At 34.3% G+C, this 243,793-nt stretch overlaps 2 protein-coding genes across 12 annotated transcripts; one reads left to right on the plus strand and one right to left on the minus strand.

Annotated features, from left to right (window-relative positions):
- The first annotated feature begins 125,435 nt into the window (after positions 1 to 125,435).
- LOC135132916 (voltage-dependent T-type calcium channel subunit alpha-1G-like) lies at positions 125,436 to 242,701 on the plus strand. 7 transcript variants are annotated; one of them, XM_064061137.1, is made up of 25 exons: positions 125,436 to 125,542; positions 132,899 to 133,130; positions 155,003 to 155,183; positions 203,218 to 203,503; positions 203,591 to 203,683; positions 204,440 to 204,787; positions 215,013 to 215,177; positions 215,227 to 215,395; positions 222,174 to 222,605; positions 222,714 to 222,816; positions 227,916 to 228,119; positions 229,582 to 229,747; positions 229,824 to 230,117; positions 230,163 to 230,372; positions 236,947 to 237,123; positions 237,235 to 237,585; positions 237,774 to 237,923; positions 237,973 to 238,307; positions 238,359 to 238,551; positions 238,598 to 238,747; positions 238,793 to 239,363; positions 239,417 to 239,983; positions 240,070 to 240,302; positions 240,354 to 240,527; positions 240,574 to 242,701. In XM_064061137.1, exons 1-25 carry the CDS (start codon positions 125,450 to 125,452, stop codon positions 241,282 to 241,284), a joined length of 6,588 nt encoding a protein of 2,195 aa, XP_063917207.1. In that variant the 5' UTR covers positions 125,436 to 125,449; the 3' UTR covers positions 241,285 to 242,701. The 7 variants fall into 7 exon arrangements, with proteins under 7 accessions (XP_063917207.1, XP_063917206.1, XP_063917203.1 ...); XM_064061136.1 differs by lacking the exon at positions 229,582 to 229,747 and adding an exon at positions 228,626 to 228,764 and having other exon boundaries at positions 222,174 to 222,816; XM_064061133.1 differs by having other exon boundaries at positions 222,174 to 222,816.
- LOC135132920 (uncharacterized) lies at positions 169,894 to 173,472 on the minus strand. 5 transcript variants are annotated; one of them, XR_010281106.1, is made up of 5 exons: positions 172,698 to 173,472; positions 172,451 to 172,559; positions 172,191 to 172,394; positions 170,103 to 170,247; positions 169,894 to 170,054 (listed from the first exon to the last, which is right to left on the minus strand). XR_010281106.1 is itself a non-coding variant. In XM_064061145.1 (5 exons), exons 1-4 carry the CDS (start codon positions 172,900 to 172,902, stop codon positions 170,219 to 170,221), a joined length of 387 nt encoding a protein of 128 aa, XP_063917215.1. In that variant the 5' UTR covers positions 172,903 to 173,472; the 3' UTR covers positions 169,894 to 170,054; positions 170,103 to 170,218. The 5 variants fall into 5 exon arrangements, 2 of the variants coding, with proteins under 2 accessions (XP_063917215.1, XP_063917216.1); XR_010281107.1 differs by having other exon boundaries at positions 172,451 to 172,568; XR_010281105.1 differs by having other exon boundaries at positions 172,686 to 173,472.
- Positions 242,702 to 243,793: the final 1,092 nt, after the last annotated feature.

The raw sequence follows: 243,793 nt of genomic DNA on the forward strand, positions 1-243,793 counted from the left end.
TAATATACCCTCTAAGAAAAGAAAGGGCGGGTGGGTGGGGCTAGTACTTGTTGAGAGAGGACTGATTTTGGCGAATAATATACCCTCTATATAACAGAGGGCGGGTGGGCGGGCTTGTATTTGCTAAGACAAGACTGATTCTGGCGAAAGTTTTACCCTTTAAGAAAATAAAGGGCGGGTGGGCGGGGCTAATACTTGTTAAGATAAGACTGAAGAATATCAAGAGTAGTCACCAGAACCCCCCCAACTTATTATTCATTGAAAGGGTTCGACGATTAAGCACGCATAAAATTCCCAGCGGCAAAAAATCTATCGTGCTAAGCCTGTTTCTAGGGAATTGTCGCAATGAAAAGTATACCGATAACATTTCGACAAAAACACAACTGCAAAGCAGAACGAATACTTAAACTCAGATATATTTAAACAATTATAATAATAACAACAGTTATAATAAACAAAATCGAGGTAAATTCATAAACTGGGAGTAGTACTGTGTTATATTATTTTATAAAATTTTGGGTACCGTTTTACTGTCTACAGGATACTCCTTACGTACATATAAATGTCTAAAAAAATCTGAAGAGACGGTAGACAACAAGCAGACAGACAGACAGGCAGAAACGGGAGACCTATTTGTTCATACTCTCGGTTTTATCTTTATATTATTATTATTATTATTATTATTATAAAACAAAATCAGGAAAAGCTTCACTATTTTTTGACATCTTTGACAGTTTCCAGCAAATATCAAAGTAAAATTCAAGAAATGTTAGTTATATTAAACAGCCAAAAGTAATAAGTTTGAACTGAATGTATGTATTCAGATAAGATGTAATACACTTTTTTATAATTCTTTGAAAAGAATATTCACTTTTCCGAAAACATTTTTAAAATTTTAAAACCGCACTCGATCGACTCGTTTCGATATTTGTGCTGTTATGGACTTGTCAATAAACTAAGGAAAAATAATTCAACATGTGTTAAAAATAACAAAAAAACAAATGTGGGGGATTGAACCCGGAACTTTACATATTCAAAGCGAAAGCGGATCTTTTGTTATTGTGGTATTTACAGGGCAATTCTGTTCGTGGAAGAATAAAACGGGAAACCCATTTTTTGTACTCTAGGGATCCAAAGTTATTTCGACAGGACTTTCCTTGTTTCTAAAATATAAATAATTTAACAAATGCAAAAATTTATAAAATTTTATTTTGCGAAATTTATTTCTTATTAACTTATTATAACATCTATAGCTTAAAATAAAGTTGTCTGTGGGCTGTTAAGGTAGGGAAAGAAGCATCTAGGCAATGCAAGGGGACGTAATCGGCAGAGATACGCACAATATGAAATCTGTTTAAAGCAAATAACCAACGGGAAAACATATATTATCCATACATGCTTAATTTTGTGGCTAGTACTTCCTAAGATACGACTGATTCTGGCAAATCATATACCCTCTAAGAAAATAGAGGGTGGGTGGGCGGGGTTAGTACTTTCTAAGATACGAATGATTTTGGCAAATGATACACCCTTTAAGAAAAAAAGGGGGGGTGGGCGAGGCTTGTATTTGCTAAGATAAGACTGAACAATATCAAGAGTAGTCATTAGAATAAAGAAGGTGTGTAGAAAATACTAAACCCAGGACAACCCACAACTTCTTGCTCCATTTCATTTATACATGGAAAGTGAGGAGAGGGAGACATAGATTCCAATCCCACTCATACCGTGATATTTTTTCACATTTCCAGAACTGCAACTGTTTATGTTTATTCATTGAAAGGCTTCGACGAATTGGCAGCGGCAAAAAATATAACGTAAGGGTAAGCCTGTTCCTAGGGAATTAATTAAACAATAATAGTAATGACACTTACAATAAACAAAATCGAGGTGGATTCATAAACTACAAGTAGTACTGGCTTACATTATTTTATAAAATTTTGGGTAGCGTTTTACTGTCTACACGATATTTCTTACATGCATGTAAATATCTAAAAAAATCGTCTGAACAGACGGCAAACAATAAGTAGAGAGACAGACAGACGGAAAAGGGAGACCTATTTGTTCGTACCCTCGGAGTCATTCGCCCGATTTTATCTTTTTATTATTATTATTAGTATTATTATTATAAAACAAAATCAGGAAAGGCTTCAATATTTTTCCACATCTTTGAAAATTTTAAAATACATATAAAAAAAAGATTTTGAGGTATTTTAGTTATTTTATGATAACCCATATAAGTTAGTAGTACCGCCCACCCACCCTCTCTTTTCTTAGAGGGTATCTCATTTGCCAAAATCACTTTTAACTTAGCAGGTACTAACCCCGCCCACCCACCCTCTCTTTTCTTAAAGGGTATGTAATTTGCCAAAATCAACCTTATTTTAGCAGGTGTTAACCCCTAAACTAAAATTCAAATAGCATTTACCAAGCAAAACTTTGAGGTGACGTCGTCAAATTCTTGATGGGGATGACTAAATATATTTTTGTTAGCGTTTTACGATTTGCACGATATTCCTAAAATATATATGTACTTATATAAAATTTGGCAAGAATTGGTCCGGAGAGACAGAATTAAGACTAAGACAACGAACATGAAATTGAACTAAGGTTACAAGAAGTCTTAAAAGAAACTGGAAACACACAAATATCAAAACTTTACCTCCAATTTCTTTATTCAATCCTCAAGGGTTCCACAGGGTTCAAACTTGGCCAGTTTTTGTTTCTGTACTTTATCAATGATGTTGCAGCAGTGTTTTCATGCAGAAAATCAATACATTTTTTCTATGTAAATTCGAAAAATATATTCCATAAATGAAAACCTGAACACTAGTCCATCCAAAACTGTTACAAACGAACCAACCCGAATCGTTGCTTTTAAATATTAAATCCAGGCATTTCAGATTTTAATTTCCATTCAGCTGAACACAAAAACACAACGGCTTTTACGTAATAGCAAAAACCAATTCAATCTCTGTAGATGCAAACATTAATGCACGCTGCGAATTTAATATTAAATTTGCTCGAGCTTAATTAACCTTTCGATATACAAACATCTACGACAAGAAGAAAAACGAATATAATGCCCTTCCTGCTCGAGATGAACATTTAATGCAACTAATAATGCATTTCAAACACGGATTCCATGCAAATTCGTTCGTTCGGTTCGCCGTTATGTTACTCCTCCCGCCATAATTTATTACCGTTAAAGTGGGTTTAATGCCGGCTATTATTTGTAATGGGCAAAGCAAACAAAAATCCTGCAAACAAAAGTAAAGGATCTGCGCTTTGCTCCGCAAACACCGAATATCAAGTTAAAATATTATCTCACCCAATACTTGGTAACTCGGTAATAATAATATTGTTGCAGACATTGTGATCGCGGTGTTATTTTGTACTAGAAATAGCATATACGAGTATCTCTACATGTTGGTGTATTTCTTGAGAATAGAGAAAGAAAAATATTGTATTGTTTTCAAATCGTGATGAATTAATTAAGACAAAAAATGGTGGAGGCGCCGGGTTAGAACACAATATTTTTGTTTTTTTTTAATTAGTGTCCGTTGAACTCCTGAAAACCGAAATTTACCCCACAGGACGCAGACTCTTCGCACTAACAAGTTGTAAAATTTTATGTTTTACAGCCTGTTCGTGTTTATAATCCTATCAGGAGTTACAGCCTTTAACGCCGCCATACGTATCTATATTATTTTACAATTTCAATTTGCTGCCGCCGCGATGTGACAGTTCCACGCAAACAAACTCGACCTTATTGCAAGAACTATAGCCACCTTTTTAATAATAGATTGGAAGTGTGAATGGCAATTTCGGATGCGAATACAAGGGCAGAATTTATTCGAGTTTTACCTGGTCAAATCTCACGAGACGACCCCGGTATTGATCAGCAGAGCTGCGTTTTCATAATTTTGTTAAAGCTTCGATGGAACTCCACATATTCAATAAATTGTAATTAAGGACTTTAATGAAAGTTTAATTATCTGCGTTTGTGCGGCGGCACAATTTGGATTTCGCTGATAGTAGAAATTACCAAAGCGTCATCGAATGTTAATTCCAGGGGTTGAGTGCGAGTTGCACGATACATATGTCGGGATTAATTCCGGACTTTTTCTGGAATATTGATCGGCTCTCGGGTCTTCTTCCGCTGAAACGAACTTCTAACTTCAAGAACAAACATTCTGTTAATTACGGGAACGTTCAGTGTTTTGTTAATTTTTCAACGCTTGGATGCTTATCAATGTAGTCCTTGGTCCTTTAACAACGTCGACGACTTGGGGATTTCGGAGCGTTTAATAGTGTCAACAATGCGAAACGCTAATAAAAACAATGAGAAAATACAGACAGAAAATGGGGACGGCGCATTTTGAAAAGAAGCGTATCGTAGCGGAAAAAGCGTTTTTCGAGTACGAAGTTCTACAATTATTAAATACTGCTTAGGAAGTTTGCGTGAAAATCGCAATACGAAATCACGAAAGAAAAGGAAAACAGAAATAACCGGTATTTGATGGTCCAAACTGTGGCTTGAATATCGTGCTTAGTTTTAACGGGGAGGTGTTAAATTTTACGAAAAGTGCATTATAGTAAACACAAAGTTTCAGTGTTTATTGTGTTCTAACTCGGAATATCGACTGTCTGAAAAAGCTAGCGAGATTTGGAAGACTAATGAGAAAAAAGCAAACATATGTCGTTATAGTGAAAATTTAATCTGACGTTACTCAAAATCAATGGTGAAATTTTAAAATCAAACAAAGTGACAAGTTAAATAAACACTTAACGCTGAGCTTGGGTATAAGCGCAAAAAAATTATTTATCAGCTGGAATCTTGGGCTTTTTCAGGAACTGATGCTATCTGTTATCATGCGAAAAATGTAGATAAAACCTAATTAAATTCACATTTAATTATCTTCATAAGTTCTACAAATAGGGTATTTTACGAAAATCTGAATGAGGCTGATTCATAAATTACTAGTACATAAAATATAAATGCAAAAATTCGTTAGTTTAAAGTTCAAGGACAACCTGCAAACGTAACGTAACTTAACATTAGGTAACAACAGATAAAGTAACTTGTAACGTTATACATTTCAAACCAGATGAGGTAACCAATTTTTATATTTCGAGTGTAAGCCAAGGACGTATTGTAATAGGGTTCATCTGGCGAGTGGCTAATTTCATGTTTCCTCGAAGTTTTATTATCCCGAAAATATTAAAAAATGGGTCACCTGTTTCCGTATGTCTGTCGTCCGTCTGTCGTGTGTCGATACTTATTGGGTAGATATCAGAAATTACCTAACCGATTGAGAACTGCCGTGTAGATGGTAACACTATTTTTATTGCATTTTTTTGTTCCTTTTTTTATTGCATTTTTTGTCTTTTTTGCCTTTTGTCGCCGCATTTTCTTTTGTCTTTGTCAAATTTCGTTGCTTTTTTGTCGCCTTTTTACCACCTTTCTGCGATTTTGATTGTCATTTTTGTGACATTTCTTAGTCACCTTTTTGTGTCGCTTTTTATGGAGTTTTTTAAGATGCTGATATTTAGTTTATCCATGTTATATTATTTTCAATTTTATGATTTTAAAAACTTTCCATTTATCAATTACAGGATTTTAAAAGTTTTTCATTAATTCGATTTTTCAATTTTTCGATTTTTAATTTTTGAATTTCTTGATACATACTTCTACATGTTTCGATTCTTCAGTGTTACAGATTTTCGACTTTACAGTTTTGACGATTCCATAATTTTTCCATTTCACAATTTTTGGGTTTTCCAATTTTTGAACTTGATTTGTTTTTTCTTTTTCCTAATTTTTCGACTCATTAATTTTTTCTCGACATTTAAGTTCTTCGATTTTTAGTTTTTCAATGTCTAAATTTTTCATTTCTTCAGTTATTCGATTTCTAAGTTTTCGATTTTCCATTTAGTTTTCGATTTAGCAATTTCTCAGTTTTTGATTTTTCAGTTTTTTCCGATTTTTTAGTTTTTCGATTTTTAATTTCTGATTTTTCAGTTTTTCGTTTCGTTAAAATTTTCGAATTGCATTTTTTTAGTTTTCCTTTTCTGTGCCTTTTTTAATCGTTTTTGATAGCTTTCTAGACCTTTTTTACCCCCTTTTTTTTAGTCATTCTTTTTCGCTTGTTTATCAAACAATCCACACACGGTTTATTTGCCACATTTCCTTTGACATCTTTTTAAAATCGTTTTTTCTTTCGACTCTTTTTTTTTATCGCATTTTTCCCCTTTTGGAATCGTATTTTTTCTCCCTTTGTTGTGGCTTTTCGCTTGCCTTTTTTCGACCTCGTTTGTGGTCTTTCTGTCACATTTTTTGTTTCTTTTTTGATCGTTTTTTTAAACAATTTTTTGCATTTTTTTGTCAATTTTGTAAACTTTCATTGCATATTTTTGTTTCCTTCTTTATGGAGTTTTTTTGTACTTTTTATTCAGTCGCCTCTATTTTATCGCCTTTTTTGGACCATTTTTTGCGTATTTTTTGTTGTGTTTTTTAGCTCTTTCTTTGGCGCCTATTTTTTGTCGCCTTTTTGTAGTTTTTGTGTCTTCTTTTGGTATCCTTTTTAAAAGACCTTTTTTTTGCATTTTGGGTTTTTGTTGCCGTCTTCCTTAAGTATTTTTTTATACTTTACAGATTTTTATTCACTTTTTTGCTGCATTTTTACCATCTTTTGTGACTATGGTTCGTTGCGTTTTTAACCCCTTTTTCGTTCCTTTTTTTATCGCCTTTTATAGTTTTTTTGGCGCTTCGTTCGTGTCTTTTTTTATCTATTTTTTCGAGTATTTTTGCCCCCTTTTTCATAGTCTTCTTTTTCTTTACAGATATAATACGAAGCTCGATAACCACAGCCCCAATGCCGGCGGGTCACAACTTTTTTTCTGATCAAATAAAGAATTTTTTTTTATTTTCCCGAAAATTTTAGGTTACAGTACTGTTAATATTCAAATTAATTTGTAAAATGTTGATGACGTCATCACAAAATTTTGTTAGGGAAAACTCAGTTGAAACATAGGCAAAACATACTTCTTTACCCGTAGTTTAACAGTTTGCACCTATTCTTATTTTAATTTTTATGGAGGTTATCATAAACAAAAATCGCAGAAGTTCTTTCTGTCTTTCGACAGTTTGTTAGTAGGGATTAAAAAATAATTGTTATTTCTCTTAGTCCTAGGTCTCGTCTTTCAAAAATTTCTAAACCAATTATTTTGTAATCGTCTTGTACAATTCAGTGGTGCAGTCTAAATTTTTTACAACACCCCGTATGATATATAACGTCAAAAGAGAAGTCGGTAAATTATTAAAGCCAAGATATGCGATATGGATTTTTAAATCATCAAACATTTTTCAAGAACTTGATAATAATAATAAAAAATATAACGTGACGCAACATGTCAGAACGACTCTTCATGTAGAAAGGAAGAAAATGTTTGAAGTTTCTAAAATTAAACAGCAGACCATACATGAATCTGTTGCATCTACTTCCACAAAAGATGAGCAGATTCAGTTTAATTTCGATTTATGTAAAATGATGATCCAGTACAATATACCTTTAAAAAAATTGGAGAAAGGCCCTCTTCAAGAATTCCTTGAAAAACACTGCAATCGACATATTGCGGTTGAACGTACTCTCCGAAAAAATTATGTAGGCCCAGTGTTTCAGCAAGTTCACAACGAAATTAAACATAGCATTGGAGATAATTATTTATGGTTCGCTGTCGATGAAACAACCGATAGTTGTGGAAGATACGTGGCAGGTTTAATTGTTGGAATCTTAAATGAAAATTTCCCTAGTCGAGGGTATGTAGTAAGTTTGAAAATGTTAGATAAAACAAATGGCAATACGATTACCAGATTTATAAATGACAGTCTTATTTTTGCCAAATGCCGTACCGGCGAATAAAATTTTATTGATGATCTCGGATGCAGCTCGTTATATGTTGAAAGCAGGGAATAATCTAAAAATATTGTACCCCAATTTAATTCACTCTACTTGCATTGCCCACGGTTTAAACAGAGTGGCTGAAGGAATACGTTTGCAGTTTTCTACTGTTAATAAATTAGTGGCAAATGGTAAAAAAATTTTTGTTAAAGCCCCACTAAGAGTGCAACGTTTTAACGAAAAATTTCCAAACATACCATTGCCCCCAGAGCCGATTATAACGAGGTGGGGAACATGGTTACAGGCCACATTTTCTTATGACAAATATATCAAAGAATTTGAGGAAGTAGTTACGGAGTTTAGCGAAGATTCTTGTCAATCGATTAAAGATTGCATGAATATTTTGGAAAAAAAAGATTTGCGACAAGATCTAGCTTTTCTAAGAAGTAATTATCAATTCGTATGTGAGGTAATAGAAAAGTTAGAAAAACCCAACATGTTGTTGGTAGATGCCATAAACTTAGTGAAAGAATTTAAACAACAAGCAAAAAGGGGTGATATTGGTACTAGAGTATCTCAAAAACTTGACGAAGTGTTAAATAAAAATGCAGGTTTCGGTGTTCTTTCCGATGTTGCTCGTGTTTTACAAGGCCAGAAGGTGGAAAATTTGGAGTTAGATTCAACATTAGTTGCAAAATTCAAATTTGCGCCAACAACGAGTGTGGATGTTGAACGCACATTCTCCAATTTTAAAGACATTTTAAATGATCGGCGAAAAAATTTTACAGTGGACAACTTGGAACACATTACAATCATAAATTGTTTTAAAGAAAACTGAAATACGTGTGTAAAATATAAAGTCTAGGATTATTGTAATAATATTTTATCCAAAGTTCTAAGAAGTGTTCTTTGATTTGTAATATGATTATGTTTTTAATGCTTTTTTGCTTAAAATAAAACTTTTTTAATGAAAGTGTTATGCTTATTTAATGCTTTTTTGCTTAAAATAAAACTTTTTTATTGAAAATGTTGTACTTATTTAAGCGGTTATTCTTAATTTTTTTGTGCTTATAAATCCGCTCTCTAGTCATTTGTTAATGCATTTCGACCACTTCACAATGACAAGTGCACTCCAGACCAAATATGTTTTCGTAAGATAATGCGTTCGAATCATAGACAGTGGCGAAGTATAGATGATTAAAGTGTGACACGTTAATGAATTCAAGAAAACAAGCTACTCTAGAATGAATATTGTTTAATGTTAGCAGCAACGGTAATTTTCAACTGTACAATTAACCGCTGAACAAAAAGTAGTTCAAAAGCACCCCAAAGTAATACGTTTAATTTATCTACATGTAACTGGAACGACTTAAAAACAGATATAAAAGTCTTTGGTTTTATTTAATTTAACGAACATGTGCTCGATGTATTTTAAACATACTGGAGCAACTCCACGAAGTTTAGCAGATTATGTTAAATTAAGTATGGAACATTTCTCTAACAGAGTTTCTCAGCTTAATTAAAACACTTGAATTACATTTACTCACTTTCTTCCTTTTCTTTCGCAGATAATAAGAGTTTCCGCTCTTAACAAAAATAACTAGAAACTCAAAATAACTAGACAAAATTTAGATAATTGAATGGGCCATGTGCAGGAAAAACACTAAGATCAGAATATCCACACTTTAGAATTAATTTATTGGCATCAATAAAAACAAAGACGTTTCCTGTGTTTGAAAACTTTCCTAACTATTGTGCCAATTTATTACCAATGCTTTCTTCTAGTATTGCATTGTTTTTAAATAACGACCATAGAAATATCGTTGCTCGTTATACTAAATGTAGTCTTGTTTTCCACTTTCCAACATCAAACGCGTACTCAAAGTAAGGAGACACGTGTGGAATGACATCCATAGCAACCAAAGAGAAAACACAGCGAAAAATAAAGCGTCAAAGCGAAACATTGGCACAACATTTACGATACCATCAACATTTATTATAAATTCATCCCTTAATAAAGACCACCCTCTTGTAGGACCAACCATACTCCTAATTAACCTTTAGCCTATACCCTCTTACAACCACTAAATCAATTTCATTCATGTTACAAGACATGTATTCACTAACCCTGTAAATACGTCCCATTGTTGCCGTTCTATTTTCACTTTTCGCCAAATATATTAATCCCGGCCCTTCTAAATATTAACTTAACAACTGCAGGGCCAATTTTAGCGGCTTGTCGTCCGAAATTATGAATCCGTTCCTCGGCATGATTTATTCATGACCCAAGTGCTCCACTATTATTAAGTTCGTCTTTGTCGAATTTTCTTGGCCTCGTAATTACAGCAGCATTGTCGCAAACCATGTTACATTCTTTGAATGCTGCTCTCCGGCAAAATAAATTCGCAGGAAATTCGACGCAAGCATTTTAAACGAAGATATCGCGTTGCCAGAGCACAATAGAAAAATGTCGCCGTTGCTCTACTTTGCCAACTTGAATAACCATTGTGGAGGTCTATTTTGAGTTGATTGGTGCGGAAATGTTACAACGAGAGTTGGAATTATGGCGCAAACATCGGGTTTTAATAAAAATTGGTTATTCAGGTGATTTGCGGTGTGCGGGCGAGTTGAAACTAGGGAAGTGTGTGTTTAACTTTAATTTTAACTCGGCTTTTCGAAATGTAAACAGAAAACTTGCAATAAAGTTAGATTTAACTTGCCAGATGCGTAATTTAGATGGAGTATCCGTTGGTGCGCTGTGAAAGCCCGGTTTGAATTTAGTTTGACGGCTGAGCAAAACTGGCTCAATATTGATTAAGTCGACATGACGTAACACAACCCCCCAAATTAGATTCTTATTGACGGAATCTCGAAGTTTGGAAGTTTGCCATTGAGATTCAATGTGGCGGGATGGTTTAGAACAGGAATAATGATCTTAGTTTGAATATTTAAAAAAGGAAGGTGCACTAAAACACGTCACTTTATTGCGGGATATGATGTATGGAATTCGCTCATAAACTTTCATTTAAATTTTAGATAGCAATTTTTCATTTTCTTCGAGAGCCGTAAAAGTTAGCGTTGGTTAGTTTTAACTTGATTTCGTGGCACGTTAAATCCAGGATTTTTATTTCTTATTATGGGAACTAAACTCAAACATGATTTTGAAAGATTTCTTTTCTTTGCAGTAAAATTTGTTGGAGGGCTGAAAGTTTGTTAAGGATTAAAATCACATCCGCTCTCTATAATGAAATTTAAATTCTACTAAGTATTATTGTATTATACTTGTTATTTTATAAAATAGTCACTAAAATATGTTGAGCTGTAAATATGCTTTAAATTTATCATCTAGATAATATAATTCTTGCGTATTCATCCCCTCCAATAAGCTCGTGACGTCATCTCAGTATTTTGTTAAGTAAATGTCATTTCAAAAGTGCAGTATGTGATTTAAGAATCCACAAAAAAATTGCTAACGTTGAAATTTTCAAAATCGATCTATACATTCAATAGATTTATTTATTGTGCTTCAACGACGAAGAAAATTCTATATATATAAGACAGCAGTTTTTTAGTGAATAATTATTATTATATCTTCAATTTTTACTTCCCGAGTGTAAGCGCATGTTAGATATCTATTATTCTATAAACGTGAAAAGTGAATTTAAATTTTTTAATGTTTTTTCCAAAAAAAAATGGTTAAACTGGGTTCGTCACGACATCTATTAAAAACAAGAACGTAAAACATGAGTTTACAATTTTCAAAATGTTTCCAAAAATTGGTTAAAAATAGGTTTAATAGACTAATAATTGGTGTCAAATTATAAATAATCGCCCAATTACAAAACTGAAATCGCCGAAACGACATCCGCACAAGTAAACGTGGAAAGTGAGTTTACAATTTTCAAAATTTTTCCAAAAAATGGTAAAGATGGTTTCAATTGATTGACATTTGGTGGAAAATTGTAATATTATTCCGTTAATTACAAATTCGAGATTGTCATCACATCTATTCAACTAAACGTAAATAATTACGTTTAAAATTTTCAAAATTTTTCCAAAGATCCCAAATTGCCAACTACAGGCAAATAAACATAAAAAATGAGTATACCAGTTCTGAAATTTTTCCAAAAAAATTAGTAAAATGGGTTCAGTCGAATAAGAATTAATGCAAAATTGTAGGTTGTCGTCTATTGATATAAAAGTGAAACATGAGTTTATCATTTTCTAAATTTTTCCAAAAAAATTGTTAAAATAGTTTAAATTGGCTGCAAGTTGATGTCAAATTGTAAATAATTTTCAACTAATAACAAGTCCAAAATCGCCGTCCCGACGTTTATTGAAATGAAAGTGAAAAATGGGTTCACAATTTACAAAATTTTCCAAAAAATGGTTGAATGGGTTTAATTGACTGAGAGTGGTGTCAAATTGTAGACAATTTTCCATAAATTACATATCAGAAACCGCTGTCACGACATCTGTTCAAATAAACGTGAAAAGTAAGTATACGATTTTTTTAATGTTTTCAAAAATGGGCTCGGTTGACTGAGAATTGACCTCAAATTGTAGATATTCTTCCGTCAATTACAAATCCAAAATTGCGATTAGGACATCTATACAAATAAACCTAAATAATGTGTTTACAATTTTCAAAATTTTTCCAAAAAAGTCGTTAAAATGGACTGAGTTGCTGTCAAATTTTAGATAATCTTCACCCAATTACAAATCCGAAATCGCCATCACGACGTCTATTGAAATAAAAGTCAAAAATGAGTTCACAATTTTCAAAAATTTCCAAAAAATAGTTGAAATGTGTTTAATCGACTGAGAGTTGGTGTGAAATTGTAAACAATTTTCCACAAATTACAAATCAGAAATCGCCGTCACGAGCTCTATTCTAATTAACGTGAAAAGTGAGTTTCCGATTTTTAAAATGTTTTCAAAAGTGGTTAAAATGGGGTCAGTTGACTGAGAATTGACCTGAAATTCTAGATATTATTCCGTCAATAACAAACAAGAAATTGCCTTCACGACATCTATTCAAATAAACCTGAATAACGCGTTCACAATTTTCAAAATTTTTCCAAAAAATTAGTTAAAATGGATTGAATCGACTGGGTGTTGGTGTCAAATTGTAGATAACCTTCAGCCAATTACAAATCCGAAATCGTCGTCACGACATCAATTCAAATAAACGTGAAAAGGAGTTTCCGATTTTCAAAATGTTTCTAAAAGTGGTTAAAATGGGGTCAGTGGACTGAGAATTGACCTCAAATTCTAGATATTATTCCGTCAATTATAAACTAGAAATTGCCTTCACGACATCTGTTCAAATAAACCTGAATAACGCATTTACAATTTTCAAAATTTTTTCAAAAAAATAGTTAAAATGGATTGAATCGACTGAGAGTTGTTGTTGTCAAATTGTAGATAATCTTCAACCAATTATAAATCCAAAATCGTCGGCCCGACGTCTATTGAAATAGAAGTGAAATATGAGTTAACAGTTTTCAAAATTTTGCAAAAAATGGTTCAAATGAGTTTAATCCACTAAGAAGTTGTGTCAAATTATAAACAATCTTTCACAAACTATAAATCCCATATGGCCATCACTGCATGTATTTAAATAAACGTGAAAATTGAGTTTCCGATTTTCAAAATTTTTCCAAAAACGACCGTTAAAATGGGTTCAATCGAATGAGAAGTGATCCAAAATTGTAAATAATCTTCCGCTAATTACAAATCCGAAATTGCTGTCAGGACATGTATTGAAATAAACGAGAAAAGTGAGTTTACAATTTTCAAAATTTTAACAAAAAACAACAATTGTTAAAATGGGTTGAATCGACTGAGAATTGGTGTCAAATTATAAATGTTCCTCTGCTAATTACAAACCCGAAATCGTCGTCATGACGTCTATTGAAATAAAAGTGAAAGCTAGGTTTTACAGTTTTCAAATTTTTTACCAAAAAATGGTTAAAATGGGTTCAATCGACTGAGAATTTGTGTCAAATTCTAGATAACCTTCAATCTGTTACAAATCCGAAATCGTTCTCATAGCATCTGTTCAAATTAAGGTGAAATTGGTTTACAATTTTCAAAATTTCTCCAAAAAATTTTTAAAAGGGACTAAGAATTTGCGTCAAATTGTAGATAATCTTCCACTAATTACCAATTCCAAATCGCCGTCACGACATATTTCCAATACACAAAAAAATTGGGTTTACACTTTCCAAAATTTTTCCAAAAAATGGTTAAAGTGGGTTCAGTCGACCGAAAATTGGTGTCAAATTGTACACAATCATTTCTCAATTACAAATTCGCATTCACCATCACCACATCTATTAGATAAACATAAAAAAATGAGTTTACAATTAAAATTTTTTTAAGCAATGTGGTTAAAATGGGTTTAATCGACTGACAATAGAATCGCGGTTATCTTTGATATGAAAACTAAATTCCTGACAAAACTTAAAAAAAAGTCAAATAATTGTTGTGTCTCGATTGTCAGCTCTAATTTCACAATTTTCGCATGTTATTGCATATTATTGCATTCAGTTTCACGTGTGATGAAAAGGGACAAAATGTCTTTCTGCTTTAAATAACCAAGACAATCTTACGCTCGTCAACCGTGTTATACGCTTTCTTTAAAAAAATGTGTTTAAAAATTTTTTTTTTAATGAAGTCAATTTCATGTATGAAAACACCAAATGTACTTTTTATTGGCATGTTGCAAAAACTCGATTTCAATTTAATTTTACCGCTTGGACGAGCAATTACAACCATATACCCCTTTTTGATGTCTGTTTTCTTTAAAAAAAATGTATTTAAACAGTAACGTTTTTGAATGAAATCACTTACATCTAGGGAAACAGTCGTTATATTCTAAATGTAGTGTTTACGGCAAAAACTCGATTTGAATTTAATGTTACCGCTTGGACGAGCAATTGCAGCGGCGTTGTCGCAACCCGTATTACCCATTTCGATCCTTCTCGCCAGCAAAATAAGACCACAACGGACTCGTTGCTCGTATTTTAAAACTTAAGCTAAAATATAGCAGCAAAATATTACCTCTACTTCGCGAACTTGAATACCTATCCTGGAGGTCTATCCTGAGTCGATTCAACCGGAAACGCTGCGAGACTTGAAATTAAGACAGCAGCATCGGTTTTTAATAAAAACGCGGCTCTTGTTCAGGTGATTTGTAGCCGGCTGGCACTTTTCAAACCAACCGGAATAAGCAAAGTTGTAATGGGAGGATTCTACTCGTTACGGACTATTTCCAAAGCTATTTACCTTTAACTTAGTTAGGATTTAATGCGGAATGTTCGTATTACGTGCATGTGCGGGTGGGTTGCTGGGATTTATTTGTGGGACGTCGGCGGGGTTCTTATTGATTCGTTTAATTATTGCGGCGATAAGAATTGCCAGCGGTATAATGAAGAGCAAATATAAAGAGGGAGGACCTTAAATGGAGTTTCGTTCAGTGTTGACCGAAGCGTCAATTAAATTTAAAACTGAATTTGATGAGTTTGCGGACGGTAATGGAACAATAGCTGACTTCCAATAAGTGCGAGGTTGGAGGTATGAGCTGTAGTGAAAAAGTCTCTGATGAACGGTAAACCCGGCTTAGGGTGAATTGCCGTGAAGTGATTTAAGTCAAACTTTCTGAGTACAGCAGCTTGATGCTAAAAGTTTTTGTACGTCGCCGGAATGGACGGTCATTTCTGGGTCATGGTCGCTCTAAGGAAATATATATTTTATATATTTAGGAAATATATATTTTATATGTTTATATATTTACTATTATATTCCCTTGAGGTTTTTTTGAGTAATAATTACTTTTTCGTTATAGGTATTTCAATATTCCTAATTATGCAAGCAGAAATTTTAGCTCTTAGCTATTTATTCCATCTTCTGGGGTCACACAGGGGTCGAACTTAGGACTATTGTTGTTTCTACTCTTTATTAACGATTTTCCTAATGCTATTCCCTGCAACAAACTTATGTTGGCTGATGATCTCAAGTTATAATTAGAAATTAATTCTATTAATGATTGTTACTATCTTCAGCTTTGCTTAATTTTGCTTTACCACCACACACAAATCAGAACACCCTGTAATAGTAAGAATATTTTAATCATTTTTTGTATACATGTGTACTAGTGTAAAATAAGTAAACGATCAGCTTTTCTGCCATATCCGTAGTAGTACTTGCCAAGACAAGACTGATTTTGGCAAATGACATACTAGCTACAAAAATAAAGGGTGGGTGGGCGGGGCTAGCGGTTTTCGATCAGTTTCTCTGCCATATCCGTAGTAGTACTTGCCAAGATAAAACTGATTTTAGCAAATGACACACCTAAGAAAAAAAAGGTGGGTGGGCGGAGCTAGTACCTGCTACGATAATTAAGATGATCTTCGAAACTACTGAAAAAATAACTAAAAAACAACAATTTTTTGTCCTTCAAACACTTCGAAAATTAGCCATTTATTGTGAATTTAGATTTGTAGAAGTTATTCGGTTCCATTTGTTCGAAAATTCCAACAGTTTTACCAGAATTGATCAAATGAAAAAATGACAATTTTTGAGACAAAAAACTCAGCATCAAACATTTTTTGAGTATTTTTAACCAACTTTCCAAATATCTCAAATTTTCAATTTCCATGGTATAATTTTTTCAGCGTTTTTTGAGAATGAATCGGAAATTATTCAGAGACATTTTCTTCTAGATTTTAAATGGTTTTTCTAGATTACAACGTTATCTCAAAATTTTACCGGATAATTCCCATCTAAAATGTGCAAAATATGATTAGTCTATAATTGTGATTTATAACTGCATTCATATTTTTTAAATTTGCTTAAAAAGGGTGAATAAAAAAAATTAATGAACGCGTGAATTTATTTTATTGATTTGATCAGGAACTCCACAACTGAATCCTTTGAAATATTGTTTTATATATGTTTTAAAGTTATCATAAGCATGGTAAATTTTTGATCAAAATATATCTGTCATCCCCCCTAAAAAATTTATGTCACCTTAAAATATTGCTGAATCTTAAATATGCAAAATATTATGAGTTTTTACTTGTGATTTATTTTTAATACATAATTAATATTGTTTAAATTTGCTTATTCATGGTGTCTCAGAAAAATGTAGGGATGTACCGACTACTGGCCGACCGGTCGGTTAAGCCAACTATTCGGCCGTTTTTCATCGTCGGCTGGCAGTCGGCGACTGTTGGGCTAAACAGCCGATCGGTCGGCCTTTTTTTATTAAAATAAAAATAGTGTATAAAACAATTAAACTCGGTTTACAGAACCTCAATTAAATATTTAACTGCGATTTAATTTTTAACACCGCGTTAAAGTACCATGTGACCGATTCTACGCCAATCAGACGTCGCTAATGACCTTGTTAAATGCGCGATCAACTTAATATCAGTTAAAATATTGTATGAACTGGACCTAAATTGTGTTAGCATAAACTCGCCCTAAATTGTGTTATTCTTTATTTTTGTACTAAGTTACTATAAAAAATTAAATGTTAAAATTATTATCTAAACAAATTTAATACATTTTTTAGAAAACAAAGGAACTTTAGTTATTCCTTTTATTAAAATAAAACCAATTTTTAAGGTAGTCAGAGAAATAGAAAAAAAAAACACACTGTCTGTCGCATTTATAAACTGGTTTTAGCAAAGCCGAACAGTCGACCGACTAGTCGGTTTTTACTGGCCGAACAATCGGCTAGTCGGTTAGTAGGCCAGACCTACAGTCGGTACATCTCTAGAAAAATGAATGACTGAGTTGTTAAAAAATAAACATCCAATCAGATTTAGGAATTTAATTTAAATTTAATTCAACAACGGAAATATGCAAGTTAACACCTCTTTAAATTTACAAGTTTACTAGGGGCAAAGTGCGTTTTATTTTAGCAAATGCTAGCTCCGCCCACCCTCCCCCTACTTTCTCAGGGTTTATGTCATTTGCCAAAATAAGTTTTATCTTTGCAAGTACTAGCCCTGCCCACCCGCCCTCCGGGTGGTACAATTTAACACCTTTTAAACTTTACAAGCTTTTACAAGTCTAATAGGGGCAAAATCAGTCTTATCTTAGCAAGTGGTAGCCCCGCCCACCCGCCCCCTACTTTCACAGAGTTTGTGTCATTGGCCAAAATCAGTATTATCTTAACAGGTTCTAGCCCCACCCACCCACCCTCTATTTTCTCAGAGGATATGGCCTTTGCCAAAATCAATCTTATCTCAGCAAATACTAGCCCCGCCCACCCGCCCATATTTTCTCAGAAGATATGTCATCTGCCAAAGTACTACCCTCTGAGAAAATAAAGGTCGGGTGGGCGGGGCTACTGCTTGCTAGTATAAGACTGATTTTGGTAAATGACATATCCTCTGACAAAATAGGGGGATCCTAGTATTTGTTGAGATAAAACTGATTTGGCCCCAATTAATCTTATAAAAATTTGTGAAATTTAAACGTGTTAAATTGCAAATTTCTATACTAACGAGTTAAATTCCTAAATCTACAAAAAAATGTGTAAAATATGATGAGTTTTTACTTGTGATTTATCATTTCATTCCTATTTTTTAGATTTGCTTATACAGGGTGTCTCAGAAAAATTAATGACTGAGTTGTTAAGCAATAAATAACCAATGAGATTTAGGAATTCAGCTCGTTATTATGGAAATATACAATTTAACATCTTTTAAATTTAACAAACTTTTACAAGTTTCATAGGGATAAAATCAGTCTTATTTTAACCAGTGCTATCCCCGCCCACCCGTTCCCTACTTTCTCAGAGTTTATGTCATTTGCCAAAATAAGTTTTACCTTTTCAAGTACTAGCCCTGCCCACCCGCCGTCCGTTTTCTCAGAGAGTATGGCATTTGCCAAAATCAGTCTTATCTCAGTAAATACTAGCTCCGTCCACCAGCCCGTATTTTTTCGGAAGATATGTCATCTGCCAAAATAAGACTTATCTTAGCAAGTACTAGCAAGTACTACCCTCTGAGAAAATAAAGGGCGGGTGGGCGGGGCTTGTACTTGCTGACATAAGTCTTGTTTTGACAAATGACGTATCCTCTGCGAAAATAGGGGGCGGCTGGGTGGGGCTAGTACTTGGAAGATAAGATTGATTTTGGCAAATGACATCCTCTGGAAAAATAGGGGGCGGGTGGGCGGGCCTAGTATTTGTTACGATAAAACTGATTTTGCCCCTATTCATGTTGTAAAAATTTGTGAAATTTAAAGGTGTTAAATTGCAAATTTCTATAGTACCGAGTTAAATTCCTAACTCTACCCAAAATGTGCGAGATATGATGAGTTTTTACTTGTGATTTATTTTTAATATACAGCGTGTTTATTGCAAGGTACGTACAAAATAAAATCAGCAATTCGTCTCAAAGTATGAGTGCTAAAAGAAAAAAAAAAGTTCAGGTAAAAGTGTTCTCTTTTTAGAGATAAAAATTGTTAAAATTTACGTCCAAATTCGTCGTACGCCTCTGATGAAAAGATCATCTTTCGTTTCTATTTCGTTTCTATACCAACTCTTGACAAATATTTTATTGTTACAGTTGCTTGGATTTACTAAAATAAATTAATTTTACCTACTTATCCTTCAGTAGCGTCTAAAACGGTTGGATAAGGGTTAATTTTGTTGTACGTACGTTTTAATAACACCCTGTATAATTAATATTTTTTTAATTTGCTTATACAGGTCTCTCAGAAAAATTAATAAGTGAGTTGTTAAAAAATAAATATCCAATCAGATTTAGGAATTTAACTCAATACAATGGAAATATGCAATCAAACACGTTTTAAATTTAACAAGCTTTTACAAGTTTACTAGGAGCAAAGTCCGTTTTATTTTAGCAAGTGTTAGCCCCGCCCACCCGCCCTCTATTTTCTCAGAGTTTATGTCATTTGCCAAAATAAGTTTTACCTTCACAAGTACTAGCCCTGCCCACCCGCTGTCCGTTTTCTCACAGGGTATGGCGTTTGCCAAAATTAGTCTTATCTCAGCAAATACTAGCCCCGCCCACCCGCCTGAGCAAATAAAGGGCCAGTAGGCGGGGCTAGTACTTGCTAACATTAGTCTTATTTTGGCAAATGACATATCCTCTGAGAAAATAGAGGGCAGATGGGCGGAGCTATTACTTTGTAAAATAAGAATGATTTTGGCAAATGACGTATCCTGTTACAAAATAGGGGGCGTGGGGGCGTTCCTAGTATTTGTTAAAATAAAACTGATTTTGCCCCTATTAATCTTGTAAAAACTTGTGAGATTTAAAGGTGTTAAATTGTAAATTTCCATAATAACGAATTCAATTCCTAAGTCTACCGGAATGTGCATATTTTTTAGATTTGCTTATACAGGTTGCTCAAAAAAAAATTATGAATGTGTCAATTTATTTTACTGATTAAATCAGGAACTGTGGTATTCATAATGATTCATTAAATTTGATCTGTGCTAATTTGCCAAACAGTGTACTCTTATTTTGCTGAAGGTTAGTTAATTTTTTGTCAATTTTTTAGTTATTTTTTGTAGGAGTTTATTTTTAGTCTATTTGGTTTCTGTAGTTGGGATTTCTTCCTGTTGAAATCAAAAAATATTATTATTTAGTGTATTGTCAAATATATACAAACTTAATTTAAATCCAGTTTTTACTCTGAAAACAAATTGATGAAAATTTCAACGGTAACTGTTTGTTACTTGAAGGAACTAGCATTCTGCAGTAGAAAAAAAACTAATGAATATCGTGTGAAAAATGAAATTGTCCTATATTGGCACCTAGAAAAGCTGTTACATTCCGGTCATCCAAACAAAATAATAATAATCGTTTTCGCTTTTGTAGTACCACTTTGACAAAAAAATCGTGTAAAGCAACAAACATTGAGCTCTGTTTTTTGCTACAAAAAGTATTCTTTAATTTTTGTGCTTAAGCCAGAAAGCACTAGTTTACCCTGTTACAGTCGCCTTTTTATTTTCTCCAGAACACTTGTTGTCTCTAAGCGCTATTCCGGGCTCCTCCACCTCCTAACAGTTTAACAAACCGCTAAACAACACATCAAACAGGAACAACCGGCACAGAAATGCGCCAAACGTATTAGTTTACCGATTTAATTGGCGCTTCTTGCCATCTTGAAACGTGAGCCAGAAGTTTCGGATTATCACAATCTTTGACACTGCTTCGATGTAAACAGCTCCTACTAGTCATCGATTTCCTCGGCGTAACTTTAGTTCTCTGAACATCTTTCCCAACCCTATTAAACTTGTTTACATAAACGCTTTCGTATTATCATGCATTTACATAATGACATACCTGATCACATCTTGCATATGCGGCGTCTCGAATAAAATTACACTTGAAACGCAGAAAAACAAAGAAATGTTATACTTAAGAACGCTGATGTTTATTCATGGGTGGCGTACTTATTATTTTTAACGGTTTCGTTTACGCTTGGAAGTTGCAATGACGTGCAGAGGGCATTTTAGTGTGCAGAAGTAATTTTGTTGGGTAATTTGGTTCTCCTGCAAGCTTGAGGTGGTGTCATAAACAACATTTTCGCCACAGTTGCAGAAATGCAAGACAAATTTATTTATGGCCGTGATGAATTTGTTGGCGTTGTATTGAGGTGATACGATTTCCTGTGACACAGTCACGGAGATACGCTAATCAAATTTGAGGCTCTTAATTAAGCCTTTTCAACGTAATGAAGTGTAAAACTTTGTAAAGCGCAGTTAAAATTTTGATAATGGGGCCTAAAATAGTTCAATAGTTTCTTACAATCTTATTTCATGTACGTACAAATTATGATGGTCTGGAAGACCCGCATCAATTAATAAGAATTATTCAAGATTAATGAACTGATTTATTTCTTGTATTGACCTACAGTGTTTGGATATTTGTGCCAAATTTGTTAATTATAATACAACAGCAATAAATTCTAACCCAAATCACCTACCACAGATAACTACAGATAAATACGCCCTAAAATTCCCCTTTTATAAATTACCACTGCTTTCGCACCACCGCAACAGCTAATACCCAAAATCCGGCCGAATAATTCCCCGAGCCGCCAAATTCTCCCCATTAGATCATTTTTTCCGGAACACCTGAGATGGTATCCCGATAAACCGCGTTAAATCCTTAAAACAAGTGAGGAATAGGTAAAGCCGTTTACATCCTCTATTTCAGACCCAGCGCTGCCATCCATCACGCTAAACTGTCTTCCTGGGACGCGGTAGCGCTCCTCCATTCATCATCGTCTAGCGATTCGCACCATTTTTGGCCTAATGACGTCATTTAAAAAAGACGAGTTTCCCGTGGCAGGCCGCATGCGGAAATCCAGCGGGAATAATTTGATTAAGAAGTCAAATTGAATGCTTTGTCGATATTTCTGACGCGTCTTTTGTTTTTGCCTGGACATGTGGCAGGTCCGGGTGGCATTCAACAGATTTCGTCGGTGAATGAGAGACAGCTAATTTTGGCTGTATTTATGTAATACAATTTCAATAGAAAACTAAATCTCATATGGATTATATGTAGAGAGCGGATTTATAAGCACAAAAAAATTAAGAATAAGCGCTTAATTAAGCACAACATTTTCAATAAAAAAGTTTTATTTTAAGCGAAAAAGCATTAAATAAGCATAACACTTTCATTAAAAAAGTTTTATTTAAAGCAAAAAATCATTAAAAACATAATCATATTACAAAACAAAGAACACTTCTTAGAACTTTGGATAAAATATTATTACAATAATCCTAGACTTTATATTTTACACACGTATTTCAGTTTTCTTTAAAACAATTTATGATTGTAGTATGTTCCAAGTTGTCCACTGTAAATTTTTTTCGCCGATCATTTAAAATGTGTTTAAAATTGGAGAATGTGCGTTCAATCAACATCCACACTCGTTGTTGGCGCAAATTTGAATTTTGCAACTCATGTTGAATCTAACTCCAAATTTTCCACCTTCTGGCTTTGTAAAACACGAGCAACGTCGGAAAGAACACAGAAACCTGCATTTTTATTTAACACTTCGTCAAGTTTTTGAGATACTCTAGTACCAATATCACCCCTTACTGCGTTTGCTTGTTGTTTAAATTTTTTCACTAAGTTTATGGCATCTACCAACAACATGTTGCATTTTTCTAACTTTTCTATTACCTCACATACGAATTGATAATTGCTTCTTAGAAAAGCTAGATCTTGTCGCAAATTTTTGTTTTCCAAAATATTTATGCAATCTTTAATCGATTGAGAAGAATCTTCGCTAAACTCCGTAACTAATTCCTCAAATTCTTTGATATATTTGTCATAATAAAATGTGGCCTGTAACCATGCTCCCCACCTCGTTATAATCGGCTCTGGGGGCAATGGTATGTTTGGAAATTTTTCCTTAAAATGTTGCACTCTTAGTAGGGCTTTAACAAAAATCTTTTTACCATTTGCCACTAATTTATTAACAGTAGGAAACTGCAAACGTATTCCTTCAGCCGCTCTGTTTAAACCGTGGGCAATGCAAGTAGAGTGAATTAAATTGGGGTACAATATTTTTAGATTATTCCCTGCTTTCAACATATAACGAGCTGCATCCGAGATCATCAATAAAATTTCATTCGCCGGTACGGCATTTGGCAAAAATAATGACGTAAGACTGTCAATTACAAATCTGGTAATCGTATTGCCATTTGTTTTATCTAACATTTTTAAAACTTACTGCATACCCTCGACTAGGGAAATTTTCATTTAAGATTCCAACAATTAAACTTGCCACATACTTTCCACAACTATCGGTTGTTTCATCGACAGCGAACCATAAATAATTATCTCCAATGCGATGTTTAATTTCGTTGTAAACTTACTGAAACACTGGGCCTACATAATTGTTTCGGAGAGTACTTTCAACCGGAATATGTCGATTGCAGTGTTTTTCAAGGAATTCTTGAAGAGGGCCTTTCTCCAATTTTTTTAGAGGTATATTGGACTAGATCATCATTTTACATAAATCGAAATTAAACTGAAACTTCTCATCTTTTGTGGAAGTAGATGCAACAGATTCATGTATGGTCTGCTGTTTAATTTTAGAAACTTCAAACATTTTCTTCCTTTCTACATGAAGAGTCGTTCTGACATGTTGCGTCAGGTTATATTTTTTGTCACTTTGAATCTAAAACAACGTACATATACAGGATTAACAAAGGAAAGTAGATAAAAAAAAAATAGTGGGCTTACGGTTTTCACACAAGCTCTGCAGAATATTTTATTGTTTTCTAATTTTAATTCTGGAAAATCCCTTATCCACTCATCCGGCGTCGATTTTACTTTCGGCATTCTTTTAAAATATTAGTAATATTACCAAAAAGAACTCAACACGTAACAAGGGAGAACCACGTATAACACTGTACTACGACAGATGCGATAGACTGATGGTTGTGAAATAAACGGTTCATTTACTTAAAACTTTCCATTAGAACAATTTTAAGGTAGGTAGTTGGGTACAATCATCCTTTTTTCTAGAAAATCTTCAACGGTCTTGCCGCAAAATGCCGAAAAAGAACATCTGGTTAAAAGCTTTAATTCATTATCAACGGAAAAAATCATAAAATCTATGGAGTATTTTTCCAATCCTATAATAAAATTTTATTACCCAAACGACCGGAACCTATTCACAGAAAGGATCTTGAGTACGTGTACTTCAATGGTCAAGTCCAGGTAAAATGCATACGATACGATACGGTTAACTAACAAGTATTTGTCATCCCGACAAGGCCGGCATTTGAACAAAATATGCATTGGAACGCATATTCGTCGAAAAAGCATTAAATAAGCATATAAGTTTTAATATGCATAAAATTGAAAAAAAGCAAATAAGCATAAAAAAAATGTGTCAAATGACTCCAAATTGTATCATAGTTACAGATATAAAAAAGTTTTGAAGTGTTTACATTTTTCACAAAAAGCATTAAACCTAGAAATCCGGTCTCAAATTGTATGTATTATCCATTCACGATCTTTATATACTAAAGTAGGCTTTGATATTTTTTTCATTAAGTTGGATAAACTGATTTGATGATTTAGTTTTTGTCTGTCAGTAGTCTGATTGACATTTGTTTTGAGCCGGATTGCCACTTTGCGATTACTTTATTTATTAGATCAGAATTATTATGGTCTTTGCCATTGCTAATGAAACACCACTTGTTGATCGTAAATTTGGCAACGTTCATATTCAGACAGTTTTCTAACTAAAAGCCGTTGTCAATCAACCGAAAACTGTTATCAATTGCTAAATTTTAGGCAAAATCAACAGGTGGTGTTTCAATAGAAATGGCAAAAACTAGTGTCCCTAGATATACTTTGGAAAGTATATCTAGGGTCTCTAGCAAAAACTATAGACGCAATTTTTTAATCAAGAAAACAACTGTTTTAATTTTGTCACCATAGATAATTTGTCATTGTGACAGATTCACAGATCATTGCGACATTATTTAAAAAGAAAATGCCTAAAATAGTTTTACTGCAACAAAAATTTGTAACAAAAAGATGTTTTTTGCAGTTTCGAAAAAACAGGCCCGATCTTTCTTTCGAAGAAGTAACTATGAGGGTCTCGAACATATTTTTTGTAATGTTAAAATACGCTGTAAAATATTTTTTAATTTTTTTTCTCATAGATGGGAACATCAACTGTGGCGAATATTTTATCAACAGGGGCCCAAATTTAAAAACATCACTATCTGGCAAGTGAAAACCAACGGACTTATTTACAAATTATGTGTTTCCGAAAGACCTGCAACGACAAATTTGGCAACTTAATGAAAAAAACGAATATTTCACTGTAGATATTCTTTTGGCATATTCTAGGGACCAGTTGGAATTTAAAGGGGAGCGAACCACATTATACAAAATTCTTAAATCAATGGGTTATAAACACAGGGAAGTAAATGGTGGCAAAATTCTATATGAACAAAACATGTCGTTGCAGCCAAAATTACTTTTTTGAGAGTTTCTAAATTCTTGTAAAAATTTGACTTTCGTGTATTTGGATGAAACATGGATCTATCAAAATGGTTCGTCCATTCGTCGCTTGGTGCACGATACTGATCTAAAAAGCAATCCCACCAAAATTAAAAGTTAAGGATCAAGGTTTACTATTCTCCACGCGGGTTGTTCAACGGGGTTCTTGGATGGTTGTAACAATTTTTTTAAATTCAAAAAATAACGATAGATACTATCATAAAACGATGGACCGGAAAATTTTTCAAAATTGGGTGGTTAATCAGCTCATTCCTGCTTTGGCAAAGTTGAACCAAAAATGTGTGGTGGTTTTAGACAATGCACCGTATCATTCGGTTCAGTTGGATAAACCACCCACTTTTTCTTGTAAAAAATGTGGAATGCAGGAATGGCTCTTTAAAGATAGGTAGTATTGAATTTGACAAAAACATTTTCGAAGAAACAGTTGTGGGATTTAATTAAACCCTTCAGAAACAATAGAAAAAAAAAGATATTTGGTAGACGAGACATTAAGTGAAAGTGGCCATCAAGTTCTTAGATTACCTCCGTACCATTGTCAGTATAATCCAATTGAAATGGCGTGGGGATTTTGTAAGAACTATTACAACAAGCATATAAATTCTCAACCTTCATTAAAAAATAAGGTGGAGAATTTATGGCTTGAGGTGCTTTCTAAATGTACTCCAAGCATGTGGCAAAATTTTTGTAAACATTGTGAAAAACTTATTTTGGCAGATTGGGAAAAAATATGGGAAATCTTTCGTACGAATCTATACCTTCTTTCATTATTTCGCTATTTGAATCTGATTCAGTATCTGAATTTGAAAATGACGGTGATGATACAGATTTTCATAGCGAAATAATGGAAATGGAGTGAGTTGTAGCTTGTCGGGGGGTGATATTTTTACGCATCTTTCGTTCTAAATTTACCAAGGTAGTATGTAAAAAACTACCTGACGTACAACAAAATAAGTATAAGTTTAGTTAGATCATCTACGTTGTTACTTTGCCCAAATTTTAAGCATTTTCATTTTTTTTTGTAACTTTCATGGACCTGGAGAAGGCGTAAAGTAACGTTCTTATTAATAAGCGTTTGGAAGTACTTAGTAAAAGCAAATAAAGAGCATTTACGTAAGCATTAGTAATAGCTATATAGATAAATCATTCAATTTAAGGCCGGAAAAATGTTTCAGAAGAGCTAAACCTATTAAAGCACTAGAGCAAAGTTGTTGTCTTTTACCAACCCTTTTAGTAATCTTAGAAAAGTGAAAAAAGAAGCTGGAAGATATGGAAATAGGCTGTTCACAAAGGTCGAAATTTCCATTTCTAAGAAGAGTGGGCGAGCAAAACGAACTGATGATTGAGAATTAAAGATGACATGCTAAATGTGGCATGCGACAATAGTCGTATGTAGAACCCCCATTCATATAAAAACAATGTTTAAGTGAAATTTTAGTGTTTATTCCTTACATATGAAATAAACACTTACAAAAAACCGAATAGCTGTTTTAAATAGCATAAAGTTTTATGCTTTCTAAGAAATGGATACCGTTAACTTGGTCATTGCTACTGAAAACTGAAAGTATCGGCAACAATGTTTATATTTCTGGCATATTTTTCAACCTTTAATTTAATAAAACATTACCTACCGAAACAAGTTCAGGGAATTTTTATTCTTCTGCATCGAACACCAACAAAGTCACTAGATTTTCATGGCCGACCCTACTATATAAAGATCGTGACCACATAACCTAGAAATTTTTTTCAGAATTGATCAGTGTGATTCAGCAAACAGTAAAGAACGTTTGAATTTATATACACCTGATCGCCTGACCACTTTTAACCTCTAATTAAAAATGATGAATGTGCGGTGTTATCGATAATGTGTAATGTCACAAGTGAAACAGTTAAATGGTTAACCGAACTTCAATCTATCAATCTAAATTAGGCGGAATAAAAATTTAATAGCTGGTGTTAAATGCATACAGTGTTGTGGTTTATTACATCCTGCCATTACGTTTTTATTTATTTATTTGTTTATTTGTTTATTTTAACAATTGTAATAAAACGTGGCTTTTAAAAAGAAAAATAAAACCAGAAGCAAAGTAATTTACTCTCAGGAAGTAAAAATGGAATAAAATGTGAAAAAAACAGCAAAACGAAAACATGTTTTTCGTACTACAAGCGATTGTAAAAGAGTACATCAAGTTGACTTTGAAATTTCGTGAAATTTGCCGCTTCGTTGTGATGATTCGTGGCAGCATCTGTCATAAATGTCAGTCATAACCTCACTTAAGCTTTTTCAGTCTGTTTTTCAGATTCACAGTTTTCAGTGCACATGTAACGGTAACCCACAGGCACAACAGGAAAATAAATTGCAAATCTGGCGTTAATTAAGCAACGTGTGCTACAAAGTAATTACTTAAAGCGGCAGTGATTAAACTTTTACTTTGTGTTGGTGATTCTTTTTAGAGAGAGAGTGGTCTGGAGCTTGCATTTTGGTCCACTTTGTTAAAAAATGCAAGAACCGCTAATTCCTAAAAGCGTCTCGACTAGAATTTTCTAGCTTAATCATTTTGCAAAGTTGAAAACCACACTTATCCAGTATTGAACCAAAGTTTTTACTTTTCCGATAATATCTGCTCTAATTGTGCACAATTCTACCTTCTGCATCGGCAACTTTTACCGGTAACGGGACTCGAGTTAAAATTTCAAATTCATAACCCTCTAGTTCTGATTTATTAAGCAAACCACTAGTTCCTATCCAGTGCAGCAATTTTCCGCTCAATATTTTATGCATGTAGGTCCTAATACAACTCATACATGTCCATTATACGCAGAGACGTGCAGGTGGTAATTCCATTACCCAAATAACTCTACCGAACCTCGCTTTCAAGAGTTTTCCATTTATCGCAGACGCTTTTATAGAATAGTGTTACAAAAAACTTACAGTTTCATTAGCGTTCATGCACGACGGGATCAATTATTTATCTCCATTTAGTCATTTCGGATCTTCTCGCTTGTTTTTTATTACAATCACCAACACTGCACTTGTCCGCGGAGCTAGACTTGGCAACTCTGCGCGAAGAAGTCGGGTTAAGGGTTATTGTTGAGGCTGTCAAGTTGTTTGTAAAAGATAAAAGCGATGCAATTTAATCTTGTGTTTACTGCAGCGAAAATTAACTTCTTGAGATGCAAGACAGCAACTTTTGTTGGTTTGGGATTTTGCTAAATCTAAACAAGTTTTTGATGCGCTGGAAGAAAGTTTTGTAAAATTAAAAGCAGTGGGCTTGAGGCTGACTGCTTAAATTGTGTTTTCCAAATTTTCGACAAAAATCAACATCGGGAATTTCGTGAAAGATATCTTGTAGTTGATACTCCGTCCTATTAACATTATCATCAAGCGAATTAAGGAAACTTTAGATTTTGTATTTGAAGGCTTAAAACGAAATCTAGGAAAGAATATATATTCTAGATTCTATTTTCAGAAGATAAAAAACACAAGCATTTGAACGTCAGTGCGATATTGAAATTGAAGAGAAAAATTCTGTGTAACGAGAAATCAAACAGAAGAATTCGCTTTTGAGAAAAAAAGTGAACGAATTTCGACTCCAGTAGTACACTGGAATTTTAAAAAGGAAGAAAGCGACACTTTTTTGTAAAAAATTCTCCAAGAGTTCCATTTCTTAACAAAGGGAGAAACAAGTTTTGGCTACAGAGGAGTTGGAATATATACACGAAAAAAACAGAAACTGTGAAATTTCTCGATTCCTTACAGACATTATTCTGGTGATCTGCTTAATACAGATGACTTGTATTAGAAATCCCAATTTTTAGTTCTGTGGAATTTTGGCAATAATTAAACAGAACTCATGTCATTTTATGAAGAATCTTAAAAGCTCCAATGTAGTCCACTGAACCGCTTCCTGGGAAAAAATATTGACGGCTTCCAAATGGCGCAAAATTTCCAAAATTATGTCCTCTGCAGAAAATTCATCGTAGATTTTTGTCACATTTGGAACTTGCAGTTGCTGTTCCCCCTGACGTTGTTTTTAGAGCTGACAATGCTCATTTATAAACTTCTTGTTGTGGAAATAACTATGTCTGCACATACTAAGACAAAATATAGACCCCACCCACCCACCCTGTCTCAATTCTGATTAATTTAAAATCCTTATTTTTCTACGAGAAATTACTATGTGAAATATGTTCTTAAGTAATCGTGTTATACAAAGAAAACTAAATATATTATTTGAAAAAGAAAACCAAAAGAGAAGCCCCACCCATCCGCTTCGATCACAACAGCAATGAATTTTTTATTCGTTGTCAGACCGAGGGGCGGAGCCTAATTGCAAAATCGATATTTCCCTACACAAATTTACCATTTTAGACATGTTTTAAGTTTCTTGTTGTAGAAAAAAGTCTACACATATTAAGAAAAAAAGGCAAAACGTAGCCCCGCCCACCCGCCCTATTTCATTTGTGATGTTTTTTTTTATTCGTTGTGAGCCAACGCAAAACGTTGTGACCTTAACTGCAAAATCCTTATTTCTCTACAAGAAATTAAAAATGTGTTTTTGAGTATCATGTATATGTAAGAAAAAAATGAATAGTAATAAAGTTTTCATTCGTTGGCAGACCTAGGGGCGGAACCCAATTGAAAAATCCATATTTCCTTTCAAAAATTTACCATTTTAAACGTGTTTCAAGTTTCTAAGAATAAAAAAATCATCACAATTGAGATGGGGTGGGTGGGCGGGGTTTATATATATTTTTTCTTAATATACGTGGTATTCTTTGAACAACAGGATACTCAGAAACATGTTTTGAATTTCTTGTAAATAAATTAGTATTTTGCAGTTAAGCTCCGCTCTCTTGGTTCACGGCGAATAAAAAAAAGTCACATTGTCTTTTTGTTGTAATATGTATAGATTTATTTTCACAACATCATACTTAAAACATGTTTAAAACGAAAAATTTGTATAAGATAATATCGATTTTGCAATAGGCAATGCCCCATATTTGCAAAATCCGTATGTTCTTTGAAAAAACCATTTTAACCATGTTTTAAGTTTCTTGTTCTGAAAAGGTGGCTATGTATATTAAGAAAAAAAAAGCAAAATCTATCTGTCTGTCTGTCTGCCGTCCCCACTTTTTTTCTGTATGTTTTTGCAGAGTGATTTTTCCGTAAGTCCGAGTGAGTTGTCGTTGTCACCCCTTGGTGCTTGGTACTCGGGCCGGACCTCCCCCACGCCCCCCCTTTACGCCGCCACTGATTAGCATCATGCGAATTAAGGAAACTATAAATTTTGCGTTAGAAGACTTAAAGAGAAAATTAGGAAAGAATAGTTTCTAGATTCTATTTTGAGAAAATAAAAAGCATAAGTATGGGGTCCTGGCCGGGATACCCGAATTAAAGGGAAAAATTCTGTGTGACGAGAGATCAGACGGAAGAGTTCTTGAGAAAAAAAAGAGTGCGTCGACCCAGGGATGCATCGATGGAGTTTCTACTCTGCGTTGTCAATTTATATAAATTGGACGTATATATGTTCGAAGTAATTAATTATGATAATAATATTGTATAAAAAAACTAAAATAACAAGTAAATATTTGCAAATGCTGTGGCAGTATTTATAACTTATTCGATTTAAAATACAAATTACTGTTCATTCATAGCATTATCGCCTTCGGTTAGTTAATCCCTATCATTTAATACAGTTATTAGTGCCCTATGGTGACTAAAATGAGTAATATAAATATCAGTTCTTAAATGAGTATAAGTAAAGCGTGTGAAAACGGCATCAATTGTTGTACCTAATTTAGTCCTTGGAACAGTCAAACGAACACATTTTATTAAATAGTTTATTTCTAGATACTCATATAAAGGATATTAATAATTAAGAAAGCTTATTATCAAATTCTCTAATCAAAGTATTTGCAGATATCAACATCACAAAAAAAATCAACATTACTTACTTAAATTTGTTGTGACTTTTCTCAGTTTCTGGTGGTTCATTTTCACTACTATCCATTGTCACATTAATAGTATGATGAAAAAAATATGTATATACACCACAGTAAAATAGTAACAAACTCGGTACGTCTCGTACGGGATAGGAATTCATTGCAGTTACGGGCTGCACTTCGTTTATTTGAGAATAGAATAACGTTGCTTCGTTGCACTCTGCTGTTAATTCCCATCCTCATTTACTTACGTTTTCGTTAATTGTATTTATGGAATAAGTGCGACGAAATTCCGGTGTGACGGACGGACGGTCCGGAATCTCGTCGATAACGTGTGGTGGCGGCGTACCTTAAGCTTATGCGGCGACCTTCACTGTGCCGGGGGTGGCGCCTTCGGTTAGGAGCGGCGGTCGCTCGGGAGCCAGCTCCCTCTCCGGGGGAGAGAGCGCCGGGGTTGCTCTCAAGCCGGAGACACGGATATCAGGTGGTGAGCGCCCGAGAAAACACGAGAATAAAATAAAACGGCAAGGAATATTTTAAATAATAACAGGGGTTTATTCCCTGCCATCACCTACAATTAACTACAACAAATTAAATAAACAAAAAGAATTAAACGTCCGGCACGGCGGTCGCTCCTCCTGGGCGGCGATTCGAAAACCGGTACGTAAACGGGCAGACGACCCAAAAGGTACTTACGGAGGTCGGAGGGTCAAACTGCACTTCTGTCCAATTTTCAAAATAACTTCTTTCAAATCCACAGGACAGGGCACCACACTTCTTCACTTCCGAAGCTTCAGGAAAAGAATCCTTCTTCACCGCGGCTCTCGCGGTACGGGTCACGGTTTCCGGTCCACAAAAATTCTCTTCGTTACATAAGTGACGATTAAATTCAGTGATTATCACCCGCATTGACTCCCGGCGATCCAGCGCGTCATGATTACATTTGTGGCGGTACAATAATAGCGGGGTAAGCGACGGAAAGATCATCCGGTTTGTAGCCTAGTGGTCAAGGCACCTGCCCGGCAAACGGGATATGTGCGGTTCGATTCCGCACCGGAGCAGCAAACATTTTTTCTTCGTTTACCTATATTGGTGATTTGCGACGTGTTTTTCTTCGCTTACCTACACATTCACACCAGTTTATCTAGTTTCTCTCTCTTTATATAGCGCAGCGTTACATGCCAATGTTGAGACTGGTGTCGGCGTCGGTACGGAAAAACGTTAGCTCGTAGCTCGAACTCGACATCCTACTCCGGCGCGTGTCGTATACGTGTTCTATAATGCGAAAAGGCAGGAATTAAAGCTCCAAAAATAAACGAATAATTGAATTTTGACTGCAGTAGAATAAAACATTGAAATTTCAGAATGAAACAAATAAACAGAAAATTTTGTAAAAATTTAATTTATAATATTTCTAAAATCTGCATTTTACACGAAATAAATCTTCCCACGATTGATGCAGACTATTATTATCATTGGATATGGAATTTTAAGCTAGAAAATTCTTGCTAATTTGTTGTGGATTGTCATATGATGAAAAGATTCAAGAACAGTTTCACTGCAAGACTAAATAATGCACAAAAGCGTGAATACCCAAATCGATGCCTCCAACCGCGCGCATTTAAGCTGAAAAGACACCAAATGTTATTCTTTTTCCATACTTCCGCCCCGCGAAATCCACAAATTAGAACACTAGTTGCGGATTTGCTGAAAAGGTGATTATGTGGCTCTTCGCGTCTTTGACGCGCAGGTGTAATTCGCTAATTCCTGCGCTGTAATTGTGAATTAAGCTCGGATTTCGGTGTCTGGCTGCTGGTATTTATGCAGGAGAAGATTAGTAGTGAAAAAGGAGCGGAAACCGGGAAATATGCCAAGCATTTCGTTGTATTGAATGCTAGATTGTAGTTGTAGGAAATACATTTGTAAGGTTGGGTTTCCTGGCTTGAATCGTCGGCGTTTCTCCTTTGTTTTCGTAATGAGATAGTGGGTTACTTCACTTACTGCGAACGTTTTTAGCAAGATTGCTGCTTTCAGATGTGGAGGGACAATACGCCGTGAAATGTATGCTCTCATGAATAACAAATCGCGTTCCAAGTGGGCCCCCAGGCATTTTTCAACAAAATTTTAATTATTTCCAAATTTAAAATTAAAATTGCAGTTTTCAACATTTGCGCAGTTTGATTGTGTCGATGAACCAGCAACATTTTTTAATCACTATCGTCAAAGCTGCGTTAACAATAACAAAAACACGTTTTTGATCATTCGAAGAAAGCTTAAGTGTGTGGAAGCACTTAATTTTTAACTGAAAATTCGATTATTGACCTGCTTCGTCGAACGGTAAACAACTTTAACGACTTTGTCGGTTTGATCTAGATTACTACAGTTTTAATTTAAACTCGTAAATTGCTGTAATTTTCCAACAATGAGTTTTTCTGAATAATAAAGCCTTGCCTTATTAGTTTAAGTTGTAAACATAATTGCAGCACAGAAAAAGGCAATCAAACTTCACATAACCCTAAACATTCTCATTTACGGGGCCTCGTAAAATGGCCAGAAAAATATCACGCACGTGGATTAATTATTTTAACTGTGTACTATAAAAGCACTAAAACAGGTAAACTAATTTTTAGTTGCGTTTTAGAGGCCGTTTTTCGTTTGTTGTATGATGTGTCGCTTCCATGAGATAGATAGCAGTCTATTATTTGACTTGAATTATACAAACGTCTTCTCATCTGAACATTTCTTTGTCTAACTAGCTAGTCTGAATAACCAAACGATTTTATGATGTTCGATCTTAACATTCGGTCTTAAGGTGAAAGAACAGCCCTTCCAAATATTGTTGCACGCTCACTTTAAATTTAATGAAGTGCAGCGCAACCGGCGGAGTACTACCTATTTAGATAAAGAAATGTTCAGATGAGAAGACTAGTACTAGTTTAATTTGTGCACATATTGTAATAATTACAAGTTGGTCGGTTATTTCCCCCAGTAAACGCAAACACCGAGTGTGAATCATCTTTCTAGAAGTCCGCAGGTGAAGTCTGAAAACTCGGAAATATTTAGATCTTCATAACCCGTTTAAACCATTCGATGAAAACGTTGATGCGAAATCATAAAAATAAGTAAACTTAAACGTTGATGTTAAGTAGTCAGAAAAAAATAAATGCTACCGGACGTTGAAAGACTCTCAACATTCAGCGTTACTCAACACAGGAGAGAAAATAAATGTGGAGCGTGGACGCTTTGATAAAATAAAATTTTGGAGATAGAGTAGTGTAACTAAGGACACATGATCAAATTATGATGTGTCTGTTGTATTAATAGACTTAACTGTCAAACATATGCTGTAATCTAACTAACAAATCAATACAAATCTAAATTAGTATTTAATCTCATTAGGGAAAATAACATCGAAACACACACTCACCTAATTAACAATTCAGCACCGCAACCAGCTCATTTTGTCACCACTCTTGGGACATAAACAACTGTTTACGAGACTAATTAGCCCTGTCCCTTTTGTCAGCATTATGAAGCAAGCCTTTCCTGCCATATTTAAGTCTAAAATTGATTGGAAACTGCTACGGTGAGCAAAATAAATGAATTTTCTCCTCCCATTACTCAAGATTTATTAAAAGCACCATTAATTAGCAAAATCTAATATTATTCTTCAATCAGCAGACGAGCAGACTCCCTCCAGAATTATAAAGATAGGCAATTAAGACCCCAGGGAATCGCTCCTGTTTTCATATAATTAAATTTCCGAAATGCATTTTTAAAGAACAAGCTTTAAACCGTAAAGCTCTAATAAAGAAAATAGTGAATCTTAAGCCGCTGTCGCTATAACGATGTTTGTGTGATAATTCTTCATAACGCTTGTCTTGAGCTATTATACACCTCCAAATAAATTCAAATCAGCACGAACCATTGAACTTCGCAAGCTGTTTTGCTCATTTGGATGATGAGGCAACGAATTAATTTAATAAGAATGAGCTTGAGCGGAGCTTAGAGTGAATGAACCCATGGGTGCAAAATAAACATTATTTGTAGCCGGTTCAGCGACACATTTACTAAAATATATCCCGTTAAAACTACAGCGACAAGTTCGTTTTGAAATAAATTTAAATTTTCTAGTAAACACTGAAGTATTTATGAACTCCACCTGAAAATAAATTAATTAAGTTACGCTAACTCCAAACCATTGTAATCGAAAATTTTACCCGGCGATATAATTTTCCATAATGATCGCACCTCTTGTTCATTGCACCATTAACACTCATTTAAGTTAATTAGTAAAAACCTCTTGCTTAAATTTAAGGACCCTTAACGGCTCCAGAATCATAAAAACTCAATAAAACACCCCGCGAACTCGAGCGTTTCGGATTTAAACAAGGACGTAAACTCCTTTTATAGTCGCTTTTAATCAACTTTTTCAAGTCGTCATCTCCGAATTATACACAGCAATCAATTGGTATTGAAATCTGACAATCACGGGCCTCTTATCGAATTTTACGTTTCCAGTAGACGCATAAAAGTTAAAGGTCTCAATCATCGTAAAAGTTATTTTATACATTCATATTTAATCGGGGGATAAAAATAGAACATCCCGTATGATAAGTTTTATTGTTATGATAGTAGCTTGGATTCGTTTTACAGTCGGAAAATGTAATCAAAATGTAATATGGAATAATTCACAAAAGTTGGAAGTTGGTGATAAATTAGCGCTGCGATAACTCGGCTGGGAGTGGGGCTAAATCAATTGGTAATTAGCCGTTAACCGTACGTTAATAATTAATTTGTCATCGATTTGCCGGGGTGCATATTTGTACTGTGCGTTACTGTGTTGTGTGGAGTGGTGTCGTTTTTCAGAGCGGATCACGCAGAGAGCCGCAATTTCACTCCACCCGTGAATGACACAATGCATTTAAATTATGTAAATCCGTGGAAAACAACAAAAATTGTTAGTCGTTTATTCAAGTGTAATCCCGCTCATAATTCTGATTAAGTAGAAACTACGATCCCCCAAATTTATGCATAATGTTTTAACGAGCTCACCCTGCTAAATTGTAACCGATGCGCTTTATTTCATAAAATAATTCATTTACATGTTGCCAAAAATGATCCGATTATTGCATCAATAATCTAGTGATCAGCAGAATTCATTTACAAATTAATCCATTTATTCCGCTCCATTAAACTGGTCGCATCCCAACATGATCCCAACTTGAATATTCAGAATAATACCATTAAATTGCCCCCGAATTAATATTTATGACCGCCCGATAGGTTACCTACCTTGGAAAATATCCAGCAATAAATATGTATACAGAAGATTTATGATGTATGAAAAAAATGACAAGCTGCGTGAAAGATGTGGACGAGATAAAAAACAAAATTCAAAAAAATACGAGTGAATGAGGAAGCAGGATCCATAATTTCATACAGAATGAGCACACGAGTGAACCGGTCGCTAAATAACTTTAAACATTTAAATATAAATCAGGCGAACAGGGCTTGATTGAAAAATCTAAATAACAAAACCTTCGAATACAATTCTGGAACATTTCGTACACACAAGAGGCTTTATAAATATTTAGAGCGCAATTGCAGTGAACGTTTTCGAATTGAATTTTTTTTATTATTTTACTTAGTTTTAAAGACGTTTAAATTTAAATTAGATGGTTATTTTAACTCGCGTGTTTACAACAAGATGTGTATTTTTACTATTACGTTACCTCCTTTATTCTCATGCTAAACATATCTTTCACTACAACAACCGAATTGTTTTGTCGTTTCTTTTTTGGCAAGGAAGCGGCGGACGGATTATAAAGCAGACTACTAAAGCAGAATGATAGCATTATGTTCACCCTCAGACATGTAAAGCAGGGATTTGTTTAGCAAAAAATTTACTAGACTGTAAAAGCTGTAAAAAGTTTTGCTATTTACGCAACGAAAGGGAAGCTATTTCCCTTTCCTGGAACGACAATAGTCTTGATTATTCTTCTAAATAAAAAAATATACTTTGGTGCTAAGGAAGCGACAACAGAGGAACTGCTCGCAGAATGGTTGCTGGAATAGTGAATATTAAATAATGGGGTGTGTTTTCATTGTAGTATAAGCATTTTACTTCACGAGCGTAATCTAAAGAGGTATTGTAATCGAGTATATCGGCCTTCTGGCTCCTTTCATGTTTTCTGTACTTTTCATGACCCCTAGAGCACGAATAAATAGGTCTTTCGTTTCCGTCTATGTGCCTGTCTACCGTCTGTCAGAATTTTTATCAGAGAAATAATCTCCGAAACTACCCGACCGATTGTTGTCAAACATTATGTGTATGTTAGCAATATCATGTAGATGGTAAAACGCTAACCAAAATTCGTCCCCACAAACGATGGACTAACCTCGTGTCCACATTTTACAAAATAGTAAATGTTATTTAAATTTAATAAAATAACGTACTTCTTCATTTGTAGTTGAAACCGTCTTGAATTTTTACCTAGGACACCCAAATTTTAGGAAAAAATTTCAAAATCGAATGCTCTAAAATTTTGCAAACGCTTTCAAGTTATCGGAAGTTTGGTAAATCGTTAATAAAAAATTTTGCGTTCATTCTATTGTATTTAAATGTTAAAAAATAGTCCTCAACTTTTATCCTTTTGTGTTTAATCATCTCACATCTTACTAACCTTTTTTACCCTATACATCGAGATTTTAAGAAATGTTGAGGATTTTTGGACTTTTCAATTATTCTATCTTTCGATCTTTAGACTTTTCGCATTTTGATTTTGTGATTTTTCAATTCTCCGAATTTTTAAATTTTAGATTTTTCAGTTTTTCAATTCAATACGACTTTCGATTTTACATTTTTGGATTTTTCGATTTATCGATTTTTTTTTATTTAAAATTTGTCAGTTTTTAACTTTACAATTTTTCGATTTTTCAGGTTTTAGACTTCTCGGTTTTAGATTTTTCAGTTTTATCAATATTTCTATTTTTAAAATGTTCAATTTTTCAATTTTTCGTTTTTCAATTTTTAATTTCTTCACTTTTCGAATTCTGGATTTGACGTTTGGAATTCTCGATGCTTCGATTTCTCGGTTTTTTGATTTTCTCATTTTTCGATGTTTCGACGTCTTAATTTTTTGTCATTTCGGTTTTTGAATTTTTCAATTTCTCGATTTTTCAATTTATATTTCGATTCATCAATTCTTCAATTTAGTTTTTTCATTTTTTTAATTTTAGATTTTTCGATTTTACTGGTTATTTTTGAATTTTTCAATTTTTTAAATTACACATTTTGTGATTTTTTAATTTTTCGATTTTACGATTTTTTGGTATTTCGATTTCTTCACATTTTGGTTTTTTGATTTTTAAAATTTTTCGTTTTTTACGATTTTTGGATTTCTCGATTTTTCAACGTTTCAATGTTGGATATTTTCGATTTAAGGAGTTTTCATTGTCGATATTTTATCTTTCAATTTATCAATTTTTTGAATTTGAATTTTTCGGTTTTTCAATTTTTCGAATTTATAAATTTTAGATATTTCAGGTTTTCATGTTTCCATTTCTCGATCTTCCATTTTTCGACTTCTCGGTTTTAGATTTTTCGATTTTTAAAATGCTCGATATTTTGACTTTTCAATTATTTGTTTCAAAAAGTTTTCGATATGTTTTCAGTTTTTCGATTTTTTATTTTTTCGATTTACAATTTTTTTTCGTTTTAAACTTTTCACTTTGTCAATTTTTAACTTTTCAATTTTGTAACAATTTTTCGATTTTTTAATACCTAGATATTTTTGTTTTTTCAGTTTTTTTATTCTTTAATGTCTCGATTCTTCAAATTTTCGATTCCATGATTTTCTCATTTTTCGATTTTTCAATTTTTCGATGTCTCAGATTTATCATTTTTTAATTTTTAAATGCTTCAAATTTTCGATTTAGTTTTAATTTTTCAGTTTTTAACGTTTCTAAATTTTCGGGATCTCGATTTCCTAATTTCTCTATTTAACAATTTTTTGTTTTTTCGACTTTTTGATTTCCCGGCTTTTCGATATCAGTTTCTCTTTTCTTCAATTTTGGCATTTTTCAATATTTTAATTCTTCAGTTTTTAGCTTTGTCGACTTTTCCATTTTTCGATTTCCCGATTTCTCAATTTTATCTTTTTTCAATTTTTCAATTTCTCGAGTTTTTGGTGTTTCGATTTTTTGAATTTTTAATTTTTCGATATTTCAGTTTTGGGATTTTTCAATATTTAGATGATTCAATTTTCTGATATTTAGACCTTCCGATTTTTACTTTTTCGATTTTTTATTTTTTCGACTCTTAAATTTTTGATTTTCCAAAATTTTCCCGATGTCTCAGCTTAATGATTTTTCTATTTTTCGATTTTAAAATTTTTTTTTTGACGTTTCAAAATTTTCTAATCTCCGATTTCTCAATTTCTCGATTAATCGAGTTTTTGGTTTTTCGACATTTTGATTTTTCAATTCTTCAATTCTTCGTTCTTTCAATTCTTGCATTTTTTAGATTTTTCAGTTTTTCGATTTTCTAAATTTACAAGATATCGATTTTTCATTTTTTTGAATTCTCAATTTTTCGATTCTTCAGCTTTTCTTGGATTTGTCAATTTTTCGATTCTTCAATTTGTCGATTTTTCAATTTTTCGTTTTTTCAATTTTAGGTTTTATAATTTTTTAATTTTTCGATTTTTCGATGTTCGATGTCCCGAGTTTTCAATTTTCGATATTTTAATTTCTGAATGTTTAAAAATGTATTATATTTTTCGATTTGAAATTTCTATCTTTTAATTTTTTGAATTTTTAAATGTTAGATTTTTCAGTTTTCGAATGTTTCAATTTTCAATTTCCCAATTTCTCCATTCATCGAGTTTTTGGTTTTTCAGTTTCTCAATTCTTTAATTTTGAGATTTTTCAGTACTTCAATTTTTCAATTTTTAGATTTGTGGCTTTTCGATTTCTTGATTTTTATTTTTTCAATTTCTCAATTTTTCGATCTTCTGATGTTTCGATTTCTCAATTTTTTAATTTTTCGATATTTCAGTTTTGGGATTTCTCAGTATATCGATTCAATTTTTCGACTTTTCGACGTTTACTTTTTCGGTTTTTTATTTTTTCAACATTTAAATTTTAGATTTTCCAATTTTCAGTTTTTCGTTTTAGTTCACCAAAAAACATCTTTTGAATTCATGATTTTTTCAACTATTGAATTTCGTATTATTTTAATTTTTCAACTTTTTATTTCTCCATGTTTTCATTTTTCGATTTCTCAATTTTCCGATATCTCAGTTTTATGATTTTGTCAAAATTTTCGATTGTCCCATTTCTCAATTACAGGATCAATCGATTTTTTGGTTTATCGACTTTTTGATTTCTCAATTTTTCAATTTTCGATTTTTCAGGTTTTCGATTTTTTAAGTATTCGATTTTTTAAATTTACGATTCATCAGCTTTTCGATTTCCCAATTTTCCAATTTTTTAATTTTTCAGATTTTGGGTTCCACAATTTTTCTTTGATTTCTCAATTTTTCGATATTTCAGTTTCGGGATTTTTCAATATTTCGATTCCTCAATTTTTCTATTTCTCAATTTTTTACTTTTTTGATTTTTCAATTTCTCGCTTTTAAATTTTATATTTTATTATTTTTATTTGTTTTATGTTCGATTTACCGAGTTCTCAATTTTTCGATATTTTAATTTTTGAATTTTTAAAATATTACATTTCTCGATTGCTCCATTTTTTACTTATTCGATATTTCTGTTTTAACTTTTAAATTTTAGATTTTTCAGTTTTTTGATGTTCAATTTTTTGATTTCCCAGTTTCTCCATTTATCGGTTTTTTGGTTTTTCGACTTTTTGAGCTTTTTCAATATTTCAATTTTTCTGTTTTTAGATTTGTCGATTTCTCGATTTTTTTTTTCAATTTTTTGATGTTTCGATTTATCGATTTTACAATTTTTTTTCAATTTTTCAACTTTTCTATATTTCAGTTTTGGGATTTTTCAATACATATTTCGATTTTTCAATTTTCGATTTTTTATTTTTTCAACTTTAAAATTTTTGAGTTTCGAATTTTTTAGTTTTTTCGTTTTGTTCACCAAAAAACATCTTTCGAATGCTCAGTTTTTCAATTGTTTTATTCTTCAATTTCGCATTATTTTGATTTTTCAATTTCTTCATTTTTCGATTCTCCATCTTTACTATGTTATTATTCGATTTTTCAATTTTTACGTTTCAAAAGTTTCGATTTTCTGATGTCTCAATTTCAAAATTGAAACATTTTTTTTCGCCTTTTTCATTTCCCGAATTTTTGATTTCTCAATTTTACATTTCTTCATTTTTCCGGTTCTTGAATTTTTCTCTAGATTTTTCAGGTTTTTGAATTTTTAATTTTTCGATTTTTTGACTTTTCAATTTCTCGATTTTTCAATTCTTTGACTACTTAATTTTCCGATTCTTCGATTTTTCTTTGTTTTTTCAATCTTCCGATATTTCAGTTCCGGGATTTTTGAATATTTCGATTCTTCAATTTTCGGATTTCTCGATTTTTACTTTTTCGATTTTTCAATTTTTCGTTTTTTAAATTTTCAATTTTACATTTGCCAACTTTTCAATTTTTTTAAGTTTCGATTTCATAATCTTTCGATTTCTCGATTTACCGGGACTTTGGTGTTTCGGTTTTTCCATTGTTCAATTTCTCGTTTTTTTAACTAAAATTTTCAATTTTTCAGTTTTTAACTTTCCGATATTTCGATTTTGGGCTATTTCAGTTTCTCAATTTTTCGATTTTTCGACTTTTCGACAATTTGTTGATTCTTTGTTTCTCGTTATTTCAAGGTTTTTTAATTTTTGGATGTGTCGATTTCTCGGTTTTTCGATTTGTCGACTTTTCGTCTTTTCAATTTTTCGATATTCCAGTTTTTCGATGTTCCGATTTTTCAACTTTTCTATTTTCTAATTTTTCGTCATTTCAGTTTTGGATTTTTCAATTTCTCGATTTTTCGGTTTTTCAGTTTTTTGAGTTTTACATCTTTCGATTTCTTAACATCAATACTTTTCGATTTTTAAAATTTTTCGACTTTTCTATTTCTGGATTTTTTAATTTTTCAGTTTTTTGATGTTTCGATTGTTCGATCTTACGATTTTTCAACCTTTCAGTTTTTCCAGTATTCAATTTTTAAAATTTTTTGATTTCTGAATTTCTGGCTATTCCAATGTTTCAATTTTTCAGAAAAACATTTTTTCCCGTTGGTGGTCTACTTTGAATATATTTCATATTGTCCGTTCTCGTACGAACACCGAAGAATTTGGCTTTCAATATGATGAAGTCGATCTGTGGAGCTAAATTTGGTCTTACAAAAATTTCACGAACCGTTGAAATAAAAATTTGAGCCAAGTGGAACATTTTATATCTACCATAAAATTTTTCAATGTCCAGTTGGTAACCAAAAGAAAAATACTCACTGCGTTCCATTTTTATCCACTTTTCGTCAACGCACTATATAATAATGCATTTTGCCTAAAACCCGGGCCTTGATCATAACCTTCACAGTATTAGCTGCCACCCGGCAGTAAAAGTTTTATCGCACCATTGCAATAAAATGCATTTTGGAATGACGGTTTAAAGTGCCTATAAAATCGTTCTACGAAAAATAATCAGATTAAAACTTTACACACTAATTGCAATATTTGCAAACTTTACTCACATTTTTGACCCAAAGTATCACTTTCTCTGTAATGGAGCCAACCAAGACCTTCACTAATTACTCAACCAACAGATTTTCTTAGCAATAATTGAACACAGCCTAACTCAATCTAAATTGTGAAAAGCTACCCTTTATTCAGACTAATTAATTTGCAGATCGAGTCCCAACAAACTACCGACTCGGAGTTTATAACAATATATTAAAATTAATCACTTATCGACTTTCCCCAGAACTGGTGTAAAATTATAAAACACAGGGTTTCCGTATTATATGGAGAAACTTCGTAACTAACGTCAGAAACATGTGTTCGCTCATAAAAGGGCATAAAGCCGGTCACGTTCTATCCTACGGCCACTATTGTATCGTTAAATCTTTAGAAGATCATAATCATTCAAAAAATGGCCTATTACACTACGTGCTCGACTGCATGGCTAGAATGTGACTTTAGCAATTGATCAAAGAAACTTTGGTCACAATGTTGCATTCACATTTCAGTGGAGGCATAAATCATTCAACTCACGGTACATTATAGCACACTACCTGCAGTGCCTTTTTACGACGCTAATTAAAAATTAAGACTTAGAATTGGCGAGTGTAAACCAATTAGGTCATTTCGGAGATTCGAAGTGGGTTGTAAAGTTATGTTTACTGGAACCATCCAAGGCATTATTAAATCACGGTGTTACTTCGTAATTAAATTGCATACACAAAAGAGGGACTGGAGTTCGCTCAGTTCGCTTATTCCGAATGCGAAATACGGTGCAGTGTTTGGATTCTTCTTCGGTCGAGTGCAGATGGGAATGCGGCCATCTGTATTCAGGACACCTGGAATATCAATAAACAACTTAGTGGGGAAAGATTCTGCCGCTCTACGTAGCCATTCGTAGTTCAATAAACATAACCTTATTTTAAACTAAATTTAATTAAATGGGTGTATCTGGTCCTTGGATTACTTTTACGGGTTTTGTGAAAGCTTAAGGAAAGCTCGCAACAACTTTGTTCCAGTGTCGTGTTGCCTCTCTCAGCTGTTTCGAAAAATTATGAGTAGAGAGCGGATTTATAAGCACAAAAAAATTAAGAATAAGCGCTTAAATAAGCACATTTTCAATAAAAAAGTTTTATTTTAAGCAAAAAAGCATTAAATAACCATAACACTTTCATTAAAAAAGTTTTATTTTAAGCAAAAAAGCATTAAAAACATAATCATTACAAATCAAAGAACACTTCTTAGAACGTTGGATAAAATATTATTACAATAATCCTAGACTTTATATTTTACACACGTATTTCAGTTTTCTTTAAAACAATTTATGGTTGTAATATGTTCCAAGTTGTCCACTGTAAAATTTTTTCGCCGATCAATTAAAATGTGTTTAAAATTGGAGAATGTGCGTTCAACAGCTACACTCGTTGTTGGCGCAAATTTGAATTTTGCAACTAATGTTGAATCTAACTCTAAATTTTCTACCTTCTGGCCTTGTAAAACACGAGCAACGTCGGAAAGAACACCGAAACCTGCATTTTTATTTAACACTTCGTCAAGTTTTTGAGATACTCTAGTACCAATATCACCCCTTACTGCGTTTGCTTGTTGTTTAAATTCTTTCACTAAGTTTATGGCATCTACCAATAACATGTTGGGTTTTTCTAACTTTTCTATTACCTCACATACGAATTGATAATTGCTTCTTAGAAAAGCTAGATCTTGTCGCAAATCTTTGTTTTCCAAAATATTTATGCAATCTTTAATCGATTGAGAAGAATCTTCGCTAAACTCCGTAACTACTTCCTCAAATTCTTTGAAATATTTGTCATAATAAAATGTGGCCTGTAACCATGTTCCCCACCTCGTTATAATCGGCTCTGGGGGCAATAGTATGTTTGGAAATTTTTCCTTAAAATGTTGCAACTCTCAGTGGGGCTTTAACAAAAATCATTTTACCATTTGCCACTAATTTATTAACAGTAGGAAACTACAAACGTATTCCTTCAACCACTCTGTTTAAACCGTGGGCAATGCAAGTAGAGTGAATTAAATTGGGGTACAATATTTTTAGATTATTCCCTGCTTTCAACATATAACGAGCTGCATCCGAGATCATCAATAAAATTTTATTCGCCGGTACGGCATTTGGCAAAAATAGTGACGTAAGACTGTCATTTACAAATCTAGTAATCGTATTGCCATTTGTTTTATCTAACATTTTCAAACTTACTACATACCCTCGACTAGGGAAATTTTCATTTAAGATTCCAACAATTAAACTTGCCACGTATCTTCCACAACTATCGGTTGTTTCATCGACAGCGAACCATAAATAATTATCTCCAATGCGATGTTTAATTTCGTTGTAAATTTGCTGAAACACTGGGCCTACATAATTTTTTCGGAGAGTACTTTCAACCGGAATATGTTGATTGCAGTGTTTTTCAAAGAATTCTTGAAGAGGGCCTTTCTCCAACTTTTTTAAAGGTATATTGGACTGGATCATCATTTTACATAAATCGAAATTAAATTGAGACTGCTCATCTTTTGTGGAAGTAGATGCAACAGATTCTTGTATGGTCTGCTGTTTAATTTTAGAATCTTCAAACATTTTCTTCCTTTCTACATGAAGAGTCGTTCTAACATGTTGCGCCACGTTATTTTTTATCACTTTGAATCTAAAACAACGTACATATACAGGATTAACAAAGGAAAATAGATAAAAAAAAATTAGTGGGCTTGCGGTTTTCACACAAGCTCTGCAGAATATTTTGTTGTTTTCTAATTTTAATTCTGGAAAATCCCTTATCCACTCATCCAGCGTCGATTTCACTTTCGGCACTCTTTTAAAATATTAGTAATATTACCAAAAAGAACTCAACATGTAACAAGGGAGAACCACGTATAACACTGTACTACGACAGATGCGATAGACTGATGGTTGTGAAATAAACGGTTCATTTACTTAAAAGTTTCCATTAGAAAAATTTTAAGGTAGGTAGTTGTGTACAATAATCCTTTTTTCTAGAAAATCTTCAACGGTCTTGCCGCAAAATGCCGAAAAAGAACATCTGGTTAAAAGCTTTAATTCATTATCAACGGAAGTAAGGATTTAAAGTCATAAAATCTATGGACTATTTTTCCAATCCTATAATAAAATTTTATTACCCAAACGACCGGAACCTATTCACAGAAAGGGTCTTGAGTAAGTGTACTTCAATGGTCAAGTCCAGGTAAAATGCATACGATACGATACGGCTAACTAACAAGTATATGCAGCCCCGTAGCTACGGGGGGGCAAGATGGGGCTGAGCCCCCCCTAGCACTTATGGTTGCCCCCCCTGGAAGACTTACACATTAAAAATTTCAATTTAGTAATAAAATTTCAATATAATGCCGATTGCTGAAGCATATTTACTAGCCCCACCCACCCGCCCTTTATTTTCTTGCAGGGTATATTATTTGGCAATATCACCTTAACATTAATGTTGACCGTATAAAAAAAGCAACTGTCATGTCACATTTTATTCCATAGCCTACTACTAAACATGCAAAAAAATAAATATTACGAACAAAGAGGTACGTGCTCGTAGAAGCTTTAATGAACTTTAGGAAATACAACGCAAAAATACAGAATACAAAAAAACGACAGCTCATTACTTTTTTTTACAATTATTCATGTGTTCTTGTTTGTTGTCATGGAAAACCTACAGGGTCGCCCTTTTCTAATATCTAACACTTCCTCTCGACCCGGGGTTGTGCTAGATCTAGCCGCTCCGTGAAGGAACCATGCTTTATACTTGCTAGACCCTTGGTGAAGATGTCACCAATCATATCTTCCGAAGGGACATAATGTATAGTTAATGAGTCATTCTTCACCATTTCTCTGATGTAGTGATGTCTAAGGTCGATGTGCTTACTCCTCGCATGATAGACCGGATATTGAGCCAGTCTCAATGCGCCTTGGTTGTCACTGAATAGCACCATTTGTGACAACTGTGCGAACCCTAACTCCAGCAGGAACTTCTGGATGAAAGTGGCTTCCTTGGCTGCTTCTGTTAATGCCATGTATTCAGCCTCTGTAGATGATAATGCCACAGTTTTTTGTTTCCTGGAGTCCCACGGAATGGGCCCCTCTGCTAACATGAAGACGTATCCAGTATACGATCGTCTGTCTATAGCACAATTTGCCCAGTCGGCATCTGCGTAGCCTCTTACAGGATCGGGGCAGTTTGTATACACAAGACCATAGTTCAGAGTACACCTCAGATATCGAAGCACTCGCTTCACTTCTGTCCAATGGACCTTGCCATGACAGTGATTGAACTGTCCCAAGGAACTCACTGCGTGACTGATGTCAGGTCTACTCGTGATGGCCAAATATGTCAAGCCACCTATCAATTCGCGATACGGGAAATTCTTCACTTCTTCAGCGGTCGTTGGTTTGACGAGCTTTGTCTGCGGCTCCATGGGAGTTGATCGGGTTGCAATTCTCCATGCCGAAACGTTTGTGGAGGTCTAAGATGTAGCCTCTTTGGTGCATAGTTATCTTTGACTTCTCAACTTCAAACTCGACTCCCAAACAATAGCCAACATTACCGAGTTTCTTCACTTCGAACTCCTTGCACAATTTTTCTCGAAATTGCTTGATTCTGTTAGAATCTCTTGACATTATCAGTATGTCATCGACATAAATAGCAACCATCGTTGCATCTTCCCCTCGTCCAACACAATATACGCACAGATCGGCGTTGGTTGGAATCGCACCAAGTTTTCGCAATACCTTGTCCAACATCATATGCCAGCTTCTACCGGACTGGCGTAGGCCATACAGGGACTTTTGTAGGTGACAAATTTGCTTGCCATCCCTAAAGTCTTCCAACATTCTTGCGGCTTTCTCGCCGACTACACTTGATAGGCCTCGTTTCTGTATGATAGACTCAAGAATATTAGCTAGATTGGTTGGAGGTCTCATGAAGACCTTCTCCTCGAGGGTACCATTCAGGTAAGCATTCGCTACATCGAGCTGTTCAATCTTCATGTCGTGAATTGCTGCCAAGGATACGAGCAGACGTATAGAGCTCATTCTAGCTGCAGGAGCAAACGTCTCATTAAAATGTACACCTGGCTTCTGGTTAAAACCTTATGCCACTAATCTGGCTTTTCTTTTATCTAGCATACCATTAGATTTGTATTTATTTCTAAAAAATTATGCGACTCCCGATGATCTCTTCTCCATTGGGGTACTGTACCATCTTTCAAGTATTATTTTTAACAATGCTTTCTACTTCTTGACAGATAGCTTCAAACCATTCGTTCGCATCGGCATCGTTCAACGCTTGATCTAATGGAATTTCGGAAAAAAAACCAAATACTGGTGCTTCGCTTGCCAACGTGGTTTCTTCGGTTCTGAGGTTGTATAGTTTTCGAGGTCTTCCCTTCAAGCCAATTCTTTCGATTCGCGGACGGCCTGGACCACGTCTAGTTGATGCCGCTTCTTCTTGATCGAAATGTTCATTCTCAGAACCCTCTTCTTCACTTGCTGCTCTCTGGTCGCTATCTTGGATTTCTTGTCGATTGTCTTCGATCATAGGATTTATGTGAACGTCGATCGTGGAAGTTGGAGGTATGACGTCTCCTTCTTCCAGATCTTGAAGAACGAGATCTTCACAGTCATCATTCACCTTTAAATCTATTTTCTCTATAAATTTTACGTCTCGAGCTATGTATACTCTTCTCTCTTCTGGGAACCATACTCTAAATCTCTTGACTTCTTCTAAATATCCGACGAAAACGCCTTCCTTACATCTTGGTCGGAACTTATCTTGATTTGGTTTCTTCTGATGACATAAAATACGACAACCAAAAGTCTTAAAATAGCTAACGTTGGGCTTCTTGCCCGTCCACAACTCAAAAGGAGTCAAGAGGTACGTGCTCGTAGAAGCTTTAATGAACTTTAGGAAATACAACGCAAAAATACAGAATACAAAAAAACCACAGCTCATTACTTTTTTTACAATTATTCATGTGTTCTTGTTTGTTGTCATGACAAACCTACAGGGTCGCCCTTTTCTAATATCTAACAATAAAATCAAACAAATTGGTTGTTACCTAGTGTTTTTGGCCACTGCACGAATTTTTGGATGCAGTACAGCTGTTTGTGAAAAATGTAAAAACTGAGAAAAAATAAAGTAGTATTATTAAAATATGTATATATATTTACATGAAGCCCCCTCTGTCGACAAACTTGCCCCCCCTGAATAAGTTTTCTAGCTACGGGGCTGAGTATATGTCATCCCGACAAGGCCGACATTTGAACAAAATATGCATTAAAACTCATATTCGTTGAAAAGAGCATTAAATAAGCATATAAGTTTTAATATGCATAAAATTGAAAAAAAAGCAAATAAGCATAAAAAAAATGTGTCAAATGACTCCAAATTGTATCATAGATACAGATATAAAAAAGTTCTGAAGTGTTTACATTTTTCACAAAAAGCATTAAATCTAGAAATCCGCTCTCTATATATATAAATCATTCAATTTAAGACCGGAAAAATCTTTCAGAAGAGCTAAACCTATCAAAACACTAGAGCAAGGTTGTTGTCTTTTACCAACCCTTCTAGTAATCTTAGAAAAGTGAAAAAAGAAGTTGGAAGATATGGAAATAGGCTGTTCACAAAGGTCGAAATTTCCATTTCTAAGAAGAGTGGGCGAGCAGAAAGACTGATTATTGAGAATTAAAGATGAGATGCTAAATGTGGCATGCGACAATAGTCGTATGTAGAACCCCCATTCATGTAAAAACAATGTTTAAGTGAAATTTTAGTGTTTGTTCCTTACATATGAAATAAACACTTACAAAAAGCCGAACAACTGTTTTAAATAGCGTAAAGTTTTATGCTTTCTAAGAAATGGATACCGTTAACTTGGTCATTGCTACTGAAAACTGAAAGTATCGGCAACAATGTTTATATTTCTGGCATAATTTTTAACCTTTAATTTAATAAAACATAACCTAACGAAAAAAGTTCAGGGAATTTTTATTCGTATGTATCGAATACCAACAAACTCACTAGATTTTCATGGCCAACGCTATTGTATACAGATTGTGAACGGATAATATGCGCATATACGAAAAATCCAGCAAAAATTTTAAAATATGCATAAAAATGCACTTGACATTAAAATATGCAATAAGTGCAAAAAAATAGTTAAATATACAGAATATGCAAAAATTGGTATTTTGCGTATTATCCGAGCCTTATAATAACGGAAACATGGCATTTAATTTTTATTTTCGATGTTGTAATTCACATTTCGCTAATTGTCTAGTCTAGATGTAAGGGAGGTAAAAATTTCTCCAGGGTAAATTGTTACCTGACAAAATTAGCCATCGTCACATTTGTGTTTAAATTATCCTGATTTTCACATGCATGGAACATATGTATATTACCATACATTAGTGTCAATTATGTTCAAGTGTGAAACAATTTAGTCGAACACATTACTCATTTCCACCACATTTTAATTAAATGTATTGGCGGGAAAAGCTTTGACGTTGACATGTTTGTGGGTTTTAATTTATCGTTGCTAAATTCTTATGTCTAATGGCTTCTGTTACAGTGTAATGACCTATACGTTTCCGTGTTGCTGTTTATAAAATCTCATTACGACACTCCTGGTTGTAGTAGTTGCAGCACGACCAGTAGACGTCACTCAGCATTTAATATTTATTTATTACATCACAACTCTGATTAGTTGATAAGATAAAAATTATTTGGAAAATAGAAAAATCGAGCTCTAAAAATAGCTCATACCCTCCAAGCAATTTATTACTATTATTATTATTTATTAATACTGGAATCATCGTGGTTGTCAAACAGAATATTTTGGGTACGTAATAAACTAATTGTTATTGATTTATTTATTTTGGAATATTGTGGTGCAATTTACTATTATTTGAAGTAACGTGAAACTTTCTAAAACTAAATAATTGGCTACGATGAAGATCAAATTATTAAAATTATTAACGCGATTTTAAAATACACAGTTTTAGATCCACGGTTCTAAAAAAATACTTATTTTGGTTGATAAGGTGAAGGTAATTTGCACTCTAAGAATATACAGTGTGGACAATATCTAAACATCTTTTAGTTGCGTTGGTTAAAAATGTATGGCTTATAAACCGTGAATTTCGTCTAAGCTTGTCGTCTACATTCTTGTAACAGCGATGTAAGCTGCTTAAAGAGAACTTCTCTTGATTCTGGAGAACAAACAATTCATGTGAAACCATATTATTGAATAAAAATGTCTTTAAATATTTCTATAAAAACCTGGTTCCAGAAATTTTATTTTTTACATGAACTTATAAGATGACGTTAAATATTCGCAAATTAAAACACAGATAGAGGGACATGTTGCAACATAAATTTCATCCATTATTTATCGCTGCTATTTTGAAGTGCCGCCATCAATTTTTTGGTGTGGATTATCGGCTTTCGGAATTTTTCGACGACCTTCGAAACTTACTCAAAAATATTTTCTTGTACATTTAGACCTCCAGAAGTTCCTTTCCGCTTCATTTCTAGGAAAACTCCTAGTATTTTTACAGAATCGTCCCTTAAAATATGACGGTTATTGGATTAAAAAAAGGGAGTGCGTCGACCCAGGGACGCACGGTTGGAGTTTTAACTCTGCGTTATCAATTTAATAAATTAAACACGTATACGTAGCGAGGTCATTAATTTTCTCTTAAAAAATAATGAAAACCAAAAATATGTTGCATTTGTAGTTTTTGATAAAATAATAACTAATGATGATGATTATGTTAATTAAAGTAAACTATTATTCAATCATGGCGTCATCATCTTCTGTATCTTTATTCCTATCATATAGTACAGTTATTAGTGGCCTATGGTGATTAAAATGAGTGATATAAATATCAGGCCTTAAATGAGTAATAAAGCGTGTGAAAATGGCATCAATTTTTGTAGCTAATTTAGTCGTTGGAACAGTCAAACGAACACATTTTTATTAAATAGTTGTAACATTCCACTCGCTCGAGTTGACACTTACTACCGCTGTGAACAGGAGGCGCTGCTCGTCAGCGCCTAGGCACACTAATCGCGCCACCGCAATAGGTTGTAGGTTGTGTTCTCTTAGAGCATTCTATTGTTTGATAGTTTATTTTTCTTAGTGTTACGTGCCAATGTTCAGATTCAGTTCAGACCGGTCTCGGTGACCTCGACACCGACACCGACACCGAGCTCGTAGCTCCTATTCCGGCGTGCGTTGTATACGTGTTCTATATTACAAAAAAAAATGAGTTAAAACTCCAAAAAATGCATTTTAATACAAACGCTATACTTTTGACACATTTCGACCTCAAGAAATTACTTTCGGCCGTATTTCTTGGATATTACGATTTTTCGATTTTTTTTTAAATTGCATTTCAAACTAAATGAATTTCTGAATTTTGCCCCGAGACCATAAAAAGGCTATGTTTTTTGCAATCAGCACATCGAAATGTATATCTCAGATTTTAAAGGATTTCTAGACGACTTTTTCAAAACTAAAAGTTTTCAATATCCCCCTTATGAAAATTACTAAATTTTTCGAACACTTTCGAAACTTAATATGTCTAAAATGTTGCCGTAAGAGCATAAAAGGCTATGTTTTTAGAAACAACACGTCGAAATTTCTATTTAAAAATTGTTTTTCAAAACCAAAATTTTTCAGTGTGAAAATTTCGAAATTTTTCGTCCACCGTAGAAAATTAACAAAAGACATTTCGTATACATTGCGACCTCAAGAAGTCACCACTTCTTCGATAATTCCTACTAATTTTCCAATAATTTTCTTTTTTTAATTGTAGTCCAAGCCGGATATTTCTAAAATATTGCCTGCGACCATCAAAACGCTATATTTTTGGGATCAGCACGTCTAAATTTATGTCCCAAATTTTTTTGGGGATTTTTAGGAAAGTTTCTTAAAACCAAAATTTATCGTTGTGAAAATTTCGAAATCTTTGTCCATCTTCGAAATTAACTAAAGAAAATTTCTTGATCGTTAAAAGTTACTTTCAGTCTCATTTCTTCGATAAATCCTACCATTTTTCTAGAATCGCTCATTCAAATATGAGAGTTTTTTGGATTTTTTTTTAAACTTGCATTTCAAACCTAATAATTCTAAAAATTTTCCTCGGGACCATAAAAGTTCTGTATTTTTGGATTAGCACGTCGAAAGCGATATCAAAGAATCTTTGAAAATTTTTGACAACTTTCTCAAAATAAAAATTTCTCAATACGACCTTATGAAAATTTAGGATTTTTTTAACCACCTGCTTAACGAAAAAGATTTTCTTGTACACTTTGACTTCCAGGAGTTATTTTGGGCGTCACTTCTCCGATAAATCTTATCATTTTCCAGAATCGCCACCGAAATACGCGTTTTTTAATTTTTTTTAAATCTCATTTCAAACCGAATATTATCTTACCGCAGGAGTATAAAAATATTCTATTTTTGGAATCAGTACGTCGATATTTATATTCCAGGATTGTTTGAAAATTTTTAGACAACTTTTTCAAAACTAAAATTTTTCAATTTCGGAATTTTTTGTCCATCTTAGAAACTTAATTGAAGACATTTTTTTGAACATTTCTACCTCTAAAAGTTTCTTTTCACCTTATATCTTCGATAAATCCTACTATTTTTTCAGAATCGCCCATTGAAATATTTGAAATTTTTAAAAACTGAAAAATTCTAAATTTTGCTCTCTGCTGATTCCAAAATCCTGTATTTTTGGACCTTGAAAATTATTTCCCACTTTTTAGAGAAGTTTTAAAAACTTTTTCAAAATAACTTCGAAGCTTAACTAAAGAAGTAATTAAGTAGTAACCCGAGCCAGAACCGGCACTACTTAACTACTTAAAGACATTTTCTTGCACATGTCACCTCCAGAAGTTATTTTTGGCCTCCTTTCTCGATAGATTTTACCATTTTTGCAGAATCGTCCATTGAAATATGAAAGTTTTTCTAAAATATTGCTCGGGCCATAAAAACGCTGTATTTTTGGAATCAGCACATCGCAATCTATATGTCAGAAATTTTTGAGGATTTTTGGACAGCTTTTTCAATTCAACACCCGAATGAAAATTTCGAAAATTTTCGAAAGTTAACTAAAGACATTTTTGTACATTTCCAAAATCACCCACTGAAATATGACACACTTTTTAATTTCATTTTAAACCCAATATTTCTAAAATCTTGCCCTGAGACCTTAAAACCGCAATATTTTTGGAATCAGCGTGTTGAAATCTATATCTCGGAAGTTTTTGATGATTTTTGGTGGGTTGCCTTTTTTTCTTAATATTCGTAGTTTTTTTTTCACAATAATAAACTTAAAACATGTTTAAAACAGGAAATATGGATTTTGCAATTACGCTCTGCCCCTCAGTCTGACAACGAATGGAAAAATTTATCACGACCGAGATACAAACGAATGGGTGGGGCTTATCTTTTTTTACTTATTACATATAGTGTTCACCACCACTGAAGAACATGTTTCACATGGTAATTCGTGTAGAAAAATACGAATTTTGCAATTAAGCTCCGCCCCTCCTGACTGACGACGAACAAAGAAAAATCCTCACAATTGAGATAGGGTGGGTGGGTGGGGCTTATGTTTTACATTTAATTCTTCTTAATATACATAGTCTTTTCTTCACAACAAGAAACTGAAAACATGTTTAACATGGTAAGTCAAAAATTAAGCCCCACCCACCCGCCCCCATCTCAAATGTGATGAATTTTTCATTCGTTGTCAGACCGAGGGGCGGAGCTTAATTATAAAATCGATGTTTCCTGAAGTTTTTCAAAAGCAAAATTTTTCAATCCTTATGAAAATTTCGAAATTTTTCGACCGCCTTCGGAACTCAACCCATGACATTTTCTTGTACATTTCGACTTCCATAAGTTAATTTGGGTCTCAACGTCAATCGACAACTGACAGAAGCCGACATTTTCTTATTTTACAAAGCTTGAAATGTTGAGAAAACGTGAAAACTAAGAAAATCAAGGCAGATTCATAAATCGCAAGTATAGGAAGTATGATATTTATTTGATCACACAATTTTTTTTAGCATTTTACACGATTTTAAAATACAGACGATAGACCTTTGATACTAGAATCACTTACAGACATGATGTAATATATCAAACAACTCAACAGTTAATAGTGCGATAACTAAAACTGAAAACTCATAACATGAAGAAAGTGAAAACGTGTAAACACTGTAAATTTAACATGTGCCATGTACGAGTCGACATAAATCACCGTAAATAATTCCGCGCAATATTGTCGACATCGTTCCCTCCTGAAGTCCTCAAACCCTAAGGCAAAATATTCCGCGAAGCCCCATAATTATAGAAGTTAAACCTTTTAAGTGGCATCAAGAACTCCGACAACCTTTTGCCGTCGTTGACTCAATTACCACTAAATAAAGGGGAGTGAATAATTAAGTCTTTAATGAAACCTTGATTTACCTAAATGTCATCTCAGACGTTCTCCTTTATATTTTTTCTTAATCCCAGCACCTACCTCCGATAGGAGTTTTTTCCAACAAAGCAGGCCCTTAATCTTGCTCAGTTTTCGGCAGAATCGATGAAAGCGAAAGGAAACACAGCAAGTTTGCCTGAAAAATCAATCAGTTGTATTGTCCTGAAAGCGAAACAAATGACCGCGTATGGCAGAAATGATGTATCGAGGGAAGGACCTGGGAGGAAAACAAATGACGACAAAATGTTCAAGTAGATGCTTTTAACGGCGATTTGGGTAATCAAGTTGCTGAAGGAAAGTTTGTGTGGGGAGATAGGTGATATTAAATTACATTAGAGATACTGAGTTGTGCTAATTAAAGACGGTTTCAGTGCGAGCTTTGTCAAATCTAATTAAAAGAATACAAGAAAAGGTTTATAACTAAGTTTGGCAAGAATCGCTCAGGTCTTGATTCATTTAAACAAAAAATCATTCCGAGTGAGCAAAAAATACATTAAAATTTCCGTTACAAATGCTGAAGCGCGCCCGAACTTCAGCAGACGCTGTTTGATAAATATTTAATTATGGAAAAAGCAAAATTACTAATTTTTTTCTTTACATCTTTCGATTGAAGGAATTGCTTTGAAGCGAATTGTGTTTAGAAAATATAAAAGACGTCTTCCTTGGCTGCGAACTCGATATAAATTCCGAGTCCTTTCAATATAAAAATGGGAATGCAGAGGAACGAGACTGATGACTGAAACATTAATTTTAATCTCTTGATTTATGGGAAATTTCAGCTGAACTTTCTAATCATCCAAGGTTAAAAATACACTTTTTACGCCTTTTAAGTACGTGACAAGAGCAAGCATTTCGTTCGTATTTGTTGTGTCGGCACAATGGAAACTTTGATGTGAAATATTTATGAAGGCAAAATGATGTAAACCAACAAAAGCTCTATTTTGGTGAGCTTTCTGAGACGCGCAGTGTTTTAAGTTCGAACTACAAGTTTTAATGATTTCATCGTGTTGGGAGGGGTTCCACTCGCGAAACATAAACTTCTTGAATTTATCAAACAAGTGTTTGTGTCAGAGATGACGGGATAATGTATAAAGTGAGAAGTGGGAAAAACTTCAACAATAGAAATTTATTTTAGACAAAAATAAATAGCTCCTCACGTGAATATTTCGCTCATTTGCGTTTTATTACTAGAAATTTATTTTTCTTTGCGTTTAAGTATAGAGTTACGTGATTTTATAGGAACAATAAATTTACCAATAAATAGAATGCACGTTGCTACCTACGAATACTAAATCCTCGATAAATGCTGGAAATAAACGGACGCACATTGCATATTGTTCACCACTGAGACAAAGTGTTCGATCATATTTTACAGTGAACAATAGCCGAATATTGCTGTATGTACCTCCTTTGGTGAAATGATTTTCCATTCAGTTGAACACTATTTCATAATGGTGCTTTACTAGAGAATATTGTAAAGCTCTAACCTCTGTACAGATTATTACAAAAGTTCGCCCGGCGCATCCACCATTTTTTATAAAGGAGAGCAGGTGCTTTAAGTCAATATTTGTGGTTCTTAGCCGGAGAAAGCTGAAAAAATTGTGGAGTTTGTTTAACATTTTATAATTACAGCTACGGGGTTGTTCGTAATGAAAATGTTTAGAAAATTATTTATGTTCTGATATTTTTTTATTCCAGGAGCTTGTTGAGCTATTTTATACATTTATTTTTAGAATTTATAAATACAAAGAGAAATAACAAATGAAAAAAAAAGAACTGATAATTCTAGCTCTCAATATCGAAAAATAAACTAAATCGTGTAATAAATATTCCAGTATTGTTATACAATTTTGTCTTTTTGTCAAAAATCTGCAAATGAATATTCACAAATCGAAATATGTTGTACATCTTAGACCGACGATAACTTTAAAGCATCTGAAATGATATGACATTTTTTTTCTACACTGATAAAATTTAAGTGCTGATATGAATACATAAATAAAATATAGAGTAGTTTTGAATGACAAATTTGTGTTCTTACACTTGAACTTTTCTGTCACTCTTCTTATATGAAATATTTATTTTCAAAACATTACAACCACTTGTGGTCACCCAACGTTGCTCTACAACTATGCAACGAGTGACCAAAAAGTTTTTGATTAGAGTTGACCACGGAAATATTTGTCATGTCTTTGATTAAAATGCAAATGTCAAAAATCCGTTATAAATATTACATATTAAATGTTAAAGTTTTTTCTACCGTTTTTACTTTGCGCGGGTACGCTATGGAAATATGTAATCTAACAGGATCCATCTGGCCGATGGCTACAATAATATTTTTCCGACATTTCATAACCCCTAGAGCATGAAAAAATACGTTTAAATCTCCCGTATCCGGCTCTCTCCATAATTAACAAACATGAAATTTTAAAAATAACCCATCCAGAACTTTCTTCATATGACGCAAAAGCAATTTCGTTAAAAATAGTAAATTTGTACATTAATGTATGTTTAAAAATCAATATCTCACTGATTTGTGGAAATTTTGGAATGCCGTTTTCAACACTGTTTTTTTGCTTACAAGACTCCAAAAATCATACCAGATATATCGTCTACTTTTTTGTTGCAAATGAGACACACTGAAAAGAAATTTGTGTAATAAAAATTACTAGACGCTTCTTTTTTATTAAAATGAAAATAGTGATGGACACCGCGTTCCGAAAATTTACATAAATAAAAGAGATATTGATTTTTTAAAATAGGTGATGCAAAAATTTTAAAAATTTATGAAAATAAACACTTTAAAAATACTGTCCCCATATTATATAGTAAAATTCTGCACATGTTGTATTATTAGATTTACTGACTATCGCAATGAAACAAATTGACATGACCTGATATGACAAGACCTGACATGTCTTAACTGGACGTGACTTAACTTAACGTGACCTGACTTGACTAAACCGACTTGACGTGATCTTACTTGAAATCAAATGTCTTTATATGACCTCATTTGTTATGATCTTACTTGCCATGACCTCAACAGACGTGGCTGACTTGACATGACCTGTCTTGACATGACCTGACCTGACATCACATGAAATCACTTGCGATGAACTGATTTCATATGAGCTGATTTGCCTAGGCTTGACTTGCTTCGATATGACTTGACCTGATTTACAATGACCTGACGTGCCATGGTCTGAATGGATTTGATTTAATATGAGCTGACTTGAAATGATCTGACTTGACATGATCTGACCTGACATGAAAGGATTTGGTATGATCTAACCTGACATGACCTGACTTGACATGATTTGACTTGACATGCCTTATTTGACATGATCTGACTTGAGACGACATGAAATCATTTGTCATGAATTGCTTTGATATGAACTGACTTGCCATGACTTGACTTAACCAGATTTGTAATCAACTGATATGACATGACTTGAAATGACCCTATTGGACAAGACTTGACGTACCATAAAAGGACTTGAAATCACCTGTCTTGACATGACATGAAATTACTTGCCATGAACTGATTTGTTATGAGCTGATTTGCCAAGGCTTGACTTGCCATGACATGACTTGACCTGAGTTGCAATGATCTGACTTATCATGGTCTAATTTGATGTGATTTAATATGTCCTGACTTGAAATGGTCTGACTCGACATGATCTGACCTAAGATGAAAGGACTTGACATGACCTGACTTGCTATGACTCCACTTGACATTATCTGACTTGACATGACCTCACTTAATGTGACTCGAGTTGAAATCACTTGTCTTGACATGACCCGATCTGACACGACATGAACTTACTTGAAATGAACTGATTTGAGATGAGCTAATTTGCAATGACTTGACGTGCCATGACTTGACTTGACTTGACCTTATTTGCAATAACCTGACTTGCCATGGTCTGATTTAATGTGATTTAATATGATCTGACTTGAAATGATCTGACTGGACATGATCTGACCTGACGTGAAAGGACTTGATATGACCTGACCTGACAAGACTCAACTTGACATGATCTGATTTGACATGATCTGGCTTGATACGACATAAAATCACTAGCCATGAATTGATTTGATATGAACTGATTTGCACTGAACTGACACGACCTGACTTGAAATGATCTGACCTGACATGAAAGGAATCGGTATGACCTGACCTGACATGACCTGACTTGACATAACCAGACTTAACGTGACTTCACTTAATGTGACCTGATACATGGAATCACTTGAAATGAACCGATTCTACATAAACTGATTTGCCATGACTTGACTTAACCTGACTTGCAATGACCTGGCTGGACATTACTTGACGTAACGTAAAATGACTTGAAATCACCTATCTTGACATGACCAGACCTTACACGACATGAAATCACTTGAAATGAACTGATTTAATATGAGCTGCTTTGCCATGACTTGACTTGCCATGATTTGACTTAACCTGATTAGCAATGACCTGACTTGCCATGGTCTGATTTGATGTTATTTGACTAGATCTGACTGAACATGATCTGACCCGACACGAAAGAATTTGGTATGATCTAAAGTGATATCACTCGACTTGACATTATCTGAGTTGACATGACCTGATTTAACCTTATCTCATTTGACATAACCAGACTTAGGATGACCTCACTAAATGTGACTTGACTTGAAATCACTTGCCTTAACACGATCTCACCTGACACGACATGAAATCACTTGCCATGACTTGACTTAACCTGATTTGATATAAGCTGACTTTCCCTGACTTGACTTAACCTGATTTGCAATAATTAACTTGCCATGACCTAATTTGACGTTATCTGACTTACCATGACTTAACATAACCTGATTTGACATAACTCGGATTAATATTATCTGATTTGACATGACCTTGGTTGACATGATCTGACTTGTTATGAGCTTAGATGCCATGACTTGACCAGACATGGCTTGAGTTGACTTGATATGACCTGGCTTAATATGACCTGACTGGACATGACAAAATCACTTGCCATGAACTGATATGATATGAGGTGATTTGCCATGACTTGATTTAGGAAGACTTGATTTGACCTGATTTACCATCACCTGATTTGATGTGATATGACTTGACCTGACTTGACGTGACCTGACTTGAAATTATCTGATATACCATGATATAACGTGCTTTGTCATGACCTAACTTGCCATGACCTTACTTGACAAGACCCGACTTGACATAACTTGACTTGACATGACCTGACTTGATGTAACCTACCTTGTGATGACTTGACATTACTCGACTTGACATTATCTGACTTGACATGACCTGATTTGACGTCATCTGACTCGAGATAACCGGACTTAACATGACTCACTTAATGTGACTTGACTTGAAATCACTTGACCTGACTTGACATGACTCGACTTGATATCTGACTTGACATGACCTGATTTGACATCATCTGACTTAACATAACCAGACTTAACATGACTTCACTTAATGTGACTTGACTTGTCTTAACATGTTCCGACCTGACACGACATGAAATCACTTGCCTGAACTAATTTGATATAAACTGATTTTCCATGACTTGACAACCTGATTTGCAACGAATTGACTTACTATGACCTGATTTGGCAAAATCTGACTTACCATGACTTAACTTAACTTGACCTGACTTGATATAATCTTATTTGCCATGACTTGACCAGACATGGCCTGAGTTGACTTGATATGACCTGACTGGGCATGACTTGAGTTAACGTGAACTTACTTGAAATCGCCTGTCTTGATATGACCTGATCTGACATGACATGAAATGACTTGCCATGATGTGACTTGCCATGCTCTGACTTGATATGACCTGATATACCATTACCTGACTTGACATGATCTCTTATACCATGACATGACGTGATTTGTCATGACCTGACTTGCCATTACCTTCTTGACATGACGTGACTTGACGTAACCTAACTTGTGATGACCTGACTTGACAAGACCTTATTTGTCATGATCAGACTTGACATGACTTGACTTGACTTGACTTGACTTGACGACTTAAGCGAAAATTCTTGTTGAAATTGCAATGCCAAAGTTTCTAAATTATCACATTATAAAAATTCGGTATTGTACTTGTACTAGACCGTACATCAGTACAATCTTTTATAACCACATCGTATAAACAGTAATTTAGAAAATGCATGACAACATTCACACAAATAAGCAAGTCATATCCAACTATATAATTTGAAACCAAAATTATATGTTGTCAAAATGGGTGTTTACAAAAAGCAGACGATTACAAAATAAATGAATATTATCCCAATGATTGTTGCCTTTACATAAAAAATTTAAAATACCTAATTAATATCCCGAATATCGAAATAGACGACGAAAATCAATATACATATTTTGGGAGCAATTCGGTTGTTTATTCACAGTACGTGTATTTCCCACTACGTATATTAATTTAAACACAAAACTTTCCGGCGACGACGCCCAATAATCAAGAAACGTATTCCCAACCAGCGATTACGTGATTACCTTCAAACGTACAAAGCCGGAAAACCAATTCGAAGAAATTTAACAGACGTGAGAGATTATTAAATTAGAAAATACGCAGTGCTCTATCATTTAATTGCATCACTGCAAGTGGAAGCGTTTAGAAAACAACGAAAGCCTTAGAACAATAATTGAAAGATTATTGATTTTCTGGGAGTTTCAGAGGGCGTAGGTGTGTTAAATATACCGGTCTAAGATAATATATGATCCTTGTTTCGTACTCCTCTCTAGCTGAAATAGCGACAGGTGGTGGGGGGAGTCGTGGGTGGGTGAAATGCGACAGTTTGTTGATATTTTGTGTCGCTACAATAATGACATGTTTATGTTATTCTTCTACCTTTTTTTTACCTTTTTAATTTTTTTATTACGTATATATTTTTTTTTCTGTTTATTATTAATTCAACCGAGTGTCTGGTTGCTAGGGCATTTATATTTTTGTTACCTGAAGTTAGCGTTTACCTAGAAGAAATTACATACATTATAAACACACACGTATTCGAGATATAGGAAGTCCTAATTTATTTATTTTGTAAAGACGTGCAAGTAACCCGTCAGAATGGGTTGTTTATTTTCGCTTCGGTTTGGTAATTCAGGCACTTACAGTTGTGCTTACATTCAGAATTCAGTTCTGCAACAATGCAATAAATCGAACCTACATTTAGTCGTACGTGTGGAATTTCATAGTTGTAAGCACAATATACAAAGCAATCAGAAATTTAAAAGAATGTTTTCAAATCACATTTTGCCGCAAGCAAAAAATTAAATTAACTAAACTTGATTAAATTTATCTCATTTGACTCAGAGTTATTTTTTGAAGATTATATCTACGCAACTCCACCCGTTTCCTCCAAACAGTGACATAAACTACAATTCATTGCACCTTTTGTAAACCGCTGTACCCACCAAACACTTCACTGTCGAAAAAATCAATGAAACAACTTGTTTACGGCCAAATATTTCGCCGAAATTTATTTGGGTTTCTCTCCTCATGTAAACCTCCGAGAAAACGCAACTCTCGTTCAGGTGTATAGATCCGAAATTAGAACTCGGTCTAGGTCGTCCCGGGCTCGATCGACCGCCGAGTGAATCAAATGATTGTTTTCATTGAAGCAACGTTATAAATTCGTTAAAGACGTCGGGATCTGAGCCAGATTTACCATTTTTCGGGCGCGTATGAATGTGAAAGGAGCAAATCCGGAAACATACCGGCTGAGGAGTGTATCAGGGATCTAGGCTGATTCCGGCAGGATTTACATTCATGGTTTTCGAACATCTTCCACGTTTTAGGCAGACATTACGAGCCGTTCATTTCGCAGGAGATAGTTTCGAGTCATTGTTCGCAATTCGTACACTCGGATGGCTTCTCGGCATCACGCTAACAAAACATCGCGGGATTTAATTCATCCCATTTCGAAGTTGATTTATTTCGATCCTGCTAAGAATGGGCTTTGTGATGGGACAATCGGTGCTGGGGAGGGCGGCTTGGACTTTGGGAATCTGGGGGATGGGGACGAAAATCGGACAAATAAATATTGATTTAGGGGACAGTTTCGATTGTCGAATAAAGAATAAAAGAGCTCGTAAGGATACTCTCCGGTTTTGAAAAATGGTCAGATTTTTGTTAAAACTAAAACATTTGAAACGGACTTAACATTTTTCTAAGTAAACGCCATTTAAATTTTATAAAGCAACATACTATTGTATTTGTAGCCTATGAATCCGCCTTGACTTTATCTTAGGTACCGAACCTTTCTCTATTTTTTCTTTAAGTACCACTGATATTATTATATTTCGTAATTTGATCATATATAAGTATAATCCGACAAATCCAGCTCTTTAAAAAAATGATAAAATTTGCTTTTACAATTTTCGTTTTGTGATACTGGTAACGGCTGTAAAGTAAAAACCAGAAGCATAAACAACACCTCTTGTCCTTCAACAATAGCAATCTGAAGCTCGAGTGTTTGTTTATACATCGAAAGAATGTCATATAGAAATTAGTTTCATTTGAAAGAGTCCATCTTCTGAAAATAGAACTAAAAATACTAATTAAACCACAATCGAACAAAATATTCAGAATATTATGATTCTTATTTCATCGTTATTATTATATAAACGAGAAAATGGGGTGGCTTGTTCCTAATTTGACCAATAAAAAATATGTGATGATAAATATAAATATATGTTCTTCTGTAGAGTCGGAATGGGAACTAATAGAACGTAGGCTCTAAAAAAAGTTTTATTTCCGCTCAAGATCTCCCATCTTCTCTCTTCAACTAATTCCAACAATTGGTTTCCTTGATTATTTTCACTTTTGTTTTTGGATCAACTTTTTCCATTATCTTATCTTAGGAAGTACTAGCCCCGCCCATCCACACTTTATTTATTTATAATGTATGTTATTTACCAAAATCATTCTTATTTCAACACATACTAGCCCCGCCCTCCAGCCCTCTATTTTCCTAGAAAGCATGCCATTCGCCACAATTAGTAGTATCTTACCAAGCACTAGCCCTGCCCACTGGTGCTATTCTCATTCAAACGATTTTATTTCTATTGAATATAAGATCCACTTTTCAAAATCATACTAGATAATATCAATCACCGAAATGGAGACGGGGTGGTGGGCGGGGTTAAATATACGTTCTTTTGTAGAGTGGGAATGGGAACTAATAGATCGTAGGCTGTTAAAAAAAGTTTTATTTTCAGTCAAGATCTCCTATCTGCTCCCTTCGATTACTTCCAATAGTTGCTTTCCTTCATTATTTTCACTTATGCCTTTGGATTTTCTTTTTCCAATATTTTATATTAGAAAGTACTAGCCCCGCCCATCCACATTTTATTTATTTATAATGTATGTTATTTACCAAAATCATTCTTATTTCAACACATACTAGCCCCGCCCTCCAGCCCTCTATTTTCCTAGAAAGCATGTCATTCGCCACAATTAGTAGTATCTTACCAAGCACTAGCCCCGCCCACTGGTGCTATTCTCATTCAAACGATTTTATTTCTATTGATATAAGATCCACCTTTCAAAATCATACTAGATAATATCAATCACCGAAATGGAGACGGGGTGGTGGGCGGGGTTAAATATACGTTCTTCTGTAGAGTGGGAATGGGAACTAATAGATCGTAGGCTGTTAAAAAAAGTTTTATTTTCAGTCAAGATCTCCTATCTGCTCCCTTCGATTACCTCCAATAGTTGCTTTCCTTCATTATTTTCACTTATGCCTTTGGATTTTCTTTTTCCAATATTTTATATTAGAAAGTACTAGCCCCGCCCATCCACACTTTATTTATTTAGAAGGTATGTTATTTACCAAAATCAGTCTTATCTCAGCAAGTAGTAGCCCCGCCCACCCACCCTTTATTTTCTTAGTGAATATGTCAATTACCAAAATCAGTCTTATCTTAGCAGGTACTAGTCCTGCCCACTGGTCCATCCAAACGATTTTATTTCTATTGAATATAAGATCCACCTTTCAAAATCGTACTAGATATATAATATCAATCACTGAAATGGAGATGGGGTGGGTGGGCGGGGTTAAATATATGTTCTTCTGTAGATTGGGAATGGGAACTAATAGATCGTTGGGTGTCAAAAAAAGTTTTATTTCCGATCAAAATCTCTAATCTTCTCTCTTCGACTAATTCCATGAATTGCTTTCCTTCGTCATTTTCACTTGTGTCTTCGGATCTTATTTTTTAAATATCTAGGCTTAGAAAGTAATAACCCCGCCCATCCACTCTTTATTTTTTTTTCGAAGGTATGTTATTTACCAAAATCAGGGTTATTTTAACAAATACTAACCCCGCCTTCCCGTCCTCTATGTTTCTATGAAGCATGTCATTCGCCACAATCAGTCTTATCTCAGCAAGTAGTAGCCCCGCCCACCCACCCTTTATTTTCTTAGAGTGTATGTCAATGACCAAAATTAGTCTTATCTTAGCAGGTACTAGCCCCACCCACGCATGCTATTCTCATTCAAACGATTTTATTTTTGTTAAATATACGATCCACCTCTTAATCAGATCAGATATAGGCAATCACTGGAATGGAGACGGGTGGGTGGGCGGGATTAATTATATATTCGTTTGGGTGAATGGGAATTAATAAAACGTAGGCTGTAGATTCGGTTTTATTTAAGTAGTATTTATTAAGTACTAGTCCCGCCCATCCACCCTTTATTTTTTTAGAGGGTATGTCATGTACCAAAGTCAGCAAGTCTTCACAAATACTAGCCCCGCACTCCCGCCCTCTGTTTTCCTAGAGGGCATGTCATTCGCCACGATCAGTCTTATGTTAGCAAGTGCTAGTCCTGCCCACCCACTTTTTATTTCCTTAGATAGTATGTCAGTGACCAAAATCAGTTTTATCTTAGCAGGTATTAGCCCCGCCTACTCGTGCTATTCTCATTCAAACGATTTTATTTCTGTTGAATAAAAGATCCACCTCTTAATCACACTACATAAAATCAATCACTGAATTGGAGATGGGAGGGTGAGCAGGGTTAATTACATATTCTTTTGTAGAGTGGGAATGGGAATTAATAAAACGTAGGCTGCAAAGAAAGTTTCATTCAAGTAGTATTTAGTTAAGTACTAGCCCCGCCCATCCACCCTTTATTTTTTTAGAGGGTATGTCATTTACCAAAGTTAGTCTTATCTTCACAAATACTGGTGCTATTCTCATCCAAACGATTTTATTTCTATTGAATATAAGATCCACCTTTCAAAATCGTACTAGACATATAATATCAATCACTGAAATGGAGACGGGGTGGGTGGGCGGGGTTAAATATATGTTCTTCTGTAGAGTGGGAATGGGAACTATCAGAATGTAGGCTGTTAAAAAAAGTTTTATTTCCGCTCAAGATCTCCCATGTTCTCTCTTCGACTAATTTTAACAATTGCTTTCCTTCGTTATTTTCACTTCTGTCTTTGGATCTTCTTTTTCCAATATCTTATCTTAGAAAGTACTAGCCCCACCCATCCACACTTTATTTTACTAGAAAGCATGTCATTCCCCACAATCAGTCTTATCTTAGCAAGTAATAGCCCCGCCCACCCACCCTTTCTTTTCTTAGTGATTATGTCAATTACCAAAATCAGTCTTATCTTAGCACGTACAAGGCCCGCCCATCCCTGCTATTCTCATTCAAACGATTTTATTTCTGTTGAGTATAAGATCCACTGTTCAATCAGACAGAATAAAAGGAATCAAGCACCTATCTTCTGATTATTTTCACTTTTGTCTTTGGATCTTCTTTCACCATCATCTTCTACATTGCCTATTCGTTCTTCTTTTCCTCCTGTTCTTGCACTTTTACCTTTTCTTTCATTGTTGTCATGTTCGTACTATATGCCATTCCAATGTGCCACTTCTTTCCTTTTATTCTGATGGTCTATATAGCGTTGTACCAATGCAATAAAAAAAAATGAAACGACCAGGTTCGGCATCAAACCCACAATGGGAGAACCCGAGGGTAGTCGTTCTCTCCGATACACCCACTGCGCCACGAAGACATACAAAGCGTGTTGGGAATAAAACGTTATTATACCTTGCAAATGTTTTCGTGAAAATGTAAACGTTTAAAATTAAAATAACATTCATTGAAACGACGTCATCAAATTGTTGGTGGGGATGATTAGCCAAATTTTGGTTATCATTTAACCATCTATACGAAATTTCTAATAAACATACAAAATTTGACAACAGTCGGTTCTCTAGATGTTTTATAATTCCTAGGGTATGAAAGAGTAGGTTTCTTGTTTCTGCATAAAATATTTATATTGCAACTGCGTAGGTCATAAAAAATGTGTCAAACTTACTACACTTTGTTTTGGATGTAAACAAAAAAAAATGGTGGAAGATTATTTCGACAGAACTTCCCTCGCCTCTGAAGCGCAATGAAACAAATCCAGCTTACTCGAAAAATGATAAAATTTGATTATGCGAATTTTATTAATTTTTTTATGAGAACCCTAATAAGTTAAAATAAGGATATGTATGTAACGTTAAAATAAATGTAAAGAAGCGTGCTGAGCTTACGTCCCAAATGAGTTTTCCCTTATCAAAATTTTGTGATGACGTCATCAACATTTTTGCAAAGACATAAATCAGTTTGAATAGGTGCAGTATAATACTAACGATAATAGTAATGTATTTCTAAATTTTCGGGAAATTGGAGCGACTCGTTCCCGATTTTATCAATATAAAAAAAATTGACTGATTCATTAATTTTTACGAATCACTATATATAAGAAATTTAAAAGCTTTTAATGCAATGATAAATCACAAGTATAGACACCTCATATTTTGTACATTTTGGATAGGATTTATTCCACAAAATTTTCAGATGACGTTATCAATTTTTTGAAGGGGATAAATAGATATATTTTGATTAACAACTTAGCATGTAATTCTAAAAACAATGCGTGCTTTAAAACTATTTGCTTATTTTTTGGAGGCTTTATATCGTAAAATTTTGAGATGGTTTTTTTAATTTAATTTAAGTTTGCGATAATTATATTAATATATTAATTCATTTATGCTTAACTGTAATTTGCCCTGTAACTGGATGTAAGTCTGTTAGGCAATAGACCATTATTATTATTATTATGATTACGATAACCTTAAAATATTTATAAGATTTGAGAGCATTCGGTTTTGTAGTTTCAAAGTTATCATAAAATAAATATAATAAAAAGTGTTGATGTCTAGGGTGAAAATTCGACACGGATTCACACACCGCAAGTACAGGACAAAAAAAATCACTATTATAAATTTACCTAATATACATACAAACTGTAACAACAATCGGTCCAATAGTTTCGGAGATTACTTGTCTAATAGAAATGGATACGGTCACCAGACAGACAGACGGAAACAGCGGACCACTTTTTTCGTATTTTAGAGGTCATGACACGTCGAGAAAAAGTATGAAAGTGGAATTCGCCCGATGGACTCGATTACTATACTTCCTTAGCTTACGCTCGGGAAGTAAAAAATATTGATCGAACATTTAATGTGCAACTCAGTATCCTGTTTTTAAAATTTTTTAGTCTACCCTAGGTTTCCATTTTAAACACCTAGTTTCATTTATTAGTACTGTTTAAAACCAAATGACTATTGATGATTGAAGCAAATTTTTGTGTTGGCAATACTGAATTATTGGCAGCCATGCTAATGTGTCAGTTCACAGTGTTGATTGGTTGGTACGATGGCAGCTACTGATTTGGTGTCACAGATGTCAATTTGACAATCAGGCATGCCATCATAAAATTTTAAATATCTTGCCAACCCGATAATAATAATCACAAAGATTCAATCGGAATCGCAAGTGTTTCAGTGGAATCAGTGAATTAGTGTATGCGATTGAAATTTCGAGTATAAAAGTAAAAAATGTGTCTTAATAACAAAGTTAGATTTCATTTCGTTTAAAAATAATTATTATAATTTAGTTATGAATTTCTGATTATTGTAGACATGCTGGAAGATGGAGACGAGATCTTACGACATTTTTCAAAAAATGACACTATATACATGTGTACCGAAACAGCAATAAAAACTCAATGAAAGAGAGCCATGCATTTGTTAAAATATATCTTTAACAGAATTTTTGTCTTGTCAAATTACCGTCAATTTGAAAATTTGAGTTGAAAATCAATCAGAGACAAACTTTCAAGAATCCATAACAATCTTTGATCATATTTTTTATTGGTCTCTCGGTATCATATAAAGACTATATAAAGTGCTAGAAGAATATTAGGTAAAATATCCCATTTCCCAAATCTCTGTGCTTTATCGAAGCATTATAACTCCTATGGCATGCAAAAGTATATCTACCGTTTGAGACTGTCTGTCATCTGTTGATTATTTTATTAGAGCAATTGTGAGATGTTAGGCATATTTTAGGAATATTAGATAGAACATTTTAAGTCATCGCAAATATTATCAATGCTATGCAAAGTGTATCTGTTTATTCCTTCCAAAAACTTGATGATGTCATTTTAGAATTTTGTTAGATAATGCTACAATGTGCCATATATTTTTATTAGTGTTCTCATATTTTTAACCTTGAATATGCAGATTTTTGTCAAAAAATAAATAAATAAATTGTACAACAAAATTTTAAAGTGTAGAACACGTTCTAAGATTATCACCGACTGTTAGATCTCTAACCAAATTTATTCTATTCATCCTCGTCAAAATTTTGATTGTCACTTCAAAATTTTGCATCGTAAATCAGTTCTTTTTAAAACGATCTTTTTTTTTCGGAAGTAACTCCTTTGTTTTTTAATAGCCAAAAATTTCTAAGATTTGAAATTATCCCTTTTGTGTGAAATTAGGCTAATTCTCATATAAATATCAACTAAGTTTTTTTCTATGTCTACTTTTCCTATAATGTTTATTCACACAACACCGAAAACGACAAAAAATGTAAACTTTTTGACGACGAGTTTAGCCAACCATGTTGGCATTATCTACACAAAACACGCAGTAAATATTTTGGTTTTGTCTAGAAAATGCCAATTACAAAAATTTATTGTTGTGTATTTGGTGTTGTGGGGAACATAATTCAGTATTATATGCACTGAGTGACCAAAAAGATCATACTCTCTCCACTATCTTTGATGTGAATTTTTCTGTTAAATTTTTTGTCTTCGATTTATTTTTATTTTGTTTCCAGTATTTTTGGCGTTAGTAGGTGTTACTGTCTTTCGTTTTACCTTTTCATTATTAAACTTTGTGTTTTTCTTATAACTTAGTAGTCTCTATTTTGCGCCCCACCTGAGTACGCTCTCAGTGCCCATGCTATCTGCCGGAGATTTTACGTATCATCACTGCTCTCAGGGCCAAGTTAACCCTAACCTGCCACCTTCTCTTAGCAACACCTTAACACCCAACTCTTTGCTCTTATCACTCAACCCGAGTCCGGCTCTGTGAAACTATCACAACACAGCTGGACCCATTGGCTACTTTCACACTGACTCTCACGGACTCTAACTGCCTTCAAAATGCATCCTCGGCATCGGACATGTCTTAAATGGGGTTAATTAGGAAAACTGATTGGTTTTGTCCCCTTTAAGACCTGCACTAAAAATTCAGCTTACATCTCTCTGAAATATTGTCGATTATTACTTGTACCTACATTCTTCGTCAAGGTAGCTTGAATACAATGTTATATGTAACGCTAGTAGTGTGCTTGTAATGTAATTACGGATCAATGTAGAACACAATTCGGAGATACAGTTAACAGCCACCCCCATTATCACTAGAACTCTTATCTAAGTACCAATAAATCTCCCGGAAACCCACACGGACACACGACATCCACTGCATATTGACACGGGCCGCTAAACAATGCCCCAACATCTAGTAGGTCGTGCAGCAATAAAGTAACAACTTTGTTGAGCGTTTGCAACAAACACTGTCATTACCGGTGCAACAAGCATCCAGCCAGGTGTTGCACTTTCATTTTCCCATTTGTACGAAATCGTCTATGAAGGCATTAACAGAAGCACTTCCCCACTGGAAATTATCATCTAAACAAGCTGTCTGGGACTCAAGATCAATATTATTACTAACCAGTGCGGTCTCATTGAATAATTCAATTAAGTGGATGTAAATTGTAGGTGATGAGTTATTAACAATGTTATACATCAGAGTTTGCATGTATTATCAAAAGCAAGCGTGGCATTCCATTCCGTCCTTCGGATAAGAGAAATTCCGCCAGGTTGCTCCATCGAATATTGATTATCTGGAAATGAAACAGTTCGACATAAAAATGAGTTGATTTAGTAGGTTTTCATCACGAAATATGGCTGCAAAGCTGTTTGTAAAAAATCAAAATTTCAAACTTAATCGACTACTTATTCATACTGTGCCTGCGGCTCCCCATACAATCGAAAGAACGTCTGTCTTTGTCGAAATATCGCTATAAATTTTAAAATTTTACGATGATTATCTGTTTTCATCAAGTTTATTTATAGAATGTAGCGACTAAGTAAGTTTATAATTTGCGTGCTTCTGGATGTTTTCTCCATACAGAATACCCCCGGGGCTCGAATTTTTCCCTGAATAGTATAATAAGTTTTTAAATTGAATTTTCCCCAGTAATCTGATGACACGTTTAATCTTTCTCTAAGCACCGAGTCTTTCTTAAATAAGAAAACTTTGAAGTAGGTGTAGCCCATTTATTCGAGAGCTAAAGTGATTGAAAAAGTGATGCGCGAACTCCAGTGGCGTGGATTAAAGTAAAATTTAGTGGAGTTTCGTTACCTTGCAGAATGTTTTCGGGTCAGTAAGTATTTTGTCGTTTTAATATCGCACTTTGCAATATTATACTGGCTAACAAACAATCTAGTAATAATTAACCGTTAATGTGATACTAAATTTAGCGAACGTTTCCACTTTCCGGCGAAACTTTTTCGCTTAGTTAATCGGAATTAATAATTAAACCTGTACAAACATCCTCGTTTCCGAAGCCTGTTCTCACTTCACTAGATCGAATAAAATAAACGTTAAGTACACGCACCCGGACACCGTTCTCGCATTAGTAAAGTTGGTGAAGTTCGACCATTAAATTTCACATACTTCAAGGAACCGTGCCGTAAAGAGCGAGGGTTATCTCCTGCCACTTGTTGCCAACTTGGAGAAGTAAAAACCCCAGCAGGACCACAAGTTCCCGCCACAGAAACTGTTTGCTAAGCTTGCGAAAGGGATATCCTGTCCCTGCTAATTTAGTTAACGGAGTTTATGGCAAATAGAAAGATCGCACGCTATTGTGCCCTCATTTATTTATAATTATTTTTAACGAAATTCGCAGCCTATGGAAAAACACGAGGTCGTAGACTTAAAAAATACCGACGTTATTATGTCCTCCTTGTGCATATACTGTGTGTTATTTATAAATCATTACAATTTCACACATGACGGGCGAAGGATGGTCATAACCCCCCAATAAATTTTCCTCGAATTTAGCTTCTGCGTCGCCAGAAATTCGGCCAAGGGCGGGCATAAAAATTATGCGAATACACAAACAAGGAAATCCAAAACATCGCTTATAAATAGCGACTAATGCAGCAACTTTTCAAATTTTTCGTACGGCGTATTAGACTGTCACCTTGGATGTGATCTATGGTCTACCTTGCCCAACTTTGTTGCCGAATTTGTTAACTCTGAAAAGAAATCCATTTTCTCTGGACCATAAAATGCGTCTAAAAGGGCACAGTTGAATCTCGTTAGTAAACAAAGGCCTTCGGACTATTATTTTCCACGCTAGGAACAATCGAAGTTTTGCATAAAAGCTCTGTGCGGTGTGGTATCACTTAAAAGCGACTCGATATCAGATAAGAAGATTTTTCTTGCTGTAGCCGCGCAAATGTAAAATTATGTTTTCATTTTAGTTCGATTTTGAGTTGGCAATTCTATAGCGCCACGCCATGAAAGTAAATCTGCGCCATTTTGGCTCCAACACGTCCTCGTGCATTCACAAAGGATTTAAATTCGGCCAATCACATAAACGTCAAAAATTTTTCGCGAACGAACGATTTTTTGTCGTGTGCGCCTGTTGTATCTATAAAGCATTATGTCGATCGTACTTTTAAATTTATGTCGGCGTCAGGAACGAAGTTGGAGTTTTATTCATCGGAACACCCAATTTCATTACGGCCATGTGTGCGTCGGAAAACCCACCGACTCTGTTATTATTGACATTCTTTTCATTTTTTTCGAGGAAATGTCGGCGGATAGGCGTTATCCGCAGACCAATCGGAAAAAATGACGGCAAGTGTCAATTATTTCAGAAGTGGCGTGAATAACTGAGGTCAGAGAGCTTTATTTTGATATTAGAGCGGTGTGAGCGGGATTCCGGTAGGATCTGGGTCGAAGTGTGCAAGGAGAGTACAGGTTTTTATGGGGCGGAAGTTCAAGGAACAAGGTATATTTTCAGGGGTCTTTAGTATTCAAAGCAAACGGAAAAGAGTGTATTATTATCAGTGTACATGCTTAACTTCGATTGTTTATGTTTATACATCGAAAGAATGTCACTTAAAAATTTGTTTAATTCAAAACAAAAGACTAAAACTATAAATTAAGCCACAATGGAACGAAATGTTTAGAGTTATACCAATGCAAAAAAAAGAGACGCGAAAGGCCTAGCTCGGTATCGAACTCACAATCACAGTACCGCAGGTCGGCGTTCTCTCCGAGACACCCACTTGCGCCACGGAGATATAAAAACCGTGTTGGGAATAGATCGTTATTATACCTTGCAAATGTTTTTGCGACAATTTATACGTTTAGCAAAAAAAATTAAAGTGGATTCATACGCTAAAAGTATATACTACTAGCCCCGCGCACCCGCTTTTTATTTTCTTAGAGGGCATGGCATTTGCCAAAATCAGTCTTATATTAGCAACTGCTAGCCCCGCCCACCCGCCCCTATTTTTTCAGAGGATATGTCATTTGCCAAAAATTTTTTTTTCTAATATTTTAGAAGTAACCGTGAAAAATTATTGTCATTCTTATCTTAATAGATGGATATTAGCTGTTTCCAAAAATTCAGAAGAATCTAGAAGAATCTGAAAGAGTCTGCAGGGATCTGACATTATCTAGGAAAGTGTGAAACAACCCGACACAATATGAAGGTGAAAAATTCTGAGAGAATCTGAGAGTATCGAAAAAATCTGAAAGAATCTGAGAGAATTTAAGATTTTTTCAAATTCTTTAATTTTCTTTACGACTCTTCTTTTCGAATTCTTTGGATTTTTCCTGATTCTCTCTTTCGCATTTTTGGTTTCTTTCGAACTTGTTCAGATTCCTTTAAACTTTTCAGATTCTTTCAAAGACTCCCCATCAGAAATACTAAAGATTCTTTAAAAATTTGTAGTTCTGTTCAGATTGTTTCAGATCCTTACAAATCCTTTCAGATTCCTGCAGTCTTTCAGATTTTGCTAGATTTTTCGTGATTTTCTCAATTTTCCTGGAGGAATCTGAGGGAATATCGAAAAATCTAGAAGAACCTTGAAGAATCTGAAATAGTCTGTAGGGATCTGACATTATCTAGGAAAGTGTGAAACAATCCGACACAATATGATGGTGAAAAATTCTGAGAAAATCTGAGAATATCGAAAAAATCTGAAAGAATCTGAGAGAATTTAAGATTTTTTCAAATTCTTTAAGTTTCTTTACGACCCTTCTTTTCGAATACTTTGGATTTTTTCTGATTCTCTCTTTCGCAGTTTTCGGCTTTTTTCGAACTTGTCCAGGTTCCTTTGAACTTTTCAGATTCTTTCAAAGACACCCATCAGAAATCCTTAAGATTCTTTAAAGTTTTTTAGTTCTGTTCAGAATGTTTCAGATCCTTAGAAATCCTTTCAGATTCCTGCAGTCTTTCATAATTTGATAGATTCTTTAAGATTTTCTCGTTTTCCCGGAGGAATCTGAGGGAATTTCGAAAAATCTAGAAGAACCTTGAAGAATCTGAAAGAGTCTGCAGGGATCTGATATTATCTAGGAAAGTTTGAAAGAACCAGAAACAACATGAAGGTGAAAAATTCTGAGAGTATCTGAGAGTATCGAAAAAAATCTGAAAGAATCTGAGAGAATTTAAGATATTTTCAAATTCTTTAATTTTCTTTATGACTCTTCTTTTCGAATTCTTTGGATTTTTTCTGATCCTTTCTTTCGCATTTTTCGGTTTCTTTCGAACTTGTTTAGATTCCTTTGAACTTTTCAGATTCGTTCGAAGACGCATTAGAAATCTTTAAGATTGTTTAAAATTTCTTGGTTCTGTTCAGATTGTTTCAGATCCTTACAAATCCTTTCAGATTCCTGCAGTCTTTCAGATTTTGCTAGATTCTTTAAGATTTTCTCATTTTCCTTGGAGGAATCTGAGGGAATCTCGAAAAATCTAGAAGAATCTAGAAGAATCTAAAAGAGTCTGCAAGGATCTGATATTATCTAGGAAAGTTTGAAAGAACCCGAAACAATATGAAAGTGAAAAATTCTGAGAGAATCTGAGAGTATCGAAAAAATCTGAAAGAATCTGAAGGAATTTAAGAAATTTTCAAATTCTTTAATTTTTCTTTACGACTCTTCTTTTCGAAATCTTTGGATTTTTTCTGATCCTCTCTTTCGCATGTTTGGTTTCTTTCGAACTTGTTCAGATTCCTTTGAACTTTTCAGATTCTTTGAAAGACACCCATCAGAAATCCTTAAGATTCTTTAAAGTTTTTTAGTTCTGTTCAGAATGTTTCAGATCCTTACAAATCCTTTCAGATTCCTGCAGTCTTTCATAATTTGATAGATTCTTTAAGATTTTCTCGTTTTCCCGGAGGAATCTGAGGGAATCTCGAAAAATCTACAAGAACCTTGAAGAATCTGAAAGAGTCTGTAGGGATCTGATATTATCTAGGAAAGTTTGAAAGAACCAGAAACAATATGAAGGTGAAAAATTCTGAGAGTATCTGAGAGTATCGAAAAAAATCTGAAAGAATCTGAGAGAATTTAAGATATTTTCAAATTCTTTAATTTTCTTCATGACTCTTCTTTTCGAATTCTTTGGATTTTTTCTGATCCTCTCTTTCGCATTTTTCGGTTTCTTTCGAACTTGTTTAGATTCCTTTGAACTTTTCAGATTCGTTCGAAGACGCATTAGAAATCTTTAAGATTGTTTAAAATTTCTTGGTTCTGTTCAGATTGTTTCAGATCCTTACAAATCCTTTCAGATTCCTGCAGTCTTTCAGATTTTGCTAGATTCTTTAAGATTTTCTCATTTTCCTTGGAGGAATCTGAGGGAATCTCGAAAAATCTAGAAGAATCTAGAAGAATCTAAAAGAGTCTGCAAGGATCTGATATTATCTAGGAAAGTTTGAAAGAACCCGAAACAATATGAAGGTGAAAAATTCTGAGAGAATCTGAGAGTATCGAAAAAATCTGAAAGAATCTGAAGGAATTTAAGAAATTTTCAAATTCTTTAATTTTTCTTTACGACTCTTCTTTTCGAAATCTTTGGATTTTTTCTGATCCTCTCTTTCGCATGTTTGGTTTCTTTCGAACTTGTTCAGATTCCTTTGAACTTTTCAGATTCTTTGAAAGACACCCATCAGAAATCCTTAAGATTCTTTAAAATTTTTTAGTTCTGTTCATATTGTTTCAGATCCTTACAAATCCTTTCAGATTCCTGCAGTCTTTAAGATTTTGCTAGATTGTTTAAGATTTTCTCATTTTCCTTGGAGGAATCTCAGGGAATCTCGAAAAATCTAGAAGAATCTAGAAGAATCTGAAAGAGTCTGCAGGGATCTGATATGATCTAGGAAAGTTTGAAACAACCCGAAACAATATGAAAGTGAAAAATTCTGAGAGAATCTGAGAATATTGAAAAAATCTTAAAGAATCTGAAGGAATTTAAGATATTTTCAAATTCTTTAATTTTCTTTATGACTCTTCTTTTCGAATTCTTTGGATTTTTTCTGATCCTCTCTTTCGCATTTTTCGGTTTCTTTCGAACTTGTTCAGATTCCTTTGAACTTTTCAGATTCTTTCAAAGACCCCCATCAGAAATCCTTAAGATTCTGTAAAATTTTTTAGTTCTGTTCATATTGTTTCAGATCCTTACAAATCCTTTCAGATTCCTGCAGTCTTTCAGATTTTACTAGATTCTTTAAGATTTTCTCATTTTCCTTGGACGAATCTCAGGGAATCTCGAAAAATCTAGAAGAACCTTGAAGAATCTGAAGCAGTCTGCAGGGATTTGATATTATCTAGGAAAATTTGAAAGAACCCGAAACAATATGAATGTGAAAAATTCTGACAGAATCTGGGAGTATCGAAAAAATCTGAAAGAATCTGAGAGAATTTAAGATATTATCAAATTCTTTAATTTTCTTACGACTCTTCTTTTCGAATTCTTTGGATTTTTTCTGATTCTCTCTTTCGCATTTTTCGGTTTCTTTCGAACTTGTTCACATTCCTTTGAACTTTTCAGATTCTTTCAAAGACCCCTATCAGAAATCCTTAAGATTCTTTAAACATTTTTTGTTCTGTTCAGATTGTTTGAGATCCTTACAAATCCTTTCAGATTCCTGCAGTCTTTCAGATTTTGATAGATTCTTTAAGATTTTCTCGTTTTCCCGGAGAAGAATCTGAAAGAGTCTGCACGGATCTGATATTATCTAGGAAAGTTTGAAAGTACCCGAAACAATCTGAAGGTGAAAAATTCTGAGAGAATCTGAGAGTATCGAAAAAATCTGAAAGAATCTGAGAGAATTTAAGATATTTTCAAAATCTTTAATTTTCTTACGACTCTTCTTTTCGAATTCTTTGGAATTTTTCCGATTCTCTCTTTCGCATTTTTCGGTTTCTTTCGAACTTGTTCACATTCCTTTGAACTTTTCAGATTCTTTCAAAGACACCCATCAGAAATCCTTAAGATTCTTTAAAGTTTTTTAGTTCTGTTCAGATTGTTTCAGATTCCTGCAGTCTCTCAGATTTTGTTAGATTCTTTAAGATTTTCTCATTTTCCTTGGAGGAATCTGAGGGAATCTCGAAAAATCTACAAGAACCTTGAAGAATCTGAAAGAGTCTGCAGGGATCTGATATTATCTAGGAAAGTTTGAAAGAACCAGAAACAATATGAAGGTGAAAAATTCTGAGAGTATCTGAGAGTATCGAAAAAAATCTGAAAGAATCTGAGAGAATTTAAGATATTTTCAAATTCTTTAATTTTCTTCATGACTCTTCTTTTCGAATTCTTTGGATTTTTTCTGATCCTCTCTTTCGCATTTTTCGGTTTTTTTCGAACTTGTTTAGATTCCGTTGAACTTTTCAGATTCTTTCAGACACCCATCAGAAATCCTTAAGAGTCTTTAAAATTTTTTAGTTCTGTTCAGATTGTTTCAGATCCTTACGAATCCTTTCAGATTCCTGCAGTCTTTCAAATTTTGCTAGATTCTTTAAGATTTTCTCATTTTCCTTGGAGGAATCTGAGGGAATCTCGAAAAATCTAGAAGAATCTTGACGAATCTGAACGATTTTGCAGAACTTTGAAGCAATGTGGGAAAATTTGAAAACAAATGTTATTATTATTATTAAAAATCCAGAGAATCCTAGAGGGAATCTAGCAGAATTTGGGAGATTCGTAAAAAAACTGAAAGGATTTGAAGCAATTTGAAGGAATCTGAAGGGACATGTGAGAACTGAGAAAATTTTGAAGAATTTCGAAAAATCAAATGGAATAAAAAAAAACTGGCAGAATCTGGAAGAATTTGGAAGAGTCTGAAAGGATCTGAAACGATCTGAATATAACTGAAAAATTTGAAAGAATCTTGAGAATCTTAAAAAATTTGATTGGAAACAAACCGGAAGCACCGAAAAGCATCCGGAATAATCAGAAAGATAAAAAAAAATCGAAAAAATCTGGAAGAGAAAATGAAAGTATCTGAATGCATTTGAAAGAAGCTGAAGGACTTTGAGGAAACCTGTGGGAAACTGTGAGAATCTCGAAGAATTTAGAAAAATCTAGAAGAATTTGGAAAAGTCTGCAGGGATCTGAAAGTGACGGCACGGTCTTAAAACGACCTGAATAGAATTAAAAAATTTGAAAGAATCGTGAGGATTCCTGACGGTGTCTTAGAAAGAATATGAAAAAATTCGAAAGAATGCGAAACAATCCGAAGGAATCCGAACAGAAGAATCTCAAAACAAAGGAAAGAATCTGAAACAAGTAGAAAGAATCAGAGGGGATCGGAAAGAATTCTAGGAAATTTAGACGAATCTAGGTAAATCTAGCAGAATTTGAGAGAATTTTAAAGAATCTAGAAAAATGTAGAAAAAACTGGAAGAATCTGGAACCGTCTGCAGGGATTTGCAAGGATCCAAAGCGATCTTGAAAAATTCTGAGGAAATCTGAGGGAATATTGAGAGAATTTGAAAGAATATAAAAAAATTGGCAACGAAGTGTATTTTTTCTAGAAACTTTCGCATTAATTTTTCAACCTATGATACTAAAATTTATGGAAAACTTGATATTGATATTTTACCGGTGAGACGTTATAAACGAAGTGAAATAGGGGGCGGGTGGGCGTTCCTAGTACTTGTTAAGATAAAACTGATTTTGCCTTCATTAATCTTGTAGAAACTTGTAAAATTTAACAGTGTTAAATTGCAAATTTCCAAGCACCAAGTTAAAAAAGTGTAACCGAAATGTACAAAATACGATGAGTTTTTACTTGTGATTTGTCATTGCATTCATATTTTTTAGATTTGCTTATACAGGTGGCTCAAAAAAGTTGATGAGTGTTGTTCAAAGATTTTTTTTAATGTGTATTAAGAAAAATAGGCAAAATATAAACCCTGCCCCCCCCCCCATCTCAATTGTGATGATTTTTTTAATTCTTAGAAACATAAAACATATTTAAAATGGTAAATTTTTGTAAGGAAATATGGATTTTGCAATTAGGCTCCGCCACTAGGTCTGCCGACAAATGAAAACTTAATTACTATTTAGTTCAGGGTAGCTATGACTGGGGCTTAATCTTTGGATTTAATTTTTTCTTAATATACATAGTATTAGTTGAATAACACGATACATAAACAAATGTCTTACATGGTAATTTCTTGTAGAGAAATACTAAGAATTTTGCATTTAAATTCCTCAAAAAAAATCTTGACGATTAAAAAAAATCATCACAATCGAAGCAGGGCGGGTGGGCGGGGCTTATATTTTCCTTTTTTTTTTCTTAATGTACATAGTCATTTTTCATAACAATAAACTTAAAACATGTTTAAAATGGTAAATTCTTGAGGACAATTATGGATTTTGAAATTAAGCCCCGCCCCTCGATCTGACGACGAATAAAATTTCATCACAATTGAGAATTGAGAACGGGGCGGGTATGGGTAGTGACTAATCTTTGGCTTTAATTTTTTCTTAATAAACATAGTATTCTTTGAACAAGACAATACTCAAAAACATGTTTTTAAGTTCTGGTATAGAAATAAGGATTTTGCAGCTAAGCTCCACCTCTCGGCTTACGACGAATAAAAAAATCATCAGAATTGAGAGAGGGCGGGTGGGCGGGGCTTACATTTTGCCTTTTTTTTTTCTTTATACACGAAGCCATCTTTTCATAACAAGAAACTTTAAACATGATTAAAATGGTTTTTGGAAGGAAATATGAATTTTGCAATTATGGAACAATTTAAAATTGATAAAATCGTGCACAATGAGCTAAGCGCGACTAAACAACTTGTCTATTTTTCAAGAGAATAACTAGTTTGTCAATAAAATAGTTAATTAATAGAGTTTTCTGCATATAATTCCGAGCTTTAATAACTACTCATAATAAATTAAAATTTACCTTATCTCATCCACCCTTTTTCACTTAACAAGCCCATTTTATTTACTTTTCACTTGTACCCCCATGCCATACATCAGTATTACACATCTCTCTTCATTTAAATAATAATCTCGAATGTCGGTCCGAAATGTGCTCAACGGTTTATTTCCATTAGAGTATATGCGAATTTGCTACTGTTTCAGTGCCTGAATATTCGCTAGCTCGAGATTAAACCGGTAGAATCCAACAGCTTGACGGGTGTAAGCTTCGGGTTCTCTGATAACTGCAACATTGTTATTCTAACCGTTTACACGTCACGCCCTATTCATTCCACTAGTAGGGGTGGGTTTACAATCAGCTTTATAATTCATTGATTCATCGGCAGCCACTACACAGGGCTCGAATTTCGATTTTGACCACTAAAGTAGTCTCAGGTGCGTGGGCGTATTTCATATACACTTAGTACTCTGGAAATTAATATTTTGCCGCTTCGTAGTTTCAGCGTTCTCAACTACCATCTTTGTTGCTACCGTTAAACCAACCAACATCCAATTTCGGTAACCGCTCCATCTTTAATTTAAAATTTTGGTAACTTCGCCTTGTATTTATATTTAGCCGCTTCGCTTTGTCTCTCCAGACGTGACCTTTCTGTTTCTGACGAGTGCACCGCCACAATCAAAGAAAGCTCGCGACATGATGGTTTTGCAGCAATTAGGGACCACCTAGTGCGGGATAAGACGCTCGAAAATCGTCGAGGAAATAACGAACGCTTGTTGGATACAGGATATCATCGTGGCACCGGTTTACACAATTTGTTTCATAATTGATTCGTTCAGTTCCCGAAGGTGTCTACCTTTTTCGACGTGCTCTAATGGTTCGAGTTAATAATGCAAATGAGCTTTTACGTAAACCACACATTCACGTCAATCAGGTGTATCGCGCTGGATTGAATGGTTATCAAGTTAATGAACGTAATTCTCGGCTCAAAAAAGCGACGGCGGTTGCGACAATGCAGTTTGGCTAAATTCAATTTCCATTGGCAATTAGCGACGATCAGGTGGAGAGTAGGAGCGAAACGCAGCTGGGTTCGAATATTTTTTTTTTGTCGGCAGATGTCAATGGTTTTCAAGCCATAAGAAAATCGTAAAAAGATAAGCAGCAATAAAAATAATAATAGTAATAATGATAATAATGTATGTAATCAGAAAATATATAATCAAAGATCTAAATATAAGAAACGACTGCTGTCGAGTTGTAAAAAAAAAACCCGAAACAATTCAACACATAACTTCATCCTGTAGCATCCTGGTACAAACTTCTACAACTAGACACGACAACGCAGCCAAAATCATTCACAAAAACTTAGCAACAAAGCGAAATTTAATCCAAGATACGACACGCTATTACACTTACATTCCACCTCCATTCCTTGAAAACACCGAATACAAGATATTGGGATCGCACAATACTTCTTCACCTGAGAACTTGTTTGATTCACAGACCGGAGTGCATTCAGGCCAATGTCGACTCTAAGCGTTTAGAAATGGTTGTATTTACAAACATGATACTACATCTCATATCTTTCGCTCCATTCTGACATGCAACAATTTTTTTTTAACTAAGAATTAATTCTTTAATTGTGTCCTAAATTAGCAATTCTAGCGGAACTGTAATCATGCAATAGATTTTTTGCGGGAAAGTGCAGTTATTTTTATGTTTTAGAAGCATTTATTTTCTATTTTGTATTAATTTTTACATATTTTTAGTCACAATTTTGGTAGTTAATTATTTTCCAAGCATTGTATGATGTTAACACTGGAAAAACTTTTAGCAATAGCGCGACATGCCTTACAAAAATTTCAGTGATCCAAAAAAAGCGGAAAAATTGAAAAAATAAAAAATGTGAAAAATCGAAAAATTAAAAAAAAAACAGGAATTGAAAAGTTCCCAGAACTGATAATGTTGAAAAAATTGACAAATCGAAAACTTGAAAAATCGGGAAATCTAAAAATCGAAAAATAAATGCAATAAATTTTTTTCGGGAAAGTGCAGTTATTTTTATGTTTTAGGAGCGTTGTGTATTAATTTTTATATATTTTTAGTCACAGTTTTGGTGGTTATTTATTTTCCATCCTGTCTAAAATTTTTCGATTTTTCGACTTCTAGGCTTTTCGACTCCTCGATCTCTTGATTTTTCGATTTCTTGATTTTTGAATTATCCGATTTTTCATTTTTCCAATTTTTTTAATTTTCGAGTCTCGATTTCTCAGTTGAGATGTTGATTTTTCAATTTTTCGATTTTGAAATTTAAAATTTTTCAATTTTTCAGTACTTCAAAATTTTTTCATTTTTCTAATTTCGACGTTTATGAACTTTCAGTTTTCCGATTGCTCAATTAATCTATTTTTTTTTTATTCTCCCAATTCTCGACTTCCCAAAGTTTCGATTTTTCGGTTCTTTAGTTCTTCAATTTTTCGAATTTTCAGGTTTTTGACATTTCAATTTTTCCATTTTTCGATTTATCGAAATATAAATAGGCCAAAATTGATAAATCGAGAGATTGAACGAGCAAAACATTGAAACATCGAGACCTCAAAAAATTGAAAAATCGAAAATTTAAAAATTCTGTTGGATGTATGATTGTTATTCATATATCATATCGGAAAACTAAAAATTTAGGAACGTCAAAATTTGAAAAATTGAAAATATGAAAATAGAAATACTGAAGAACTGAAAAATTAAAAAATCCACAATTCGACAAATCTAAAATTTAAAACATCAAACAATTAAAGTATTGATAAATCCAGAAGTCGAAAAATCAAAAAATTGAGAAAACCAAACATCAAAAAATCAATAAATAAAAATTCGAAAATCTAGAATTTAAAAATAGAAAACTTGAAAAATCGACAAATCGAGAAATCGAAACCTTGGAATTTAAAAAATTGAAAAATTGATAAATCGGATAACTGAAAAATTGAAACATCGAAAAACTGGGAAATCGAAAAATTGGAAAGCCCAAAAGTAAAAAATCGAAAAACCAAAGCATCAAATAATTCAAAAACTGAGACATGGAGACATCGAAAAATCATAGGATCGAGGAATTGAGGAGAAAAGTTAAAAATTAAAAATTGATGAATCGAGAAATTGAACAATCAAAACATCGAATCATCTAAATTCGAAAAATCAAAAAATTGTAAAATCGAAAAATTTTAAAAAGAAAAATTGCAAAATCGAAAATTGAAAAATTCGGAAAATTGAAATACAGAAGAACTGAAAACCTGAGAAATTGAAAAACCGACAATTTTAAAAATTGGAAAATTAAAGCATCGAAAAGTTGAAAAATTGAGCAATCGAAGTATAAAATAGTCGAAAAATTGAAAAATCTAAAGTTTAACGAAAAATTGAAAATACAAAATTTAAAAACTCGAGAAATCTAAAATCCAGGTGTTCAAAAATCGAAAAGACAAAAACTCGAAATATCGAAAACTCAAAAAACTGAAAGAAATACCCAAAAAATTGAAAAATTGAGAAATCGAAAGCTGAAAAAGCACAGTCGAAAAATCGAAAACCTGAAAAATCGAAAAACTAAAGAATTGAAAAAAATGAAACTTCCGTTAGTCGGTAAATGAGAAAATAAAAAAAAGATTACTTCAGAAGTTTTCAATTTTTCGATTCTTCAATTTTTCCTCTATTTTTCAATGTTTCGATTCTTCAATTTTTCCTCTATTTTTCAATTTTTCGATATTTCAGTTTTGGGATTTTTTAGTATTTCGACTTTTGAATTTTTTGAGTTCTGGATTTTTCGATTTCTCGACTTTTTACTTTTTGGATTTTCAGTTAAAACTTTAAATTTCTCAATTTTCAAACTTTTAGGTATTTTAAGTTTTCAATTTTAAAAATTTTAGGATTTTCGTAGTCTTGAGTTTTCAGTTCTCATTTATTTCAATTTCTCTATTTTTCGATGTTTCGAAATATAAATAGACCAAAATCGAAAAATCGAAAAGTTAAAAATGACAAAATTGATAAATCGAGGAATTTGAACAATCCGAATCACGATAAATCGAGATCTTAAAAACTTGAAAAATCGAAAATTTAAAAATACGGAAAATTGAAAATATAAAAGAAACTGGAAATTCGAGAAATAGAAAAATCTAGAATTTAAAAATTGAAGAATTAAAATGTCGAAATGTTGAAAAATTAGGAAATAGAAATATAAAACAGTCGAAACAAGTTTAAAAAACGAAAAACTGAAAATCCAAAAAATAAAAAATGGAAATCGAAGAATCGAAAAATTGAAAAATCCCAAAACTGAAAGAAATATGCAAAAATTGAGAAATAAAAAAAATGGCAAATTGAGAAATCAAAAAACCAAAAAAGCAAAGTCGAAAAATCGAAAATCGAAGAATTGTACAACTGAAAATTCAAAATATAAAAAAAAATAAAAATTGAAAAATTGAAAAATCGGATAACGGACAAATCATAACATCGAGAAATTGGAAAATCGAAAAATTGGAAATCCCAAAAGTAAAACATCGAAAAACCGAGAAACCCAAAAATCGAAACAACGAAAAATTCATAAACTAAGACGTCGAGAAATCGAAAAATCAGACGATCGAGACATTGAGGAGAAAAGTTAAAAATTGAAAAATTGAACAATCAAAACATCGAAATATCTGAATTCGATAAATCAAGAAATCAAAAAAATAAACAAAAAAAATGAAAACTGAAGTATAAAACAATCGAAAAATTGAAAAATCTAAATTAAATAAATAATAAAATAAAAAAAATCCAGGAATTAAAAATTTGAGATATTTAAAAATCAAAAAATTGAAAGAAATATAAAAAAATTGACAAATTAAAAAATTGGAAAATTGGGATCGAAAAACTAAAAAAGCAAAGTCCAAAAATCGTAAGCTTAAAAACTCGAAAAACTGAAAAATCAAAAACCTGAAAAATCGAAAACTAAAAATTTTTGACACGGGTTTCTAATTTCTGTTTAAGTTGTTTATGATAGGCGTGTCTTATTTTATTGCAAAATCAAAATTCGCGTATTTAACAATATTTAAATGTTATTAATTTTAAAACTTAAGCACCATAAATAAACAGCGGATTCTAGGGTGAATGTCTTTTCATTTTGGTTGTAGGCAAATGCATGAAATTTACATATAAATGTGTATCTGAGAAAATCCTTTTAATTGAGCCCACTTATTTTTGCTTATTTGCTTATTTTTGATCATGAAAGAGTGCCTTTTTTATATTTTTTTGAACCTATGTTACTTTTACATATTGCTAAGGTAAAACTTATTTTGGCACATTTTGGATAAGATTTGTTCGGAGAAATTTTGAGATAACGTCATCACTTTTGTGGGAGCGGGTAAAGAATAAATTTTACTTAACGATTTACCATGATTACGATAAACTTAAAATATTTACAAGATTTCCGAGCAATCAGCTTTGCAGTTTCGAAGTTATATTGCAAAATATTTTTATTCAGTTTTAAATTTTGCATATTATGCGAGCCTTATATGTATAGCTCCATTTGTGACGTCAACGGGCATTCAAAATGTATAGCGCTACCACATGAAGCTTTCAGTGGTGGATCAATACAATAATAATATTAATTATAATAATAACTTACTTTTAACGTTAAAATTCCGTTTGTGCTATACAACGAAAGTGAAACACTCATTGTATCTAATTTTAATTTGTACCACTTAATCGCCGTTCCGAACACCCGTTCTATATGCAAACAATCGCTATTTCGGTTTGTTTTTGTGAAAGACGAAACTCGTATGTAATTACCTTAATTGAGACCACATTTCCGTGCGAATGTTTGTACGTTTTTATTGTTTAAAGAGTACAAAAGAACACACATTTCCAAATAAAGGTATGACGTAATTAATTTTTTTTTACTAAAGTAAACAAGACCCGAAGAACCGAAACCGTGTGTATGAAGTGAACGTAAAACCGTCGTTCGAAATCGCCAATTTCAGCACAAAATACAAAAAATTACGTAATAAGGTCGTCTGCGAAATATTGGCAGAAAACATCGAAATCAACTTCCACGAGAGTTTTCCTTATTAAAGTTTAACAGGCAAAGTTACCGAGTCTTTAGCAACGTCCTAAAAACTCAATATCGGTAATGCCAAGTACATGCTCCATACTTGCGCCATTATAAAAAAGTGTATGAGTGAGCGTTGAAAGAAGCAATTTTCTACACGCCTCTGCAGGTTGTCACGTTAATTAATTGAATTTTACACTGGATGGGATGCAAAGGGCGATTCAACTAACGAGTTGGCGGTTTATAAATTTAATTACACCTTGTTTGATAGACTGTTCTATAAATACGGCAAACAATGAAAACACTAAAAGCATTTTTAAGACAAATAAAAAACAGGCACAACATGGCTAATCCATTCGATTTAAAAGAAATGATAGATATGTTGTAGATGTTGGCCATTTAAGTGCCAGTCACAATGATTGACATTTATCCCATTCTTACAAGTATTTCCGTAACGCAGAGGAACTGAACCGTTTCTCTCTCATCAAGTGCACTGACCCCTGATATTCGCTAATCTTTTACAGGAATTGTGGAAATTTTAATAAGATTTTGTAGCTCACACTAACAATTAATCTACCTAATGGACGAATACGTTATTTACGAGCGACTTTTCTCCCGAATAACATCCGCGTGAATTTTCACGCGCCGAGGAAAATCGTTTAGCAAGCCCCATAATGAAAAGCTCTGCGAAAAGCGGCGAACATGTGTCAATTTTACTGTCGTAAATTTTTATAAGCTTCTCATACGGAGTTGGCTTTACGCAGTCTACCCTATAACGTTACATTCCCACAGTGGTAAAGCTCGGCGTGAAAGCTCAGCATGACCGGCTCCACAAAGCAGTTAGCCAAGTTAAATAGAAATTCTTGAACAAATAATTCCTATTACGTTTGTAGGTAACTTATTAAGTTTTCCGCGGCGTTGGTTCCATCAAGCTATTAATAAAGTTACGGTGTTTAGTCGTTCAAGTTGTGAAATCAATCAGCTGGAAGTGAAGCGTTTATGATGACGGGAATTGATTAATTCACTTAAAGACTGAGGGACTACAGGGACTGGGTGTTGTTGCTCGAAAGGTGATTGTGTAGGCAGCTGATAGATCTATGAGCGTATGTTTTCTATAAAGAGCGGATTTTAGACTAAAAAAAAACAAAATAGGAATGGGAAATTTTTTTCTTTTTGTCGGTTAGGACATTTCTATACCTAGAGAATGAGCTTTCTACATTACACGCCTTGTTGCTGACAGGTTCAAGGTCTTGATACCGGGTATTTTTCTGTAAAGTATCTTGCAGCTTTTAAATGCCATTTCATCTACTCTCCCGGGGGTATCTTCCAATCGTTTATACAATTGTCTACTATATCCACAGACTGACTTAACGTCAGCCCAATGGTCCCTAATCTACTTATACTTGTTTTTAAGATGGTAAAATGGGTTTTATCTAATCCAAATTACGTTTGAGATGTTTTTATTGGAAATAGTATTGAGCATCGGCCATCGGCGATGCAGTTCCACACTCTAGAGTCAAATTCCATTATAACCTAAAATGTTGCAATGTGTGCAATAAAATTTGTTCTTTGATGGTTTGCACAGAAAAATACCGGATATTAAATGTGACTTTCAGAAGAAACATGTGCTTAGGGGTATAGAAAATTCAGATTTTAGAACAAAATAGGCAGAAAAAAGAAAAACAGGTGGAAGAAATACAAAAAAGTCATTCATGATCAAAAATAGGCAAATAGACAAAAACAACTAGGACGGGCATTTGCGCTCTGCATTTATTAGAAAGTACAAAAAAAAAAAATAATGCAGAATATTTAAAAATTTAAATTGAACAAAAATAGTAAAACTAGAAGCAAAAATATTTGTTCTGTTTTTTTTTTTCAAAATTTGAAGACGTTGTCTACAATTTTACAAAGCTGAGTAAATTGAATTCAGAATGTACGATTTAATGCGATATTGGTATGTATTTTTGATTTGTTGTCAAATCGAGGGGCGGAGCTTAATTGCAAAGTCCATATTTCACTACAAAAATTTACCATTTTCAACATGTTTTAAATTTCTTGTTGTGAATATATGACTACGTATATAATGAAAAAAGAGATAAAATAAATGGAAAACCCACCCGCCCTATCTCAATTGTGATGATTTTTTTTTAATTCGCCGTGAAGCAAGAGGGCGGAGTTTTACTGCAAAATCCTTATTTCTCTACAAGAAATTAAAAACATGTTTTTGATTATCGTGTTGTTCAAAGAATACTATGTATATTAAGAAAACAAGGCAAAATATAAACAACGCCCACCCACTTTATCTCAATTGATATTTTAATTTTAGAAACTCAAAACACGTTTAAAATAGTAAATTTTTGTAGGCAAATATGGATTTTGCAATTAAGCTCCGCCCTTCGGCTTACGACGAATAAAAGAAATCATCACAATTGGGATAGGGCGGGCGGGTGGGGCTTATATTTTGTCTTTTGTTTTCTTAATATACCTAGCCATCTTTTCACAACAAAAAATTAAAAACATGTTTTTGAGTGTCGTGTTGTTCAAAGAATACTATGTATATTAAGAAAATAATGCAAAATATAAGCCCCACCCATCCGCCCTGTCCCAATTCTGATGATTTCTTTTATTCGTCGTATGGTGAGGGGTGGAGCTTAATTGTAAAATCCTTATTTCTCTACGAGAAATTAAAAATATGATTTTGAATGTCGTGTTATTCAAAGATTACTATGTATATTAAGAAAATAAGGCAACATATAGAGTCAAAGGGGCGGAGGTTAGTTGCAAAATCCTCACGTCTCCACAAGAAAAACTTGGTAACACTTTTCAAAGAATTATTAAATAATTTCAAAAAAAGTGAGGTTTTATGGAAATTTTAGTTTTCTTTTACGCAGAATTAAAAATAAATAGTGTATTTTTTTTAGTATTTTTTATATCATTTTATTATACAATGCCTTTTTTTTTAACTTTGGCTTAAATGATTGAATGCTAACTAGCGCTCTCTGGTGGACAGTATCTACACCACATAATCTATTTACATAAAAAATCGCCCGAAACTGGTGGCCAGAAACCACCCGCACAGCACAAAGATTACGATTCCACAATCTAGTTTTAGAACAAGGTTTCTGGATTTGCGGATTTTTTTATATATAAATATATGTATAGAATTAAAAGAAGTAGAAGTCAAATCCGAAAGCTCAAGAGGTTATGGGGCCAGAATACGCCACATTTAAAGGCAGTGAAACTCGAAGCAAAAATATTTGTTGTTTTTTTCTCCCAAAATTTGATTACGTTGTCAATAATTTTGGTGACTAAATTAAATTCAAAATGTGCAAAATAATACGCGTTCTATCTGTCGTCGATTCTTTTATTCTTTTTAATCAAACGTATAGTGATGAATTTTTCATTGGTTATCAGATCGAGGGGTGGAGTTTAAGTACAAAATCTATATTTATCTACAAAATTTATCATTTTTAAACATGTTTCAAGTTTCTTTTTGCAAAAAGATGACTACCTATATTAAGATAAAAAGGCAAAATATATGCCCCGCCCACCCACCCAATCTCAATTGTAATTATTTTTTTTATTCGTAGTGAGTCGAAGGGGTGGAGGTTAGCTGTAAAATCCTTACTGCTCCACAAGAACAAACTAGATAACACTTTTCAAAGAATTATTAAATAATTTAAATAGTTCAATAAAGTGAAGTTTTATAGGAATTTTAGTTTGTTTTTTTTTAGACATAATTAAAAATAATGAGTGTATTATTTTAGTATTTTTTTATACTCTATCATTATACAGTGCCTTTTTTTTAACTCTGGCATAAATGTTTGAATGTTAACCAGCGCCCTCTGATGGATAGTTCCTACACGACAAAGTATTACCTACCTTCATCAAAAATCGCCCGAAACTGCTAGTTTTAGAACAAAGTGTTTGGAGTTGCGGATTTTTTTATAAATGTAGCTATATATGGAAGTAAAAGAAGTAAAAGTAAAATTCGAAAGCTCAACAGATTATGGGGCCAGAATACGCCACATTTAAAGGCAGTAAAACTCGAAGCAAAAATATTTGTTCTGTTTTTTTCTTCCAAAATTTGATTACTTTGTCAATAATTTTGCTGACTAAATTTAATTCAAAATGTGCAAAATAATACGCGTTCTATCTGTCGTCGATGCTTTTTTTCTTTTTAATCACACGTATATGATAAATTTTTCATTCGTTGTCAGATCGAGGGGCGGAGCTTAATTGCAAAATCCATATTTGTCTACAAAATTTATCATTTTTAAACATGTTTTAAGTTTCGTTTTGTGAAAAGATGACCACGTATATTAAGATAAAAAGGCAAAATATATGCCCCGCCCACCCACCCTATCTCAATTGTAATGATTTTTTTTATTCGTCGTGAGTCGAAGGGGCGTAGCTTAGTGGCAAAATCCTTACATTTCCACAAGAAAAAACTCAATAACACGTTTCAAAGACTTATTAAATAATTTGAATATTTCAAAAAAGTGAGGTTTTATAGAAATTTTAGGTTTTTTTTTAACACAGAAAAGTTGTTCAAAGAAAAATATATGTTTTAAATAAAAAATAAAGTCCAAGATTAAGCCGCCACGATCTCAAATGTGGCGAATTTTTCATTTGTTATCAGTAGAGCTGTGCGGTCGAAATTTATTTACCCCCACTATCGGCCCTCAGTGCCGATCGCCTTGCTCGCTTCTCGCTTTTCAGTTGTGGATTATTTTTAATAATTCACACAAATAGTTTTATTGTCAACGAGACGGACACCTGAACATTATTAAAATTATTATTACTTTTATTTCGTGAATATGGATTTTAAAGTCATCAACTACTGACATGCCGTTAACATTATTTTTCACGTAATTTTCTTCGCGATACATAACGTCGGTTGCAAGCCTCTGGCCTGCCGGAGTGGGGGTCAATTCGCAGCGTTTAAATTTCAACCGCACAGGTCTAGTTATCAGACAGAGGGGTGGAGCTTAATTACAAAATCCATTTTTCTCTACAGAAAATTACCATTTTGAATATGTTTTAATTATCTTATTGTGAAAAGAGGACTGCATATATTAAGAAAAAGAAGGCAAAATATAAGCCCCGCCCACCCGCCCTATCTCAATTGTGAAGATTTTCTTATTCGCTGTGAGTCAAAGGGGCGGAGCTTAGTGGCAAAATCCTTACATCTCCACAAGAAAAACTCGATAACACCTTTCAAAAAATTATTAAATAATTCAAATAGTTCAAAAAACTGAGGCTTTACAGGAATTTTAGTTTTTTTTACATAGAATTAAAAATAATTACTGCCCCCTCGACACCCAAGGGGTAAAAGAGGGTAACAGATTATATATATATATTAAAAATAATTACTGTATTTTTTTTTAGTATTTTTTTATACTATATTATTACAGTGCCTTTTTTAACTCTGGCTTAAATGTTTGAATGTTAACCAACGCCCCCTCATGAACAGTTTCTACACCATATAATCTATATTCATCACAAAAAGTTTTTAATTTAATGGTAAAGCAACCCTACACAAAAATTATTCGGGGCCAAATAACCACATAAAATTTTCAGATGTGTTTGCAATAAGCAAATAATTAAATACGAGTCGGGTATGACGAACAATTAAACTGAATGTGGTGCTGGTGGTATTTATTTTAGGCCCGGCTGCTTGAACTTTTTTTTTCAAAGGTCTAAATATAAAGAGCAAACGCCTCAAGTTGTATAAAATGCGCAACACCAGAAAAAAAATTGGAAAGTCAAAAGTCAATACTAAATATTTCGAGCAGTCATTGTGAGATAATTCAAGTTTTACCGCTACCAATTAAATAATGAAACTTTTAAAGTGTTACGGCACTGAAACAGTGAAAACCCTTTACTGTGTTCTCTTATTCATTTAGTTTAACCTTTTCATCATTCAGTATTAAGTTAAAATTAGTGTCAAACTTTGCTTCGAGAACCTAAGAAGTGTATTAATTGATTTGAATAAAAAATAAAAGTCCGACTATATGTGTAACTCAAATTTACACGACTAATTACACAGCGACTATGTACAAAATAATTCCGACGCAACATGACTGGACTCTCTCGTTGACTGAATAAGTCGTTCCCAAAGGTGGCCTCTATTTAAACCCATACTTTCCTTCTAGATATTCCGCGATTGAGGTTTTTCTGGATTAGCAATCGCGACTTCCGCTTCCAGGGTTTTCTTTAGCGAACGCCGCCCGGCCGCCGTCACCGACGATGAGTCACTCACATACTAAAAGGCCCTCGAATAAACCATAGACGTCGTATGGGTTTATTTCGTAATAATATGTTACCCAAATTAGAAAATCAGTCATTACTAGGTTCAGCGAGCACAAGCTTATCCATATTTGGTAAATTTGCAAAGTCAAGCTTTACCAACAACATATTGTTATATTACTTTTTTTACTGCACGTCAGTGCCTTATACTGGTATAAATAGTGATGATGCAATTTTGATTTTTTGCGAAAATCTGGTTGCTGAAGGTAAAAAATCAAGGCGGATTCATAAACCACAAGTATAGGAGTATGTAATTTTTTAAAATAAATGACTGAAAAAGGACGTGTTTACGCGTGCTGCCGTCGAGTACAAATGCTTCCCCTTTTAGTAGTCGTAGGAATTTTACTCTCATAAGTAATAGCCACCATTAGACATTTTTTAATAACACACTATTAAATCATGCAGAAACATCAAACCTTTACGCCACACATCACATTAAAACTTCACAGTGTCTCTTTAATCCCTGTTGTTGTGGGAACAATTTAAATTTTTCAACATCAACATTACACATAGTTTTAAAATTGTTCTGCACATATTTCCACACTATAGCATACAATTCGCCACTAAACCCATCTCCGGCAGACACATTTTCTTCTTTTCTTTCTACAATCTTCATATCCCCCTACATTACGCCGACAATCTGTAGAACGACCCGATTTGTTTCTTTAATGGCGGTTTATTATTGCAGCGAGTCCGGGCGCCAATTAAATCGTTTGTTGGTTTAAGGAAGCTGAAATTACTTAATAAAACAAAAACACACGCTTAGGTAAATAATTCGGGAGCATCAAGGAGGGAATTTTCCCGATCACCGAACGCGTTTCTTGCAATTACCGGCTGAGTAATGCCGCCAATTGAGACCGGTGTCTCTAGCAGCTCGTCTCGTAGGGCGAAATCCATGTTTGCCGCCACCTAATTCAATAAGGGACGTCACTCAAACCGGGAAGATTGGGGAGAGCTTGGTACAGACACAAATCAAAGCACAATAGTGGTCATGTTGAGACAGGCTGTTTGGGGATTTTCAGCTTATGGAAAAGCGAAGTGGCCAAATGCGGAGGGGATAAATCAAGACGACTTTTAAGAGTTTCGTTGTGTTTATGTTTATGTTATTAGTTTTATTATCGAAATCTTCCTTGGAAAGTTTAACGAGGTTTCGTTAACAATTCGTGAACTCTCCCCGGATTCGCCAAAGTTTAAATCTAAAATTTTAAATTGATTGTTCCGATGTTTACACAATCCACTGGTAACGGGTCTCCAGAGACAAAAACTATCGATTCTGCCCCAACAAGTCTATTTCAATCGCTCTCAAAATCGACGCAAACAACTACGATCTAATCACCACTTTTGCAACAAAGCGAGACTTAAAATCCGCCGAACAAACAGAAAGCAAGCGACGACTTTACCTGTAATATATCACAACTACCACACCCCCGCAGAACTAAACTGTGCCAACTAACACCGCTGCAGCATTACAACACTAACACCATTAACAAAATTTAATTACCAGTCCAAACTCAGCACACCAAATAGAGACCTCCACCCTGTCTACATCGAGCTTAAGTATACGTTATTGACTCTGTTTTCACAAGAGGAATTGTTTTCACACCACAGAAACCTTTCCCACTAATGGTAATTCTTTACCTCCAACACAAACATTTAATTAAACCACCGCACCACCGACAAGCTTTATTCTGTTTTGTTCAATGGAAGCTAACACAAACAAATAAAACGCCAAACTGGATCCGGCAAGCAGCCGAAATTCTGTCAGCACGTATATCAGGAGAACTGATTTTAATATAGGTGGGTCTGCCGTTTCCGTCGGTCTGTCTGTTGGCGACGTATCAGATGTCGCTCAATATTTGGTCGTCCGAAAAAACGTTCTGCAAAATTCTAATGGCAGTTTCGTTCAGTATTATTTGAAAACTGATTTATAATTATCCTTTACAAATTTCTCTTATTTAATGTGCGTAATCAGTTAACAGAATCCCAACACGGATTTGTCAGTGGCCGTTCTAGTGTAACCAGTTTGTGTTGTTTTAGCCAATTCGTATCCAACAGCTTTCGTGCTAAACACCAGTTCGACGTATTAAATTATAGACTGATTTTCCAGGGCATTCGGTACAGAAGATAGTATTGATAAAATTACATAACTTTGCCTTCTCCAATGATTTACTTAAAAAATTACGGTATCGTCAGGGCTTCCTCAGATCTCGTTTTTAGTTGTTCTGCTTTTTAATATATAGATAAATCAAAAATATTAGTCTCAATGTATTCATATTCGCAGTAGACCTAAATATTTTTTGCATATTACTAAATACTGTCAGATGATTAAAAAGTACATTCACTCTTTCCGAGACTGCTAGAATGTATTACTTAATCTCATAGTAATAACAGTAATAAATCCCTGCCACAATTTTGATGACGTCACCTTGAAAGCTTGCTAAGTCTCCTACGTTTTTTGTTAATTCAAAATATTTTTTTGTGTAAACATGATATGTAGGCGTGTCTTAACCAAAATACTACAAAAAATGTTTGAATTTCATTTTTAACCTTTAATTAAGTATAATTCAACACTATCGAAAATTAAAGATTTAACATTTTTCGGAAGTTTATTATCACTTGAATGATTGCATGTTTACTTCTAAAAACACTGAATTTTTCTTAATTTTATAAAGAAAATTTTAAAAGAAAAAAATTATGCTACTTCAAAAAACTTTCAATTTTTTGGCAGTGGATAAACGGATAATATTTGATTCAATCAAATCGTAAAATATTGTTGCACAATTTTGATTTTTACTTCAAGCGAAGGAAGTATTGTAATCGAGTTCGTCGGCCGACTCTCTACTTTTACGTTTTCTCGACCTTTCATGACCCCTACAGGACGAAGAAATAGGTCTAGCGTTTCCGTCTATCTGTCTATCCGTCTGTCCGTCTGTCTGCCGCCACGGATTTTTATTAGACAGATATCTCCGAAAGTACTGTGCCGATTGTTGTCAAATTTTGTAATTATATTAGGAATATCATGTAGATGGTAAAACGCTAATCAAGATTTCTCTAATCATCCCCACCACTAATGCTCCTAAACATGTAATTTTTGACTCCGAATAGAGTTTTTACCCTAAACGTTCAGATTTTTGGAAAAAAAAAATCAAAATTATAAAACAACATTTTGCAATTTAATTTTGAATCTGTTAAACCGAATGCTTTGAAATCTTGCAGATGTTTTAAGGTTATAAAGAGCATAATAAATTTTTAGTCAAAATATATTTGCTTATCCTCTCCACAAATTGATGACGTCAGCTCAAAAGTTTGCCGAATTAATCCTATCTAAAATGTGCAAAATATATATTTTTAGATTTGCGTATACAGGGTGACTCAAAAAAAATTATCATTATTTTTAGAGAAAAATTTTAAGTCCCCCGTACCTCAGTCCACGATATTAGGAATTCTACCGAATTTCTGCGGTCTTTTCCCAGAGTGGGGCAACATTATATTGATTTAACTGCTGTAAATGAACTATTAACAATCTTGTGTGAGGAATTAATAAGTGTTGTAATGTAACACTTAAGTATAAGCATCCAGAAACGTTATTTATAATTAGATAAACAAAGAATGCGTCCTGACTAAGTGAATTTCACTAAATTATTTGCTAGGAGATTTCGTAAATTCACTTAGTCAGTACGCATTATTTGCTCTATCGAACTAAATTCCTAATTGTTATTAGAACTAGTTAACGATTAAACTCCTAACATGAACTGTGAATTTACCAACAAGAAAACAAATTTACACCCGTGTTATCGCCGGTCGAAAATTCGCATATTTCCGCTTGAAAGAAATTAATTTTCGTTAAACAAAGACTTTCTCCTTTTTATTAATTACCAACCCAATTAAACTTAACCTAACTAACTCACCACGTGGTTACACTCACAACAAACACACCAAAAGTGACGTCTTTCGCCCCTCTAGCCACCAAATCAACTTCTACCAACCCTCTCAACAGAAAATCCAACAGGGGAGCTACCGACTACTAGAAAAGAGATAAACATTTTTCTCAAAAATTTGGATGGCTAGGGTGAAAACTCGGCACGATTCATTAATCAGTAATCACATATCCAAGAATATGCAATCTTATAAAATTAAATATATCTAATGCCAAAAAAGAGACAAATTAGTGGTAAATAAAATAATACGTTTCATCCCACATTTTGTTTTATAAAAAATAACTTTCTAATATTTAAATATTTTAATTTTCTTTTTTGGATTCCCAATTATGCGATTTTCCGGTTCCAATAATTTTCAATCTTTAGATTTTACAATGCATATTTCGTTTTCCGGTTTTGCACTTTTTCGATTTCTAAGATTCTGAATTTTTAATCTTTCGATTTTTCAACTTTTCGTTGCTTCAATTTTTGAGGTTCTTGATTTCCATTTTTTAATTTTTCGAAGTTTTATTTTATACTTTTCTTGTTTTCAATTTTACAATTTTGCAATTTTTCCATTTTTTTTATCCGAAGCTGAAAGATCGTAGGACTAAAAAACCGGTAAAGATTGAAAAATCAAAAACAGAAAAAACGGACAATTGCAAAATCGAAAAAGTAGAAGATCGAAAAATGGAAAATTGAAGAACTGAAGAAACAAAAAATTAAAGCAATGGTGAACCGAAACATTGTAAAAGTGGAAAATTATAGACAGAATCGTCAAAATTGTAAATCGAAAAACTGTAACATTGGAAGATCGAAAAATTAGATATGGGAAAACTTAAATCGAAAAATTGAAAAATCGAATAAATTAAAAGGTTTTAAAATGCAATGATTGAAAAATGGAAAAATTCCAAATTCGTAAAATTTTCCCATTTTTCAACTATTGGGTTTCATAATTTTCCGTTTTTTCGAGTTTTATGTTTGCATCGTTTTAGTTTCTCGGCTTCCAAGTTTTTCAATTTTTCGTTTCTTGAATTTTTCGACTTTTCAGTTTCTCCATTTTTATTTTCGACGTTTCAAGTTCTTGATTTTTAATTTTCATTTTCCCAGTTTTTCAAATTTCATTTTCTCAATTTTATGTCACAATTTTTCGTCTTCTCGTTTTCTTAATTTTTTCAAGGTTTCTTCCAATTTTATAATTTTTCATTTATTCAGTTTTTCAAATTTTCAATCTTTGTTTTTTCGTTTCCTTGATTTTCTAGTTTTTAAGTGCTTTAAGTTTGAAATTTTAGGATTTCCAATTATACCTACGATTTTCCAGTTTCTTTAATTATCATTATTTAGATTTTATAAGACATATTTCGTTTTTCCGATTTTGTACTTTTTTGATTTCATCTAAGTTTCTCAATTTTTAATGTTCCGATTTTTCAATTTTTCGTTTCTTCAAATTTTCAGGTTCTTGATTTCCATTTTTTGATTTTTCAAAGTTTCATTTTATACTTTTCCTGGTCTCATTTTTGATTTTTTTATCCGAATGTGAAAAATCGAAAAACTGAAAAAACGGAAAACCCCAAAGTCGAAAAAGCAGAAAATCGAAAAATGAAAAATCGAAGAACTGAAGAAACGAAAAATTGGAATAATGGAAAACCCAAAAATTGTAAAATTGGAAAATTATATATAGAATCGTCAAAATTGTAAAATCGAAAAACTATAACATTGGAAGATCGAAAAACTGAAAAATTGAAAAATTAGATATGGGAAAACTTAAAACGAAAAATTGAAAAATCTAATAAATTAAAAAGTTTTAAAATGCAATGATTGAAAAATGGAAAAATTCTAAATTCGTAAAATTGAAAGAATGAACATTTTTTAAAATTATAAATATTATATATCACAATGTTTCGTTTTTCCTTTTTCTTCCATTTTACAATTTTTTGATATCACAATTTTTCTTTTTCATTGATTTTTAAATTTTCCCATTTTTAATTATTGGGGTTCATAATTTTGGGTTTTTTCGAGTTTAATGTTTGCATCGTTTCAGTTCCTCGGCTTTCAAATTTTTCAATTTTTCGTTTCTTGAATTTTTGGAATTTTTCGAATTTTTCGTAGTACTGTTTTCCATTTTCCGATTTTTCAGTTTCTCAATTTTTATTTTTGGATGCCTCAGTTTTTCAAGTTCTTAATTTTCATTTTTCATTCTCCCGGTTTTTCAAATTTCATTTTCTCAATTTTATATTACAGTTTTTCGTCTTTTCGTTTTTTAACATTTTTTTTTAAGAAAACAGGCCAATTTTGTCATTGAAGTGTTTTTTTATTTTTATTTTTTGGTAAAATCTCAAAGTCCGCTGGAATCATGGTCAAAATCTTTAGAAATCTACGTTTTATAAAATAACCTGAAAAATGGAATGAAATGTTAAAAAAATGCATTAAAAAAAAATATGACAAAAATTGCTTTTTTTATTTTATAAAAAAGGAATAAAATGCGTCAACGTCAAAATTGGTTTGTTGGATTAAATTAGAAATTTCATCTAAAACGTCCGAAAATCCAATCCTTAAACCGGATTTAAAATAACAAACAATGCTTTTAGAATCACCAAAATTTATATTTGGTAAATATAAATTAAAGAACATCGATAAAATTGTAAAATGATGTCATAGAGCGGCATAAAGGAAAAAGATTTGATTAACGATTTATCATGCTTGCCAAATTTCAGAGCATTCGGTTTTCCAATTTTTTATTTTTTTCTCCAAAATCTGGATGTCTAGGATAAAAACTCAACAGGTGCACGGGTATCTGATTTTATAAAATTTAAACAATATTTACTACTATAAATATGTTTTTCCCTTTTTTCTTAAAATACGTAGTCATCTTTTCCCAACAAGAGACTTAAAACATGTTTAAAATGGTCAATTTTTGTAGGAAAATGCATTTTGCAATTACGCTCCGCCCCGCGGTCTGACAGCGAGTGAAAACTTCATCAGGGCCGGTATGGGTGGGGCTTAATCTCGCGATGAATTTTTCATTCGTTGCCAGACCGAGGGGCGAAATGTAACTGCACAATTCCTTTTTTCCTACAAAAATTTACCATTTATGATTTACGTTTTTGTTGTGAGAAGATCACTACATATGTTAAAAAAACGAAGGCAAGATATAAACCCCGCCCACTCACACTGTCTCAATTGTGATGATTGTTTTTTTATTCGTCGTGTACCAACAGGGCGAAGCATAATTGCAAAATCCTTATTTGTCTACAATAATAATAATAATAATCTTTATTTATGTTATATGTACAAAGTACTTACACACGTCAAAACAGTACACACAATATATATGTATATATATACAAAAAACGCATCAACGAAAAGACTGATAATTATTACACCTCAATACTGTCAATATTAAATTCAAGATATTCGGAAAAATGATAAAACGGATGGATTTTTAGAAACTTTGAAATAAACTTAAATATAAAAAAATAACTTAAACTTAAATAAACTACAAGAAATCATCACGTAAGATATCTTGTTGAGTATTGGGTTTTTCAAAGAACACTAAGTAAATTAAGTAAAAATTAAAGCCAGGTTGAGATCGAGACGAATGGGTGGGGCTTATTATTTGGCTTTCTTTTGTACTTAATAGATATAAGTAGTTTGTTTCGACCAACACGATTACTCAAGAACATGTTTGACATAGCAATTGTTTGTAAAAAAGTAAAGATTTTGCAATTAAGTTCCGCCCCACAGCGGGCGACGAGTAAAAAAATAATCACGATTGAGATAGGGCGGGTGGGCGGGGCTTATATTTTGCCCTTTTTTCTTAAAATGCGTAGTCATCTTTTCACAACAAGAAACTTAAAACATGTTTAAAATGGTAAATTTTAGTAGGGAAAGATGCATTTTGCAACTACACTCCGCCCCTCGGTCTGACAGCGAATGAAAAATTCACAACTATTGAGGTCGGGGCTGGTATGGGCTGGGCTTAATCTCGCGATGATTTTTCATTCGTTGCTAGACCGAAGGGCGAAACGTAACTGCAAGATCCGTATTTCGCGATACAAAATTACCATTTTAAATGTTTTACGTTGTTGCTGTGAAAAAACGACTACGTATATTAAGAAAACGAAAGCAAGATATAAACCCCGCCCACCCACCCTGTCTCAATTGTGATGATTTTTTTATTCGTCGTGTGCCAAGAGGGCGGAGCATAACTGCAAAACCCATATTTGTCTACAGGAAATTATCACATATAAACTTTGATTCTTTGATCTATAAACTGGTTCAGCACTTTCGGAGATTTCTGCTTAATAAAAATCTGGACAGACAGCAGATAGGCAGACAGACAGACAGACAGACATACAGACAGACAGACGGAAACAGGAGACCTCTTTTTTCGTACTGAGTTTACGTTGTGAAAGTAAAAGCTCATATTAAATTTAAAATTTTTACATATATTAACACTTTTTGTGTCTGTTAAATTTTTAGGAATATTTATTGCTTGTGTAATTGTAACATCCTGGATATGTGAAAAATGTAAATAATTGTATAAAAAAAAAGTAATATTCTGATTCGGGGACATTGTCAAAAATCCACCGATTTTTGAAGAAGTTGATGCACGAAAGTTACACAAATTATGTTCAAATTTTTGTCATTCCGCTTCTATTCGTGTTAAAATTCGATTCTTATATATTAAAATTTCACAGTTAATCGAATTATTTCTTGAATTTTCATAATTTTAAAAATGCGTTTCTTGGTTATTTATTACGTCACATTTCAAAAACTATTCAAAATTTTGTCTTAGTTTTTTTACTGTAATAATATACCTATCTAAACCCTACTGATTCAAAAATATAACTTTTACTGCACTAGGGGTTTTCCACCAAAATTAAGACATTCGGACAAAATTTTGCAAAACCCGCGGAAATTTTGAAAAGTGGCCATGAACTGTGATCGTCAAAAAAATGGAACCCTACGTTGTGTTTTTAAATGGCGGAATGCGTTCTAATGCAAAGTGGTGAACCGCAAGTGTAGAAGAGTGACCTTGAATTAAAGACATAAAATTCAGACTACATCGCGAACGAATTCCCTATTACAAACATATTTAATATGGTCAAAAACACACAAATATCGTTCGGTGCGCACATCGCTTTGAGAGGCACGTCCTACTAAAAAATACGTTCCAAAATTATAAATTGCAGTAAACGAACCTTTTTTATATTGTCAAAATGAAGCAATAATAAATTGCCGCTTCAATCCACGAACCCCATCTTGTCGGAACGGGCTCTGGAGGTAGTGGACAATCCGGTAAGGCTTCCCGGAAGGTTTGGACCCTGAAATGAGTTTTAAAAAAAACTTTCTTTACGTTGGAAATTAGACCATTAACATCTCCATACTGATTCCGGATAAATTCAACTACTAAATAAGGCCTGAGCCAAAAATTTTGATAACCCAAATATTCCACCAAAATTAAGATATTCGCACAGAATTTTACAAACCCGCGGAAATTTTGAAAAATGACCATGAACTGTGATCGTCAACAAAAATGGAATCCTACGTTGTGTTTTGCAATAGCGGAATGCATTCTAATGCAAAAGTGACCTTGAATTAACGACATAAAATTATGAAGGTAATAATTTTATTAAGTTCTTTCAAAAGGCTGTATTTTCTCAACTATAAAATCTCCTCGGTCTTTTCAAATACAATCAAAATTCCCTACTTCATAACATCTTGTCTAAAGTAAGTGGATGGCAATACCAAAGTTATTGTGGTGACGTGTAGACAAATTTGAACATTGACAACTGAACAAACAAATTAAAAATCACCCTCAAAATGACAACAAAATCACCACCTTTACACACGCCGTACTTATGCCAGGAATTAAAATAAACATTTACAAGGTGTCAATTTCAATAAATCAGAATTAATCCATTCAGACTACATCGCGAACGAATTCCCCATGACAAACATACATAAAATACACGTTAAATATCGTCAAAAACACAAATATCGTTCGGTGCGCACATCGCTTTGAGAGGCACGTCCGAGTAAAAATGGTTCCAAACAAAAAAAGTCATGTGACACATAAGACATAACACAAAATCAGTATAAAATGTTCTTTCCCTCTTCGCATTCACGATGACATTTACTTCATTGATAATTTTCAAAGCAAAACAATGTTTATTAAATCGTGTATACCGCCAATTACTAATGAGAATCTATTAAATTAAATTAAGTGTTCCTTCACTTCGGCGTTACACAAACTGTGACTTTAGCAAGCACGAGAAACGTCATCCTCCACCGCCCCCGATCGCCTTTTGTTCCAAAATAGACACCTCCAATAAATCGAACCACAACGCAGAAATCAGTTAGGGTCGTTCCGGGTGTCGATTCACCTCCTCGGCACGAACCGCGTGCGATAAGCCCCCTAACTGCCTGATCCCCATAATCTACACCTTAATATTCACAGCGCCGACTTGATATTTCAATACGGCCATAATTCATCGCGGCGGGGCATACTTAAACTGTGCTCCCGACCACCGCATCTCCGTAACGAAGCCACGGAACTTTTCATACCGAGAAAGCACCTAAAAGTCGGAAAATGGCGACTTATGATGTTTTTCCGAAGTCGGCCGTGATTTATAGGTGATGTTAGTAGTGATTACGCTTGATGTATGTCCGTGTTGGAGGGTGCTTGTAACGCAAATTTAATTTCTTTACGAGTCCATGAAACTGGAAACGCATCAAAACAACAATATGCTGCGTTTTACGATCTTTTGACGAGCCGGATTAGCGTTATCAAGATGCTTTCATGTGTTCGCTTGACATGGGGGTCTGCGGCGGGCAGAATTTCGTTGGTTGTTGGATGGGATGGATTTTGGAGTTTTATTTGTTTTGCTGGCTTTCGGGAACAAAATGGTGAAATGTGGCGCAGGGGTGATGGTTTAATTAAAAGTCCTGGAGACAAAGAATTTGGTACCATTGGTGCCAAAGAGCTTTTCACGGTGAAAAAACATGGGAAATAACAAAAACGTAGAATGTATATATTTTCACACGTTTTATATATTGAGTGGACGGAGAATTAGCATTAAGATTAATCTCGACTAAAATATGTAGTACGTACATACTTAACTTCTAGTGTTTATGTTTATACTTCAAAAGAATTAGACTATTAAGCATTATTATGATAATTATTAAATATAGACCGGCACGACACTACTCTATTTTTACATAAAGTTGCCTGTTTCATTAATATTTTTTTTAATCCAAGTTATAATTTCAGTCCGACAGACAGCGTAGACACCGTTGCAATTTAGGTAAATATTGTCTGTGGTAATCTCAAAATCTTTCTCTTAAATATTTGCAAACAATATTACACTACAAAAGAGACAGTGTTGCTTCTGGGTCAAAGCACCTTTAAACCAAACAAAGCCCCCAAAAATAATTTTCGTTAGTTAATTGGTAAAAAGCCCTCTCCGCGAGCTTTAAACCGGACTTGCGTTTCCATTATGAGCAAGTCTGAAAGCTCGCAACGATTGTCTTTCCCAGTGCTCAATTGCGTTACCTCAATGTTGCAGACAATGGGGTCCGGCGACGTGCCAGACGAAGTTACGTGCTAACAACTACCTACTTTTTAAAATGACAACTTCATGCGTGTTGTTTATCGCAAGATGCTTATCAAAGAAACAATTTTCAGGAGCGTTTAATGGATTCGGTTCGAACATGCATTCCTCAAATCCATTACATCGCGAGTTCGTACTCGTCTTTATATGCCATAAATTCTTAGAAAATGGATAGTGCCATAGCGTGGAGGCAATAACTGTAATTATTGAAGTGATGTGGTAGCGCTCGTTAAATTTATTCGATGGTATAAAATTGTAGCAGTTGTGCACAGTTGCATGAATTAATGAAGCTGAGTAAAAATCAACAACTTGTTCTAACAAGGCGGGAGTAATGAGAGTGTCTGAAGGGTTGTAGAGGGACAGAAGTTACGAATATCGCTGTTTCAAAGGATGGAAATTGTGGATGAGACAGACAAAAAGTGTTGTTTGTTGGAATGAAGCAAATCAATTAATTGCAACTTAATGAGATAATTAAAACAGCAGACAAAGAGAAGTAACGAGGTGGAAGGACTCTGAGTTTATACCTAATTAATGAAACAAGTATGAAACACTTTGAATAGTTCAATATCTTCGGTGTTTAAGAGACATTCCATTTTATATTGCATAATCTATAAACTGGTTCGCATAGTTTAAGTTCTCGGGCGCAGTCTTAATTATGCAGGTATGAATAGATTGCAATTTTACTGCTACAATTACACACATTTTTGATCAAAATATGCAGCTAAATATGCAAAACATGCATATGCAAATTTTATTAAACCGTTGTCAAGTTGCCGTTGATAGTAACTTTGATGTTCAACTTTTGCCATATTTAAAGGGGTTGTAGAAGAAAAGTGGAGGATTTAAGTTGATTGCTACAAAAACTTACCATGTTTTAAGTTTCTTGTTGTCGAAATAAGTCTACACATATTAAGAAAAAAAGGCAAAATATACCCCCGCCCACAAAAAATAAAGCCTAAGGTTAGGCCCCACCCATACCCACCCCGATCTCAATTCCCAATTGTGATGAATTTTTCATTCGTTGTCTGATTGAAGGGCGGGGCTTAATTCCAAGATCCATATTTGTCTAGAAGAATTTACCATTTTAACCATGTTTTAAGTTTCTTGATCTGAAAAGACGACTACGAATATTTAAGAAAGAAGACAAATTATAAGCCCCGCCCACCCGCCCTATGTCAGTTGTGATGATTTCTTTTTTAATCGTCGATAGCAAAAGGAGCAGAATTTAATTGAAAAATCCTTATTATTTCTCTACAAGAAATTACTATGTAAGACATGTTTTTGAATATCGTGTTATTCAAAGAATATTATGTATATTAAGAAAGCATTAAAACCAATGATTAAGCCCCACCCATACCTACCCAGATCTAAATATTAATATGCAGTTTCACAAACCTAGGGGCGGAGCCTAATTGTAAAATCCATATGTTCTTACAAAAATTTACCATGTTAAACGTGTTCTAAGTGTCTAAGGGGCCAATTCCAAGTTGGTGGCGCAAGTCACTGGTGCAGCGCAACTTTATAATGCTAATTTGGGTATCAAATGCTGGTTGCTAGGGGTGACGGAATAAACAAGCGCAATTTTTCGAGATAAATTGCGCCAACTTGCACTGCCTACTAGAGGTGCCGCAACTCCATGGTGCAAATTTCAATGGAAAATTCGACAAAACTGCGTTTGTTGATTCCGTCACCCCTAGCAACCAGCATTTGATACCCAAGTTAGCATTATAAAGTTGCGCTGCACCAGTGACTTGCGCCACCAACTTGGAATTGGCCCCTGAGAGTACAAAATATCATCACAACTGAGATGGGGTGGGTGGGCGGGGTTTATATTTTGCCTTTGTTTCTTAATATACATAGTATTGTTTGAACAACATGGTACTCAAAAACATGTTTTTAATTTCTTGTGAAGAAACAAGTGTTTTACAGTTATGCGAATAAAATCACCACAATTGAGATCCGCCCCATAATTGCAAAATCCATATTTTCTTGCAAAAATGTACCACTTTAACCATGTTCTGAGTTTCTTGTTGTGAAAAACTATGGATATTAAGAAACTAAAAGGCAAAATATAAGCCCCGCCCACCCACCCGATCTCAATTCTGAATGAATAACTGCTAGAAGAATGCTACCTAAAGAGTTAAATAATGTACATACAATCCCAGCTTTAATTATTATACAGTGACTTTTTTAACGCTGACTATGGAGATTTATGTGTTAAAACTTTTGGTCGGGTTATTGAGTTTTCTAGCAGGAATTTTCAAGAGAAACTTGAAACCGGCATTAAAACGACAGTAATGAAACTCGGGCTTTAGACTTATAAATGGTATCACAAGAAAGATGACACTTTTTCTTCTCTCATAAAACGGTACACTAGACATAAATATAAAGTCCCCTGTTGTTAAATATATATTTTTTAAAACGATATATCTTATATTTTTCAAATGCAAGTCAAACCTTCAATTGATCTGACTGAGCATTTTCAACAAATTGTTGTTTTAAAAATACTAATAATAATGATTATGATATTTATTGATTTCAACAGGAAGAACATAAAAAGAGTACATCTTAAATATATAATACTATCCTACAATGTTTAGCAAGTTAGCACAGATCAAATTTCGTGAATCGTTATGAATATCACAGTTATTAGAAATACAATTAAATAAACCGCGCATTAAATTAATCGAAGATCAATCTAGAACAGGGTTTCTCAAACTCCCCATGTACCCTTGTTAAATTTCCCAGATGGCTGCGAACCTCTTTAAAAAAAATCTTGGCATTGAAAAAAATAAGGTTTTTTATTTCAAATAAATGAAAAAGAGGATTGTTTTTTGAAGTCTTCATGATAGAGGAAGTGGGAACAATCGTGCCGGACGTTTTATTCTTTTTTTTTATTGTATAAAGTTTCTTTTGTGGATATTCAAGATTATTTTAGCCGTAAGATTATCTTAGCAAGATCATCTGGAGCGCCGTGTCTCCGGCTTTGGATCAACCCCGGTGCTCCCTCCTCGGAGCGCCCGAGCACCGCCGCTCCCGACCGAAGGAGCCACCCTTGCTGCCCAAGGCTTGGCACCGAGGCACGCCGTCCTCACGCATTATCGGCGATATTTCCCACCGTCACTGTCCGTCACCGGAATTTCGTCTTTCATTTCTGAATATACTGTTTTAAACTAAACTAAATGAAACTATTATATAACATTCCAACAATATCGATATTATCGATACCTTGAAGATGCGTTGAAGTATTTTTTATTTTTATTTTTTTTTTTAAATCTCAAAGTCCGCTGGAATCATGGTCAAAATCTTTAGAAATCTACAACGTTTTATAGAATAACCTGAAAAATGGAATTAAATGTTAAAAAATGCATTTAAAAAAATTCATGACAAAAATTGGCTTTTTTTATTTTATAAAAAAGGAATAAAATACTTACTTCAACGTCAAAATTGGTCTGTTTGATTAAATTACAAATTTCATCTAAAACGTCCGATAATCCGGTCCTTAAACCGGATTTAAAATAACAAACAATGCTTTTAGAATCACCAAAATTTATATTTGCTAATTTTAAATTAAAGAATATTTTTCGACAACATTGTAAAATGATATCATTGAGGGAAATAAACGAAAAAAATTTGATTAACGATTTATCATGCTTGCAAAATTTCAGAGCATTCAATTTTCCAAGTTTTCAAGTTAAATTGCAAGATGTTGCAATTTTTGATTTTTTTCTCAAAAAATCTGGATGTCTAGGATAAAAACTCAACAGGTGCACGAGTATCTGATTTTATAAAATTTAAACAATATTTACTACTGTAATAATAAATGTAACACACATATAAACTTTGACAACTGGTTCAGTAGTTTCGGAGATTATTTGTCTAATAAAAATCTGGACAGACAACAGAGAGGCAGAGAGGCAGACAGACAGACAGACAGACAGACAGACAGACAGACAGACATACAGACAGACAGACGGACACAGGAGACATCTTTTTTCGTACTGAGTTTACGTTGTTATTTACATATATTAACATTTTTTGTGTCTGTTATATTTTTAGGAATATTTATTGCTTGTGTAATTGTAACATCCTGGATATGTGAAAAATGTAAATAATTGTATAAAAAAAAAGTAATAGGCTGATTCGTGGCCCACCGAAAAATTTCCCGGTGTCCCGGCACGGCGGCACAATCCAACATTGTCAAAAATCCACCGATTTTTGAAGAAGTTGATACACGAAATTTACACAAATTAAGACAAAGTTTTTGTCATTCCGCTTCTATTCGTGTTAAAGTTTGATTCTTATATATTAAAATTTCACAGTTAATCGAATTATTTATTGAATTTTCATAATTTTAAAAGTGCGTTTCTTGGCTATTTATTACGTCACATTTCAAAAACTATTCAAAATTTTGTCTTAGTTTTTTAACTGTAATAATATACCTATCTAAACACTACTGATTCAAAAATGTCACTTTTACTGCACTAGGGTTTTTCCACCAAAATTAAGATATTCGGACAAAATTTTGCAAAGCTCGCCCAAATTTTGAAAAGTGGCAATGAACTGTGATCGTCAACAAAAATGGAACCCTACGTTGTGTTCTGAAATTGCAGAACGCGTTCTAATGCAAAGTGGTGAACCGCAAGAGTAGAAGAGTGAAGAGTGATTAAAGACATAAAATTCAGACTACATCGCGAACGAATTCCCTATTACAAACATGCATAAACCACATGTTAAATATCGTCAAAAATACACAAATATCGTTCGGTACGCACATCGCTTTGAGAGGCTCGTCTGACTAAAAAAACGTTTAGCAAGTTAGCACAGATCAAATTTAATGAATCGTTATGAATATCAATTATTAGAAATACAATTAAATAAACCGCACATTAAATTAATCGAAGATCAATCTAGAACAGGATTTCTCAAACTCCCCACGTACCCTTGTTAAATTTCCCAGATGGCTGCGAAGATCTTTAAAAAAAATCTTGGCATTGAAAAAAATAAGGTTTTTTATGTCAAATAAATGAAAGAGAGGATTCTTTTTTGAAGTCTTCATGATAGAGGAAGTGTTGTGGCCGTGGGAACGACCGTGCCGGACGTTTTATTCTTTTTTTTTATTGTATAAGGTTTCTTTTGTAAATATTCAAGATTATTTTAGCCGTAAGATTATCTTAGCCAGATCATCTGGAGCGCCGTGTCTCCGGCCTTAGATCAACCCCGGTGCTCCGTCCTCGGAGCGCCCGAGCACCGCCACTCCCGACCGAAGGCGCCACCCTTGGTGGCGTGAAAGTGTCCGCACAAGCCTAGGTGGCCTAGACGTGTTTCTTTTTTTAGCAGCGCTAGTCGGCCCTAGACTTGGCACCGAGGCACGCCGCCCTCACGCATTACCGGCGATATTTCGGACCGTCACTGTCCGTCACCGGAATTTCGTCTTTCATTTCTGAATATACTGTTTTAAACTAAACTAAATGAAACTATTATATAACATTCCAACAGTATCGATATTATCGATACTTTCCGATTTTAAGTACGTCTAGTTTCGATACTTTCCGATATGTCATGGTTTATTGATACAAAAATGGATTAGCAGTCTTTAAGTAAAAAACAGATACCCAGACAGACGCACGACAGATCAACGGAAACGAGACATTGACATATCAACTAGAAAATTCTAAATTGAAACCTTCAATTGATCTAATCGAGTATTTTCACCAAATTTTTGTTTTCGAATTGTTTCATATCTATGAGCACGCTGTATATTTTAAGCTAATTTTTTGCTTTTCCTTTATTTCAGCACAATATACTAATACTTCATTAAAAAAAAAACATTCTGCATGAGATTTACTCCGTCTTTAATTTACATTCACACAGACTAAATCAACATTCCTTCTTTATATTTAAGCAAACCCAAACAATTTAAAACCCTCTGTAAACTGTAAATTCAATTTAAACTTGATTAAGAGACAATGGTCCTTATCAGAATGAATAAACTTTAAAGTTTGCGTTCTAAAATAAATGAGTAGATCGGCGTTTAACTTCCTTGTAGTTCTGACCACCTCCACTCTTGTATAAACCATAATTCACCGCGTTGTCCCAGTAATGGACTTGTGGTGTGCGCATTTATACTAAGAAATATAGCTACAGGGTGTTTCGCCTCCTCTAAAAAGCGAACATGGAAACTACTACATGTATCAGGGATAAATCTGTCGAGGATAAAAGCGACGCAAAACATAGATTACAACCGAGATTACAACTTTCATAAAAACAACTACTCCTACTTTGTTGTAGACCTGTATGAATTTTCGAAATCCAGCTGATAACGTTTAATATCCAGACAATTCCCGTTTCTGCACGTTTTGATTGAAAGACGGCCACTTCCTAAACACTAAACGCGCCGATGCAATGAAATTATATTAGGTGATATAATGAAACGATGACGGTAAAGCACCACTAACTGAAGACAAATCGATACAAGCGGAAATCGTGACATGGAGAGCTCGCCATCAGTTCCCAATTCGCCATTCCACAGTCGCCGAAAATAGACAATGGAGACAATAAAGAGCCAAGCACATCTTCCACTATTGTGAAAGGTTTCGTGTATTAGCCGAGATGGGTTTCCACTACGCTGTTAATTACCCCTGCATCGTTTAAGCATTAAAGTTTTCAAAAACCCGAGACAAAATTTTATTTGGTCGTCGGTTTTAGTTTCGTTTAAATTTTAAACTTCTCCGCAGAATTGGGAATTGAACTGTCAATTGATCTTCGGCTATTTGCAAAAACCAGAATCGTGCTGCAGCGTTCCATTACTGATTAAAATTCTTTTGCTCCTGTTTCTTTGAAACGTGGGTTTTTCGCTTCCGGCAATTGTCTTTGAAATTTAAGAGTCCGGTGCCAAATCTAGTTACTTAGTTTGGAATGGGTTGCAGTGAATTCCACACATAAATAAGGATTATTTTGAAGGTTTGACGCACGAATTTACGTAATCTAATGTTACTTTGAGGTTTTCTGTCGGAGAGGATTGGTTTTAAAGTTTTAAAGAAATGGTGACTGGCATTTAATTAAGGAGGAATCAAATGCGCATTGCAGCTGAGGAAGTAAGTTTCCCGCTGCAGCAGTGGCAGATAACCGATAATTATTATTATTTTTGTGTTAATTAAAAATCCACTTAACTTAAAGTCAAGAGAACTAAAATCCAACTAAAAGTGGCATTTAATTTTTTTTAATACAATTTTTGGATGATTTTTGTATAATAATTGAATTTGATGGCTTTGTAAGTATCGGAGGAACATTCGTGGATTTTTCACTGTGAAATCTGCTTAAACTTCAGGAAAATTATTGTTTGACGGAAATTCACCTGACTAAATAGTGTAAGATGAAATGATTTCGTAATATAGTACACACTTCCATAAAAACACGAAGAACAACGACCCGTAAGCTTAATTTTAATTTTTTAGGGTTACAAAATTTTATTACTATACAAAAGAGAATGTGTTTATTATATTTCTTTACGCTTATGCTCTCTGACTACAAAAATTCTTATTTTTTACTGAAATTATCATCATTCACATTTTTCGAGTATTTTCGAAAACTATGACGAACAATAATTAAAATCATCTTTTTTTTTTAAAGATATTTTAGGTTTTTAACATTTTGTTTTCCTCGAAACTAATTTTTTTTTATAATTTTCAGAGCATTTCATGATCTCTAGAGCATGATCAAAGTAGGTCTCGCGTTTCCATTTGCCTGTCCACCATGTCGATTTTAATGACAAATAATTTCCAAAACTACCAGATGGATTGTTATGAAATTTTAGATGTATGTTAGGACTGCCGTATAAAATCCCCACCAACAATTTGATCACGTCATCTCAAAATTTTGCTTAGTAAACGCCAATTAAATTTTATAAAACGTCATGTACTTATACTTATAATTTATGAATTTGCGTTGATTTTGTTTATTTTATACCGGGTGATTCAGAGCACTCCTGCATAATTTCTCAAAAATACAGAAAGTACAAAAGTTTAAAATTTGTTACGTTGTCAAAACTACTTTCCGCCACATTTAAGTTTATTAGTAAAAAAATGATCTTGATTGCCGTGGAAATGCCATTATTACATATGTCTTTGGTCAATATTTCTTCTTTAGTAAATGTGGTTTTTAAATACACGTTAGCTTTTTTGACCTTCGATATATCCATTTTTTTTTTTATACTGTGACTGGCTAAGCTGTACTTTATTCCAGTCCATACATATCTCTACTTTAAATTATAAGGTTTATTTTAATTTTATAATTTTTCGAAGAAGCTGAATTTGTTGGACTGTATCTCGGGAGGTGTAATTAAATAGGCGTCTTTTTTTTGTATTAAGAAAATTTGGATTTTTCTTTAATCACAAAATACTAAGAAATACTTTTTTTAATCATAAATTGTGATCATCAACCGTCTCCGCTTCGTGTTCTGAGTTTATGGTTTCTTAGAATAATGTGTTTATATAAATGCAAAATTGAGTCCTCAATAGCAGAGGAGTCGTTAACAATCCATTGTTTTCGGATATGTCGATGTGTATAATTGTTGTGAGTGACATCTATTTAGTATTGTTTATACAGAATTACTCAAAAAATTAATGAATGAGGCAATCTATTTTACTGATTAAATAAAAAATTGCTTATCCGATTTTTCAGAAAATTTGGGAATACAATACTGTTATTTTTGATATTAGACTCAACCTATCAAAATTGATATTCGTGTCCTAGTTAGAATATTGATGTCGTCATCACAATATTTTGTAATATAGCTTGCTTCTTTACCTAGTTTTACTACAAACCTACCTATTTTAAGTTATAGTGGTTATCATTGAAAAAAAAAAAAAAATAAAATTCGCAAAATCAAATTTTATAAATTTTCGAAAAAGTCGGTGTACTATACTTGAGGGACAAGGGAAGTTCTGTCTAAACAGAAAAGTAACACAGTTGGGTCCATTTCACGAATGACACGTTTTCTCGGCATTTCATGGCTTGTAGAATTTTAAAAAAGTAGATCTCCCATTTTCGTCTGTTTGCCGCCTGCTACCAATCTTATTAGTCAAATATGTATTCTCCGAAACTACTGGGTTGATTGTCAAGATATTTTTTTAATGCGTTTCAAAAATACATTTTGTCTACAGTGCAGTTTACTAATCCAGTCCTATTTTTATATTTGTCGTTGTAGATTTTTGAAAAAAAAAATCAAAATAGTGTAACAAACTGATACAGTTTTGTTAGAATATGAAAAAACACTAATCAGAATTTATCTATTCATTCCTCCCAAAATCTTGATGTTATATTTGCAAAATTTTTATGCAGTTTCAGTTTTTTTTACGTACTTATATTTAATGCTATTTTTAGAATTTTTACACAGATTGTTTCGAAACAAATACCTAAGTACTGATTATTTCGTTTTCCTGAAGTTATAGGAACAGTGTATTTACTGTTGGTATGAGTACTAAGAACATTGTTTCTATCGAAACCAGTATATCTATCTCTTTTAATTAAATTTATTAATTTTCTCTCATTTTTATTTTAACTTAGAAAATTATCCTAACAAAAAGTAAAATACATCATTTTTATTTTCCGACCTGAAGGAAGTGTAGTATAGTTTAGGAAATGTCGTTTGTACCCTATAAAATTTTATTGACAATAACGAAACGGACAGTAGTACAATAGAAAGAGATATTTATAACTTAAAGTTGTCGCGTGGCGGTAATCCGCAGATTAAAATTTCTAAAACAGCGGAAATCCGACCTTGTGCATACAATTACCTGCTAAATCTTCTCCGACAAATTCGGGTGGACTGGTGTGAGCCATAAATATTTCTTACCATTGTACTACTGTCCGCCTCGTTATTGTCAATAAAATTTTATAGGGTACAACGATATTTCCTAAACTATAATATCGTCCATCGAGCGATCGGATACTTTCATGTTTTCTCAACATTTCGTGACGCCTAGAGTACGAAAAAAATTGATATCCCGGTCGTCTGTGTCGATTTTTTTTGCAGATAATCTCCGAAAGCACTAAACCTATTTTTGTCAGTAGAATTATTTTAATTTTGGCAGGTTGTTGCAAAAGTGTACCAATTACCACATCTGGTATGTTTATGTTCCTGTCTTTGTCCGACACATTGTATTATCACATGTAAAGAATGCCCGCACTTACTAACATTTTAGGAGCGGAAAGGTATTTTTTTAATGGTGTGTTTTACAACACCTTGCCAAAATTTAAAAAAAAATCCATTATATGTCGTTAAAAGCTACCCAAAATTTAATCATCCCCAAATTTTATGACGTCAACTCAACATTTTGAGCAGTAAGGGATATTTAAATTTTATGAAACAATGTATACTGTACTTGTGGTTTATGAATCCATTTTGGTTATGTTTATTATTATAATAATTTTATTGTTTAATTTCTCTTCAACTTTAGGTGCAGAATACGAAGTTCGACAAGGAGATAAATACAAAAAAATAAATATATATTATACCGGGTGTCTGGAAAATGGCGGATTATACAAAAAAATTAATATATGTATTGTACCGGGTGTCTGGAAAGTGGTGGATTCTCTCTTCAGTACGTTATGTACGGGGTTTCGGGAGTTCAAAAAAAAAAAAAAAAATAATAAAATTCTTTATGACGTAGATTACGAAAAAAAAGTAATTTTATAAAAGTAAAATTGGCAATACTGCACGCACTTAATGCGTGAATACCTCTGGCTTCCTTCATCAGTACTTGCAAAGATAAAACTAATTTTGGCAAATGGCGTACCCTCTAAGAAAAGAGAGGGTGGGTGGGCGGGGCTAGTATCTTTTAAGATAAGACTGCCTCCAGCAAATAACGTATCCTCTAAGAAATTTAATTAAATTATTATAAGAAAAGACACCAGAGGCTCCAAAACATTTTCAAATTCTTTCCAAACAGGAATACCTAGAACCTCAAGATTGTTTTAAATTTAAAAAAAAAACAGGATCTCAAAATTAACTCAAAAACAGGTCAGGTCAGAATTTTCCAAAAATAGAACACCATAGTCCTCCAAAATAATTCACCATGGGTTCCCAAACACTGCGGCACTTTTTCAAATTCAGTCAGGGGCGAGAGACATATTAACCAAAAGTTGTATTACTAGTTATTGTGATAACGAATGTGTTGTTTAGTTGCTAAACACAGCAAAAGAACCAATTTTAAAATCATTATAACTCCACCAAAATGTGAGAAGGAATTTTTTTACTATTTTTCCCAGACTCATCAGTTAATTGTTAAGAGGGCAGCGGAGAGTTAATCAGCCATTTTCCATACACCCGGTATATATCATATATATTTAATTAATTAATCAGTCCTGTGCTCTGTTTTTAAGAGAAAAAAATCAAATATGCTAGTTGTCTGTACGTGTTTGATCGTTAAATTCGTTCGAAGTATAAACGTAAACAGTTGCATGTTCTAAGAATATATCGTTTCCTCTTGGTTATTCGTAACAAAAAAATGTACAGGAAGATTGTCAATAATCACAACAATATTTCACACTGTCAGTATTGGAACAGATACTTTTAAAAATATCTAGATACAGATATAGATATATGGAAGATAAAAGTATCTGGACACAGATTGTTTTCGATTTTTTCGAAATGTATCTAGATAACAGATACAAGAAAACAGATACTTTTTGAAACTTTGGCGAATAAAATAACTGAAAACATGTTTATATATTTTTTTATGTATTCTTTAATGAATTTTTTTAAATTAACAACATTTCGAACGTATTGTCACCTAAATTATTTCTTCTTGGTGTCAGAATTTGGTTTCCTCTACTAAACACCCGTTCCACAGGTGCAGAAGAATGGATTGTGGTATTAAATTTAAAAAATAAACATTTTACTGTAGCATAATTATTCAAGACTGCAAAATCTTTTCTTTTTTCCTGCAAATAGGCCATCGCTTCGCTGTTTGATGTGTCGCAAATTGTGCAATATTTATTAGGTACGCTTAAAAAGAATATTTTTTTTTTGTTTTTATTCCCATACTACAGTGTCCAAATTGTGTTTGAGTATATCTAATAATTATCTCTAACATTGATATTTCAAAATAATACAGGAAATGATTATTCTGTGCTGAAGGTCTGTTGTCGGCAACCTGTCATACATTATTATTCTTCAATATCGGCTTACGATGTTTCTATGACCATGTCCGGTAATCGTCTATCCCAGTGCGGCAGGTATATACATTTTAGGAAGAATTGCTGGTTCCGTTTAAGAAAAAAGAAGTACAATTTCTTAGAAAGGTATTTAAACCCCTTATAGGATCAAAGGCTTCTTGCCAGGCCGCAATCACCAGAGTGCAACTTTAAATTTTCAGATTTTTGTTGAAACTCATTTTATTTTAATCTCGTTTCACGATTTCTGAGAGTATATCACGATAAATTATTCTACCGAGGGTTGTAAAAACATTCATTTAATTGCCCAAGGTTTACACTTAAACATAATCGGCACATTCTAGAGCAAAACGGACCTGCCAAGCCCGCCTGGCGTTAGGTCCGACAATGAAAAAGTGAAGAAATGACACATGTGGCAACAGGAAAAGATGCTACATTTGTCTGAAAAATAAAGATATAAAACAGTAACAAATATGCGATTTATGCGAGAGAAATGTATGTATTGAACATTCGATCAGTCGATTACAAAACTAATTTGTGCTAATTGAAAAAATTAATCATTATGTAACACGCAATTATTATTTTCTAAAAATAATAACATACCTTAAACAAATATTTTTACTATTAAAATTACTCATATTTAATAACACAAATACAACCGGACCCGAGTTGCTCAGGTACACAGATAAAATGCATTGCCCCGACAAGCGTAAAACGCAGTGAATAGTGAATTGTGGTTTATGGTTTTTAAAATACCATCTTACCATGGCCTAGATTTATTCCCCTCAGGATTATATTTAAAGATGTATAAGTGCTGAAGGCTACAATGTAGGAAATGATGGTATTTAAAATATGAAAATTTCCGTGATAGAACACTATTAGTGGACCTTTTACCTCTATTTTTGTTTATGTGACCAAAATCACCAACATGAAGTATGAGAAATTACTACTAGTATAACTCAACTATTAACTATTGAAAAAAAGTGAAATAAAAAAATGTATCTGTATTTGCGCCATTAATTTTGTATCTAGATACAGATATTTTGTGTTTAAATTCGATTTTATCTAGATACAGATACTTGATACCCAATAATGTATCTAGATACTTTATTTCTGATACAAGTATCTAAATACTGCCCAACACTGCGCGCTGTTAACTTTCCGTTATTTATAAAATGTCTACAAATCAAAATAGCAGCTATCCTGCGATAACAGTATCAAAAAAATTCGTAATTTCCATACAGTTAATCTTGCAATATTTTTCCGCATTGTTCCGTCCATTTCCACTCGCTTTGGTAAGATCGGCCCGAAAAATTCGCAATCAATCATTTTTAATCCCACTTTGAACAAACACCACCTCTCGCCATTTATTTACCTCGAATTTCCATTTTCTTTTTCGAGAGTATGAAATATCACACATTCAATAACATCTTTGCGGTCTTGGATTCAATATCGCTCGATTCAGGAAAATTGCTGCGAGCTTCTGCAACTACTTCAATACTTTTAATAAAGTTTTATGTTGCAAGCTTGCAGTGGACCTCGAAGGAATAAAATGTAGATGCGACTTTCTCTGGCAGTTGAGACAAGCGCTCAAGTCCGAACTTTGAAAAGGGTCATTATTTTTAACCCCCTTTGTGTACACAGGCCTCAAATGCAGCCATTACCTGTCAGGCATGACCCACCCTTGACCCTAATCGATGTTCTGGTCGTATTTTGGCAGGATTTCTCTGAAAAATTACGCTGGCTTCAACGAGATGTTATGAATTATGTAAGACGGGGCTCACTTGCATGGATAATAGAATAACAATAAAGCTATTGGGGTAAAGGAGACGCTTCGGGAAAATGAATTATCGTGTTGCACTGGGAGGGAATTTGCATCTGCAATTGTTTGAGCTTTGTGATTAATTTAAGTGTCTGGTGAGGCATGACGGGGTTGAAAAAGGCATTTTTACAAGTAGACAGTTGGCAGACTGTCGTAAAACACTTCTTTCTCTTCTATGACGGTCTATAAATTACCGGATTCGATTTTATTTCTGTACTTTGGGCCAATTCAGAGCAATCAGACAAGATATTGACTCATGTGAAAAGGTCAGACGGAAGTTTTGAACTCTGTGGGAGGCTGTATTTAATCTTGTTAGACGGGTATGTACTGCGTGATTCAGAAAAAAAGGGAGCTTAAAAGAGATTGCTTTAAAATCACCTAAGCTTTACGAGCAATGAGGTTTCTTACACCTACGTTAATAAATCGGGTTCGAAAATTGTTGTTTAAAATCTGTATCGCTTTTCACGCGGTTTGTTATTATCTCTTCTTTATTAGATTAGAAACGTCAAAATGTAAAAATGACGTTGATGTTCGACTGCAAAATTATTATTTAAACAATATCGTATTTCGGATAATTATTTTTCCGTGCAACAATACTCAGTTTACATAACAACATATTTGCGAACACTGCTGTATGATAATACCGAAAATAGGTGTGGCCACGATTCATTTTGTTTGTCAAAACAACTATAACGCAATTTTTTTAATTATTATAAAGTGTCATATTATTTTCGTAGCTTTGAGAATAGGCAAAAGTAGGTTCTCCGTTTTCGTTTATTTGTCATTTGTCGTCTGTTGATGATTTCATGAGATTTGTGCTCTCGAAAGCTGCTATACACATTGGAAATTTTAAATATATTTTAAGAATATCGTGTAGTGGGGTAAAACGCTATTTTGGTAAATTTTGGTGAATTTGTCTGTTTATCCTTACGAAACACGTGATCAGTTCAGGTCAGATCAGATCAAGTAAGGTCAGGACATATTGTTGAAAGAAAACTATAAATGTAAAGAAAAAAAAGCCAAAAATTAAGCCCCACCCACCCGCCCCAGTCTCAAATGTGATGAATTTTTCATTCGTTGTCAGACCTAGGGGTGGAGCTTAATTGTAAAATCGATGTTTCCAGACAAAAACGTACCATTTTAAACGTTTTAAATATCTTGTCGTGAAAAGATTATTACGTATATACAGAAAAAATTTAAAATTTAAGCTCCGCCTATCCACCGCCATTTCATGATGTTATTCGCTGTAAGCCTAGGGGCAGAGTTTAATTGCAAAATCCTTATTTCCCTTGAAAAACTTATGGTGTTGTTGAAAGAGACCTGTATATATTAAAAAAAAAGGAAAGAGAAAGATTCCTCCACCCGCCCTGATCTCAATTGTCAAGTATTATACTGACTATGTCAACAACAATAAAAGATGTTTCGCATGGTAATTTCTTGTACAGAGACATACATTTTGCAACTAAGCTCCGCCTCCGGGGTAACAGCGAATAAAAAAATCACCACAATTGAGAGGGGGTGGGTGGACGGGGCTTCCATTTTACTTTTTTCTAAATATACCTAGTCTTCTTTTTTCAACAAGAAACTTCAAACATGTTTAAAACTGGAAATATGGATTTTGCAATTACGCTCCGCCCCTCTGTCTGACAACGAATAGAAAATTCATCACGATTGAGATCGAGATGGATCGGTGGGGCTTATCTTTTTTTTTCCTTAATATATATAGTTTTCTCTGAGCAACGCGATCACTGAAGAACAGGTTTCATATGGTAATTCTTGTAGAAAAATACGGATTTTGCAATTAAGCCTTGCCCCTTCTGCCTCATGACAAACAAAGAAAAATCGTCACAAACGAGATAGGGTGGGTGGGCGGGGCTTATTTTTGTTTTTTTTTTCTTCTTAACACACATAGTTTTCTCTTCACAACAGAAAACTGAAAACATGTTTAAAATGGTAAATTTTATCCGCCACACGTCTCTCCTAAATTACCGTTTTAAACATTTATTCAGCTTCTTGTGAAAAGAACACGACGTATATGTATTAAGAAAAAAAAAGGTAAAATACAAACCCCGCCCACCCACCCTCCTCTCAATTGTGATAACATTTTTATTCGTTATCAGCCGAAGGGCGGAGCTTAATTGCAAAATGTTTACTATCTACAAAAACTACCATGTTTTTAAGTAACATGTTGTTGAATGGAAACTAAATATGTTACGAAAAAAAAAGTCAAAAAGTAAGCCCCACCCACCCACCCCAATCCCGATTGTGATGAATTTTTCATTCGGATCAAAAATCCTAGTCTTCATTCCAAAAATTACAATATATAATTAAGCTCCACCCATCCACCACATTCTCAAATGTAATGAATTTTTCATTCGTTGTCAGACCTAGGGGCGGAGCTAAATTGTTAAATCTATGTTTCCCAACAAACATGTACCATTTTAAACGTTTTCAATATCTTGTCGTGAAAAGATTATTACGTATATTAAAAAAAAATTGAAAATTCAAGCCCCGCTTGCCCACCGCCATCTCAATTGTGATAACGTTTTTATTCGTTGTGAGCCGAAGGGCGAAGCTTAACTGCAAAATGTTTATTCTCTACAAGAGACACCATTTTTTTAAGTAACACGTTGAAAGGAAACTATATATGTTAAGAAAAAAAAGCAAAAAAAAGTCTCGATTGTGATGAATGTTTCATTGGTTGTAAGACCGAGGGGCGGAGCTTAATTCTAAAATCGATGTTTTCCGACAAAAATTTACCATTTTAAACATGTTTTAAATATCTTGTCTTGAAAAGAATATTGCGTATATTCAGAAAAGAATATCAGTTGTAATTACTTAGATTTGGACTTGCATATTACAAAAATTTTTTGTGTTTATGATCCCGGAGCAAGATTTTATAAATATTCAGTTTGAAATCAATTTTTGTTTTAATCCAAAAAATCGCAATATTTCAAGCGATGGAAAAATGGTAGAAGTTATCGAAGAAACGAGGCAGAAACGAACTTCTGTACGTCGAAATCTAAGAAAATGTCTTTAGTGTCTTTAGTTAAATTTCGAAAATGGTCTAAATTGGCCAAAATTTTCATAAGAGGGAGCTATTGAAAAATTTTTGAAAAAAGTGGCCAAAAAAATCTAAGATATAGATTTCGACGTGCTGAAGTCGCAATATTTCCTTGGACGATGCTGAAAAATTGGTAGAATTGTGGAAGAAATCAGCTCGAAACAACCTTCTGTATGTCGGTCAATATTGTAAGAAAATATCCTTAAATTCAGTTTCAAAAATTGTCCAAAATTTTCGTATGTTGAATAATTTTGCTTTTGAAAGCGCCAAAAAGTTGCCATTGTGACCTTCGCGTTCTATGATCGAAAAAAATGTCGTCTAGTAGTCCATGAAACTTTTTTTAAATTAATCATGCTGGCATTGCTGAACAAGGAACACGCTGCTGACACCATTATTTTAAAAATATATTTCATGGCCTACTATAAAATGTTGAAACTTCCCCGTATATACCGTACTTTTTTTGGTATTGAGCTTGATTTCTAAGTTTTTTTGAACACTCCACTTTATTAATAAAATATTTAAACAATGGTCTAAGATTATTTAGACGAAACCTGGCGCCATCAAATTTAAGCCGTTAAATCTGATCCATCACAGCTCTTGCTAACTTTTAAAAAACAGACAATTTTTTCAGTAATTTCTCGACTATCAAACTTCTCCACAAGAAATTTCCACAACTCTGAAAGTGCTAAATCGAATTAGTCCATGTAACATGACCCGAACTCAACAAACAAAAATGAAATATCAATAACCGTCAAATACAAGAAGCACTAACTAATGAGTTTTGTTCATACAACTTCAAGTGTGTCTGAAAACTTCGCCTAAAACCGACGCCTAATCAGAGTCCTTAAAATGTTAAAAACTTTTCCAGAAGTTTTTTCAACATGAACAGCTACTTTCGTTTTAGGGAATGAAATTATTGATCAAAAATATTACTAACATTACACTCTGCGATCGTCGACTTGACATTGCGGTAATTAGGGCAAGTCCGCCAAAATTGCCAGATATCTGTCATATACATTTTGTGACAATTATTAAAAACTTATGGATATTATTTCCCTTCGTTCTACTCTAGAGGAAAAATTTTGAAACACTAGCGTCAGCAAGCGTCATCTTGCAGTCGTTAAAGTTCCTGTCGACCTTCTGGGTTTCCTAATATCGGAAAAAACTCGTTAAAGACGTTTTGTTTCCGGCTGACGTTTCACTTTTCTAAAAACTCGGTTTTAATTACAGACAACGCTTTCATTTTTCTGAACCTTCCAGCGAAATAAATCGCCAAGCATACATAAAAAAATTTAATTTAATTATTCTCGATATTCAGTGCAACTCGTCTGAGTCCGACTGACGTGCCGCAATCAGTTTCCTTTCAGCGGAAAAATAAAAAATGTTCCCTCACACAAACACTCAATATTGAAAGAAAATAGGAATTTTTAAACATCAGTCAATAAAGGGAATGTTTCCACCCGTTTGCGCATAACACAGCTAAGAACCCCACTTCAGCCTTTGATTTGTAGTCTGATATATCAGGATTATACGTAGAGACAGTGAAAAGCCTAAATACGTGAAGATTTCCCTCTTGAAAAACGTTTTAAGTCCTCCAGGACTGAATGAAGCTTTTGTATTTCCCTGAAAACTGTTCGCGTGAGGGATTAAAGATTTTATTCTTTTTTGCATTCGATTCTCTGTTCCGGTATTCAGCGCTCCATTTTCCTGCTTATTTATATAAAAGAAGACGGATTAAAATTTTCAAAGTCCGTAATAAACAGATTTCGTTCGTTTTTCGCGTAATAAACGGGAAAACTCTTGAAATCAATTCAAATTTTGGGTGCTGTAAACTTCAGCTAAATTGTCGCTCCAGAAAAACCACGAAGCATCTTCGTCAGTGCATTTAGCAAACCTGTTGAAATCTCCTCCACAATTTTGCTTCATTGTAATATATTCTTTGTCAGAGGAGTTAAAAATATCCGACTCGAAATGTCTTCGGGCATTTACATTTCATGAATGAATAATCGGGTTAAAGCATATTCCGGGAAAACTCCGGGGGCTCCGGCGTGACCTATCGTAATTGGAAAAAATTACACGTGTGCAGTAAACGGGTGATAAGAGAAAAATAATGGAATCGCTTAAATCTGGTTGATCAAAGGGGGGAAATGGAAGTTTAACGGGCACTTAAATCAAAATTGCCGAAATCATTCACTGGCAAAAATAGCTTACGAGGAAATTAGTGTCGCGAGCGCTCTCTGCCGACCGAATCGACTACTAATTAAGGACCGGAACCAAACGAAATTATCTCACAGATTTACTAGCGATTTGGACGTCAAATGGGGGCGGGTATTGGGTCCCTTTAAATTAGCACCATTTTTCCTTAACTCAAGCTTACATGGTTCGAGAGGGTTTCCATGATGGTTATACTGCTCAACTGCGTCACGTTGGGGATGTATCAACCCTGTATGGACGACAAGTGTGAAACGAATAGGTGTAAGATACTTCAAGTAAGTATAATTTTTTATCTAAAAAGTACTAAGTATATATCTTTGTGTACCTTTTAAAAGGAGCACCCTGTATATCTCTATGGTAATATTGAATGTGCGAATTCTCAATGGAAAAATTTCGCTGCAAAGATTCATTTTGTTTGACCAAAAAGTTTTACGATAACAACAATCGCATTGTTGCCAACTCAATTATTTAACGAGCAGCGAGGTCCTTGACATGAATCCACTCCACACAGAGACGGCTCCTATAACTAAAGCATGAAGCAAAACAGAATTTCCTGAAATTTTTATTCAGCAATAACGTTTTTATCGTACACTCCTCACCAATAAACTTCCCAATTCCAGGACAAAATTGTTCCTGATACAACCACCCCAACTCGACTTCCCTCCTGCGATAATTACGGTAATCAACTTTTACTATTTTTATCACGACAGCTATCACAATAAAACAATGCTTCTTCCTTTATTCCAACAGCATACACCCGTATGTCCGGGGCACTCCGTCGAACTACGTCACATTTACCAGCAGAAAGTTGTCGTCGCCGTTCCATTAAACTCGTACGGCTCCATCGCGATAAAAAACCAAAACGGCGCTGTAAACTAAGAAAGCATACAAGCAATTTCGTCGGCAAAACATTTTCATTGAATCACCATTCTCGTTGTAAACCTGGATTCTAGGTCGAGCGGAAAAATAATCTGCTTATTTAAGTTCCGAAACAGCAAAGTTGTTGAATTTGTGACGATATCGATCTCTGTTCCCAAGAGATGTAAAATTTCAACACAAACTTGTTATCGCTTCACAACTGAAGGCTTTACTTAGGTCCAGGTTTTTATGCAAATATGGCGGCAAAAAACTTGTTCATTCAGATCGCTTTGTCATTAACTGGAGACTCGTCGCTGGAGCGTTTTACGGGGTTCGCTGGTCGGATAACGATTTGTGTTTCAAGACAGGATGTCAATAAAGCCGTTCGTTAAATTGGAATGATTATTGATAGGAAGACTTGGCTTAAAATAGCAGAGACGGTTAATTATGAAGACAAATTTTACTGATTTCGTGGAGTTTGCCCCCATTGTTTACGAGATACCGAAGTTGGAACAGTTAATCAAGTATTATTCGCTAGGGAGATAAGATTCAAGGAATTTTTCCTAGAGAGTTTTTCGTACATATACCTCTTTGTTAACCAAATTAGAAATTCAAAAGTTAATTTATTAGCAATGTCGCTGAAAAACCTGAATAGATGAAATACTGAGTGAACAATATATCATCAATTCATTACAAAAAAGCTGAACTTCCCTCGTCTCTGAAGCTTAAATTATATCAAGTATAAATGGGTCTGGAAGAAAAAAAACGTGGTCCTTGATACTATAAAGATTTTGTTCTACGTTTACAAAGAAAACTGGACCAAGGCCTTTATGAATGCCATGCTCAAAACTAAAACTACAGATATATTGAAAACTAACGCTTTTATTGCAACTGTGACTTTGACACAAAAACGAGCCTAGAAAAGTTTTATACATATAAATCTGACGAAGTTGCTAAGTTTAAAGATAATAATTTTATTACCCATAAATTTCTAAAAACATATCAATTTTGGTGTCGAATCCCAGTGAAGTTTTATGTTTTGCTTTGGGTTTTACCTTACAGACTTAGCGAAGTCGGAGATTGACGTAGCATCACAAACATAAAAATTATTTTAAAGTAGTTTTTGAAGTCATGAGTTTTACCAGAAAGGCTATATCATTATTTTTAATATTTTAAATCCGAAATGAAAAATGAATTAAGGATATTCAATTCGTTTCTGCTAGGTACTGTACCTAAAGTAGAAAAATAAATAAATAAAAAACCGTTTGTACTCCAAAAACCTTTCCACCATAGGTTTGCCAACACACAGTGTGTTCTGATATGATGCTCTACATTCTTTACCTTTTTCCATTTTCTCTAGTTAATTTTCTTCCCTTTGATAACACCATATTTTACTTCATTTGAAAATGTTGCCATATTTTCAGAAATTCCATTGTTCGTGACAGTTTTTCTCTTTTTTTACAACTTACTCATGCATTTAAACTTATTCTCCCGGACTACTATAAGTTTTGTCCGCAATTCATACTTGTTTTTCTATCATTTTCCTCTGTCTCTTTCACCTTCCTCCTTACTCTGGTTTCTGCTTTCCCCCTTGAGCTCTCAATCTCTGTCTCTTTGTTCTTCCACTCCGTTTAGTTTACCCATCTCCTCTGCTCCCACCGTCCTCCTTTAGTCTATCCTTCACGTCCTTGCTCTTTCCATCGCTCTCCCTTTCCCTTTTCTCTCTCACTGTTTCCCTCTTCCCTTTCTTTCTCACTTTCCGTCTTTCCGTCTCTCTCTGTGTGTCTCTCGTATTTTCTTCCTTTATCTCCTATTCCATAGGAGATGTATTCCATTTCCTGAGTCATTTTTTACTCATAATATTGCGAATATCCTGAAACAGAGCATGTAAATCAAGTTAGAAGTTTATTTTCTAATCGGTTCACTATAATAATGCCTCTCCTCTCATCCTCTCCATGAACTGTCTCCCTCTCCTCTCTCTGCCTCCTTCTTCTCTCTTCCGCGTCCATTGCTCTCTCCGTCGTCCTCTGCTCTCTCCCATTCCTTCTTTATTCTCTAATTCTCACTCTCTCCCTTTCACCTCGCTTCATTAATTATTATTACTCATAATAATAATGCAAATACCCTGAGACAGAAAGAAATATACTATTATACACAGATTAAAAGTTTATTTTCTATTCTATTCACTATAATGATGTATCTTCTTGTTCCTTCTCGCTCTTTTTTTTCTCTTACATTCTTTCTCTCGCTCTCTGTCCCTAGATCCTTCCCTTCCTTTCTCTCTGTTTCTCATTTTCTCTCCCTCTCCTCCTTTTTTATCTCTTTTCTACAACTCTACAACCTCCTATTCCACTTCCTTAATTATTACTTACAATAGTGCGAATATTCTAAGACAGAAGCATATAAGAAAAGTAATAAATTTATTTTCTACTTCGCTACTCTATCTATAGCCCTCTTTCGCGCTCCTCCATCTCTCTCACTGTTTCTCTCTCCCCTTTCTTTCTCCGTTCCTTCCTTATTCTCTCTCTCTCTCTCTCTTTCCGTACTCTTTCTCTCCCCCTCCTCACTTTTTCTCTCGCTTTCCAATCCGCCCTTGTCTTTTCCTCTCTCCCTCGTTTTTTCTCTCTCCCCCGTTTTTTCTATATATCTGTGCTCTCCCTCTACGGCTATTCTTTCCATCTCCCTTTGCTCTCATCTTCCCCATCTACTGCCTCCCACTCCTTTCTCTCTTTCCTCCTCAGCTCTTCCACTTCTCCCTCTCTGCTTTCTGCTTTTCCATCTTCGATATCTCGCTCTTTCCTTGTCCCCTATCCTTCTCCGTTCCTTCTTCTTTCTGCCTGTATCACTCCCATCTCTCTTTCTCTTTCTTTCTCCCCCTCCTTGTTTCTCCTGAATTCCCCCGTTCTTTCTCTCTCTCTCCCTCTCACTAAAATAAAGTCTACTCTTTCTCTCTCTATCTATCCATCTGCCACTCCTAACAGTCTCTTCATCTCCTGCGTCTCTCTCCTCTTTTCCTCTTTCTCTACTCTCTTCCACTTCCGCTGCTCTCTCCATCGCCCTCTGCTCTTCTCTCTCGCTTTCTCTCTTCTCTTGCCTTTTTCTTTCTTTCTCTCTTTTGTTCTCCCCCTTTCTCTTACCTCTAATTTTCTCTCCCTCTCCCGCTTTTTTACCTCCTGTCTACAACCATAGAATCTCCTATTCCACTTCCTCAGTTGTTACTCACAATAATGATCTATATCTTGAAACAGAGGCTCAGTTAAGAAAGGTTAGAAGTTTATTTTCTATTCTATTCAATATGATGACATATTTTCCCCCTCTCCTTTCTCCATCTCCATCTGTTTCTGGTTTTTTCCTTTTCCGCGGCCCTTTCTATAGCCCCCTCGCTTTGTCTTCTCTCTCTCACTGCTTTATTCTCTGGCTGTTTTCCTCCCCCTTTTCTTCCTTAGTCTCTCTCTCTCTCTCTCTTTCCATACTCGTAATCTCCCTCTCCTCACTCTTTCTCCATCTGGATAAACCGACTCTCACTTCCGTTCCTGTATCCATCGGTTTCTGCTCTCTCCCTTCCCCTCTTCTATGTCTCGCTGTTTCCCTCTCCCCTTTCCTTCTCCCTTCCTCCATTCCTCTGTCTCTAGCGCTTCCATGTCTCTTTCTCTTCCTTTGTCCTTCTCTCTGTTCCTCCTGCATTCCCCTCGTTTCCTCTCCCTCTCTCTTTTACCTCCTTCCTACAACTCGATAACCCCTTTACTTTCTATTCCCTATAATAAATTCTACACTTTCTCTCTCTATCTATTCATCTCCCTCTCCTACCAGTCTCTTCATCTACTGCTTCCCTCTCCTCTCTTGGTCTCTTTCTGCGCTCTTCGGCTCCGGAGCCCTTTCCATCGCCCTCTGCTCTCCTCTCCTGGTTTCTCTCTTGTCTTGCCTTCTCTCTTTCTTTCGTTCTCCCTCTTTCCCTTATCTCTAGTTTTCTCTCCCTCTCCCGCTTTTTTACCTCCTCTCTAGAACCCTAGAATCTCCTACTCCACTTTCTTAATTATTACTCACAATAGTGCGAATATCTTGAAACAAAGGCTCACTTACGAAAGGTTAAAAATGTATTTTCTAGTATATTCAATATGATGTCTTCTAGTCTCCCTCTCTTTTCTCTATTTTCCTCCGCTTTCTTCAATTTCCGCGGCTCCTTCCAGAGGCCCTCCTGCTTTCTCTTCTCTCTCTCACTGCTTTTTTCGTTCACTGTTTTCCCCTCTTCTTTTTTCCTTACTCTCTCTCTTTCCGTACTCGTAATCTCCCCCTCCTCACTCCTTCTCCATCTTTCCGATTCTCCTCTCTCCCTCGTATTTTTCTCTCTCCCTGTATCTGCTCGCCTTCTGCGTATATTTTATTTATCTCCCTCTGCTCTCACCCTCCCCATACATTGCCTGCCACACCTCTCTCTCTTTCCTCCGCAGCTCTCTTCTACTTCCGTTCTTATCTTCATCGCTCTCTGCTCTCTCTTTCTTTTTCTTTCTCCTTGTCTCTGTTCCTCCTGCTTTCCGTCCGTTCTCTCTGTCTGTCGTTTTCTCTCCCTCTCTCTTTTATCTTCTTTCTACAACTGTATAGCCTCCTATTCCAATTCCGTAATTATTATTAGTCATAATCGTGTGAATATTGTAAGACCTAGAAGTTTATTTTATTTTCTATTCACTATAATTAAGTTTACTTTTTCTTTACCTATATTCTATCCATCTCCCTCTCCTACCAGTCTCTTCATGTACTGCCGCCCTCTCCTCCCTCCGTCTCTCTCTGCCCCTCTATCGACCTCTCCCTTCCTCTCCCACTTGCTCCCTTCTCTTTCATCTTTCATCTCCTCTTTTCTGTCCCTCGATTCTCCGCCCGCTTCTCTCTGTCTCTAGTTTTCTCTCCCTCTCCCGCTTTTTTATCTCCTCTCTACAACCTCTCTAGAACCTTCTATCCCACTTCCTTAATTATTGTTCACAATACTGCAAATATCTTGAAACAAACGCTCACGTAAGAAAGGTTAAAAGTTTATTTTCTATTCTATTCAATGTGATGATCTCTGCTTTTCTTCTTTCTATATACTATCCATCTCTCTCTCCCCCCACCCTTTCCACTTGCAATCTCCCTCTCCTTCTCCGTCTCCCTGTATTTTTTTCCGCTTCCCTCCTTCGTCACTCTCTATTTCTATCTCTTACTCTCCCTAAGAGTCTATTCTGTCCATCTGCATCTGCTCTTACTTTCGCCATCTACTGCCTTCCACTCCTCCTTCTCTACCTCTCTTTGCTCTTTCATCGCCCTCTGTTCTCTTCCTCTCCTTTTTCTCTCTCTCTCACTGTGTCCTCTCTCCATTCTTTCTTTCTTCTTCCCTTTCTATTTCGCTCCCATTTCTCTCTCCCTACCGCTCCCCTCTCTCTCTCTCTCCGCTCTTTCACCCCTTCTCTTTACCCCCTCCTTTCCCATCGTTCTCTCTCTCTTCCTCATTTTCTACCTCCTCTCTACAACCCCCTATTCCACTTTCATAAATTATCAAGTCAAAGTTTAATAATATAAGATATACAAGATTAACAAAAAAAAAATTCGCAACATTTCATGTTTTTTTGAAAAATTCTTACAGTAATTTTTTATAAAAATAACCACTTCCAGACTTTCTTGTAGCTCACAAAAATTTTGTTCTAAGGTAGAGTATCTACGATTTCTCGACTAATGAAAAAATTTTTTATTCAATTCTGATGCCTTAAAGTCGACTGTGGATTAGTTTTAAATATACAGGTATCCTTTTAAAAGTTACACAACACAGTTATTCTTTTAAATGTAACCTTTCATAATCTTTTTCGAATTTAGATTTCTTGTAAAAAAAAGAAAATCAGTAGTTTTCAACATATACGGTTTTTATATAAAAAACTTGTCAACATATAAAAAATTTCACCTTCGCATATTTAAATTAGATAAAGTTTTTCGCAAAATTTTTAGTTATCTTGGCCGAACAGACGTACAAAGAACTGAACATTGTTTTAAGTTATTTAAAATTATAGTGTTTAAAGTTAAAGTTGTCTCTGAATGAGCTTTTTTGATACCAAACTTTTAGTACAAACCTCAAAAAGTTGGTATCAGAAGAAAGCTTACATACAAGTAAGCTCGAAAATTTAAGAAAATACAAAAAACTAAGAGTTTGCAGATATAATCACCCTGTGTAAATAAAATCAAGTCGTGTTCAATTTTTCACAACGTGACAAAAATGTCCACAAAATTCTAGACTTCCATTTTTAAAAATGGCGGAGTTGTGATTCTTAAAATGCCTTTTTGAAAACGGTGCATCAAAGAACGCTTGTCTCTGATGCCATTGTTCGACTTTTTTTTATCAAAATTCCATACAACAGTACAGATTTTGTTTGTTACAGTTAAACAGAACACTCTATATACTTCAAAATAATTTTAAATCGTAGTAGAACTAAATTGCCTCTTCTTGATTTGCAATAGACTCTAATTAAAAGTTTGTGTAATTATTGTTCTTTGAAAAGAGTACACATTTCTACGATAATTAGTGAAGTTTTGCGTCAAACATACGAAAGTCTTCATTTACCATGTTCTTAATAATTTACTAGTTAATCATAACATTAATAATTAATTTCGGCCACGGGCTACTTTACAGAACGAACAGTTCTTCCACCCGCAAACAAAACATAAAAGTAAACTTTGTAGTTTTTAAATTGAAGAAAAGTTCTTATTCAGTTACAAAAACACTATGGATAATTGTTTATTCATAATTTTTGTTTCAGCTTTTCGACGATTTTATTTTCGCATTTTTTTCGTTGGAAATGACCATCAAAATGGTAGCGATGGGAGTGTGTGGTCGTGGTACATATCTAGCCGATTCCTGGAACCGCCTCGATTTGTTCATAGTATTAACCGGAGCGATGGAATATATCCTTAACGTAGACAACTTGAACCTTTCCGCTGTCAGGACGATAAGGGTCCTGCGACCCTTGCGAGCAATCAACAGGATACCAAGTAAGTATGAAGGAAAACGTACGCGTCCGAGTTAATAACCTAAGCTTCATAAATGTGGCAATAAATCAATAACACGAAAAATTGCCCGAGTAAAAAATTTACTCATATAATTTTTTATAAAGAAAACCTCTAAACGCAGTGTTGGTTGCATACTTACACTGTTATCGCTATCGATACAAAGTCGGTGTTTTACACCGACTCAGTCCCTCTTAGCACTTAAGCCTTTTGAATCCGCGCTTCTCAGAGCAATTAATTTCCAGCACTGATACTTGTATTATTTATAATCAAGGGTCCAAAGTTTCAAGTTGAATTATCGGCAAAGTCAAACAGAGCCCCTAGTTTGCATACGCCGCCCCTCAGAGGTTAGCTATAACGCCTCCGTCAACACATTCACTTTCTCATCGTCGCCTCTCGTATTGTTAGCCCAAAGTTTGTGTTTCGTAAATTTATATACTTACAGAAGTTGATGACATCGCGCTTACCAACGTGTTTTATAAGCCGTGCCAAAGACAGAACCTTCCCAATTACTTATACAGGTACTCGGGCTGGCTGTTTTGAATAAGTCCTAAAGCTACACAATTTGTAAAGCCATCCCACTTGTGTAAAATTTATCGGCGAGTTTCAGCAATGTGAGATTTCGAACAAACATTTGTTGGAGTTATCGACCATGGGGGCAGGTAATTAGGGCTTCTCGCAAAATGATTTTTTGCTACGAGCTAATAAAGGCTGTCCGATGGAGAAATTTTAATAAAGAATAATTGCGCGGTTCTAGAGGGCTGTAGTGCTATTAAGTGAAGTTTATTAATTGGCGGGCTTAAACAGTTTCGAAGAATTAAGAAAATATCGCGTTTTACGTAGCTATTTTACTCTAATCCTCATTAAGTTTGACGTTTCAAGGGAAAATTTGGAGTACAAGTTGCAAAAAATAAAACACAAAACATTCAAAAGTATAGTTTGAGAGAAAATAAAATAGCTTTACCGTTAAATAGTGTGGGTCCTGGTCCACTTTCACATCATGGTTGGGATTTTGTTTCTACCGATACGATACGAAGCGATAACGAAGCGATAAATGACAAGGACGAAAATATAAACTTCTGTTGATGTCAAAGTACTCTAGAAGCCTCATGAGAGTTTTCGGCCACTTTGACGGCGAGAGAATGTAGTGCTGATTCTGGTTCAGGTCAACCGGGGTCAAAGTGAGTCAGAACCCACACTACATAACTACTAGCTCTAATTCGGTTTTATTTACAATTACACCACACACGAAAATTATTCCATCTTTAAAATATCATACTATCAAGATCAAAGACAAAAGTTGTAAACAAAATATAACAATGAAAGTATTATTCAACAAGAGAGGAAAACCTATAATTAAATTATAAACAACAAAGTAGGTTGTTTTTCTTAAGTATTAATGAACATGTAAATTTTTCTAAATTATTTTCGTCCGTCTGTCGTTTCTATCCGGTTCGATTTTTATTACACAGATAATCTCCGAAACTACTGGATCGATTAAAGTGAAATTTTATATGTATGTTACGAATATCCTGTATATGATAAACCGCTTATCAAAATTTGTCTAATCAACCACTCAATTTTTTTCTAGTGAATGCCATTTAAATAAAAAAAAATAGCATCCTCCTATACTTGTGATGTCTGAATCTGCCTTGATTTTTTAACCTAGGCATCTAGATTTTCGCAAAAAATTCAAACTGCATCATCACATTTTATACAAGTGTAAGAACACTGACGTATAGTGAACTCTTTGGCCGTGTCGTAAAAATTTAGAATTATTAACTCAAAATCACGGCTTCTATGGAGTCATGGAGTTATACTTTTTTTACACTGTGACTAGTATTATCTGTATTTTTTATGACCGAAGTACGAAGAATAGAGTACTAAGAAATAGGTCTACCATTTCCGTCTATCTGTCTGTCTGTCCGTCTGTCTGCCTTCCTGATTTTGATTAAACAGATAATCTCCGAAAGTACTGGGCCGATTGTTGTCAAATTTTGTATTTATATTAGAAATAATGTGATGACGTCACTACAAAACTGTACATAGTAAATAGGTTTAAAATTGTATAAAATAACATAGTCCTACACATTAAACTCTGAGTTTTCACCTGAAACGTCCTGATTTTTGGAAAAAATCAAAATTAAAAAACAACATTTTGCAATTTAAATTTGAATCTGCCAAACGGAATTCTTTAACTTCTTGGAGATGTTTTAAAGTTATCATAAGCATGGTAAATTTTGAACAAAATGTATTTGCTGATCATCCCTAAAAAATTATGACATCACCTCAAAATATTGCTGAATAGATCTTATCTTAAATATGTAAAATATGATGATTCTATACTTGTGATTTATTTGTAACATATAATTAACATTTTTTAAAATTGCTTATACAGAGTGTCTTAGAAAAATTAATGACTGAGTTGTTAAAAAATAAATATCCAATCGGATTTAGGAATTTAACTCCTTTTACATGAAACAAGTTTTACAAGTGTAATAGAGGCAAAATCAATCTTATCTTAACAAGTGCTATCCCCGCCCACCCGCCTCCTACTTTCGCAGAGTTTATCTCATTTGCCAAAATAAGTTTTATCTTAGCAAGTACTAGCCCCGCCCACCCGCCCTCTATTTCCTTAGAGGCTATGGCGTTTACCGAAGTCAGTCTTATCTGAGCAAGTACTAGCCCCGCCCACCCGCCCCTATTTTCTCAGAAGATATGTGATTTGCTAAAATAAGACTTATCTTAGCAAGTACTAGCAAGTACTACCCTCTGAGAAAATAACGGGGGATGGGCGGGGCTAGTATTTGCTAACATAAGTCTTATTTTGGCAAATTACACATTCTCTGAAAAAATAGGGGGTGGGTGGGGCTAGTACTTGCTAACTTAAGTCTTATTTTGGCAAATGGCATACCCTCGAAAAAAATAAAGGGCGTGTGGGCGGGGCTACTACTTATTAAGATGGACTGATTTTGGCAAATGATATACCCTCTAAGAAAGTAAAGGGTGGGTGGATAGGGCTAGTACTTGCTAAGATAAGACTTATTTCGGCAAATAACATATCCTCTGGGAAAATAAGGGGCGGGTGGGCGGTCCCAGTATTTGTTAAGATAAAACTGATTTTGCCCCTATTAATCATGTAAAAATTGTGAAATTTAAAGGTGTTAAATTGCAAATTTCCATAGTAACGAGTTAAATTCCTAAGTCTTCACGAAATGTGTAAAATATGATGAGTTTTTACTTATGATTTATCACTGCATTCATATTTTTTAAAATTTGCTTATACAGATGGCTCAAAAAAATTAATGAATGTCTCAATTTATTTTATTGTTTGGGAATAGAATACTGTTATTTTGGGTATTAAAATTCAAAAACATATGTATACAGGTATCACAACTAAAACTCCGCGATCTAATATCTTGAGAATGGATAAAAATTCGAAATTCTGTTAACGCCATTATTTTTATCGCAATTTAACGCAAATTAACCATCTACCAGAATTCGTCTCCGCTAAAATTCCGCGACCTAAAATCTTGAGGATCGATAAAGATATTGAAAATCTGTAAACGCCATTGTTTTTATCGCATTTATTATTAAAAATATATACGTTGCCATTTAAAAAAATATCGGTTTGCGTCACGATGCCAACGCCATATATGTCTCATATTTGCAATGCACTGAATTGACTTTCGCCTTCAAGCTAAAACCAATGGCGTTTACAGAATTTATATATCTTTATCCATTCTCAAGGCATTACCTCTATATACACGGTGAGTCAATAAACGGGAATTCCGGATGATCTTTAAAGAGTATAAAATAAAATTATGTCCACTTCTACTGAGTATTTTTTTTGAGGCGCCACATACGACTTATTTTTTTCTAAATAGAACCAGCTATATATTTTTAAGTACTAATTACCCGTTTCTTCGATTTTACAGCCATATTTAATTTTGGAATTCCAGTGCGACGTTGCCAAGTTATGATATTTTTTCAGTTTGTTCAACAATGCAAAAGTTAACAAAAAAATGTAATAGTAATAACAATAATAACGATATGATTGTAATAAAATAAAATTGAGTGTTAATATAAAAGGAAACGGGGTTTATAAAAAATTATAACATTTTTTTATATATCTGTAAACACCTCCTATACCAAGATTATTTTTTGGTATTGTAACAAAAGGCCTATTTTTGTTTATCCATCCATCAAAGTTTATAACATAAATGACAAAAATAAAAGTATTATTAAAAAAATTCAAAAGACTTGGCAACGTCGCATCAGAAGTTCAAAAATAGAGTAAACACTGTACGAAGAGGCTAATCAACCTGTAAAATGTACAGGGTATTCCAAAAAAAAACAATCTTTGCGTCCCAAAACAGAATACTCTGTACATATAGCTGGAAATAATTTTAGAGCCATACAATTTCGGTAGTTACATTTTTCCTATCTCTAATATATAATTAATGATATATTGAGGAACATCCGCTTGTTGACTCACCCTATATATAGCTAGACACGCAATCGACTTTCGAAAACTACAATTCTAAAATACAATTTTTTACAATAATTGTGTTCAAATTATTGCTAAAACCAATCCCAGTATAAGAAACTCTAACCAGCTAAACCATACAGTCGATCTACTGCTTTTCTTTTATATTACTATAAAAAGTTATTGTATAAAAATAGGGCAGATTCATAAACCAAAAGTACAGGAATATGTCAATATAAACATTTTAAATAGTATTTACCATGCAAACTTTTAACGTGACGTCATCAAATTGTTGCTGAGACTCATCAAACAAATTTGAGTTAGTGTTTTACATCTATACGATATTCTTGGCATACATATCAAATTTGACAAAAACTGGACCAGTAGTTTTGGAGATTATCTGTACAATTAAAATCGACAGGCAGACGACAGATAAACGACAGAGAGACGGAAATGAAAAATGACATTTATATGGAATGTGCAATTTTGTTATCTAGCTACAAAAATATTCACAATTTTTGCATGAGAAATATTAGATTCATATTATATAAATTTAAATTAGACTGCTATAAATTGTATGCAGAGTTTGGAAAATCATCCGGACCAACGAAAGCCATAATGGAACTAATTTGTCGCTATTAAATTAATCAAGTTTTACTAGTCAAATTACTGTAGAGTTTCATACGTTAAATAGCACACAGTATAAATAAACACACTGAGGAACAAATAAAGATTCCATTACAAACAGCGGCGATAATTGAAACCTAACGAAAATTTCTATAACTTAATTGGGTTCATTGTTTCTCACATCAGTTCAGTTTTGTTAGAAAAGACGTAAATAAAATGGTAAAATATACGATATATTAAAAGCATTCGGTTTTGGCGCAAACCGAGCTCTTTACATAACGATGACGTGTGTTGAATTGGCTTTTGGGGGATTATAACGTCAAATGAACAATTTACTAATAGGAGAAAAACAATATTCATACAGCTGCTAAAAATAAACAATAAATTTAATATAAAAATTTTAAAAATCAAGACTATATAAAATAAAAAACGCCACATTTGCCTCCTAAAAAGACAACAATATCAGATATCACCTAATAGTAAATTTATTTGTACTACACTGTGTATATAAATCCGCAATAAAAAATAATCAAAATTCCCCGTTCCCCATTAACTCTTTTATAATTCTTTTATTATCGGCGCCTCAGCATTACGAACGTGTGGGAAAACAAATCATAAATCAATGCATAAAATTCTATTTGAGAGGTCACGTTTTATACAACATAAATCTGCATTACGTCTTTTCATATACCAGCACATTTACTTTTCATCGACGTCGAAAAACCCTTTCCTTTGAATTAAGCTTGGCCCTTGAAAAGTTTGCAACTTTTTTCGTCGCCTTTGATCTCGCGCGAAGAAGTGACGACGTCTGAAAATTAAAAACTCGCATTAATTCAACGCCGGGTCCTACTCGCCCCAAACTATCTCTTTTAGTTCCACAGAGCCATATTTTGTGGAAGCAATTAAAAGACCTGAATTTTACGACAGCGTGCAAACTTACAAGAAATAAAGAAAACTAATTAGTGAGGTAGAGTTCGTAAACATTTTAGTTAATGGCCGCGCGGAAAATTAAGACATCGAGTCTGTCTCGGGGTGTTGTTTCTAGACGTGAAAATTTAAATCGACGACTTTTACAAAAATACGTTTAGTGTTTTTTTATAATTACACAGTAAGATCAGTTGCTTTTATAAATTAACGTTTCAAAAAACAAATTGCTTTTTTATTTGTTGACGACGAAATTGTTTATTCTGGCTAAAGGGCAAAGGTTTCCTTAAACAGGATGATTGAATTGCGTTTTTTGTTAAACGTATTGGAAGGCCGAGTTCGATAAAAATGATATACAGCGGAATTACTCTCTTGGGGATTCGTTTGAGTTGTTCTTCGGCGATATATTGGCATGGAAATTATGACAAAAAATACGACGGGGACCAGTTTTACAGAATTATTGCCTGAATTCACTTTCGAATTGTTAGACAACAAAAACGCTTCCCGGTTTTTAGCGCCGGCCACACGGAGAAGGGTAGATATGAAAGTAGTGGAAAAAACAACTGGAGTACAGAACGGTAGAAGTTGAAAAAGTTAATGTGTGTTGATAGAAAATTCCCGCAGTAGCATCCCTTTCATATTTGCATTAAGCCTTTTTTCTCGCAGCGTTTTGTGAAAACATGCCAGATTTTCACTGTATATTGAGTGAATATATTCAATGGAAAATGGAAAACAGGTCAACTTTGTGCGGCGAATCTCGCCAATCCGCCACCTGCCTATTTTCGTTCTTATCTTATTGCTAGTTTCCTCAAGCTTATTGACACTTTGAAATATTACTTTCCAAAAGAATTTTTCTACGTTCGTCAAACCTGGAGCGACAGCAAAACTATACTCTACCTTTAAATAATAAATGATTTGAAATCTATTATATGACAACGCCAAAGTGGGTTGGTTTTTTAACTCAAAACACACTTCAGATAAATACTTGTAATAATCATTCTTCGTTTCCAGCCCAACTTCTTCGCTAATTGATGGAAGTTTTAGGATTCTGCTAAATGCGCCTTGATTTCCATATTCATCTCAGACTTATAAAATTAAAACTTTTCCTAAAATAACATATTCGTGACCTAATTTCCGAGGAGTCTTAACACAATTACTTTCAATTCTCATTACGAACTTGTGCTGCTCAGCCAAGTAATCAACTAATGTACTTGGAGTCAATTACATTATCAAGAACTTCTAAAATCGAAAGTAGAAAAAGGTCAGTGGTTTAGCTGTTTACTCTTGACCAGCTGCATCACCACTTTGTTACGTTCATTTAAAAGCTACATTGTTAGCGGAGTAGGTTTTGCTGTGTAATCAAATCTGAAACGACTTAGCTCGTGCACTAGTTCGTGAATTAAAGAGCATACATAAGGATGTCAGACACTAACAGGATTATTTTGCTTTCTTTTAGCTAGAGGAGCTGCATTTTACTGCGTTAATAACGCGTCTACATTGTTGCTTCCACATTTCCCTGGCTTGCCCGACTATATCTAAAAACTTCTAGTATATTATTGGAGCAAACAAGTATATATTAAATGTGCTGCTAAGTAACGTAACGGATAAATTTTCGTTCGTGATGTCACAGACAACTTTTTCATAACTATAATTTAATTAACCTTAACGATGTTATAAGCAACTAAAAATACTAATTCTCTTGTATTTTAGGAGCCCATATTTTAAAAATACTTTAAAAAGTGATTAAAGCAAAAACGCAAAACTATAGCCTCTACTTTTAAAATTATCTGAACCAGCGCATTATTAATTACTACTGCACAACTTTAACAAGATTTCGATTTGGCTTTGAGTGGTTTCAAATGTAGCTTTCATTAAACGAACAATAGCTGCACAATAAACTACTTGCGAACATTCCTGCAATACCACATTAATAACCAGAGTGTCACCAAACTGGAGACACACTATGATTAAAATTCAAAGTAAATCTAAGCAAGCATGGCCTGACAGTTAAAGTGAGTGACACTTGTCGTTTTTATAACTACAAGTTTTGTAATCGAACCATTAAATTGTGGAAAAAAAATCAAAAATAAAAATCAAAAAATATAGAAAAGACTGGCTCTGTTAAGAGCTCTCAATGGACAAGCCTACAAGATATACATTACAGTAAATTACCGAACAAAATTCGATTCTATTCTTAAATATTTCTAGACTCTCAAAAGTGTCTAGTTAATTGCTCCAGGATCGGTATTTTCAAACATCACAAGTTTCCCATTTACTTAAAACGCTTACGAAATCTGCTTTTTCCATTTCCATTTCTTTCCATTCTTCGTATATTGCCTTTTTGTTTTTTTTTGTTTTCCTCGAAAGTTTTTGCACTTGCAAAACTTTACAATTATTACCTATAGAACTGGTCAGGAACCCCACTATATACGAACGCCAGAATGCATAATACCAACCTAAACGTCCCCTTTTCGTAATTTGAGATGATTCTGCATGCTCTAAGTGTGTTTCGTCGTTCAGAATCATCAAAAAATGTTGAAATATGTTTATAAAAATCGACAAAAATATGATTTCTATCTAAAATTTTCGTTGCCCTTTCCGAGCCCATTGGGTGTCTAATTGGCTTAAAAATACCTACCATTTTATATTTTTCACTTCCCAGACGTAAGCCAGACTAAACAACTTCAAAACATAGTATATTTGTGTAAAATGTGGTAAAAATGGTGACTAAAAATTGAAATTAACGGGATTATTTCCATATTTGTCTAAAATAAAGTAAAACAGTTGCGCTGCCTTTACGACACCCCTAGAATCCCAAACATCGTTCGCCTAGCAGCGGCCACCCCCAGTGATAAACACTCCAAACGCGATTTTTATTAATCCGGCACCGGTTATTGATTTACTTTATACAACACGGATAAATGTCTTATATCCTCTTTCGTCCTTTTCGTTCTTTTTAGTATTTTTCGTTCTTTTCGTCCATCTTCGTAATTTTCTTCTTTTTTCGTCTTTGTTCGTCTTTTTTCATCCTCTTCGTCCTTTTCGTCCTTTTTCGTCCTTTTTCGTCTTTTTTCATCCTTTTCGTCCTTTTCGTACTCTTCGCCCTTTTCGTCCTTCTCGTCCTTGTCGTCTTTTTCGTTCGTTTTCGTCCTTCTCGTCTTTGTGGTTTTTTCGTTCGTTTTCGTCCTTTTTCGTTCGTTTAGTCCTTTTTCGTCCTTTTCAACCTTATTCGTTCTTTTTGTCCTTTATCATCCTTTTCGTCCTTTTCCGTCCTTTTGGTCCTTTTTCGTCCTCTTTATCCTTTTTCGTCTTTTTCATCCTTTCTCGTCCTTATCGTCCATTTTCTTCCTTTTCGTCCTTTCCGTCCATTTTCGTACTTTTCTTCCTTTCTAGTCCTTATTCATCCTTTTTGATCTTTTCGTTCTTTTTCGTCCTTTTCGTCCATTTTCGTCTTTTCTCGGCTTTTTTGTCCTTTTTCGTCCTTTGCGTCTGTTTCGTCCTTTTTCGTTCTTATTCGTCCTTATCTTCCTTTTTCGTCCTTTCTATCCTTTTTTGTCCTTTTCGTCATTTTCGTCCATTTTCATCCTTATCGTCCATTTTCGTAATTTTCGTTCTTTTTCGTCCTTTTTCCTCCTTATTCGTCCTTTTTCGTCCTGTTTCGTCTTTTTCGTCCTCTTTCATCCTTTTTCGTCGTTTTCGTCATTTTTCGTCCTTGTTCGTTCTTTTTCGTTCTTTATCCTACTTTTCGGCCTTTTTCGTCCTCTTTTGCTCTTACCGTCCCTTTTCGTCCTTTTGGTCCTTTTTGGTCCTTCTTGTCATTTTTCGTCCTTTTCGTCCTCTTCGTCCTTTTCGTCCTCTTCGTCCTTTTCGTCCTTCTCGTCCTTGTCGTCTTTTTCTTTCGTTTTCGTCCTTTTTCGTCCTTCTCGTCCTTGTCGTCTTTTTCGTTCGTTTTCGTCCTGTTTCGTTCGTTTCGTCCTTTTTCGTCCTTTTCATCCTTATTCGTCCTTTTTGTCCTTTTTCATCCTTTTCGTCCTTTGCCGTCCTTTTCGTCCTTATCGTCCATTTTCTTCCTTTCCGTCCATTTTCGTCCTTTTCGTCGTTTCCGTCCATTTTCGTACTTTTCGTCTTTTTTAGTCCCTTTTCATCCTTTTTGATCTTTTCGTTCTTTTTCGTCCTCTCATCCATTTTCGTCTCTTTTCGGCTTTTTTCGTCCTCTTTCGTGCTTTCCGTCTGTTTGGTCCTTTTTCGTACTTATTCGTCCTTATCTTCCTTTTTCGTCCTTTATATCCTTTCTCGTCCTTTTCGTCATTTTCGTCCATTTTCGTCCTTTTTCGTCTACTTTCGTCCTCTTTCGTCTTTTTCGTCCTCTTTCGTCCTTTTTCGTCCTTTTTGTCATTTTTCGTCCTTGTTCGTCCTTTTTCGTTCTTTATCCTACTTTTCGGCCTTTTTCGTCCTCTTTTGCTCTTACCGTCCTTGTTCGTCATTTTGGTCTTTTTCGTCCTTTTTCGTCCTTCTCGTCCTTTTTCGTCTTTTCGTTTTTTTCGTCCTTTTCCGACCTTTTCGTTCTTTTTCGCCTTTTCGTCCTTTTTCGTCCTTAATTTCCTTATTCGTCCTTTTTCGTCGTTTTCAACGTTTTTCATCCATTTTCTCTTTTTTCGTCCTTTTCGTCCTTTTTCGACCTTTTTATCTGTTTTCGTCTTTTTTCATCCTGTTTCGTCCTTTTCGTCCATTTTCGTCCTTTTCGTCCATTTTTGTGATTTTCGTCCTTTTCCGTCCTAATCGTCCTTTTTCGTCGTTTTCATTCTTTTTAGTCCTTTTCGTCTTTTTCGCTCTTTTCGTCCATTTTCGTAATTTTCGTCCTTTTTCGTCCTTTTTCGTAGTTTTCGTCCTTTTTCACTCTTTTTTATCCTTTTCGTCCTGTTCGTCCATGTCGTCCTTTTCATCCTTCTTCGTCCTTTTTCGTCCTTTTTATCCGTTTTCGTCCTTTTTTCATCCTCTTCGTCCTTTTTCGTCCTTTTTCGTCTTATTCGTCCATTTTCGTCCTTATTCGTCCTTATTCGTCCTTTTCGTCCATTTTCGCAATTTTCGTCCTTTTTCGTCCTTTTTCATCCTTTTCGTCCGTTTTGTCCTTTCCATCCTTTTTCTTCCTTTTTCGTACCTTTTCCTGCTTTTCGGCCTTTTTCCTCCTTTTTTATACTTTTCGTCCTTTTTCGTCGTTTTCGTCCTTTTTCATCCATGTTACAAATGACATTTATGACAAGTTAGAACTGTCATAATGAGGCATCACTTCAGCACAGAGGGATTTTTGAAATCCATGGGCAACTAGGCCCTTAGAATCATCTATAAAAACCCTGTATAATGTATATAATAATAATCAAACCCAAATTGTGAAACAATTCAAAAATATTGGTCCAAATTTATTTAGACAGAAATTCCTTCGCCGTCGCAGTATAATGAACAAATTAGTGCAAAAAACTATGGGAAAAGACAAGAAGGAGACAAAAAACACAACACAAAGGCGACGAAAATCAGGCAAAAAAGAAGACCAAGAAAAAGACGGTGAGGAAAAAAACTATGAAAAAATAACCAAAAATATGCGACAAAAAAAGACACAAAAATGCGACTACAAGAAGGTCGAAAAAGAGGGAAAACAAACAAAAAACGTGAAATAATAATAAATAAAAATAACGCGTTAAAATGGGACAAAAAAAAACGACAAAAAGTAGCGGAAATAAAACGTTAAAAAAAATGTAAAAAATACACAAAAATGCAACTTAAAAAAGGAAGCGAAAAAAGTAATTAAAATCATGCTACAAAAGGCAATAAAGAAAAGAGAAAAAACAGACTTACGTCCTTTTTCGTCATTTTTCGTCCTTTTCGTCCTTTTTGGTCCTTTTTCGTCCTTTTCGTCCATTTTCGTCTTTTTTCGTCCTTCGTGCTTTTTCATTCTTTTTGTCCTTTTTCGTGCTTATTCGTCCGTATCGTCCTTTTTCGTCCTTTTTCGTCCTCTTCGTCCTTTTCGACCTTTTTCGTCCTTTTCGTCATTTTCGTCCTTTTCGTCCATTTTCGTCTTTATTACCCTTTTCCGTCCTTTTTCGTCCTTTTCGTCTTTTTTCGTCCTTTGTCGTCCTCATTATCCTTTTTCGTCCTTTTCGTCTTTTTTCGTCCTTTTTCGTTCTTTTCGTCCTTTTTCCTCTTTTTTCCTACTTTTCGTCCTTTTTCGTCCTTATTCGTCCTTTCCGTCTTTCTTCGTCCTTTTTCATCCTTTGTCGTTCTTTTCGTCCTTGTTCGTCCTTTATCGTCATTTTTCGTCCTTATTCGTCCTTTCCGTCCTTTTCGTCCTTTCTCGTCATTTTTCGTCCTTTTTCATCTTTTCGTCCTTTTTCGTCCTTTTCATCCTTTTCGTCCTTTTTCGTCCAGGTTACAAATGACATTAATAACAAGTTAGAACTGTCATAATGAGGCATCACTTCAGCGAAGCGGGATTTTTGAAATTCATAGCCAACTACGCCCTTAGAATAACATATAAAAACCCTGTATAATACTTATATATAATAATAATCAAACCTAAATTGTGAAACAATAAAAAATATTGGTCCAAATTTATTTAGACAGAAATTCCTTCGCCGTCGAAGTATAATGAACAAATTGGTTTTCTTAAGTGAGTTATGAAATTTGAGTTTAAGAATTTTATTTTTTTTTATACCTACTTACATTACATAGGTTAAACTAAGGATATATGGTATATTTTAGCAGAAACAAGAAAAACAATAAAAAAGGGACAAAAACCTCAACAAAAAAAAGCGGCAAAAGAGGCAACAAAAGGTGATCGTAAAGGCCACAAAAGAAGTGCAAAAAATCTATGGGAAAAGACAAGAAGGAGACAAAAAACAACAGCGACGAAAATCAGGCATAAAAGAAACCCAAGAAAAAGACGGTGAGGAAAAAAAACTATGAAAAAATAACCAAAAATATGCGACAAAAAAGACACAAAAATGCGACTACAAGAAGGAAGTCGAAAAAGTGTCAAAAATTAGACCACCAAAAAAAATGACAGAAAATGGAAAACAAACAAAAAACGTGACTAACTAAAAATAAGGCGTTAAAAAGGGACAAAAAAAACGACAAAAATGCGACAAAAAGTAGCGGAAATAAAACGTTGAAAAAAAATGTAAAAAATACACAAAAATGCAACTTAAAAAAGGAAGCGAAAAAAGAAATTAAAATCATGCCACAAAAGGCAATAAAGAAAAGAGAAAAAACAGACTTACAAAAAGTTGACTGAAGAGACGCGATAAAAAGGGACCAAAATAATGGACAAAAAATCAGCGATAAGAGGAGTAAAAAAAGACAACAAGAGGCGAAAAAAGGTAAAAAAACTGAATAAAAAATGTGTTAAAAAAGTTATAAAAATGTCACTAAACAAATGGAATCAAAAAATTGTCAAAAGATAGGTGAAAAAGAAAACGGAGAAAAAAAGACCAAAAAACGCTACAAAAATGTCGATAAAAGGGGTAAAAAACGACAAAAAAACTAAAATGAGACAAAAGAATATACGAAAAACGATAAAAAAAGAATAATAATAAAGGCCACAAAAGAAGTGCAAAAAACTCAAAAGTGTGTAGTTAATTGCTCCAGTATCGTTATTTTCAAACATCGTAAGTTTCCCATTTACATAAAACGCTTACGAAATCTGTTTTTACCATTTCCATTTCTTTCCATTCTTCGTATGTTGCCTTTTTATTTTTTTTTGTTTTTTTCCTCGAAAGTTTTTGCACTTTACAAGTATTACATATGTATAGAACTGGTCCAGAAACCCCACTATATACGAACGCCAGAATGCACAAAACTAACCCAAACGTCCCCTTTTCGTAATCTGAGACGATTCTGCATACTCTAAATGTGTTTCGTCGCTCAGAATCATCAAAAAATGTTGAAATATGGTTCAGATTTAATAAAAATCGACAAAAATACGATTTCTAGTTAAAATTTGATAGTTTCGTTGCTCTTTCCAAGCCCATAGGGTGTCTAATTGGTTTAAAAGTATCTATCCTTTTATATTTTTTACTTCCCAGACGTAAGCCAGACTAAACAACTTCAAAACGTAACGATATTTGTGTAAAATGTGGCAAAAATGGTGACTAAAAATTGAAATTTACGGGATTATTTCCATATTTGTATAAAATAAAGTAAAACAGTTCCGCTGCCTTTACTACACGCCTTGAATCCCAAACATCGTTCTCCTAGCAGCGGCGGCCACCCCCAGTGATAAACACCCCAAACGCGACTTTTATTAATCCGGCACCGGTTATTGATTTACTTTATACAACACGGATAACTGTCACATGATTGATAAATTATGTTTTTCCTAAGTCCTTATCGCAATCCGTGACGTTTATTTATAGCCAACATAATTACCCCAAGGAGGACCGCAGGTTCGCATTCGATTCAATTTCCAGAAAAATTTTCACTCGACGAACTTTTAATAAACGTGTAGAGACGTTCTTTCAATTACGCCTCCCGAGAGTCCAACTTTTACACAAGTTGTTTCGCCAATTTGGACGTCTTACTATAAATTATTCATCTCGTGGCGAGGACAATATGACGACAGCCTTCCTCAGGAATCATTAAAACCGAAACGCTCACCTGCTCGAGAGGGAGAAAATATTTTAACAGATGGCGCCACGCGCGAAGGAATACAGATTTGGCGCCGTTCAGCCGTGAATTTTGTGAATTATAAGGAGATTTTTTAATAATGAAGTTTTGGGTAGGGTGGGAAGTGAACCGGATGATTTTTTTAATCTTTGCTTTCACGGCTTGATTTAAACAGCAGTTTTGTGTTTTGTGACATGGTGGGTTTTGGGGGCCAGAACTTGGCTATGGAATAACCAATAACTGATTTGTTATCTTATCTTTCATTAAGTAAAATTTTTGGTTTCTAATAATTACAATTTTAATATTCGTTAAAAGAAGACCTTGCTGTTGCTACTTTTTTTTATAAGGGGAACTAAGTAGAGCTTTGATAACCCACAAGTGATTAATGTGGTGGAAGCTCGCATTACTTCAGATTAACGAAGTTATTCGATGTGTTTCTGTCCTACATTCCCTGTCCACTTTCAGGTAATTGGGAGTTGGAGTCTCCTTTTCTTTTATTTTTTGTCCTTTGCTTTTGCATCGAACTTTCGTTTGGTCTTTGTCGTTAATTCTCTTCGTTATTATCCTGGTCAAATGTTTTCATTTCATCTCACCCCAAAGCATCTTTGCTGATTTAAATGCAATTAAGGTCATTTTAATTTCTACTGTGCATCCATAACTTCATGTTTGAGAAAAACCTTTTAGTTCTTTTTCTAAATTTCTGTAATCGTAAATTTCTGTAATCAAGACAAGTCAGGCTAAATGAAGTCAGGTCAATCACAGAAATATCATCGCACACTAAGTTTCGGAGTTTGCTCTTAGGTTGAGGCAGGTCAGGTCAAGCTAGATTAAAACAGGTTAAGTCCGATCAGTTTCACTCAAGTAAAGTCAGGTCAGGTCACATCGGCCGGAATTGGTCTGACTCAGACTCGATCTAGTCGGGTGGAGTCCTGTTAAGTCAGGTTAATTCAAGTCAGGTCAGGTCAAACCTAGTTAAACAGGCAAGGGATTTAAGTGCAGTAGTTCCATTGCATCCTCCTAAAGTTTCAAAGATTCACTTGTCAGATCTTAAAAATAGCACTATTGCAATTTTGTTTGCGAATATTATTAAATTATATCATATTAAAACAAATTTTAAAATGGAATACCGGTGGCAACGTCGCATCGGAATTTCAAAATAGTTGTTTGTGTATCAAGGTCATAGAGAAGAACTTTTTCGGCTGACCTAAAGTTACACTACAAATTAGATGAGGCCGAAAAACGTTTTTCATTTAAAAATATGTTGGTCAAAACACAGTACCAAGACGCAGTAAGTTTTCGATATTTGAGTACAAAAAAGTGGAACCCATGGACGTGACTAAGGACGTAAAACTATTAGATTTGCAGTAGTCGCCTAAAAATAAATTTATTGATATATGTATTATGCAGGGTTTCTATAAATGATTATAGGGTCGAAGTAGGTCATGTAAACGTGCCGTCCCTCAATTTTGGATTTTACAAAGTGCCTAAGGACTAACGACAAATACCACACGCATCTGTATGACTGGTCGCGTAAATGCTTCATATATTAAAAAAAAAATTAAACTAATTAATTAAACAAATTTATTGCGATTAAACATCACACTCTCCATTGCGATAATAAGACATAACAAAGAAAGTGTCTTGTTCAACAGTATAAACCATTTTCAGTCTTTGCTTCCTAGCACAAAAACAAAAATTTTCCTATACACGCACCAAGAATTTTGAAAAATACTATTTTGTTGTAGCCTTGATCAACGAGAATAACTGCAATTCATACTTGAAAAACGTTAAAACAATAAAAATGATGACTTTCAATGACGTGCCTTTCGTCCGTTTTCGTCCTTTTTCGTCATTTTCGTCCTTTGCGTCCTTTTTCGTCCGTTTCGTCCTGTTTCGTCCTTTTCGTTTTTTTCGTCCTTTGTCGTCTTTATCGTTCTTTTTCGTCCTTTTTATCCGTTTTCGTCCCTTTCGTCCTTTTCGTCATTTTTCGTCCTTTTTCGTCCTTCACGTCCTTTTTCGTCCTTTTTCGTCCTTGTCGTCCTTCTTCGTCCTTTTTATCCTTTTTCGTCCTTTACCTCATTTTTCGTCCGTATTATCCTGTTTCGTCCTTCTCGTCCTTTTTCGTTCTTTTCGTTCTTTTCGTTCTTTTCGTTCTTTTCGTTCTTTTCGTCCTTTTTCGCCTTTTCGTCCTTTTTCGTCCTTATTATCCTTCTTCGTCCTTAATATCTTTTTTCGTCCTATTCGTCCTTTTCATTCTTTTACGTCCTTTTTCGCCCTTTTTCGTCCTTTCGTCCTTTTTGTCCTTTTTGTCCATTTCGTCCTTTTTCCTAGTTTTTATCGTTTTTCGTCCTTTTGGTCCTTTTCGTCCTTATCGTCCTTTTCGTCCTTATCGTCCTTTTTCGTTTTTTTCGCCCATTTTCGTTCTTTTTAGAACTTTCCGTTCTTTTCGTTCTTTTTCGTCCCTTTGCTTCCTTTTTCGTCCTTTTCGTCCTTTTCGTCCCTTTTCGTCCTTTTTTGTCCTTATCGTCCTTTTTCGCCTTTTCGTCCTTTTCGTCCTTTTTCGTCCTTATTATCCTTCTTCGTCCTTAATATTCTTTTTCGTCCTTTTCGTCCTTTTCATTCTTTTACGTCCTTTTTCGCCCTTTTTCGTCCTTTTCGTCCTTTTTGTCCTTTTCGTCCTTTTTCCTCCTTTTTATCCTTTTTCGTCCTTTTGGTCCTTTTCGTCCTTATCGTCCTTTTTCTCCTTTTTCGTCATTTTTAGTCCTTTTTCGTCCTTTTTATCCTTTTTCGTCCTTTACCTACTTTTTCGTCCTTATTATCCTGTTTCGTCCTTTTCGTCCTTTTTCGTCCTTTTTCGTCCTTTTCGTTCTTTTCGTCCTTTTTCGCCTCTTCGTCCTTTTTCGTCCTTATTATCCTTCTTCGTCCTTAATATCCTTTTTCGTCCTTTCCGTCCTTTTCATTCTTTTACGTCCTTTTTCGTCATTTTTCGTCCTTTTTGTCCTTTTCGTAATTTTTCCTCCTTTTTATTCTTTTTCGTCCTTTTCGTCCTTTTTCGTTTTTTTCGCCCATTTTCGTCCTTTTTCGAAATTTCCGTCCTTTTCGTCCTTTTTCGTCCCTTTTCTTCTTTTTTCGTCCTTTTCGTCAGTTTCGTCCATTTTCGTTCTTTTTCGTCCTTTTCGTCCTTTTCATGCTTACCGTCCTTTCTCGTCCTTTTTATGCTTTTTCTTCCTTTTCGTCAATTTCGTCCTTTTCGTCCATTTTCGCCTTTTTTCGTCCTTCTTCGTCCTTTTCGTCCATTTTCGTCCGTATTATCCTTTTTCGTCGTTGTTCCTACTTTTCGTCCTTTTTCGTCCTTATCGTCCCTGTTCGTCCTTTATTATCCTTTTTTGTCCTTTACGTCCTTTTCGTCCTTTTTGTCCTTTTCGTCCTTTCTCCTCCTTTTTATCCTTTTCCCTCCTTTTCGTCCTTATCGTCCTTTTTCGCCCATTTTCGTCCTTTTTCGAACTTTCCCTCCATTTCGACCTTTTTCGACCCTTATAGTCCTTTTTCGTCCTTTTTATTTTTTTTTCGTCCTCTTCGTCAATTTCGTCGTTTTTTGTGCTTTTCGTCCTTTTCGTCCTTTTTGGTCCTTTTTCGTCCTTTTCGTCCATTTTCGTCCTTTTTCGTCCTTTTCGTCCTTCGTCGTCCCTATTCGTCCTTATCGTTCTTTTTCGTCCTTTTTATCCTTTTTTGTCCTTTTTTGTCCTTTTCGTCATTTTCGTCCTTTTCGTCCATTTGTGTCCTTATTACCCTTTTTCGTCCTTTTCCTTACTTTTCGTCCTTTTTCGTCCTTTTTTGTCCTTTTTCGTCGTCCTTGTTCCTCCTTATTATCCCCTGTCGTCTTTTTTCGTTCTTTTCGTCCATTTTCGTCCTTTTTCGTCCTTCTCCTCCTATTCGTCCTTTTCCTCCTTGTTCGTCCGTTTACGTCCTTTTCGTCCTTGTTCATCCGTTTACGTCCTTTTCGTCCTTTTCCATCCATTTCGTCCTTTTTCGTCCTTTACATCCTTTTCGTCATCTATAAAAACCCTGTATAATATATATAATAATAATCAAACCTAAATTATGAAGCAATTCAAAAATATTGGTCCAAATTTATTTAGACAGAAATTCCATAATGAACAAATTAATTTTCTTAACTAAGTTATGAAATTTGGGTTTAAGAATTTTATTTTTTTTATACCTACTTACATTACATAGGTTAAATTAAGGATATATGGTATATTTTAGCAGAAACAAAAAAAAACAATAAAAAGGGACAAAAACCTCAACAAAAAAAAGCGGCAAAAGAGGCAACAAAAAGTGATAATAAAGGCCACAAAAGAAGTGCAAAAAAACTATGGGAAAAGACAAGAAGGAGACTAAAAACACAACAAAAAGGCGACGAAAATTAGGCAAAAAAGAAAACTGGTGAGGAAAAAAACTATGAAAAAAAAGTAACCAAAAATATGCAACAAAAAAAGAGACAAAAATGCGACTACAAGGACGAAGTGGAAAAAGTGTCAAAAATTAGACCACAAAAAAAAATGACAAAAAAGGGAAAACAAACAAAAAACGTCACTAACTAAAAATAAGGCAATAAAAAGGGACCAAAAAAAACATAAAAAATGCGACAAAAAGAAGCGAAAATAAAATGTTAAAAAAATGTAAAAACCACACAAACATGCACCTTAAAAAATGAAGCGGAAAAGGTAATTAAAAAGAAAAGAGAAAAAACAGACCTACAAAAAGTTGACTCCAGAGAACCGATAAAAAGGGACCAAAACAATGGACAAAAAATCAGCGATAAAAGGAGCAAAAAAGACAACAAGAGGCGAAAAGAAGGTGAAAAAAATTGAATAAAAAATGTGATAAAGTTATGAAAAGGTCACTAAACAAATGGAATCAAAAAATTGTCAAAAGATAGGTGAAAAAGAAAACCGAGAAAAAAAACAAAAAACGCTATAAAAAATGTCGATAAAGGGGTAAAAAACAAAAAACCAAAAATGAGGAAATGCGTTTTAAAAATGGTGCAAAAAAACTCAGAAAAAAATGTTACAAGAAGGGTGAAAAAGAAGGAAAAATACAAAAAAAAACAATAAAAACATGCCATAAAAAGGGAACAACAACACTGTCAAAAAAAAGGCGAAAAGAGGGCCAATGGGTGAAAAAAAAATAAAAAAGGGTCCAAAAATGTGATAAAAAAACACGCGTCAAAGAAAAAGGTGAAAAACGGCAAACAAAAAAGACAACTAAAGCAACTAAAAAACGACAAAAAAGCCACAAAAATTCGATTTAAAGATTGAGCCAAAAACGTGTTGAAATTGTAAAAGTCGCAAAAAAGAAAGGCAAGAATTAAGCCACAAGAAGGCAACAAAAAATGAAAGAAAAAAGAACAGAAAAACGTGATAAAAATCAAGAAAAAGGACGACCAAAAAAAGGCGAAAAAAAATGGAAAAGATTAATAAAAAATATAAAAAATCCACGAAAACAAAGTATTCCAATCATTTTTCCAGGTTCGCCAAATTAAATATGGCTATTTTTAAGGTAATTTTGCCAAAAACTCAAATTGTCAATCCCGATTTGCCAAATTTTTAACTTTTTACCAAACAATTTAAAAAAACTCAATTTTTCGATAAAATTTTTGCAATTTCTTACCTTTTCTTTTTTTCGAATATCCCAATTATTTTCCATTTTTCCAAAATTTCCAAAATAACACGATCAACAGGCATTCTATTTCGGATCAGTCCGTCACGATCTATATCCCAAAATTGTTAGTAGATTTTTAGGCAACTTTGCCAAAACCTCAAAGCCATAAAAACACGATTTAAAAAATGGAGACAAAAATTAGGCCTAAAGAAGGCCACTAAAATAGGACGATAACACCGTACAAAATACTACACAAAATTTCAACGAAAAAGAGAATCAAAATAAAGAAAAATAAAGGCCACAAAAAAAGAAATAAGAGACCACATGACCTGACAAAAAAATAACACAAATAACACAAAAATTTAGCAGTAGAGCGGCACAATTTTTGTGTAAATACTAATTTCTAAATTTCACCCTTATTTAGACGTTAAAATAGTATAGTTACATCATATACTGCATTGGTCGTCACCGTATACATTTTAAAACAAGAAAATTGAAAATTGTGTGGGTTTGTATAGCTCAAAATTTGTTTAGGCGTTTGATGTGACATAAACATCAAACTTTTGAGTTCAAGGCCACAGTAAATCGAGACAATATTGACATTTGATTCAAACTAATCAATAATTGTTGAAATAAACCAAGTGAATTTTAATAAGGACAAATTAATTAACGAAATATCTAGTAAACAATGTTGGATCAATCAGTTTTCGGTTATAAAATTAATTAATAGTAATAATGTGACATAAATCTGGCACTATTGACTTTGTCAGTTACCGTGTCGCTTAATATTAATGGTGTAATAAATTAATGCTTAGGTATTAAGTAACATTTATGAACAAATTGTTTGTGAATGACACAGGCATGTCCACAACAAAATTCGGTGACATTTATCTAAAAATTAAATTAAAGTTAAATAACTACGCAGCTCCTCTAGAATTAACAGCTTAACTCGATTAAAATGTTTTGATATAATTTAAGAATAAGAAGTATTGACATTTTAAACATATTTTTGCTGCAAATAGCAAAATGTCACTTGGGTATACAAGAGTAAAAAAAAAGTGCGTCGACCCAGGGACGCACGGATGGATTTTAACTCTGCTTTGTCAATTTGTATAAATTAAACACGTATACGCGGCGAAGTCATTCATTTTCTCTTAAAAAATAATTAAAGCCAAAAATATGTTGCATTTGTATTTTTTTGACAAAATGATGATTAATGATGATGATTTGGTTAATTAAAGTAAATATCCATGTACTGTCAATTGTTGTTTATTATAAAATATATTTTTTTATTTATTTATCATATAGAAATATCCAAATAATATAATATAGCGCGGCGTTACATGCCTATATTCAGACTCAGTTCAGACCTGTGTCGGTGTCGGTGTCGGTGTTTAACATGAAAAGAAAGAAGTTAAAACTCCAAAATTTATTTGAAGCACTTATTTCGGTTAATTTTAAGCCAGATAAGAATTTTAAACCACGATTTTCTTTCCAGGTATGCGAATCTTGGTCATGCTGCTCCTCGACACCCTACCCATGTTGGGTAACGTCCTCCTCCTGTGCTTTTTCGTATTTTTCATCTTCGGCATCGTAGGCGTCCAGCTGTGGCAGGGAATCCTTCGCCAGCGCTGTTACATGGATCAGAATTTGAACAAAACACATAATTTCACATTGCCGTAAGTAGACTCTCATCCACCTTATCATCAATTAAAACATGATAAGCCACCAATTCGAAAGACCCATCGGGTGGTTTCAAATGGACACGTAATCGAATCATCCCTTTAATGTTAATCAAACACTCTAAAAGAGTAGTTACACCCCATGTGCCAGAAAAAAGAGTACTTTTGCTAGTCACTAAAGACGTTTTGTGCCAGCTTTTCATGCTTTTAACTGTTTGAATTTGATCGACACGTTTTAAAATCATTAACCACACTATTCGAATTCATAGTCTCATGCAAGTTTTGTGGTTGGAGTCTTCCAGTTTTAAGCATGTTTCCCTCTGGACCAGACACTGCGACCATTGATGGAGGAGTACTAACCAATTGTGTCCTCGTCTGCTTTCTCATAACACGACATGTGACTGTGATAAAAATGGGACAAATAATCTACTCGTCGATATTTTATTGCACGATAAATATCCTCGTGTCCTGGTAAAATAATCAAAAGAATAAAAGAAATGAGGTTTAAATCGAACGTTAGTGGAGCTAAATAATAATGGGATAGGCTTTTACGGAAACATGAATAACGACACGATCTTTAAATAATGAAACGAGCAAACTGTTATTGTTTGCGTCGTTGTCACTCTTTAAGGGTAAATAAGAAACAATTATGACGACCGGGATATTGTATTGTCGCCTTGAAAAATTATGTTTTATGGATGTTTTAGTGCAGTCGTAAAAAATAACAGCCGCATTTATTTGAGAGTCATTTTTACAAGAACGCCGGCTTGAATTTTAAATGTGGATTTTAATACATAAAAACGCATTAATTTGACGGAGTAAAGTTTTGCGTTTGTGTTAAATGACATTATGTTTGTTGAGGTGCTGTAAAAAAATACAGGTGTTTTCATTAATATTAAATGAAATATGGCTCGACGACAATTATGACAGCATTATTGTTCAGATAATTTGGAAATATTCACAGTAAATAATGTCGTTAGTTCTATAAATGTTATAAAATGTTATCACGTCACGACAGTGAATTGATTTTCTTTCTTGACGTCTTCGTTTAAAATCTATTCAAAATTGGTCTAACGTTATTTACACAGAACTTCCCTCCCTCTGTAGCACAAGCATTAAAACAAGTTTAGTTTCTTCGATAAAGGATAAAACTTGATTTTGCGATACGATTCTTTCAAACTCATTGAAAAATAAAACACACCAATCTCCAAGAACGTTCTAAATTCTATTAAAAACGAAACACCTAAAATTTTCCAAAATTTTGTGGATTTTTAAACCAAACTTGAGTTTTCAATATGTTCACGTTTTTCCAAGCACTTTCGAAAATGTTTCAATGGATTTTTTTTTAATTTGGAGGATATTTCGAAAATCGTGCTCGGGGACCATCCACAGACTATATTTTTTGATTCAACTCGGCGGGAACTATATCCTGGAATTTTTTATGGTTTGAAGGCAATTTTGCAAAAAGTTCAAATTGTCAATTCCTCACTTACGAAATTTTTTACTTTTTTCCGAACGTTTTTCCAAAAACTCAATTTTTCAATAAAATTTTTGAATTTTTTTTACCTTGCAGAAGCTATTTTCGGGTTCATTTCTTCGAATATTCCAATTATTTTCCATTTTTCCAGAATTTCCAAAATAAAATGTGGCCATTTTGGGAATATTTTTATTTCGAAAATCTTAGCCGGGAACTATCAATAGGCTATATTTTTCGGATCAGCCTATCACGATCTATATCCCAAAATTTTTAGTGGATTTTTAGGCAACTTTGTCAAAAACTCAAATTTTCAGTGCACCCCCTTACGATTTTTTTTTCTTTTTCCGGGACTTTCAAAATTTTCGACTTCATTTTTTCGACTATTCCAATTATTTTTCCAAAAACGCGGAAATAATATATGACCATTTTGAGGATATTTCGAAAATCATGGTCGGGTGCCATTCGCGGACTATATTTTTGGAATCATGTGATCCCGGAATTTGATTATGAATTTGAAGGCAATTTTGCCAAAAGCTCAAATTGTCAATCCCCTACTTACGAACTTTATTGCTTTTTTCCGAATACTTTTCCAAAAAACCCAATTTTTCAAAATTGTTTACCCTTTCCGCGCAATTTCGAAAACTACCTAAGGACATTTATTTGTTGAATTGGACCTGCAGAAATTATTTTTGGGATCGTTTCATGGGGTTTCCAGAATTTTCAAAATAAAATATGGCCATTTTAGGGATATTTTTTTCGAAAATCTATCAACAGGCAAGTTTATTTCGAACCAACCCGCCACGATCTATAACCCAAAATTTTTAGTGAATTTTTAGGCAACTTTGCCAAAAACTCAAATTTTCAATACACCCGTTATGATTTTTTAATTTTTTCCGAGACTTTCAAAAATTATGATTTTCAGCTTCATTTCTTCGAGTATTCCAGTTAATTATCCAAAAATGCCAAAATAAATTTGATTATGGGTTTGAAAGCTCAAATTTTCAAACTCCCATTTACGAAAATTATCTAAAGACGTTTGTTTATTTCGACTCGCAGAAGTTATTTTCGGCTTCATTTCTTTGAATATCCCAGTAATTTTTCCGTTTTTCTAGAATTGGATATATAAAATATAGCCATCCACTTATCAAATTTTTGAATTTTTTTTGAGCACTTTCGAAAATTATTATTTGGAGGTGAAGAAGTTGCTTTCGGCTTCATTTCTTGGAGTAGTCCAGCCATTTTTCCAGAATTGCCAAAATAAAATATAGCCATTTCAAAATATTTCGAAAATCTTATTTCCGATTTGTTTTTGGAATCAGCTTGTCGACCCATATTTTTTTTGTGGATTTGAAGGCAACTTTGCCAAAAGCTCAAATTTTCAATCGCCCATTTTTAAAATTTTTGACCATTTTTCCAGCACTTTCTAAAAATTACTAAATTTTTCATAGAAATTTTGAAATTGTTTACTTTTGTTTATTCATTTCCACTTGCAGAGGTTATTTTCGCCATAATTTCTTTGATCATTCCATATATTTTTGCATTTTTACAGAAATGCTAAAATGAAATATCGTCATTTTGGATAAATTTTCAAAATTCGACTATGAAACCGAATACCTCATTTCGAAATCTTTGGCCGATGACTATCAATAGAATATGTTTTTGGTCGCGATCTACATCCCAAAATTGTTTTTTCCATGTTTCTGAAATTGCCAAAATAAAATATGGGCATTTTGAGAAAATTTTAAAAACTCGGCTTTGAAACCAAATATTTCGAAAATTTCGGTCGGGGACTATCAACAGGCTATAATTTTCAGATCAGCTCGTCGTGATCTTCATCTCAAAATTATTCGTGGATTCTTAACCACGTGTTCCAAAATTCACATTTTCAGTACATCCAACTATGAAATTTTTAAATTTTTTCAGGGCGCTTGAAAATTATGTTTTCAGCTTGCAGAAGTTGTTTTGGGCTTCATTTCTTCGAGTATTTCAATCATTTTCCCAGAATTTCCAAAACATAATATGGCCGTTTTAAGGACATTTCAAAAATTTTTGTTGGGAGCATCCATGGGCTATGTTTTTGGAATAAAGTCTTCGAGATCTATCTTTGTTCAAATTTTCAATTCCTCACTTGTGTAATTTTTAGCTTTTTTCGAAAAACTTTCGAAAATTACCTAATTTTTCAATGAAATTTTGCAATTTTTTACCTTGTTTGGAACAATTTCTAAAATTACCTAAAGAAAAATATTTACCTATTTGTTAATTTCGATATTTTTGGCTTTACTTATTCGAACATTCCATTCATATTTCCATTTTTCAGAATTGCCAAAATAAAATACGGTTATTTTGGGAATACTTCAAGAAAGTCGTTTACGGCTTCATTTCTTTGAGTATTCTAATTATTTTTCCAGAATTGCCAAAATAAAATATGGCCATTTTAGGGATATGTCGAAAATCATGTTCGGGGACCTTCCACAGACTATTTTTTTTTGGAATCAGCTCGTCGAGGCCTATATTCCAGAATTTTTTTGTGGATTTAAAGACAATTTTGCCAAATGCTCAATGTTTCAATCCCTCACTTACGACAATTTTTACTTTTTCCGAACACTACCAAAAAACTCAATTTTTCAAAGAAATTTTTGAAATTTTTTACCCATTGTTTCTATTAAATTTTGAATTTTTTTCCGATCATTTTCGTAAATTATCTAAAGATTTGTCGATTTCGACTTGTAGAAGTTACTTTCGGCTTTATTTCTTCGAATATTCTAATTATTTTTCCATTTTTCCAAAATTGCCAAAATAAAATATAACCATTTTGGGGATCTTTCGAAAATCTTGATAGGGGACCATTCACAGGCTATGCATTTGAATCAGCTCGTCGAGATCTGTCCCAGAATATTTTTGTGAATTTGGAGCTCAAATTACCAATTTATGAAATTATTGGCCCTTTTCCGAGGATTTTCGAAAATTAGTCAAATTTTCAATGAAATTTTGAATTTTGTTCAACCATTTTCGAAAATTACTTAAAAACATTTGGTTGTTGATTTCGGCTTCTTTTTTTAAACATTCTATGATTTTTCCAAACTAAAATTTGGGGATTTTGGGGATATTTTAAAAATTAGAATTTGAAACTAAATATTGCAAAAATGTTGACCAGTGACTATCAGCAGGATATCTTTTTTAGATCAAGTCGTGGCGACCTACATACCAAAATTGTGGATTCTTAAATAACTTTACCAAAACTCAAATTTCCAGTATATCCAGCTATAAAATTTTTGACTTTTTCAGGGCACTTTTGAAAATTAAGATCCCAACTTTTCCCCCTCTTTTTTTCGAGTATTCAAGTTATTTTTCCAGAATAGTTGCCAAAGTATAATATGGCCATTTTGGGAATATTTCGAAACTCTTGGTCGGGGACCATCCAAGGACTATGTTTTTTGAATTAGCTCGTCGTAATCTATATTTCAGAATTTTTTGTGAATTTGAAAGCAACTTGGTCTTTTTTTGTCAAAAGCTCAAATTTTCAATCCTCCACTTACGAAATTTTTGACTTTTTCTCCGTACACTTTCCAAAAGACCCAACTTTTTCAATAAAATTTTGAAATTTTCTACCTTTTCAAGAGTATTTTTTTTAAATTACCCAAAGACAATTTTTTTGTGAATTTGACAGCTGCAACTTCGGCAAAAGTTCAAATTTCCTACAACCTTAATGAAATTTTTGACGTTTTTTCGAGCACTTTGAAAAATTGCCTGAAGACATTTGTTTGTTGTTTCCGACTTGCAGAAGTTATTTTCAGGTTCGTTTCTGCATTTCTTCCAAACATTTTCCAGAATTGCCAAAATAATTTTGGCCATTTTGGGCGTATTATAAAAATTTGGTTTTAAACCGAATATTTCGAAAATCTTGGCCGAGGATATCTTTTTCAGATCATCTCGTCGCGATCTATAATAAGCATCCCAAAATTTCGTGAGAATTTTAAGGCAAGTTTACCAAAATTCAAATTGCTAATACACCCAGTTATGAATTTTTTTTGTCTTTTATTACCAGTTTTGACAGTTATTTTGGAGTTGTTCTCGGCTTCATTTCTACGAGCATTCCAATCATCTTTCCAAAATTGCCACAATAAAATATGACCATTTTGGGAATATTTAGCAAATTTTGATCAGGATCATCCACGAACTATGTTTTTTGAATCAGTTCGTCCAGATCTATATCCCTAAATTTTTTTGTGGATTTGAAGTCAAGTTTACCAAAACCTCAAATTTTTACTGCTCCACTTACGAAATTTATTTCTTTCCAAAAGAAGATATTTTTATTTCGAAAATCTTGAGCGAGGACTATCAGTAGGCTATGTTTTTCAGATTCGTTCATCACGATCTCCATACCAAAATTTTTAGTGGAATTTCGGCAACTTTGCTAAAACTCAAATTTTGAATACCTCCCCTTAAGAAATTTTTGAACTTTCCCGGAATCCAATGATCTAGAAACCTACATCCCAGAATTTTTTGTGAATATGACGGTACTTTGCCGAAAGCTCAAGTTTTCAATGTATCACTAATAAAATTTTTTACTATTTTCCGAACATTTTCGAAAATCCCTCAATGTAATTACCCTAAGATAATTTTTTGCTGATTTCCACTCGCATTTTTCCATTTTTTCAGAATTGCCAAAATAAAATATGGGGATTTTGAGCATATTTTAAAAATTCGGTTTTGAAACTTTCCCAAAATTCACATTTTTATGGATTTGGAAGCAATTTTGCCAAAAGCTCAAAATTTTAATGACCTGACTTGACCTGACTGGACCAAACCGGACCTGCCTGGACCTAACCTGACCTAACTGGACCTAACCTGACCTGACCGGACCTAACCTGACCTGACTTGAACTGACCTGACCTGACCGAACCTGGCCTGACCTGACCTGAACTGATATTTTCCCAGCACTTTCAAAAATTACCCAAAGACATTTTTTGGTGATTTCGACTTGTAGAAGTTATTTTCTTAATTCCTTCGAATATTTCAATAATTTTTGCAGAATTGCTAAAACAATATAAGGACGTTATTTTGAAAATGTTTCAAGAATCGTGATCTAAGTCCATCAGAACTGTGAGATTTAACATGCATTTAAAATTTCACAACATTCAGTCCAGTAGTTTCAAAGGTTATCTGCCTAATAAAACGCTAATAGACGACAAACAGACGGAAACAGGGACCTACTTTTGCATATTCTAGGACTGATGAAACGTGGATAAAACATGAAATTCAGGAACGATAAGAATATAATATTTATACGGCTATAAATGCACATTGATTGCAAGATTTACTTAGCAAACTTCTGAGTAGACGTCATCAAAATTTGGTAGGGGGGTCTATAAGACAAAGCGTGTGCTGCATTTCAAAAACTAAATTTTAGTTGGGGTTTAAACAGTCTTAAAGTATACTCAAAATTAACACATAATGTTTGTATTTTTTAAAAGTGTGCATAATACTTAATATTAAAAAAAAAATTAAATTCACTACAATTGCCAAGTGAAGTTAATGCGTATTAAAAATGTATGCGCTTGAAATACAGAGATAATTTTTTGAAGAATAAAGTACCTGACAACATAATGCCATTTAAATAAAATGAACTCAAAATAAGCAAACATACTTTAGTCTATCAATTATTAAAAAAAATAAACAAGATTTTATTTTAGCTGCCAAAACTGTATTTATAACAGCAAAACAACAAGGTTTCAACATTACTTTCTAGAATATCAAACATTCTGCAAAACTGACACCTACTCTCCATACGAATTATCCCTTTTAAGACACACTTTCGATAAAAACATGCATACTTCAAACACAACGGCGAAAAACGACACGTCAAGTTAAAATATTTACAAGCAGCCGTAACATCAAACGCTGCTGCCTTTTCCAAACAGTAAATTCACCCTCCCATACTTTTATTATCCCAAAAATACATCGCACGGAACTACAAACACGCTCCAGAGATTACAGATTTAATCCCCATTAAAAAACTTATGATTGATAGTTGCAATTTTTCACGATGACTCGCAGCGCCTGCAACAATTCATTACCAAAAAAGATGCAACTGGCTGTCAAACTCTCTTAAACCCGATTGCACCATATCCGGCGGAGAGGAATAAACTCCATCCCCTTTAATCCGGCTCGCCTTTTTCCTTTTACTAGGAGAATCAGTTAATAGTGATGTTAGACACGAAAAAGAGCTTGTTGAGGCCGCCATCTTAATGAATTAATTTGATTAAGTTGGCAGCCTGATTTCGAAGAAATATTGCGCAAAATGTAACGGACAGTCGCATTTATTCCGGCTCGGAAAAAATTATTTTCGGATGAAACGCGGTTTCTTTCGGGCCGACTTAGCGGAAGATTACAAATCAAGCAAGAAATTAGAGGGAATATTACTAGGGTGGGTGCACATAAAAGGAAAGGTATCGTGATGGGGAGGGTGCGTGTTTTGGTAACAATGAGATCTGAAAAGGAAAAGATCAATAGATGGATATTGGTGCAAGCTGGAGATGGAGGAGCAAAAATTGGACTTAATTAGATACAAAATTAAGGGTCAGGAGTGTCCACTGGTACACACAAATATAATATAACTAGTTCTAAATAGCACTAAAACTCTGTGAAACGTAACTTTTCAAGTCGCTTTAAAATTAATGTTGAAAAAGAAAACCACAAAACAAATAAAAATGTAGAAGCAGCTGGTTTATTCGGCGCTCTAGGTTTTGATTATTTTAATACGCTGGAAAAACTTTTCACTTTGTATTTTCTCGAATTTTGCCTAACAGAATATTATAACTTAATTTAATAACATCATTACCCTCAGGTTCATTTATCAAAGAAAGCACTACCACTTTAATTAAAACAATAACCTCGAGCATACACGTCTCGTTATTAAAACTGTCGATAAAATAATACTCTAATATGTTCAATTCCGTCTACCCTTCCAACGGAATTAGCTTTCCATTTTCTCCCAAAACCTTTCCGCCTTCGACACCCCTCCCTTAAACAACCTACTTGTTGCTCAGTAGACGGTACAGACACGTTGTTATTGATCCAACGGCTTAAAAATGCCCAACGAGAACACCGTCGACGTAATTTGTTAATACAGGGTGATTTTTTTTTGTGAATTGGCCCGCTATAATATTCGTAAATACAACCCTGGAATTTACGCAGATTTTAGACTGACAAACATCGCGACTAAAACATCGACCAAGATCCGTATCGGGAAGTTTATTCAACCATTCTTGATCTAAATAGCACAAACATGGCCACAAAATTTTATTAGTGTGCAATATTACTATCTTTATTATGCTAACAAAGCAATTAAAGAAATCTCGGTAATAAAACGGACTAAAAAACAAAATATTTCTAAGATAAAGCGATTAACTAGAAAAAGGTGAGATGGAAATAAAGAAGAATGAAAAACATATGAGATGTCGTCAAAAACGTGTCCTAAACATCAAGAACAAAAAAATAATAAGATTCACGTTTGGGGTTAGCTAAGCATTGGTGAACGTACGTTGTATGCTAAATTTATTATAAACAAGTGCATATTTACATAGTATAGTATAATAATCTAAATTTAAACTTTTTAACCCATTTTTCTGTGTACAAAAAAAATAAATAAATCTCGAAAATGCACTGCTACATAGTCCACGATGAAAACACCAACTTGGACTCGGACATCTGGAGCGACAAACCAACTTAATCTGGCTGAAATTCCACTCCAAATATTCTCGTATAAACTGCGTTGCATCCGAACTGTATGTTGGCAATCACTTATACATGAACAAAAAACCAGACCTTTCTTCTATTCAAGTATGCTTACAGCGTGAATAATAAATACAAAGTCTATAAAATACTGGAACAAGATATCAAATATGAAACTTGAGTAGCACATGAAAAATATTACGTATCCGTAACTTATTTCGATCGGTGAACTTGAATTTTAAATTTCCCAGTTTTTTACCCTTTCGCCGTTTAAGGCTGTTGCTACGCTGGAATTGACAAGAAATAGCGCCAATGGTAAAATACGCTTAAGAAAAAACTGATTGCTGTTTTATTATGCATAGTCTTGGGAGTTTTTGATGATTTTAAGAGAGATATGATCGATGTACGTCTGTACAGTGGTATTTTTTGTAATAACAAAAAATTAATTGGTTAAAATGTTTGGCTAAAATTTAATACTAAATTACAAAATTGTTTTAACGCAGAAAAAAGCATTCTCTTTTACACGGTTTTCGTTAATTTGTTTTTTAATTTAGCAAAAATATTAAACAGTCTCTTATTGTCTTGGCTGCTCAGACCTAATTAATAAAGATAAAGTGATTTAAGTGAAACAATGAGATTAGAAGAATGCAAAGGAAATAGGCAATCAATCAAACGCAGAGGTTCAGAAAGAGTAAAAGAAGATCAAAGAGTGAAGCAAGTGTCCAAGAAGGGAGTAAAAAGAGAAAAAATGCACAAAACGCTATCTATGGGTACGTGAAATCAAAAAGATTGAACGATGGACGCGCTGGGGAAATGGATAAAAAAAAGAAGAACTCAAAAATGAAATCGTATGAACTAAGGGGGAACGCCATAAAGAAAATTTCAGAGAAAGAGTGCAAGAAAAATTAAATGAACAAGAACTGGAGGACAAATTTCAGAAAATAGGAAGACTGGAAAATCCTCAAAAAAATTCGAATAGAAAGCGCACAAGAAGTACGCGGAAGAACAGTCAAAATTAAGAATACGAAAGAAACAGCATGGTGGTCAAAGATCTTATACGATTTCAAATCGTCCCCAAACAGAGAGAAAGGACTGGAAAGTTTTATGATAAGATCGGCGTTATAAACTATGAATAGTCAGGGGCCTAAAACTGTTCCCTGTGGAACCCCACTTAGGACCTTGTGTGAATTACTAAGCCACTCATCGATTTTTACTCTAAATGTTCGAAACCATAAAAAACTTTCTATCCACTGAAGTAATCCACCTCTGACTCCAAAATGCTCAAGTTTGTAAAATAAGCGACGCATCGGGACTTTATCAGATGCTTTGATGCAGTCAAAATAAATTACATCAACAGGATTATCGTTGTTAATTTCTCTAGAGCATTCATTGAGCACAAATCCGCGTTGCTCAGCCGGAATGATCTCGTGTTCAAGAAGGAACTTCATCATAGAATGACATATAATGGATTCCATCAACTTACTAATCAAACATGTTGGGCTGATAGGGTGAAAATTTCCAGCATCAAGCTGGTCCCCTTTTTTAAAAATCGGTTTGACAGTTGCTGTTCTCCAATCGTTAGGCAATTCACCGGCGATAAATGATTGCTGCATGAGGAGACTTATATTATGCCTTTTTTTCTCAAGGTATGCGTAGTCATCTGTTTTAAATTTTTGTTGTGAAAAAATGACTACGTAAATTAAAAAAAAAGGCAAAACATAAGCCCCACCCACCCGCCCTGTCTCAATTGTGATGAATTCTTTTTATTCGTTATGAGCCAAGAGGGCGGTGCTTAATTGCCAAATCCTTATTTCTCTACAAGAAATTACCATGTAAGACATGTTTCTGGGCATCGTGTTGTTCAAAAAATACTACGTATATTAACAATTAAAGCCAGATTGAGATCGAGGCGGATGGGTGGGGCTTATCTTAAAAACTTAATACATATGCTTGCTCTAAACAACGCCACTACTCAAGAACATGTTTAACATAGCAATATCTAGTAGGAAAACAAGGATTTTGCAATTAAGCTCCGCTCCACGATTTACGAAGGGTATAAAATCATCACGATTGAGATAGGGCGGGTGGACGGGGCTTATATTGAAGCCTTTCTTTCTTAATATGCGTAGGCATCTGTTTTAAATTTTTGTTGTGAAAAGATGACTACGGAAATTAAGAAAAACAAGTCAAAATATAAACACCACCCACCCGCCATGTCTCAATTGTGATGATTTTTTTCATTTGTCGTGAGCAAAGAGGGCGAAGCTTAATTGCAAAATCTTTATTTCTCCCAAGACATTACCATGTAAGACATGTTTTCGAGCATCGTGTTCTTCAAAAAATGTATATTAAAAATTAAAGCCAGACTGAGATCAAGGCGGATGGGAGAGGCTTATCTTTAGTCTGGGTGGGGCCTATCTTTTGTCTTTCTGTTTACTTCATACATATAGATTGCTTTGAACAACATGATTAGCCTAGAACATGATTCACATAGCAATTTCTAGTCCACAATCATTCAAAATGGCAGCACTCAAGTGGATTTAGTTTTCTTCAAGTTTCGGAGTCTAGTAAAGGAGGATTTGAAGAAGGTTCAGCAGTATATCCTTCAGCAAAGGTACTTACAAAAATATTTGCAATTTTGTCATTTTTTGAAATTAGTGTACCAGTGGAATCTCTCAACTGTGGTTTTCGAATTGATCCTCCAAAAGTGTCACATATGTATTTGTAAAAAGACTAAAGTTTTTTATTTCGAGCAAGTTGAGCTTCATATGAGGATTTAGCGCTTTTAATTTTCGAAGCTAACTGATTTGGAAAAGTTCGGTGAGCAGCATAATCTACCACATTACCAGAACCTTTGAAGGAGCGCAACAAATTTCTTTTGATACGGATCATTTTAACCAATTGATTATTATTAATCCAAGGACTTCATAAATACTCTAGGAATGGAGTTGAGGAGGGTTAGTTCTTGAAGCTGGGAGTTAAACGCTTCCCAGTTTTCAGATATAGTATTCTACTTAAGAGTTGACGCCCAGTCAACTTCCACCAGATCTTTCTCTAACATTTGATAATTAATAATTACACAGGTTTACACTAATTTTTGGACAAAGCAAGCAATTAGTGTTCTTAGAGCAATTTTGCACGCTAAACACGATTCTGCAATCCGTTTGTCGCCATCACGTCAAGTTTTTGAGATATTGAATATGACAAGTTTTGATGAAATTTTAATAGTTTTCTTACAAAAATCTTTAAAATTAAAAGTCTAGCCCAGTATTACTTTGTTGAACATACCTTTGACCATCGGTTTCACGCAACAACATCCAGCATTAATCGCTCATCATACCTTTATCCCAAAAACCTTGGCAATTTATTAATGAAATGTAGCCGTTCGCCCTGTTTATCACTAATAGCGGCTAATTAGTTAGCAGGAAAAAAATCTAGGTGCGAATGAAGGAAATGTAAGACATGCGAGCCCCAATTTGTTTATAATCCTTCAATAATTTTGCAACAATTTCTTTGTAATCGGGACTTTTGTTATTACTGAGAAAATTGTGCACGATATTTTTAAAAGATTGCCGTGCTGCCGCCTCGTCCGATGACAAACATCTTGTAAATTGGCTGTCTTGCATCAGTTTTCGTATGTCCGAACCAACAAATAGTCCTTCTTTTATTTTGGCATAAGATAACTGTAGAAAAATTATGAGTAAGTATTTGAAGGCTGCACCATCTTTGTCGAGTGCTTTTTAACGAATTTTTGATGACCAGTGATGAATGACAATGCGCAATCTCAAAATCTAGACGTGCTGGAGAACAACTGACCACGGATTTGAATTCAGCGAGCGAAAATACATTAGAAATGATAAATAGATATTCAGTCCAAAAAATTTTTTTGATTTTTGTAAACCTGTGTTATTGACTTTGTGGTAATGGTTATTTTATTTGTAGCCTGTATGTTGATTTCAAGATTCGGCAGAATTGTCACATGGTGAGATTTACTGATTGGGCTAGAATATTCTAGATCAGCAACTAAGTCAGGGTTAGAGGAGAGAGCCAGATCTAGCACAGAAAGGCATTCGTTTTTTCTATATCTGGTGGGTTCCGGAGTCATGAACCACCTCTTGAAGTGAGGGCTCATTGACAGGTGAATCGTCGGAGGGGTTGGATCTTTTATGTGTGGCAGAATCAAGAGCATCGTTACTAGTATTGGATATCATAGTTTCTGTAACCATATTGTTGGATGTTGTGCCGGTTGTAGCAGCATCATCAGTGGTAGCAACGTCGTAAGTGGTAGCAGCATCAATGTCAGTCAGCGGATCAGGATTAGGGGAAAGTTGTTGTTGGTTTGTACACTAACTGGCTCTATGACCAGTCTGGCAACTTTTAAACAAGCTTGGTCATCATATATTAGGAAAATGCGATAGCTAGTTTCTTCATATTTTATTCCCAAGGAGGAGGGTAGTTCTATTGTAGTATCCGGCGTTACAAATATTTGACGTCTGAAGCTTAAGACGTCGCTGTAATCTTCATTTTGAATGCCTGCCCGTAAATAAGACAGGGGAGAAACAGATTTGTAACCAAGACCGGAAAAACACAAGGAAAGAATGACATCATGCGGAATACTGGGACACACGTTTGATAGGACGATCCTTTGCACTGGAGTAATGAATTTCCAAATGATGTTAAGTGGAACATGAAGACATGGAATGATGAGCTAAAAAAAAATAAAATGTACATCAACGCGGAAAAAAACCAAAACGATGGTAATAACGAAGAACAAGTCCCGTTTAAAGCCGAGTTTCAAGATAAAGACACACAAAAAATATGTACCCAGTTATCGATTTTCTTAGAACGGTTTGTTTTTTCAATGGAAATTGTAGTTTGATAATCCAACATGAAAGTTCGGAACTATTTATTCATGAAAAGGAAATCTTATCGAAAAATACCCAGTAAACACAGTTACGTCTTAGCGATGTTAATGCCACTTAACTCTGTCTACGATCTTGTTAGCTGTTACATCCCAAACTGCGTACATTTGCTTTCCCTGTGCTATGTAATGTAATCAACAGTGACCCATGCTTGTAACATACTGGTGACATCCACATTGTTTCAGACTAGAGACGTGCTCGCTGGTACATCATCATAACGTTGTGTTAGTATGTCGCTAGATTCTCTATATTTTGATGTATCTGTTACGTTTTATTTTAAACGCCAATATAACGTATTAAATGGACATAGACGTTACGTATATATCGCAACATCGTAAACATATGACTCTCAGTATATTTTATTAACATGATCTATGCGATATGAATAGGCATTTCAGAAAGTCTAGTTACCATTTAGGGATATGGATATGGAGAGTAAAATTTAGAGCTTACAGTAAATTATTATTTTATTCAATGTTTGAAAAAATATAATATGTAATAAGTAATAAAATACAAAAATTAATATAAATTCATAATATAAATAAATAAATATATATATATATGATTTCCTAATTCGAAAATAATACAATATAATTTACACTTAAAAAAAGACACAGAAACTATACCCTGTCGTTGTTTTTTCTTTCTTCAGGCGTTGACTAGAATGCCTTAGCCACTCTGAGCAGCGTTGTTCTACTTCTTTTTCTATTGCGGAATGGGTCTTCATTGTAATTTCTTCAAAAATAAAAATTGTAATAATTATATTTATTGCAAAAAAAATACCTTTCATAATATTCATTGTTTTTGTCCCAGCCATTTCGGAATTTTCCTACCGAACAAACAAGCTACAGCAAATTCGCTGATTTTTTTTTTTTTAATATACATTGTTCTTTTTCCCATTACCACCTATCTGGGACAATAGCAGTTCCTGAAATAAGAAAAGAAGAAAATATTTTTATGTGTATATATCGAGTGACTCTGAAATAAGTTCGGAAAATAAAACCACAAGATCACGAACTAGAGAAAATTTTAAGTAATTTCTTTTATCTAGTCCTAATTCAGGGGACAAAAATATATCAAGATCTACACCTCATTCAGTGCCATTTGTTTTCATCTAAGCAACACACAGCAAAAATAAAGAAAAAAATTAGTCACAATGGAAACTCAATAAATCATTGCCGCATCATTTACATTTAACAAGATGTTCCGTATTTGTTTCTTGAAACTGGAGCAGCAATTTAATTACTTTGAATCCGTGTGACAATTAAAGGATTTTTTTTTCCCAATCTATTTGGAAGTCACCGCGTATGTATAACATACAGGCTGCTTCACTATAAGACTTTTCTGCAACCCACTATGTATGTAACGTGTTAAGCGAAATGTGTCATGTTTAGCAGGTTCCTAAAAAGTGTTATAGTATTACAGGCATCTACCTGTATATAATATCCAAGATTATGTTATATGTAAGTACATATAAATATATTTAGTCCAGTAATTTTAGCATAAAAAAGGGATCAACCTCGGAATGAGAGACAATAAGCTGAATTTTTGTATACGCCTTAATTTTGGCGTTCTAAAAGTTGTCTCAAAAGTCTCATAAAATCTCGTGTATGCGTCGTAAGTTATTCAAGGTCAAAGGTCAAGAAAAACAGTTTTTTGCAATTATCTCAGTTTCTATTGCTCCAATGATGTTAATAATTATTATCATAATTGTAGAGCACAAAATTTGGGACAAATTTTATTTGAAATATTTTTTCATGCGCTCAATCGTTTTTGAGATAGAGGACAGTGAGCGCGCAGCGCTCGTCCATACGTACTGTAATGCAATCAACCGTGAATATCTGTGAATACTACCTTGAATTTTGAATAATTTGTATTATTAATCAATTAATACATTGCATTTAATAACATTTTACATATTTTCAATATATTCATAGAATAATACTTACCTACTTTGTGTAATTAAAAACTCATTTAATGAAATATTTATTGTATATCTCAATTTATTTATATCTTTAAAATGTGTAAGTTTTTAAATACTTATTTTTCTATCATGATTATAACTGGAAGGTCTGGAAACAACAATTCAGGGCACCGAAGATGACGACGACGAAACAGAAATTCCCGAACGTCCAGAAGATGACGGTGAAGAAGAAGAAAATTGATACTTTTGTTCTTTAAATTATTAAAAATTTATAGATTTTCACTGCAATCCAATTTCAATCGTAAGAAATGTACAGCTGCTGAATAAAGATAAAATTAAAATATATTAACTCGTTTTACTTCCTTAAAATTTACTTTGAAAAAATTAATATAACTTTAAGATATATAATAATCTACCTAAGATATACTTACAATAAATATGTCATTTAAAGAGTTTTTAATTACACAAAGTAGGTAAGTATCATTAAATAAATGTATTGAAAATATGCAAAATGTTATTAAATGCAATGTATTAACTGATAAATAATACAAATTTTTCAAAATTCAAGGTAGTATTCACAGATATTCACGGTTGATTGCATTACAGTATGTATGGATGAACGCTGCGCGCCCACTGCCCTCTATCTCAAAAACGATTAAGTGTATCAAAAAATGTTTCAAATAAAATTTGTCCCAAAGTTGTGCTCTACAATTATGATAATAGGTGTTAACATCATTAGAGCAATAGAAACCGAGATAATCGCAAAATAATGTTTTTCTTGACCTTTGACCTTGAATAACTTACGACGCAGACACGAGATTTTATGACACTTTTGAGACAACTTTTAGAACGCTAAAATGAAGGTATATACGAAAATTCAGCTTATTATCTCTCATTCCGAGGTTGATCGCTAATTTGACTGGACTAATTGTATTTTTTTAACTTACAAAGAAGCCTGCTTGTTGTAGTAGGCAGAGATAATCTTCTAATTCCTCAAAATTTGTTTACCTGTGGTCTTGGCGGCATATCTTCTATTACTGTTTTCTTTTTGATTTGTCACATTTGATGACGTTGTCATATTGGAAATTTGTTCACTCGTTTCCTTTAGAATTTCTTTTGTTTCGCACATATTTTTTGTATTTGTTTCAAGTCTAGAGTTAAATTATGTTCATTAGCACCTAGTTCATAAAAAATTGCAGTAACATACCTTTGCAACATGTTGTGGCAAAGCGCCTCACTTTCAAAAACAATCACCGTAAGTTCTTCAAAATCAGCGGGAGTATCTTCAGTGATTAATGGTGGTATTTCCAGCTTGTCTGAAAAAACTGTTGTTGTTATTTACGTACAGTTATCAAAAACAACAGAAGAATGTAAAAATTAAAATGATTACTTCATTAGAATTATACATTGTATATCTATCTGCATTTTTTAAATATATTAACTTTCTTAGATACCGGTGTCCTTACTCCCTCCGTCCAGGAAGCCATATAGTCTAATAGTCTTTGGTCTTTGTCACTAGGTAATCTATCCTGTATCGCTCCCGGAGTTCTTACCAGCGAACTCCTTCTTCTCTGTTCCGTAAATTTTTCCATAAACTCTTCTTCTACTTTCCTTATTTCCTCTTGTACTTCCTGTTTTCCCTCCATTTTCCTTCCTCATAGTGGGTTATCCGAGGTACCCTGCACCGTAATCTTGTCCCTGTTCATATCGCTATTCATCATTATAATCGGTAACCGGATAGTGGGAAAAGAAAAGACCACTAGGCCTCGGATAGCCTTAAGGCCGGAAGAAAACAAGAGTTGTTCAAGGAAGGACGACAGATAAAGTGTAAAGTTTCCATCCGTAAAGACGAAGAAGCATGGAAGAGGGAAGAAAGAAAGAACCAGTCGTTCAGGGTGACTACTGGGGGTGGTCCGCGGCAACGGTCTTCACAAAAATATTGAGGCGTTTTACTGCCCCTCATCCTGCTTATGGCCGTCACTAACCAACTTCCCTTGCGAGAGTTGGCCGTTCCCCTATCCGCCACCCGGGGGACGCGCCTGGTAGTTAGCCACCCCAGGGACTTAACGTGACCCAACCAAAGTAGACTTGACCTGACCTGAGCTGATCTGACCTGTGAATAAATAAGAACCAAAAAGTACATCCTTATTTTGTGAAACAATTAATGATCCCCCAAAATAACGAATCCTTTAAAATAGATGAGCAATTAAATTTTCACATAGTAGAAACCATTTCATCATTAATTCTCGTTCAGATTATGTATGCGTTATTTCTTGTCCACCTCATCGCAGCAACAGCATGCAACTGTTAAAAACCACGATTTGAACACCAAACGCCAACCCCAAACGTGAAGCTAATTCACACCCTGTACGTTATTTATATCTATCTATTTATTTGACATAAACAATGCAACGAATTCCTACTCAAACCCGTCAATAACGAGTAAAGTACTCCACCACTCCCGCCACTCCCATTAAAAACCTACTTGTTGCTAAACACTAGGTCAACCACCCCACGTCCCTCTCCCGGTCTCCCGGCGCGTTCACTCCGAAAAATGGCAGTTATTCTGGCCACATGGGTGCACGAACACAAATCTCGCATCGATGCGAATTAGCATAAGTGTCCCTGTGCGTATTGCATGTCACATTTTTATCACAGTTGGGCCCTGTTTGAATGGAGCGGCTTTAATTTGTTGCAGAGAAGTCTCGGAAGAATACATAGTGCGCGTGCCTGTTACGTAAGATTATGTGCCGCAAGCTGAGTGTTTCTAAATGCGTCTCGTGCCTGTCACTTCCGCTCTGTACACCTATATGTACATCCGTCTGTGCGCTTGTACACACCAGAAGCAGTCGGCAGCTATGTAAACCGGTCTGCGTTCAGTGTTGCCAACACGCAAACATGGGCGGCTCTGGAGGGATGTTTATCGGCCTGGGGCGGTAAATTCGATTGTTGGTGGGGTTTATTTGCTTGCAGATTGAGATGGTGGGGATCTACAGGTGGCTCAGAAGTCGCGTGGAGAATGAAGCACGATTGATTTATTCTTGAGATTGGTGAATAATTTAACTTTCATGATGACGCCATAGTCGCGGATATTTGTTTCAACTACGTCTTTAATTTTTTGCCAAAGTAAAAACTTTTATGAGTTTTGTTATAGTAAATGTTCAGAACAAAATGCTCTTAAAAGTGTGTAGTTATAACAGCTATATTTTGTTTTTGTAAAGCTTTTACGACTTTCACAGTTCGAATTCTTTTTTAATGTACAATTTACACATACATTTTAAATTTGCCCGGCGCATCCACCATTTTCCAACATAAAAAATTAATTTCTAAACATTTCAAATACTTTAGAAAAGTAACAAATTTTAAAACAACAACAATCAAAAGTTTGTTCCCAAATTATTATATATAGACCAAAAAATGTAAATTACTTGTGCCAGATCATATCAAGGAAAATTTTTCCGTAAATATGTCAAATATTTCTTATATCAAAATTTCGCTGGACGTCTGAGTAACAACATAATAAGTAACGATTTCCGCAAACGCATCAAGAACAAGATCAGTGTAATTGGTTCCATTATCTTCAACGAAATGTCTACTTTTGTATTAAATATTACATTGCAATAATTTTATTACCCATGCGATTGATATGAAAACTTAATTGCATTTTACTTCTATTTTATAAAGTTTTTACGTGAAAATCGTACCGCAATCGCTGTATTTGATTAATACCTGGAAATGTCCTTAGTGCCTTTTCATTCATGTAATAAGCATTCACGTTCGGTAGAAGTAGCTGACAGAAACTTTTCTGTGGTTAAGTTGCAATCTTAAGATCACTAGAAACTAAAGATTGGCATCAACTGTCTAATTTTCTAATTCAAATGTCAAATCTGACTTGTGTGGAAAAAAACAAAGTTTTTCTAGTTTCAACACGCTTCGTTTCAAGAAAATCCTTAAATACAGCGTGGAAACAATTTCCACAAAAATAGTCACAAGAAAACCCATTTTAAAGAAAAAGAGACAAGAAATATTTCGGGGTTATCAAAAAATTACAGAGAAAAATGGACAACGTTTGGGTAAAACGGAAACAGTTAAACTGGTGGCAAACATATTTTCCGTAAAGTTCTCTGGTGTTGACGAGTGCTTTTCGAATTTTAAAATAATACCGATACAATGGCGCCGGTGCCGTTAATATTATAATCAGAATCAGAAAGACGACTGCGCAGAAAACATTCGGCTTTGAGAATAATTGTACGTAATACACGCATAAATTTAGGTTTCCGAAGGCAAAGTTTTTCACATTTTAAACACGTTATAGCTACCACGCTACCAGAATCAAATTTCTAAGGCGGTATCTCCAATTGCGTGATGATGATGAAGATTTACTTTTCATTTCCTTAGATGAGACATAGATATATCAAAACGGATCTGTGGTAAAATCGGCCGTGGGTAAAATTGTGGATACATGATGATGACATCAAATCTTGTCCTCCTAAAAAAACTAGTGAAGGGAAAAGATTCACAATTTTACATGCGGGTTCCTCTTTGGGCTTTTAGAGGGAAGTAATTTTCTCCTTGATTCAAAAATAGATTCAGCAGATTACCACAAAACCATCACATTTTCGATGTTTGACATTTACTTACTTACATGTCACATTTTTGATACCTACTTTCTGATACATTATACACTAGAACAATTATGTCCGCAGTTACACAGCTTAAAAAAAAAAGTTACCAAATCTAGTTACATCTACCGAACGTGAATTCCTTATACCTAATGTTGTTAGAAAAAAAAATGGTCGAAGGTTATTTCGATAGAATTTCTCTCGCCTCTGTAGTACAATAAAGCATATCCAACATTTTAGAACAATTTTAAAATTTATTTTGCGAATTTTATTTCTTTATGCTAACCCCTATAGGTTCAAATAAATTAATTAATAAAGATATGTAGGGGAAGAGGGCCCAAAGCGGGCACCATAAGGAAAAATATTAAAAAAAGTCGTTTATGGATAATCTAGATCCTTTAAATTTTTATATTATAATGCTTGATTTAACCCTTTTCAATGATGCATAACTAAAATTGAAGAAAGTTTATTAAAAAAAAAGTTACAAGCAGATAACTAAATCTTTACAACTGCCCGCTTTGCCCTACGGGGAGGCCTAAAGCGGGCATTCAGCTAGGGCAAACCAGGCAATGGTTAAGGTTGGCGTCGGGTTCGGTTTCGCTCTATACTAAATACATTGAAAACATTGTCGGGGTTTCCGGAATTGCATTTTAGAAATACTGAAGTCTGCAACCAAACCAGAAGTTAAGTAAGCTCACTTTAATAGATTTTGACTTTTCGAGAGTTATTTACCTCAGTCATGGATTTTTTTAGGATTATAAATGGTATCAAAGGAAAGCTGACACTTTTCCCCAGAGGACCTTCTATCTCAAAATGCAAACCTCTTCAGCACTTCGTCAAAAAATGCATCAGTGTGCCGATTAAAGTGTGATGTAAAAGTTGCTCAACTTTATATATTTTTTTTTTGTAAAAACTGTAGACTAGATATGAATATAAATATGAAGGTCCCCTGGACTGAAGTTTGGTAATTCGAAATATAATTTTTTTAAAGCGATATATCTCGTATTTTTCTTTTTGGTTTTTTCACTTCTTAGACTTCGTTTTATCTTCAGCAAGTTCTTCTTTTATAATTTGTTTCACAGACTCCACATTGCCTTTGTTCTTCTTTTCGAAACAACTATAGATATTTAGTAAATACACTAGAAGCACAAACCGGACAAGTGCCCGCTTTGCCCTGCCCGCTTTGCCCATTTCGACAATTAAAATTGCAAACAACATCTAAACTCAAAATGATGCGACAAGTGGCAGTTAACTGCTACCTTATGGTAGCCGAATAAACACAAATTGACTAACGAATTTCATTTTTAGTTTAAAAATCACAAACATTGAAAAAACCGATGTGACACACTTTGCAATATTTTTCAAAACCATGTGAAAATTATTTATTTATTACAGCACATAATTGGGTACTCGCAGGAGACCCGGGCGACTGATGTGAAGTATGCGGGGGGGGATGCACTATGTCCGCGCGGTTAGGGCGCACCATCTTTTGAAACGCCAAAACTAAAGAGAGTGCCCGCTTTAGGCTCTATGCCCGCTTTAGGCCCCCTTCCCCTATGTAATGATAAATTAACTAACTATAAAGAAGCGTGCTAAGTGTATGTTTCAAATGAGTTTTCTTTCATAAAATTTTGTACTGACGTCATCAACATTTTTGCAAGGATACATACATCAATTTTAACACGCTGGTGTAATATTAATAATACGAGCATCATATTCCGAAATTTTCGGGAAAATCAAGTGAGCCGTTTCTGATTTAATCAATAAAATAAATTGACTTCTTCATTAATGTTTTTTCGAGTCATCTGTGTAATAATAATACGTTTCCGCTGTAGAAAAAAATATTACAGACATTTTGGAAAGAAAAATCATTTAAAAATTTTGACTCTGACAAACTACAACGTAAAAACATGACTATCTACTAACTACAAAAAATAAAATACAAAACAATTTTGAAATTATCCTTTACTGATTTCGTTTCGTTGATGTCACTTATTGATTTATCCATTATACCGGGTGTCTGGAAAATGGCGGATTAACTCTTCAGTATATTACATAAGGATGTTTCGAGAGTCCCAAAAAAATAATAAAAAAATTATTTATGATGTATATTACGAAAAAACCACTAGTATCTGGGTGGGCGGGGCTAGTACCTGCTATGATAAGACTAATTTTAGCAAGTGACATACCCCCTAAGAAAAGAGAGGGCGGGCGGTTGGCGCTCCAAAAATAGAAGACCGAAGTCCCCAAAATTTTTTTAAATAATAATTTACAAAAAATCTCCATGGGCTCCCAAAAATACACCATAGGTACCCAAAAACTGCAGCAGGGAGACCTATTTTTTCGTACTCTAGGGGTCATGAAAAGTCGAGAAAACGTAAAAGTAGAGAGTTGGCCGACGGACTCGATTACAATACTTCCTTTGCTTACGCTCGGGAAGTAAAAATCCGGTTCAGTCCGAATTTTTCAAAAATGTTTAATTCGCCACTCTGAACACGCTATATTTTTTACTTTCCAGAATTTATTTAGAATTTTTGGCCAACTCTTCCAAACGCTCACACTTTTTCACATTTTTGACATTTTCTAGCATTTTTCGAGCATTGTGGAAAATTAACTGACACATTTTGTGGTATATTTCGGACGGAACAGCACCTTTTACACTTCCGTCAAAATAACACGATATGAAATTTTTGTAGACAAAAAGAAAATTATTATTAATTTTTGTTTCACAAAGTACAATTGTTTTAAGGATATATTTTGTGGTTTTTATATATTCACAAAAATGTATAAAATATGTTTATTTGAGACAATAGTGAGTTCAGGGGTGCGATTTTGTTTCTCGATCCAAAAAAACTCGATAGCGATAAAATCTCGTTTGCTGATTGGTTGAGATGCTACGTTTCTATCACATTTCTCGATTTTGTCACGAAATCAAGTCTTCATGGGGTGATATTTTCTCGATAGCTCTGAGTAAAGTGATAAATTTTGGAGACATAACCTCGAAATTTATGTCAAAATAGAAGTTCAAAATCGTAATTCTGAGTTATAAGTTCTTAAAATTAAGGTGATTGTAAACTTTTGAGCATTTAATAATCTTATATGCAAAGAATAAATCCAAACTTTTGCATTTAAAAGCTACGCGATGACGTTTATCGCAAGTGATAATTTATCATATTTGTTTCTATAACGATAAAATATGGGTACCGATAAAATGTGGTAGTCTTTTTCTTTAGCATCTGAAATTTATATTTTCGTCCTTGTCATTTATCGCTTGGATATCGCTTCGTGTCGTATCGGTAGAAACGATAAAATATCGGTACCGATAAAATGTGGGGTTCCCTTTTGTTATAATTTTGAAGAAGTTTGAAAGAATCTCGGGGTCTACTTCTGTTTCGATTTTGAATAAGTTTGAAAGAATCTCGGGGTCACCTTTTGTTTTGATTTTGAAAAAATTTTAAAGACTCTCGGGGAACATCGGAAAACTGAAAAATTTAAAAATGAAAACTCGAAGAGTCGCATATCTTAAAAATGAAAAAACAAAAAAAGCTCAAAAAATCGTTTCAATTTCATCCTGCAACAAGACCTTAAATTTATCCAAAAATAAAACACCAGGGAACCTAAAATTAACTGCGAACATAGGGTTTTGAAAACTTTGACAATTTTTTTTGCCTCAAATATTTTTAACTGCTTACTCGATTTTTTTTTACTATTTTTCCCAGACTCACCAGTTGATTGTTAAGAGCGTAGCGGAGAGTTAATCCGCTATTTTCCAGACACCCGGTATATGTTAAATTAAATGATTTCAATTATTAATATTTTTAATGAAATCATATGGATATTAAAATATTATTATCACACGACTTCAAATTTGTAAAACGGTGAATTTTTACAAAGAACGAGTCGGCCAATGACCTTATAAAACAAGTTTTTTTATACCATTTTTCTAGTGAGGAAATTTAAGTCTTTATTTCAAAAAATCTTCAAAGTAAACTTAGTTATTTTACAGCCTTGCAAGTTACTATCAAATGTTGGCACAACGAGCTAAACACTTTTCTATTTTAAATCAGGTTTGAAACGAAATATAAGTTTACCTTACAGTTTTACTCACCATGGGTAAAAAGTATTACAAAATTAACATGAAAATCGTTCCACATTGTCAAAAATCAAATATCTGTCGAATTTCAATTAAAATTTGTGAATTATCAGTATATTTTTTGCTAGCTTCAGATAACTTTTGGCACAAACAAACTCTAATTCAGTTATTTTAGCGTTTGTAAAAAAAACACTTCCAGAAAAATGCCACTGAGTCTGATATCGCTATGAGTTGATTATAACCAGAGTTAGGAATAGCCGAAATGATGGGGAATCAATCACACAAATATTAAATACGACGGCGCGACGTCAGGCGATAAATTTCACGAAAATTGTGATGTTGAACAGTCGTTTTAAATTTTTAAACCTATAAAAATAGTAATTCTTATTAGAAATTCCCGAAATTGTAGGCCACGACTGGAATAGCGCTGGCGTGCTGACGAAGACTGGTTATAACATAACCTATTTCCCCCCTCCCATTTGAAACTTCAAACATTCGGTTGAATCGAGTAAATTTTCAAATGTCTGATCCAGTCACCTGAGAATTTGTTGAAAGGACAAACTTCAAGCAGAAATTAAAAAGAAAACACAATTTAGGTTATGGTAAAACCACAACTCGAGTAGTATGTTCTAAGAGACGACATACGTAATTTGCTGACGTAACAGGTAGCGAAAACTACATCAGAATTTTAAAAAATCACAGACTATTTTTAAGGCACAATGCAATGTTGGTGTTTTTTTTTATTATTATTTTGGCAATTACTATATTTATTTTGATAAAAATACGTTCTAGGGTATTTTCATTTAAGTTTAGTTGCATTTTTTAAATTTTTACAAAAACTGCTTTTGAATCCAGAAGTCAAATTAAATATGACTGCCCGTCAAGGGTTGTCAATAACTAATATTACATTGCTGCCACTACAGATTTTTTAAATCCCTATTAACGTTGTGACACTTTGACCGTTCACAACCTTAATGAAAAAACTTTATGTCATACTATTAAATCAGGAATGCCAACCCACAAAACAAGATAAAATAACTCTAAATCATTAAATTTTTTTGCGACTTAAATTGAAATAACGAAATCTGTAATATTGATTTTTCTTGTTTTATTATCTGTAAATTTTCTTTTTTCATTTGATGTGTTTAGAATTTTTTATTTGTTGTGGTTATATACTAGAAAATGGAAATATATTTTGTATAGTCGAAAATGGTGGATGCGCCGGGCAAATTAATCCTTATATTCGTACAAAAAGTGTATTGATAAAAACTTTACACTTATAATTTCATTTTTTATAGAATATTTACTGTATTAATACATTTTCTAACGGGTATTTTTTTAATAAAGCAAAAATACACAAAATTTTTGGAAAAATCATTGACAGTAAATAAACAACAAAAATTAAAAAAATCTTTTGCTTAAATTTTCGAAATTTTTAAAACAATCTGTTCTTAAATTTATCCAGGACTAGAAAAAAGTTCAACAGGAAGTTTAAACTCGTCTGAAACAGAAAAATTCGCATTTCCCTTTAATGCCGTGATCTTTTGTTTCCACCTTAAATTTAGTTTTTTACTGTGGTTTCAAAAGTCTAAGAAAAAAGTTTATTTATGTTTTCAGCTCAGAACATTGCTTTAAAAGACTTTTTCAAAACATTGTTTTGTGAGTTGGTAGGCCTGACTGGATACATTTGTCACGGCAAATTGAAAGTCCAATTTTTTTACCTATAATGACCAAATCTGTTATATACTTCGTCTCAAATCTGATTTAATTAGAAAATTTTCTCAGATTTTGAAACCACACAGAATGCGATAGGCAGAATGAAAATATAAATTTTACTTCTTTTTGCTTTAAAATCAAATTTGAATTCATTAGAACTCGATGTGCCAACATTTGACACTAATTTGCATGGCTGCCAACCAAAGCTGTCAATATACCTAAATTTATTTTGATGATTTTTTAAATTAAGACATAAATTTCCTCAATAGAAAAAATGCTATAGAAAACTTCTTTTACAACGTCACTGTCACGCTCATTCGCTGTAAAAACTCATCGCAATCACACTTGAGGTGTATAATAATAATAACGGAACTCAAAAAATATTTTTTAAATGTTTATATTATTATTCATAAAAAATAATATTATGCTTTCATTGCAGCAAAAATTATTAGACATTAAAGAAGATGATCTTATTTCAAACTTTGATTCAGAAAGGGTGCAAAAATTAAAACGTTGCTATGGTTATACTCGTGTTATAAATAGTATATTATTAGCCAAGGTTGCAGAGCCAAGCATTCTAGACCGAGCGCAAATTAGAACCCGAGACGCGCAGCGTCGAGGGCTCTGAAGCGCGAGGTCTAGAAGTGGCTTTGCAACCGTGGTTAATATACTATTTTTTTCACTAGTAGAAACCATAAGACAATAAACTGAAAAATAAACGTTCAATTTTTTGACACAACATGATTTTGTTTTGATTTCTAATCAAACTTAATCTAAATCTTCAACACAAAGAAAACCGTTTATATTTGTCGCTGAGTTAATCATTTTATCTTGTACCATCTACCAACTACCATGCGTATACTCAAGTAATGTTTGTAGCACACATTTGTTCATTTTTTAAGAAATAATCACATCAAACATTGCGTACATAACCTCAATTTTTCTTTTTGAACCGGTGGTAGCAAAAGTTGAATTTGCTACCACTAAATGAGTCGACATTTGCATGCGTCCAGGCTGCTAGTGAAAAAAAATATAAAAATGAAGAAATATTTTGAAACTATTGTTTCATTAATAACCAACCCAACCAAAAAGTATTATACATTTTCTGTCTAAATTCTTGACATACAAAAATGTTGGTACGATTGTTAATCAATGATTACGCTAAAATTTAACTTTCTTAGTAACTTATTTTAATATCAAAATTCTAGGGCAAACACTGGCATTTATTTCTTATTGTAAAAATTCTAATTTTAAACACCCATCAATACTGCAGTTGCCCTGAAAAATAATCGCACTTATTACATTTAGAAATATTTTTTCTTGTGTTGTCTCTGTATGACTTATAAAAGGTGATGTTGAAAATGGTGGATGCGCCGGGCTAATTGAAAACTATAAATTTGAAAACTGGCATTTATATTTAAAAAAATAGTTCAAACTGTGAAAGTCATTAGCGTGCATCTGTAATAACTACATACTTTTAACAACAATATTTTCTGAATATTTACTGCAACATCATTTTTAATTATTTCAATTGTTTACAGAAATTTCGGAACGCGATTTTCACCACTGTTTTCAGCTTACAAATTCTACAAATCTAGTGCATCTCATTTCCGACGTAAAAGTCGGCAATCTTGAATTTTCTAACCAGAAAACAGTGGTGAAAACTGCGCTCCGAAATTTGCTTAAATAACTGAGATATTGATTTTTAAAAATACGCGATAAAAAATTTCATCAAAATTAAAAAAAAAGATGATAATAAAATTTTTAAAACACTTTATTCTACAGTTTGCCACTAAGTTTTAGGTGCATCAGATACCATAATAGCAGAAAAAATGGCAGTTTATTTCAATGACGTCGTTTTTTGTTTCTGCCTTAAATTTTTCTTAATTATAATAATAATAATCATACCATTTATTGCCCGACAGAAAATATTTTCCATTTATAGGGCAATTAAATTTTCACTGCTATGTCGAAGAGAAATTTATTTACGAATATTTTTTAAATACATAATTGTAAAAGCAAAGTGTGGACTCATTCAAATATTTTGAAAAATCTGCTTTTTATTATTTTTTGATAATCTAAAACTATTTTTAAAACTAAGTAATAAAAATAATTAAATATAAGTAAGTGTAAAATAATTCTATTTACTTACAGCATATCAAACGAATCTATAAAATAAGTAGGTAAATTCCATCTGTGACCTGAGAAATTTCAACCTATAATGTAAATTCACTAATTGTTTAATCCATATTAATTAATTACCTTGAAAGGGTGCGAAGAAATCAAATTTACCCAACAAAATTATTGTTGGGAATTTTAAAAAGCAGGCCTCTATATATATTTTTTTAGACTGTGTTCTATCGTTGGTGATTTAATTGTAATTGCCCTCTGTTGTACAATATTAAGTCGATCAATAACATCCCTACAGTGACCGTACATACGAGTCATACAATTATTTTCAATCCAGCGCTTTAGCTTTTAATTAATGTTTACTATTCCAGAGTAAACCCGGCGTTATACCCGAGTCCGACCCTGCCGCGACCCTTCCCCAATTTCGAAAAAACGCGCATGCTTGCGGTTGGCAACACTGCGAATGCACACTGATCATTTTCTGGGTGACGGATGTGTTGCATGCTGGATCGATCTGTCTGCTGTGAGGCGGCCGCTTCGTCGAGATCCTGAACAAAACTGTCCACTTGTTGCTTATTTGAAAATCTAAAATTAACATCGCCCGAGGTGGCAGCGTTTTTGCTACGGAAGCCACCATATTAAAACTGAACAAATGACGGTTTCGCAGTTCTTTTCCTTTCTGAGTTCAGCATCTTGACATTTAGTCCACACAACGCAAACTGTCTAATTTCATCTGAGTTTCTACTTTCTATATAAATGCATTTAAATAGAAGGATCATGTTTGTCTTAGATTATATGTTACACGTGCATACACAATCAGAGTCTATTGATATAGCTGGCGGCGATGGCGGTGATTTGTTCCATTCAACTACATGAGCTACATCCATCACACTTTTAGAAATATACGACTTCCATCATTCATTCTTGAAATTGGAGCCGTACACGTGACGCTATTCAGATGGTTATCAAAAATAGATAGAACTCAAACGTCGACACAGACGGAACCTAAAGAAACTTTACATCGTCGTGCTATATCAATAGGAGTCATACATTTTGCATATCTCTATACTGACATCCAGTCGCTACATCTGGGCTAACTTTTGGTTGCTGGCGAACCGTCCAGACACCGGCTTTTCAATAACAGAGACGTATCGACCGTTTCCCCCTATTTTAAAAGATGAAGGTTTAACCACTAATAAAGACGAATGTATCTGTGCCGCGAAAGATACATCATTTTCTCCCTCAACACTATAATCACTAATCACTTAGAAATTTATCCAACCTGCTGCGCCAAACGATGTTGCTGTTTCTCCCCCTTGATAAAAAATTCATCGAACTTGTACTTGAACACCGATCCCTTGTGATTCTATTTGTACAATACAGAAGTAGATCTAAAGCGGTAAGAAGCGATACTTGACAATAGAAATTCCATTAAAGCACGGTTCGCAGGAAATTGTTCCCTTCGGCTCAGAATCGAGGATCAGCCGAAATAGTTGTGAAGACTTGACCGAAATGCGCTTGCAGTGTTTTTCTGGATGTGTTTTTCAAATCTGCATTATCCGATAAGGCTTTTCACGTTTGAAAAGTTGCTTTGATGTGCTGTAGATACAATTTACGAAGCAATCTCGTGGCTGATGCTCGTGTTATGCAAATGCAAAAAGTTTTAAATGCGGCGGTTTTGGAATTTTTTGCAAAACTGGTATTGTTTGGTTTTGTTTAATCCGGCAGGTTTTGTTTATACATGGAACAATAAATAAAAAGTGTTTTCGTTGCATAGATGAGAATTTAGCACTGCGGAAATAGTTGAATTGTAAAATTGGGTATTACAATGATTCGAAGTTATACCGGGTGTTTCAGTCAGGGATCGCTGCACCTGTATATGTAATAAGGATTGTCTGCTATCGCTAAAAATATGTATACTAAAAAAAACTGCACTTTAATAAAATACTGACTTTTTTATTTTTTGACCAAAATTACTTAAAACTAGATTACTAACAATTTGTTAACGTTTAAATGAAAATTTTGCAAATAATTTTAGTTACATCAGAAAAAATCCCTACATTTTTACTGATTTCCATAACATTGTGTTCGATTACCGGTTTCACAGCCGGCCCGGTTCAAGGTTACAAGTAAAATCTAGCATTCGTTGTTTTAATAATCACTAAAAAATACAAAATATACCGACAACAGAAAACCGTACACACAAAAATTTACAGTACTATGCTGTTTGTCAGACATATATACAGGGTGAGTCACTAATCGGGCGTTCTTCGATATATCATTAATTATTATTAGAGATAGGACAAAAGTCCAATACCAAAGTTGTACAGTTCTTTGAGGACTATAGTTTAAATAATTTTTAACTATACATTGTATTTTGTTTTAAGGTGTAACATATATTGCACTTTAGTTTTTTTAATGAAATACCCTGTATACTTCTACATATTTTGTAGAGAAATATGGACTTTTCCATTACACTCCACTAGGTCTGACAATGAATGAAAAATTCAGCTTCCCCCCTTGAGATAGAGTGGTGGGTGTGACTTATATTTCGCCATTTTTTCTTAATATACATAGTCTTCTTTTGACAACAAGAAAGTTAAAACATGTTCGAAATGGTAAATTTCTATGGGGAAAATGGATTTTGCAATTACGCTCCGCCCCTCAACTTAACAACGAATGAAAAACTAAGAACATCATGTTTCACATAGCAATTTTTGTAGAAACAGGGATTTTGATATTAAGCTCCGCCTCCTGGCTAACGATGAATAAAAAAAATCATCACAATTGAGAGAGGGTGGGTGCGCGGGGCTTCTAATCTGGATTCTGGATTCTAAATTTTATGGGTGTTGACCGTAGCCAGTCGGCACTTAGCCCTCGCCTTTGGGCCCATTGTACCTCCTGGTTAACAACGAATAAAACAAAACATCACAATTGAGATAGGGTGGGTGGGCGGGGTTTATATTTTGCTTCGTTTTCAACATACGTAACTTTTCATGTTGTGAAAAGAAGTCTACATATATTAAAACAAAAACGCAAAATGTAAGTCCTCCCACCCGCCCTATCTCAATTGTGATGATTTTTTTCTATCCTCCGTAAACCAAGCAAAACTGTAAAACACGTATTTCTTTCAAAGTAATTAAAAACATGTTTTTGAGTATCATGTTGTTCAAAGAATACTACGTATATTATGAAAAAAAAAGGCAAAATATAGACCCCGTCCACCCACCCCATCTCAATTGTGATGATTTTTTTTTATTCTTAGAAACTTAAAACACATTTAAAATGGGAAATTTTTGTAAGGAAAGATGGACTTTTTCACTACACTCCGCCCCTAGGTCTGACAATGAATGAAAAATTCAGCTCCACCCTCCCCCCCCCCCCTCTTGAGATAGAGTGATGAGTGTGGCTTACATTTTACTCTTTTTTCTTAATTAATATACGTTGTCTTCTTTGCACAAGAAACTTAAAACATGTTCGAAATGGTAAATTTCTATGGGGAAAATGGATTTTTCAATTACGCTCCGCCCCTCGGCTCGACAACGAATGAAAAAATCATCCCAATTGAGATCAGGGCGGGTGTAGGAGAGATTTAATCTTAAGTTTTCTTTTTTACTCAAAACATAGTTCCTTTAAAGAACACGATTAAATAAGAACATCTTTCACATAGCAATTTTTTGTAGAAACACATGGATTTTGCACTTAAGCTCCGCCTCCTGGCTAACGACGAATAAAAAAAATCATCACAATTGAGAGAGGGCGGGTGGGCGGGGCTTCTAATCTGGATTATGGATTCTAGAATTTATGGGTGTTGATCGTAGCCAGCCGAAACTTAGGCCTCGCCTTTGGGCCTATTGTACCTCCTGGCTAACGACGAATAAACCAAATCATCACAATTGAGATAGGGTGGGTGGGCGGGGCTTATATTTTGCTTCTTTTTTCAACATACGTAACTTTTCATGTTGTGAAAAGAAGTCTACATATATTAAAACAAAAAAGCAAAATGTAAGTCCTCCCACCCGCCCTATCTCAATTGTGATGATTTTTTTTATCATCCGTAAACCAAGCAAAACTGTAAATCACGTATTTCTTTCAAAGAAATTAAAAACATGTTTTTGAGTATCGTGTTGTTCAAAGAATACTATGTATATTAAGAAAAAAAGGCAAAATGTAGACCCCGCCCACCCACCCCATCTCAATTGTGATGATTTTTTTTTATTCTTAGAAACTTAAAACACATTTAAAATGGGCAATTTTTGTAAGGAAAGATGGACTTTTTCACTACACTCCGCCCCTAGGTCTGACAATGAATGAAAAATTCAACTCCGCCCTCCCTCCCCCCTTGAAATAGAGCAGTGGGTGTGGCTTACATTTTGCTCTTTTTTCTTAATTAATATACGTAGTCTTCTTTGCATAACAAGAAACTTAAAACATGTTCGAAATGGTAAATTTCTATGGGGAAAATGGATTTTACAATTACGCTCCGCCCCTCGGCTTGACAACGAATGAAAAAATCTTCGCAATTGAGATCGGGGCGGGTATAGGTGAGATTTAATCTTCGGTTTTCTCTTTTACTCAAAACATAGATTCTTTAAAGAACACGATTAAATAAGAATATGTTTCACATAGTAATTTTTTGTAGAAACACATGGATTTTGCAATTAAGCTCCGCCTCCCGGCCAACGATGAATTAAAAAAATCATCGTAATCGAGGGAGGGTGGGTGGGTGGAGCTTCTAATCTGGATTCTAGATCCTAAATTTTATGGGTGTTGACCGTAGCCAGCCGGCACTTGCCTTTCGGCCCATTGTACCTCCTGGCTAACGACGAATAAAAAAATCATCACAATTGAGACAGGGTGGGTGGGCGGGACTTATATTTTGCTTCTTTTTTAACATACGTAGCCTTTCATGTTGTGAAGAGAAGTCTACACATATTAAAACAAAAAGACAAAATGTAAGCCCGCCCACCTGCTCTACCTCAATTGTGATGACTTTTTTATTCGCCGTGAAGCAAGGGGGCGGAGCTTAACTGCAAAACACTTATTTCTTTACAAAAAATTAAAAACATGTTTTTGAGTATCGTGTTGTCCAAAGAATACTACGTTTATTAAGAAACAAAGGCAAAATATAAACCCCGCCCACCCACCCCATCCCAATTGTGATGATTTTTTTATTCTTAGAAACTTAAAACACGTGTAAAATGGTATATTTTGTAAGCAAGTATGGGTTTTGGAATTGAGAGCCTTAATCTTTGGCTTTAATTTTTTCTTAATATACGTAGTATTCTTTGAAACACGATACTCAAAAACATGTTTTAGGTACATGGTAATTTCTTCTAGAGAAATAATAAGGATATTGCAACTGGATTCTGCTCCTTTGGCTCTCGACAATTAAAAAAAAATCATCACAAAAAAACTACGTTTGTGTTACGCCTTGAAAACAGAACACTCTGTATAGTTAAAAATAATTCTAGAGATAGTCGTTAAAGAAACGTACAACTTAAGTCTTTGACTATTTTTGTATTTCTAATAATTAATAATTGTTAAGTTAAGAGAGATTTTTAAGAAAAATTTTTGATACTTTTCTGAAATGTCAAAAATCTTCTGTAGACAATATTTTGATTACTGCATTTTTACGTTCCAAATTTTTTATGAAAACATCATAATAGTATATTAAAGAACGAGTTTCATAAGGCAAATATTGAGGCACGAATCCAAGTTTATAGAACGAGCGGCGAAGCCGCGAGTTATATAAAGGATGAGTGCCTCAATGGCCTTATGAACGAGTTATTTATACTATTTTTTCTACCGCACACGTTTTTTCCCAAAATTTAATTGAAATTTGCATTTTTTTTAATCTGGGGACTTTTGTCGTGGTTGGTGATGGGTTGGTCTGACACTAACCACGAAATATTTGAGGTTCGAATTTTCACAACAACAATTGTAATTCGAATCAATTCGAGTTTTTGTAATTTAAAATTGGTTAAAATGTCTTGCGAAGAAGTTACGCGTCCGGAAACGTGGGAAATTTTAAGTTTAGATTTGCCACTGATATTCACCTGACATTTCTCGTCATTGCTACCAATCTTACCGATCTAAATTACACCAGATCTATTAAAGAACGCCTTTCCGCTATTAACGAACTGCTGTGACGTCATTTGCGTGCGTTAATAGCTCTATTAGAAAACCAAAAAACGTGGGCGGTAGAAAAAAATATTTTTAGGCATTCGGTACATTTACCAATACTGTAACTTTTTTTGCTGAATGACACAGAAGTTTACCAAATCCAAGTGGTTCTTCTTCATTAGTTAAAAAGTTAAAAAAAGGTAAATCTCTCATTTCTTTTATTAAAAAAAAATATATGACATTCTATTTTGACAGCGGTGGCCAAATATTTTTAATTCTGTTTTACATTGCCTGTCTAGATAAAGAGTTTCCTGGACCCATAACCTAAACAATAGAACTACATCTTACGGAACCGCTAAAGGTTCCACTGAAGGCAATGATTTTAAAAAGTGTTTGAAATAAAAGTCAGAGAATTGCAATCAAAAAAATTGCTCTGAAAAACTCTTTCTCAAACTGGGAACAGAACATTTTAGAAAAAAAAATGTAGTAAAAAATTAGAATAGAATTCTGATAGAAGACAAGATTTGTGCCAAAGAGAGAATACGAAAAATTGAGAAATTGTCGATAGCCTCGACGTGTTTCTAGGTCAATGAACACGATTGCGACAAGATTAAGTATGAAAAAAATAGTTGTACATAAGTCTTCCAAGACCACTTTAAAAGTTCTAATAAAAAAATATTCCACTTCTAGAAGTTTGTTTGTAACTAAAAACTTCATAAAGTGTTACGTGTATCAAAACTAGACCCCAAAGCACGGTATGGAGATCCAAATGAAACAGTCAGTGTCAACGACACAAAATAAGAAACAGTAATGAAATAACAGACAAAAGAGAGCAAAAATACAAAAAATATTGAAATATGTGTATACTCTCATGATGGACAAGAAGCTAAAGACAGCAATTTGACTATTTATTAAAGAAAAAAAGGCAAAGAAAGAGAAATAATAATGATCATACTTTTCATTGAAAAAGGTTCCCGGTATTAGGAACACATACCATAATGGTAGAGGAATGCTCGGTCGGGGGGCCCAAATACAACCGAAGAAGAGAATTCGGTTCGGTAGTTTGTGGATCTGTCACAATAGTTCCATATTTATCAATTAAGTGCATTTGATCGGTCGATATAACACGAGGGCTGAATATGCTGCACACGCATATTAATTGGGTTAGTGATAACTTACAGCATAGGTCGATCTGAGGCATGAGTCTATGGTCGAGGAAAGCTCGAGGAAGGATTTCTTCTACCTGGTAGCGGAAGCAAGACTTTTAATTGTTAAAAACGTTATTTCGGATGCCTTAATAACATCAATGGAATCATACTTAATGGTTTTAATTCGAAGCTTTTTTATTCAAGAAACTGCATTTTCTCAACGTTGTGTGGGCCTGAAGCCAAAGAAGTCTCGCAGTGAACTCCAACAGAAAAGTCGATATAAATCCAACTCCTGCTATAATTAATAAGGGTTGTCAAAGCATTTGTTCATATATTCGTATTATTGTAGCCTACGCAGTACGAGATTTCAAAACAAATGAGCATTTAATTTAACTTAATCAAAATGTCACTGCCAGTCAGCCCACTCAACGCCCGCTACACCCACAACATACTTACAAAAACATCTTTGAAATTTCGCTTCATGAATCGCAATATTTTTTTACTTTCAGTGACAGACTGTTTTTAGACCAATCTATCAAATCTGTACATTATAATTTTATACATATTTCTGATAATTCACCAAGCAGAAAAGCGCATTACATCGTATTAATTATTCAGTTATCTGAACTAACAGTGCACTGAAACTGCAACTCTTCCAACAAAAGCTCCACCGAGAGCTGCAAATGCAACCACATTTAGTTGTTAAAGTACCACGCGACCCGTTAATAATGCTATTGACCCAACATCAGACATTCACAGCATATGCCCAAAGTAATCTTTGCCTTTGGGGACTCATCTCCATATACATTTAACTGCAAAGAAAATTCTTGTTAAGCAGAGTCGTCATTCCTGCAGATGGCTTTCAATAAGAAATACTTTACAAAACTGCTACTTTCGTCAAGTATTAATACTCTGTTGAGAAGTTTGTTATAGTACGCAGTCTACTCTTAACTTTCTCCTTTGTTCCATTTGTACTAAGTAGTTAAAGCTTTTACACAAATAAATAAATTTAACTCAATGTAGCTAAAGAACTTTAGACGATTCTCTCATTACCTTCTCAGCATCTCCACCGCTGTGCCGCTTTTTAATAAACTCAATAACCTTCAACACAAATCTTGTTTCTGTATGATCCCGGCCTCCACTACGCTATTTAAAATAGCATCTGCAAGAAAATTCAATTAGAAAGTTTTAATGTTTTCATTTAAATAATTTGAATCAGCAGAAAAGACGTCTGATTATCTTCACATTAAGACTGTTCTCTCATTTAAGCGTCGAATTAAGTCCTTAAAACTTTTTCATTAAATTCGATAAAAACTGAATCACACGCCGAGCGGACAGGAAAATCACGTTTTCGTTCAGGACCGGCATTTCGTCATTTCTAAATAATGCACTAGAGAGTTCCAATCGAGGCAGTTTGGGGCTGCTCGCGCCCCGTGTTTAAAAGCTGTTCAAAAGCTCCATTCCGGTGCTCATTGATTTCGTATTCTTTTTTATTGTAGACGAGGTGTCGGCGTCGCCGTTCCGACGCATAAATCTGTTGCCTTATTAATGCGAATGGTAGCTTTGAAGAATGCTGGGGTGTTTAAAGATTGACGAATTGTTCGGGCGCATCTATACTTAAGGCTGTTCGCTCGTAAAAACTGTAAATGCGATCGGGGAGAGCTCACATAAATGCATTTTCGCGTTGTAAATTGAATGCAGAAGTCGAATTGCGTCTTTTTAGGTGCGAAGTCGTGTTGGGATAATAAATATGGGTCACGTACACCGACAAAGCTTTTGAATAGGGCGACGACGGCGGTGAAGGAGAGCACAGAAAAGTGACGTCGTGTGAACACTCGACTTATAATATCTTGAAAGAGGGGGGCTTTTCGAAATAATGATGTAACAGTTAGTTTTATCGTAGTGATTCAATACGTCGAACGAGAATTCAGTCGTGAAGTGCCGATTTTTTCTCAGTTTTCAAAATTATTTCACCAACTCTTAATAACGTTAATACATTTGCCAACTGGAATGTCAAATTAAAGAAAATTAAATACCAAAATTTTAATTTATAAGATTTAAAAAGTTTTAACTTATTTAAGAGGAATGTTTCTTAATATTCGCTAAATAATGCAATCAGACAAAACCAAGAAAAAATTAAAGCGTTAGGAATTTATTTACCTGGAGGATGACGACAAATTAATTGGTCGCTACAAATTATCACATGCAACTACAGTAAAAAATTGTCAGTCTTTACACTATCATTTGTGATAAATTTTCTAAAAAACAGAACCTTAAAAAGCCCTTTGTGATTAAAAAAAAAAAAAAATTTTAAATGTCCTGCTACCTTAAGAGCTTTTTTTTCAATATTCTAACTACGAAAAATGATTTTTCGAAAGCACTGCAGTCTTACATGTTTATTTCTTTTACGGTAATTGGAGTAAGTTTTTTAGTTCCATAAAATTAAAGAACTTTTTCCGTCTCAACCATTTGTGTACATTTACAGCTGTAGTGCCTGAAACTTTAACATACTCATATTTCCCAGTTTTTTCTTATCGTCGTAAAAACTTGATGAACAAAATATTTCATGCTTTTTTCTTGCGTGGAAAAACTTAAATTATTAATCCTGGCTTTCGCTATAATTTATCTGTACGTTTTATTTTTTTATTTTTTTTTCGTTCGATTTACTACTCTAAGTACCATTTTACAGTAATGAAAATGCATTGACATTCATCCTAGCTCTGTTACTAAATATTGATAATGAATCTCGCTTTACCCACTCTGAACACTGCTCTGTTCCTTTTTCTCAACTTAAAGTCTGTATTCTATGATCTTCTTTAGCCGATTATCTTCCATGTTTCAGTTCTGTATCAAAATTTTAGATATTTTTTTAAGTTTAATCTCATATTTTCCTTCCTTGCTGTTCTTTCTCTCTCGCTCTCTCTCTCCCTCTCTCTCTCTCTCGCCCTTCCTCTCCCTGTACTCTATACATCTCTCTTTGCTCCCAGTCTCTCATTTCCGCATCTCCCACAGCTCTCTTCCACTTCCTGTGCTTGCTCTATCGCTGTTATCGCCCTTTTCCTCTCCATCCACCTGCGTTCTTCACCCCCCAATTCTTTCTCTCTCTTTCTCCTGTTGTTCTCTCCCCCTCTCTGTATGTTTCCCGATATCATGTTGTTCTCTCACTCACTGTCGGCCTCCCTCTCGCTCTCACCTGCTTCCTCTCCGTTTTCCTCTCCCTCTTCCTGTTCTACAATAGAGAATAGTCTCCCTTCCCCTCTGCTAGCTCTTGTCTCTTGGCACCTACTCTCTTCCTTTTTTTATATTCTCTTCCTTGGTTCCTACTCTCTACCTCTTCCTCTATTCTCTTCCTTTTGTTCTCTTCTCCCCCTTTTAATTTCTCCTATTCTAATCATCTCCCTTTGCTCCCACGCTCTCGATCTACTGACTCCCTCTGCTTTCTCTGCTCCTTCCAATACCCTCTGCTGCCCCCCTCTCCCACTTCTCTCTCCTTCTCCTTCTACTTTCTTCCGCTTTCGTTGCTCTTTCTCTCTCTCGTTGCCTTCTCCTGCCTCTGTTCTCTCAGTCTTCTACCCTCTTCCCCTCTTTCAACAGAAAATACTCTCCCTCTCAATCTGTGCTCTCTCTCTCTCTCTCTCTCTCTCCATTTCCCCATGCTCTTTTCCTCTTCCTCTACTCTATTCCTTGTCCTCTTCTCTCTTCCTTTTCTTCTGCACCCTCCCTTTTTACTTTGTCCCATTCAAATCATCCCCCTCTGTGTCTCCGTCTACTCTCTTCCGATTCGTATGCTCCTTCAATTGTCCTCTGTTGTCTCCCTGTCCCACTCCTCTCTTCCTCTCCCTCTGTTCTCTTCCGTTTCCATTGCACTTTCTCCCCTGTTACCCTCTTCCTCTCCTTCTACTTTCCCCCACACTTTCTGTTTTCTGACAGTCTACCTCTGTTTGTCCTTCTACTCTCTTTCTGTCCTACAATAGACAATACTCTCCTCCTCTCTCTGCTCTCTCCCTTTTCTTCTACTGTCTCCCCATAACTTTTATTGTTTCTCCCTCCCTCTTTGGTCCCTCCCTTGCTCCTTACTCTGCCTCTTCCTCTAATCTTTTCCTCTTGCTGTATACTATTTTCCGATACTTTCTTCCTCTTTACACTCTCGCACTCTAATCTCTTCTGATACCTCCCATTCAAACGTTTCTCTCCCCTTCTTCTGCATTCTTGCGCTTCCACTGCTGTCTCTCTCTTTCTTTCTTGCTCTTTCTCTCCCGCTCCCTCTACTTTCTCCGATTCACTGTCTTCCTCTCCTTGTTTCGTCACTGTCTTCCTCCCCTTTTTCTTTTGCCTTTTACTCTTTCATTCTCTCTCTGGTCCCTCTACCCTCTTCCTCTCCTTCAATGAAAAATACTCTCCCTCTCAGTCTGCTCTCTCTTGTCCCTTTTCCCATGCTGTTGACCTCTTCCTATACTCTCCTTCTTTTCCTCTTCCCTCTCCCTCTGCCTCTTCTCTCTTCTTTTTATTTTACTCTTTTTCTCTTTACTTTCTCCCTCATTCTCTATGTCTGCTATCTTCCTTTTCTTCTGCTGTCTCCCTCTTTACTTTCTCTCTTTCTAACCATCCCCCTCTGCTCTCTCTGTCTCTTGCTACTTTCTTCCACTTCCTCTCTTTCTTCAATTGCCTTCTGTTGCCTTGCTCCCCCACTCCTCTCTCCCTATCCCTCTGTTCTCTTCCACTTCCATTGCTCTTTCTCTCCCGTCGTCCTCTTCCCCCCCCCCTGCTTTCCTCCACACCCTCTGTTCTCTGACAGTCTACCTCTGTTTCCCTTTTACTCTCTTCCTCTCCCACAATAGACAATACTCTCCTCTCTGTTTGCCCCCTTCCTTGCTCCTTGCTCTGCCTCTTCCTCTAATCTTTTCCTCTTTCTGTATACTATTTTTCGATAATTTCTCCCTCTTTACTTTCTCTCAGCCTCAGCCTCTCTATTTAATGGCATTCTCTTTCTCCCACTACTCTTCCTTCGCCTTCTACTACCTCCCCTTCTTCTGCATTCTTTCGCTTCCACTGCTCTCTCTCTCTTTTCCCTTCCTTTCTCTTGATAGAGAATACTCTCCTTCACCGTTCACTCCCTCTTTGACCCTTTTCTTTTGCTCTTTCGGTATATCTTTTTATCTCTTCCTCTCTTTTTGCTGCTTCCCTGCCCTCTACTATCTCACTTTTTCCCTCATTTTTTCCTCTCACTTTTTTTTTCTTATTCTCCCCCTCTTTACTTTCTTTCACTCTATTCATCTCCTTCTACTCCCAACGTCTCCACCTACTTGCTCCCTTTCTTTCCTCCACCATCTCCTTCTACATGTCTCTGCTTTCGATACCTTCTCCATCGCGTTTTCCCTCTGTCTTCTCCAGCTTCCACTGCGCTCTCTGTCTGTCTGTATCTCTCTCTCTCTCTCTCTCTCTTTCTCTCTGTCTGTCTGTCTGTCCCGTTGCACTCTCTTTGTCCCTCTGCCACTGCTCTCTCCAAAGGATCTCCTTCTCGTTTCTTCCCCTTCCCAGAATTCGCTCTTCTTCTTCTCTTTCCATCCACCTTTCTTTTCTTCCTTGCCCTCTACTCTCCCCCTCTTCCTCTAATCTTTTCCGTTCGCTCTACCCTCATTCCTTTCCTCTACTTCTTCCACTCTATTCATCTTCCTCTACTCTCACCTTCTCTCTCCCCTGCTTTCTTCTCCATCTCCCTCTGCTCTCTTCCAGTTCTCCCACTTCTTCATCGCCCTCTGCTTTCTTTCATTATCCCCGTGCTCTCTCTCTCTCTCTCGTTCTCCCTCTCTCTCTCTCTCTCTCTCGTTCTCTCTCTCTCTCTCTCTCTCTCTCTCCCGTTCTCTCCTTCCCCTCTCCTTCCTCTCTCCCTTGCTCTGTTAGTTTAGAGCAACACTACATCAGAACAATGATTTATTTGATAATATTACTTTACGTTGCATTTTTACTAAATTCTGACAAGTTTAATTTTTTTATCAAGTTTTTTATTTTCCACTTTTTAAATTCTTAGGGTTAGCTTAAGAAGATTCGAACCATCATGAAGCATGTCGAAACTCATGTTTTAGTAGCATTTTTCAACATGTAGGATTCGAATATTTCTGACCTGACCTGACCTGATGTAACCATTTTTTCAGATCTCGAAATTCATGTTTTAGTAGCGTTTTTCTGAAGCTATTGGACCGATTACTTGAAAATGTATTCCCTCCAAAAGGTTCACTGTAATACTAAACTATTTAAAGTATTCAACACAGCAAATTCCTTGACTTTTGATTTAACCGTAGCTACAAATATTTTGGCTCTTATCTTATCACATCAACATTTATTTCAACTCTTTCTTATCAAGATCATAAAAGGCTGCGAATGAAACATCTCTATTCGTAAATATTAGAGCAAAGATCAAAACAATTCTAGACAACAATTTAGACGCTTCATTTTTCACTGATTGTCTTTATGGTTGCGATGTTCCATAATTTTTTTTAACTACACAATTTCTATCCTTATTTTTGAAATGTGCAACTGAATTTATCTGCATTTAAAATTAATTAGGCCATTTAAATTAATTCTTTAATAAAACACGCCCATTGATAAAACGTCATCTACACGTAACCTCCTCTTCAACCGTCAACTAGATAGTCGCATTTATTTCTTAGTTATAAATGAGCTTTCACAGTCACCACGGATGGGACACAAATGCCATGGTTACCAACAAAAACTGTCCTGACGAGCCATTCAGAATGACGTCTGAGACAAACCATTGTCTCCCTCAACACAAATTATCCATTGTTGTCCACAGAACACTATTTAATTGTAGCTCAAAAAACGATCTAATCATTTGGCCGGTTCCGCTCCACTTGCATTGTGCAACGGACAGCCCCAAGGTACAACCGCTCTTACAATGGACATTTGTGAGCGAGCTCGGAGCTTTAATTATTCACGAAAGCTTAAACAAAATAAACACTAGGTCGGAATATAAATTTCGCTAGATTGAATTGCATTCTTTCAGCGGCAAAATTGGATGTTCTTTAAATTCATTAAAATGTATGTGCAGGAAATTAGATTTCCATCCTGGCTAATAATATTTTGGAGCTTTTTAGTGGTTAGCCGGAATTTGGAGCTTTTTTGTGGTATTAGCACAACGTTATCTGTAATCTTCGGAAACGCTCATCATTATTTTAATGCATTAATTAGTTGCAGTAAACCGTTGAGAGCTTTCGCAGTTCTGGCAAACACACCTACACGACTCTGAACTTTAGTATAGGTACACAGTTTAACATAACCCGTCGTTGTATTTTTTTACATAGCGCCAGGGAGAATTTACAACGCTTTCTGTCGCTTTTAATTGAAATTTATTTTGAAAAGCTCGTGTACACAAGCAGCCAATTTTAAATCAGAACTAACTTTCTGTACATACATGTGAGGAAATGTCAAGCAAAACTTTACTTTCGTTATGAATAGCTTTAAAATCCCTCGCGTCAGTTTTCAGCGACCTGCAAGCATTTTTCATGAATTTCAACGAGACGTAACTTGTAATGAATGTCTGGCAGTTGTGATACAAATTTGACGGTTTTTTCTTGGTTGGGGACTTTTCAAAGTCGGGACGTGTGGTGATTAGACAACAGATAGTGAGACAGCGAAAGAAGGTTTTGTATGTATCGGGTGATCAGTTAAATCTGACGTCGAAATAAATCACGACGGAAAATCGCATGTCTGGTGTTTTTTCGGTTCCACGACATCACGACCATACTATAAAAATCACATTTTTTTTACTAACAACGTACGACGTCCACTACCCGATTTTGGTATATAATGTAGTGATGTATCTAATAAATTATTAAAATTTTTATGAAGATAATGATAAAAAATCAGTGATATTTTTTTTGTTGATGAATGAATGTATTTTAATCCGTAATTACTAATGTTAGGCTAGAATGGAACACAGTTGAGCATTTGTTGCGGTCCCGTTCGAGTTTTAAATCACTGCAACTGACACATAACAACTAAATATCTATTTCTTACAAAAATAATACCTACCGTTGTGATTTGTCTTCACATTTGTTTTTTGGTATTTTTGACTCAGAATCGTCAAAATTTTAAAACTTATTAAATAGCACACTAAATATTACACTATTTTTTAAACGTACCACCCTGTATATTTCAAAACATGTGCATTTTAGTGTAAAAAATATTTTTAATTAAAAATTCTCAAAAAAAAACTTTTAAGTTTCCTTGCCTTGACTAACATAAAAAACTGAATATTGTTTTAATTTAAGAGACAAGTTGAGGTATAAAAATGTTGTAAAATACAGATGTCTCCAGTGAAAATCATGAAAAAACCGACAACTACAAATTGAATCATCACCTGAGTAGTTATATAGTGTGGGTTCTGGCTCATTTTTTGGTGGGAAAATTTGAATTCGTGCGCAAATTTGAGTTCCTGTCGCAATTCAAATTTTCCCTCACTATATGACTACTCACCCGTGTAAATAAGTTTAAAGTTTGTTCGATCTTTTACACTTTATTAAGACACGGTGACTAAAAGTTTTTTGGAAAATTCTAAACCTCTGTGAATTTTTAAACATAACCATCTTTTTCTATACAAAATTTTATCTTGGAAACTAATAAAAAAATAGTATAATTACTAAAATTTTATTTATGATAACCCCTACATACATATATATATAATAGCAGTATCAGTGTAAGAAAAAAAGAAAAGCCCATAAAGCGGAATTGAACCTGCCACAGTTTTTTTGACGCTTCGGGTAAAATATCAAGGCGGATTCATAAACCACAAGTACAATGGAATGTTATTTATAAAATTTAAATGATGTTGACTGTGTACTAAAAAAAATTAAAGAGAGATCATCACATTGTTGGTGGGGATGGTTGGACAAATTTTGGTTGGCGTTTTACCATCTGAAGATAACATAAGTCTAAAATTTAACCACAATCAGTCTAATAGTTTTGGAGATTATCTACCTAATAAAAATCGATACAAACGACAAATAGATGACAGATACCCAGACGGAAATACACGACTTTTGGGGTCATGAAACGTCAAGAAAACATAAAAGTAGCCATTCGCTGGATGGAAAGTAAAAATGCAGCATAAGGTAATCTAACCAACGTCTATCGCGCGGTTGTTTGGATTTTTTTGCAAAAATCTGGATGCCTAAAAAAACTGAAAGATCGAGCAATCGAAAAATTAAAATGAAAAATTGAGAAATCCAGAAATCGAAAAATCAATAAACTGGAAAATTAAAAATTTTAAAACAAAATTAAAAAACCAAAAAATCTCAAACTTAAAAAATTAAACAATTAAATTATCGAAAAATTGGAATCTCAAAATATCGAGAAGATTGAAAAATTTTTTAAACCCAAAAATTAAAAAATCGGAAAATTAAAGAATCGAAAAACTAAAATCGACAAATTGAAAAATTCCAAAACAGAAATGACGAAAAATTGGGAAATCGAAAAACCGGAGAATTGAAAAATAGAAACATTGAAAAATTGAGAAACTGAAGTATAAAAAAATGAAACATCAAAGGATCGAGAAATCAAGAAATCGAAAAGTCGAGTAGAGTTGCAAAATCGAAAAATTGAGGAATCGAATAATCCAAAATCAGAAAATTGAAAAATTTTAAACGAAAAAAATTGATAAATCGAAAAATTGAAAAATCGAAAAACCAAGATATCAACAAAACTAATCAAAGAATCGAAAAATCGAAAGGCCGAAAAATCCAAAAACCGAGAAATCAAAAATTCCAAAAACCCAGAAATCAAAAATTCCAAAATTGAAAAATCAAATACGTAATTGAAAAGAGGATAATTCAAGAATCCAAGACAAGCCGAGAAATTGAAAAATTCTAAAACGAAAATGTGGGAAATCGAAAAATTGGAAAGTTAAAAAATTGAGAAATTAATTGAAACTTGAATAATCGAAAAGTGAAAAAAAAATTTAAATCGAAAAACCAAGATGTCAAGAATATTGAAAAATCGAAAAGCCGAAAAATCTAAGTACCGAGAAATCGAAAAATTCAAAATCTAAAAAATCGAAAAATTGATAAATCGAAAAATCAAATATTTCCAAAATCGAAAAATTAAAAAATCCGAAATTGAAAAATCCCCAGAATTGAAATGTTGGAAAATTGAGGAATCGAAAACTTGAAAAATCGAAAAGTGGAAAAATGTTAAAAATCGAAAGACCAAGATTCAAGAAATCGAATCAAAAAATCGAAAAATTGAATATTGAAAAATCGAAAAACCGAAATATTCAAAAACCGAAAAATTGTAATAACAAAAATTTTAAAAATCGAAAAACTGAAAAACAGATAATTGAAGAATCGAAAAATTGAAAAATCCGATATTGGCAATTTCCAAAATTGAAAAATTAGAAAATTGAGAAAACAAAAACTTAAAAAAACGAAAAGTGTACAAATTCTTAAAATCGAAAAACCAAGATGTCAAGAAAACGAATCAAAAAATCTAAAAATCGAATATTGAAAGATCGAAAGGCCGAAAAGCCGAAAAATCCAAATACCGAGAAATCGAAAAATTGAAAAATCGAAAAATCAAAAATTTCCAAAATCGAAAAATTTAAAAAGTCTGAAATTGAAAAATTCCCAGAATTGAAATGTTGGAAAATTGAGAAATCGAAAACTTGAAAAATCGAAAAGTGGAAAAATGTTAAAAATTGAGAGACCAAGATTCAAGAAATCGAATAAAAAAATCGAAAAATTGAATATTGAAACGTCGAAAAACCAAAAAATTCAAAAACCGAGAAATCGTAAAATAAAAAATTTTAAAAATCGAAAAATTGAGAAACAGATAATTGAGAAACGGATAATTGAAGAATCGAAAAACTGAAAAGTCGAGAAATTGAAAATTACAAAACGGAAATACGAAAAAGTGGGAAATCGAAAAACTGGAAAATTGAAAATCGAAAAATCAAAAATTTTCAAAATCGAAAAATTAAAAAATCTGAAATTGAAAAATTCCCAGAATTGAAATGTTGGATAAATAGAAAAGTTGAAAAACTGAAAAATCGAAAAATGTATAATTTAAAAAATCAAAAAATTTAAAAATCAACAAACTGAATTGTTTGAGTTGCCAATAAGATGATCCAATTCTGAGAAGTTTCTTGTCCTACTATTGTCAAACATTTTAATAACAACCAATGATAAATTTTGACGTAAATTAAATGTCACTGTCAACCATGTCAGTTTTGACAACAGGAAGTAAGGCCAACAGGTTTACCAATGTTACCACAAACTTATTATGTATTGGTTGGCCCTCAAACAAAATTCTTCTGAAATATAACTTTCACGTCCAAATGTTCTAGAAATGGACGTAATTTTTGCTTTTTAGAATCTGCCTTAGCAAAGTTTACTTATTTTTTTCCAAAATTTAATAAAATTCGCGTTAACTAACTTTTCTCGTCATAATTAATACCACAAGAAAATCTAAATTCTGTCAACAATCTCTTACATTAGACATTTTAAAAATATATATTTTTTCGAGCTTTAAGCGTATCAAAAGACGAAAGTCCATAATGCTAAGAGAGCTTTAGATAATGTTTTGTTTTTCTTGTTAGATATGCTCTGTGAAACAAGAAAAAATTTCAGTGGTTTAGCTTTTGTTTAAAAAATATATGTTATGCACAATTTGTATGAAATCCTATACATCTTTAAATTCTCCCGTTCCTAATCGCCTAATAACCCTCATCCTGAGATTAGCACCTAATTAAAATATTACTCGCACTTCGAGAATATTCAAATCGAGAGCGCTCCTTTGACCCCAACAAAACCCATAACCACTTCCACTAATTAACTACGTAAAACCACCTCACTCGCAGCCCCATCAAGCCTCAAAGGTACGTAAGCCGTCCTCAAACGCAGCTCTGCGACACAGCGATATTTTATTTATTCACAAAAGCCTTCCAACGGTCGACTACATCCCCTAAAACAGTTCCAATTCAATTGCTAAGCAAATGTTCCCGCATATGAACGAGCCAACAGTTAGCCCAATTTATCTCATTACCTTTCCGACCACACAAACTACACGAGTTCTAGCCAGAGCTCAAGCTCCTTTGGGACTTTCGCCTTTAAAAGTATTTGTTTTCCAGCGACATATCCCGTTTTTACAAGCTGCAGCAGGATCAGGAGTACATTTGCAGCAAAGACGAACAATCTGGAATGCACAGGTGCAAAGGCCTTCCGAATTACATCAACGGCACAATCGAGTGCACTTTGAACATCAGCGAAAAACTAGATCCTCAGTATATCAACAACGACACGGCGTGCGTTAACTGGAACCAGTATTATGAGGAGTGCCAGGAGAGGGGACCCAATCCGTTCCAGGGAACCATCTCGTTCGACAATATTGGACTGGCATGGGTGTCCATATTTTTGGTGAGTTTTCCCAAGAATTCGGTTTGTGGACGAATTATTTACGCACGAGAATAAATTTGGGGTTTACGAGGGTAATTTTTTTTTCAGGTGATATCGCTGGAAGGGTGGACGGATATAATGTATTACGTGCAGGACGCTCACAGCTTTTGGGACTGGATTTACTTTGTTTTATTAATTGTAGTAAGTAAACAGTTCGCTTTCTGTTAAACATCCTTCATTAGACGCAAAAATGGCGCAGTCGGGTGGATTTGGATCGTTCATTATAATATCAAAGAGGCAGATGAGCATGTTGAGATACAACATATAAAAAATTCTGCACTGAATTTATTGTAAATAAACTTCTCCAGCATCGGAAAAAAAATTAGAGAGCTACGTTTGAAACGTTACAATGTTTTTTAAGAAACAGTAAGATCGAACCGGAAAAATGAAAAAAATTATACTTTTGTTGCGGAAATTACGTCAAACGAAAACCTTATTTAAAGGAGAAAATAAAAGCATATTAAAAAATAAAATCTCTTTTTGATTTTTAGTATTTACAAGAATCTTACTGATGAAAGAACTCTTGTCTGTGGAAAGAAAACACGCATAAATCATCCAAAAAAGTAATAACCCCTCTCTATAATTTATTTTTTCTAATACAAATGGCCAACACAAATTTTTATCCTTGAACCAACTTGGCTAAAATATTTCACTTGACGTGAACGACCCACTTCCATAAAACCGAATCCATTCAAGTCCACCAAATTCCTCATTCTCTTCCCTCTCATAACCCTTCCACTCGACCTTTTGTCTTTGAAACTGATGAAGCAATTAATTTCATTACAAAAACGCAAGAAAAATCGCGGTCATTTTTCCTCGGAATGTTTCCCTAATTAACAACGCCCCGACCGCAGCCTCTGAGCGTCGCCCGCAAACACTTATTAATTTTCTTTGCAGATCGGTTCTTTTTTCATGATAAACCTCTGCCTGGTCGTTATCGCGACCCAGTTCTCCGAAACGAAGAAGCGGGAGATGGAACGGATGCGTCTGGAACGCGCGCGGTTCCAGAGCAGCAGTACCTTGGCCTCGTCGACCAATAACAGCGAGCCCACGAGCTGCTACGCGGAAATCGTTAAGTACATCGCCCATTTGTGGAGGAGGGGCAAGAGAAGACTGCTGAAGAAAATAAGACTGTACAGGGTGAGGAGGGATCAAAGGAGGGAGCGGAAGATGATTTCGGGGGAGACGATTAGGCTTAATTATGCGAAGAGGCACCATCCGAACTGTCCCAGGTTGAGGCAGCATGTAAGTATTTAGTTTTCGCTAGAATTTGGCTAGGCATTAGAAACTTACTTAGGTTTTAGTTAAGCTTATTAGAAGCTCACATTAAATGTCTCATTTCGAAAAAAATCCACGGATTTATGACTATTAGTTAACTATGTTGGAGTATCAAATATAAGTCAAAATCAAGACCTTTTTATTGCCTATTTAGTACAATTTAAAGAAACTGCAAAGCTTTATTAGCAGTATTGTACCTTAATGCATGTCAAGATTTAAAAAAAAAACACTCTACAGCTGAATATTTTATCAAGCGTAACCGGAAATTAAGGGATTGTGTACGACGGTAATATTTTCCCCCTTTGATGAAATGATGGCTAAAATCAACCCTAGTACTCATCTAAAAAATTATGGGAAGTTGGTATTTATTAATTTCATATTCAGTTTGTAGTCTGACAGATTAGTCGAAAGAACTTTACAAATCTCAGTAGTACCAACTTAAAGAAAGAAAAAATCAAAAACTGTCATAATATAATGAACATAAAAATCTTAACAACAAAAGCAACGTTTTGTTTTAAATATAAATTAAGACAGAGGGAGAATCTATTGTGATTAGAAAACACCTTATCGCACCCAACTAAAAAATACCTTAGAATTTCAAGAATAAAAAGTTCTGTTAGGAAGAATTTACGGTAGCTAATACTTCGTAATTTTTGCCCTTTGTGCGTAAGCTTTGACGAAAATCTAATTTCATGTTTTCACAGCTTGTACACTATGAACACCACAAAAATGTAGATCTCATTTCTCATTTTATTGAATAGCCAATCTGATAAACTCCTGGTTCTGAACTAATCACGTTAAATGTTTAGGTATATCTTGAGATTGTTATATAAAGCACTGACCAAAATTTGTTTATTTATGCTCTGTCTGTCATCTGTCCGTTGTCTAACTGTCGTCTTTCTGTTGTCTGTGTCGATATGTTATTAGACAAATTATTTCGGAAACGACTCGACTGATTCTTGTAAAATGTTATATGTATGTTACGAATATTGTGTAGATGGTAAACGCTAACTAAAATTTGTAACGTAACCTCAAAATTTTGTATAGTAAATGCTATTTAAATTTTATAAAATAACATAAACCTATACTTGTTATTTATGAATCCGCCTTGAGTTTTTACCATTGGCATGCACATTTTCGCAAAAAAAAAACACAATTGTATAATTACTTTTTATAAAAAAAACAACGTTTTTCAACTATTCATTGCTCAATTAATCAGAGCAGGAGCTACTAACGCGGAGATCGCGGGTTTGATGTCCTCATGGGCGACTTGTTCTTTTTTTCTTGCACTGTAATTGGTATTATCTACGTTGTTTTTTTTTTCCTAAAGAACTGAATTTTGTTTGTACTTCAGGGACGAGGGAAGTTCTGTCTCATATCATTACACCAATTTTTTATTATGGTTTTAGTATTCTGTTGTTCTATAAGCATAGCTACTTTGAAGAAAACGCAATATCAATATCTTTATAATATAAAAAATTGGTCTAAAGAGTTTAGACAGTACTTCCCTCGCTGTCGGAAACTTGACGACTGCATGCCTATTGTGTTTTTTTTCTCATTACATTTTTGTAGTGGGAATTTAAAAAAAAATTGCGATGACGTCATCAACATTTTTGCAAGGACACGTATATCAGTTGGGATAGATGTAGTGTAATACTAAGAATAAAATTATTATATTCTCAAATTTTCGGGAAAATGAATTGGGTCGTTTTGAATATTGATTTGTAATAATCAATAAAATAACGAAACAATTTACTCACGTATACGTATCAGAGGCAACTGAAAATCGTGTATGTATAAACATTCTTAATTTAAGATGACAGGCGTAACAGCATACGTGAGAGTCAAACAGAGAAACTGTAAACAAAACGACCATCGGTTTTATTGCTTCGACTTCCGCTTATTATATAAAACATTGGGTTTTATTTTAATTCTTGACGGTGAAATTCACAATTGGTTGATTATAAACATGTCTATTTCACATTCGCGGAACCAAGTGAACGCATAAAACAAATGCAGGTCTGTAATGTTAAAGTCGATGTAAATAAGCGTGCTACCCTTATGTTTCAACCGAGTTTTTCCTTTAACAAATTTTGTGTCTACCAAATTGGGTTGGTTGGGGTGCAATACTAATAATAAGTGTTGCCTTTAATTTAATCAATAAAATAAATTGACTTCATTAATTTTTTTGAACCACCTCTTAAGAAAATCTAAAAAATATGAATGGAATGTTAAATCACAAGTACAAACTCATCATATTTTTTGCATTTTAGATAGGATTTATTCAGCAAAATTTAAGGGTGACGTCATCAATTTTTTTAGGAGGGATGAGCAAATACATTTTGAACAAAAGTTTACCATGCTTATAATAACTTTAAAATATTCCCAAGATTTCAAAGCATTCGGTTTTGTAATTCCTGATTAAATCGATAAAATAAATTCACGCCTTCATTAATTTTTTTGAGTCACCCTGCATATGCAAATCCAAAAATATGAATGGAATGATAAATCACAAGTACAGACTCATCATATTTTGTACATTTTAGATACGATTTATTCGGCAAACTTTTGAGCTGACGTCATCAGTTTTTTGTAGAAGATAACCAAATATATTTTGACTAAAAATTTATTATGCTCTTTATAACCTTAAAACATCTGCAAGATTTCAAAGCATTCGGTTTTGTAGTTCCTGATTAAATCAATAAAATAAATTTACGCATTCATTAATTTTTTTGAGTCACCCTGTATATGCAAATCGAAAAAATTTGAATGGAATGATAAATCACAAGAAGACACTCACCATATTTTGTACATTTTAGATAGGATTTATTCAGCAAAATTTTGTGGTGACGTCATAAGTTTTTTAGGGGGGACGACCAAATACGTTTTGATCAAAAATTTACCATGCTTATGATAATTTTAAAATATCTTCAAGATTTCGAAGCATTCGGTTTTGTAGTTCCTGAGTAAATCAGTAAAATAAATTTACGCTTTCATTTATTTTCTTGAATCACCCTGTATATGCAAATCCAAAAAATATGAATGGAGTGATAGATCACAAGTACAGACTGATCATATTTTGTACATTTTAGATATGATTTATTCGGCAAATTTTCGAGCTGACGTCATCAAGTTTTTGGAGGGGATAAGCAAATATATTTTGACTAAACATTTATTATGCTCTTTATAACCTTAAAACATGTGCAAGATGTCAGAGCATTCCGTTTTGTAGTTCCTGATTAAATCAATAAAATATATTTACGCATTCATTAATTTTTTTGAGTCACTCTGTATATGCAAATCCAAAAAATAAATGGAGTGATAAATGACAAGTACAGGCTCATCATATTTTGTACATTTTAGATGTGATTTATTCGGCAAACTTTCGAGCTGACGTCATCAAGTTTTTGGAGGGGATAAGCAAATATATTTTGACTAAACATTTATTATGCTCTTTATGACCTTAAAACATCTGCAAGATTTCAGAGCATTCGGTTTTGTAGTTCCTGATTAAATCAATAAAATATATTTACGCATTCATTAATTTTTTTGAGTCACCCTGTATATGCAAATCCAAAAAATATGAATGGAGTGATAGATCACAAGTACAGACTCATCATATTTTGTACATTTTAGATATGATTTATTCCACAAACTTTTGAGCTGACGTCATCAAATTTTTGGAGGGGATAAGCAAATATTTTTTGACTAAAGATTTATGATGCTCTTTATAGCCTTAAAACATCTGCAACATTTCAAAGCATTCTGGTTAGCAGATTAAAAATTCAATTTCAAAATGTTGTTTTATAATTTTGATTTTTTTTCCAAAAATCTGGACCTTTCGGGTGAAAAGTCGATTCAGAGTTGTAAACTACATGTGTAGGACTATGTTATTTTATACAATTGAAAACCCATTTACTATGTACAATTTTGAAGTGACGTCATCGCATTAGTGGTGGGGATGATTAGACAAATTTTGGTTAGCGTTTTACCATCTACATGATATTCTTAATATAAGTACAAAATTTCACAACAATCGGCCGAGTACTTTCGGAGATTATCTGTCTAATAAAAATCCGGGACGGCAGACGGACAGACAGACGGACGGACAGACGGACAGACGGACAGACGGACAGACGGACAGACATACGGAAATGGGAGACCTATTTCTTCGTCTTCTAGGGGTCATGAAAGATCGAGAAAACGTAAAAGTAGAGAGTCGGCCGACGGACTCGATTACAATACTTCCTTTGCTTACGCTCGGGAAGTAAAAATGTAACGCTCTACTCTGAATGTAAAAATTTCCGGATTCAGTTCTCCATATCGCAATGTTTTTCAGTTTCGAAAGTCTTAGGACGGAGTAACGTTAATATTGTTACATTATTATTATTATTATATTTGATCTTTTATATCCTTATTAAAAGTTTTAAATTTAAAATAAATAAAAACATACAACTCAAAATTCACATTCAAAAATACATTGATTGTGCTTCAGGGGCGATGCAGTGTTATTTGGTTACGTCTAAATAACTTTAAACTAGTTTTTTGGGCAGCCATTACAAATCTAGTCGTTTTACGTTTATATGCAGCTCCATGAAGTGTCACTTTTTTGTACTGAAATGTCAAAATTACTTTTTTGGACTCACTTGTCACTTTTTTGGACTGGCTTGTCACTTTTTTTGCGTCCTTGGCCTTGCGTTTTTGATCAGCACTTGTTTAAGTGAAAAAATCAAAAGACTGCTAGGTAGTTGAACTCCACCTTTATTACACCTCCAACAATGAAAAATATTTTGTAACCCCAAAATTACTTACAAAGCCAATAATTTGTGTGTATGGCCGCCTAAAAAACGTTGTGTGTACCTCGGCCAAAGAGAACTTTTTCGGCCTCATCTGATTTGTAAGCCTCGGCTACGCCTCGGCCTGAAACTTCAGATCGGCCGAAAAAGTTTTTCTTTATGGCCTTGATACACTAATAACTATTTTCCAAAATGTATTAAACACTATATGTAAATTTAGGGGAGGAAATTGTATTAGACATACCGTTAACAACATTCGTCTTTTGTTTTGTAGTTTAACCTAACAATGTTTTGTTTTGTCTTTTCATGTATGTAATATAATAAAAAAAAAAAAAACTAGGGACAGATTGTGACAACTCAACATGTTTTTCTCATAGTATTCTACTGTTGTAAAATTCAACAGTAATAGCCAAATTACTATTTCACCTGGTACGCCTATGTTTATGAATTTTTGAGATTATTATATTACGTTTTTCCGCCCCAATCAAATGGTTTACACAATTTCAGAAAAAGATCATTGTTTCTTGAATAAAGCAATTTCTTTTGTCCACAAACAGACTTCCTCGTTTTTTCCTTCTTCCTTTCATGAGAAATGATTTATATATGCGTTATCTTATGCTTTTTCTTTGTCTACTTGGTCCCTTCCTATTCTTTCCTCTGTCATTCTCTATTCTTTGCTCCTATTCTCGATTGTTTCGATTTGTCTCTATTATTAACTTTTACATTTTTTTCGTTGCTCACCTCTTAGTTCTTTATTCTCCTCGCTATATTTGATTGTGTCTATCTTATCTATATGTGACTCCTACTTTTCTCTGAAGAAATTATTTCTTAATTATTTTCACTGCCTCATTCACTGTCTTTTCAACGTACGTTCGGTCTTTGACCGCTATCACCACCAAATCCAACTACAGTCACGCCTTCACGCATATCCAATTTTAATTAAAATCCATAAGATCAATCCTTGAACAGACACTTGTGGCACTCCAGCTGCAATTTCCATCCACTGACTGCCAACATTTAGCCATCTATCTGAATAGTTACGTCCCACGACCCTCGTCAGGCCCGTCCGTAACCGTCGTCTTTTCATTTCCCTCAATACCGTCCCACCTTACCCTGTTAAATTTGTTTTTGACATCCAAGCTCACCAAGAGTTACCAATTCTTGTGACAACAAGTATCCTTTCTCGCTACCTCTACCTGTTAGAGAACTTTCTCCATAGCGTTCCTTGTTAACCTACAAAATCTAAACCCGAACAGGGTTGTCGCTAATTGCTTCGTTTTCCTCTAGCTTCCTTCTTCTTCTTGCCGCAATTGCTTATTCAAAGAGCTTCCCAGTCATGTACCCAATTGCACTTTGAGTTTTCCGTTGAATGTCGCTCCCAAAATTTTCGGCACACCATCTGGTTTTGTCTTACCCACGGATCAGCATCCATTTCTGCACAAACCATCCATTTCTTTTCTTTGGATCCTATTATCATCCTTTTCCTAAATATTTTTCTAGCTTCGTGATTTTTTCTAGCTCTTGCATTTGCGTACGGAATGTCCTGACCTGTCCTGTCCTAACCTGTCCTGACCTGACCTGACCTAACCTTTTTTTTCTCCGACAGGAAGATGTTCATATCCTGAAACGCCTCCCTGTTTTCCTCGCATTTCGGTCAGCACCATGGTGTTTATCGTCTTCTCTGCATATCTTCGTGGCGCTAGTCGGGCATTAAGTGCACTTGGCTTCGTTCCCTTTCCTTTTCTTTTAAGATATGTCCCGAATGATCCGTGGTTTGTCAAAAAATGTGTGGTACAGTGATCTAACCCGTTATTCCCTTATCCATCCACATTTTTATGTCCTTGATCAGTCTTTGCTTCCATTTGCCTGTTTCCGCCATGTCCCATCTCGCTTGCCACTTTTCCAACGATCTGTTTCTTCCTACTTCTTTTTCTATTCCGTGCTTTTGCCGTACGTTTCTCCACTATCTCTGTCCATACTGGCGCTCCATTTCTTCTACGGTGTTTCTTGTCCGTGTACAGTGGTTTAAGGAGTTATTTGATGCTCCTGTCAGCTTTTAGCATTATTTTCTCAATGTGCTGTACCCACTTGATGGCTTTTTCCAGCCAGACCCCTAGGTAATTAATTCCCTATTGGCTTTCCACTTTTTCCCACCAACCCAACCGTCACTTCCATCTTGGTTAATTTTCTTCTTCCAGCAAGGATTACGACCTCCGTCTTGTCGGGGGCTAATTCTAGCTCTTGCTCCTCCATCCACTCCTCTATCGCTTCAACGGCTATATCTACGAACTCGACGAGCCCCTCATCCTTTCACCAGCATATCAATTAATTGGGCACCATGCGGTAGTTTGGTTCCCAAGATCCCGTCATAGAACACGTTCCATAGTAACGGCCCTATGACCGATCCTTGCGGCACACCCATTTTTAATCTCTACATGCTCCTCGCCTATGACCAGTATTCTGTCCTCGAAATAACTACAAATCATGTTAGATAGGTACGACGGTATTTTCAACCTCCTTAGCGCATCAAGAGTCTTATGCCATTTCACGGTGTTCAAGGCATTTCTTACATAAAACGCGACCATTTTATTGTTGATTCTATCCATTCCCGGGACTTTACGGTTTTTAAGACCTTTCCGGGATTTTCTATGTAGTTCATTTATCGTAAATTCAGGGATCCCTCTTTCTTTAACCTTTTCTCTTTCTGTGTTTGTAGGATAATACTTAGGAAATAGTTTTTTGGCGCTTTCCGCTTGTTCTTATGTATTCAGTACCTCTCGACTCTGCAGGTGTAATTTCTTAGCTACTATCTTGTATCTGTTTCTTGACCGGTTAATCTAGATGTTTGGTTACAAGGTTTCGTGATCAGTTTCTGCAATTGCTCGGCGTCGTTTGGGTAGTTTATCCCTTCGTTCCATAGTTCAGTTCTTATTTTTTCGGATAGTTACCCTTGTTCAGTTACGTACTTCATTCCTTGGCCGGTATCTTTTTTCTCCATCAGTATCAGAGTGCTTCGGTATCAACACAAGTTTCGCCGTCTTCCATTTTCTAGGGAAAACACTTTTTTTTAAACATGTATTCATAACCCTCAAAACTGTCTCTGAAGTTGCGTTTACTACCACTCTCCGGACTTCATTTACTATCTGATCCAGTCCAGGCGCTTTTCTATTTTTAAGTTTACTGGTGGCCTTAATTAATTCTTCTAGGGTGAATTCGGGGATATCTCCGGTCGGTCTCTGATTTCTGGCTTTTTCGTTATCTCTGTTTGCTCTTTCGTATCTAAGTATTCTCTTTTTTTAATCCCAAATCTCTTTGTAACAATCTGATATGTCCTACCCCATATATCATTTTCCAATTCCCTCACCAATAGCATCTACGCTTTCTCCTTAATCCTTTTTCCTAGTTTTTTCCTAGCCGTTACTTGTTCTCCCGTCAGATCTCTCACTGTTTCGTCATTGTCCTTGCCTCGCCCCTTTGTATAGCAACACATTATTTGTTTCGTTGTTTTTCACGTTTTGTGCCAGATTTTTAAAAGATGCTATCACAGGCTTCTTCTATTAATCTTTCTAGATCTTCCGATGTCCTTACTTCCTCTTTGCCTCTGTTCCAGAGTGTAACCTATATGTTCACCGGCAAGGTCCGCAACCCTTTCTTGCTAATTGGGTTTATTGCCCTCATTCGCCACGATCATTCCTCTTGACGAGATCAATCTTCCAGGAGATTTTTATCGATGTACTTGGCTCCCCACATAGTAGAGTTCGCATTGAAGTCCCCGCCACTACTAAGCGTCTATTCCGACTAATCATCTTCTCCTCCAATTGATTGAGATATTCTCTATATATCTCAAACTTTACATTGGGTGAGATATATACCGCGCACAACATGAACTCCCTAAACTCTATCCCCACCATTCCTTTTATCTTTCCGCTCTTAGTACACCTCGTTTCTTCCGTATGATTGTATACCTTTGTGGGGGCTGACAAGTCCCACAAAATTGTATAGTATTTGTATATTTGTATATAATCTGTATTTAATTACTTCCAACCAGTATCACCCCGAAACTTTCTCTTCGTCTACCTGCATGTCGTAGAACCTATCTTTCGTTCATCCTTCTCAATAATTCTTATCCTTTCAAATACCTTCCAAGAACCCTTTAGACGCAACTGTTTTCACCGCTTTCAACCGACCTTTCTTTTCATTTCAAATTCACAAACTCCAAGACTCTTCCCTCATCTGCCGAACCGACAACATCAAAATAAATAAGCCAAAACGCAAGTACTGTTTCAATCACCTGATCACCCCACACCTTGACTGCTTCATCCTTGTCCTCGTCCGTAATCCATGGTCCATCTTCAATCAACTTCTTACTGGGTTCCGACATCAACCTTCCATTCAATCACCGTCTGCTCCAGGAGTTCATGAGCAGCCCTTCTCCGATTTAGATTTGTCTTGTAGAAGTTCTTGTCCCCGATCTTCAAGCAACGTCAACATGGCCGTCTTAAATTTGGTCCTTGCTTTATTTTCCTTCCGGAACTGGTCTTCTCCTTCTGTCGACTCTCCTTTTTTCTCCTCCGTATCAGGAGTTCCCATTTTTGCTTCGACTTTCTGCTCCAGTATGTCTACACCAACTACGCTCCCCTGTACGAGAATTTTCTCTACTGCCTCCCTAATCTCTTCCCTCTCTATAGTCCCCTCTATATCTCTAACAACTATCGTCTTATTCCTTTGAGACCTTCTATTCTCATTTTCCTCCCCAATCACTCTCCGTATCTCGGATTCTAGATTTTCAACCCAAAACATCCCCGGACCTTCCTGACTTGACCTGACCCGATCACACACAAATAACGTAACAGATTTATCATCAGTTGTGAACGACGCCCTTTTGACGAAACACAACGGCAGAAAAGTTTTATTTCTGAATTTTCAAATGTTAACTCTATTTTAATATGTGAGAACATAAAATAAATATACTACAGTATTTTATAACAAGGTGTACTGAAAGAAACACTGTGTTTAATTTTGATTCCCTAACTTATTTAAATCTACTGTAAAACCTCTACTTCTAAAAAACAGTCAGTCGATGAAGTAAGAAGATAATATTTACAACTACAACAAAAGAAATTAACAATTTTTTTTACATAGATGTAACTGAAACGTTCGTATTTCAAAAACGTTTCGACTTATTTTTAACTCCACCTAATGAAGTTATTAAGTAAAATTAGAAGTTGCACTTTCAAATTTTGCAAAATTGCGCAAAACTTTTCAGTCTAGGAATTTCATTCATTCTTGACATTTTCGCCTCGCAAAATTCAGCTAACGCCCATTAGCTCCTCCATCTACTGACGAGCACAGCGCTCTTGCCAATTACCCAAACTGATGCTAATGTTATGGTACAGCAGGCTCAAAGCGTACCGAGCACTCGAGCCGCCTCCAGGAGGACTTCGGTCTGTTTGAGCGAGAACAGGAGCGAGGAAGTGGAATTATCGGCCGTTTCGAAGAGGCCGAGTCTGTTGAGGGTGCCCTCGGCCTCCAATCAGGAGATTTCCGCCAACAATAATGATGTAAGTGCCGACAACACACAAGTCTACTTGAAACTTATGATTGTTGCAGAGTCCTACAAACTTACTGTCACCGACGCGAGGTCCTTTCACTAGAAGGATATCGTCCGTGATGTTCAGCGACGTGATCGTTCTTCACGGGGAGAACGACACATTGCCGGGGTCCTCGTCCAACATCGATAAGAAGAACGTCTGCTCGAGCGAAAAAACGACCCAAGCCGGTGAGTTTTTACACCTCTGGAGAGCTTTTGCATGTCTTTTGTTGAGTTGGTTCTTCGGGAGATTTAAGAACTGAGATCACGGTTATGGTTTATGTGCTTGTTTATGTTTTTGCAGGAATTTGATGGGGTGGACTTGTTGCGTGAAATTATCGACGTGGTGGGAAAGCAGGACGGTTTTAAATAAATTTGCACTTTTAGAACGTTATTTTTCTATGCATTAAAAGGGTGAGGCTAAAAATTTTATATAAATTTTTAAATTCAGGGGAGGTTATAAGGGCGTGAAAAATTGTTTGGTGTTGCATGCTTGTCGGCCTTGTAGAGTTGAATATCAGTGCCAATTTTTGTGATCTGGAACATACACCAAAGGGCCGTTCAGCAGCGTTCAGCAAAATTTGTCGTCACACATTAGAGACCCCAATTACCCAAATGAATTCAGTGAACATTTGTTTTTAGCGAACATTTAGGTAATAAAGAAAAATATTTCGAATCAAGCGATTAATTAACTATTTAATTGATGTAAAATGTTTACACTCTTTGCCACAACCGAAACAATTTTAATTTTTCATGCAACTTTTTGCGTCTTTATTTACCATCAATAAATTATATTTCTGCTAATTTGGGTTTGTCTGTCCACATTACGAGTATTTGTGTTTATTATTCGTCTGTTTGTAATCTCGCAATTTATTTACGTTACGACTATTACGTACACATGTAGACCCCCCACCTTTACATGTAAATATCATTAACATTATTATTACGAAACCCAAATTGGTTGTGTTTGCAAATGTGGCCCAACATCCCCAAAAGGTTGCCGACCCCGATTTAATCAATAATGTCGGACTTTGAAACTTCCACATACCTATCACTAATTTTATCTCGTCGACTGTTTTGTGTTGATTTTGAAAGGTTTGTTTTCAACGTTGAAAAAATATGAAACGGATTTCATAAAACATTTGTTATATTTTTTAACGACAATATTAAATACTTGGGTTGTTGGCTGGTTAGAAATTAAATTTAAGCTAAATTAATTGCCACAGTATTGTTTTTAATTATTTTCATTATTTGTACTTTCCCGCAATTCACTGGTAGTCCACATCTTTTTGTGTGTTCAGTCCAGGTCTCCATATTTGTTTTTCGGTTCTCTTCTGAGTTTGCAATAAATCTTTTATCGTTTCGTTATTATATCATTCAGTGGGCGGATAAATAATAGCGAGCTCAATCCTCCTCTCTGTCTCGCTCCATCCACTGTTTTAAAGGGTGCTGATGTTCTGTTCCCTGGCCTAATTTCATTAGTTCTGGTTTCGTATAGGGTTTTTATAGTTCTTATTACGTCTAGACTTACCTCCTTTCCTTCAAAACTTGTTCACACTGCTTCTGTTTTAATTGATTCTATGAATTATAAAAAATCCAAAGATTCGAAAAGTTTCAGAATCTAGTGGTTCCAGCAATTGTAAAAATTCTAAAGATTTTAATGATTCGAAAGATTTTAGGAATGCTAATATTCCAAACATTCTAAAGATTCTAGAGATTCCATAGGATTTGGAGATTCAGAGATTCCAAAGACTCTAGTTGCTCTGGAAATTGTAGAGAATTTGGAGATTCTGGAGATTATACACATTTTACGGCCTAAAGATTCCACGCATTCTAAAAATTCTCCAAATTTCATAGCATTTAGAGATTCAGAGTTTTCCAGTAATTCTAGAACTTGTAGATAATTTAAAGATTCTAGAAATTGCACAAGTTTTTGAGTCTCACGATTCCAGGCATTCTAGAAGGTCAAAAGATTCTAGGACCCAATTTACAGAAAGCGAAGTTAAAGTTAATTCGAGATTAATTTTTAATTGAGGTTCGTCGCTAGGCAACGTGCAGGTTTTAACCAATCACGGCCTCATATTCCACATTTTAATCCTGTCTTAAACTAATCGAGGATTACATATTTAATTCGCTGTTCTATAAACCGGCCCTAGAGATTTTAAAAATTCTAGATATTCTAAAATTCCTGGAGATTTTAAAAATCCTGGAGATTCCAAAAATTGTAGAGGTTTTAGAGGTTCTGGAGATTCTGGAGATTTTAAATATTCTGGAGATTCTAAAAACTAAAAAATCAAGAAACCGAAATTCCAAAAATTAAAAAATTTCACACTGAAAAATTGAAGAAACGAAAAATTAAAAAAACTGAAGTTGAAGAAAAAAAATTGTAAAATTGGAAGATCCAAAAATTGAAAAATTAAAAACTGATAAAGAAATAAAATAAAAAACCGAAGAAATGAAAAATTTTAAAATTTAAGATGCGAAAGATTTTAAAATTATAAAAAATCCAAAGCCAAAGATTCCAAAAGTTCCAGAGTCTAGCGGTTCCAGCAAATGTAGAAATTCTAAAGATTTTAATGATTCTAAAGATTTCAGAGATTCTAAAGGTTCCAGACTTTCTAAAAATTCTACAGCTTCCATAGGATTTAAAGATTCACAGATTCCAGAGATTACATCTAGACTCTAGTAAGTCTGGAAATTGTAGAGAATTTGGAGATTCTAGAGACTGCAGAAATTTTAGAGTCTAGAAATTCTCCAAATTTCATAGGAACTAGAGATTCAAAGTTTCCAGGGTTTCCAAAGATTCTAGTATTTCTAGAAATTGTAAAGAATTTAGAGATTCTAGAGATTGCACAAATTTTAAAGTCTTGCGATTCCAGCCATTCTAGAGATTATAGAAATTCCGGAGTTTTCAGATTCTAGAGTTTCTAAAGCTTTCCTATGAATCTTTAAAATCACTAGAATGCCAGAATTTAAAAAATTCTAGAGATTCCAAGAAATACTAACTTTTAGAATCTAGCGGTTTCAGCAATTCCACAGATTCTAAAGCTTCTAGAATTTCGAAAAATTCTAGAGGTTTTAGAGATTCTAGAGTCTGGAGATCCTAAAAATTTTAGATATTCTAAAAATTCGAGAAATTCTAGAAATTCCAAAAAATTTTAAAGATTCCAAGAAATCTATAGTTTTAGAGTTTATCGGTTCTAGCCATTCTAAAGATTGGAGATACTAAAGATTCGAGAGATTCTAGAAATTATAAAGATTCTAGAGGTTCTGGTTTTAGAGATTCTAAAGATTTGAGGAAATCCAGAAATTTCAAAAATTCCAGAGATTCTATAAATTCTAGAGGTCTTAAAGATTCTAGAAGTTTTGTAGATTTTAAAGTTTCTAGAAGTTTTAGCCATTCTAGAGGTTTCGGAAATTGTGGAGATGCTACAGATTCTGGATTATAAAGATTCTAAAGGTTCTAAGGATTTTAGAGATTCTAAACATTCAAGAAATTTTAGAAATTTCAAAAATTCTAGAAATTCTAAAGATTGTTAAGATTTTGGAGATTCTGGAGATTCTAGAGATTCTAAAGATTCCAAAGGCTCTAGTTGATCTGGAAATTGTAGAGAATTTGGAGATTCTAGTACAAATTTTAAGGTCTAAAGATTCCACGCATTCAAAAAATTCTCCAAATTTCATAGCATCTAGAGATTCAGAGTTTTCAAAGATTCTAGTAATTCTAGAACTTGTAGAGAATTTAAAGATTCTAGAAATTGCATAAGTTTTGGGGTCTAACGATTCCAGGCATTCTAGAAGGTCAAAAGATTCTAGAGATTTAAAAAATTCTAGATATTCCAAAGTTCTTAGAGATTTTAAAGTTCTGGAGATTACAAAAATTCTAAAAGGTTTAGACATTCTAGAGATTCCGGAGATTCTAGGTTATAAAAATTATAAAATCAAGAAACTGAAAAATCCAAAAATTGAAAAATTTCACCTTGAAAAATTGAAGAAACGAAAAATTAAAAAAACTGAAATTGAAGAAAAAAAAATGTAAAATGGGAACATCGAAAGATTGAATGAAAAATTAAAAACTGAAAAATAAACAAAATAAAAAACTGAAAAAATGAAAAATTTAAAAATTTAAACCTCTTAGAGGGTCTGGAGATTCTGAAGAAGATAATGATTGTGCAGATGCTAAAGATTCTGAAAATTCTAAAGATTTTAAAAACTTTAAAATTATAAAAAATCCAAAGCCAAAGAATCCAAAAGTTTCAGCGTCTAGCGTTCCAGCAATTGTAGAAATTCTAAAGATTTTAATGATTCTAAAGATTTCAGAGATTCTAAAGGTTCCAGACATTCTAAAAATTTTAGAGCTTCCCTAGGATTTAAAGTTTCAGAGATTCCAGAGATTAGAAAGACTTTAGTCTGGAAATTGTGGAGAATTTGAAGATTCTAGAGACTGTACAAATTTTAGAGTCTAGAAATTCTAAAGATTCTGAAGATTTTGGAGATTCTAAAGATTGCAGAATTTCGAAAAATTCTAGAAGTTTTACAGAATTCTAGAGTCTAGAGATCCTAAAAATTTTAGACATTTTAAAAGAAGTTCTAGAAATTCCAATAATTCTAAAGATTCCAAGAAATCTACAGTTTCAAAGTGTATCGATTCCAGCCATTCTACAGATTGGAGAGATTCTAGAAATTCTGGAAATGCTAAATATTCTGAAGATTTTAAAGATTTGAGAACATCTAGAAATTCCAAAAATTCCAGAAATTCTATAAATTCTAAGGATTCTAGAAATTATATAGATTTTAAAGTTTCTAGAGGTTTTATTCTAGTGGTTCTGGAACTTGTGAAGATGCTAAAGATTCTGTATTATAAAGGTTCTAAGGATTTTAGCGATTCTAAAGATTCAAGAAATTTTAGAAATATCGAAAATTTTAGAAATTCTACAGATTGTTGAGATTTTGGAGATTCTAGAGATTCTAAAGATCATAAAAGTTCCACGAAATCCATAGTTTTAAAATCTAGGAGTTCCAGCAATTCTGGAACTTCTAATGATTCTAGAAACTCTAGAGGTTTGTGTTGAAGATTCTACAGATTCTAGAGATTCTAAACATTCGAAAAATGCTAGACACTCTAAAGATTAGAAATTCTAGAGATTCTACGGATTATAGAGATGTTAAATATTCTAAAAATTCAAAGAAATACACAGTTTTAGAGTCCAGCGGTTCTAGCAATTCTAGAGATTCTAAAGATTCTAGAGGTTCTAGAAATCCTGAAAATGCTAAAGATCATGGAGATTCTAAATATTCGAGAAATTCTAGAAATAATGAAAGTTCTAGAAATTTTGAAAATTCTGAAATTTCTAGAGGTTTTAGACGTTATAGAGGTTCTGGAAATTGTGGTATGTTGTTAGGGATTCTGGATTCTAAAGATTCTAGAAGTTCTAAGGGTTCTAGAGAGTCTGTACAAACTAAACAAATCGAATTTCCGGTCCAAGAATATGTCTATAGAACTAGATATCATTAAGGAATCCGATACTTCAAAGCCCAATGGAGATTTTTGAGTCGTTTTGGAGTTGTGTCTCGTTAAATTTGAAAAAGACTGTTTCAACTCACAAATGGCCTTTACAAACATATTCTTCTCAATAAAATAAACAAATGAGGTATCCGACCTAAAAATTGCCCAATACAACCAGAAAACTTCAAGGGATCAAATGCCTAAAATAGCAATGTCGAGTTATGTCTTGTTAAATTTGAAAAAAGGCTGTTTTTAACTCACAAATGACATCTTCATATATATTCGTTTCTACAAACTAAACGAATGGAATATCTGATCTAAGAATTTCCTTATAGAACTAGAAAACTTCAAGAAATGAAATGCTTCAAAGTCTTTGAAAAAAGACTGTTTAACTCACAAATGACCTCTACGGATATATGAGTCTTTGCATACTAAAGGAATCGAGTATGCACCCTACAGATTCGCTTGTAGAACTAAAAACCCTCAGTAAATCCAGTGCTTCAAACCCCAATGGGAATTCTTATGCCCTTTTGGAATTGTGTCGCCTTAAATTTGAAAAAGGCTTTTTTTTAACTCTCAAATGACATTGTCATATATATTCGTTTCTACAAACTCAACGAATTGAGTATCTGGTTTAAAATTTTGGTTATAGAACTAGAAAGCTTCATGAAATGGAATGCTTCAACGCCAATGGGGATTGTTGTGCCATTCTGGAGTTATGTCTCGTTAAATTTGAAAAAAGGTTTTTTACCTCTTCACATATATTTGATTCTACAAAGTAAACGGATCGAGTGTTTTCTCTGCTGTTTTGTTCTAAAATCTGTCCACATATATATATATCTTACACTGCTCATATTTCTTCATCATTTTGTTTCATGCTAATTTCTTTTTCTTAATTTCAGCTGCTGCTCTTTGATATTTTAGTTTCTCTATTATTGTTATTTTTGTAAATTGGACACCCTGTATTGCGTATACATGTGTCCCAGTTAAAATCCCTTGTCTTTATACTTAAGAACTGATAGAAATATTGAAATTCCGTAAACGCCATTATTTTTAACTTGAAGGGGAAGCTTAACTGATTACATTTATTATTATTATTATTAAAATATCACTTTTTAGCTATTCAGCAAGTTCAATTTTTAAAATAATTGAAATTAGTGTTGAGAAAATGCCAAGCAAGTGCTTGTTATGGACACTTTTTGTGCTTTTAAATGCACTTCGTTACATCATACAAAAACAAACTTGACGAAAATACGCAAAGGGTATTTACACATTACAGTGTAATTGCAAACATTCGGTTATTTTTAGAATCAAAGAATATAAATAGCCCCATCCCACCTCTTACAAAAACACTTTAATCTCTACTACCTGCTCTCACATTCAATAATAAATACTCTTCTATGTATTTCCATGATTATCTTTCGGCAATAAATTCCCACCAATACGAGTCCTCGCTTCCAGGTGACGGCAACATCTGGCAAATCTCATCCATGCCGAACCAGCAGCAAATCCTCCAAACTCAGCAACAAATTGCTCAAGACTGTTGCGACCTAATGAACGGTGAAGCGATGACCTGCCAACAACTGCTCGCCCTGGGGGCAATCAATGCGGCTCTGCCCACCGGCCAGATAGACTTTGACACCATCCTGAGCTCCCTAACGAGAGGAATAAGCAACAGAAACCGAAACGCCGAGGACTTGTACATGCAGCAGCTGCCCGATGACGACTTCAGCTGCTGCCACGACCTCTGGCACTGCGAGTCCGAGTACAACAACGAAAAGCGGTCTCGGTTGTATATCGCATGCTGCATGATCCTGAAAGGGATAATCAAGGGCGTGAAATACGCGCGGAAGAAAATCAAGCTTTTAGTTGAACACAAGTACTTCCAACAGGGTATTTTACTAGCTATACTGATAAACACGTTGAGTATGGGAATAGAGTTTCACAACCAACCTGACTACTTGACGCATCTGGTGGAGACTAGTAACGTGATTTTTTCAGCCATTTTTGCAGTTGAAATGCTGCTGAAAATTATAGCCGAAGGGCTGTTTGGGTATATTTCGAATGGGTTTAACGTGTTCGACGGGATCATCGTATGTTTAAGGTAAGTGAAGGTCGGGACGGGCTCCCACATTCATATTTATATTAATGTGTTAAGCTAGAGAATTCCAAAGATGGAGAAATGCCGAACTAGAAATTACACGAGGGGGATGAAATTTGAATGTGGTTTGAAGGAATGTTTGATAGGAGGCTCTAAAAGTAGCAATTTTGTCAAAAGCTCAAGTGGTGGCTCACATTTTCCACGTTCCAGAAGCTTTGTTCCTCTATTGTCAATAATTCAGCTGATTTTAATCTATTAATCATGGCCACTATACACAGAAATAATAGTAGTATACTGGGTGTCCCAATTTCTTGTCCCATTTTAATTTCTCAATTATTTAAAAAGGCAGAAGAAATGACTTCAATTTTTTTAAGCACAATGAAGTATGGTTTCAAGTTAACTCACCTCGATCGATTTTTTTTGGAGGTCAGGCCAGGTCACGTCAGGTCAGGTCGGATCAAATGAGTTAAATAGATTTTTTGGGCGTGGTAACAACGGGTGTTAATTGAAAAAATTATCAAATTGGCGTTGTTTATTGATCCATGCTGCGTACGATTGACATTAGACAGAGTTGTTGAAAAGCGATAATTTTTATATACGAAAGAGTGAGGTTAAGTTGTTGCATTCCACATTTTCAACTGTCATCGATTAAATTTTAAGGTTAATGTAAGACACACTTCATACAGGGTGATAAAAAAAGACGACGAATAAATCCGATGGCAATTCACTAGAAGACGATCCACACCGTCATTTTTTGGTATTGACAGATAAAATTTTTAACAATTTTTACCGGAATTTTAGATAGAATCAAAATTACGAAGTTAATTCTTCAACTTTGAAGTTTAATGTTTTTAAAATTTGGTTCAGGGATTTTTTAACCTTTTTTTTCGAATTCTTCAGAGTCTTCTTAACAACGTATCGTCGTGTTTATCCGTCATTTTTTGATCACCAGGTATATATTTCTCCCAAGCAGAAGCTAAGAAAATATTGCAATAGGGTCCTTCCGGGGAATGGCTACTGTGACATTTTCTACATTTTTCATGACACCTAGAGTGCGAAAAATAGGTCTTCCGTTTTCGTCTGTCAGTCGTCTGTCTGTTGCCTGTTTGTTTTCACCCCCATCAAAGATTTGATGACGTCCCCTCATCATTTTTCACAGTAAAGGTCGTCTAAATTTTATAAAATAATATACTTCTATATTCGTGATTTATGAATCCGCCTTGATTTTTATCACAGTTAATTTACAAAAAAAATGTGTGGAATCTTTCCCACGCGTTTCCGGTAGCTGATATGATGTTAATTTTTCAACTTTTAAATTTAGTTTTTCAACAATTTGGTTCAGGGATTTTTTTAACAATTTTTTTCAAATTCTTCAGAATCTTCTTAACAACTTAGCATCAAGCTTATCTGTCGTTTTTTGATCACCTTGTATACATTTTTCCCAAGCATAAGGTAAGGAAGTATTGTAACAGGGTCCATCTGGCGAATGGCTACTATGATATTTTCTCCACATTTCATTACCCCTAGAGTACGAAAAAAAAGCCTTCCGTTTTCGTCTGTCAGTCGTCTGTATGTTGCCTGTTTGTTTTCACCCCTATCAACGATTTGATGACGTCCCCTCATCATTTTTGCAGTAAAGGTAGTCTAAATTTTATAAAATAATATACTTCTATACTAGTGATTTATGAATCCGCCTTGATTTTTATCACAATTACGTTACAAAAAAAAAATTGTGGAATCTTTCCCACGTGTTTCCAGTAGCCAATATGATGTTAATTTTTCAACTTTGAAATTTAGTTTTTCAAAAATTTGGTTCAGGGATTTTTTTAACAATTGTTTTTGAATTTTGCAGAATCTTCTTAACAACTTACCATCAAGCTTATCCGTCGTTTTTTGATCACCTTGTATATATTTTTCCCAAGCAGAAGGTAAGGAAGTATTGTAACAGGGTCCATCCGGCGAATGGCTACTATGATATTTTCTCCACTTTTCATGAGTGCGAAAAAATAGGTCTTCCGTTTTCGTCTGTCAGTCGTCTGTCTGTTCTCTGTCTGTTTTCACCCCCATCAACGATTTGATGACGTCCCCTCATCATTTTTCGCAATAAAAGTCGTCTAAATTTCAGAAAATAATATATACTTTTGTACTAGTGATTTATGAATTCGCCTTGATTTTTTTTAAAATTACTTTACAAAAAAAGTTGTGCAATATTTTACACGTGTTTCCCGTGGCCAATATGAACTTAATTTACTTTGAAATTTAGTGTTCAAAAAATTTGGTTCTGAGATTTTTTTAACCATTTTTTTTTTCGAATTCTTCAGAGCATTCGTACCAACGTACCATCGAGCTTATCTGTCGTTCTTTGATCACCTTGTATATATTTTGCCCAAGAGTAAGCTAAGGAAGTATTGTAATAGGGTCGATCCGGCGAATGGCTACTGTGATATTTTCTGGACTTTTCATGACCCCTAGAGTGCGAAAAAATAGGTCTTTCGTTTTCGTCTGTCCGTCGTCTGTCTGTTGTCTGTGTGTTTTCATCCCCATCAACGATTTGATGACGTCCCCTCATCATTTTTCGCAGTAAAGGTCGTCTAATTTATAAAATAATATACTTCTGTACTAGTAATTTATGAATCCGCCTTGATTTTTTTCACAATTGCGTTACAAAAAAAATATGCAATATTTTCCACATATTTCCCGTAGCCAATGTGTCGCTTACGCATCAAATACATTGTGGCCCAGTGGGTTAGGTAATGAATTCTTTGCCCCATGTGGGTTCGAATCCCATCCTTACCGAATGTTTTTGTACACTGTGACTGGAATTATTTTTTTTTTTACTTATTGGGTTTACCATAAAATTGTTTTGTTTGATTGTATTTACAGGACGAGGAAAAATTCTGTTTAGAGACTCTTAGACGGTCTTTTTATTTATAGAAATTATCACGAAAAAATTCAATTTGGTAAAATTAAATTTAATCATTTTTCAGAGAAGCGGGATTTGTTGGACTGCCCTTTAGGGACGAGAAAAGTTCAGAAATACTGTAATAAATTCATGTGAAAAATCAAAATTTTCCTAAAAACCAAAGTTTAAACCGCCAAAAAAATTAAAAACACTGTTTTTAATGCATTTAATAAACGTACTATTTTCTGTTTCTAAAAAAAAAAAATAGTTGCCATGCCCGAAAAAGCCAAAAGTGCTATTTCATATGTATATTTCCTTTTTGTTAATTAGTCGTTCCGTATTTCAAACATCTCTTTTTTATAAAAATAACTTCTACCATGTTCCAATGGAACAGCTAAACGGAAACACCCGGTGTACTGCTATTAATTCTTTGAATAGTTGGCGTTAATTACACATTAAAGAAAAGAGGAGACCAAAAGTTCATATATACACTGTTAATAAAAGTACTATAGAATAGGTCACTTTCGGGCCACGGGATGGGCGGCTTCTACGGGCGCTGTTGCTCGGGCGCCTGGGGTACTCTAGTTGGAGAAACGAATCTCCAGTGGTTTCGTGGGTGGCCATAATAGATATAACTAATACTCTAGTTAATATTTAAAAAATACTCGTTATCCTGTCAGTTTTTTAAAAATATGAATTTCGTCAAAAATAAAAACTCGTCCTAGAATTCGAAACAAAGGTAATTTCAAAATTTTGATATTTTCTTTATATTTATAGATTCTCCAATTCATTTAAAAACAATGTTTTGACAAAATAATTATTAAAATTACTAAGAACACAACTTTATGACTTTATGAAAATTAAGAAAATTACTTCGAGTAGTTATTTGAAATATGTATATGTTTAGAATTTTTTCTCTTATAAATATTATAATTACACATGTGATTATAAAAATAAAATATTTATAAGCATTTGCCGCTTCCCTGAAATAAGTGACGAATTTAGCGTGCAAAGGGACATCTACAGATATGTAGAGTGGTAGATTCAACAACAGTTTGTTGCTGTTATGGGGGTAGTCTATGCGCGCGATTGGGGTCCAAGCTATTCGACGGCGTTTCGTCTATCTGTATGTACTTAATCAATGGAAGGAAAAAGGTTAGACTCGGTTGTGACTGATATTTGTGACATCATCACAACGAGGCGGCAAAATTCACAAATCATAAAAGCCAACTTGACGTACAATTTATGAGTTTCTGAAAAATGAGCCAGTGAACGGCGAAGGTAACCGCGTTTCCTTTCAATGCACCTTCAATTGTTTCGTTTCTAACTTCACACTTAACGTAGGTATTTCAAGTTTGGAAACTTCCTTCAAGGAACTTTAACAATGAACTTAAGATTTTCTACCAATTTTTAAATTGAAATCAACAGGATGAAATCAAATATAATACAACAAATGTAAAAATAAGTTTAAGCACCATTAAGGCTTCAAATTTACGTTTTGTACATCGAACTAAAAAATTATCTAAGTTTATCAAGGAGCAAGAATTAATACTAGAGAAAAATTAAGTAAATAAAAATTTATTTTTTCAGCTTACTCGTACAGTTACGTGGTGATTCTCCTGCTAAACTTTAAGATATGTATTTGTTTATAAATGAAGCAATTATTCCATATATTGTAAACATTTTCTAAATTTTCATCATTTTCTCTGGGTTTCCATTCACTTAGGTTTAGGGTAAGATTGGCCACAACAAATACTCAGCAGTAGTTTCAAAATTTGATATGAAAACTGATTTCTAGCACAAAACGTCTCCTTTTCAGAATCTGAGACAACTTTGACTATCTAATTATTCAACTCCACAAAAAAATGAGAAAAAAAATATCTAAGAACAAAACCACATGTAATTTGATAGTTTTCAGGTTGAAGCAGTACCACATCTGCGTGTGACGTCATACTGACCTCCTGAGATGTAAAGTTCTTCTTTCCGATCCAGCAGAAAAATTGCATTAGATGTAATAGTTTTTAGTCAAAAAAAGACAAAATTGAGCTACAATTTTGACACGATAGTAGATAAATCAGCCCATCACGGTGGAATTGCAGCCACATTCAGGTTTCTCTTCGACTTAAAAGATGTTCGTCATTTGAATGTGGGAGATTTTCGAAGGGTATTCGGTTGTCGAATTTGACGTTTTTTCTTTCAGTGGCATTGAACTGTTTCAAAGGTTCCTCGGTCAGTCTCACACGGACTCTGGTCTGTCCGTGCTGAGGACGTTTCGTCTGTTGAGGATATTAAAGTTGGTCAGGTTCATGCCAAATTTGCGTCGTCAGTTGTTTGTGATGTTACGAACGATGGACAATGTCGCTGTATTCTTCTCCCTTCTAATACTTTTTATTTTCATATTCAGGTAAGTCAGTGCGACGTTGAATTTTGACACCACAGAAACAAACTACAGTTACACGAGACGACAAACAACATTGGCGGGGCTAAAAGGAGGGGTTTGGTAGGGGTGGCATTTGATTAATTACCCAGTTAGTTTTCTATTTGATTTGACATAGGGAAATGTTTCCTTTTGAGCCATTTTGTTTGGTTTATTGGTGTTAGATTAATATCGTCGTTTCCTTAAACTCCACATCACTATACTTTTCATACACTCTCTCTGTCTCTTATCCTACATAATTAGCACTTAATTATCAGATAGACAGCACATCATTCCAATATTGTACATAATTCGACCCGCTGAAGCACTCCACTTTTACAAGTCGACAACATAAACATCACAAAATTGACTTATAAGGGCGGAAGCAGTGGGAGTTTCACTCATAGCACAGAATACAGCGAAAATACCAAACATTCCAAATATCACAACTCGACGTTCAAATTAGTAACTGTTTGATTTTTGGGATGTTCTAGTATCCTTGGTATGAATATATTCGGGTGCAAGTTTTGCGAGAATCATGATGCTAACAAAAAATGTTTAACTGACCAAGACGAGGACAAAGATCGAAAAAATTTTGACTCCCTGTTGTGGGCACTTGTTACTGTTTTTCAGGTATTTAAATTGATCAAATTATAACTCATCTATCAAAAACACTCAAACTGACCTTGTTTTTGGTAGATGCCACTAATTTTAAAAAAAGTGCTATTTATTTTTTCATTTCAAACAAATTCGTTCACTCAAGCATAAATAGCACTCGTTTAGTCAAATTAACAATTTTATCTAAAACGATTTTGACTGATCACAACGAAAAGGTAGGTGATGGTTTTTGAAAAATTCCTCTTTCAGACATTTCTTGCATGCGTTTTCCAATTATGCACTTCTCGATTGCGAAGTAACTACATGCCGCTTTGAAAATACGAAGCTCGTTGGTGATCGGCAGCTACTTCCACGATCGCGAACGAGTTTCCGGTTGAGAGCGAATTTTCAAAGTGGGAGGTGACACTACCCTAGCACTACTTCTTCACACTTCACGTCTCTCCGCTTGAACTTTACCAACCACGTTCTGCTGTGTTCAACATGTGTGTCTCGATCAATATGTCACCCCTGCTATTATGTGTGTGTTTTTTGTACTAACAATCATTACAGAAACACGACATACAGTAGAAAATCAGTAGCAAACATTCACATCAATCAAGTAGGTGATTGAAGTAGCTACCAAAAAGTAGTTCACCATCGTAACCAAAATTTGAAAGTAGTTAGTAGTTTGGCATTTTGTTTGGTCGACCAAAAGCAGTTTTACGAACACGACAAACACCACACCACACTAGAAACAGAGATAGACTAGCTTAGTTTCGATTCACAAAATTTTTGAAATACAAAAACACGCCTAGACAGTTACATGTTTTACCATCATTTTGGATTTTGGCAGCATACTTGGGATGTACCTTTTTGGGGGTAAGTTTTGCAACTATAGAGCTGAGGACGGAAGCATTAAAGAATGTTCCTGCGAGATGATCGTCACCAATGACGAAAGGTGCGAATGCGATCGGAAACACTTCAACAATTTCCTCTGGGCCACAGTCACAGTATTCCAAGTGAGACAATTAAACATTTTTCCATACTAACTCTCCACTTCCCACTCTCACACTAGTTCTAACGATCTTTCTTTAGATCTTAACCCAAGAAGACTGGAACGTGGTCCTTTCGAACGGGATGGCCAAAACCTCGCACTGGGCTGCACTCTATTTCGTTGCACTGATGACTTTCGGCAATTACGTGTTGTTTAATTTATTGGTAGCTATTTTGGTAGAAGGCTTCAGCTCGGAAAGAAACGAAAGAAGAGAAAGAGAGCAAAGAGAAATGGCGAGGAGGAAAATGTCGTGCATGCTAGAAGGGGGAAGTTTGAGAGGCAGCTCCGAAGAAACCAGCAGATCAGTTTCGAGTTCCAGCGGAAGCTACACACAGGTATTTTCCAAAAATTTTAGAACCAATCTAATCAGATTGTCTTAGGAGACGAAAAACTGCTGGAGATCTGCTGAAGAACTAAGAAAAGTTAAAGACTTCAATGAGCAGAGATCATCAATCGGCCTAATCAACTGCAACTGTCGAGAAAAACTCATCGAAAAAGAGTGCGGTTTCGTAGATATAACCATCCAAGGACCAGTTGAGCCCAAATGCAACATCCAGAAAGAATCGATGTTGCGGCAGCCGTCGAGACAGGTCAGTACAATTTTTATTTGTGAAACTCACGTTTCCAGAGAGCGTATTTTACAAAATGCATGAAGTAGAGGCAGATAAATATTTCACTTCTATGAATGCGGTAGTTCGAAACACAAACGGTCAGTTAAATTATATTGGAAATTTATAGAGTTATTTACATTATTTATTTTTCAACGCGGAGTTATGTGCACATAAACTAGTCGCCGCTAAAAATATAAAGTTCTTTTCACATTTCGTGCGATGAAATAGTTTTTCCACGATTTATACTACCAAATGCCCTTTTGTTTGACTTTATCACAACAACGGCATTTAATTAAGCGTAGTTGTTAAGTTTATTTAGAAACTAAAGCTAAAAGGATTTTATGTAGATTCCAATTTTATGATCAGTAATTGCAGCTGCATAAAGCACTTCAGGCAATAAATTTCGTACTGCTGAGATAAAATTTTTATTGAAAACGTAGTGGGAGCTGCAAATTTGCATTTAATTCCAGTATCGGCTATATTTCAAATAACAGCGCACGTAATGCGTGAGGATTTTGCTGCTAGATTAGCTATGTTTATTTATTGGGTAATTTGCATTCGCAAAAGTTTCGTCTATGTGTGAGATTTCGGAACGCAGAGGCGACAAATAAATAATTTATCAAATAATGTCACCCTGCATCCCACAAACTTGTGTTCACATAGTTTTGGAAAGTTTGTTCGATATTTCGTACCAAGCAATTCAGGATATTGTCGATGATAAAACTTTATGGGCTACTAGTAAAAATTGAAACGGTAGAAATTATTTTTGGTCTTAAAGATCGCACAATAATTCTTGAAATTTATTCCGTCGTAACCGTAAATAGTTCTATAAGTCACATTTTGTAGTCGGTTTTTCACTATTTGATTTTCACTTGAAAAGACAAAATATTGCAAAAGTTAACATTTTACTGTGGTTTTGTAGACAACAAAAAAGTTTGTTTAGTATCCTTCTTCAGTTTAAACAACTATTATTGTTTTAAATCGCTAGCAAGTCGGCTTCAGACACATGCTTTCTAACCAACAGGAACGGCTCGTTGCTCACGCATACTGTAGTTTTACGTAATTTCAAAATTTTAGGTGACGTATAGGTTATTTATTAAGTATTGTCCATATATTTATTAGAGGTAGTGCAGTAATCTAACTTATACCATTCATCAAAATTGGGTAACATTGATTGCCTGGTCAAATAAGTGATTTTTTTGTTTATTTAAACTGATTTTAAACAATTTCGGCAATCAATGAGAAAATTGTGTAGGTTATAAGTGGCGTAAAAATTATTATCACATGTGGTTACACAATTCGGGTGAACCAGATTTTCTCTCGTGGCTGAGACGTTACGGATCTAATTTTCTTATCTACACAAAGTTGATAAAGATTTATTTAGTACATAATATTTAAAATGATAGCCGATATTCTACTCAAAATAAATAAGTTATCCCAAAATTAGGACTTTCCTTTCCTACAAAAAATATTTACTTAAAAAAATTATTTAATAATTTTTGGCATGACGATCAATGTTTTCAGTGGTAATAAATATATTAATTTTGATATCCTTCTCCCGAGGTTACAGATCAAATTTGCCGACTTCTGCTACCTACACAGAATTTCGGTCAGTTTTTTTTATGATATATTTTTTAAGATTTATTGAGTAGATAATATGTATTTAAAATGTCAACCGATTTTTAGTGAACATAAATATCTTTCAAACCTTAAAATATTTGCAAGATTGCACAGCATTCGGTTTTTGCAAATTCAAGTAAGTAAAATATTGTTATTTTGATTTTTTTTTCCCAAAAATCTGGATGCCAAGAGTAAAAACTCAACACGGATTCATAAATCACACGTACAGAAGCATGTTATTTAATAAAATTTAAAGAACATTTATTGGGCAAAATAGTGAGATTAAGTATCATTTTTTGGGGAGCATCATAAACAAAAGAATTTTGATTAACGATTTATCATGTTTCCTGTAACTTTAAAAGATTTGTAAATTTTCAAAACATTTGGTTTTGCAATTCCAAAGTTAAATTGTAAAATACAATTTTGAATTTTTTCCCAAAAATCTGGATGTGCCTGTTAAAAACTCAACACGGATTCATAAATCACAGATACAAGAAACATGTTATTTAATAAAATTTAAAGAACATTTATTGGGCGAAATAGTGAGATGCTGTATTATTTTTTGGGGAGCCCATAAACAAAAAAATTTTGATTAAAGATTGATCATGTTTCCTGTAACTTTAAAAGATTTGTAAATTTTCAGGACATTTGGTTTTGCAATTCCAAAGTTAAATTGTAAAATACAATTTTGAATTTTTTCCCAAAAATCTGGATGTCCCGGGTAAAAACTCAAGACGGATTCATAAATCACAGATACAAGAAGCATGTTATTTAATAACATTTAAAGAACATTTTTTGGGCAAAATAGTGAGATTAGGTATCATTTTTTGGGGAGCCCATAAACAAAAAAATTTCGATTAACGATTCATCATGTTTCCTAAAACTTTAAAAGGTTTGTAAATTTTCAGGGCATTTGGTTTTACAATTCCAAAATTAAATAGTAAAATACAATTTTGAATTTTTTTCCCAAAAATCTGGATGTCTCGGGTAAAAACCTAAAAACTCAACACGGATTCATAAATCACAGATACAAGAAACATGTTATTTAATAAAATTTAAAGAACATTTTTTGGGCGAAATAGTGAGATGCTGTATTATTTTTTGGAGACCCCATAAACAAAAAAAAATGATTAACGATTGATCATGTTTCCTATAACTTCAGAAGGTTTGCAAATTTTTAGAGCATTCGGTGTTGCAATTCCAAAATTAAATTGTAAAATAAATTTTTGAATTGTTTCCACAAAACTGGATGTCTTGGGTAAAAACTCAACACGGATTCATAAATTACAGATACAAGAAACATGTTATTTAATAAAATTTAAAGAATATTTATTGGGCGAAATATTGAGATGATGGATTATTTTTGGGGAGCCCATAAACAAAAAAATTTTGATTAACGATTTATCATGTTTCCTAAAACTTTAAAAGGTTTGTAAATTTTCAGGGCATTTAGTTTTACAATTCCAAAGTTAAATTGTAAAATACAATTTTTAATTTTTTCCCGAAAATCTGAATGTCCGGGGTAAAAACTCAACATGGATTCATAAATCACACATACAGAAGCATGTTATTTGATCAAATTTAAAGAACATTTATTGGGCAAAATAGTGAGATGACTAGAGAGCGGAAAATATGCAGCAAAATTTTGGGAAATATGATCATATGATATGCACCAAATTTATGCAAATATGCAGTAACTTTCTTAATATATGCAGAGATATGCAGTTGCATATGCTCCAAAAATTAAAAAAAAGCTCAATAAGCGACCTAAATTTATTCACAAATCACAAAAACAGGCTTCCCGAGCTTACGTTTTATTACAAAAAATACATAAATCACATTGCAAAGTGTTTAATTACATCTCACTACCACATAAACCACTCTAACACATAGATCACACTTTTACTAAAAAATAAATACAAACAGAACAAATTAAAAAATAGTAGTAATCAACTGTTTAATTACTATTTTGGTAACAATTTGTTTTTAAATATTTTTCGAAATATTGTAACAAAAAGTTTTTCCTGTGATTCTCTAGTATGTATGTGTAAATCGAAAAACTGCGTACTTACCGGTCTAGAAAAATGAAAAATAATAGGATAATGTCCCTCCGAGCACCACAAAACATACCATTAATACACCGAAAGAACGAACAAAAATGTTGGGAATGAACTTATTTCCAAAAGTATTTAGGGCGCGATTTTATCTGGAAGGATGGCTTAACACCCAGTGGTTTCTCCAAACTACCATAAAATCCAAACCTTTCCTAGTTATTTGAACCTCAGGACAATATTTGCAATATGATTCATGAAATTTCGTCTTTCTAGATAACTGTCGATAGAATTACAATCATTTTTTATTTCAAAGTAGCACAAAAGTTGATCAAAAAATGCAAAATATGCACCCGTTACGTAAAATATGCAGCAGAAAGCAAATATATGCAAATATGCAATTTTTTTATAGCTGTATTCATTTTTAATTAGCATGATTCGTTCACAAATTAAATATCAAGACTTATATGCAAAAAATAACGGATATGCAAATTTCATAAAATCCGCTCTCTAGAGATGACGTATCATTTTTAGGAGACCCCATAAACAAAAAAAAATTGATTAACGATTGATCATGTTTCCTATAACTACAAAAGGTTTGCAAATTTTTAGAGCATTCGGTGTTGCAATTCCAAAATTAAATTGTAAAATAAATTTTTGAATTGTTTTCATAAAACTGGATGTCTTGGGTAAAAACTCAACACGGATTCATAAATCACAGATACAAGAAACATGTTATTTAATAAAATTTAAAGAACATTCATTAGGCAAAATAGTGAGATAACGTATCATTTTTTGGGGAGCCCATGAACAAAAAAATTTCGATTAACGATTCATCATGTTTCCTAAAACTTTAAAAGGTTTGTAAATTTTCAGGGCATTTGGTTTTACGATTCCAAAATTAAATAGTAAAATACAATTTTTAATTTTTTCCCAAAAATCTGGATGTCTCGGATAAAAACTCAACACGGATTCATAAATCACAGATACAAGAAGCATGTTATTTAATAAAATTTAGAGAACGTTTATTCGGCAAAATAGTGAGACGACGTAAGCATTCTTTGGAGACCCCATAAACAAAAAAATTTTGATTAACGATTTATCCTGTTTCCTATAACTTTAAAAGGTTTGCAAATTTTCAAGGCATTCGGTTTTGCAATTCCAAAGTTAAATTGTAAAATACAATTTTTAAGGTAGGTAAAACTCAGCACGGATTCATAAATCACACATACAGAAGCATGTTATTTAATAAAATTTAAAGAACATTCATTACGCAAAATAGTGAGATGACGTATCATTTTTTGGAGAGCCCATAAACACAAACATTTTAATTAATGATTTATCATGTTTCCTAAAACTTTAAAAGATTTGCAAATTTTCAAAGCATTCGGTTTTACAATTCCAAAGTTAAATTGTAAAATATAATTTTGAATTTTTTCCCAAAAATCTGGATGTCTCGAGTAAGAACTCAATACGGATTGTTAATTCACACATGAAAGAGTGTGTAATTCTGTCCAGATTTTTATTATACACGTAATCTCCGAAACTACTGGACCAATTGTTGTGAAATTTTATATGTGTATTAGAAAACATCATATAGATGAACGCCAACGGAAATTTGACTAATGATCCCCAAGTGCAATAAAATAATATCGCCTCCAAAATTTACATTAGTAGATATTATTTAAATTTAGTAAATTTCGAAAAAATTATAAAATGACTCAATTTTTAGGAGGGCATAAATGAAAAAATTTTGATTTACGATTTACCATGTTTACGATAACTTTAAAAGTTTTCAGAACATTCAGTTTTGCAATTTCAAAGTTAAATTATAGTATAACGTTGTTAAACAATTTTGATTTTTTTTACCAAAATTTGGATATCTATTGTAAAAACTCAACACGGATTCATAAATCACACAGAGGAGTATCCAATTCTATCAAATTCGCCAATTGTGCAATGGCATCATCACTTTTTTGAGGGGGCACAAACGAAACATTGTTAATTAACAATTTGTCATGCTTATTATTACCTTAAAACGTTTGCAAGATTTCAGAACATTCGGTCTTGCAGTTTCAAAATTAAATTGCAAGATGTTGTTATATAATCGTGATTTTTTCCCAAAAATCTGCATTTAGGATGAAAACTCAACACGGATTCATAAACCACATGTGCAAGAGTGTCTTATTGTTAGGTGGGGATCATTGGCCAAATTTTAGTTAGCGTTTTACCATCTACATGATATTCGTAATACATATAAAAATTTCATAATGAAACGCATTGTTTAAAATAACACAAATGTTGCGAATCAAGTTTTAAAAAATGGAAACGTTAAATGCAATTATTGTTACAATAACGAAGCAGAAGCTGGTTTTAAAGATTTTAAATTTGTGTTAAGCACGTCTGGTACTGTGATAAATTTCATACTTGTCTCATAGTCATAAAGTCTTGTGGTTTCATGTATCTGAAACGACCATAAAACAAGAGAAATTTTTATTGCGTCCTCTTATACTAGTTACAAAATTGCTTGTATTTAATTAAAAAATAAAAGAAATATAAAACCTTTGTCACAATTAACTGCAGTAATTTCACCGAGAAATTTTCACAATATTCAAATCGATGTAATTATACGTGTTTTTTTTTATTTTTGCTGTAAAAACTATACAAAACAAAACATCAGGCAATTTCTTACAAGAAATTATAAAATGTCGTCGTTGTAAGTTCCGAAAACTACACAGAAAACTTCAATTCCATTCCGAAACCCTCTTCGGTTCTGAAATACCCCTTTGCTTGTTCCGCACTTTTAATACCACTTTAAAAACCACAACACACACCGCCAGCACCACAAACCCCACTACACCCCATCGTTGCGTTAATTGTAGACCTCACCCCCGATCATCACCCACACCGCCGCCACCCCCCAAGACTCGCCCAGCACCACCCTGGACGATTTTCCCGAGTTCCGCTACAACGTGACAACAGTAACAAACGACTGCCCTCCTGCAGACGACAGCAGTCCCGGAGGTGTGTCAAGCACAGAATCGACGCAAAAGACTTCGGTACGTTGACAAGAATTAAATCAAACTTTAAATAACTTCCCCTCGACTAAACTTATTTGAATAGAACGACATCCAATAAACCGCCTAATCTGATAAGCCCTTTTTCCGCAGAGCCTCAGTCTGCTCAAGCCGCCGACACTGTCGCCGCCCCCGCTCACTTTCCGCCAGTTCGAAAGACCATTAGAGGAGCCGCAGCCGCCTTTATCCGGGAAGATCGTAACGCACAACGAGAAAATCGGCTCGAAAATCATGACGTTCTCGGAGAAGGTGTCACTGCCGCCGAGGGAACAGAAACCCAACAACCAGGAAAAGGCGAAGATGCAGAGGAAATGCTCGTGGAAGCTGACCAACAGGCCCAGCTTGAGGAGGAAGAAGAACAGGAGCGGGTCTGACTCGGAGGCGGTGCCGCTCAACAACGGGAGGGACCACTCGCAGTGCAATGGGGGCGGCATCAGCCGGCAGGTCAGTGGTTTTTCGGAAGAGCAGAAAACCAGATAAATTAGACCATCCAAATTGTTTTTTTATATAATCAAGGGGGCTTAAATCTGTTGATCGAGCCGGCCATGGGTTTAAACATCCCAATGCGTCTACTATATCTGGTTTCTATAGTTCTTACGAAAAGCTTTCGATGTGTGCACCTCTGCTTTCAGGCTAGTTTACGAAACGATTCTCTGTTGCAATCATCCATTCGAATCCAAAACGACACCCAGAGTGATACGCCAAATAATAAGAGTGCCAAAGGCCTTAGCCCGCAAAATTCCATTAGAAATAGATCCAACACCTACAGCTCTGTACCACAAGTAATCGCACTAGTACCGCACCTGACGTCAACTAAACAAGCTCTTATAGGTATCCACAGCACCCACCTTAACACGTCACAATTCTTTAGTCACGTCGAGCATAACCCAACCGAAAATTAACACGCAGATCAACAAATGTAGTAGTCCGACTCTGTCGAGGAAATCGAGTCAAGTGGAACCGAAGTCGGTCAACAGCCTCAACGACAAGACTGTGCCAGAGAGGAGCCTCCCCAAAATCAAAATGGAAGACTGCATACCGACCGAGCAGGAACTACCCAGGACGAGGATGAGCAGGATTAAGAATTTGCTGATGATGTATGAACCCGCTGGGTGCTTGAAGGAACGGGAAGACTACTCCCTGTATATATTTCCACAAGAAAATAGGTACAATTAGGTGACAGAATACCGAGATCGACTACACAGTTCGTGTTGCAGATTTAGACAATGGTGCTACTGGTTTGTTAACCAAAAGTGGTTTGATAACTCCATTTTGTTGTTTATTGCTATGAATTGCATAACACTAGCGATGGAGAGACCCAACATTCCGCCCGATAGTCACGAGAGATTTTTTCTATCGACTTGTAACTATATTTTTACTGTAGTTTTCACTGTTGAGATGTTTGTTAAGGTTAGTACGTGAATAAAGTTGAATGTGTCAAAAAAAGAGGTTCTAGGTTGTGGCTGCCGGTATGTGTTACGGTCCAAACGCCTATTTCACCTCCGGCTGGAATATCATGGACGGCTCACTCGTCATCATCTCCATTGTAGATTTATTGATGTCGTTAATTCGGTCCAACAGCCCTAGAATTTTTGGCATCCTAAGGGTGAGTCATCCAACTCGAGCACCAGTTTTTACCCATCTCTTGTAGGTCTTCAGGCTGCTGCGCTCCCTTCGCCCCCTCCGCGTGATCAACCGAGCCCCCGGCCTCAAACTCGTAGTCCAAACCCTCCTCTCATCCCTCCGCCCCATCGGCAACATCGTCCTCATCTGCTGCACATTCTTCATCATCTTCGGCATCCTCGGCGTCCAGCTCTTCAAAGGTTCCTTCTACTACTGCGTCGGCGAGAACCTCACGAGCATCGTCAACCGCAGCGACTGCGAGAACAACAACTACAAATGGGAGAACCAAAAGTACAACTTCGACGACTTGGGGCAAGCCCTCATGTCTTTGTTCGTGCTGAGCTCCAGGGACGGCTGGGTCAACATCATGTACAACGGTTTGGACGCAGTGGGGCTCGACCAGCAGCCCGTAATCAACTACTCCGAGTGGAGGTTGCTCTATTTCATTTCTTTTATTTTGCTTGTGGGTTTCTTCGTTTTGAACATGTTCGTGGGGGTGGTGGTGGAGAACTTCCACCGCTGTCGCGAAGAACAAGAGAAAGAAGAGAGGATAAGAAGAGCAGCGAAGAGAGCGCTGCAGTTGGAGAAAAGAAGACGTAGTAAGGATTGTGTTGGTTTTTGAATTTCTGAACGAATGATTGTTGTTTTTCAGAGATGAACGAACCTCCGTATTATATCAATTATGCTCCCTGGAGGCTATTTATTCACAATGTGGTCACTTCAAAATACTTCGATCTGGCGATAGCGGCGGTGATTGGGTTGAACGTGGTCACCATGGCGACTGAAAGTTACAAGATGCCAAACCTTCTGAACTATGTTCTAAAAATTTTCAATTATTTCTTCACGGCGGTTTTCATATTGGAAAGTACCATGAAGATAATCGCGCTGGGTTTTGTTCTCTATATCAAAGACAGATGGAACATTTTGGATGTAGCTATTGTCATACTATCAGTAGTAGGGATAGTTTTAGAGGAACTCAAGTCCAACATAATACCGATTAACCCAACAGTATTAAGAGTGATGAGGGTGATGAGGATAGCCCGAGTCCTAAAACTTTTAAAAATGGCCAAAGGCATTCGGGCCCTTTTAGATACCGTAATGCAAGCGCTTCCACAAGTGGGTAATTTAGGACTGCTGTTTTTTCTCCTCTTTTTTATTTTTGCGGCTCTCGGGGTGGAGCTTTTCGGACGGCTGGATTGTAAGAAGAACGCGTGCCAAGGTAAGTACAATCAAAAATCGGCGAACCTTGTGGTACCAATATGTTAAATAATCCAGAAGTGGTACCCTAATTAATTCGTGTTTTAGGTTTGGGCGAGCACGCCCACTTCGAGAACTTCGGCATGGCCTTTTTAACCCTATTTCGTGTGGCCACCGGCGATAACTGGAACGGAATCATGAAGGACACACTCAGCGACGAGAAGTGTGATAAATCAGCCGAATGCGTGACCAATTGTTGCGTTTCTAAAATAATAGCCCCCATTTTCTTCGTAATTTTCGTCCTGATGGCGCAATTTGTTTTGGTTAATGTCGTAGTTGCGGTAAATTACTTACGAGGCTCTATCGATTCGGGCTAACCTGTGTTTCCGTAGGTCTTAATGAAACATTTAGAGGAGTCGCATAAGCACCTGGAGGATGAACAGGACCTCGACAATCAATTGGAGCGCGAATTCCAGGAAAAGCAAGAGATGGAAGAGAAGCGGGAGTTGTGCCTTGCGCTGCAGATGGATCAGGAGTGTCAAAGGCAACACAAACCTCTAACAAAAGTGAGATTTTTGCGTTAAGTAGATGCATCATTGACGGCGGTTTTAGGTACTGTCACTGCCATCGAACTTCACTTATAACCCTCCTGGTACAAAGGCGACTTTGGAACGGAAGCCGTCGTTCAAGCAAACTCGCCGCCAGACTTTACACAGCCACCAGCCCATCACTCTGCTCAACATGGACGACATTCGCAACATCGATGAGTCGGTTTCGGACATTTATAGTATCCAAGAGTACAAAACCACGGAGCTGGTGGAGAAAAATCACCGCCACCAGATGCAGACCAACCTTGATGAGATCATATCCTTGAATCAGAACGAGACTCTGCTGAGAATACCCAAGGTGGAGGAGCGGTTTCCTCTGAAGAGGATCAACGAAACTAACGAGAATAACCGCTTAGCGGTACCCCCTGATCCAAAGCCGAAATTCTTTGGTAGCACCAAGCATCTGTTCACCAAGCAACTGTCCATGGACATTTCAGAAGAGACACCATTTTTGCAAACTTCGCTGACGGTACCGCCGAGTCAAGTGGAGAAGGTCGAAGTGACGAAGCACGAAGAGAAGGAGTTGAAGATGCCAAAGCACGACAGTCAGGAGAGTGTGCAGAGGATCATCACCGAGAGAAGAAAGTTGGACGAGAGTTTGAAGGAGTTTAACGAATACGACATTTTCGACGTAACGCATAGTAGTGAGGAGAATTTAGTGGAAAAAGACGAACAACGAGAAAAATCGGACAGTGAAAACGAAAATCAATGTTAGTAGAAAATAGAGAAAATCACGGTTTTGATAATTCGTGTGATTCTTCCCTAGTTACCTATTTTTATATCTGTAAATAGTGTGTATTAATTGTAAAAAGTACCGTTTTTCTAGTCTATGTTTTTATTTTTACATATCTGTAGTAAATGTTTTAGTATTTTGTACACTTGTTGAAACGTGTTTACGATTAGGAATTGTCGTCGATAGGTACTATAAAAAATATTTTCATTATTGAAGTGTCAAGTGAAATTCGGGCAGAAATCTTATTTCTAGATACTCCAATATCAGAATGTAATACAATATACAGGGTCTTTGCAAAATACTAGGCTAGGTCTGGTGCTTACGAATCATTAGGACGTCAAGGGTGGCCAATGTACTTATTTTTTTCATTATTTTGTTGACACCCTGTATAATTTCCACCTTAGCAAGCTTCATTGATATTGTGCCATCCAGTTTGTGTTTAGCCAATGAACTAGTAACTAGGTATTTTAAACAGCTCACGATCCTCCATTCTGATTTCGTCACGACAAACAAAATGGACGATCGACCAATTAATCGAAGGCAACTAAACGACTAGACAATTAACAATTAAACGTAAACTATTAGATAGATTAAAAGTAGAGTAAATTACTCTCTCAATTAAAATGGTCATGTACTTTAGAAACAGCAAAATTCAGTGTCGCTCACGTTTTAGTTGAAAACATCAGCACTAAAACCTCGTGAGTACTGTTGTTAACCATAGAAAGAGCAAGATCTGCTTAACTAGTCAATTCGTGTCATAGCATAGGTTTGACAGATGAACGTTTCTATGGGGCAATAATTTCGTGGGAAACAACTCTTAAATTGACAATCTCAATTTCGCCTTCCAGGAGCTTCTGATAGGAGTAATAAAATAAAACTCAATTAAACTCAAATTAAAAATGCGTACTTAAAAATAGTTCGTGTGATGTTTATTTTTTGTTAGGAATCTTTAAAGTTACTTTATTTAAAAATCGACGCCAGCGAACACAGCAATTCAACCTCACCAACAAACCGGATTTGTTGATGACGATTCAATTGTCTCTATTCTCGTATTTTTTCCCTTTACAAGATGGCGCTGGTCTCGGTTTTTACTAGTTACGAGTTAAAATTTGGGGCAGTCTGTGATATTTTTGGTCCCCCTTTTAGATTAGATATTTCCGAATTAAATTTTAGATCGTCTGGTTTATTCTTCTACTTGAAAATTCGTTGCGTCCGAGGATTCAACGAGTTTCTCGACTCGTAGGTGCTTTCCATAGATTATTTCTTCTATCCGTGCCTTCTGTCTATAGCAAAACTGTATCTTTGTTTCTATTTTTAAATGATCAGTTTTAACCGAAACTCAATATGTAAATTATTGTATTTAGTAACTTAAAACTGAAAAATAAATAAAGACTTTAAAACCAACAAAAATGACTTATGTTAATAATACCCCCCCCCCCTTTCAGAGAACAAGGAAGACACGACCGTTGAGTGCAGGAAAGTGCTCGGATAGCCCATGTTGTCTCTGTGGTTAGGGTAAACAGATCTTCACGTGCAGACGCCCTTCGTGCCGCTGTTGCTATGCTGTTCTCACTTTCTCACTCAACTTTATTTTTCTACTCGACTTCATATTTATTTAAATTTGTCACCACAACCTCGTAATACTTGAGTATCCAGTTACTTTGATGACGATTTCCTTTTTTGTGTTTAAATTTGTGATTTTCTAATATTTGTATCAATGTGCAACATTTAATTTCAATTTTTAAAACTAGACAGGGTTTTTGCACCTGAAAAATAAGTTCCTTATAGCTTACACACAACCTTTCCTAAAGCTCACAACGTAGGGTCCCATTTTGTTGACAATTCCAGTTGAAGGCCAAATTTTAAATTTTCCTGGGGTTTTAAAATATTGTGCACATATCTACCTGTGGCGGGACGTTTAAGTTTAAAATTTAAATAATAATAATAACTTTATTGAGTATCATAAAAAAAAATAACAAGAAAACAAAATAAGTAAACAAAAATAAATAAATAATGCATACTCAAAAGAGAAAAAACTCAGTTAACACGGTTCCAACCCGGAAAACGATCATGTGTTGATTCCGACCGTAGAAGTCTCCGAAATTATTAAGGAATCAAAACATTAAAAAATCCTAAAACCGAAAAATTGAAAAATCGAAATACCGAAGAACTTAAAATCAAAAAATCGAAACATCTGAAAATCGAAAAAATGTAAAATTCAAAAAACTAAAATTTAAAAACCGAAAAACGAAAAATCGAAACTCCAAAATTTATAAAAACAAAAAATTGAAAAATCGGACAACTGAAAAATCGAAACATCGAAAAACCGGGAAATCGAAAAATCAAAAGATCTAGAAATCGAAGAGTCGAAAAATCGAACAATTGAGAAACCGAAATAAGACAAAATCGAAAAATCGAAAAGTTAGAAATTGAAAAATTGATAAATCGAGAAATTGACAAGCAAAACATCGAAAAAATCCAAATCTCAATA

This window comes from Zophobas morio, unplaced genomic scaffold (genome assembly GCF_036711695.1).
Source record: "Zophobas morio isolate AGI-343-1 ecotype UQ-CSIRO unplaced genomic scaffold, CSIRO_AGI_Zmor_V1 ptg000021l, whole genome shotgun sequence".
Taxonomy (NCBI): domain Eukaryota; kingdom Metazoa; phylum Arthropoda; class Insecta; order Coleoptera; family Tenebrionidae; genus Zophobas; species Zophobas morio.

What these genes read in the sequence shown, in the direction of transcription:
- LOC135132916 (XM_064061133.1), top strand. Translation starts at nt 125,450, where the DNA reads ATGATGGTTATACTGCTCAACTGCGTCACGTTGGGGATGTATCAACCC. An exon ending in CGAAAAAACGACCCAAGCCG is followed by an intron (nt 215,396 to 222,173) that starts GTGAGTTTTTAC and finishes CCTCGCTTCCAG; the next exon opens with GTGACGGCAACATCTGGCAA. An exon ending in GAATTTTTGGCATCCTAAGG is followed by an intron (nt 238,748 to 238,792) that starts GTGAGTCATCCA and finishes CATCTCTTGTAG; the next exon opens with GTCTTCAGGCTGCTGCGCTC.
- LOC135132920 (XM_064061145.1), bottom strand. Translation starts at nt 172,902, where the DNA reads ATGAGGAAGGAAAATGGAGGGAAAACAGGAAGTACAAGAGGAAATAAG. An exon ending in TGCCACAACATGTTGCAAAG is followed by an intron (nt 172,395 to 172,450) that starts GTATGTTACTGC and finishes ATTTAACTCTAG; the next exon opens with ACTTGAAACAAATACAAAAA. An exon ending in ATATGCCGCCAAGACCACAG is followed by an intron (nt 170,248 to 172,251) that starts GTAAACAAATTT and finishes TTCTTATTTCAG; the next exon opens with GAACTGCTATTGTCCCAGAT.